General features: G+C 40.8%; 4 protein-coding genes, 1 non-coding gene and 3 pseudogenes across 8 annotated transcripts; 2 read left to right on the top strand and 6 right to left on the bottom strand.

Moving 5' to 3' along the window:
- Window positions 1-32,818: 32,818 nt before the first annotated feature.
- LOC118979260 (protein N-terminal glutamine amidohydrolase-like) lies at window positions 32,819-33,413 on the bottom strand (annotated as a pseudogene).
- A 50,315-nt stretch (window positions 33,414-83,728) lies between these two features.
- Window positions 83,729-102,751, top strand: IVNS1ABP (influenza virus NS1A binding protein). 2 transcript variants are annotated; one of them, XM_037034922.1, is made up of 15 exons: window positions 83,729-84,054; window positions 89,768-89,992; window positions 90,758-90,886; window positions 91,070-91,239; window positions 91,366-91,441; window positions 92,614-92,787; window positions 93,100-93,225; window positions 94,586-94,693; window positions 98,582-98,711; window positions 98,943-99,167; window positions 99,556-99,677; window positions 99,774-99,900; window positions 99,987-100,118; window positions 100,256-100,429; window positions 101,824-102,751. In XM_037034922.1, exons 3-15 carry the CDS (start codon window positions 90,776-90,778, stop codon window positions 102,075-102,077), a joined length of 1,929 nt encoding a protein of 642 aa, XP_036890817.1. In that variant the 5' UTR covers window positions 83,729-84,054; window positions 89,768-89,992; window positions 90,758-90,775; the 3' UTR covers window positions 102,078-102,751. The 2 variants fall into 2 exon arrangements, with proteins under 2 accessions (XP_036890817.1, XP_036890818.1); XM_037034923.1 differs by lacking the exon at window positions 83,729-84,054 and adding an exon at window positions 84,799-84,877.
- A 4,300-nt stretch (window positions 102,752-107,051) lies between these two features.
- On the bottom strand, window positions 107,052-186,358 carry SWT1 (SWT1 RNA endoribonuclease homolog). The gene is made up of 19 exons (XM_037034918.1): window positions 186,195-186,358; window positions 182,942-183,031; window positions 180,430-180,513; window positions 178,678-178,736; window positions 175,320-176,061; window positions 169,112-169,171; window positions 167,811-167,940; window positions 166,765-166,866; window positions 166,303-166,491; window positions 160,179-160,272; window positions 153,015-153,160; window positions 151,383-151,546; window positions 149,712-149,850; window positions 146,271-146,419; window positions 141,537-141,724; window positions 137,594-137,725; window positions 121,903-121,969; window positions 118,013-118,077; window positions 107,052-108,654 (listed from the first exon to the last, which is right to left on the bottom strand). Exons 2-19 carry the CDS (start codon window positions 183,020-183,022, stop codon window positions 108,519-108,521), a joined length of 2,727 nt encoding a protein of 908 aa, XP_036890813.1. The 5' UTR covers window positions 183,023-183,031; window positions 186,195-186,358; the 3' UTR covers window positions 107,052-108,518.
- On the bottom strand, window positions 139,750-140,712 carry LOC118979047 (60S ribosomal protein L5-like; annotated as a pseudogene).
- Window positions 186,359-186,543: 185 nt separating the features above from the next.
- Window positions 186,544-214,635, top strand: TRMT1L (tRNA methyltransferase 1L). Of its 2 annotated transcripts, XM_037034920.1 has the most exons (15): window positions 186,544-186,982; window positions 190,937-191,044; window positions 192,609-192,722; window positions 193,310-193,374; window positions 194,965-195,094; window positions 196,487-196,610; window positions 197,423-197,502; window positions 200,826-201,075; window positions 201,399-201,611; window positions 202,928-203,118; window positions 209,218-209,296; window positions 211,844-212,010; window positions 212,647-212,709; window positions 214,027-214,153; window positions 214,253-214,635. In XM_037034920.1, exons 1-15 carry the CDS (start codon window positions 186,751-186,753, stop codon window positions 214,503-214,505), a joined length of 2,196 nt encoding a protein of 731 aa, XP_036890815.1. In that variant the 5' UTR covers window positions 186,544-186,750; the 3' UTR covers window positions 214,506-214,635. The 2 variants fall into 2 exon arrangements, with proteins under 2 accessions (XP_036890815.1, XP_036890816.1); XM_037034921.1 differs by lacking the exon at window positions 212,647-212,709 and having other exon boundaries at window positions 186,546-186,982.
- A 10,396-nt stretch (window positions 214,636-225,031) lies between these two features.
- RNF2 (ring finger protein 2) lies at window positions 225,032-258,389 on the bottom strand. Of its 2 annotated transcripts, none has more exons than XM_037035055.1 (7): window positions 258,311-258,389; window positions 237,042-237,130; window positions 233,299-233,459; window positions 232,235-232,450; window positions 228,164-228,436; window positions 227,199-227,370; window positions 225,032-226,923 (listed from the first exon to the last, which is right to left on the bottom strand). In XM_037035055.1, exons 2-7 carry the CDS (start codon window positions 237,126-237,128, stop codon window positions 226,822-226,824), a joined length of 1,011 nt encoding a protein of 336 aa, XP_036890950.1. In that variant the 5' UTR covers window positions 237,129-237,130; window positions 258,311-258,389; the 3' UTR covers window positions 225,032-226,821. The 2 variants fall into 2 exon arrangements, with proteins under 2 accessions (XP_036890950.1, XP_036890949.1); XM_037035054.1 differs by lacking the exon at window positions 258,311-258,389 and adding an exon at window positions 257,480-257,556.
- Window positions 252,237-252,828, bottom strand: LOC118979259 (annexin A1-like; annotated as a pseudogene).
- Window positions 258,390-274,953: 16,564 nt separating the features above from the next.
- On the bottom strand, window positions 274,954-275,056 carry LOC118979288 (U6 spliceosomal RNA). The gene has a single exon (XR_005064878.1). It is a non-coding gene; the product is annotated as a U6 spliceosomal RNA (small nuclear RNA).
- Window positions 275,057-288,358: the final 13,302 nt, after the last annotated feature.

The raw sequence follows: 288,358 nt of genomic DNA, 5'->3' as shown, positions 1-288,358 counted from the left end.
TGAGAATGCTGGACAGCTATTGCAATTAAGAGCAATGTCTCAGCAAATCAAAGGACAGGGTATCGTCACATATCAGAGGCTAGAGCTTTCTGAATGTTACATCAGCTAATCACAATTAATAAATAATCTGCAGGTTTTGGTAGGTTTGTAACAGGGAATATTCTACTATCCATATTCTGGCTTTGGCTATATATTCCTCTGTAACTAAAGGTACTATTTGATTAAGTCATATTTTAAAAGCTTAACAATAGTTCTTCTCACCTGAAACAGCAATAGTAACGTCAATTCATAAAAACTTCCTCCTCCTCATGTAGCCAAAAATTGTGTGTACTGTACGTGAAATAAAAAAATCAAGATACGTAAACTTCCAGAGAAAGTTAAGCTGAAAATCATGCGCTCATTCACTAACTAATAATTATAAAGTAAATGAGTTGTGGAAGGATGTTTTATATTATTGTTCTTTCAGTATCTCACTTTTGTACAACTATGGGTCTTCTACAAGGGGAATTTTCTTAAATGTCTTATTTTATTGTTGAAATGGTGTTTCAAGTATGTACACATAACCCATAGGCTTAAATTCAGTGATTCATGATTATTATATATTCACTTGAGAAGGCTTCTTGTGTCACATTACAAGAACTGAATATTTTATTCTTCTGTACAAAATAAGAGCTACTTATTTAGCTACTTATCAATACTATCATTTCTTTGTTTGAATAGTATTTGGAGAAGAAAACCTCAAAAAACAAATGGGTGGAAACACATGTACTCCTGCTTTTTAAAAAATTGCTTCAAACACATATACTCTCTCTTCTGAACAGACATAATCTCTATTACTAGTACAGAGGCCTCATCGTTAATGTTTTACGTTTGTTCTGTTAAACATACATTCTCTCTAGGACTGCCTTGAAGTCTCTTCAAATATCAAGGAAGCTTTAAATTAAGAAGAATTTACTATGAGATTGATACCCTCATGTTTTTGTCATTATTCATTCAGGTGAGTCCATTGCTTCTGGAAGGAATCAGAAAGGAATGGGCCTGGGATTTTCAGGGACCAAGTTAGGAAACGTCAACAGTTAGACTCACAGAGGGGGTCCAACCCTTTGGCGTCTCTGGGTTGCACTGGAAGAAGAAGCGCTGTCTTGGGTCACACGTTAAATACACAAACACGAATGAAAACTGATGAGCAAAAAAGAGGCTTTAAGTAAATTTATGATTTTGTTTGGGGCCGCATGGAGCCCACAGGCCATGGGTTGGACAGCCCTGGCAGAGATGCGCGGGGTCGGGGCCTCCCCATCTTTCCCCAGTGGAGCATTTTCACCTGGGGCTCAAATGTCAGGTGCCATCCCTCCTCCAGCTCACAAATTTTGCCCTAAATTATTTAGGGATGAGAAGTCCCAATGGTGTAAAAAGTCCAGGACCCAGATTCCATCCACTGTGAGTCACAGAGTTTACCCCCAAGTCACACAAGGACATCAAAGTGAAGACAGGGCAACAGACATTCCAAGTGCAAGTTCTCCATGCACTCGAGGGTTCCACAGTCAGGCCCCCACTGGCATGTGCACCGTGTGCAGTGAATGCCAGAACTTGTCACAAGTCCCCTGTATGTGAGTGTATAAACTGATAGAGCTGTTCCATCCAAGTGTCCGTTTGGGGCCCCAGTGCCATCGTTTGGGGATGCTTATGACTGAGCGTAACACTGAGAGGGAATGTGACTTTTTTCTTAGCACAGACACAGGGTCAGAGGGAACCTGGAAGCAGATGAGATCTCAAGACCTGGGCCAGTGCACTAGGAAACATTCACTAACTTCCTGCCCCACCCCCACCAGCAAGAGGGTAGCAAAGAAGCATTAAAAAGCATGAATGCATGGCCGCAGTGTGCAACAAAGGGAACCTGAGGAATACTTAGCACAGGTAAGCTCCGAAAAAGATGATCCACTTGAATAAAGTCGATTGGAGCCATCGTAATTTGTACCATGAACAACAGCTAAAAGTTATTGAGCCCTTCTCAAAAAGCAAGCGTTATGTTGTTCATGTATCATTTAATCCTCAAACCAGGCCTATGAAGTAGGTACTTAATTATCTCCATCCTACAGATGAGGACAATTAGGTTTAGGGTCATTAAGGGACCTACCCAAGATTGCCCAGCTGGCAAGAATCAGCAGCCCTGCTCTCAACAAGCGCCGTCTAACACGGTAACAACTGGCCGCATGTGACCATTCACATTTGAATTAAAATTCAATGAAGTTAAAATGCAGTTTCTCAGTTGCATTGGCTGCATTTCAAGTATTCCTATGGCGACTGACTACGGCATCAGACAGGGCCGAATACAGCACACTTCTGTCACTGCAGAAAGTCCCAGCTGGCTATTTTAACCACTGCACGGGGCTCAGGGAGGTTAAAAAACAGGCTAGTGTAAACACACGCACAACACCCACACGCCCCTCACTGTCTCTGCAGTGGTCCTAGTGCGGGGAGCGCCACCTGCATCACCTGACCCATGTGTGACAGAGGGGAACAGGACAAGGGCCAACAGTGCCTCTGCTGGGACAGGGGAGGGGGCAGTCGTGGAAGAGCTGGGAGCAATGGAAAGCCCTGAAGAGAATGCTGCATGGACAACTCAAGAGATCTACAAGACCAAGCTTGCTCCTTACACAAACATGTTAAAGGAGGGACCCTCTGGCAAAGAGAGGGATAGGCATCCACGTCGCAAACGTCAGTATGGTCCATTGTGCTCACAATCTGGGAAGGCTGGCACCCCATCAGATGTGTAAATAGCGCAGACACATCATATTCGACAAGCGGAGCTCAAAAAGAGTCAGTGCTTCCAGAACATTCTGGACGGTTCCAGAACTGCTCCTAGAACGATGTTTGTGGTAAGAAGTCATAATTATGTATGATTGGAATTTTTAAAGAAGATATTTTTTTCTTAGTTGTGAAAAGACATGTAATCTTTCTAATAGAATTCTGCTATTTTCCATCTAACATAACAAGATTCCTCAATCTCCATATAGTTATTTGCTCAAAGCCATCAAGCCTCTAATAGCTCCATTATGTCTGCAACTGCTCTATATTTTTAGCACAGGTCATCCGAACAACTCTTGAAATCACACTTTCCACTGACCTAAACGTCCCATGCAAACCTGAAGTACCATACAAGGTATTTTCCTTTTTTTGTCATAGTCTCTATTCATTACTTCGTCTTCTAGAAGTATGCTTTCCTGGTTCATTCAAAAGCCCCTTGCTGAGCACCAAGTTGAACAAAAGGAATGTATCACATTTCTTATTCTCACGGAATTTTTGACAAGGATGGGTGATGAAGACAAATAACTGTTTCTTGGAAGATTGATAACCACCACCAGGGTAGTTCAGACAAAGTGTTAACTGTGATTCTGACAAAACAGCGGTCACAGCTGGTACGGTTGGGCGATGGGACCAAGGACAGCCTGTGGGTGGAGGTGGCTTCTGAGAAGATTCTTCAGGGTGGGAGGACAGCGCTCCTCCAGGAGGAGCTTCCCTAACCCCCACAAGGCGGTCCCTCTCGCTGACTGGATTGGTCCTCTTCCTTCTGCCCTTTTGCAAAGGTGGCCACTTTGTTCTTGAGCAGACACAGGGATGCTGGGATGCCCTGTAAGCACCTGCAGTCCGCTGGGGGTGGGGGAGGGGCCTGCATACGGGTACCCATCCACTGCTCATGCATACACGCCATCCACAGAGATGGAATCCTTGACACCCATCCCTGAACTCTTCTGGGCAGGAAAAAACTGAGCCCTACCTGGCAGTTGTCAGCACCCTCCCCAAAGAAAAGTGATCAACAATCACACAAATATTGTTCCATAAAATACTAGCAGTCAATGCACTGTGGCACAGAGAAGTTTATTTTTTTCCGAACAAGTGAAACAAAAATCTTGGCTTGAAAATAACGAAGTCATGTATATAAACAATACCTCCCCTCCCGCAAATTCTTTTCCCTCCTTTCCCTTTGCAATAATTTATTGCTATGTCAGATTTCAAAACAAAAGCTGATTTCCATAGGAAGAGAAAACAGATTAAGTCAAACAGTGAAGAAAGAAGTCATGTTTGCAAGAGTTAGATTTGAAATCTTACGTAGCTTTCCCAAAGACACTGATGTTTGCTGGCACTTTACTATCTTAATCCTCAGCATGAAATTCAAATTTCTCTTCGACAACTAAACTATATACCTACAAACAAAACAAGCATCCCATAGGTCTCTTCCTGGGGTGAGCTTCGGACAATTTTCCTTTGCAGTTCTTGCCAGTTGTGAGTCACGTCGCTCTTTCTCCAGCTATTTTTAAAAAGGGTTTTCCAGTGTCAACTAAACTAAAGCTATGTCATGTTTCTGAAGGCATGTTCCTGTGACAATGCATCGGGTAGGAATGATGTTTATGACAGAGTATAGATTTTGTTTGGGTTATGAACCATTTATGTATGACATTTAATAAGAACCAGACATTGCCTCATTACTGTTTCATCCGAGAAGTATGGCTTGCTGTGAATTCTGAGGTCTATTTTTTTTCCCTGTAGGGTAGTAAGTGTGTTTCAAATGAAAAGTGAGAGCATTTGATGATTTGTTCAGGTCAGAGGTTCTAGGACTATAAATCTGTGGCTAGTACATATTAATTCATTTTTATCAGAAACTCTGAAACTCCATAAAAAGGAAGTCATGGAACAGAATCCTGAGTCTCAACCAACTATCATTAGAGGGACGGCAAAACAACTGTGTTCCAATTCCGGGAACGCTAGGAGCACTGGGTGCAGATGTAGATATTCCAATACCACATTCTTTTGCTGCTTGATCTTGGTATTTAAGGTATTTGTTTGAGGCAAGAGTTCAACTGATTAGAGAACTATTCTAAGGGCAGGAATGACCTTGAGTGGCCTAAATGTTTTTCAACTGGGCAGACCTATATGACCTATATTTCAGTCTCACCCCTACTTTGTACCAGCTTTGTGATTTTAGGCAAAATTAATTAGTCCCTTAGCTTCAATTTCTTCTTCTGAAAATCAGCCTGCTAATATGTCCTTGGCGAAACTAATGTGAATTTAATGACATGAAAGTATGTACTGTACCTGGTTCCTAATAAATGTTAGTTCCTTTGCCTTGAATAATTTTACATCAGAAATGAGTGGAAGAGTTCATCACAGTGTGCTGATTCACTTAGGTATTCACGGGACTGTTAGCCTGTATGTTGCCTTTTTAGAGACAAAAGGTTTTCTAGGGCTTTTGAGCTCACTGATGAAGTTATCTCCATTTGGTGACCCATTGCACGATTAGAACTCACAGTTTACAAATAATGTTGAGTGAAAATAATAAAAAATGAAAGCCATTATTTTAGAAAAGTGTAATGTCTTAAGAACAGGGATGTAGATCAATGAAACAGAGAGCCCAGAAATAAACCCAGTCTTTTATGATCAATTAATATTTGGCAAAGGAGGCAAGAACCTACAATGGAGTAAAGCCAGTCTTTTCAATAAACGATGTTGGGAAAATTGGACAGGTAAATGCAAAAAGAAGAAAAAACTAGATCATCAACTTACACCATACACAAGAATGAACTCAAAATGGATAAAAGAGTTAAATGTAAACTGCAAAACCATAAAAACTGTACAGGAAAACATAGGCAGTAAAATTTCAGACATCTTGCGAAGCAACATTTTTGCTGATATATCTCCTAGGGCACTGGAAACAAAGGAGAAAATTAACAAACGGGAGTACATCAAATTAAAGGCATCTGCATGAGAAAAGAAACCATCAACAAAATGCAAAGGGAACCCACTGAGTGGGAGAACATATTTGTCAATGATACATCTGATAAGGAGGTTAATGTCCAAGAATTAATATAAGGTTAATAAGGTTATTAATATAAGGTTCCGAGGTTAATATAAAGAACTTACACAACTCAACACCAAAAAACCAAACAACCCAATTTTTTAAAATGGGCAAAGTTTGACTGGTATGGCTCAGTGGATTGAGCACAGGCCTGCAAACCAAAAACTTGCTGGTTCAATTCCCAGTCAGGGCACAAGTCTGGATTGCAAGCCAGGCCCCAGCAGCAGGTGCTGAGGGGCAACCACACACTGATGTTTCTCTCCCTCTCATACTCCCTCCTTTCCTCTCTCTCTAAAAATAAATAAATAAAATCTTAAAAAAAAGAAATTTATAAAAAAATTAAAAGTGGTCAAAGGACCTAAATAGTCATACCTCCAAAGAGAATATACAAATGGCCAATAGACATACAAAAAGATGCTCAACATCACTAATCAGAGAAATGCAAATTAAAACCACAATGACATATCCCCCTACACATGTCAGAATGGATATCATCAATAAATCAACAAACAACAAGTGCTGGTGAGGACATGGAGAAAAGAGAACCCCAGTGCACTGATGGTGAGAATACAGACTGATGCAGTTGCTGTAGAAAATAATATGAAGTTTCCTAAAATAAATAAATAAATATGGAACTGCCTTTTGACCCAGTGATCCCACTTCTGGGAATATATTCTAAGAATCCAGAAACACCAACTCACAGCAGCGCTATTTACAATAGCCAAGATCTGGAAATAGCCCAAGGAACCAACAGTAGACGAGTGTATAAAAAACCTGTGGTACATTTACCTAATTGAGTACTACATGGCATTAAAAAAAAAAAAAAAAGGAACTCTTACCCTTTGTGACAACATGGATGGAACCAGAGACTATTATGCTAAGTGAAATAAGCCACTCAGAGAAAGACAAATACCATATGATCTCACTTCTACATGGAATTTACTGAATTCCATGAATTTACTGAATTTGACGAACAAAATAGAAACAGGGGCATGAACACATGGAATAGACTGACAGCTGGCAGTGGGGAGGATAGAGAAGGGGGACTGGATGAAAGAAGATGAAGGGATTGGCAAAAAAACATGTATATATAACCCATGGACGTGGACAACAGTGTGGTGATGGCCAGAGGGAAGGCAGAGTGGGAGGTGAACAGAGGTGGGGGAAGGTGGAAGGGTGGATAGGGACATTTGTACTAATGTCAACAATAATTATAAAGTAATACCTGTGTTCTTGGCTATATTTTCTTAAACTAAATTTAGTCTGTGATACCCCCTGAGCTCGCTAGAGCAAAGGGAAGGAACTGGTTATCTCAACTGGAAAAAAAGACACATCTATGAGAAAGGTGAAGAAAATAAGGCAACATCAGAGCAAACACAAATTCTATGAAAATGTTCCCCCTGGCTTTACTGATAAGCACCTGGTAAATGCCACGCTGGTCGAAACAATGCCATTTCCAGCCTGACTCTGAGCACAACTACTCTCACGGGCAGGAACGAGAAAGGATGGGGAGAGACACCGGTCAGGGGAGGTCCTGGCTTGATCAGCACACAGATCAATTCTAGGAAGTTTCCCGTTCGATTACAATCATGAGAAGGTAAATGCCAAAGACAAGTGTGTAGCTAGATTTGGCTACACACAATTTTAAACTGTATGTATACCAACAAAATCAAAATTAAAGACAAATGATAATTAAAAAAACATTTTCATAGTCTTTACTTATTACAATGTATGTAGTTCACTACAATACTTTTGAAGCTATTTTTAATAGGAAAATATATTGCCAAAAAATTCCAATCGGTTAAAAAATCATGGAGAAGAAGAGTAATTGGAGAGAAAGGCAAGAGCCTATAAAACAGAACATTTCAGAACAAACGTCTAGAGAAAAATCTTAAACATGTTTTGTAGGATAATTGGACTGTAACATAGTAATAATTAAGAGCAAGTATTTTGCTGTGAATAAAGGGATTTCAAACTAACTTTACTGTATTTATTGATAGAACTAAGGTAATGGTTTAAAAATGCTGTAGAGACTGTGCAAATAGATTTCCTCAAAGCATTCGGAGCATCTCATAGCCTCCTCATGGATGAGAAGGTTGTAGTCAACCCGAGCAGATTCTGAACGTGCTGAACAACCCAGACACCCCAGGCAGTTAAGACACAGTGGAGGAGGTTTTTCCCGGAGGCCAACAGAGTACTTAGTGGTCCATCTGTAAATATTGCCCCCAAATGAGATGGTAACACAATTTTCGAGGGTGTGACTGAATCTAGCTGGGAGGTAATAGGAAAAACAAAAGAATCAAGACTCAAAAGTATCTTGGCAAGGTCAGAACCAACCGGAAGACTGCATAGGAAAAAGGGTTTGTTTCCTGGATGGGTAGACTGCTTAGAGTAATTTGCAATAACTGTTGGAACACAGGTTGAGAGGAATCCTAAAGGCACGTCGGGCTCGGGGAGAAGAGGAGTGAAACCCATCACCACTATCTGGTCATGACGTCCATACAACACAGTGTAGTGCTGTGATATCTTCAAGTTAGGGATTCATTCATTCATTCATTCATTCAGTAGGTGTTTATACACATTTCCTATGTGCTCAGGGAGAAAGGGTACTGAAATCATTCAACGATGTCTGGAGTTGTGGAGTTGTGATCACAACGGAGATATCCTGAGGGTAAAGAAGGAGTTTATTCCCTCTTTAATGTAACAGCTGCTCATAGTTTTCTACATGTCAAGCACTGTTATAAGGGTTTTAAAGTCTTAACTTACTTGATTCTCTTAGCAGTCACATGATATGAGATGCTACGATTGCTCTCTCTACAAAGAACAGGTTTGGTCATTTGTCTGAGGTCAGGAAGCCACTGAGTGGCGCAGCTGGGATTCAAGGCCGGGTGGTATGTTTCCAGAATGGGAGCAGCCCCTCACGACCTCTCCGTGACCCACAGCATCTTCCAATATGTGGGCCATTAGTATACACATAATCCACTTTAATTTATTTAAAGATAAGTTTTAAGTCCTAAATTTAGGACCAGAAAATACGGCACCTTCTATAAATGTAGAATGGGAGAGACAGATTCATACAAAAAAGAAAGTTAGTTTGGGGTATATTTCAAGTCCAAGAATAACAATGCTGCTGTTAAGAAAATGAATAAACTTCCAGCCTTGATTCATAGAAAAGAAGTAATGGAAGGGAAAAGAATTGGTTTATTGATTCTACCGGGTGCTAGGCACTTTATATATGATATCGTACTTACCCTTGATTAAATCTCTTAGAGGTAGTTATTTGTGGTAGATTGGTTGCATTTTTCAGATGTTATAAGAGGAGATGGCAGAAAATCTGACATCAACCAAATGTCTATGGGGTCTCTGACGCTTCACACGCTTTGCTCATCAAAACCTTACATCAGCTGAGTGAGAACTAAGCCTTAGTATCACCCTTTAGACATGAGCAATCTAAGGCGTAGAACGCATAAAACATTGTAAGAGCCAAGATTCAAGTTCAGATGCATCTCACTCTGTGGTAAGCTGAATAACGACCCCCCCTCCACCATGTTGTTCATATTCTATTCCCCAAGAACCTGTGAATATCATTCCTTCGTGTAGCAAAATAACTTTTCAGATGTGTCTATGGATCTTGAAGTGGGAAGTTATCCTGGATTGTCTTGGTGGACACTAAATGGAATGATGGAGTCCTTGTGGAAGGAGAGTACAGAGAATGTGACTACAGCAGAGGAGAAGGCCAGTGTGACCACGAATGCGAGGACTGCCAGGGTCCTCTAGACGTAGAAGGAGGTAAAGAACAGATTCTGCCTTGTAGCCTCCAGAAAGAACCAGTCCCTCCGATATCTAGATTTTTGTTTCTTAAGACATCTTTTGGACTTCCGACCTTCAGAATGCAAAAAATATATATGTATATAACTCTGTGCTGTTTTGTGTTTATGGAATTTGTTGCAGTGGCCACCGGAAATTAGTGCAGGCTCCCAGCTTAGAGGACACTAACATAAATCAGTTCTAGGCAACTAACACTCAGTGCATTCTTTAGATGGAGCACTTAAACACATCCGAATCAGGAAAAGTCAACGACTGGAGCCACGTCAGACCAGATAGGGAAGTTCCAAACATGTACACCTTCCAAGGACACTTTAGCCATCATCACAACTATTCCAAAGCAAAATCTGGGAATCCGGCACCAAGTACTGTAGAAGCTCTTCCCAGTGGGGAGGAAGGAATAGTGTGAGGGCCAGTCCTTCAGGTAGCCAAGCCATAAAACCTTGTAGAACTAAGTCAGAACCTCAAGCTGAAACCCACAAGACCGGGTATGGCCAATGCAAACCTCAGTAGAACTGGTTGTACTTCCAGTAGCAAAACACTTCTAAACAAGGGCAGTATTACATTTCCAACTCTCAGGGCAAAGCCTGGCATGTGTCCGACAGTAGCCCCAGACTGGAACTCACCGGAGAATGAGTAACTCCGAGCAAAAATACTTGCAAAACAAACTCTGTGCCTAGCCCAGATGGAAAAACAAGCTACTGGCTCTGATTGCAGTACACACTCCAGACCTCAGGCCAGCAACGGCCTCCTCCAGGATTACATTTGGCATAGGACAGGAATTATAGTAGTTTGAATTACACACACTTTCCAAGGCAAAATAAGTACTACTGTGCCCTGAAAGGAAGTCTGTTTATATCTTCCTCTGTTCATTGAGACAATACTCACTGGCTCCCAAAGCTGCTGTCCAGTGTTACCCTCTCAGGGGAAGTGACTCAGGCAGGAAACAACCGCCAAAACCAAGAAAAAAAAATACAACCTTCCGCATGAAATTAGCCTTTGTTTTCCTGCCCCCTTTTGATCTTGATGGATGTTTCTTTGTGGCAAAATTTTCACTGCTAGTCTTCCGAAATATTCCAAAAGGGAAGGCTCAGGGGTATAACCAATAAGGGGGTCTGGTGTAGGTGGGCCGTAATGGGAGGACAAATCACAAACCTAATGACAATGTTGATGGGAATCTAAAGGGCTGCAAGCACTAAAGGCTTGAAGCCCTGAAAATATTTTTTAGACATCCTTAATGAAAGAGCTATCCTCTACTTTTGAAATTCCACTTGTTTCCTCATCCGTCTCCCTGCATCTCTGACATTGTGGGTGTCAGCATTGTTGGAAAGTCCCACGAGCCATAGTTAATGCCTTAAAGTGATCTTGACTATGACTTTCATTTCAGATCAACTACACCCATCGCTTATTAAAATCAAATCAATGGGTAGTAACTGAGCATCGCTGATTCACAAAACGCCGTGGAGGATACCATCGCCAAAGACAGTGCCCTCTCAGGGCTTGTAGTCTACTAAGGAGAAAGGACATAGATACATAAACTATCAAATAACAAAGTTTTAAAGATGGGTGACAAAATAGAAACCCATCACGAAGTAGGACATGATAAGCCGACAAACAATTGCATAGGCAATGGCCACTGTGGGGTTTAAGGGAGAAGCAGGTCATGAGGAAGCTACAAGGCTACAAGGAGACTCAGGAACCCAGTAGTTTCTACCATGTTGTGCTGTGGGTAACACATAGCCCGTGTGATGGCGAGAGATGCAGGCACTGGAGCCACGCAGACCAGGAGTCAAACCCCATCTCTGCTACTTGCCGGTCGTCAGATCTTGGCAGTAACTTACAGACTCCAAGCCCGCGTCTCTTCCTCTGTGAAATGTGGTTCGTACCTGCCTCCCAAGATTGCACCATCAAAGTGAGATGTGTGTCAATTTCTTGGCAGATAGTAGATGCTCAATAAATGTCAAAAACCTTTTCTCTGGCAGTGGTGATTTAGTCCTCAATACAATTTTTTCCTGAGATTGTCATGACACCTTATTATTACCCACAAACCTAAACACGCATTTATAAAAACGTCAGAGGTCTCCTGCACAGGCAGTGTCATGGTGCCCCCATGACTGCCCAGGGAGGTCTGGGGCTCCAGCTTCGTCAGCAGGGACACCCCGCAGAAAGTGGCTCTCCCCTCAGAAACTCTTATTCAGTGTCTGCAATTGCCACAGGACACAGGGAAGCTCCATATTCCCTCAATTTTATTATGCATATCTTCTATACATTAACATTTCTGAGACAGGCATGTGGCTTACAATTTGTCAGGAATATCCCTTTGAACAAAATTGACAAAACAATTGAAAAGAGTATTGTTTTACAATTCATGGCATTTTGGAGAGAAGGGAGCTTCCAAGGAAACAGAGGTGGGCTCAAGTTTAAGGGCAAAAAGCCACAGACCTAATGCCACAGAGCGGCACACTTAAAATTGTTCAAATAGTAGATTTTATGTGATATGCACTTTACTACAATAGAAAAAGCTCAGCCACAGGATAGGCAACCATCCCCTGGATTAACAAGTCAGCTCTGGGCAAGGCAGCCGGCAATGCACAGGGTGTATTAAAGCAAAGCCTTCCAGGGAAACCAACAGATTTTCCTCCCTCCAAGCCTGTCTTTGAGGAAGAGCAGACAATTAGTCACTCACCACAGTAAATCCTATTTCTTGAAAACTGCTAACATCTTCAGGGCGTGGGTACAATGGTTGGGGGAAGGATTTTAGGGAAGGGGAAACAGGAGAGTGGGCAGGAGCAGAAATCTTATCGGAGGACAAATAAAATCTGACCTCAATTACAAAAGCTTTCCTACAAGCTATTCAGTTCACTCTACTGCTGTTGGAGTTTTCTGTGTGTTCATGTTTAAGGGGAAATGATAATACATAAGAAATATGCAAGTTATAAACTGGACCCTAGGTGAGTCAGAAGAAAAAAAAAGAGAGAAATATTGACCACTTTGGTGGCAGAGGACCGGGGGTGGGCAGGAATGTGTTCTTTCACTCAACTGCAGCCAGGATGTTTTGCTCTGACGGTCCTCCACACTTCCTTCCCCAATTGTACGACATCCCTGAAAGCAGCCACTTCTCATCAAAATGTTGTAGCACCTAAAAGGTCCAAAGAAGAGTCTCCACCCATGGAGCAGTCACCACCACGGCCCTGGCCCCCCTTGCGCCCCCTCTGCCCCCCTCCCCACCCCGCGCTGCTCCAGGAAAAAGCACAGCTTGCACCCTTCTTCCAATCAGCGGGGTCAGAGGCTCTTCCAGGGAGAGCCAGGAGGGAAATTGCCCCGGATTGGTGCCTCCCCCCGCCCCTTACTGCCCTTTTCCTAGAATCCTGCATAATCCATACCCCATATTCAGAGTCTGTCAACGGCTCACCAGGGATCTAATACATTCTTACATTATCAGGAGACTGTCGAACAGGGAAAAAAGGTTCCAGACTTCCACAGGAATTGCTAACGATATAATTTCAGACCTGTGTGGAGATACATTAAGTCTATATATTAAATCAGAAGACCCTGTTGAGAGGGTGCCTTCAAAGTTCCCAGTGCTCTTGCCAGTCCCTCCACTGACCCTAGGTGACCCGGTAGTGAAAGCTCTCCTCTGACTCAGGCTTCCCCAGATAGCAACCTCAGTGCAACATCTTCTGCCTCAAGACTGCAGTATGGAATTTCCTCAAAAACAGTAAAAATAGCACTGACTTTTGATCCAGTGATTTCAGTGCTGGGAATATATCTGAAAGATCCTGAAACACCAATTCAAAAGAACCTATGCACCTCCACGTTCATAGCAGTGCTATATACAATAGCCCAGTGCCGGAAATAGCCTAAGGGCCCATCAGTAGATGAGTGGATTAGAAACTGTGGTACATTTGCACAATGAAATACTATACAGCAGAAAGAAAGAAGAAGGAACTCCTAACATTTGCAACAGCATGGATGGAACTGGAGAGCATTATGCTAAGTAAAATAAGCCAGGCGGTGGAAGACAACTACCATATGATCTCACTTTTAAGAGGAATCTAATGAACAAAATAAACTAATAAGCAAACAAAACCAGAGACATGGAAACATGGAAGAGATTGACAGCTGCCGGAGGAAAAGTGGGGGCAGGAGTGGTGGGAAGAATGGGAATAAATTAGTCAAAGAACATGTATGAAGGACCTACAGACATGGACAATGGTGTGGGGATTGAGTGTGGGAGGGGTGGGTGGGCTGGGTGGAGGAGGGCAAAAGGTTTGGAAAAATTGGGACAACTGTAATAGAATAAGCAAGAATAAAAAAAACTGCCCAAGAACCATTCCACCCACGTTAGTCTCTGCTCAGGCTGCCATTACAAAACACTACACACCGGGCGGCTTAAACGACAGGAATTAATGTTCCCTCAGTCCTGGAGGCGTCCTGGAGGCTGAAAGTCCAAGATCAAGGTGTTGGCAGGTTTGCTTCCTCTGAGGCCTCTCTCCTTGGCTTACAGATGGCTGCCTTCTTGCTGCATCCTCACACTGTGGTCCCTCTGTCCTGACCTCCTCTTCTTCTAAGGACACAAGTCGTAGTACATTAGGGCTCCTTCACGTGACCCCATTTTGCCCTAACCACCTCTTTAAATGTCCTGTCTTCAAATCCGGCCACATCCTGAGTTCCTAGGGGTCAGGACGTCAACATACGAATTTTAGAAGTGTGCAATCCAGCCCATCACACTTTCTCCCATCTTCAAAAGTCACAAAAGGGGGGCTCTTGTTCTTTGGTTGTAGCCAGGAACATTACATCAGGCTTTCTTTGAAGAGAAAAGGTCTAAAGGTCCTACTGTCTAAAGTGTGGAAGAGGCATTTCAAAGAGGAGAAAGCAGGGGGAGACGTCTCTGCTGGAGTTAGCTCTAGGAGGAAGACATGAATAAAGAAAAGAAACCATCTTGAGCAGGAACCTGCTCTGAGACTACCCAAAGGAAGTCACCAAAGGCAGCTGCAGAATGGGAGGCACCACTCAGTAGGATGCATTCAGGACTTTGGACAGCAGGTCATGAGTGACATGAGAAGCCTGGCATGACCCAGGCTTGCCGACTCAAACAATGAGTGATCTGCAATTCTCCGAGACCTAGGAAGAACATATGGCACCACTTCCTTGTGTCATCTAAGGCAGCTACACTGTTCTGTTTCCTTTTATTTACCTTCAGTAACAATAATGAGAACAGCAATAACTATACCACATACTGAGCTCTCGCTGAATAGCAGGCATTGGGTTCATTGCTTTGTAGACATTTTCTCACTGAACCCTCACATTATCATCTCTCTTTTGTATAGGAAGGAACTATCAAAGGTCACACAGGTCGTTGGAGGAAGAGCTGGGATTTAAACCAAGCACTCTGACTCCGGAGCCCTTAGCTACTTTCCTTCATCACTCCACCTTTGGGAGTCAATATAATCGGGCGAGAACAGCACAGTGGAGAAACATGAGTTTTATCTTCACAATAGGCAAGGGTTCAAATCCCAGCTCAATGACCATGAATAAGTGACTTAATCTCTATATTCAGTTGCCTTCTATACAGCTGGGGATAATTTATGAAAAAAATCTAATCAAAGTCACTCATAAATAGCATCGATCATTTTTATTATTACCATTATTTTCTTCCCAGTGCTCTTCTATGATTACACACGTAATATAAACCAACAAAATGCCATTAACCCATAATATCTTGCATTGCACCTTCACACTAATTAGTACTACTTATTTGAAGTTATCCTTCTAGCTCTTCAGCAAAGGCAAAATTTAGACGAACTCTTATTTTTCACCTACTTTCAAAGATCGCTACCGATTGCTTCTTAGGATTGCATTTTCCTTACCCCTTCAACATTTCAATCCTTAGGAGGACTCAATGAATAATTTAAATTTCGTGTTTAATGTATTATACATGCTTCTAGCAACTATTTTTATGGACCGATCCCTGTTAAAAGTCCTCAAGTCCTCGTGGCACAGGTGGCCCCATTAAAAATGTATTTCTCAGCATCCTTGAGGGATTTCTTTTAGGCGCTGCACTGGGCACGTTCACAGATGATTGACAGCAAACTGCATACTCCTCTATTCACCACATTTGAAGAAACACTGTGGAGTTTTTTGGTCTGATAGTTGTGTGCCAATATTTTCCATTTTCTACACTGAACTATAATTAAAGCACATGACATACAACAAGGTGACTGGTTCAACTTTTCCCCAGAAAAGGGTTAAAAGGAGATTTACAGGGATGAATAGAAGTGGGAAAAAGAAACAAAGAATAGGAAATGTGTGCGTCCAAGTAGGGTGTTAGAAAGTCAGTCAATAGTGGGATACAGTAGGGAGGCCAGAATCACACTCCCACCTTCTCCAGATGCTGGGAATGGAATGGTCAGGAAGAGGAGGGGTGCTTTTCGCTGGTTGTGCCTCCAGCGGGGGTCAAGGTGCATCCTCAATTAGTCATCACCCACTTTCCTGGAGAAGAAATGAACTCAGAACATGGCATATTTTTCTGGTGAACCAGTTCCATAATCTACTGACTGGTTTAGGTTTCATTTATACTTGTCCTGAGTTTGAAGCCTCCTAAGGCCTAAATTGGGCACCGTCATATGTGACTATGATGCTTTCTGTTTATGGAGTCAACAGGGTTATTCCTTTGTAGAGATGTAAAAAACATGCATATAAGACAAGGATTAGTCAGTTCCAGATAACACGATCTGGGAGGCATTCATTCTCCTTGGATTAGTACAGATGAATATATTTCTAGAAGGTACCTGTGGATAAAGGACTTCTCTACCTGATGTCAGATGTCACCAAAATTATGAAGGCCCCACCCAGCCTTAGAAAAGCCTGTGTTCCCCTGGCTGAGGGACCCAGGAAAGCCACACACCATCAGCAACGTGGTCTCCACTCTGCCTGCCAGACAGACGGACTATCTGACTAGGGTTGGCTCTAGAGTTTTCTATCAAAATAATTGTTTTTTTCAAAACATATTGGCTTCTTTTAAGTTAATATGAACAATATCCCTGGATTGAGGACAAAAAAAATAAGGCATCTACTTGTCAATGCTCCCTGGAGGGAAAAATTATATATAAGTATACTTTTTCATTTAGGCTTTATTTAATGCAGAAGATAGCAAGCAGCTGTTGTTTTCATTCATCAGCACGTCTCCAATATCCAGCATAGGGTGTATAACCCAGAAGGAGGTTTCAGATATTTGTTAAATAGAGAAAAGCTTTGTGGTTAAAAGCGAGCAGCCTCCGGCATCCTGCTGCATCTCACATGATACATTCACATAGAGAGTAAAGGCATTTATACTCCACAAAGCATCAACTCCGTGCAAGACACGCCTGCACGGGGGTCAGTTTTCTCCCAGGGAAGGGCATTGCCTTTGAATTACCTATGGAACAGGCCTTTTCTGGACACAGATCACAAGAAGGAGTGCTATTTTGGGGAAGGGCCATAGCCCTTTACATTTGCAAATCTCTTGATGCTCAATTTTATTAGCTATTTTAAGAATAAGACCCTGGGATGTCGGCAGTAATACCTCATTTGATGGACGAACAGTGAAAATCCAAAGGCATTAATTGAGGACTTACATATTTAGTGCTTAAGACCCTAAGGTAAATCCGTAAGTGTACTATCAAATCCTCGCCCTGTGAGGCAAGTTCTATTTTAGCCCCATGTGCTACTGAAGTTCAAAATGGTCTAAGTGACTAATCAAATGTCACATGGCATCTAAGTGGTGAAGACAAGATTTGAACCAACGTCTGTGTGGCTCCAGAAGTCAGGTGCCTGACCACTGTCTGTTACTGTTGCCGTGTCCCCTTGTCTTCTTGAAGTCCGTGAAGGCTTTGATAAAGTCCATTCCTGGACATGACAGTTTAATGACAGAGGGTCTTCCAGGGTCTCAAAGCAAAAAAGTCCTTCAAAAGTGGAAACAGTAATGAAGATGAATTAAAAGGAATGCTTCGAGGCCGTAGATGAGGCACCTGCACTGAGGTTTGCTGACCCCCACATCAAAGTCCTATTGCTAAGCTTACACTCTTCGGGCCTCTTGGGCTGCCTAAATGGTGTCATTTCAAAGAGCTCACCAGCAGGCCTCCTCTGCTTCAATCAAGCTGAACTCCTCACAAATCCCACCGCACAGTTTACATATTCTTGCTGCTATCCCTTCCAGAAGTGGTTGTCCCTCTCTGAAATGCCCTATGGTAAGTGAAATGTAGCCACAACTTTGTTGCAACGACTCTCATTAAAAGGAGGAAACTACTTCTCCGCTGCCTTGAATCTGGGCTGACTTGGTGACTTGCTTTGACCAACAGAGTGTAGCAGAAATGACATCTAGTGACTTCCAAGCCTTGGCCTCCAGAAGCCCTAAAGCTTCCATCCTCACCCTGTTTGAACGCTGCTGTCGTATGAACAAACCCATCTGGGAGGATGAGGGAGACCACGCAGAGGAAGTGGCCCAGCAGGCCAGCCCTGACCGAGGCCCAGGCTGAGAGCTGTAAGTAAGGCCGTCCATGACCCGCTGACCCATAACAACTGCGAACAGATACAGAGTTGAGACGAGCCGTCTGCCCAGACTGCCAAGCCAAAGAAAAGTGACAAATCAATAGTGTCGTTTCATGCCCTTTGGTTTGGGGGTGGTTTGTAATGCAGTGGCAGAACATTGACACATACCCTTTTGTGCCCTTTTCCTAATAAGTCCGGTGCCTACTCATTGACCCAGCTCCTATATCGCTCCTCCAAGAAGTTGTCCCTGATGGAAAGTTTCCTCAAAAAGCCAGTCTTGGGTTTAAGTGGATGCCCCACTGTGGTTCTGAGGTCACAGAAACCCCATTGCCTCCCTGGGTACCTTCCACCTTCTGTACTCACCGCCTGATGCCTGGGGTTTCACCATTCACATGTCATTACTTACTTAAAAGAGTAAATGCCAATTATGTTTTAAGAGTCCCTGGAAGGGATAACAAGTTTGTGCATTTGATTTTGCTCTAATTAGAAAAATATACAGGAATGGAAAGTGACCCTAACATAAAATCACTTTCTAAACGAGAAAAAAATTGTAATGGTTTTGAACAACCTAAATACAAGCCTTTAGGAATATAGATGACATAGTTATGTAATCGAATTTCAATGTTTAATTTATTAAGTTCCTTAAGCATACTATGTATTTAAAATCACGTTATATAAAATATTGAATTTAGAAATATTTCTTTCTTCTATTCCATGAAGGTACTTGATTCAAAGTAGCCGTATGTGTCTTTAGTGACAAAGGTCCTCTGTAACACTAGGGACACTTTTGAGCCATCTGACAGTTTTCGAGACGTATCTTATCCCCCACTGAATCTGCTGCTGCTGTTGTTTTCACTATGGTGCTGCGGCGTGAACTTTTGTCCTGAGCTCCAAGAACCCACTCACAAACCACAAAGACAACTGTTTATTCCCTGGTCCTACTGGTGTGTATTCGTGATTTTCACAGGGCAGCCACTTAGAGCAACGCTTTGTAATGAGACCTTCAGAAAGCTGTCGTACAATGACATGGAATGCTTACAATTTCGAGATCTTATCCCCCAAGAAAGAATTTGTTACATTTATGTTGAATTGCTTGGCTCCTTTTTTTTTAAATTAGAAGATCACCATAATCATTACAAACATAATCAAAGGTTTATCATTTCCTGAGATCATTTCAAGCTAGTACATCTTCCCCAAATAGTACTTTGTAGTTCAAAATGAGTCAGAATAAGAACATCTCATCACACAAAGGACTCTGGAAGGACAAGAATGCAAGGTGCATTCGTTTTTGGGAAGGAACCCAAATTTCAGAGAGATATTTTTTGGGGAAAATGAATTTCTTATGTGACATATATTAATACATACTTACTCTAGAAACTTTGGACAACACAGGAAATTACAGAGGCAACAACGAAAATGATCGATAATGCTACCAAATAGAGAAGACAGCCCTGGCTGGTGTGGCTCAGTGGGCTGAGTGCCAGTCTGCGAACCAAAGGATCGCCAGTTCAATCCCCAGTCAGGGCACATGCCTGGGTTGCAAACCAGGTCCCCAGTAGGGGGTGCACAAGAGGCAAGCACACATTGATGTCTCTCTCCCTCTCTTTCTCCCTCCCTTTCTTTCTCTTAAAATAAATAAACAAAATCTTGTTTAAAAGTGAAGGTTATAATTTCACCATTTTGATTCATTTTCTTCTAGATCTTCTTCCTGTGCATTATTATACATATATCAGAGTAGATAACATCAGCTCTATCATGACAAAATTATAACAGACGCATTTCCCTTGTGTGAATTATTTGTATGAAGATGCACCGTACTTCTCTCACTGCTGTACATTGGCATTGCCGGGGGAGGACCGGTGTCTCAGGCAGACACTCATCCCTTGCACCTTAGCATGAGGGTGCTTCTATTTCTTTTTCCTTCATTCAACACCTAGCCAAGTAAAAAATATCAAAAGTGAATAAAGGGCAGCCCCTGCCCTCAAAGTACCTAGAGACCTACAAGCAATGAAGTGCATAGAACATGGTAAGGGCTTGAACACTGCAAGATACAGAACACTACAGCAACACAAGGTGGGGAGGTGGACCCCTCAGGGCAGGAGGGTTCACAAAGGAGGCAACACAGGAGGCCTGGGGGTGTCTTTGTTTGTTTGCTTGCTTGTTAATTGCTTTAAAAAAAAAAGACTATTAAGACCGTTTGGAGAAGGGAGAAGTCTTCAGGAATCTTTCCCCAGCAAGATGCTCGGGACAGAGCACCTCTGCTGTGTGGACTGCAGCAGGACCACGCCTTAGGACGTACAAGTTAGAGGTTACCTGGAGACCGGGGAATCTTCCCTGAGCGCAGCCTTGAACTGCAGGGAATCAGCCTGAGAGCACCGGGCCTGAAGAGATGGAACGAGTGAGAGAGGCCGAGGCAAGTGCCAGCATGCGAGGCCAGAGCAAGCTCCGCCACTCCCACACTCTTCCACACCTTGCTCAGCGTTTCCACATCCTGGCATCCGCTGCCTGTGCTCTCTGGCTCTTCACACAGGCATGTCTCATCTCCCTCCAGAAAGTTCCTGGAGTTTAGTGCAGACAGCAACTATGGAGTTGCATGGAGTCCAGGGCCTGGGCCTGAGGCCCAGTTGCCAGCCTCCTCTGGGCCCCCCGTCCTGCCCAGTGTGACTAACTCTCCCTCAGTCTGTAGACAGGGCCACAGGCGAGTGGCAGACGTGCCTCTCCTGGCCACACTGACCCTACAGATTCGTCACCTCAGATTTATTTCTTGCTTTTTTAAAAAAACTTTTTCAAATTGAGATATCACCACTTGATAACATTATACGAACTTCGGTTTCCAGACAGCAGGCTAGACAAGCTATAGCCAGACCGCCTGTGTTTATTCCGTCTGTGTTTATTTTCTTCAGAGCATGAACCGCTTTCTGCAATGAACTTCTTTGTTTACTTGTTCACTGTCTGTCTTCCTACTAAAATTATACCACTAGAGCAGGAATCTTGTCCCAAAGCCTAATACAGTGTCTGAGGCTACAGATGGAACAGTGTGAAAGAAGAAATGAATGAACATGGAGTAAATGTGACCCCAAAATATGAATTACCACGACCCAGCTCTGAGCACTAAAGAAAGGATTAAGGTAACACTCCAAAGCTCACAGTCTAATAAGGAGAGAGAATAAGAAAAAAAATTGCAATACAGTGTAAAAAGCATAATCTCAGAGGTAGAAATAGGTACAGAGGTTGGATAAAGGAAGGCACCTGCCTATTTTTCTGAAAGAAGTAATTTCCGAACTTGGTTTTAGAGAATGAATGGAAATTTGCCAGGTAGGTAATGAGGGGAATACTTTCAACGAGGCCCCTTGGATCTTTACTATGACCTTCACCTTCACCTTCACCTCATTTCCCTTCCCCATGGAAATTCAGGGTAAAAATACCCTTTAAGATCATCCAGTCCAGCAGTTCTTAAAGAAGACTGTTGTTTTAAAATATGTCCACAAATTCTCTGATACTCGTTCCTTCTGAGGAGGCCAGTTCTCCTTCCCTTGAGCATGGACTGTACTTAGTGACTCACTTCTAATACATGGAATGTGGCAAAATGACAAAGTGTGACTTCTGAGGCTAGGTCATAAAAGACAAGCAGCTTCCACTTTATTCTCTCTCTCTCTCTCTCTCTTTGTCTGCCTGTCTCTCTCATCATTCATTCTGGAGGCAGCCAGCTGCCATGTGGTGAGGACACACCGGGCAAGACGTGGAGGCCCCGTGCCCACAGCCAGCGAGACCCAGAGTCTCCAGCCCCATAGAAGCTGTCAGGGGACAGCAGCTGCGGTCAAAGGTCTTGACTGCAATCTCATGACCTCCAGAATCCACAGCTTAGCTGCTCCTGAATTCCAGACTAACAGAAACTATGAGATAATGACTACTGGGCTGGCCAAAAAGTTCATTTGGCTTTAGTAGCGCTTCCTGGTCTTTAACTTCATTTGAAACAATTTTGTTCCATCATATTGTGACAGCTGTCATATCAGTATGCATTAAAAAAACCTATCAAAAGGGGTGGATTTTTGTGCAGCCGTTTAAATATTGAAGAGGGAAGAAAACAAGCAACTTTTTTTGGCATATTTTGCTTTATTATTTCAAGAAAGGTAAAAATGCCACTGAAATGCAATAAAAGATTTGTGCAGTGTATGGAGAAGGGGCTGTGACTGATCAAATGTGTAAAAAGTGGTTTGTGAAGTGTCAGGCTGGAGATTTCTCACTGGACAATGCTCCATGGTTGAGTAGACCAGTTGACATTGATAGCAATCATATTAAGACATTAATTGAGAACTATCAACATTATATACCATGCAGGAGATAGCTGGCATACTCAAAATATCCAAATCAATAAAGTTGCTTGGGAAAATGAAAAAAGTGTCTTTTATTTTACAGAAAGAACTCAACAGGCTTTTTGGCCAACCCAATATTCCTAGTTTTTGTTTTTTTAATTAATTTGTTTATTTTTAGAGAGAAAAGAAGGGAAGGAGAGGGAGAGAAACATTGATGTGTGGTGGCCCCTTGTGCACCCCACACCAGGGACCTGGCCTGCAACCCAGGCATGTGCCCTGAATCAAACCAGGGACACTTGAGTTCGCAGGCCCACACTCAGTCCAGTGAACCCCACCAGCCAGGGCCTCCAATATTCTTATTTTAAGCCACAAAGTTTGGCGGGTAATTTGTTACACAGCAAAAGATAACAAATACGAGGACCTCAAATAGCTTGTGTTTATGTGAATGATGACTGTTTATATTTACCCTATTAGAAATCAAAACTGAAAAGTATTGAAAATATTTATGTATTAATTCATTAAAAATAATGTAATAAATATAGTGCATGTTAACATAGGTGACATTTTTATGAAAAAATAATAATTTTCCGAAACAAAAGTGAGAAGACTGGCATCATTTTCATTTTTATAAATCTTTTCATTGTCCCATTTCATAGAAGATAACTGGATTCTTGTATTTACTTCAGCATTTAATCAGGTGTAAAGTCACAGATTACGTAGCTCTGAAAAACTCCACAAAACATTAGGAGTGAAAAATATCATGGATCTTATCGGGGTTCTTTTTAACACCCGTGACAAGTAGACACAGCTCACGCCAGAACATGCCCAGTGACTGGAAACTCAGAGCTCCCATGAAAGCCCACTGCTCCCCCCAAACATCTCTGGTGATGAGAAAGGCCCCCCTCTGCCAAGCTACCTTTGCTCTCCCATCGGTTTATGCAGTTTCCTTCAGAGTGCATTCAGACTAAGTCTCACTGTTCCTTTAAGACTGAGACCCTTGGGTAGGTCATCTAAGGGTTAGTTAGAACTTTCCAGTTTATGGAGCACCTTTGCCCATGTTCCCTTAAAAAATCTGCAAGATAATTCAATTCTAAACGAACGTCTCAAAAGAATGTATCATGGGTTGTACCCTCCTGCCAATTAGTTTCAAGCAAGTCAGGGCCTTTTGCCAGATACGGCTATCCCCATAGGAGCTGTTTTCAAGTATCAGACTCGCAGAACACATAGGTTGGATGTGTCTGGGATGGCAAAATTAAAAGGACACCGAAAACAATCAATGCAACTTAGAACAGAGATTTCTCTTTTCTGCCTAAGGCACAGCCTTCTGATTGCATTAGCCGCCCCAGCCCTATGTTTGGAGTCCTTCCTACAGCAGCCCGAGAGCTCTGTGCATGTTTCCACATGCTTCTCGTAAAGCCCTGAGCTCAGCTGTTCATCAGAGCTGTCCACCAGGTCTTTGTCTGAAGGTGCCTGGGACAGGACGTCTGCTGGTTTGTGAGGGTAGCAAAGACGTTTGTGGTTGGTTCTGCCGCACAGAAACGGGTCCAGGAAACACTTCCCAAAAGCTGTTCAGAGAACAGAGGAAGGCATTTCTCATGATGTAAACCATACTCTCTGGGGAGAAGGAGCCATGCTCAGCCAGACTTAAAAAACTGAGTTTGAAATCCTCTTATATCCACATCAAAACACTTGGCCCACCGACGAGAAAGTACACTATTGGTGGGGATTATAAACTGGTAAAACCACTACGGACAAGACAATGGAGGGTCCTCAAAAAATTAAAAGTAAAACTTCCATGTTATCCAGCCATCCCCCCTCTGGGCATTTATCCAGAGGAAATCAAATCACTATCTCAAAGAGATGTCTGTACCCTCGTGTTTCACCACAGCATCCGTCACAATAGCCAAGGTATGGAAACCATCTACACGTCCACTTGTAGGTGAATGGCTACGGGACACGTTATACACACACACACACACACACACACAGGGATGTTATGTGTCCGTAAGGAGGAAATCCTGGTGCTTATGACAACATGAGTGAACCTGAAGAACACGCTCTACAATTTACTAGCTGTGTGGCATGATGCTCCGTGAAATAAGCTAGACAGAGAAAGACAGACACTGTACGGTCTCATCTATACGTGGAATCTAAAAAATAATAATAAAAGTTTTAAAAAATTTAACGTTGACCTCACAGACACAGAGAATAGAATGGTGGCTAGGGGGGCAGCGGGTGAGGAAATGGGAAGATGTTAGTCAAAGGGTAAGGCCTTCAGTAATAAAATAAGTTCTGGGGATCTGGCGTGCCGTATGGTGGCTATAGTTAACAATAATATATTGTATACTTGCCATTTACTAAGAGACTAGATTTTAAGTAAGTATTATTGCCACAAAAAAAAAGTATCTCCAAGGCGAAAGAAGTGTTCATTAACTTTATTGTAGTAATCATTTCACAGTATATATGTATATCAAGTCATTATGATGTGCACTGTAAATATAATTGTCAATCATACCTCAATAAAGCTGAAAATCACATTGAAAAGTGAACTTAGAGATGTAAAAATCATCACACTTCAAGTATGTACAATTTTATTTGCCAATTACATGTCACTAAAACTTGGAAAGACAAATAAATAATATAANGATTTTAAGTAAGTATTATTGCCACACAAAAAAAGTATCTCCAAGGTGAAAGAAGTGTTCATTAACTTTATTGTACTAATCATTTCACAGTATACATGTATATCAAGTCATTATGATGTGCACTGTAAATATAATTGTCAATCATACCTCAATAAAGCTGAAAATCACATTGAAAAGTGAACTTAGAGATGTAAAAATCATCACACTTTAAGTATGTACAATTTTATTTGCCAATTACATGTCACTAAAACTTGGAAAGACAGATAAATAATATAATTTAAAAAAATAAGAGGGAAAGACAAAATGAACTAAATGTACCTGAAAGCCACTTGCTGGTATTTTCAGTCAGATTCCGAAGGATCTATTCAGAACAGGCACCTCATCTGACATTACAGGGTTTGCTAGAACATAGTGTTACCCCTGAAAAAAGCTTCAACTAATCTCACACAACTTAGAGAATTCATTCAGCCATTTCTTGCCTTCCTCACTGTAGAACAGAGGATGACACAAAATTAGTGTTTTACTCTTAATTGTAATAGCTAACATTTATTGAGAACTTCCTATATCAAGGACTGTACTAAGAGCTCTTCAGATGGAGTTCACTTCACCCACGTAGGTGTGCTAAGTTCTGTGGCTATACCCATTTTATAGATGGGAATACTGAAGTTCAGAAAACATAGAGCCAAGGTCATAGCCAAGGTCACAGAACTAGAGAATAGCAGAGAGGAAACTGTGGGAGACAAGAAATGACCTTTGGGGCATGTGTGGAAAGTACTCACTTTAACAGCGATCGGAGATCATTGAAAACTTACAAAAGAGGGGAAAGTCCTGAACTGCATAGGACTGACGTGAATCAGAATAATTTGTGTGTGCTTCCATTCACATTTACCAGGCAACACAATAGCCAACCACACACATCTTGTATGTGTATAGTAGCTTTTATTTTATGGCAACAAGCACTTCCCACCAGACCTCTCAGACCACATGTGAGTGTGGAGAAGCAGCAGACTTTGGCCTTGGGCGTTGCCCTGGCTTGCATTTGAAACATGCTCTACAATTTACTAGCTGTGTGGCCCTGGGCAAGCTGTATAAACTCTCTAACCTCAGTTTTCTCACCTCCCTCCCCATAGGGACAGGGTTGGGCCGGCACTCACTCCTCCCATCCCTGCATCAGCTCCTCCTCAGCTCGCCCAGGGCAGCTCTCACTCTCAGACCAGCCCTGCCTCTTGCTCCATCAGGGTCAGGGCCGGGCTCAAACCTCCTGGAAAACTGGGCAATGCCACTGTATCTGCAGGGCCACAAGGCTGCACGGCTGTTCCCGTTCTCTTCCCTCTTACGCTCATGACTATTCGCTAGGCTCCTGCCCCTCCACTATTCATACTTCTGTGCCTTCCTTGTAAAGCACAGAACGTTCTAATTACACATCAGTTTGTTAAATTAATGGAGGCAAGATCCATGTCTACTTGGTTCACTCTTGCATTTTAGCAACTACCATCATCCTTGGCACATAGATGACGCTCAACAATGCACTTTAAATGGATGGATGAGCAAATTGCTCCCCTGCTCACCAGGCCACTCCCTGCTGTCTGACCCTACTGTGTGTCTCAGGCCACCTACTGTGGTCAGGTACAGCCTGCACAGCAGGAGGATTTATTTATTGTCCCTATGGCAGACATAGAGGAAAACTTCACCTGTGCGTCCAGTACCACTAGAAGGGCTATTCCCCCAGGAGACAGAGCAGCCCATCTCTGGGCTGGTCCCTGAGATGCCACTCTGCCACTGTCCCTCCCACGGATACAAGGACAGGAGCAAAGTCCCTGCCCTTCAAAAGGAACCGGCTCTCTTCAACTGCCACTGTCTCTCAGAGACACCACCAGCATTTTAAAACCTCTTACTCCTTCCTGCCACCCCAACCAGACAGACCCTCCCTCTGAGGCCAGCAGACTGGCCACCTCCCCTACTCCTCCCGATGGTAGGTCCTCTCCACTGACAATCCATGCAAATTAGCTACCTCTGATAGATTACTGTTTATCAGAAAACACAAGGAATTTGTTTTTCTAACCAAAATAATCCTCATATCCCAGTGTTAGGTTTGAGCTTCCTGGATGAGGCGTCCTGAAACAAATCTTACTTTCACGGGAATGCAGTAGTGAAAGGGAAACGCTTCAAACTCTAACCCATAAACATGTAGGCATTTTATTTTATTCAGTTCCTGCTCTGAATCTTTAGCTCACTTATTTTCATCCCCAAGAAACTGACCGACTCATAACACCTAGTAAGAGATAGAGGTTAGCGTAAGTTTGTTCTGACCGACTTGCCACCCTGGATATACTGCTTCCTCACCTGTTAAATTTGGTTTCAATATGCTGAGTTCAACTCTGAGTTTCCTTATTCAGGCCTCCAGTTTTTACATAATTTCTTGGCATGGAGAAAAAAGACCAATTAAAATATGTGCTTGCACACAAGTCATTCTTCTGATCCTGGGAACCGTATTTGCTTCTCTTTAATCTTCCCTTCTTAAGTATACCTCGAAGAAGTGACTTCATGCATCTTGCGACACATCACGCCCTTTACAGTGAAGGCTTCCCTCGGGTCATGACCAAACCCTGTCCTGCTTTGCACGATGCTCCCAGAGCACTTACATTAGAGGTTAGGCACCGGCCACTGCCTCTCACTCTATCCGTGGCTAATGTCACAAAGCAGGACCTATACGTCGTGGGCTCTATATAAAAGCAGGAAGAGCCTTTACCACGAGATTTTCTCCATTTGATTAATATCATTTTAAACTATTGTAAATGGCGTTTCTCCACTTAAAGAGATACCCACCACCACAGAGGGTGCCCCTGTGCTCTGGGACTGGCCCGAGGACTGCATCCCCTTCTGACGCTCTGTGCCCACAGCGGTTCCCCTCGGCACAGACCCTTCCGTGCGAAGTCACCTTTTCCCTTTCACTGCCCTTCTTCCACGGTAGGAACCGGGCTTTTCAGTCTGAGAGAATTTTGTTAGCAACACCTCAAAGTTCTTTACCCATTTCAAAAAAAAAGCTGGCAAAACAAGGTGGTTAACCCGAAGAAAGAATAAACTGAAGCCAATGCAAATAACATAATTTTAATTTTTTAATCCAGTTTCTTAGCTATGGAAAGTGTAGCAGATAAAGGACACAAAGAAGAACAAACAAAAAGAATGAAAATGACACCGAATAGTCAGTTTTTGCCAGTACCCCGCGATTTCTTGTTTTTTCCCCTAACACCATCCACTTTCCCTCAAATATCCTTTACTTAGTTCTTCCTCATCTCTTGGAGTCCTTTTCCTTTTTATGTATTTTTTAACAGCTAAGGGTGCTAATTTCAGGTACAATCTACAAACCATCGACGTCATGTTTTAAGTGTATAATTGATTCTTAGTAAATTTCCAGAGTCATACAACCACACTAGAATTTTATTTTATGATGTTTCCATCACCCCCAAAAGGTCCCTCGTGTATATTTCTTTGACTTCTTAGCAAGGAGCTTAGTCTTTGGACCACTTCTCTATATTCACCTGTGATGATCTCATCTGGCTGCCACACTTAAGGACCAGGTATAACCTGGTATCTCTCAAATCTGTATCTCTACCCTGAACCTCTCCTCTAACCCTCAGACTCATCTCCTCTTAGATGTCGAATAGGCATCTCAAATGCATGCCCCAAACCGAGTTTTGATCTTCTCTAAAACTGCTCCTCCCACGGTCTTTCCTAACCAGTTAATAGCAGTTCTTTATTTCCATTGCTCCTGCCAAAACCCCTGGAGTCATCCTTGAGTCTTCTCTTTCTTCTCATCCACCATTCATTGAGAAATTTTGTGACTCTACCGTAAAACAGATCCAGAATCCAGCTACTTCTCCTACTGACATGGCTCCCACCTGGGTCCAAGCCATCACATCCCTCAGCTGGATTATTGCAATAGCCCCATTACTGCTCTCCCGCTCCTATACTTACTCTCTGCCTCCTGTTCTCAACATAGGTACAGCCAGAGTGGTTCTTTTAAAGCTTTTCGGACCATGTGACAACTCACATCCAGCGATGACTTCCCATCTCACACAGAGCGCAAGCCAGGGCTTGTCCGACCTCCTCTGCCTGCCTCGTACACTCCGCTTCTGCCTCACTGGACCACCTTCCCCTTCCCCAAGCACATCCAGCTCAGGACCTTTCTTTTGCACTGCCTGTTCCTTCTGCCTACAAGATTCTTCCAGGAAAATGGGCTAATTTCTTCACCTCGGATAAGTCTTCCCTCAGTCTTAGTTCTCAATGATGTCTACCTTCGTCCCCTTGTTTAACTCCATAAATTTGCCCCTGCACTCTCAATCCCCCATACCTTGGTCTACTTTTTCTTGTTGCATGAAATTTCCCCCTGGCCACTTTACTTACCAAAGCTGCTCCTAAGATTAATAAGAAGAAGCAAGAAGAAGGATAAAACCCCTAACGGATATGAAACCTATTGTAAAGCTGCAGTCATTAAAAGGGTATAACAATGGTAAAGACGCCCTGGCTGGTGTAGCTCAGTGGATTGAGTGCGGGCCTACGAACCACACGATCGAGGTTCGATTCCCAGTCAGGGCACACGCCTGGGTTGCAAACCGGTTCCTTGCAGGCTAACTCCCAGCAGGGGATGCACAAAAGGCAACCATACACTGATGTTTCTCTCCCTCTCTCCTTCCCCTCTAAAAGATAAATAAATAAATAAATAAAAACAATGGTAAAGACATGGCAAAATGGGGTCAATCAAAGAGCACAATGGGCCCAGAAATAAATGCATGTTCTACATAGGAATTTATCTTACCACTGAGAAACAAGATGATTTAAAACAGGACAATTGAATTTCTATTTGGAAAAAGATAAAATGACTGTAGAACACTATTTTACATCATATGCAAAGTAGATTCCATAGTGACTAAGGGACTAAATAGAAAAAAAGAAAAACTTTCAAACCTTTCAAGAAAATATATGTATAACATCTTGGTAGAAAAAAGTTTTCATAAACAAGATGAAAAATGTTCAACACTAAAGGAAAATGCTGACCTAATTGACTACATTAATATTAAAAGGGACCCATTTAACAGGAGACACAATAAACCACGTTAAGAGATATGTCACCATCTAAATGATGATCCACATGGTTGAAAAAAGGATGGGTTTGTAGTATTTGCATTTAGTTTTAACTGCCGCTAATTTTGAAAAGACCAATAACTCAATGGAAATACTTTCAATGTTTAAAATAAAATTTAAATTTTGAAATAGATGAATAGTCAGTTAATTGACAAAAGAGGAAATTTATCTGGCTCTTTATACATATGAAATATGTTCAACCTTACTAAATGAATATGCAATTAAAATGATGATACTCTCCAATGGGCTCCACAGAAGTAAAAATAACTCTGATAATAGAAAGCGTAATTCATAAGAATGTAGTGGAATGAAGCTGTGATATACCCTGATTGGGTGTGTGCCCTGGTCCTGACTACTTTGGAGAACAACGTGGTGAAATTCAATAGAGCTGAGAATGCATGTGTGGTACAACCTAGTAGGTCCATTTTTAGAGATGGGTCTAGAGAAACTCTGATGTATGCACACGAAGCCATGCACAAGCGTGTTCACTGCAGCTCTGCTTCTGATTGGAAAAATAATGAGAAATAATGTAAGTGTCCATCAATGATAGAATGCATAGTAAGCTGTGATATTTTATGTATTATATAGCATCATTAAATTCGTCGTAACAGCAAATTTTAAAAACATACTTATGAGTTTTTTAAGAAACAATGTAAAAAGCCACATATTGAATAGGATATAAACTAGGCTCATTATTATAATACAAGATTTTGCCTCTAAGTACAAGCACATCTACTAAAAATGTAAGACACGTACATGAAAAAAATGCGTATGCTTTGCAGTAGATGACAGAAACAACCACAAGTTTCCTCCTCTCTTAGAAATCCACTCCCTTGCAATATGGCTTCCCCATTCCTTCTACCAAGAAGCGGAGTCTATTTTCCCATCCCTGAATCTGGTGTCTGTGACACTCCTTCTCACCAACACAATGCCATGGAAGCAACGTGTTGCCGGAGGTCCTATGCACTGCCATTCTGCTCTCCCTCCAGAACCTTGCTGCTATTTTGAGAATAAGCCTGGGCTAGCCTGCTGAGTGATAAACACCCATGGCCCACGGAACCCCACTGGCCCAGCCTACAAGCAGCTAGCCACCAGACACATGATTCAGCCCATATGAACCCAAGCCAGCACCAAGGTGACCTGCAAATTGACCAGACATGTGGACACACCCAGCTAAGATCAGCCCAGCCCACCTCCTATCAGCAGAACCACCCAGTGTACCTGTACACTCAGGAGCAATAATGCTCAGTTGCTATTTTAAGTCCCTGTCCATTTGGGCTGATTTTTTTTTTTTTAATCTAGAAATAGATAGGTGATGCATGCACCATCTTCAGAACAGTGCTCATTTAAGAAGAGAGGGAAGGGACGAATATCAAGGGAAGGGAGGCACCTTCGCGTTTTACATTCATTTCGTAAAGCTTTTCAAGTCCTTGAATCCTGCGTTAAACCTGGAGCATAGTAACCTGAGAAAGTCCATTCTGTTATTTTCAGAATTGTGCTGAACACTTGAAATGGTGCCTAATTTGTTTATAGAAGCACACCACCAGTCTTTCCATGCTTGTCATGTTCACACCAATATGGCAGAAGTAGACATAACTAAATGGCTTCCTTCACCATTTGGTTCTTATGCAGACTCGCTGCCCAGAGACTTGGAAATATTAGGCCTGGCCTTATGTAACCGAACTCATGAGCCGCAGTGACTCCGAGTGAATAAACATTACGGTCACACCTCATTCTGTGGCAGCACATCAACAAGAGCAGGAGACAAATATCAAACCCCCAATTAATCAAAACTCAAGACACAAATTTTCTTCCATTAAAAAGTCTGTTTTTAGGAGCAAATAAAAACAAACTGCAATTCTCTGACTTACAGGTTAAGTCCAAGGGTCAGACTGAGTAAAGCTAATCTGTTCGTGTTCAATATTCAGGTAGGGGAGTAGATACACTCATGGGAAATATTTTATTTTATTTTTTATTTTTCATTAATTTTTTAAAAGCAGATACCAACAGGCCAAATAAGACTGAAGCCTGAGAGGGCTACAATCTTTCTAAAGAACGTAATAGTCCAAAAAGACTGATACTTATCACTGATTCAGCTCACAAGATCCACACTCACCAGCAAACATCTTACAAGCACCTTTTATGGGTATAAGAGATTCACTGAGTGACGACTCACAGCCTTGACCTCCAGGAGCTTACAAAGTAGCTGGAGAAACAAGAAACATGCTGTACAAACACCAAGACCACACACATCTATCACAACAAAAGCACCTACCGGCAGAAGTCAGCACACATTCTAACCAATGAGCCCTAGGAATATCTGGGCCAATATACACTACATCAAGTTCCAACCTGACACAGCAAAACAAAAAAGTTTGTATTTACTTGCTATTCACTCATGTTTCGACTGCATTGAACTGAAAGAGGAAAACATAATTCTAAACCAAGTGTACCATTAAATTTAGTGTCCGTGTCCTAGAATTTCTCCATGGTTCTACATCCAGATGTCAACTTCAGTCGTTCTGACTGCCAACATGATGTACAAATTCATGGAGTGAGTACACCGCTCCCCACCCTACCGCAGGATCCGTACTGATAAAATCACACAAGTTCATTTGGGAATCTTCAGGTTCAATGCAGGGAGATGATGGAGGAGGCTCTCTCCAGTTGCCACTGGAATCTTTTATGTGAGGTCCGCCAGAAGCAAAGTTCTTCAAATAAGAATCTGGGCTGATAACTCTAAATTTTCTTCTAAACAGCAGACAGACGTCCTTGTCACACTTAAAAGCATCTTCCACACCAGCAGCAAGGGCCAGGAAAATGGCGGGACAGGGTTGAGATCGCAGTGAAGCTCTGTCCTCTGCTAGATACATGAAACGGGATGACATGGCAGTCCCAGACCACAGGTCCTTCCCCAGGTCCGGCTGCTGTTTCCAGACAGGTACCATCTTCCTCTTGGCAGACGTGGAGACAGACATGACATTCTTCTAAAGGGTACTGGTCACGGTTTTCAATGTATTCACAGAGCATCCAAGTGTCTTCTTTACCCCAGCAGCCATTGTAGACACGGGCATGGAGGGAAGGCCAGCTGGTAGGGGGTGGGGACATCCCCCTCCATGCTGGCTTGGACCAGGGCACAGGCCTGAGGCGGAGGGAGGGACCAGCCCTGCCAGTGAGCTTTGAGGATGGAGGTGGAGTACAGCAATCTGCTCGGGTTCTCCGGGGCAGAGTCGAGAAATATTTTTGTCAGAGACAGATAAAATGGATTTCTACTTGATCTTCATTTGACAAAGAAATGAACATTTTACTGTACACCTCATCCAGCAATGCTGCTTTTAGTGAAACAGAATTGCTTGTCTCAGTTTTTCTGTAATTTTATTTCAAGATTTAAAAAACTCATACTGTAAGCGACTGTGGGGGGTAGAATTTTACAGATTAATAGCAAAATCAGACTTATCCAAAAATTCCAAGTTTCTACTGCAACTGAATGAAAAAGACCCATTAATTTTTATGTCAAGAAATGTCTGAGCTAAAGTCCCTGACTTTGATAGCATCTTCTCACACTGAACTCCACAATGAAATTAATGAAGGACCAAGTCTGCATCTAAACTTTGGAGAAAACATATGCAGAGCAATAACCAATTCTCTGCCATGTGGAGCCAGGAATACAAAGGCTTCCTTTACATGAAAAACAACCGAAAGAGTACAGATGACCTCTTTCCAGGTGGCAACAGGTGAAAAAGGCATTTGTGGCCAAAAGACAAGGCCAGGAGAGAGAATTTTAAGAGCCTAACGTGAGATCAACAGACACATTGAAGCAGAAAGTATGTACTCTGAAGTAAGTCACAGTATGTGCCAGGTCAGAAGAACACATCAAGCCAACGTGTGACTGAAAATGAATCAGTTTCACCTGGTTGATGTAGCTCAGTGGATTGAGTGTGGGCCTGTGAACCAAAGGATCATGGTTCGATTCCCAGTCAGGGCACATGCCTGGGTTGTGGGCCAGGTCCCAGCAGGGGATGCATGAGAGGCAACCATGCATCGACATTTCTCTCCTTCTTTCCTTCCCTTCCCCTCTAAAGATACATAAGTAAAATCTTTTTTAAAAAGGAAATGAATCCATTTTATTTATAAACAGACCAGTAAGGCTAACTCTTTACATTTACTTCTCTCTTAAATATATTATATGCCCTTTTTTCTTTCTGCTTCTTCTAACTGTCCGTAAGTGATTGTGATGCAATGTGTTAGCAGCTTTTTAGGTTTAATGCCTAACGTCTGTCCCAGCGAGGGTCAAAACGGCGGAGTGAGCCCAATAACATAATCACCTATTTCAGTATTTGAGAAAACAAACATAAAAAAAAGCATGTAACAATATTGAAAATGTAAATAGTGTGTAATATGTTCCCAGCATTATTTTAAGATCTTTGCACACATTAACTCATTTAGTAATATACCTTTATGAAAAATAATACACTTACGATCCCCATTTTACAGGTGCCAAAGCTGAAGTACAGATCACAGCTGGTAACTGGTAGACCTGAGGTATGATCCTATGTAGCCTAAAGCCAGAGCTTGAGTCTCTCTTTTTTTAAAATTACAGTTGACATTCAATATCATATTAGTTTCCGGTGTACAGCATAGTAAACATTTATATAACTTACAAAGTGAGGCCCCCAATGTGTCTTGTATGCACCTATACGTAACCACACATAGCTATTACAATATTATTGACTGTATTTCCTATGCTGTACTTTGTATCCCCATGCCTATTTTGTAACTGCCAGTTAGTACTTCTTAATCTCTTTTCCTTTTTCACCCAGCCGCCAACCCCCTCCCACCTGGCAATCAACAGTTTGTTCTTTGTACCTACCTGTTTGTTTCTGTTTTGCCAATTTTTTTTTGATTCCACATATAGGAGATCATATGATATTTGTCTTTCTCTGATTTATTTCACTTCGTGCAATACCCTCTAGGTCCATCATTTCTTGTAATTTCATTACAAGTTTGGTAGTAGTTACTGGTAAGTCAAGTACTACCATTACTGGCTTGGTAGTAATGAACTCTTTCTGCTTTTTCTTGTCTGGGAAGCTCTTTATCGGTCCTTCCATTCTACATGATAGTCTTGCTGGGTAGTCTCAGTTATAGGTCAATGCTTTCCATCACGTGGACTACTCCACGCCAGTCCCTTCTGACCTGAAATATTTCTGTTGAGAGATCAGCTGACAGTCTTCTGGGAGCTCCCTGGCACAAAACAAACTGCTTATTTCTTGCTAATTTGAAGATCACCTTTTTGTATTTAATCTTTGCCATTTTAATTATGATGTGACTTGGTGTGGGCCTCTTTGGGTTCATCTTGTTTAGGACTCTGCACTTCCTGGATTTGTATGTCTATTTCCTTTGCAAGGATGACAAAGTTTTCAGTCATTTTTTTTCCCTCAAATAGGTTTTCAACCCCTTGTTCCCTCTCTTCTCCTTCTGGAACTCCTGTGATGTGAATATTGTTATGTTTGATGTTGTCCTAGGTGCCCCTTACACCATCCTCATTTTGGGGGGATTCTTTTTGTTGTTGTTGTTGTTGTTGTTCTGATCGTGAGTTTTCTGACACCTTGTCCTCCAAATTGCTGGCTCAATCTTTTACTCCATTCATCTGATATTGATTCTATCTAATATTTTCTTTATTTCAGTTACTCTATTCTTCATTATTGACGGGTTCTTTTTTAAGGGTTCTGTGTCCTTTTTTTAATGTTTACTATCTCTTTGTTGAAGTTTTCACTGGGTTCACCTATTCTTCCCCGAAGTTCATTGAGCGTCCTTATAACCAGGGTTTGAACTGCATGTCTGGTGGATTGCTCGCCTCCATTTTGTTTAGTTCTTTTTCTGTTCTTTTATCTTGTTCTTTCATTTGGGACATGCTTCTTCGTTTCCTCATTTGGGCAGCCTCCCTGTGTTTGTTTCTATGAATAGATAGAGCTGCTAGATCTCCCGGTCTTGGCAGTGTGGCCTCCTGTGGTAGGTGTCATATGCACAGAGGCCCAGTCTCCCTGGTCACATGAGCTGGGTACCCTCAGTGTGTCTCTTGTATGGACAGTATGTGCCATTCAATTGGAGTCAAGCCCTGATTGCTGTTGGCACATCAAGGGGCAGAACTGCCCCTTAGTCTGACTGGTTGTGAGGACTGGCCCTGACTACAGCAGATGAGCTGCTGTGTGGGGGGCTGACCCCACAGAGTGGGGTTCACTGCCTGGGGGTTCTGGTGCCTGCTGAGTCCACACCTTGTGGGTGTGTTGTTTGCGGAGCTAATTGGGAGGGACTCTAGTGCAGGTCCATTTTAACCACTGCTTATACCTGTCCCAGGGCCACTTGATAGGAGCTACCAAGTGATCTGTGGTCGGTAGTTGCCTGGGCTGGGCTGGGAGGCACGCGGAAGAGGCTGTGCTGTGAACCGAGGCTGGCTGCCACTGGTGCTGGGCTGGGCTGCTCAGTAAGAGGTACAGGTCGTGCCAAGGCCAGGGCTTCTTGTCTGGGGTTTGTGGTCCTTTCAGTCATCTTAGGGAAGTCCCTAGCATGGGCCAAGGCTGGTCGCTTGTGAGTAACAGCCTCTGAAAGAGGCTTTGGCCTATGCACACGTTGGGTGGAGTGAGTTCTTAAGGAATCACCTATCTGTTTGCTCTGTGTGGGGAGAGCTTAATAAAGAAACAAAACAGCAGAGACAACAGCCCCTCCACCCTTGCCCTGAAGCCAGACAGTTCAATTCTCTCCCCTATGTCCCTGCCAGTTTTTGAGCTGCTACCAGCACTTGCTCAGAGCAAGTGAGTCCATCAGCAAGTAAATTCATGTGTAGGCCCTTTAAGAGGAATGTATGGGACTCCACCAACCCTCTGACTCACTCAACAAAATCCCCGCTGATTTTCACAGACAGATATTGTGAGGACTCTTTTTCCTGGCACTGGTAGTCTGGGCAGAGGAGCCTGGTATGGGACTGGGACCCCTTGCTCCTTGAGGAGCACCTCCACAGCTGAGATGTCCCTCCCGATTCTCAACTGCCACGTGTGGGTGTGGGACCAGCCCATTTCATGTCTCTGCCCCCCACAGCAGTCTCTATGTGTTTTCTCCTTTATACCCTTAGTTATGAAAGTTCTGCTCAGCTAATCTTCAGGTGGTTCTCTAATTCAGTCGCAATTTTGATGTGATTGTGGGGAGAGGTGAGCACAGCCTTCACCAACCCTGCTGTCTTGGAGGGGAGCTCCAGATCTTGAGTCTTATCCACCTGTTACGCCTCTCTCAAACTGACAAAACAGGCAAATATGCAATGTGAAAAGCAAGAAGAAAAAAGCTCTCAGTCACCAGACAAGGAAACAGCCCAATCCTATGCCATAAACTTTAGCAAGAGGCATTTAAAGGGTGGGGTGGGGGTTGAGAGTGTCTACTAATCCTATTCCCACTTATCAGGAATCAACATCAAATTAATATTCTGAGTCAACCAAATGCAGAAGGTCCTTGCTAACAACCCCCTCTCCCAAATTGGGCAAGAAGTGGAACCATGGAGTGCCCCAGGCAGTTTCAGGAGGAGAAAATATCTGGAAAGAGTGTACCTACATCAGAACAAACTACAGTTCTCTACAAATGAAAAGTGAGCAAAACAAAAATCAATGACATAACAATGGCAAGCATATACGTACAGGATAAAACAACAAAATGAAAAAAGAATTGGTAAAGTTAAGAAAACCGAGCACCAAAACCACACCACTGGAGTAGGGAGGTCAAAAAACTATGACCCATGGACAAATCCAGGACACCACCCATTTTTATACAACTCTGTTGGAACACGGTCACTTCTGTTCGTTTACGTATGTGTGTGGTGGCTTCTGCACTGTGATGGCAGTGTTGGGTAGTTGCAACAGAACCCAAATGACCCACAAAGTTCCAAATATTTACCAAGGAGTCCTTTACAGAAAGAGTTTGCCAACACCTGCCCAAGAGAATGAATGCCATGTAAACAAGCTGGCCTTCCGGTCCTGGGCAACTCTATTCCACCTTTGTGCTGCTGTTTTCTGGTTACACCGTGAAATTAAATGTGCGTGAGTGCAATGCACTGTGAGTTGGTGGGTCACACTTCGGCCTTCCAGCCAGGGTCCTGACAACTTGGAAAATGTATCTTTTCACCCTCAGCTTCAGCCAAGCATCTCTGATAACCCGTAAGAATGGCTAACATGTGCCCAGCACTGTAGGGTAGGGACCACTGTGCTTCTGTAAGAAAGCAGTCATGTCGCTTTCTCATGTTGCCGCACAATGTCGCTTGGGTCAACAGCAAACAGCAAACAGGGCAGTAGTCCCATGAGAATGCAATGGAGCTAAAAATTTCCTATTGCCTAGCGATGTCACGGTATACTACTACTCTATTTTTAAAATAAATTTAGTGTAGCCTCAATGAGCAGAATTGATAAAGTCTCCAGTAGTGGACAGTAATGTCCTAGGCCTTTACATTAATTCACACTCACACTCACTATCTCACTCACTCAGAGCAACCGCCAGCTTTGGAAGCTCCATTCCTGTAAGTGCCCTGAAGGTACTACAGGTATAATTTTGTACCTTTCCTTCCATATTTTACTGTATTTTTTCTATGATCAGACATGTTTAGATGCAGAAATACGTACCACTGTGTTACAATTGCCTGCAATATTCAGCACAGTAACATGCCGTACAGGTATGTAGTCAAGCAACAGGCTGTACTGTACAGCCTGGGTGTGTGGTAGGCTCTACCGTCTAGGTCTGGGCAAGTTCACTGTGATGTTTACACAGGGACACGATCGCCTATACAGAAACAAGGGGGAGGTAGCATACAAATAANAGCTTTGGAAGCTCCATTCCTGTAAGTGCCCTGAAGGTACTACAGGTATAATTTTGTACCTTTCCTTCCATATTTTACTGTATTTTTTCTATGATCAGACATGTTTAGATGCAGAAATACGTACCACTGTGTTACAATTGCCTGCAATATTCAGCACAGTAACATGCCGTACAGGTATGTAGTCAAGCAACAGGCTATACCGTACAGCCTGGGTGTGTGGTAGGCTCTACCGTCTAGGTCTGGGCAAATTCACTGTGATGTTTACACAGGGACAGGATCGCCTAATAACGCATCTCTCAAAATATATCTCTGTCACTAAGTGACGCCTGACTGTACAGAAACAAGGCGAAGGTAGCATACAAATAAAGTTCAGGCAATATTACCTCACTGGACAATACTTCCCCAGGATATAATAATCCTCCTTTATTGAGCAGTCTAAAAATAAGACAACGAGGAAGGAGAAAAAGCGGTCTCAAAGTTTATAACGCTGTGTTCTACTTGTAGAAACATGTGTTTACTGGAAGTATCTTTGCTGAAACATTTCAGAGATTTATTTACTATGTTAATTTTATGAAAAAAATTATCGGGCTATAACCCTGATTATTGAAGATTTCTAATTCTTTCAAAAGGTTACAAAATGTAGTGCAAAATTACATGTTACTGATTTACGCTTAGCTAGGATTAAACGGAGAGCACATTTTTATCTCACTGGCCATTGGATCAGAATTTACAACTTGGAGGAAAACGCCCCATAGGATGAGCCTGTGAGCACCTCCTCTTTGCTGGCTTCCACACGCCTCTGGGAGTTTTCTTTCTTAATTGTCAAACAGATATTAAGTTACTCATTTGAAAATGGTTATACAATCTTGTATAGAAAGCATTTTTGTTCAGGAATCAAATTACTTAAAATGTACCTACCTCACTATAAATGGTCACTGTTTTGAATATCTTCTGTGATCACTACATTTCCATTTTAAGTGCATCTAAGCATCCGAGACATGTCAGAACATGCATAGACACTGTAGGCAAATTGAATATCTTAGCATTTATTCTTCAGATAGTTATTCAACCCAAACCATGTTCTCCAGGCACTGTGTGAGGTACTGGAGATTGATACATAAGGCCCAGGATTTGGGGAATTTAAAGTTATGATACAGGTGAGCCCTTCCAAGATGGATATGCAAAACAGCATTGGATAAAAGTGTCTTCTCACGCGCAAACTCTGATCACTTGGTGACTGAAGCATATCTGAGAATTCTAGGATAGCCTCGAGGAAAGAGAAAAATGGCCCAAATCAATTAGCAATGGCTGCTGTGGGCATGTGTGACTTGGTTCATGTTGTATGTTCACAATTCCTCATAGCGTTAAAAGAAGAGACGACCAAGTGTGAGATATTGGATGTCAATATTTAACATTCAGGTGAAGGACAGGGGAGAGCAGCAGAAAATTATGCAATGGCAACATCAGGAAGCTAGAAAGAAGAGTTTCCAGGAGGAAGTAGAAAAGAATGTCAAATGTCATATTCCTGGAAAGAGGAAGCTTGGCAAATTGTCATTCATGGGTGACTTTCTTGAGAGCAGAGTCAGGGGAGTGGTGGAGTGGAAACTTAAGTACAGAGACTAAGGAAATAAGGAACCAATGCAATCCACATCTCTAGAAATCAAAGATTCTTCACACTTCCCACTGTTCCTTAATATATAATATGCATATTTGGTTTGGGGTTATTTCTTTGTTCACAATTACCTACCCTGAAATTGCAAATTCTGGGCAGCGTTCTTCTGGTATATCCAAACCTCTATTATACTACTTTTCTCTATAAACACATATGACTTTAGGAGTCTGTCTTATTATTCCGATACCATATTCATACACCTAATACTTGTCTTTTTTGCTATTTTTTTTACTTTTATTTTTGTTAGATAGCACTGTTGGTTTCAATAACATAAACTATACTATTACTATCCAATGTCTACAGTTCCCAGGATACCAGATTAGCATTCAGAATGGCTCTCTGCAACCAAAGATCAATAATGAGCTTTGGGTCTTTAGCATCTAAATCATGAATCAATATTTTAGGTTTCTAAAAATCCACTTAGAATAAATAAAATCCTGAATTTGGTTCCAGAATGTCTGTTTAATTACTTCACTAAGAAATACTTCCTCTACGTCCCATTGCAGTGAAAAAGGAGAAATCAACATAATCTCTCGGTGTAACTATCTACTAAAACTGGAGATACTTTTATACACAACTTCCAAGAGTCATAATAGTAAACTGGAGATACTTTTATACACAACTTCCAAGAGTCATAATAGTCATATACACAACTTCCAGTCATAACTGGAGTAAGTACAGCCAGTTCCAACGGCACACCCACAGCCACTTTGGCACACCTCACTGGGCAGAACCTGGACATACCAGTTTCCTCCCACATCGAGGCTTGTTCCAGGGAAAGGACTGAACACAGTGTTTCAGGTTAATCTGAGTTTACCACACTTTTATGCATCCAAACAAAAACATTTAATCTAACGTCAGTGAAACAGAAAGCAGCTGAGCTGGGGAGAAAGAGCCCAGCAAGGCTAAGCCTTGTGGCCTTGAATCTACAGTCTACTCGAAAACTCAGGAAGATGACTGACTTGCCTAGGCCACCGTGTCCGCATCTAAAAACCAAAGGAGCAGCGTTGGAAGGTCTTTCAGGTTCTTTCCTGCTCTAACGTCCATGCCACTGTGAGTCCACAATGATAGGAAATCGGAAGAAATTCTGAGAAAAACTTAAACACAGACAATCTGCTTCAAACTCAGGCAACAGGCGAGGAGGCCCTGTTTTTAAGATTAGATTTGTGCTTAGGGCATCAGAGGGAAATGAGCATGTAAATTCACTCGGAAACAAAACTGGTCAGTCCTCTGGGCGTTGTTTCAGCTGCAGGCCTATGATGAAGGTAAATTACGACCAGCTAAAATGTGTCTACATAATCAAATCACCCACATGTAAATGAGGAACAAGGAAATGCCCATCATGAGTCACCAAGGGATCTAGCTGTGTTAATAGTTTGTGTAATAAGAAAATAATCTATTGTTATTAAATATTAGGACACGATTTGTGTCGCATAATGTAAAAGGCGAGATCAAAGCTTTGTTGTGGAAGGTGCAGATTATCCACTCATTACTTCGTGATTGTATCTCAGAACATTAGCAACAGTTTTTCCTTTTATTTTTATGTCTAGTAAATATTAAGTCTTCATTTGGGGGGGCAGTTCTTCAATTGAGACCAGTCTAAACTAGCAAAATATTCCATTGGTCAAGCTAGTTATTCTTCATTCTCTCCTATCTTTTTATTGCATTCTCAATAGCTGGTATAGGATTAATCAAATAAAAGATGGAAGTTTAAATCACTTGTGTTTTGGGTTTGGGGGCGTGTTTTTGGAATCACTAAGTGAAGTCCAATTCTGAACAGATGTATCAGTTTCAGTTTGCATTTCCCAAAATGTTGAAAGCATACCCCCACCACATTTACCATTGAAGTGATAAACATTTATTTGATTTTTACCTTGTTCCAATTGTACCACGCATTTTCCATAAATCATCTCCTTTATCCTCATAATAATTTAGAGGGTGAATATCATTATCCTCACTTTGCAGACAAGGGGACCAAGGTTTAAGAAAATGAGATGTCAAAGTGGCAACAACAGGCTTTAAATCACTTCTTGTGATCCCAGGGGGAGTGACAATGTGACAGAGGAAAGCTGAGCAGTTGTTGAATTTAGGAGAACAAACACTCGCTTGTTCTGGTGAAACCAGGAAGAGTAAAATTCTACTTAGCTGGTGATGCTTTGGAATACCCGTCAGGCCCTCGATAACGATTCGCAGCTGATGTCTCAAGCCCGGAATTCAACAGGGTAATTGATGAGAAGAGTTTGGTTGTGATAGCAGGTGTGTTAGGTAGGCTTAAATGTGTTATTACCCTTGTTTTACAAAGAAGCAAGCAGAAGCTCAACAAGAAATACCTGGCTGTTAGTCACACGGCCGGAAGGGAGAGAGAGGCACGCACACACAGGCAGGTTTTCCAACACCAAGTCCATGTTCTTTCCGCAGGGCCAGACAACCTTCCCAAAGATGCCGCTCTGGGCCATTTCCCTGTTTTACTTCATTATTTAGATTCTTACTAACTTACCAAGGCTATCTTGGACTTTCCTCCAATCTTAAATGCTCTATTTCTCATACATATTCCATATATTAGTATTTGTGACCTTGAAGAGAGCCTTGAACTAGATGTAGCACGGCTCTGTGCCTGGAGATGAACTGAACCCTCCTACCCACAGAACCTGGAAGTAACAAAGTGTTTACACACGATGAGGTAGTGATGTTATTGGTGCTTCAATACAACAGAAGGAGGCGATCACTCAGAGTGGGCACTCAGAGCCTAGAACAGGCCCGACACTTGGACGGAACTCTCTAAATATTTGCTTACTAAGTGATTTCACAATCACAAACACAGTGATGACTTTCGGTTTAGCCAGCAGACTCTACGTTACATAAGGAGTATAAATCCCAAGGATATAGCATATGACCCACTGGGCAATGGGAAGAAAGTATTAAAATGTTTACATAAAATGTTTATCTCTTTTTAAATTGTCTACTTGTTTTAGAATGTCTATGATATATTAGACCAGTGGTACCTACAAATAATTTATGAATAAATATAAAAATATAAATAGACGCACATTAATATTACATTCACAAAAGGCTTTATTGATGGTGATGCACACTAAAATTTGTTTTGAAAACCCTGGTTAAGATCAATTTAGCTGCCTTGCCCTCAGTGAGCAGCCCCATAAGGGCTCCGAAACACCTGCGCGGTGATTCTCAAACTTTAGTGGGCACGAGACTTACTTGGGTGGCTCATTAAAAATGCAGATTACAGGTTCCATCCCCAAATATACTGACTTAGTAGGCCTGTGGCAGGATCCAAGAATCAGTTTTTGAACAACCAAGTGATTCTGCTGCAAGTGATCTCAGGAGAAATACAACTTCACGAGGCTGCACTGGGCTGAAGAATCTCCCCCTCCCCCACTGTTGCCTTTTAAATCTCTCAGTGTAGTTTCGAGAACCAACGGGGCAAGGGTTCTCTTAGGTTCTCTTACGCACCAATAAGTGCGTATTGGTTAGGCGATTAATGCCTTAAAAATATAATGATAGCAATGATAAAATCGGCTACCACTTATCAAGCACACACTCAGTATACATTATTTCTCATCATCTCGAGAATCCTATAAGGTTACTACCATCAGCCTCGTTTGGTAGAGGAGGAAATGGGTCTCAGCACAGCAAATGAACAAGTTGCCCAAGACTTTCTATTATACTTTTTCTAAAAGCTTTGAAGCCGCGAAGAAGGAGCATTCTTTACAATTCTCTGACAACCCACTACCCCAATATGTGGAAGAATCAAGTTCATGATCCTGATCCTATTTCTGCATTCAGACTCACATGACTCAGAGGTGGCTGAGATTCAAGTTTCTGGGTTTTTCCGTGCCAGCCACTATCGTGTCTTTGTTTATGAGGAGCTTGGATGAGCCCAGAGATGGCTTATCTATACTCTCCGGTAATAACCTCCCCACAACAAAAGGTGAATCAGAGATGAGGACTCTTTTAAATAAAAACACAGAAACATTCACGTAGAATTTCACTTCTCACGCCCTTGAGTGCCATCTTTAAATGGGAAGGTTTGAGCTAAACGCTTGCTCAAATCCTTCCACCCCAAACGGTAAAGAGGATGGCGGACCACTACTCTCAGCAATGTTCAACAGTTGTTTATTTAAAAGGCATCTCCTGACTTCAGCTCCCACCTCCCACATCTTCCAAGGAGGGCTCATTGGCTTCCCACATTAAAGCAAGTGAGTCACCTGTAGAACGCCCACACCATCCCCAACTGTAGTGGCCAATAGGGGCATGAGGAAAGGCAGCGATTTAGTGGTACTCGACTCTGGAAATCTCAAAAATCCAATTCTGAATGCCACATTAGTTACAATTATACCTCCTCCCTTGGATCGTTCGCTTTGAAGGAAACCAGGTGACTTGTGCAGACACTCAAGCAGGCCCACAGACAGGTCGAAGGCAAAATGGAAGGAACTGAGGCCTCCAGCCAACAGCCGTGTGACTGAGCCATTCAAGTCGATGATCTTGGAGGTGGACCTTCGAGCCCCAGGGGACCTGACGGCCACCCTGAATGACACTTGGACTGCAACTTTCAGGGAGACCCTAGGCCAGAACCAGCCCGTCAAGCCACTTCCAGATACCCGAACCTCAGAAATTGTGTGAGATAATACATAATGGGTACTTGAAGCTTGAACACACACACACATACAATGGTAGTGTAACTCCTAGTATACACTCTATTTTGCCTCTGAAATAGAGGGCCCAAACTACCCCCTCCGAGACTTGTCCTGGAGGGGAATCTGGCCTGAAAACAACAACAACAAAATGTTTTATACTGTGTATTCTCATCTCCTGCTCCTATATCACGGACCACCAAATGGTAATCAAGAATTAACACAACTCTCCCTCCTCACTGGCAAGTGCTGAAGCCGCTGTGTGTCTGGTCGTTAATCATAAACTCTGTTAAGTGCTAGCCTCTCCTGTCAGATCATTCTGACCCCAGACTGTTTTTCCAGGGTTATGTGTAAGTGGCCTACAGCTACACGCAACCCACCCATAGTGAAGTCCATGCGAACACAGGTCCCCAGCCTCTAGGAGCTTCTTAGAGTCTTGCAAGAGTCTTACAATTAAGAGTCTTACAACTGGGCTAGTCTGTGGATGTGACAAGCATGCTATTGGGCCATGGCTTCTATCCTGTTCTGTTAAGGTTCCTAGGAATTCACACAAACAGGTGAGGAGATGAACCATGTATGTCATTTGGGCTCAAAAGGAAGCAGAGAGGACTCTAATTGTTCAAACAAGGAATTTGTGAGGCTTTGGACCTTAATGAAACCTCTGTGTGAGTGTGAATATGACCAGTGAGTTCTTTGGCTGGCACAGAATGCAGATGTAATACGGTATAAATCAGCTTTGTGTTTAGTTGCTCCCTATGTACCTGGTAGCACGGCCTCATCGCAAAGTTCCCAAGAGAATTCTGCCGTGAAGAAATGATGCATTAAAAAAAAATGAAGCCACGTATATGCCATGTATAAGGATGGCTGAAAAGACTCTTTTTAGACTTCCTTGTCTCTGTTTTTCAAATCATATTTAGTCTGAAACGTCTTCTGCCCACACGAAACAGCCCAGATACAACCTAGGAGCCTGTTTGGTAGAGGACGCTCTTGCTGAGTTTCTCTGTCCTTCTTTTTTTTTTTTTTTGATTTAATTCTTGTTCAAGTACAGTTTTCTGTCTTATATTCCCAGCCCTGCCCCCCAGTGCTCCCCACTTCCCTCCCATTTCTGTCCCCCACCTTAGTTATCGCCCATGTGCCCTTTATACTTGTTCATGCCTGTCCTTCATTTTATGCATTGGCACTGAGTTTCAACAATATGAGCATTCAGTGATTCATCATCATTGAACTTCATACGCAAAAGGCAGAGCATGCAAAAACTTCTGGTTTTAGATTTTAATGGTCATTTTCCTGTGTGCCATAAAACTTTAACTGCTGGAAATATGTCTTAGAGGAGCTGAGTTGCCTTCCCTCATCACACTGTTGACCACCCACCCCATTCCAAAGAGGTCCAAGGTAAACCCTCCTGCCATGACATAGCTCTGGGACAGTAGGCATTAATTTGACCAACGTCATATTGAAAGATTTGGACTCCATGGTGTTTAAGCTCTCTTCTCCTGGTAATATTCTATGAACACAAATCCTTTTTTTAAGAAAACTTTTGTGAAATATTAATCCTTATAGTTATAGTTACAAAATTTAAGTAGGCCCTGGCTCGGTTAAAGCATTGTCCCAATACATAAAGGTTGTGGGTTCGATCCCTGGTCAGGGGAAATACAAGAATCAACCAATGAATGCATAAGTAAGCAGAACAACCAATCTCTCTCTTTATCTCTCTCATCAATAAATAAAAAAGTAAAAAGTAAAACTTAAGTAGAATAAAAGTAGTCTGGTCCAAGATACTTCCAGATAACCTTCCAACATTTCTTTCAATTGTTTGCATCGTCTCAGAGAACTCAGCCTCTTTCTTTCGCCCTCTGGATCTCCCACTGTCCAAGGTCAGGCTCTCCCTCCAGTGTGTTCCCCGGATGAACACAGTTCAGGGTGGGCAGCTGGCAAAGAGACCCCTCTAGCACTGCAACCAGTCAGTGACAGTAGTTTCTGACCCAGCTGCAGCCATCAGCTATGGGCTGTGGGGTGAGCAGAAGGGAACAACTGAACACGCCCTGGTCCATGCAACTACACGTCCTCTATAGTCAAGTATCTTCCCCCCTCTGAGAAGGTGACTGTGTGAGCCCTATTCTAGTCTGCTGTCCTGTTCATCAGACGAAGGCGAACACTGACCAACTATAGACTCTCTTCAGCCTATAGAGCCGTTTTCTTTATCTTCCACATTCTAGAAAGACCCACTATGCCAGTTTGCCTGGGACTCTCCCTGTTTTAACATCCAAAGACCGATGTCCAAGGAACCCTCCAGTCCCAGACAAACTAGATGAGTGGTCATACTATTCAAAGTGTCAGCCCAAGAGTTTGTTTCACTGTGTTTTGAATTTTGAATCAGTTGCTAGATTTAAATGTCCAGCGATTCACAGAAGAGTCCAGATTTCTGGCTTCTCTTTAAAAAAAAAAACACCCAGCACCACTGGGCCTTCTTTCATGGCAGCCACCATCAGGAACTCAGTGTCCGCTACCCCATCAGGTAAGTCACGTTATTTCCAGGGACCCGCAGGCTTCGCCACTCCAAGCTGCTTCCCCAGAGTGAGGCTAAACACCAGCCACTCATTACTGCCCTGGAGCCGTTGTTGTCTACGGTGAAATGGAAAGTGAAATGTTCCTTATATCTATGTCTCTATTAGGAGAGACAAAGTGAAAGATCTACCAATAGGAGCAAACATATTTCAGTGTATTTAAGTGAAGATATCCCTGCCTGCTAACTGACCTGGCTGTGCACAGCCCACTGGTGCGTCAGCACTGAAGTCCTGACACACACGATAGATTCTGCCATTTGTGATTGGCTGGTGCATGTTGGGAACTGCTCTGCCTGGTTTCAGGAGTTGTAACCGCCCCCCGTGGATAAGGCCGAGTGAGCGACCTCCGGAATGCGAGCCACTAAGGAGACAAAGCTTGTCTCTGGTAGCAACGCTGCTTCTGCTTCATCCTCTGCCCCCAACACTTGGTCGGTTAGTCAGTGACAGGTAAGACCCCTCAGAGAAGGGGAAACCTAAGCCAGACACGATCACTTGGGAGGCCATCATGGAAGGACTCGGGGTGGGGGGCGGTGCAACAAAGAGGTAGTGGTGGACCCTCGCCCCCAGCTATTCTAACATAGCCTGAGTCTCCATTTCCATCTGGGAGAAGCGCTTCCTGGCTCTAATCCACTTAAGCCTAAAAACCTATGATGGGGAAGGTGGTACAGCCCCTTGCCAGCTAGAGCAGGATCCAGAGTGATCAGGCATAAGAAAGAGTTCACAAAGTCCTGTGAAGCCTGCTTTGCTAAGAGCGCTTTCATTTATATGATAAGGATCTGAGCAGGAAATGAGTATGTCTCCCAAAGTTTCTGCAACCCCCTTTTCTGACAGACACTGACTCAGACTAAGCCCTCAGATTTCTTTGAAATGTTATCTACTGTTCGATCCTTGCCGCCTGACATTGATTGATGAGCTTTACCTGTATTCACGCGTATTACAACCCAACAAAAGCCATTGAAGAAGAGGCTCTTGGTTGTTCTCCTCTGAGAGATTGACCACCTCTCCTCCCCAAGCAGATCATGTCTTGGTAATCTCACTTTCATCCGTGGCAGACGGGGGGACTTTTCAGGCACAGTTGCTCCCACAGGTGTGGACAGCACCTTTGCTCAAGAACTGACAGTGTTGGCCAGTGTACTCAGGGTGCCAGCACCCGGGGACGATACTAAACTATGCCTTAAATATTATTGGGTTGGCCTTAAAGTTCGTTTGTTTTTTTTTCCATAAGATGGTTCCGGTAGCACTTAGTTGTCTTTAACTTCATTTGACATAATTTTGTTACAGTGTATTGTGACAGCTGTTATATCAGCATGCATTTAAAAAAAACTTATCAAAGTTGGTGACTTTTTATGCAGCCATTTTAATATTGACTATGGAAGAAAATACACAACATTTTGAGCATTCTTATTTCAAGAAAGGTAAAAGCTTTTACCATTTGCAACTGAAATGCAAAAAAAATATTTGTACAGTGTATGGAGAAGGTGCTGTCACCAATTGAACACGTCCAAAGTGGCTTGCGAAGTTTTGTGCTGGGGATTTCTCACTGGACGATGCTCCACAACCGGGTGGACCAGCTGAAGTTGACAGCGATCAAATTGAGACATTAATTGAGAACAATCTATGTTTAGGCCATGCGGGAGATAGCCGGCATACTCCAAATAGCCAAATCAGTTATTGCTGAAAATGAAAAATGTATCCTTTATCTTACCAAAAAACCCCATATGGATATTTTGACCAGCCCAATAGATCCTTCCCGACAGGAACTCAACTTATACCATTGCTTCTGCTTCATATGAAAACCTGATAAGCCTTATTTTTCTCAGTAGGGATATCTTGGGTTTCAGCCTCTCTAATTAACTTCTGTGCTTCATTAATCTTCAAGTCATCCAGGACTCCAAGCAAACATGCATGACCTAGGGCTGGTAATTGATTTTAATATTCTTTCACATGGGAATATTTATAAAAGGGTCATTTCCTACATAAAAAAGGTGGGGGGGAAGGTCTTTCCATTCTTGTCTGTGTTTGCAAGAAGTTAATCCTCATCTCTAAACCCTGAGTAAGCGAGTAACCTGGAGGGAGTTAGAGGTTCTCAGCTTCATACAGGCGTAAATGATGCCCTTATTTTTGCTCCTCATTTTAATCCCAGCAAACAGCCCGTGCCCGGCCCATAGGAAACACTTGAGAGCATTAACTGAATGAATGAACAAATGCATGAGTGAATAAATAAATACTGCAGAAGAAGTAAGCTTTGGAGCTGACCGGATAAGAGGTCAAACCCTAACGTCTAAGCCTATCTCTGCCTCTTCCTGGCCAAGTATTTTTGAACAAGCAATTTCTCTGAGCCTTAGTATTCCTATTGCCATGAAAGAAATAACATCCATGCCTCACATGGAAGCTATGAGGATGAAACGAGAGTGTGTTCAAGGCCTAGCACACAGAAACTACTCGGGAAAAAGTAACTCTTTAGCCCTGAGCCGTGTTGGCTCAGTTGGCTGGGTGTCTTCCAACGAAGTGAAAGGTTGCCGGTTAAATTCCTGGCAGGGAACATGCCTGTTCTAAGTTTGGTGACTGACCAAGGTTGCTCTCACATCCGTGCTTCTGTCCCTCGCATTCTCTCTCCCTCCCCCTTTCTCTAAAAATAAGTCAAATCTTTACATTCTTTAAAGTAGCTATCTAAAAACTCCTTCACAAGGGAAGCTGAGGAGAAGGAATGGAAGAAATCCTTAAGCAATTTTTGGGTATAGACTACTTAAAAGGTAGAATGGAACCATGGCAGAGAGTTTAAAGTCTCCTAAATTTGATAAAAACCACATTCTTAAAAGCAAATTCTAAACTGTGTTCAGTTTTTTATATCTCTATACTCTCAGGTGAGCAGGGGATCCCCAACTATCATTTCACATTGATTTTATTTAAAGTTAGATTTTAAAGTGTGTAAAACAGATAGACCAACATCTTGAATTGCAATAAGACTCTTAAATATTAAAAATGCATGCATATGTAAAGTTAATAAAAAAGAATTTGTGAATTTTATCCTCTAGGAAAATGTATTAAGAAAATATTTATGTGTATACATATACATATACACACACACTGCATTATGTGATCTGATTAATGTATACAGTATATTTTATGAAAATAGATTCAGTCAAATAAATAAGCCCTTATGGATTTCAAATAATGAAAATGAAATCAAGTCATGGATTCTTTCTTAGGCAATACAGAAATTTCAGTGTGTGATCCTGTCCAATGTAAGCATTTCCCAAAGACTTGAATTTAATCATCGTTCCCCTGACTTGGACGTAAATGCACAAGGCCAGCTATGAAAAACAGTGCCCAGGTGGACCGGTCTCACCTTCTGGCAGGACTGTGAGTTAGAAACAGTCCCACTCTCCAGAAGACCTCTGACCCGGGCTTATTGAGCTTGGTTGGTCTGTGAGTGATGCTCTAGGAATGGTGATGCTATTCAGTCACAGACTATTGCATCTTTAGGGAAAAGCAATTATCCTGAAACTGTAGGAATGCTACCCATCAGGACTATGTATAAGGGACTCTTGACTATTTGACTTGAGTTGTTGGTTGTTGTCGTTGTCACGGTTTTTAGAGAGAAAAGAAGGGAGGGAGAAAGAGAGGGAGAGAAACACCAATGTTTCTCTGAGGACCTGGCCCGCAATCCAGGCATGTGCCCTGACTGGAAACTGAACCGGCGACCCTTTGGTTCACAGCCTGCACTCCGTCCACGGAGCTACACCAACCAGGGCCTGACTTGGTTTTAATACGACCTCGTTACCTGGCAGATATGAACTTGAAGATACATTTACCTTTTTTTAAAAAAAATCACTGTCTCTACATCTTATCTTCCCACACACCGGTGTGTGGTGGAGCCTCCCTCCACATTCATTCTAAGCTCCTTCCACGGTGCCCTCCTTCTAGCAGAGAGCTAGAAGCCACATCTTCCAGGCCTGCTGGCGGCAGGGTTTTAGTTTTAGTTTCTTCCATTCATCAGAAGCCCTGGCACGATGGCTGCAAGATCAAGTAAGCTGGAGGACACGCTTCGCCATTTGGCTCTTTCTGCTGGCTGAGAGTGGGGCGGCAGCGTCTGGCTTTTCTGGGGCACTATCTTGATCTGGATGGTGCCTGAGAGTGCTGACCTCCTTCTCACGCTAGCTTTCCGATCCTGGCAGAGGTGGTTTGGTCTCAGAGCCAGCAGCTGGCACCTTGGCTTCCCAAATCAGGTAAAGGTCTCCTGGTCCAAGAGCAGTATCTCCCTGGGTGGTCCAGCCAGAGTGTCCCTTTCAAGATTGTTCTTGAAAGCTCAACCTTGTCAACAAATTGTGCTGCCACCGGTCTAGAGCCAACAGGATTCCCCAGTCTGAGGTGTGATAAAAGGGGAAACTTTATTTGGGTGAACTGCGTGCAAACAAACAAAAAAAAAAATCGCTCCTCTGAGACAAAGGGGAAGCTGCCTTTTATAAAGAAAGTTCCTGCCCTGGTTCCCAACTGATGGGTTTTTATGAAAGTGAGGTTTCCAGATGTGCGCAGTCGGACAGATCGAAATAGCACATTTTTGCTGACTTCACACATTCCGATGGGTTGTTGTGTAGCCACTCTGATTGATCATTATAGATGCACATAGGGATATAGCTGCACAGGTGCGACTGGCCAGGCAGGTCCCAGCCCACTGGTCAAAAGATAATACTAGGAACTTCATTATAAGGGTTGATTCAGACCACAGGAACATTGCTCAGGAGGCTGAGGGTTCAGTCTGTAGTTTTTGCCTGAAAGGCAGCACGCGTGAGGCCTCTGCCAACAATGTCTGCTAGACTGATGATAAATCTGGGCCCAGTTAACCACAAGGAGTCCTTGGTGGCTATATTCTTTCTCAAGGTCCACAACCTGGAGGACCTTGAGAAAGGACCTCCTCAAAGGTTCTATGATCCACGCACTGTAATAGGTCCCTCTCCATTTAAACTAGCTAACGGGGATTCTGTTCTTTGCAGCTGAACCCTGACAGACATAACCCTTCCTTCCTATCTACTAAGAATCTCTTTCAGGCTGAAACACGAGGAGGTAGGTTTATTCATTCAATCAGTACCCAGACAATGGGTCTGGAATCATTTTAGACACTGGAGATGCGGTGATAAACAAAGCAGATAAAGTCAAGTGCTCAGAGAACACTCATTTAGGAGGGAAAAACAGAAATTCCCCATGTAAGTGAACAAGTTAATTTCAGAGATGAATGTAATAAAAGAGCTGAATCAGAGCAACATGATAGAGAGGAACTCTGGCAGACAGAGAGGGTCATGTTGGGGAAGGTGATCGGGGAAAGGCGCTCTGGGCCTTGACATTTTTGAGTAGCGACCTGGGGAACAAGCTCAGATCCACCACGTGATAACGTGTGGATAGAGCTTTTCAGGAGCAGGAACTAAGAAAAAAAGGTGGGAAGGTGAGAAGGAACTCAGGCTGTACAAGAGGCAGAAAAAGGCCCGGGGGGTGAGAGCTACGTGAGCACAGACGGACAACGTAGGACGCATTCACTCAATATTTGTTGAGCCTCCACTATGCACTGAGCTGTAGTCTGGGTGCTTGCCTTACAGCAGTGAAAAATAGAGACAAAAATTTCTTTTCTCACGGAGCTCATATTCTAGTGGTAGAGAAAGAAGGAACAATAAACACATAGGTAAGATGCCTATTGTATTAGATCAGTGGCTCTCAACAGGTGAGGAGTTTTCCTCCCATGAGACATTTGGCAATGGTTGGAGACATTTTCAGTGGTCACAACTGGGGAAGAGAGAGGGCAGTGGCTAGTATTTAGTGGGGGAAGCTAGGGATGCTGCTAAATATCCTACAGTGCACAGGGTGATTCCCCCAAACAAAGAATTATCCTCAAATGTCCATCGTGCCAAGGTCAAGAAACCCTGTATTTGGTGGTAATGAGAGTTATGGAGAAAAACGCAGAGAAAGGTGATAGGGAATGCCAGGGACAGGGCAGAGGAGAGCAGGGTGGGGCAGTCCAGGGAAGAACACAGTAGAAATATACCATTTGATGACCTGGCTGGGTAGCTCATTTGACTAGCATGTCACCCAGAGAGGCTAAGGTTGCAGGATCAATCCCTGGTCAGGGCACATCCAAGAATCTGGCAACCGACCCTGTTGCTCTAGCAGCTAGATGGAAGGTAAGGAAGTGAGTCAGCCTGGAGATGTGACTCGCTTAGCCCAAGACTTGGTTCTTACTCTGCAACAAAAAAGCCAGCATTGAGGGAGCTGCTATTTAATATCTTCCATTGCAGCTGGTACCGCTGCAATGGAAGGAAAAGTGACTCTGAGCTTTGCCTGGAGAGGACAAGAACTGGCCTCCTTCTCAGCCTTGTCACAGAGCACACTCACAAACACACACATTTGTTTCTGTGGAACGAAGAAAGGTGGCGAGGATGGCTAGGGCCCCCCTATGCACATGGGAACAGAAACGTCAGAAAGGGAAGTGAGCAGGCCCAGTTGTCTTGTGAGTCAGTGGAGGAAGAGGCAGCATCCTGCCCTGTGGCTTAGCCACTGACCGTATCCCTCCTCTGCCCGGTAAGCAAATGCAGGGAAACAGAGCAGGTGCCAGTGTGGACCAGCCCGGGACTGGGGCGGTGAACCAGACAGCTTATATAACCCAGATGGTAGATTCAGAGAAAGCAAGTCAGACAACCTCAGACTTCAGGCCTCTGCTGCTCAAGCATGCCTGCGTCCTCCCTCTTAGGTGGTGTTTGAACACCACAGGGCAACATCTGGGTAGCTTGCCTTTGGTTCATTCTGTTTTTAAAGATGTCTGAATAAAAGGAGCTTTAAAAAGATCTCCCTTGGATTTTTTTTTTCAAGAAGAGTATGATTCGAGGTTGCTTTCGAGAACTCCATTTCCTTCCTTTCCTCTATTGAGTTTAAAATGACACTGAGAACAGGAAGTACGATTTAGTAGGAAACTTCTGTTAAAAAGAGAACTACTAATGTCATCTTCGGAAAAAAAAATCAAAGGGTGTGAGAATCTCCATTCCCAAAGACGGTCCTTTCATGGGAAGCTCCTCACAGTTGCCTTCTGGGAAATGAGGTCCTTCAGCGAGTAACACAAACCCTATGGGGTTATTTTCCCTTTATCAAAGGTGATAGCACTTTGCTCATTTTCTAGGCCATTCTTGAGAAAACCTTTCCAAATTTCAACTCACATTTTAAGGCAAAGTTCACAAAACATCTCTTTCCTGAGAAATCCATGATTATTCCTCCCAGGAAGTATGTGTGTGTGTGTGTGTGTTGTCTAAATTTTTTCACTGGAGGGAAATGTCCTTAAAGCCAGAAGTCTATTCTAACATTGCACTTTTGTATTCAAATAGAGAAATTTCATGGAATAATAGCAAGAAAGAAAAGGTTACTTGGCTGCCGCACTGAAGGGGATGTTCCTGGAAGACATGTGTGGGCATATGCAAATATGCCTGAAAGGGCTCGTACCAAAATGAGATTTCAGTGCGTTCCATGTCATGAAGGTTTTCAAGAAGTCAGTGAATCATAGCTCTTCAGAGATGCTGCAGAGTTTGTACGGCAGCTGGGGAGGTAGATCCAGTGACTTCTAAAGCTCTTTCCAACTCTATTTCATATACATGATTCTTAGAGAGTTTTTCCCTAGCGGAATAATCTCATCTAACTGCTGCCCCCAGAGACACTGGACTCCCCTGCATTGGGCAGTCCCAGAAGCTTCTCCGGACAGCCTAATGAAAAGGCACTGGCTCCCAGCTTCTAAGGAATGCATCAGAGGACTTCTGACCTTGAGGTAACCCCACCCTCACTTTACTTGGTTGTCACAGAGGCCCATGGTTCGGGAATTATGCAAAGTGGTGGGGACCTGGACTCCAGCTCTCAACCCCAGACAGAAATTCAAGTGTATGAGCCAGTTTCGTATTCACACATTCTGTGTCCCTGACCTCGCCAAGCATAAGCCAGATAATATATTTGCAATATGTTATAATATGGTAAATGGTTTCTTTATTCTAACTGTTCTACCATTTTGAAAGAAAGACCGATAAGGCAAAAAACACCGTGGCAGACTGGACACATTTCTTCTCACCAATCTACTTCACCATGTGTCTTTTTGTGAGACTAATACAATTTCCCCAGCTAGAAATTCCTCTTAACAACGTAAGAATGAATGCCTACATAGTACAGTCTAAAGTATAAAAGTTACTTAAAGTGCCCTGGCTGGTGTAGCTCAGTGGATTGAGAGTGGGCCTGCGAACCACACGATCGCAGTTCGATTCCCAGTCAGGGCACATGCCTGGGTTGCAGGCCAGTTCCTGGCAGGGGACACACCAGAGGCAACCATACATTGTTATTTCTCTCCCTCTCTCCTTCCCTTCCCCTCTAAAGATAAATAAAATCTTTAAAAAAAAAGTTACTTAAGGTAATCCCAGCCAACTGAAAAACAAGTTCTCCATTTAAAAGTATTCTGTGGTGTTTGCAAGAGCTCCTTGGCCATCACTGGGAAAATGGGGCATTATGTCAGGGGAAGTACCCACGAGGTGAGACAATCAAATGACCGTCTATGGTAAACAGCCCAATGAACTTGAGCAAAACCATCACTGCTCTAGCTTCTAAGAAGCCTTCTCCCGTGTATCACTGTCAGGTGCAAGAGGACACTGTGTGGATTCACTGCCTGTGTATGAATGCACTGGAAAAGCCGATCCTAATAGGGTTGTAATGATTCCAGTAAAGGACAGGCCCAGACCCTTGTCAAAAAGAGGAAAGATTGTCTGTCTATCTAATCTAATCTATTTATCTATCTATCTATTGATAAACAGGGTGGGGCCAAGTGGGTTTACTGTTGTGAGTATGCAAAACACACATTTTATTCCTGTGTTACTTATTAATTTTTGTATTGTTTTCCATATGAATAACTGTAAAGCTACTTTTGCTCTACCATATACATATATGTGTGTGTGTGTATGTATATGTGTGTATGTGAGATATATATATATATATATATATATATATATAATTTCCAAGCCCTTCCTGATTTCCATGGAAATATCAAATTTAGGCTCCTGCAGTACTCCAGCATGCGCTCTTTATTAAATAGTTGTTATGTTGAATTAAATCAAATGTCCTTAACTCTGGTTAATCAAACACCACGGCCTTGGCCAGATGGCTTAGTTGGTGGAGCATCATGCCGTACACTAAAAAGGTCAGGGATCTGGCCCCTGGTCAGGATACATGCGGTGTCCACTTTGCAGGTTCGACCCCTGTGAACACATTCAATCAGAGGCAATTAACGGGAGGCAACCAATCGATGTTTCTCTTTTACACTGCTATTTCTCTCTCTGTTTCTCCCTTCCTCTCTATAATCAGTAAACATATCCTGGGCTAAGGACAAAAAATAATGCGCTATGACTTGAGACATCTCACCTCAATTGCTATAAATCTTGTGTATTTAAACTGGGACACAACCCAGTGACATTTAGGACCCTCGATAATGTGTTACAAGGCAATAAAGGAGGAATCATATCCCTTTATTTTCCTGCTGAAAATCCACCAGGGCATGGAAAAACCCCACACTCAGCCCCTCGGTGCTCTTTAACCGGTCCTGCTGGTGTCCTGGCAGACCGATTTGGAAACTGTGATTAATCCCCCGGTAAACAGAAAATCTTCTCTGCAGGCAGCCGCAGCCAAACCTGAGTCACTCTCCGAGGCTCAACCTGTGGCCAGCCGAGCTCCAACCCCTCCTCCAGGAGCTGGCGCGCTTGCCTGGTGGTTTTCAGCTACCGGACAGGCCTTTCCATGGTGACAGAGGAGCCCAATGAAGCAGAGACAGAAATGTCACTTGAAGGGGCTGACCACGAGCTGATGTAACCCAGATACATGCAGGGGTCACCGTGTCCTATATGGATCAACTGGAACTGGCTGGAACCCTAACCACCTGCAATGAAAACTCGATATCCACGCCCCCCCATCCCCCCAAACACCATTTCCGCAGGGACGGGGGGGAAGTAGGACAACATACCTAGATTTATTTTTGCTGCCAACAGCGCCACTTGATTTGGAGTGTGATCATCTTTTCATTGTGTGAGATGAGGTTGCCCCGTGACAGGCATGGCCCTGCTTCCTCCACGCACACACCTCCCCTTCTGTGCTCCCCTAAACACCTCTGGCTCAAGGCTCTGGGTGTAACTCAGGCAAGGGAGGGGATTGACATGAGAACACCAAAAACAATTTAAAAGTAAAAATTAAACATCCCTTTTCTTAAAAGTTCTTCAACTACCCTGACTCCAGAACTTTCTCACCAGCTGTCCTTTCTCCTCAGGCTCTGGCTTCCTTCTCTACATCCCCCCCCCTTTTTTTTTTTCAGTGAACCTCCTCTCCCAAATTCTTACGCATCATTATATAAATTTTACTTTGATTTCCCCGTCTGGTTGTAAACTATGCCCTCACCTTGTACTCTTAAAACATTTTCCTAAACAAAGATGCCTCTTTTTCTAAGAGGAACTTTATGGCCAATTGTTCGAATACACTTACACACACCTGAACATGGGTGAGCACACATGTACACACACAGACCTGCGGAAGACTCAGGAGCAGAGATGTAAGTTTCCAGGAAACTTACAGGGCTGAGACCACAGGGTTGGAATAAGACAACTGGGCACAAGAAGAGGACTGTAAACATTGTGTGTTAATTGTTACACGTTAGTACTGCTCTTCCCTTACTTTTCTCGGGTGATGTGTGCACTGGAAATACTAAAGATTCTCAGCTACTGCGTAGCTCTGAGGCTAACTGGGCACCAAGAAGCCTAGTTCCTAGTACTCACCACGTATGACGCGGCTTCTGGCAGCTCAGGTCATCTTTCTCCTGGTGTCACTTTCTTGGGGTCTCATATGTCGTTCCAGCCACTACACTTTTGCTCGTTCTCTCTCACCCCAACACACACACACACACACACACACACGCACACCCCTGTTGCCTCCTAGAATGCTTTTCCCATCTCCCCTCCCTGGATCAGACTGTAGCATTTGATTTCATTCTTCCTCCCACGCAGTCATCTCCTTTATGTTGCCATTTCCTCCCTAAGAGGGACATCCTTTCTCTGAAGGCAGGGGCTGTGTCCAGCCCTTTCTGTGTGTTCCCCACACTCCCTAGCAGAGGTCTTTACGTGTCACAGGTACTCGGCAAATGCCCGATGGAATGACTTAAACAAATGGCAGGACCCCAGAACCAGAGCGTAATTAATCACAAACAGGAGAACACCTCATTGAGGGCAGCTAAGGAGACGTGGGGCCCTGGAAACTACCTAACTCTGCTGTCTAGACTTTGGTGGTTTCTAATCTCAAGTCCAATTCTCTGCCTTTTTTTGTGACCTTAGGCCAGAGCACCATATTTTTAAATCTATGAAATAAGAAAGGTAAAAGCGCCTGTCCTGCTTGGCTCACATAGTAGTTGTAAAAATTAAATGGGGATATACATATATGTGTGTGTATATACACACACATATGTGTATATATGTACATATATTAAATACATATATAAAATCTGAGAAGTCATGTGTACAAGACAGATAAATTATTATAGGTATTATAATGTCCAGAAATCTTAAAAAGATCTTGAGTATTTTATCAAGGAGCATAGACCACAGAAAGTCTTTTCATATGTATTACAAAGTCTTTTCCCTTAAATAAATGACACTACCATTTTCCAAGGACATTTACTTAGCCATATAGGAAGACTTATTATAGTTCTTTTATTTATAAACAAAATTCCGCCTGTTTTTTCTCTTCTACCAACAGAATTTACTTCATTCCCTGCACGATTTGCTACCAGAGGAAAATCAAGGTATGTAAAGACCATGTTTAATGCTAACTTATGAATAAAAACCACAGCTATGGTAGAGGAACAGTGTGGCTTACTGCTTTTTTTGGCTTGCTTCTACATTGTAGTATACAACGTTAGACTCAACGACCTTGGTTAATTTACTCTTGATTAAAGTAAACATTTGATTTAATTTTTGTAATCCTATAGATTTCTTCAGTGTCTTTGATATCCAGGGGTATCATAAAAGTAAAGCTTCAAAGCATAAAAATGAGCTCAACTTAAATTGCGTATGAAAATAGGCATACACCACTGCTTTATACGTTTTCTGCACTTAAGTATTACCTCTCTCAAATGACCGAGATAACACCCACTAAACAATAATTTTTATAGTGCCTAGTAAATGCACAGAGTTGATGATTTTAAATCCACTTCAGAGGTAGGGAATATGAGGAGAAAGGAGCAATTACATTACAGACAAATTAGTGTAGGCTACAAGTCTTGCACCATATATATATATGTATATATGTATATTTATGTATACATACATACACACACATATACACACCTATGCATATATATACACACACACAGTATATAATTATATTTATATCTCCATGTGTACATCTCCACCATCCATTTCTTTCCTAACAGCATCCAGATTATCTTTTAAGGAAAAGAAATGTCCTGAGAAATGTTCAGTCCTCTAAATCCAGGTTCATGCCCCGACGAAGTTGAAAAGATTGGATCCTTCCTGGACCTAAAACCACCCCAGCCAAGGGGTATGAGGGATATGCCTTTTCCTCAGGCATATGAGGAAAAGCAGACAGCCAATGTCTGGCCACAGGGAGTTTTCTGGAGCACCCCGTGTCCCAGCCCATTTCCAAGGCTTGTTCTCCCATATCCTATGAATTCTGAGCACACTATTAGCACCCCCAAATCCTTTGCTCCAATAGATATTCTTGAGCTTCAGTTGGTCCGAGTTTCTGTTAACAGCAGCTGAGGGGGTCTCACCACCTATGACCTAACCTTTCTTTTCTTAGCCAATAATCTGTGTTACAATTCTAAATGAGTGAAGAAAATGCATATAAAATCTATAGGGTGTGAACTTTTTTGTTGTTGGCGAGAACTTAAGCATTCAGTATACGTATTTTAGGTTCCTCCCTTTTTGTTTGAAGGTGTAAATATTTGTCATCTGAAACTTCAAACATATACTTCAAAATTTAGGGAATTTGTATATTTCTGAGTTATTCCTTTTTATATACTAATTTCCATGTTATGAATCCATCTGCATTCTTCGAAAATTAGTAAATATCACGGTACAGAATCTGCCTCACATTTTGTCTTTTCCACACAAGGAACCACAAACTAAGTTGCCAGCTTAGTTGTTAAAACCAGCAACTCGGCTCGGCTAGTGGACAGAATTATTTGCCTCTGATTTACAAAGCTTACCCTTTTACAAATTAGCCAAGCAGCAACCACTGGTTGCTAAGCAACAGCTTGCCTCTCAAGGACCAGAAATAGAATATATAGAAGGCCAATTTTAAAAACATAATATACATGTATATAAGTTAGAGAAAGACCCAGCCCCATAGTCTGGCTGTTCACCCAGAATGCTTGTCATGAATATCGAATTCATAACGACAGTATGTGAATTCCAAATACATTTGATCCACGACTATTTCCCCTTGTAATTTCATCCGGTATTTTCCTTGCTACTGAAAAATTATGAAGAAACAGAGAAACCAGGCTTTTGAGGCAACTTTCCTTGGAAAAGTATACTCAGAAACTGGACATTTGGGTCTTGTTGAACCAAGTCATTGCTACATTAACATTCCTGTAGCAATACTGCTCTCTTGGTTAAAATTAAATACCCTAGGAGGATATATTCCAAGAGGTTACTAACGACTACCAGAGGGGAATAACCATTTGCTTTTTTCCCTCTACTTATTCCTTATAACAAAAGTAATTGCTGCTAATCGTTGCTGGGTGTTTGTGAAACGCCGAGCACGGTTCTAAGCTCATTAAATGCATTAATTCATATTAAAATTCTCCATTTGGCAGATGAAGAAAGAAGCTTAGAAAAGTTATGTAACTCGCGCAAGGTCATGCATATAAAGCAACGGAGAGTCGGGATTCGAACGCGGGCAGTGAGCCTCCTGGTCTCCACCGTTTCACTACTCCTTTTTTTTTTTTTTTTAAATAAGGTGGTTCATGCATTCCCTGAATACCTTTTTCTAAGTTGTTCTGTCTCAGGGCACACAGACTTACAATTCCATCTGGCTGTTCGGTTCATTGGCAGCTTTTCACCATTGGCTTCAATCAGTCTTACAGCAGTAGGAGGTAAGGGCATAGGAGAACGCTAACAAGTGCATGAGGTTCAACACGTGAGCTGATTTCAGTCAACAAGGAACTGACATTGTGCCAATTCAAATGAACCCGTGGCCACGGGCTGGGCTTGTTTGAAATAGATTGCGCAGTTACAGAAGTTTCTAAGGAATGGCTTTAAATAATTACCGCTTCTGGGAATTGATTTCCTTCTCAAAGGTATATTTAGTAATTTTTTTGAAAGATTGGCTTAGTGTCCCCCCCCCCAAAAGAGGTAAGAATCTCTTTTCCCTCACTTTTGAGCTCAGTGTAGAAAAGGTGAGCATTCCCCAAGAGGCAGAATTTTTTTCCCCTCAATTATTCTTATCCCGAGGGGGTAGATCAAGTCCTCAATGTAAAGAAAAACAGAAACCAGACCAGGAAAGCAGCATTGAAAACTGCTGAATAAAACCAGCTTAGGAAAGAAAGAACACCCCAAATGCACGGGTTGATCTCTTTGTTGAAACTTGTCCTTATGCATTTGTTTACGCATTCATTCTGTGTGAGGAAACTACACTGGATGTTGGAGACACAGGAATGAAATGCACATACCTAAAGTTTACGTTCAAGGAGAGGAAGCAGTTGCATAAACCTGACATTGCAGTTTAACGTGGAAGTGCTGTGATGGAGGGGGGAAGGGAGCCATGGGGACCTCAACCTTCGAGGCAGGAGGCTTCTATTAAAGGGTGCACAGAGCTGGGTCTTGGAGCATGAGTAGGAACTTGCCATATGAGAGAAAAGAAGTTGGAGTTCTAGTTAAGAGTTCACAAAATGTCAAAGTCCCAGGGACACAAAAGACCATGGAACACGGGAGGGTGGAGAGAGCCCTTAGCCAGGTGGATGTTAATACTCTAACTAGGGAGCTTGGGCTTTATCCCACGGCAACCAGCAGCTGACAGACAATGAAGCATATTGTAAATGTGGATTTATAAACCATAGCAATACAAAAATAAAAACATAACTATGGAAAATTGGGTGGAAAACAGTGGAACAGTGAGTAGCTGTGCTAATTTTCCCAACTTTCAAAGCAAAAGAGTCAACAGGAACATCTAAAAATCAGTCAGAAAATAGAGACCCCCTGTACTACCCAGGCATTAAAGGTGACTAGAACTGAAGGTAATACGAGAGCTAAGGAAGTAAAAGTATCAGGAAGTAGAAGACAGCAATTTAGGTAGAAATTTCCATGCGGATTCTTCCCACCCTTTATAGCAAGGAGTCAGCGATATATTGCCCAGAATTGATAAATCAAGAATTAGAAATGAGCAGCAGAACTTAAAATAGTTGCCTCTGCAAGAGGAGGCGTGGTGAGCCAATACTTTCTGTTGGTTTTAACACATGCAATTTCCTGTCTTTGGCGCAAAAGGAGCACCAATGGGCTTCCTTTCTCTTTCACAACTTCCTCCGACTTGTTACTGCACTACCTTGGTGAGGCAGCCCCTCACCTCCTCCCATAGGAGGACGGCTGTTCGTTGCTCTTCCAGGTTCAGTCAGGCTCTGCTTACGTAATGAGAAAAGCAGTCTTTAGCCCAGGTGCTGATAACAAAATAGAAATTACTAAAGGCTTCAGTGAGCTTAAAATAATTATTTCTAGCGATGCTTCTCTACTTTAGACACAGAAAACCCAAGGTCTTCGAACCTTGTATTGAAGGTTTGAAGCTATAAACATAACTTAATTAAGAAAAGACTGTTAGTCATACTGTAGGTGCTAAATTAGCGACTTGATTGTTTTCTATTTCTTCAGTGTTTTTCATGCATGTTAGGGGAAGTTCAAGCCTTATGAAAACTGTCCTAATGACTGAGAATGGAAAATTGTCACAGGGGCTATAACTTTCCCTTGGAAATAACATTTTTGTGACAAAATTCAAATTATGTAATTTTTGTAAAACCACATCTGAAAAAAATCAAACCTGCTAAACAGTTTGCCAAAAAGAAAAAAAGCCAGTCTCCATTTTAAAAAAAAAAAGCCCTGGCTGGTGTAGCTCAGTGGATTGAGCGCGGGCTTGCGAACCATACGATCGCGGTTCAATTCCCAGTCAGGGCACATGCCTGGGTTGCAGGCCAGTTCCCAGCGGAGGCCATTTCCCAGCAGGGGATGCAGGAGAAGCAACCATACATTGATGTTTCTCTTCCTCTACTTCCCTTCCCCTCTAAAAATAAATAAATATATTTTTAAAAAAGAGTACGAAATCCAAATACCAACAGGGTTTACCTTGGATGGCTTTATGCTACCATGGTGACAATGGCTGGACCAGGCAGTCTTCTCCGGGCAGGGACTGGAAGTAGTGGTGCAAAGGAGGTATCGGAAATATGGACGTGCAGAGGAGATACGTGACCCGCAACACCTGAAAATATTTACTATCTGGCCCTGTGCAGAAAAAGTTTGCCGAGTCCTGCTGTAGAGACCAAATGCTGAACTTTGAGAACCTCCGCCTCACGGATTTCAATCTCTATAAGCAATAAGTCAAAACACTGGTTTCTGCATAACTGATGGTGTGTTCTTGCTTTTCTAGCCATGGTTCTGGGTACTGAATAGCAAAGGGCATTTTCCTTCCTGCAGCTATTGGCTTCAATTATTATTATAGATGAGGTCATTCAAAGTTAAGCAAAGTCGAGCAGAGGAAACCGAGTTGTTGCTCAATTCAATCAGAACGATGTATCGTTTGCTCTGTCACTGGGATGGAACTGAGAGCAGGGACATGAACTTGCCTGGAACCAACAGACCTCTGGCTCATGCAACACCAACAGCAAGCCCAGCAACGGCAAATGACCCCAGGCAAGGAAAACTACTCACATTTTTCCAATCCTAAAAGCCAAAATTTTCCATGCTTTTGACATCAGAACACATTTTTGTGGAAAAACCTAAACAAAACGGAGGTGAGCTATTATCTGTATTCCACCCAGTGTGACTATGGATACTTTACTCGGTGTAAGTGGCAGGGTGGCTGATTGTGGGACAGTGCCCCACGCTCTGTGAGTGTGTAGCAAATGACGGAGTGCATTGTCCTTTCTGAAACCCCAGGCAGCGGGGTGAGGGGAGATCTGAATCCTGAGTTCAGCGGGTCCTAGAGGTTCTCAATGAGGAACTGCGGGCCTACGTTCCACTTGATTATGGTGACAGCCAAAGGGGATTGTGGTTACAGCCAACTCTGAGTCCAGCAGAACTCTTTCCCACAATGCTCCTGAAACTGCAAGAATCTGAGTTGGTGGTGCTTGTCGCTGCCAGAACAATAAGTAGAGGTAAGGACTGAGTCTTTATGGGCACTTTATTCCAATGCCAGGGATCTGAGAAGACGATGGGTTATGTCCCCTCAAAAACCGTCTGAACGTCTCATCTCAAGCCGATCTACTTATAAGGGGAAGAGAGGGTAGGTAAGGGGTTTGGAAAAAAAGAATGATTGGATAACAGTCACGGATTTTCCTAGTACTTCATTAGTTGATCAACAGTTGCTCATCTGTGTCACAAATATTCCCTCCCTGCATGCGTCAGGTACCAGCTCCATCACCTGCAGACCCCCGGGCCACAAAGGAGACGGAATTGTTTGTCAGTCTCCCAGGGTCCTGTGGACATGCATTCCTGGAACAAGAGCTTTCCACAGGCATTAATCACTTAAGCCTATCAACTATTACTAAAGCTAAAATCTTTGCCTCTTGCCTTCCCCTATCACTTCCACATAATACAGCCCTCCAATTTTTTAGTATTTGCAAATACTATAAGCCTAACATTCGTTCCAGCACACAAGTGAACACATTGTACCAGTAGGTTTCTGTTCAGGATCCTGTACAAAATAGGAACAACCCTCCCCACCTTCCAGACACTCTAAATACAAACATAAGTATTCTTAAAGTGATACACACTATTCTCATGGTTACCACTCCCAATTTAAATGAATTTAATGGGAAAAATCATTTTTGAGACTCTACTATGTGCCAGGCACTAAGGTGTATGCAGTGGTAAACAGAACTAGCATCTCCTCCTGTAAGAAAACTATGGTTTGGCCCTGGCTGGTGTAGCTCAGTGGATTGAGCGCAGGCCTGCGAACCAGAGTATCAAGGTTCGATTCCCAGTCAGGGCACATGACTGGGTTGCAGGCCAGTTCCTGTTTCCCTGCAGGGGATGCATGAGAGGCAACCATACATTGATATTTCTCTTCCTCTCTCCTTCCCTTCCTCTCTAAAGATAAATAAATAAAATCTTTAAAAAAAGAAAACTATGCTTTGGCCCTGGCCAGGTAGCACAGTGGGTTAGAGAATCGTCCCAATAGGCCAAGGCTGCAGGATTCAATCCCCAGTCAGGGCATATGTAAGAATCAACTGATGAATGCATAAATAAGAGGAAAAACAAACTGATTTTTTTCTCTCTCTCCCTTCTCCTCCCTCTCTGTCTCCAATCAATAAATTTTAAAAAACCCTATGATTTAAAAGTGCAAATACAAGATTTATCTACTGGCTCATTCATTTAATCAACTAAATTTATTGAGCATGTATGACAAACAAAGCACCTTTCTAGGTGCTGGGAATTTAGCAGTTAAGAAAAAACTAACAATTCTATCATCATAAAGCTCACTTACTAGCAGAAATAGGTAATAAGCAAAATAAATCACTAAAATATATTAATAGAAAGCAGAGAAGAAATAAGAAGTGCAGAAGTGATGAGAGGGGATGACCAGGTAGGACCTCACTGAGAAAGCTGGTGGGAATGAGAAGGGTAGGTGTCCCAGGTAGAGGGAATAGCAGGTGCAAAGGCCCGGAGGGTACCTGGCTAACCTGGATGAATAACAAGGAGGCCAGAGTGGGTGGCTGGAGCATGTGAAATAAGGAGAAAGGGTCACAGGAGACGAGGCCAGAGAGGTGGGAAGGGAGATCGAGTAGGATGACATAGGCCACTGTCAGGACCTTGGATTTTACTCTGCGTGGAGGGGAGAACCTCTAAGGCCTTGGAGCAACTGGGGGCTGACACATATCGTGAAAGCTTCTTTCAGAGGTAAAACAATTAAGCATGGACGACTATCCAGTAAAGGGATGCACCTAGGCTACGAGGTCAGTGAACACATCACTGCAGAAGTGACATTCGGGCCTCGAGAACTGGTTTGCAGTGGGCAGTGTGCTCGTGGGGAAGGGAGGTGCCCTCCGCAGACCAGAGGACTTGCTGGCAGAAGGGACAGCACAGCGAGCTGGGGGCTTGTGATGCTACAACCAGCATCCTGTCCTTTATCTGAAGGCCAATGAGTGGCAAATTGACAGGTTTTAAGGGAATAACACGACCTGCTCAAGGCTTTATAAAGACTGCCTGACTGGTTTTTTTTTAAAACAAAATAGGCAGTATTTTTTTAAAACACAGGTTATCACTCATAAGTGCATGCAGTCTCCAAACACCTTTTTTAAAAAAGAAAACAAAATATCAGTATGCCTGTGGGTTGTAAGTGTAGTGGTGGGAAACTTCTCTATACACATACACTCATGCACCTGTGTGTCATTATGCAAAGTTTCAAAGTCACTTGATTAGAAGGAAGGACATGTCAAATGGGAATGCACTGTCATCTTCTTAAAGGTATCGCTGGTTGCTGAGATGAGAAGAGGGAGAGAAACAAGGCAAAATATACTAAAAATTGGGGAGGCGACCTTATACTAAAAAGCCAGGCGGTGAAAGACAAATACCATAGGATCTCACCTTTAACAGGGATCTAGTCAACAAAACAAGAGAATATAACGAAAGAGAATCTAAACAAACAAGCAAAATATAACGACAGACACTGAAATGGAGAATGGGCTGGCAGTGACCAGAGGGGAGAGGGGAGGGGATTTCAGGGGAAAGCGGGAAACATTTGCAGGGTCAAGTATGAAGGACACATGGACAAATAACAAGGGGGTGGGGCTGGGCGTGGAGATGCAAGGGAGGTGGGGAGGGCTGGAGGATTGGGCTAGGGTCAGGGGAAAAGGCAGAAAACTGTGCTTAAACAACCATTAAAATTAAAAAATAAAAATAAAAATGTCCTTTGTTCATCTGGAATTCACACTTCCCATGTCACTCTGCACTGTATCCGGCAGCTCTAATCAGCATTCTAATCTGCCCCCTGAGAACGGAGGCAGATACCCCAGTTAGGACACAATGACCACAATCCAGGCAAGTGGTAGGAAGCCCTAAAACTAGTGTTTCACAAGGGCTTCTTGGCTGGAGTAGTAGAAATGCAAAAGTTAGAATGTAAAATTGAATTGCTAACCTTTGAATTCATTATAAGCAGAACAATGTGCTATGTAAGCACATCTCCCCCAAGGTCACGATATGAACCCGTGTGGCTCAGATTCATTATGGGCCCCTCTGTCTGCTGCGGCTTGAGAAGGGGCTATGTATCTCACAAGACACATACCACTAGAGAGAAAGGTACGAGCTGACACCCAGTTGGGTCATCCTAAATGGGCTTATCTTTGGGAGGAAAGTTCACTTTGCATTTTTACTTCACTAGAACTTGTTTAGAAGGCTGAACTCGACGAGAAAACAAAAACCAAAAAGGCTATGTTGATATAAGTGTCCTTCTGGTAGCATTTTTAAAAACACACACATTTTCAATGTAGACCCATGATTTGAGTAGCTTAGCTTGAAAAAGAAGCCGATAAAAATGGAATAAAAATAAATCCAATGTATGGTTTTTTTTTCTCTCGGAGAAGCTCTGCTCCTAGGGCCCTGGAGTCTGTGAATGCGTGTGTGCAAATAATCTGTGGGGTGACCTCAGAAAGTATTGCGAGGGAGAGCCTTGAAGTTTCTTCCACAGTAGACTATGAACTGAGTTCCTTGGCCCTGATCTAGCTGCAAACTCTGAAGACAATCTGTTGTCCTTGGGCTGCGACTCCATCAGGCTCCTGGGAAGGGAAGGAACAGGCAGTTGTAGGCACACATGCAGATTCTCAATGTGGACCGGCAGAGCCCGTCCGCTGCACAGACTGCTGCTTGGTTGCTTGCAGGCCCAAGTTCCGCGAGCAGATACATCTGCAATGGCAAAGGGATTCTTAACAACCCGTAAGGAGATGTGTAATAGGATATAATGAACAGAAACATCACTGACAGCTGCCAGTCAACTGCATGGCGTGTTCGGCACCCAGATTCGAATGTGATTTGCAAAAAGGGGGAAAGTGAAGTCCGTGCCCGTCAATCACTATGTGCAAGGGAGTGCGGAACTCCGCAAAGCTTTTCACTGTAAGCTTGTCAAGAGCAACTCAGTATCCCAAGGCAGACACACTCAGTCGGGAAATGGCAACTGAGAACCACTACATTGCCCATTAATGGCCGGGCTCCTTCGCCAAGAACAGAAAAGGGTCATTCACACATAAACTGGAAGAAATGTATACCCTGCAGAAGTCTGCCCTTTAAGAAGTTGACTCCGGATGCACGGAATTGTACATTTGAAAAGGGTTAATTAAGCCCTTTTTGACAAGTGGAAAAATATAAATGGTTAAAAGTAAAAAAAAAAAAAGTGGAAAGTTTGAATGTAATTAGATACTATGTTTATCCAAGTGGAGAGAGGCAGTAAAACTAGTAATTTTTCATTGATAAAAATTAGAAATTATGAGCCCAAGACAATTCCAAAAAACAGAATACACATTTAAAAATTGAAAGACAAAAATCTAAGTGTCTTTAACTTCAAAGTAAAAACTGATTTATGAGTGTCCAGGATAAACAAATAGAATGACTGACATAAGAGGGAGGAAAAGCAAAAGATACGTCTCTGAAAAAGAGAGTCTCTAAAAGAAGGGGGGCGTTTTAGATTTTTTTTTATTGTCATTGATTTTAGAAAGAGAGGAAGGGAGAGAGTGAGAAGCATCCATTTGTGGTTCCACTTATTTTATGCTTCCACTGGTTGATTCTTGTAGGTGCCCTGACTAGGGATCGAATCTACCGTATGGGTGTTTTGGAACAATACTCTAGCTGAGCTACCAGCTCATTTTAAAAGAAAACAATGTTCAAAATATTAGTAGTAATTTGGAGACAATGTATCTTTTTTTCAATAAAGGCTATTAAAGAGCTGTTGAATCATTTATTCCACTACTTCATAATCTCAAAAAGACTCTAGAAACTTGTCCTATGAATTAATGGCTCATTGTTTTATGAACTACCATACTAATTAATATTATGGTATGCAGATCTGTCTATTTAAACCAAAGTACTTCACAAGGTTATCTAAAGCCCTACGGGGTACTAAAGAATAGTCAGGGGGTACTGCAATCGGGTTTTGGAGTAGAGGAAAGAGACGGGGCTCCAAACCGAAGAAAAAGTGAGAATGTATAGCAAGGAACACAGGATGGGAGGGGGTCAATAGTTGAAAAAGTACTGAGAGGCAGCATGAAGACTAAGGAGGAATTCTGGCTAAACTGATCTATTAGGATTCTTGCTGAGGGCGGGTCAGAAAGATCAGGTATCACCTGGGGCTGGCAGAGGCTGAGGCTTTGAACAGAAATGGTCTACAGAGGCTGAGATTTCTTTTTAAACCCTTCCCTAATTCACATGCTTAGCAGACCATATCTGGGACAGCTAATACCCTTGTGGTAGGAAAAAAAGCTGATTTAGGCACCTCAGTCTGGTTCCTGAGCCCTATGCTACTGACTGTGAAGGACACACTTAATTAGCAGTAATAAGATCTTCAGGAAGATGAACTTGCAAAGCTAAGTTGCCAATATGTTGTAAATGTTCAGCAAACTTGTAGGCCCAAGTTAAGAAGACCCACCAGGTCCTATCTCAGACGTGGGTGAATAAGGGGGTGTAAGGCAGTGGTCTTCAAACCAGGGTGCCAGTAAAGCTGGGTATAAATCGGAAGGATTGCCAGGTGTTCATTCACAGGCATGGATAACAAAATCAACACTCAGATCTTCAGTTCTCACAAGTTCTCTCCAAACACTGCCTCACTGAAGAGAGCACTGCAGGGGCCTGAGGGTCCCTTTCCCACATCCCCTTTCCCAGCCAAAGGCTGGGCAACCACTTTAAGGAAGTGAACGCAAGGTCTCACTCGGTCCTAACTCTTGTGAGCTAGTTCCAGGGGCCAACCTCCAGGCCACCAAACAGATGGACCAGGTAGATTTCCCGAGGATCTCAGATTTCTAGAGAGGCGAGCAAAGCTCACAAAGACACCATGTCCTCTCTCCATCTCAAGTCACGCTCATTCTCGCTTTCAAATTCCAAAGTGAGGTTGCACAGATGTACACTAGCCATGTTTATTTGCAATTTAAAAAAAATGAAGTCAGCCTGCTCCCAATAGAAAAATCTAACATTTGCCCAGATGTTCTGCTCTCTTACTTCAGGGACGAATGTTGACCTGAACGAGACAAACCTACAAGTCTAAGATATAACAGTCTCTGCACAAAGTATTCAGATGTTGACGTGAGAATGTGCAGAGATCCGGGATTTACCAAAGTCTTTTAAAGCTTTTGAAAGCGAAACGTTTGAAGACCACTGGTTGGTCTAAGACACAACTCCAGGAAAGAAGGTTTTGCTGGCTTATACAGTCAATTTAACAACAAGCACAGGCCTCCTGGAGGAAAAGGTGGCTGTTGAATACAGTGGGATTGCTTCCACTCTGATCCTCAGGAACTTTTGTCCATTCCCAGGGAAAGAGACCTAAAATAGTGCCAGTAAATAACACGGAACTTTGTCACCCAGACAGCTCGACACAACAGTTTTAAGGAGCGGACAATGCCACGAGTGAGGCATGAGGTGCTGCTTCATGGGGCTGCCCATCTGAGACCACGAGGTTGCCAGAGAGACCGCAGAAATTCCAAATCACAGTGTGACCTAAGTTGGAGACTCCTGGGAGGCTAACCCTGGGAGGCCCGGGGCGGTGGGGCGGGGGCTCCCTCTATTTCGTCCTGTCTGTGGGATCGGGGTCTCACTGCTGTTCTGGGGAGTCCAATGGGCGTGGCCTGGGGAAATCCAGAAACTCTTTGGATACAACATTTAGAACTCACTAAATATGCAATGGCTTCCTTCACTGTGTCCACCTCCAACTTCCTTCTCTTCCCAATTGAAAATACGGGGGAACTGAGGCCCAGAGCAGCTGAATTGAGAGAGGTCCTGAAGTGCTGCCTGTTCAGGGTGGGACAGGCAGGATCTGGTCAGCCCTCAGATCTAACTTCAAGCCCAGAATCTGAGCCACAGACCAGACACTTCTGGAAACAGACCATCTCAGAGGGGCATAACTTTCTTATATTTTCCTCATGTGGTTTTCAGTGTCACTTGGCTAAGACCCAGAGTTGGCCTGGATCTGGGCAGGAAGCTGGTGTGTAACTGTCCCTGCCTCACCGGTGTCTCACCCACTTGGGAGGCAGTGGATCTGCTGGTGGGGCCAGCCCGCTGGGACTCGGGCTGGGATCTGTCTGGATACCACGTGGTCAACGAGGACAGGACGTCACTCTCTTCCTGTCTCATTCCCAGGGAAGGGATCCTGCCTCTGGCGATATCACCGGTGGCACAGCCGTTGGGATCTCTGCAGGGAGCAGGGGCCCCAAGTGCTACAGGAAAGAGACTTCAAAAGACTCTTTATATCAATTATTTCATTACGCATGTACAGCCCCCCTCAGCAAAGCACGGGTGATATGAACATTACCACAGGAAAGATCAACTATATCACCTCCAGCAGAAATTCTCATGTACACACTACGGGTTTTAGTATCTCCGCAGGCTACCATATTACAGTGCTTCATGTAATAACAGAGCTTTGCAGGCTTTGTCAGAAACCCCTTTCTGTCGGGTCCAGTGTCGTACCACGTTTCTGCCAAGTTCGCATGTCGAGTAACTCAATGCAAGATGTTTCCTTTGTACACCAGCTTCTTCCAGACCTGTGGGATTGTTTACCCTCCGGGTGACCGGACAAGATCTGAAACATTTTTGCAATAACCTACATTTTTCAAATAGTTGTTTCTGATCCAGGCCATTCTGATCCAGTAGTTGTTTCTTTTCACACGGCACATTTATGACCTAACATACCTCCAAGTACAGCCTAAAAGTGGGGGTGGCAGCTGTAAAGATGGGGAGCCCCAGTCTCCCTTCCACAATGTAAGGCAGATACTGCTCGCTAGTAACCACGCTTGTTCCACGTGTTGAGAGTCGGTCTAACTCTTGAAAACCAAATGCTCCACGCGACACTGTCAACTAAGTGGCATCTAGGTTAGAATCTATTTGCAAGGCCAGGATTGGATTAAACCACTAGAAAATCTAACTATCCTTGAGAAGTTTCTTTTAACATTCCAAATCTTATGCCAGGCAACCTCATGTCATGTTCCCAATGGTAACATTCTCTGGATGATTCCAAACTTCCATGTCACTTTGTTTGAATGACACCTGAGAATTCTAACTCCCATTATGAGTTTTGACTTGTACCAGGACATATCTCCAGGTGGGAAAACAGAAACAGCTAATCTATTCTCTATTTCCTCTTAATTTTTTTGACAGGAGTAGACCCATGGTTCCCAAATTATCTAAGTTGGCCCTTGGGTTGTCAGTTTAAATTTAAGTTCATACGTTACCTGATTATCCTTAAATAAAGGACTTTGAGAAGCCATCATTGCTTTTCATTAAATATTGGCAGACTTGCCTGAGAGCTGTAAGACCGCTCACCTGGAATGGATAATAAATATTATGAAAAAGTAACTCCAAAATTTAAATCTTTTTTAGGATTTCAGAACCTATGGGAAATTCCTAATTCAAAATCTCCCTTGGTCTCCCCTGCTCCCCAGCCCAGGCCTGATCCAACACTCAGGCAGCCCCAGCAGGCAGGGAGCGGGTGTGATCTCTCTTTCTCACGTTCTTTACGTTCTACCTACCACGGTAAATGCAATTCCATTGTAATCTCTTTTATCCCTGCCATGTTCCCCCTTGCTTACTCTCTCCAGTCCCATTGGCCTCCTTTCCATCCCAAGCACCAAAGGCCTTTGGGTTTCCTGTTCTTTCTNTCTTTTTAGAGGGGAAGGGAAGGAGAGAGGAAAGAAACATCAATGTATGGTTGCTTCTTGTGCATCCCCTGCAGGGAACTGGCCCCTGCTGGAAACTGGCCTGCAACCCAGGCATGTGCCCTGACTGGGAATCGAACCACGATCGTCTGGTTCGCAGGCCCGCGTTCAATCTACTGAACTACACCAGCCAGGGCTTTCTCACGTTCTTTACGTTCTACCTACGACGGTAAACGCAACTCCATTGTAATCTCTTATCCCTGCCATGTTCCCCCTTGCTTACTCTCTCCAGTCCCATTTGCCTCCTTTCCATCCCAAGCACCAAAGGCCTTTGGGTTTCCTGTTCTTTCTGCTTAAAACACTCCTAGCTGCATGGTTTGCTCCCCTCTCGAGTGTGGCAGGCAGAGGGGGTACAGCCAAGCGATACTTCCAAAATACTGTGGGACTGATGTTTTAGCAAGGGGAGAGGTCCCAAGGAGCTGCGTGAGTTCATAGGAGGGACCCAGCCTGCCCAGTCTTGGCTGGTCAGGGAAGGCTACCTGGAGGAAGTGAGCTCTACGCTGAGGCCTGGAGAAGGAGCAGAAATGAATGAGGCGAAGGGTGCTCCAGTCAGTGTTAAACAGCACGTCCAAAGGGCAGGTGTGCCTGAAGAGGAACACGAGGGGTGAGATTGTGGCTAGGGCCCAACAGACATACACAGGAAAGAACCTTGATCCCCGCGGTGATTCAGGTAAAAGGCTGACCGCCATTCAGGGTTGTCTAACACTAACTCAGCTACCCCACGGCGAGCCGTGGCCTTTATCCTCACAGAACTAAACACGGAGCAAAAGAGTTTACCCTCCCGCTCTCTGTCCCACCGCAGGCTTCCCGCCTCTCCTCAGTAGTGGGATAGAACATTCCTTGAACCCGAATCCCGAGGAACCTAAGTGAAGAGAGGGCGGCGTTGAGAAGCCTGCATCCCCTTCCACGTATGTGAGACCACTGCAAGCAAGAGAAAGGGAATTTGCAAGGAAAGCCAAGTGCTGCTTTTTAGTTATCTGAGGAGTCTTTACTTCCCCTGCATGAGACGTGACTCGCTGACAACAACTTCCTTCCTCATTTCCCAGGCCCCCTAACACTCAGCTTCCCCCACCACTTAGCTTCACTGTTTGGAAATGCCGGTTTGATGGAAAGAGCCATGAGAGGCACAAGTGACTCTGACCTTCATTCACCCAACACTTGTAGATGTCCGAGCGCAGGGACCACCCACTTCAGCGCCTGGGTTGCTGCCGTACTCAAGGATTCAAATCACTCATCTCTCAAGTCTGCAAGTATAAAAGTACCTTGTGGTGGATTAAGTAATACACAAGTGTTATAAAGATGGTCCAGGGTTCAGGGTCCAAGTGTTATAAAAATGGTCCAGGGAGATGGGAGAGAAGTTATGTACACTGGAGAAACTGGGGGAGGCCTCAGAATAACTCAACATTTACTCACCAGATGACCCACCAGATGCCATATATACTATAATTCTATGGGACAAGTATTATTGTTTCCATTTTGAAGATTAGAAAACAGAGACATCAAGAAGACAAGAAGCCTTCCTTGAATAGTTTGGTAACCAAGCCTAGATGCAAATCTAGGCCATCAATTCTAGGGCTCATTCCATTATATTCTAGTCTATCACTCAGTGGTGGCAAAGTGCTAATTGGGTCTTGAAGGATAAGTGAGGGGAAGATATTGGAGAGAGAAGCACTGAGGAGGGAGAAGGGTGTCTCAGGCCTGCTGTTTGAGCCATAGGGGCATTGGTAGGACGCAGCGTAACCGTTTTTCTTTCACATTTTTCTCACTAGTAAGACACCAGAGTTGAAAAAAAATGCTCCACTTGGTAACTCTTTTCTGAAAGGTACCAATCTTGCGAGAAGCGTGGCTGGGAGGGCTTCTTCTCGGGGAAGAAGAAGGGAATGCTTTGATAACAGCTTTATAATTTTGTATATTGAGGCCTTGGGAAAACCTAGTTCACCAGAACCTTGTAAAATTTCATCGTGTTCTTGTCATACTTCACTCCGGTCTCCTCCAGACAGTAGGTAACATTAAGAAGATGGCAGAACTGATGAAACAACCCCAGTGGTTTTTGCTGGTTTTTTTGCAAAAAAAAAAAAAAAAACCCCTCTGCCCTTTCTGGTTTTTGCTTGAAGGAGTCTCTGGACTTCACAGGGTAAGGGATTGGTTTTCATGAATGACAGTTGGCTGGCTAGTCCGAAGCAACTGCATCGTGTGACTTTCACCCATCCAGGTATCAAGTTTTGGATATCACACACAACAAAAGTTCTCTTTCCGGAATAAACCGTATACGTTGTGCTATATGTTACCACACATTTGTTTACACATTTGCTTTCAACTTTTCACAGAAAACAGCTTACTACCAAGTCTGCTTATTCCGTGCCTTGTTACTCTCACCAATCAACTTGTTATTTTTAGGATCATTTTTAAAAATATATTTTATGGCCCTGGCTGGTGTAGCTCAGTGGATTGAGCACAGGCCTGCGAACCAGAGGATCGCGGTTCGATTCCCAGCCAGGGCACATGCCTGGGTTGCAGGCTGGTTCCCTGCAGGCCAACTCCCAGCAGGGGACACATGAAAGGCAACCATACATTGATATTTCTCTCCCTCTCTGAAGATAAATAAATAAAATCTTTAAAAAAAATGAAATCTAAAATATATATATATATATTTTATGGATTATGATATTACAGTTGTTCCATTTTCCCCCTTTATTTCCCTCCTCCTTGCACCCACTCTCCCATCATTCCCCCACCTTAGTTCATGTCTATGGGTCATACATTTGGCTTCTCCATTCCCCAGACTATTCTTAACCTCCCCCTGCCTATTTGGTACCTACCAATTATGCTTCTTATTCCCTGCCTTTTCCCTCGTTCTCCTTCCTCCTCCTCCCCACTGATTACCCTCTGAGTGATCTCTATTTCTGTGAATCTGTTCCTGTTCTAGTTGTTTGCTTGTTTTTGTTTTTATTTTTTTAGATTCAGTTGTTGGTAGTTGTGAGTTTGTTGTCATTTTACTGTTCATATTTTTGAGCTTCTTTTTCTTAGATAAGTCCCTTTAACATTTCCTATAACAAGGGCTTGGTGGTTATGAACTCCTTTAACTTGATCCTATCTGCAAAGCGCTTCATCTGCCCTTCCATTCTGAATGATAGCTTTGCTGGATAGAGCAATCTTTGATGTATGTCCTTGCCTTTCATGACTGTGAATATTTCTTTCCAGATACTTCTTCAAAAATAATTCTTCAGGGTTTCTTCTGAGAAATCAGCTGATAGTCTTATGGGAACTCCTTTGTAGGTAACTGTCTCCTTTTCCTTGCTGTTTTTAACATTCTCTCCCTATCTTTAACCTTGGGTACTGTAATTATGATGTGCCTTGGTATGTGCCTCCTCGTGTAAAACTTCTTTGAGACTCTCTGAGCTTCCTGGACTTCCTGAAAGTCTATTTCCTTTGCCAGATTGAGAAAGTTCTCCTTCATTATTTGTTTAAAAAAAGTTTTTCACTTGTTGCTGTTCCTCTTCTCCTTCTGGCACCCCTTTGATTCAGATGTTGGAACATTTAAAGTTGTCCCAGAGGTTCCTAATCCTCTCCTCATTTTTTTGAATTCTTGTTTCTTCATTCTGTTCTGATCGAATGTTTCTTTCTTCCTTCTGGTGCAAACTGTTGATCTGAGTCCCAGTTTCCTTCTCATCACTGTTGGTTCCCTATATATTTTTCTTTATTTCACTTTGTACAACCTTTACTTTTTCCTCTATTTTGTGACCATACTCAACCAATTCTCTGAGCATCCTGATTACCAGTGTTTTGAAATGTGCATCTGATAGGTTGGCTATCTCTTCATTGCTTAGTTGTATTTTTTCTGGAGCATTTGGGATCTGTTCTTTCATTCAGGCCATATTTTTTTGTCTTGGCACACCCATTACATGATGAGGGGCAGAGCCTTAGGTATTTGCCAGGGCAGGGCAACCCACATGGCTGCCTAGTGGCACTGTCTGTGGGGGAAGGATCTGAGAGAGGGAAAAAATGCCACTTGCTCAGCTCTCAGTTGACTTTCAGTCACTTCCTACACTACCCACAAGCAAACTGGGCCCTTCAGGTGCTGATTCCCATGTGGGTGGGTTTGTGTACATTCTAGGACCCTGTGGGTCTCTCCAATGAACTCTCCTGTGAGGCTGGGAGTTTCTCCTGCAACCCACAGGTTTTTTCAATCAGAGGTTTTGAGGCTTTATTTGAGGCTGGAGCCCTGGGTTGTGATTTGTCTCGCTCCCCAGTTGTTCCTCCCACTTTATTCACACGCAATGTGGGACTGCCTGGTCTGCCAGCTGCTGCCTCGCCCACCCTGGCCCTCCAGCCCCCTCCTTGCTGTGAGTCCTCTCCCCCCAGTTGCCTGTCTCTGGCCCTCCTTCTGGTCTGGGTGAATGTTTCTTCAACTCATTGGTTGTCGGACTTCCATACAGTTCAATTTTCTACAGTTCTGGTTACTTTTGTTTTTAAATTTGTTGTCCTTCTTTTGGTTGTGCGAGAAGGCAAAGTGTATCTATCTATGCCTCCATCTTGGCCAGAAGTTCTGAAGTTGTTTTTTTTTTGTTTTTAGGGGGTTTTTTTGGATGAAGTCTTTTGGAAAGCTTAGGTTGCTCATTAGAATTCAAGAGCTGACTATACAGTGAGCTGTTGGCCATGCAGTCCAAAGAAGTAGCAAGCTTGAAGGTCATAAAATGTCACAGGAAGAATGTTTGAATGACATGAGAAGTTTTAATCCTAAGAAATTTTTGAAAGAGAAAGAAACTATTAAGAGATTTTTGGTTGCTGAAAGAGAGTTGTTCTCAAAAATTTTAGCAGGGATGACTAGAAAATGAGCAAAAGGTCATTAGTAAACTAGTCAGCTTGGCTAATGTAGGAGCCAGTGAGAATAATGCAAGGGGAAAAAAGTATTCTGATTTTATAATCTCTGGATTAAAAACAGTAGTATCTGAACAGTTTTCCCATTCTGGTACAAGGTCTATATTGAAGTCTTACCAGGAAAATGGAAGGTTCTCTCTAAAAGGGAAACAGTTGTTTAGAGAGGCAATCAAGTGATGCCTCGCAATACCTAACAATTTCCAATGAGCTCTTTTAATGAAGTTCTGAGATTTCCCCCAGGCTCTTGTGCTTTTTCTGATGCTACCATTTTCTTGTTTCTGCTCTTAAGGTAACGCTAATGTAGCCTAAACATATTTTCAAATGCCAAAAAAAAAAAAAAGAGGAGGAAGAGATTGAGAGAACAGTAGCATTGGCTGCAAGGATGAGAGCAATATATGAAATAGACAAGCCAGTCACTCAGAAGACAAGAGGGACCCGTGGACTACAGGAGGCAAAGCATTGCTTTGCCAAGCCGCAGGAAGGCTCAGCATTCATTAGGCAAACGACATCCAGAAAATGCAGGCACCTGATCAAAAATAATGTCACGTGGCAAAAAAGTTTTACAACGTAAACAAGCTTCCAACTTAATATTAATGTCAGAGTAAGGTCTGTAATAGAGTAAGACTTGTAAATTGGGTAAATTGCTAACCAGCAATATTTATTTCGGTTAACTCATCCTAATTAGAATGATTAATAAATAAGAGAGGGGACTAAAATGGAGAATGAAATGGAGTATGTTCCTATGCTTAGAAAAGGCTTTTAAAATAAAAAAATTCAATTACAGTTTGCATTCAATATTATATTAGTTTCAGGTGTACGACATACTGGTTAGACATTTACAGAATTTACAGAGTAATCCCCCTAATAAGTCTAGTACCCACCTGGTGCCATATACACCCCCGCAACTATTTTGTAACTACTACTTTGTATTTATTCGTCCATTCCTATTTTTCACCTCCCCTCCTCCTCAACAATCCGGCAACCATTAGTTTGTTCTCCGTGAGCCTATTTCTGTTTTGATTGTTCTTTTTTTTTTTTTTGCTTGTTTTAAAAATTCTACATGCAAGCGAAATGATATGGTATTTGTCTTTCAATGTCTGTCTTAACTTCACTCAGCATAATACCCTCTAGGTCATTAAGATTTCATTCTTTATGGCAAGTAATACTCATATATACCGTATCTTCTTTACCTAAGCATTTGTTGATGGACACTTAAGTTGCTTCCATATCTTGGCTGTTGTATTTGAAATGTCCTTCTTTGCCTCTTGTCCTTTGCTTTAAGTCTATTTTGTCTGATATAATTATTGCTACCTCTGCTTTTTTTTTCACTTCCATTTGCAGGATATACCTTTTTCTAGCCCTTCTCTTTCAATCTGTGTAGGTCCTCCCATCTGAATTGAGCCTCTGCTAGATGGCATGTGTGTAAGTCTCATTTTATTCCCCATTCAGCCACCCCCCCACCTCCATTTTTTATTGGAACATTTAATGCAGTCACATCTAAAGTAATTCTTAATAGGTATGTAGTTATTGCCATTTTATTATTCATATTTTTCATTTTCTTTTCTTTTCTTTCTCAAAGAAGTCCCTTTAACATTTGGTGGTAATGAATTTCTTTAGCTTTTTCTTGTCTGGGAATTCAGTACTTTTCAAACTTTAGTGTGGGTACAAGATATTGGGGTGCTTGGCAACATGTAGATTCTAGGATTCTTTTTTAGAGATTCTGACTTAGCAGTTTTAGGGGAGGGTCTATCAGTCTTGACATTACTGCCACTTTAGGTGGAATCACTTTGTGTCCAGGCAGACAGTCCTGTGCATTGTAGGATGTTTAGCAGCGTCACACGGCTACTAGACACCAGTACCACCTTGGCCCTGAAGACTGCTTCCTAAGATTGTGAAATGTCCCCCAGGGGCAAAAAGCACTCCCCTCCTTTGAAAATCACTTGTCTGGGGTGAAGCCTAGGAACCTTCATTCCTAAAAAGAACATTGGGGTGATTTTGATAGATGTGGTCAGTGGTCCAACTCGAGAAAAACTGAACTAACGTGTGACGAGTTGAATGTCCCCTCCAAAATTGTCCCCATATGAAGTCCTGACCCCTAATACCTCAAAACGTGACCCTGTTTGGAAATTTAGAAGATGAGGTCATACTGGGTTAAAATGGGCCACTAATCAATTGTGATGGATTGGTGTCCTTATAAAAAGGGAAAATTTGGATAAAGGCACACAGGAAAAATCCATGCAAGTTTTGGGGCTAAGCAAAAAACTATCAGAAGCAAGAAGAAAGGTCTGGAGTAGAACTTTCTTGGGTGTCTACAGGGGCAGCACAGCCTTGCAGGCACCTTGACCTCATACTTCTAGCCTCCAGAACGGTGAGACAATAGATTTCTATTGTTTAAACCACCCAGTTTTGGGTACTTTGTTACAATAGCCCTAGCAAATTAACACATAAAGAATAAAATACAAGTCAGAGTTTAAGACTGGGACAACACTGGAAACAGTATCAGAGGTGAAAATGGAAAGATTGCAAAAAATTTAAAAATTGGCACCAGTTCTTTATCTTTCTTAGTGCCTGATATAAAATAATGGATAGTTTTTATTTTATTAAGCATTCTCCAAATGTACTTTGTCTAATTTAAATATTAAGAGCAAAATATCTTAAAATGTTAGTTTATAAGGTTGAAATTACCTACCATATTCCATTTTCAAGTTTGCATTTTGATTATATAGTCATTAGATAGATAGCTTTAACTATCTGCAAGTTGCCTGGAAGACAAATGGAATGCACACATTAGGTTAATGTTCATAGAGAATGCAGTATGTGACATCCCGTACTAGGTAAAGATGCATTCACTGACCACACTGTAGCTTTAAGAAAAGTGCTGGCTGCTTCAGGTCAGAAAGGCACTAGTTAGAGTACAGCAAATGGGACCCTCTGAGCAGCAGGCCACACAGTCACACGCTTACCCAAAGTGGGCAATTCATACTCTCACCAGAAGTACAAATCTCATGGTACTAAAAGAACCTAAAAGGTATGTTTGTAGTCTAGCAGTTTCATTTTCGATGCAAGATTACTAAAAAAAACAAAAGTCCCCTGGCAAATGTCAGTCTTTTCTCCTTAAGAAAGAATAAGAATCAAAGACTGAAACTGAGAACAGGCTGACAGTGACCAGAGGGGAGAGGGATGGGAATTTCAGGGGAATTCCCTTTCCGGGTAAAGGCTTTGCAGGAACAATTACAAAGGACACAGGGACAATAAGGGGGGGCAGGGCTGGAAATGGGAGGGCTGGGGGATTGGGCTGGGGTGAAGGGGAAAAGGCAAAACACCTGAACATCAGAAATATATATTCATTGAAAAAAGAAAATAAGAATCATTCTAATACACATCTTAGTTCCCGTTTCCTCCCTAAATTGAATTGGAAAAAAAAAGGGGGGGGGGGACGGAAACAATTCTTCTTGCCTCAAGATTTTTAGAATAAAACATTGTAAAACGTCTATTACAGATGAAGGGCCCCAACATGTGTTTGCCCTGCTCCTGTGGGCATGAACTGAAAAGTTAATGGTAGGATCAAGAATGGTAGGAAGCATTGATGAAGTGTTCCTAGAAACGTCTAAAATGAAGGTGCGTAATCAAATACAAACAAAGGTAGGCCTGGCCCCCTTACGTGCTCTCTCGGGGAACCTCGATAAGCTAAACAAAACATTAACCTGGAGGCCTTCGCCAAACTCTAAACAAGTTTAACTCACTAAATCTCCTCACTTTGAAGCCAGGAAAACTCTCCAGCTTGCCCTTCAGAGCCATTACATCACGCTTCACCGAACAGGTTCACCTCCAGGGTCAAGGTGGTGGCGTGGACTATGTCAGTTCGGCACCTGGTCTAGAAGGCCCTAGAAGGTTCAGATAGGGACTACCAATTCTCAAGAGTATTTTCTGTCTCCCAAAGAGGGCAAGACCAGTAAAGAACTGACTCAGTGTCTCCCAGAGGAGAGCTGAACTCAGACAAAACAGAAACCCCCGGGGACGAAAGGTAGAAGTAAACAGGTTCTTACAGCAACACATACATTGACTCTGCCTTCTCAGACATTTCTAATAGTTTTTCCTCCAATTTACTGGATTTTCGCACCCGCTTCTCTCCTTCCTCACAGTCTCCACCCTCCTGCCAGCACACCACCACCCACCAGCAAAGGTAGGGGCCAAGGGCAACTACACTGAGACTAGTGCGCTCCGCGGCCAGCTCCAGTCAAGGGCAGTTGTCTAGATGTAAAGTTGACGTGGAGAAACCTAATCTCCCCCATGAGATGCCCCTGGCTGCTGTGCCTCTCAGAGGAGGCAGAACAGGTGAGGGCGGCTGGCGGGAACTAGTTCCCGGATGGTCTGAAAGCTGTGACGAGAGGGTACGGGAAGTAAAAGGAGGCGCACCCTGAGCACAACGTTTCTCCCAGGGATCACCTTGCGTTGACCTACTTGAGCGGTGCTGGAAGGAACCGGAGAGAACGAGGGAGAAAGGGGGGGCGGGGCAGGGCGGGGCAGGGCAGGGGGTGGGCGGGGCCTCTGCCTGCATCCTTCCCGGTGCTCGCCTGTGATTCGCGGACACACTGGGGCCGGAAGCGCCCGCGAGGCGTTGGCGCGCACGTGGTGACGTGCGAGGGGGTAAGGCGCGGGCTGGCTGCGGTTGCGGCAGTGTCTCTGGGGCGCGCGTGGAGGTCGGTTGCTGGGGACTGCTGGGTACAGTTTCTCCGCCTGCTGCTTCGGCGCGGTTGTGCCGGCGAGCGAGTCCCCGCGAACACTCGGTGGCGCTCCCCTCTCCTCGCAGCCTCCGTGGACCGACCGAGTGTCCTCCCGCTCGATCGCTTCCCCCCTCCGCGGACTCGAGACGCGCTTTCCGTTGGGCCTGGTCCCGCCCGCTTCCTGCTGCTCCCCTTCGAAGCTCCAGAGATGAGTTTTTCCATCTCTTCAGAGATGAACCAGGTAATAATTCCTGTTCCCATCAACGGGGAGGAGAAAGAGGGAGCGGTTGGAATCTGAGCTGAGTGATTGGAATCCGAGCTGAGTCCCGAGCCTGGGGGGAGAAACCCTTGAGCCTCCGCCACACTCTGTGGGCGAGAGGCCGGCGCCTTGAGAGCCTTTTGCCTCGGGCGCTGCCATGGTTGCTGGGTCGTGGCGGCCTCAGGCGGATGCGGGCAGCCTCGGAGAAAGCCGGAGCAGAGGGAGCAGGCGCCTGTGTTAGGGGGCCGAGGGGCAGGGAGGACCTGCCGGAAGGAGGATGCGGGAATCTCCATTCCCGCTGTCAGATCCGATGCCTAGTGTGTGGGTTTGCCCAGGTCTGGACTCTCCAACCTGAGACCTCACAGGACTAGCGTGTGGGTGGAGAGCTGACCCCGGGCTGCATTGGTGTCCCCGGCCTGGAGTGAGGTGGCACCCCCGTGGGCCGCGGGGTCCTTTGTTCCCGCTCCACGTTGCCCGCTTTTCTTGCCAAGCGCGGGGAGAGGAGGGCGGGAGGAGGGAGGGAGCAGCCGCCCTGACGTGTGGGCGTTGAATGACTGCAGGGCCGGCCAATCCCGGGCGGGGGTGTGCAGGCGCTGGGCTTTGCCTCTCAGCCCGCAGAGTGGGCGCCGGCCCTGCTGCGCGCGCGGAGGAAGGCCTGGGGCTACGGGCTTACTAGTCACTCCGGGGCGCTCGCCATTGTCTCTCTCTCTCTCTCTTTTTTTTTTTTGCAAAAGAATTCGGCGGAGAGGTGTGGTCTTTTGCTATCTTCACCTCTTGCAAAGGGTCTCTGGTTATAAGCTCTTAGGTAGGTATCAGGCAGTATCAAATTGAGAGTTGAACGTAGGGAAACTTGAACCACAAACACTTTAGAAATAGGTTTACTTTTTCTAAGTACGTCGTTTATTGATCTTTGTGTGAGACAGCAGATTTTGAAAACTATAGCAAGTAGAAATCGGGTGCCCGAAGGGTGCGTTTTCATTTCCTAATGTCAGTGATGGAGTAATTAGAACATCCTGGCCTCACTTGTATGTGGATCTTCTGTCTAGTAATAGAGAAAAACTTTGGAAGCGTAGTCTACTCATAACAATTGAACATGTCCAGTATGAACCAGACTGGATTTTCTCTTAATAATTCTAGCTCTGGCGGTTGATTTAAAGATAACAATACTAACGAATAGCTTGTAGGCATAATACTGCTGCTGAAGCTTCTGACTTAAAGATGCTAAGGCATTGTATTTGCCTCTAAATAGTCAGAGACACTATAGTCAGAGTCACTGACTATTTAGAATGAGATTGAGACGAGTATCATTTAATGTCGGCTGGCAGGCTCCTTATCAAATGTCTATAATTTGGTAGCTGGAGTTTGTAAAACAGACTAGAGTCACTGACCAAAAAGAGATCCGGAATGGTTTTCCTCTGTATTTTCATATTAGAGGACATCTCTGATTAATAGACATAAGTTTCTTAATTTATTTTAATTTGTAGTTCTATTTTTCTAACTTTCCCCTTAAAGCAAAGCGTTCCAGGTTTTGACTTAGCTTTAAATGAGTGGGGTTTGGGCCCCTTACTTTAGGGTGGGGTTTTGTTTTCTTTGCTTTAAAGATATTTTAGGTGGCAGTTGAATGTGGTTTTGCAAATAAGGGCTTTTCAATGTAAAAGTTTTCTTGTTAAGCAAATGTCTTAATCATTGTTACTAAGATCAGTTACTCCTAAAAATAATTTCATTGACCTTTCAACAGTATGATTGGATAATCACATCTACAGGAAGGAATTCTTGGAGGTTGGGGATCCTTCCAGCGTTTTGTGCTAAAATGTAAATGGAGGAATTATGAATAAGGGACTGATTTCTGGGTCTTTGTTTTTTGTGTATGTTAGGACCACAGCAAATACATGTTTATCTATAGTTACCAACTTCAGTTACCGTCTTAGAGATCATTTCTGAACCTATACCTAGATCAGTATTCTGACTCTTGTGGTATCAGCCTGAACGCCCAACAGGTACCTCAGCACTGTACTGTCCCAAAGCAAATTCCTCAGATTCCTCTCTTCATTCCTAAGTTTGCGCATGGAGCAAACTAAAATGACTGTTAGGCTTTTTGTGACTCTAATTCGGCAGTTGGGTTTGATCCTGATGTCTCCTATCTGCGGAATGCCCCTACTGCCTGAGAAAAAGCCTGGGTGTATACTATCTGTACTTTCCTGCTTCCATGTTTTAGCCATTCCCGCAGGCCATCTGCACATTTCTGCTGGTATCCTGTGCTTTGTGCTAAATCCTTTTCAGCTCTCCAGCATTGTGTAAACCTAGCGTCTATCGCTATTACTTCCTCTCCCACTATTCTCCGAATGCATCCTGCAAACTGCAATCCTTTGAGATAGAAATAGCTGCAGTTTCTGGAATACGTGTGCTGCCATACTTTTTTTCCTTTTTTGTTTGACCTGTCTTCACTGCTTGGTTTATCTCTCGGTCTGGTTGGTCTGCAGTGTTCAACGCTGGGGAAGGGAGTTAATTCCACTGTTTCATGAGCATCCCATTCCAGATTGTGCTTGCCATATGTTTGGGGCTATAAATGTTTGTGGGATAAAACAATTACAGAACAATGAGGTTAAAAAGCGTGGGACCGAATAAGTGTGACTGGTGACTTGATATAAACGGCTGGTGATTGTAGTTTCCGAGGTGACATTGGGAATCTGTTAACTTCTGTTTTTAAAAAGATTCATTGGTTTACTTTGTATAATTATAAAATCCTTTAACAGATGGAATTGATTGCTATTTTGTGTGAGTTGGGACGCCCTCAAAAGACTGCCTTGAAGCATATAATGTTTGTAATTTGCCTTGAAGTTTTAAGGATCCTCTGAAGGTTTGATAAGGTTTTATCTCACTCTTTCTTGCTGAAGGCCCAAGAAAAATTTGGAGGGAGATAATACTGTGCCCACCTTTTTTAACTCTTTAAAAAGGAAACTTGTTGAATACTATTTCAGTTAAGCCAATCTTTGGGGGGTCTGTGGTAACACGCGAACTTCTGGATGTTACTAAAGAAGTTTAATTACTCATTTATGAGTCTTCTGTCTTCCTTTCTTGCACTGAGTGTATTAAGGAACTGGAGAGTATTTACCAGAATATATTGCATCTGACCTCAGCTTTCATTTTAAAAGTGGGTTACTCAAATATGTATTTTAAATATCCACTTTTGGTTTGGCTTTTCAAAGGAGAAAAGCCCTCTCTCTACTTTTTGATTTCTCTAATTATTGAGTTTCATGATTTTCTGTGAATTTTCGGAACAGTTTAAAACTCTCAGTTTGCCCAGTCTTAACCTTAGTGGAAGTGCATGTGAATTGTCAGACATGTTTCTGTGGGCAGGAGTTGCTGTGACCCCCTAACTTGGGGCTGGGTGAGAGAAGGGACGACATATAGAAGGACAGTGATTGAATAAAGTAAGATTGCTGCATTGACTCCAATATCCATTGGCCTTGCATTAGCTTTTAAAATCGAGTTAGGGTTGCACTGATGAGTAGACGTTAAAGTGGTAAGATCCATATTGAGATCTTGATGTACTAGAGAACCATCAAGTACTAGGTGTATAGTAGGACTCACTTTATTTGCAAAACTAGTAACACTGTACAGATTTATATGCCAAGATTTGCTACAAAAATTTTCCGCATTCTCCCAAAGGACCGAAGTGATTTCAACCATCTGTTTTTGTTTTCAAAAATAAACTTAAGGTAGAACTTCCAATTTATCAAATGCAAATAGATGCTGTTTTTATTTTTAGGTCAAGACTAATTTACAAATAGACACCAAACAAAACTGGTCAAAGTTTAAAATGTTTATAAATCTCCATATCATACTGGTTTGGGTTTTTCGAAGGGTACATTTTAATCATATCAACAGAACTTGCATGGAGAGTCTCCTTCCACCCTTTTTTTAAGAGCAGCTTGTGCAATGAAGTGAGGGTTTAACCGCCATGTGCGTGAATGGACTGCCCCTGTGTAACCACATGTACAAAGATTTTCCTAACTTGCACTGGGTCTTGGCTAAGAACGTTTGAAAGTTTCTTTAGGAGATAGTGTGTTCTCTACAGAGAAGTGTGTGTTACTTGGAAAACATCTACTTTGTTAGACCTGGTTCCTTAAGAGAAGCTGAGTTAACTAATCTAGAGAAAAGTATAGAGCAGCGGAAATCAGTGTTACATAAAGGTATGCTATGGTTTCTTTGTGGGGGTACACATTGACAACAGTCCCAGCTGAGGCAGAAGAATTCTCAGGCACAGTGGGGGCCAATGCGATCCCACTCTTGGGATCCCACGTACAGACTGTGTGTGTGTTGAATTTAACACAGGAGGTTTGTTGAATTAGAACTGGATCGGACCTTAGTGGTTATTTATCTTAACAAAATTGCTAGGTTTAGAATTGTGGGTTTGATTGATGTATAAAGAAAGTCTGGATAATTTTAAGATGTTCATTTAAAAATATGCATATTTTTCAAATAATTTCGTTGTTCTGGTTTCCTGGAGTCGTGGTGTAATCACAGTTTAGGTGAATCTTATTATTCAAGTTTTTGCTTAAGTTGCTTTGGTAGGGGTTAGATGGGATAGATACAAGGTTGAACAAGATGGAGGCTCTGCCTTCAAGGGACCTTGAATGAAGGAAGATACAGAAACACAACCCAGAAGAGGCCAGCCGGAAAGTCTCACATATTGTTCAGAGAGGGGTCACTTTGTGGAGAAGCTAGTTCTTACGGGGTGGGGGGAAGGATTTGGCAGGAGCTCTGTAGAGGTAAGATTTCATCTGGCAGAGGTTGGACTAAGGCACAGTGGCAAACACAAGGCCCATGGGCCACACTCGGCCTTCCACCTTGTTTTATCAGGCCTGGCAGTGCTGAACTCCCGCTTCACTGTTAAGGAGTAGTTACATTTGTACAGTCCTAAAATTACATTTGGCCCTTTGAAGGCAACCACGAGGCTGATGTGGCCCCCAGTGAAAATGAATTTGGCACCCCCGGGCTAGAGGGTATTTATAAGAAGGTACAGAGGTGGGGAAGTGCAGAGCACATTTTGGAGAACAGTGTATCCGGTTTGTCTATAACACTGTGTACATGTCTGGGAATGATGCCCAAGTTGCTTGCTGGCTGGTGAAAACAGAAGGATCACATGTTTCCATATTCATCTGACTCCAATAGTAGAGAATAGAATTAACCAGGATTTATACAGGGTCTGGCACAAATAATGCCCCTTTTTTATTATAAAATCTCTTACTACAAAATCAGAAGTGTGTAATTCTGTGACATAACAATAGTAAATTCAAGCACACCATATGACAATTTAGATGAAGTGTTTAAATTAAAACTGTAAATTATCACATCCACATTATTATCCCACAAACCATAGTCAGAGCAGGCTTCACTTCTGCCGGACACTGTGTTTGTTTTCTGACCTTGGGCCTGTGTATCTCACTTTAATGATCAATATTATCAGCTCCTCCTGCCTTTGGGGAAGGTTTGTTTGTTTTTGATGACCTCAGTAATGGCAGGTTAAATAAAAAAGTATTTATATGCTATGTAATCATATTCGTTAGTTCTTTTCTCTCTTCGTGCCATTTACGTCAAAATCTCTTCAAGATCAAGACTTACGTAATGTGATCTGCCCAGATCAGTGGAGTCTTTGATCCTTATGAATATCTAAAATATTTCATTTTTACAGATTATGATGCATGATTATCACAGAAGAAACTCATGTCTATAGCTTTTAAGGACTTGATTACATCATTTTCAAGCCTGATAGTTTTGGAATCACCATTGGAGCTTAAGACACCTCTGCCTTCACTTCAACCAACTGTCTTCATACCTCAATGAAGTGCTGAGATTTAACACTCCTTTGTCTTGGATTATTTAAGCCCCAGAGGTACATTTCTCACCAGGATAGCAGGTGAGTGAATATTCATTGCCCAGTGCACCTTTAAGATACCTTGTTTTTCTGAAGACGGTACCACCTACATTAATACCCTTCCATAGTTTTTTAAAATGTGAAGTCAGTAATCATTTGTAGTAAAAAAAAATTCCTATTTTCCCCCTTTATATTTTGGATTTGGATAAATCAGTCACTTCAAACTGATTCTCCTATTATCTGCTTTACAATGGTGCATGTCGTGTCGCCCGGTAGTCACCTGTTCACGAGAAAAGGTGAAATGGAAACTTGAACAGAACATAAGTCTCTGTCATGTACTTTTCCAAGTGATTTAGAATATATGGAACTTGCAAAGGGACCAGAATTTAAGTTCATCTTCCGTATCAGTGTGTATCATTGCGGGTAAAGGAATGACAGCAGCTGAAAGGAACCCTGCACTGGAGGACCAGGTCGCCGCCGTCCGGGCTTTGAGCTGGTTCCCAGAGCGGGTGTGGGCAGGGCTGGGCTTCCGGTCCTCTCCCTTCGCAATGAATGTTGATAGACATGGAAACGGCCCAGATCGCACATACCCACCGAGATGCTCTCTGAATCCTTGGAAAGGCCACCAGGGCACAGGGTACAAGGACTGGGACGTTCAGCGCCAGTGCTGGTTCACCCACGTTTTTGTAAGATCAATTTGTTGTTGTCGACAGGATGGAATTTGAAATGTAAGATACTGTATTGCTTTTTAAAATATGGAAATCCCGACTCACAAGTAAAATAACTCGGCTTTTTTTTGCTCTTCAGCCAAATTTATAAGGAAAAATGATTCCCAATGGATATTTAATGTTTGAAGATGAAAATTTCATTGAGTCCTCCGTTGCCAAATTAAACGCCCTGAGGAAAAGTGGCCAGTTCTGTGATGTTCGACTTCAGGTATTTAAAACTTAGTCGGAAACTTACGGGAGTGGTCTTTTATTATTAAAAGCCATGGGATCTCGGATTTGCTTATTTTCTGTTCATAGGAGGCATTTAATGACATAACTTTTAAAAGAAAACGATGAGCTAGAGAAATACAGAGTCCGTAACGTCCCTCATCTGAACCCCGTGTGCTTGCAGGTGTGCGGCCACGAGATGCTGGCGCACAGAGCGGTCCTGGCGTGCTGCAGCCCCTACTTGTTTGAAATCTTCAACAGCGATAGTGATCCTCACCGAGTTTCTCACGTTAAATTCGACGATCTCAACCCGGAAGCTGTGGAAGTCTTGTTGAATTATGCCTACACTGCACAGTGAGTTCTGTGAAGTAATTTATAGAATCAGGGAGTCTCATCAGGAAATTCCAAGTTTCTCTATATTAAGAACCCGTTTTAAGGCCTTGGTACGTGAAATGATCAAGAACTTTTATTTTTTAATAGGTTGAAAGCTGATAAGGAATTAGTAAAAGATGTTTATTCTGCAGCCAAAAAGCTGAAGATGGACCGAGTAAAGCAGGTAGAGTACCAGAAGTAACACACACAAGGACTGCTGTTGTCAAGGAGTCTACTTTATGATTAAAAGGCGCAACTTGTCATCTGTTAGTCTTAAGAACTTGAAAGACTTTTTTGCCCCCTAGAGAACTGAATATGCTATTTTAACTAGCATATGGTAATCTAGCAGGGTCACACCTCCTCTCAGATAATAGGGGCTGGAGTCATCCTCTTCCGTCAGTCTTCTCCGGAAGGGCATCAGCGTCAGCGCTTGGTAGCATGAATTTAAATGCCAGCGGGCCGGTGCAGGGAGAGCAACAGAAAATGGGGACAACTGTCATAGAACAGTCATTTAAAAAACAACAAAGAATCTGTGTGCAGGAGAGAGGACAGTGCTCAGGTGAGCTTTGGGTGGAAAAAAACCACGTGGCTGTCTGCTTCTGCCATCTGGAGGGACTCAGACTTTTCTAGTACTATGCTAGTCTAAGGTTCCGTTTTGGGCACTCTTAATTTAAAGGAAACTTCAACTGGATTGTTAAAACCAGGGATCAGTGCAAAAAAAAATGTATTTTCTTTTTCTCCATCACATAACCTCAATTCTTTGTTCTTTTGCTTTTTTAAAAAAAGTTTATTTATTGATTTGAAAGAGAGAGAAACACCAGTTTGTTGTTGCACTTACTTATGCATTCGTTGGTTGATTCTTGTGTGTGCCCTGACCAGGGATTGAACCCACAACCTTGGTGTATCAGGACAGTGCTCTAACCAGCTGAGCTATCTAGCCAGGGCAGTTCTTTGTTTTCTTACTCTTCCAGGTTCTTTAAAAGTATTCCTTCTAGAATTTAACACCATTGAGAAGTGCTTAATAATTCATAGGAAGAAAAGCATTTGATCTTCTAATGTGTGGGGGTCAGTAAACTACAGCCCTCCTGCCATGATGATTCTAGTTGAAAGTTGTACATTTCATGTGCATTATCATAGCATTTCAGTTTATTGTTTTCTTAAATGAGTTACACATTTGTGTGCCATTCTTTGATGTTTATCATTCGCATGTGTTGTTTCTTCCAACTGTTAAACTTGTTTTCTCATGGCCACGAGCTTTTACTCATCTTTGTCTTCACAGAATGCATACACATTGAGTACTAAATGTTTGTCAAATAAAATTGATGTAAATGTTGGCACTCTTAATTGTTTTCCAAGGTTTGTGGCGATTATTTACTGTCCAGAATGGATGTTACCAGCTGCATCTCTTACCGAAACTTTGCAAGTTGTATGGGAGACTCGCGTTTGTTGAATAAGGTCGATGCTTATATTCAGGAGCATTTGTTACAAATTTCAGAAGAGGAAGAGTTTCTCAAACTTCCCCGGCTAAAGGTAAGAGTAAAATCCACAGATGCTTATTTCCAGGCACAGAATCTTTGTCTGTGTTGTGAAAAAGACAGTACGGTTGTGAAAAAGACAGTACGTTGAAATGATAGTTATTTTTAGCAGTGTCACGGTTTTCTGCCAACCAGTGTGTTTACTTTCTTTGTTTTTTTGGGCCACTGGTTCTTAATTCTAGTTCACAAGTTAGAGTAAGTGCAAGTGGGGCATCTTTATTCACAGCTTGATTAGGAATTTGAGAACTAAGCTGAAAATTGGAGGGTCGACACTGATCCACATGTTACTGCTGTCGTCCGACTCTAGTTGGAGGTGATGCTGGAAGACAACGTCTGCTTGCCCAGCAACGGCAAACTGTACACAAAGGTAATCAACTGGGTGCAGCGCAGCATCTGGGAGAACGGAGACACCCTGGAAGAGCTGATGGAAGAGGTTGGTTTTAGAGTAAATGGGATTCAGCAGTTCTTAAGGATTATTTTGCTATGACGTGAAGGATTCCCTTTCACCTTTATTTTATAACCATGACCCTAAAGAATTTAAATTTTGCTATAGGTACCCCTAAGCTGAGAAACAGGGGGGGTGTCCAGGTGAGCTGAATGAACTGTTCAGTTTGGTCTTCTGCTTTCCTTTTTAAATTTCTTTGCTTATTATGTGCTATTAACTTTCTTTAAAGTAGCATGTAATTTGCTTTAGAAGTGGGAGGTGGTACACTGAAATTTTCTGTAGATTCTTAATTTTTCTTCACAGGTTTTTGCTTTAAAGTTGACAAGTAGGTAAAAGCTTCTAATGGTTGTTCCTCCCCATTGATTTATCTCCCCATAGGTTTATTAACAAAACTAGGATACCCAAGACTGAAGAAACAAGAAGAAACCTCAAGTGTATTGACACGTAAAGAAGCAGCAGTCCTGCCCCAGTTCTCCTAAGAAAAATCTGCTGTGGGCAGAGAACGATGATGATTTAATGGTGTTTACTCCTTTACAGGATTCCTATCTTTAAAAGCTTTGTGTTTTTCAATGATACTGTTCATACATATAGTCAGCGCAACTTGGGCTTTTCAAAAACACACAAGAAAAAAATTAATGGAGAAATAGTGGGAATTAAATATAGGCAGTGGAGCAGTGGAGTTTACTCAAGGTAAACCTTGAGTTTACCCCTGCACTTAAGCCTTTCAGGTCCGCTAATGGCTTACCATGCCTCTTAGGCCTTTAGAAATTCTATTATCATTATGTTCTGGAAAGGATAACAGGTGATCTTCAAGTCCTGTATAGTTTTCCACTTGAAAACCAGATGCATTTGCCTTGTATTTGCATCTGTTGAGGGAAGTGTCTCTACAGCTTGTTTGAATTTTTGAATTTATTTTTCATCTGCTTTTCTTGACATTGCCTACAGGACAGAAATACATTTATGCAAGTTAGACCACTTATCCTTAGAGGTGTAAACTATATTCAGTATTTTATTGTAAATACATGTATTTTGAAGACTATATACTGTACTGGTGCCTTTTTTCTTAATGCTATATAATGGAAGCTATGAAAAAAAGGAAGATTTCTTTCATGCCAATCAAGCCAAAGACTCTGCAGCCGGGCCTAGAAGATTCTGTCTTTTATTTTTGTTTTTTCAATTTTTACAACCATGACATGTATTTTCTTTACTCCGGGATCCCGCCAGAGTGAGATGTCAAGAAGCTCAAGCAGCACCCTGGAGATTTCCTCGAGGCGGTTGTGTGATCTGCGGCCCAGTGGTGGAGCCATGGAGACGGTAGCCACATGGGTGTTCTGTTGCTGTTTTGCAGGTTCAAACCTTGTACTACTCAGCTGATCACAAGCTGCTTGATGGGAACCTTCTAGATGGACAGGCTGAGGTGTTTGGCAGTGAGGATGACCACATTCAGTTTGTGCAGGTACACTTTGCACATCTGAGGTAACCTCAGGTTGGAATTTGAGTAGAGCATCGTGCAGTGGACTGAGATTTTCCTTTAATAAAGGAAAGTGGAAGAGCTTCCTTGGTATGACATTTGCACAGACACATTTTTGGGAGAAAACAAGCATACCTTAGAGCTAACTACCGCTTTTTTGCCGCATGAAAAGAAGTTAACAAATTGGGAAACCCCAATTTAGATTTTTTTCTTGATAACATTTACAAATAGAAAGATTTCAAGTAAGATGAAGCAATGTAGAAATAAATGTGTTATTTGGTTTAAAAAATAGTTGGCAACAGCAATGACTTATTAAGTAGATGCAGTTTTTTTAAAGTGTCACACTTTGTTACTTTGTGAACAAATAACAGAAAAAATTATACAAATTGTGTCACATAGTGAACTCACTAGTTTAAATACTACGCGGGTCAGAAGCTCTGAGAGGCTTCCTCTTGCCCCTCCCCAGTCACTGCCCCACTCCATCCCCAAACGGGGTGCCATTATCCTAACTTCTGAAACAACAGGTTGGTTTTCCTGTGTTTAAAGTTTATATGTTATACAGTAGACGTTTGGGGCGGCGGGGGGCTTTAACTCAACATTATCCCTACTTATTAGTGATAAAATACAACGTAGGTGCTGACCCAGCTTAAGGGGTGTTTTCCTTGAATAACTAGAAGACAGCTGATAGGCTACATGTAACCTGTATGTGACATTCTTAGGTGTTCTGTTTTAATAGTGACTGACCATCTTCATTCTCAGAAAAAGGCTTTGAGTCTGAAGATACCATTTTTCAAAAGCACTGTTTCAGCAAGCAAAGACTGAATCCCTGAGCAGTGGCAGGCAGTGTGTTAGACACGGGGACACAAAAATGTCTTTGACAGACAGTTCGTGCTTGTAGGACCTCATAGGAGCTGTAAACCGGTACAGGCATAAGAGGGGCCTACCGAAGGCATAAAGGGGAGGGCACAGTGGGGGCGAGGGGCGAGAGACCGGGGCAGGTGCACAAAAGAGGCGGCAGGTGAGCAGTCTCGGGGTCAGAAGAGTTTGCACGGCAGACGGCAGAGGAAGTCTGTGCAAGGACGACACTCTTGGAGTCGCAGGTCACATGACTGGGAAAGTAGGCCAATGCCACCCGACTAGGGCTTGTACTTAAACTTTCAGAGGATTTTAGAAAAGGGAGCAGAGCGATAGGAACAGGTATATTTCACAGTAGAGAAGTGGGTTAAGTTACGGTACTTTTCTGTAGAGCAAGCATCTATGTATTAATCGTATTTTAGACAAATGGTTAACCATCAGGTGGCGGCCTCTGGTTGGTGGCATTCCAGCTGATTTGGGCGGGGTTTTTGTTTTTTCTTTACCAGATGATTGCATTAAACCCTTCTATTTTTATCATCAGTTTCGGAAAGTAGATTAGAGCTCCTGGGACCAATCTGTAGGACGTTACGAGCAGCAGTTCAGGTGGAAGAAGAAAAGGGCTGAATGTGAGGGCATTAAGGACAAGGGTGGACTCCAGATAGTCAGTTACAAGGACCGAGTCAGTAGTTTGTTTGGTTTTTTAGTGTGTTTGTTTACTTGTAGAGAGAAGGGAAGGTAGTGAGAAAGAGAAACATCAGTGGGTTGCCTCTGGCAGGCCCCCAGGCAGGGACCTGGCCCACGACCCAGGCACGTGCCCTGACTAGAAACTGAACTGGTGACCGTTTGGTTCTCAGGCCGTCACTCAGTCCACTGAGCCGCACCAGCCAGCCCTGAGTCAGTAGTTCTTCGTGATTGTTTAGACTGGGAAAAGGAAGAATCTGAGAGTGAGCCGGGTTCTGAGGTGTGACTCCTTAGGAGGAGGTCGTGCCATGAACAGAGATCATAATGGGAAAAGGATGAGAGGACACACGAAGCCTTGGGAACAGGTTGAGAAGAAGCCATTAGAACTCTAGGAGGACAATGAGAAACATTGTTCTGTAAAAGCTAGTTAACGCAGGAGGGGAAGTGGGAAGGAGGACTCAATTGTCAGCCATGTCATGGCCTTCTCTAGGAAGTCGTGTAAAGGGTTAGGGACATGACTCCTGCACTGGTTCCAGGAAACTGCTTAGTAGTAACCTTGAGTGGATATAGTTTCCTTGAGTATTAAGGTCGAGAAACCCTTAGCTTGCCAAGCTGAAAAAGAAACAGCCACTAGAGACTACCTCCTGGGGAGGCACGGGCCATGATGAGAGGGCTGGGTGGTGCGGTTCGGTGTGGGCACGTTTGAAGGGAAGGCGGAGTGAAGGATCATGTTTGAGAATGTTCAGAAGGAATATGAAAGAGTTCACCAGCATTTCTGTACCAGGCTTGTTGGTTGTGTAACACTGGCGGTGTTCGTTGTCAGTGTGCTTTTCCCTTTCACGTTAGACCAGTTCTCTTACTGTGCTAAAAACTCTTAATGTAAGCATTGTCAGTTTGTGATGCCCTGGATCCCTCTTCCCACAGATTGGGGGAGGGTTCTGTGTTCCTTGTAACTCTGGTAGCAGAGGACAGTCTGTCGTATCTAAAGAGTGGTTTTATATACAGAATGCCTAGTCTTTTACTTTAGTTGTTATTGCCTTGGGCAGTATGTATGTTCTCTGAGCTTCTGTATTTTGATCTATGACATGTGTGGGTAGCATTGCCTTCATTGGATTAAAAGAGGAAGTGAAAAAGTGTCTGATGATGTCTAGGCACATAATAAATGTGTCAATGGAATGGAATAACCATTAACATGGTGCATTTTCTGCCTTTTCTCAAAATAGCCTCCATGTGCTATAACCACACTTGCTGAATGGCCAAGATCAAACTTGGCCGTAAATAGTTTTTTCAGAGCTTCAAGTAGCTACCCAAATCTTTTTCTCTGCGGTTACGTGGATTTTTGCTTCTATCAGAAGTACAGATTTCCATTACAAGTTTTACCTGCCCACGTGGCTCTGGCCCTGGGGACCAGAGTAAGTGGATAGGCAGACTTGGCCAGGGACTGGGGGGTCGGGGGGTGCTGGCTCTTCCCCTTCCCTGGGATCACATCTTTTTTACAAATGGCCTGGGCTAAAGTCCTTGAAAGAAAACCATCAAAGGGAACTCAAGCATGAGAACGCATTGTAAGTCTCTGAAAGTCATTTAAACTTTGCAGCTTTGTCCTGTTCCCCCTCTTTTAGTGTTCCTAGGTGTTCTACTTTGTGAATGTTGGCTCTTTTAGCATTATTGTTTCTAATTACTGTTTTTTATTTCTGTGATTTAATATAGTTTTGTTTGTTTGGAAAACCACTCTATAATACCTATAAGGTAGTCCTAAAGAAACAGACTGTAAAAGGTGTTTTGTATTTACACCTTTTTCCTGTAAAGAACTTTCAGAGGGACTGGCTGCATGTTGTCACGTCCACTCACTTTGTGCTGGCATTGTGTGAAGGGCTCTGGTACACAGTGACCTTCGACTTCTCTAGGTTGGAGTGTCATGGAGACAGTGGGTTAAATGCAGTCTCCGTTAATTCATGTCATTTAAAATGTATAATATCTTTTAAACTGTTCTGTACTTACTATAAATGTGAGCATATGTGGATTATGGAGCGGAGGATTTCCTTTCTTCCCTCCATTAAAGAATTGACACTCGGCCTGCAATATATAGTTTTAGTTGTTTAAATTGAGCTTGTCCTGGCCAGGCAAGTTTTGTGAGCACAGTTGTTACGAAGTGCAGACGGAAGTAGCCTGTGTCCGTTGGAAGTGTTGGTTGTGTTCAGTTTGGGCGTGCTGTGTGACGGTGATGCGCAGATGCAGGGTACCAAGTGTCTTTCTCAGTGTTGTGGAGTAGCTCGGGAACAAAGGTACACCTGCTGTGGTCTTTGGCTAGGTGTCTGTAGCTGCCTTTTGATCTTGCAGAAAAAGCCACCACGTGAGAATGGCCATAAGCCGATAAGTAGCAGTTCCACTGGATGTGTCTCTTCTCCAAGTGCCACGGTACAAAGCCCTAAGCATGAGTGGAAAATCATTGCTTCAGAAAAGACTTCAAGTAAGTGTATTTCCCTTGTCAGACTGTCTACAATTTATTTATTTTCTAAGGAGTGTTAGTGGAGCTATTTTTTTATACTTGCGAAGTGACTACTTGAAGAAACATCTCTAGACGCAGCTAAGTTTGGAGTAGCAGACCGGTCCTGTCTGGAATCGGGAGTTCAGTTCAGAACTGCATAGCAACCACAAGGAATTAGTGATTGCATCTTACAGCACTTCTGTGCTTTCACAGATAACACCTACTTGTGCCTGGCTGTGCTGGATGGTACATTGTGTGTCATCTTCCTTCACGGGCGAAACAGCCCCCAGAGCTCACCAACAAGTACTCCAAAACTAACGAAAAGCTTAAGCTTTGAGATGCAGGCAGATGAGCCGGTGGAAAAGCCCATGTCACCCATGCACTACGCACGGTCTGGTCTGGGGACGGCAGAGCTGAACGGCAAGCTCATAGCTGCAGGTAAGAACAAGGGAGAGCGGTTTCCGACTGGGAACCTTCTAGCAGCCAAGCCTGCGAGTGGACGTGTCGCACTTGCCCGTGACAGGCAAACTCCGGAGAGAGAAGGGTTTGATACACCTTCTTTCTTGGCGTTTCAGTGTACCGCACTGTAAGACAACAGGGAAATAACAGCTAAATTCCGTTGCCTAACCTTTGATGCAGTGTGTTTCTAATTCTTAAACTAATTTAGTCATACTGAAAACGTTACTATTCAGCTATTTGTAAGCTCTTAATTAAGAGATGTGAACTACTGGGGCCTTATAAGTTTGTGGCTACTTCAGCCATTCTGGACCAGAAACCCTTGTCCAGTTTAATGTTTTAAGCATAAGTCTTTGTGGTTCTTCACCAGGTGGCTATAACAGAGAGGAATGCCTTCGAACAGTTGAATGCTACGACCCCCGTACAGATCACTGGTCCTTCCTCGCCCCCATGCGAACACCGAGAGCCCGATTTCAGATGGCTGTGCTGATGGTGAGCGCGCTCGGTTTCAGGAAGACGCAGCCCGCACTTGGCTTTTTCTAATAACTGGAGGACGGCAGGAATGCTCACCTCTTCCTTCTCGTACAGGGCCAACTCTACGTGGTTGGTGGGTCGAATGGCCACTCGGATGACCTGAGCTGTGGAGAGATGTACGATCCATACGTAGACGACTGGATTCCTGTTCCAGAGTTGAGAACCAACCGTTGTAATGCCGGTAATGCTGCTCTCCTCCAGAGGTAACGGGCATTTACACAGGGTGCTTCCGTTCTCCGTGCGTGACCTTGTTTTCCACTCACACAGGGGTGTGCGCCCTGAATGGGAAATTATACATCCTTGGTGGCTCTGATCCGTATGGTCAGAAAGGACTGAAAAACTGTGATGTTTTTGATCCTGTAACAAAGTCATGGACAAGCTGCGCTCCTCTGAACATTCGTGAGTTGATTTTTTTTCCTTTAAAAAAGTTTTTTTCCCCTTCTTCTCCCCCAAAAGACCTCCAGATTAATAGTATGTTTAGTACACACTAGTTTTTGGAGATAGAGTGATACTTTTGGTTTGACTTGGTTTCCTAGGTAGACACCAGTCTGCAGTCTGTGAGCTCGGTGGTTACCTGTACATAATCGGAGGTGCGGAGTCCTGGAATTGCCTGAGTGCCGTAGAGCGTTACTGTCCCATAAACAACACCTGGACTTTAATTGCTCCCATGAATGTGGCTAGGAGAGGAGCCGGGGTGGCTGTGCTGGACGGTGAGTACTAGGATTCGGAGGGGCGAGGAGACGGTGGAGGGGTTTGTTCTAGGATCCCCAGAGAATGTCAGGGACAACTAAAAGCTAACTTACACAATTCAGAATTTGGAAGCAGCCATCTTTTGTGTTGCAGTGGAGTGTGGTGGTATATCCTTTGGTGGTTTTCCTTAATCAGAAACTTAGTACTTAATATAAATATATTCATTAATCTTTTGATGAGTTCACTGAATTAAGTTCTAAGTCATTTTCTTCCACAAATCATGCTCTTAATGCATCATTTTGGAGCTTGAATTTATTTCCTTAGAGCAGGAATTTTAAATGATTTGATTTGTCAAACAAAATAAGTGCAAATCATCTAGATCTGGGCATTATTCTAATTGTCTGCTCTCTACCCGATTAGAGGTAAAACTTTCTAGACTACTTTCCAAGGCATTAAACTTAGTTTTATAGACACACACCTTTCTTTTCACATTCAGTTTACTGGTTTATGTACAATTGCTATAGTGAATTTAGCTAATATTGTTTTTGGAACAAAAGCTGAGTCTTAGTAAGCTTGTGGCTCAGCTGGGGAAAGCACGGGGGTGTGCACACACCAGCAAGCAGCCTGCTGGCCTGCGGCCTCCAGCCCCCTGCGAGCCGGGCAGTTCTTGTCCTGGAGTGACATTTCTTCATAACGTTGATGAGATGCCCTCAGAAGTCAACTCTTGTTCTCGTCCATTAGCCTACGAGAAAACTGGTTTTGGCATATGTTGTTTCACTGAAAGTCATAGAACCTATCAACAACATTTAAGTGAGGACTTAATAAGTAACAGTATTTAATGTTAAAATTTTATGTTTGAAAATAATTTAGGCTATTCTGCATGTATATTTAAAAATAGTTACAATGTTCAACTTTGTTCCCAAGAAGAAATTTCTTTACCAAAATCATTTTATGTGGTTGGAAAACTCCCCAAAACATTCAGTTATCGGAAATCTTTTGCATCTTAGCTGTTACATACTAGACTAATACAAACCCTCCAGTGCACAAAACTGTGGTGGTCGCTATTTACTGTGTCTTTGGCAAGTTGTTTAAAATCTTTGTGCCTTGTTTCAGCTGTGAAATGGCAGTAATGGCAACCACCACACGGAACTGTTGCAAGAACTGCACTTTGGCTAGGTGGTGCCACCCCCCACTCCCAGTTGCCCTGAGTTCCGTGTGCGAGTGGGTTTTTACTGGTTTTATTCCACATATATCCCCAGCCTCTAGGGTGTGCTTGCCACACTAGTAGGCATTTCATAAATCCTTCTGACAGAATGAAGAGGCATTTCTAAGAACCACCGATTTTAGCAAAAGACAGGTTTAGGGGTTTGTTTTTTTCCTTTACCTAGATTTATTTGTCTCATTTCTCTTTTAGGAAAACTGTTCGTGGGTGGCGGCTTTGATGGTTCACACGCCATCAGCTGTGTGGAGATGTACGATCCAACTAGGAACGAGTGGAAGATAATGGGGAACATGACTTCACCGCGGAGCAACGCTGGGGTTGCAGCTGCAGGGAACACCATTTACGCGGTGGGGGGGTTTGACGGCAATGAGTTTCTGAATACCGTAGAAGTCTATAACCCTGAGTCAAATGAGTGGAGCCCCTACACAAAGATCTTCCAGTTTTAACAGATTTAAGATTTTTTCAAACTAACAGGCTTAGTGATGTAATTGTGTGTAGTAGAGGTACATTTGTGAATAAGGAGGGCGGGAGGGTGTAGAGGTTGCTGACAGCAACACAAAGCTTTGCATATTGCAGACTATTAAACATGCTGTACATACTTTGTGTTATTGGGGAAGGAATGCAAAGATGAAGATCTGTTGTTGTGTATTTTTAGGGCCACTTTGGTTATTTTACTTTTGGGGAGTTGGTGTTGTAAAAAAATAAACCGAGAATTGATTGGGCATACCATTTCAAGAAGTCCCCTCTCCTCCACCTTTCTTTTGGCAATTTGCACTTAGATGACTCTTTTCTCAAATGTGTACTAGGTGAGGGGGAAGGGTATTGAGATACAGGTGGTGGGTTTTTTAAGAACCCTTTTCAATAACTGGAAACCCTCTATAACAAAAGACTTATTTAACTAGATGGCAATGACTATTTTTGTTTTTATTAAAAGAAAGCTGACATGCCTGCCAAGATTTAATCTTTTATGATTGCCTTTTATAACTTTTTATATCCTTAGCAGAATGTTTTACCTGTTGAAGATGTGGATTCATATTATGGAGGCAGAGGGGCAATCTTAATGGATGCAGAGTGAAGTGTTCCTTTTACACAACCTAAAATACAAGTGTCTAAGCATTTGCCTCAGCTGCATTTTTTTTCTTTCTGAGAATGAAGTACCAATGTTTATTTGAATAGAACTGCTGAACAATAACATAGCTTCGATTTTTATTTGCAACACCAATTTTAAATATGATGTTTTGAGGGTATAGAAGATACTTAATATTCAACGGTAAAGAACAGTGAAGTATTTTCTCTTCTAAACAATTCCTGTTTTTAATCATTAGCAAAACAATCCCAAATGGCAGCTGTCAGTTGCGAAGACAGTTGAACTGTATTGGATATATGAGTGCAGCCATTACCAGACTATGTTTCTGTTCAGAGGTTCTATTCATATGCATAAACACTGCTTGGTGACTTGGTATCAGATGTGCAATGCTGTACAGAAAACTGTCAGGGCCAGAGTTAGCACGTCCTAATACCTGCTGCCGAGGCAAACGTATTCAAGGTACTTTGCAGGAAATCTGCACCGTGGGGCTAATATCCCTGAGTTTTTTGTGTGCCCATTCATTGTTGAATGTTTTGGGGAAACATTTTTTCCAGTGTTGAAGAGTGGGGGAAAAATACTCACCTGGCATCTTACATCAAAAAGAAAGACTGATTCAAGGTTAACAGTTTTTTCCTTCAGAAGAAGAAAAAGCAGCACGCGAGAATCTATTGAGCTAGCTGAGACGAGACGACTAGTCGGTGGCTAACTAACTTGGTTAAGAAGAAAATGAGGTACTTTCTCCAAATGTTTCTCTGATACTTTCACCCTTTCTTTGTATCATCCATTCCACAAACACCACCAAGAAAGGAAACCCGTTCACCTAGTTAGCGGCTAGTCCCTGACTGTATCTGTTGTGGTGGTTCTGGCCCAGAATTAGGTTGGCAGTTTGAGCCTAACATGATCACGTTTTTAAATGGCTCTTTTTGTGTTCTATTTAGCACAGGAAATTACCTTTTACTTGGAATTCAGCAGTAAAATCCTTGAAATTACTTCTCAGTTCCTAAGTAACACTTAAATGCAAATATGTGAGATTACTTTGGCTCAGAGTTTTCCTGTGTTACCACGGATGCCAAACGGGTATTTCGGTGGCCAAGACATTTTTAAAGCATGTTTTGAGTACAAGCAGCTTCCGTACTGGGGAAAAAACAGTCCTCAGTGATAAACTGTTACTGTTTATCCACATCTAAAAGGTACATTTTTTCTGGAGGTAAGGAAACAATGTGGCATAGCCTCAGCATAATTTTTTTTTTTTTTTTACCAGTGTGGGTTTTGGAGTAATTCAGAAATAATATTGATAATAACCACACTTGAGGTTAGTTGTCATAATACATAAAACATACTAGATCCCTAAAACAGTAGCAAAACTATGAAATACCTGGTAGAATTAACAAAACAATTGATTATGCCTGAGGCATGACTTTTTTAACTTTTATTTATTTCTTTACTTTCAAGACAGGACTTTGATTTTTGGCTTGTAGTATGTCAGGCATGCTGTGCCGTTACTGGGCGCGTTTTATCATTTCTTACGTTGTCACATTTTGGCAGGAAACCTCCTGGGTTTAGGAATGTTTAGGAATGTGAGGTAGGGCCAGCAACCTTGCTGGTACTTGTAATCTCTCTGGACCACAGGATTCTTAACTTAAAATTCAAGTAGGAAAAGGAGAAAGAGTTGTATTACAGTATTTTTGCAACTCCAGAGTTGCCTTTAGGAAAGTCACAGAAAACTCAGTCTCTATAGTCTTAGGCATTTATTTGTATTCTAATTGGTTCAAAAAAAAAAAAGGATTTGAAGTCTTTCACTGACTGAGACAATGTAAATCACCTGACTGAGACAACATAAATTAACGAGGTAAAAGACAAAAGCAAGGAAATGCCAATATGTGACTCTTAAATGATAAAGCCAAACCACAAATTTTGTTCTGTAAAGTAAGTTAAATCATCCATTAGGAAGGATGACCTTCCATTTGTTACAACATGGATGGGCCTTGAGCATACTGTTAAGCAAGGTAAGTCAGAGAAAGACAAGCATGTGTAATAGCATTTACATGTGAAATCTAAAGTTAAACCTGTAAAAACAAGGAACATGGTGGTAGTCAGGGGTTGGGATTGGGGAGGGGCGGGGTGAGAGTGCTGTGTAAGCATACAAACTTAGCAAGTAGTAAATAAGCCATAAAAATCTAAGGCACAGTAAAATGAATCAGACAATATTGTATTATAATCATATAATACGATAAACATCACCACACAGCAGTCATTACGACATATAAATGTATCAAAGTAACATGTTGTACCTTAAACTTATACAGTGTTTCATGTCAAATTTACTCAGTTTTTAAAAATCAAGGAAAAAAACATTGAATCAACAGTAGGTTAAAAGATTACCATGAGGCACCAATTTCCTTCATAATAAAAACAAGTTTATCAAGAGACTTAAAATGATTTACTGAGCAACAAGTAGAATTTATAAAGAGGGGCATAACTCATGTGCATGCCACGATTCTTCAAACTAGCACATTGGCCAGCAAAGTGTTTATGCTTCACTATTAGCTTCATCACTTACTGGAGGTTGACTAAGCAGAAGCTCAGTTACCAAAGATAACTCATGGAAATAGAAGCAGCTAAAAAGGGCATAGGTTTGAATAGGTGCAAAGGGAGTAATACAGTTTTAGCCAGGAAAAAAGCACACAGCGTACCAAACGAATGAAAGAATGAAACAGGAGAGGAAGTGAAGCCTGCTGCAGTTTCAGAAGAGTCGCATTAAAAACTGGAAGGCAGCTACCAAACAGGACCAGCTGTCCACTAAGGCTACTTGCAAGTCATGGTAAGGCCAGCCTTCTACATTAAACGAGTGTTACCTACACCAAAACTATTTAAAGGTACAGACTTAAAAGAAAACATTTGATAAAGTATTTGAATTCAAAACTCAATAAAAGAATCAAGTTTTTAAATGGGCAAAAGATCTGAATTGACACTTAACCAAAGAAGGTAAATGGGTTCCAAGATAGTGGCTCATAAATTGTTAGAAAATGTAAGAAAATTCAGATTTAATGCCTATTAAATCTGAATAATATACCAAATTCTGGTTAGAATGCACAGTAACTGGCACTCTAAAATTGTAGGAAATTAAAAAAAAAAAACAGTAAGGTCACTTTGGAAAACAGTTTGGCCGTTTCTTAGAAAAATACCCTATGACCCAATCCCATTCCTAGGTGTTTTATCAAAGTGCAATAAACATGTTGATGCAGAAACCTGTATGTGAATGTACCAGCTTTATAACTGCCAAAAGCAAACAGCCTTTCAACTAGTGAATGAATAAATTCCATCCATAGAATGCTCGAGAATAAAAAACTGAAATACTGATAACATCATGGATGGATCTCAGAAGCATGCTAACTGAAAAGACAGCCTCAAAAGGCTCCATTTATATAGCATCACAGGAAGTTAAGTTGGAAGGGGCTAGTGTAAAATGATGCTAGGGACTTGGATGGAATAATCCTCGTGGTGACCTCTTGCGAAACCACCAGCTCCTCACTAGGGCAAAGGCAAGGACATCGTGTAGACAGACAGCCCTTCCCCAGGTGACTCCCCCTGTCCATTCTGGTGGTTCATGACATGCTTATGGTGGCTTCTATGCAAAATATAATAGCCATACCTGTTGAAGAATGGTGATTTTAAAATTTGAAGCTGCTCTTAAGGATCTGATCATTCTTGCATCAAAATAAATGTATGAAAGTAATCAAATTCAATGCAATACCTATCAAAATACCAGTGGCATTCTTAGTACTAAAACAAATAATCCTGAAATTTCTATGGAATCTCAAAAGACCACGAATAGCTAAAACAATCTTGAGAAAGAGTAAAGCTGGATGTACCATACTCCCTGATTTCAGGCTATACTACAAAGCCACAGTAATCAAAGCAGAATGGTACTGGGACAGAACAGATCCTGGGGAAAAAAAAACGTTGCTTATATGGCCCATCTATGACAAAGCAGGAATTTACAGCGAGGCAATGACACCCTCTTCAAAAAGTTGCTGGGGAAAACTGGACCACTTTCTTCACACCCATATACAAAAATGAATTAAAACAGGACCTGAAATTGTAAAGCTAGAAGACAACACAGGTAGCCAGCTGACATCAGCCTCAGTAATATCGTTATGGAGAAGTTCTCTCAAGCAAGGGAAACAAGAGCAAAAACAAGCAAATGGAATATTACTCAGAAATAAAAAAGAATGAAATCTTGTCATTTGCAACAACATGGATGGACCTAGAGGTATTGCCAAGTAAAATAACTTAAGAGAAAAATACTAAGGTTTCACTTGTATGTGGAATCTAAATAAAACAAAAAAACAGACTCATGGAAACATACTGATGGTTGCGGGGGTGGGGGTGGAGATGGTGACTGGAAAATGTGAAGGAATACAGTCAATCTTATAAGTGCATGGTGACATGATTGCTAGACTTAGTGTAATAAAAATTAAACTTTAAGATTAGAAAAGAAGGCAACAAGAAAGGGAGAGAAAAAATAAAGACTCAAGTTAGAAGAAAACACTTTCACATATCCATAAAATTTCAGAGATGTTGACATAATTGACAAATTAATGCACAACATAAAAGAATTAAAATCCACATAAACGTGGGTGAAATACAAAGAATCAAGCAGCTAACAGTAGTGAAAAGTAATGTTCTGAATGCATAACCCATATTAAAAAGATAGGAAGGAAAAGCAGAGCCCAAACCCAACAGTAGTAACCAGAAGCAGTTCGGGCATAAAGACCTGAGTAAAGTTCTTTTGGTCGGAAAGGGATGTTTTGGCTCCTCAGAAGAAAAGGAACAAGGCAGAGAGGAGAGGCTTCCCCCTGCTTCCAAGAACAGCACTGAGCCCACAGCCCGGGCGGGGCGGGGGCCCTGCTTGTGAGCATCCTGAGTAGGTTCTGTTACTGGCAAGGCTCCCTCATAATCATGCTTTGTACAGCCCAGAAATACCATTTGGAAGTAAGAAGTCATAATCTTACTAAACAATGTATTGCTTTTTTAAAAAATAAGTTAACACCAAATTAGATTTAGCCTAATGTATTAACAAAACCATAATATACTCTAAATAAACAAGGACTTCCAACTTGCTCTATACCTATATAAGAAATAAGTCAGACACTTGGTTTAGTTCGGAGCAAACATCGGTCAGGGCCACCTAATCCCTAAGTCTCGGTTTGATACATAAGGGGAAACTCGGCACAGGGGTCCCTCCCTGAGACACGCACGGAAAAGTGCCAACCTTAGGGAAGAAGAGGGACTGTTAGTGCAAGTTGGGGCTGAAGTAAAAATTCTATTTCCAGTACCTTGGGAATGGAAATGGAAGGGATGTGTACTATATTCGCCAGGTCTACATGGATGACACTTGGATCGTACAAGAGCCCAGGGTAAGACTGCGTGTGGAATGGTCATGTCCTAATTGTTCCTTGGAGTTTGGGAGTACCGCTGGTCACACGGGCATATTCAGGGTTGAAAGATGCTGCCACTGTGACTTCCTCAGACGCCACAGTGACCCCTGCCCCCGGACTAACAAGGTGGCTCTCCTTCCTTAAAAACACAGGCTCAGCATCAGGAGTAGAGGTAGGGAGGTACTGTCAGCTTCAGAAGAGCTGACTACGGTTCATCCTGCAATGGATGCATTAGGCGTTTCAGAGAACCTCAGTGAGACTCAGTAATGAGCAATCACCCTTTTATACAAATGAGACATTTCTTACAAGTCCCTTGGGTTTGGCGTCAAAGGTGGAAAGCTACTCTGTTGTTGAGGCAGTCAGACTCCGGTCCTGTCGCTGAGCAAATCTTCACACCACCCCCGGTTTCTGGCCTCGGGGTACACAGAGGCATGGCACTGCTGCATGGCACGCTCCATCTCCTCCAGCTGGCGGCACCCGATGGTTAACCTTTCCCTAGGGAAGAAACGTCCGTCACTGCGAGTGCCGGCCAGGTAAGTGAAAGCATCTTAACCCAACAGGATGGCGCTGGGGTTTGAAACACATTCTTTGATATCAGAGAAAGATACCAAGAGTTACGGTTTCTTAGCACAGACAGAACACAAGAGGATAACAGGTGCTTAGACTAGTTCTCAGTCAACACGAAGATCTTGATGCAATTCCTTGAATTCAGGAATAAGGGTTCTCATGGCAGACCCGCTGCCAACAAGCAAAGCTGGAGGCTTAAAAATAGTCCTCTAAAGGACCTCCTCCAGGAGGTGGGCTGGTGTGGACATGTTTTGATCCAAGGGATAAGCAAGGCCTGGGGAGGGGGTGTAAATCAAGTTTTTGGTCTTACTTAGCTTGGGAGTTAAAGAACAGGTGGACTGGAGGATATGAGAGAATGCGCCTCCTGCCCACAGCAGACACTAGGGAGGGGATAGGACTTTGACAGCATCAACTATTAACATGAATTGCTGAAATACATTATCTAACAGTTAAAAAATGAATATTAGTTACTCTAACCAGAGGTGGAAGCAGAGTTATGGCCAACATATGCCATGCCTATGCATAATTTTACCTGAAATGAAGTCTACCTGGGCTCTCAGGTGTCTAGAGTCCAGATCCCATTGGAAGCTATTTAAATTTACTAGGAAGTCATCTATGCAAGTTCTTGAGGAATACTCAGCAACTAGTACAGGGTCTGGCACATTAGGTGTTCAAGAAATGACAGTTACTTTCATTACATAAATGAGTTACTACTACTTTGGCTTGTAAGGTCACTCCAAGCCATCTCCATGGTGTTGGGGAAGATCACTAGCTACCTCTCCCTGCTGCCCCCACGGATGCCTCCACGTGGGGCAGGAAGGAAAGGGAAGGCAATCAGTACTCGGGGAATGAACAGGCTGGGAAGCAGTGGCAGGAGAAGTAAATACACCATATTTTGAGTGGCCTCAAGTCCTGACGATATGTGGTGTCTGTGAAGCCGATTAAAACCTGACTTTTGGCTTTGTGTTACTCTAGTCCTACTTTCTATACTTGGATTGCTTAGAATTTCGTGTTATGTTGCTGCCAATTCTTCACAACTACTCAGAAAATGATTTCCGGGGGACCCCCAGAGATCCAAAATGAGAGCGGTGTTCCCTTCAAACGTAAAATGCAGCACACCCCTGTTGCTGTTCATGGTTATCCCACACATGAAAACCATTCCACTGGCCACTAGACTTTGAACTGATTTGGGTCTTTTCTTTTTCTTCCTGCTCTCTCTTCTCACAGCTATAAGGTGAGTTCCTCTCCTCTTCCCATCCCAGTGGCATCTGGTCTCTTTATTTGTATGTAAGTCGCCTATAGATTCTGTTTCCTGCAGCAAGCTGTCATTGCTGACGGAGGAAAGTATCAGGTGTTTCTCATCTTGTATATTTGGTCTCTCCTGCATCACAATGGCAGGAATTCCTGAGTTCCTTTTGCCTATGGCTTATGTGTACAAAGACAGAACAGTAAACATGAGGTCACCTAAGCACCTTTTCTGCAGTGAGTCATCTCACCAGGTGTGGCTATGAGAGGCAGCCCACTCATTACATGTTTTGATGTCTCTTAATTGCTCAAAAGTTCCTCCTTCATGTTGTGCCTAAAAACCCCAGTGACCTGACCCGAACCTTAAAACAAAGTCATTATCCCTTTTTCCTCCAACAGAACACATATTTTCTCTCTTACAGTGATCCTATTTATTTTTTCCAAACTAAACAATCCCAACTACGAACCTTTCTGGAGCAGAGGTTGAGACTGGAGGTGGCTCCAGTCCTGTGATTCTATGTCCTGCATGAGCGCCCTACCAAACTGCCCATTTCTCCAGTCGTCCTAATACGGGCCTTGGACTGGCCTGACCAAATTGCAAACAGGTCAAAATAAGTGGAAAAAAAATTTAAATCAATGAAAAAACTCCATCATTTGATTAATTTCCATGACTAATTTTATCCAAATGGAATGGTGGTCATGAATTTAAGTGACCCAATTCTCATTTCTGATGCAATTTTTTAGACACAACGAGGAAAGTCTAAAATGGGCATCTGTTTTACAACTCTGCACTTTGGCATACATTTGAAATGTGTACCTCAAACCATCAAATGAAAGTTGAATGCAATGTAATCCTAATATAAAACCAGGATGTAATTGCTGTCATCATACTCAATGCTGAAAGACTGAACACTTTCCCCCTAAAATCAGGAACCAGACAAGGAGGCCCATGTTTACTGTTTCTACCAACATAGCACTGGAAGTTCGATACAGAACAATTAAACACCCCCCCACAAAAATAACAGGCATACAGACTGTAAACAAAGAAGTAAGATTTAGACCTCAAAGAATCCACAAAACAACTGTTAGAGCTAATAAACCATTTCTGCCACACTGCAAAATAAAAGCTCAACACAAAAAATCAGCTGCATTTCTATACACTAGCAATTCACGGTTTGAAAAGGAAGTAACAATGGCAGGCAACATTCCATTTCCAATAACATGAAAAAGATAAAACTACCGAGGAATAAATTTAAGCGAAGAGGCCCGGACCTGTACACTAAAAACTTGAGTACATCGCCAAAAGCAACCCAAACCTTCAACTAATGGCCATGTTCCTACACTGGAAAACTTAATGCACTGGTGACAGACCCTGGGGCGATGGACATAACACAATCCCTGTCAGAACCCCAACAGTCTTTTTGCAGGAATGGAAAGGCTGATACTAAAATTTACATACAATTTAAAAGACACCCCCCCCAAAAAAAAGCCAAATGTTGGAAAAGAGAAATAATGTGAGGGGACTCACACTTCCCAATTTTGAAAACTTAGCCTAAACAGCTTTAACCAAAAAACAGCTTTTTTTTGGTACTGGCATAAAGACAGACGCACAGACCAGTGGAACTGAACTGAAAGTCCAGAAATAAAACCTCACACACGGCCAACTGGCTTCCAACAAGGGTGTCAAGACCACACAACGTGGAAAGAGTGGTTCCTTCAACAAACAGTGCTGGGGTACCTCGACATCTACAAGCAAATGAATGAAATTCGATTCATACCTCACACCATACACAAAAATTAACTCAAAATGAATCAATGACCTGTTACAGCTAAAACTATAAAACTCCTAGGAAAACATTTGGGGTAAATATCCATGACGTCAGCTTCAGCAATGGATTCTTAGATATGACACCAAAAGCCCAAGTGACAGGAGAAAAAACTGCACAAATTCAACGTTACCAAAATTGCAAACTTTTCAACTGTAACAGAAAAATAAAAAATTTTAGGTAAAAATAAAAATTCAAGAACTTGTGTAGCTTACCCAGCAAAAATTCTGTCCCTTTGGGACAATATAAACAATCCACATTTTAAAGCAAATATGCAAATAACCCAGCAGTACTTTTGATACAACTCGGTCCTGGTGCGGCGACTGCTGCTTGCTTCCCCTCTACCTCCCTGGTGCTGCGATCCAAGCACCTGCTCAGATTGACATTGAACAACTTTGCAGGATTTAGTTCCAAGATTCTTCTCTTTGTGTCTTTGATATTTTGTCTGGTTTCTAATCTGGCAATGTTATTTTGGGGTAAAACATACATAAAATGTGATTAAACAAATCTCTTAAAAATCATTAAAATCTTTGTACATCAAAGCATACTATCAAGAAAGTAAAAACGCAATTTATGGAATGAAAGTCAGGGGGAGAAAAACACTTCAGGCTAGGCCTCCGGAAAGGTCTCTGCAGAGGTGCTTCAGGCCACGCCCCCAAAGGAAGCCGCCTGCATTCGGCAAGTAGGCACAGGTGTGGGTGTGGTTGCCCAGCCTGCACCCTGCCCCGAACCCTGCCAAGGCTGCAGCCCACGGGCTGCGCACCAAATCTGGTGTGGGGAAGGCAGTGCTCCCCAACGGAGGCTGCCAGGTAAAGCCACGTAACTGCCAATGGTCAGGTCAAAGACCACACACAGGATTCCAGTCTGGAGCTGGACTCCTCATCGAGAGTTCTTTACAACTCGACAACAACCCACCTAACACTGGCCAGCAAGCACACTAAAAGATGTTCTCAACGTCATTAGTAAGGAAAATACAAATCAAAATCACAGTGAGGTAAAACTGCACACCCATTAGGATAGCTACAATCACAAAATGGAAAATAAATGTTGCTGAGGATGTGGAGAAACGAGAACCCTTGCATATCGCGGGCGGGAAGGTAAAATAGTGCAGCAGCTGTGGAAAACTGTTCCTCAAAGACAAGCGCAGAGTTACCATCTGACCCAGGGGTTCTTCTCTTAGGACACATCCCCCCCCAACTGTAAAGAATGAAGGAATTCAAACAAATACATGTCCACCAACATTAGCCCCAAACGGGAAACAGAGTGTCCAAGAGCAGATGGATGAACAATACGTGATATATACTGATACATACAATGGAACACTCTTCAACCCCAAAAAGGAATCAACAGCTGATTTATGTAAAAGTGAGATGAACCTCAAAAACATCATGCTAAGTGAACAAAGCCTGTATTGCACAAACAAAAGGTCCTGTGTTGTATGATGCAACTTACAAGAAAAACCCAGAATGAGTAAATCCACGGAGACAGAAGGCAGGATAGTGGTTGCCAGGTCCGGGCCAGGAGGGGAGAACAGAGAACCACCGCTTCATGGGCAAGGGGGTTCCTACCAAGGCAGGTGATGGAAGTGTCCTGGAGTGAAAGCAAGGGGTGTCCAACCCACGGCCCATGGGCCGCATGTGGCCCGGGATGCCTATGAACGCGGCCCAACACAACATTGTAAACTGTGCATGGACCTTTTTCTTTGCTCATCAGTTTTCATTAGTGTTTGTTCATTTAATGTGTGGTCCAAGACAACTCTTCTTCCAGTGTGACCCACAGACGCCAAAAGGTTGGACACCTGCTGCACAACACCGTGAATACTCATGATGCCATTGGTCCAAGACAACTCTTCTTCCAGTGTGACCCACAGACGCCAAAAGGTTGGACACCTGCTGCACAACACCATGAATACTCATGATGCCATTGAATTGTACAGTTTAAAGTTGTTAGTTTTGTTATGGAAACTGTACCTCAATTAAGAAAAGTACATACTTTTATTTTGTATTATCTTCTATCACAAATAAGTCAAATTTACTGCAACCTATTATTGCATCTAGAGACAAAAATAATGTAATTCTATTCTACTTAAAGCAGAAACATCAAAGGTCTAAATCTGAGTCCTAGATTCTTCTCTAAGGCTTTTTTTCTGTCGAAGATCCTTGGACACGGGTTCTCAAACTTCACCGTGGCCTAGGGGGGGCCTGGAAAACATTGCTGGGCTCCACCTCCAAACTTGCCAATTCAGGAGGTCTGGGGCAGAGCCCTAGGGTTTGCATTTCTTCCAAGTTCCCAGGTGACGTTGACCCTGGGGTCCAGGAACCACAGCTCAAAGGCAACCTTAAAGCCATTACCAGGGAGCTGGTTCCGGGGGTCAGAAAGCACTCACTCCCAAAAGCACCTGCCACAGGGAACGAAAGCTTCTGATACACATGCCTTCTTAGGCAGCATATTAGCTGGATGTGCCGGGTACCTTTATGAGGCTGATGTTCCAACTAGTTTGCATTTCAAGTTGAAGAAATGACCTTAGCGACTCGCCTCGCCAACACGCCAGAACACTCTGTTAAGAACTTACAGGGCAAAGTGAATTAAACACTTCTGGCTTGTTTCTCATACACATAAAAGATATCTCACAAGGTATGTGTGTCTGGTATCTGTCTGATAATTAATTTACCACCTGGGTTTTCTGAGCCAATCTCTCCTCTGCTCAGGGCGCACAATGCAGACAGACCCCAGCAGCAAGAGAAAACGCCATGTCAGAGAGTCTACAAACTATGGAAGGCAGGACACTAAACCAGTTTACAGTGTGAAGACCAAGGTTCCCCAGTGCCACAGAATTCAACTTTCGATCAAAGCCACTTTCAATGTGAAACCTTCATTTTTTGCTTTATCAGAACCTATAAAGTAGTTTTATGTTCTTCAGCTACTTAATTACATCCCTACTGCAATAAATACAGTGTCAGGCACATGAACCGTGTTCTTCCTCACAACTAACACTGCGTAACATAAACCAAGGAACAGGAAATTCAGACACTTTAAGTAATTGCTTTTCTTAACATTCCCAAACACGGCCAACTGTGTGCAAGTTAAACCACTCCTCTGTCTGCACCTCCAGACACAGGAGAACGTCAACACCCTCTATGCACTGCGTTTAACCCTGCGACCAACATGAACCCCTGGCACCAAAAGAAGGTCTCGTCTGGCAGCTGATCTGGAAACTGCGAGCTGGGCACGACGCGGGAGGCTGATACGGGAGACACCGTTCACCGTGAGTGGGGCAAACAATTCCAAAACGGACAGCAGGATAACAAATCTAAAAGCTGGAATCAAAAGCCTGCTTAACAGCAATTGCCATTTTTCAACTCATTCAAGATATTATATATTTGATTTCAAAATCACCCTTCTGGGAAAAAGAGTGAGCTTGTTAATACCCTAGTTCAAACTCCTAAGACTGTAGATGGAAAGAAAACAAAGGACAGGAAAACAAGTACAACTGCTTCAACTTTGAAAATTCACCTTTGACCCCATCCCCTCTCCACCACCCACACCACCCCTCCAAAAAAACCCTCCTAATTACTGCCACAGTAAGGTGAACTTGAAATAACCTTGAACATCTGAACCATCCTGCAAGGGACTTGGGCCCTCCAGGTTATCTAGAGCAGGTTTTCCACCCTTGCGACGCTGTGCTTTTTACACAAATCTCATGCACGCAACCTTCAAGTATAAACTCTCTATAAAGATCTATAAATAAGAGTATAGCTGGTTAATTGATAGTCTGCAGATTACAGTAAAAAATCATTCTCATCACCAGAAACAACATTATGCATGTCCTGGCCTCAGGTTTTCTTGGAAAATTTATTCAATTCTAATGAGTGCACTTTCACAGCTATACTGCTTAGTAACATTTGTGTGTGGTTGTCAATCCTAGTGTCTTGATCATCAAATAAATTCATCAATTGAGAGTTTTAACAGAAGCACTTGGATTGTTAACTGTCCCTGAGCCTGCACACAGAATTTCGTAGTCACAAAGGTTTATCTGTGCATTATTAACAGCAAATGAACAGTGATTTAGTGACATAGCGGCATATTACCTAGTAGTGAAAAAACAGTTCTGCTACAGTGCTTGTTCCAAACACACAGATTTATTCCAACCCCACTGATACATTAAACAACAATTTGAGCACATAACACAAGTTTCACATTTTTTCACATGTAATTTCAGCAGTGAGAGATGCTAGGTGAATAGAGAAAACTACCCAGCTGAGCCAGCTGCTTGGGAACACACACAACACACTCATGCACACACCTCAAAAATGTCCCAGCTCCCTCAGCTTTCTGTGTGTCATGGGACACATCCACTCACATCTGGTGCTGCAACTTTACATCCAATTTCAGACGACCCCCCCGCACATCACATGAACCGACCAGCTGCAGCTCTTACAATGACCAAATCCACAAGCAATCTCAGCTCTTTTTCAAGGTCAAGTGTCAATTTTATTATAGCATTTATGTATGTCATAACTATTGAACATGTGTAAATCTGTGATGTCATTTTGATTTTTTAATGCACTCCTGATTAGGTTTCTGAGTGACATGCCCCAGCCCATTTGTTCTCGTGAGCCCTGTGATCTTCACTGCGTGATTTTTGAACAGTGCAGGGGTGACAACAGGAACACACATGTCATGTGATGACAGGACTGTGAACCACCCCCTGCTCCACGTCCCCACAAGGTGAATCTCACTGCTGACTTACAAGAGAGCATGGGGTGGAGGGGCAGAGGGTGTGAGACTGGAGGGTGACACTGAACTGGTTGGTTACTTGGGCTTTTCGCTCCTCAGGAATTCGTCTGGGCCCAGGGTTAGGCCTATACCCTCTCTCTGCCTACAGAAATCAGATATATACTACTTTTTTGTTACATATGAATGCTATGAACCAAATTATTTGTTTAAAGAATATATACAGTGTGATTCCACGAAGTTAAAAAACAGGTAAAATTAATCCACATTATTATTATTTAATCCACAATTAAATAATAACTGCAACAAAACCATAAAGATAAGGTTGAGAATTATAAACACAAAATCACTAGAGAGGATGGAAGAGAGAACACAAATAGAAATGGGTGAAGGTCTCTTTTGTCAACTGAAAGGGAGCATATGAGTGTTCTGCACACCAGTTGCTCTTCAAAACATGGTCCGAGGAAGGTAAGCCTCTTTCAAAGGGTCTGTGAGGTCAAAGGGTCTGTGAGGTCAAAGAGATCAAAGCTGTTTTTTTAAAAAAATATTTTATTTATTTATTTTTAGAGCGAGGGGACAGGAAGGAGAAAGAGTGGGAGAGAAACATCAATGTGTGGTTGCCTCTCATGGGTCCCCCACTGGGAACCTGGCCTGCAACCCAGGCATGTGCCCTGACTGGGAATCGAACCTTTGCTTCACAGGCCCGAACACAGTAAATGCAGCAGCTGTGAGAACCCAGCTTGCTCCTATTAAGCCAGACACTAAGAGATCTGTAAACACACACAATGCTACTCTTGTCAGTAATATTTTTTGTTTGGGAAAAAGTCTCTTCATAATTCTATGTTACTTAACATGTACTTAATGGACTACTGTTACTTTCGAATAAATACTTTAAATTTATCAATTCTAATTTCTAATACAGTAAATATTGATGGATATGACCCATATAAACAAAAGCTCTTTGAGAGTCTTCAATAGCTTTTTATTTTTATTTTATTTTATTTTTTAATACATTTTTTCAGTTTTCTTTTCCAGATTTTACTTATTTATCTTTAGAGGGGAAGGGAAGGAGAGAGGGAGAGAAGTATCAGTGTATGGTTGCTTCTCGTGAGTCCCCTGCTGGGAACTGGCCTGCAACCCTGGCATGTGCCCGTCTTCACTGGGAATCAAACCTGATCGTGTGGTTAGCAGGCCCGCGCTCAATCCAATGAGCTATTCAATAGCTTTTTAAAATAGAAAGGAGTCTTGAGGCCAAAAATTTTGAGGACCACTTTAAACCTTGTACCTGCTACACAAACAAACACAAACACACACACACACACACACACACACACACACACCTGGCCCTTTTGTATGTAGGGAACATGAAATATTTTCTACTATTAAAGGTAAAAAATCATAGTGTAGTGGAGACATGAAAAAACCCTTCACCACCAGCAGAAGCTTAGTCAATGGCTTATCTGCACACAGATCAGACTTACCGATACTCAGTCTGCGAAACGCAATCATAAAGCTCCCGGGCAGTAAATCTGACGCTTTCATTTACCTGAAAAGAACCGAGATACAGGATTAAAAATGTATATTAAATCACACAAGTAGTAAGAGCACAATTAGAGCGGCCCATGTTCTGAGGGAGCAGAAAGTCAAGTTTCTACTTTTGCATAAAAGGGACAGAACAGTAAGAATCAGAAGTTCAGTGACCATAATGCTAACACTGAACGACGTGTGAAAATATTACACCTGTTGTTAAAGCCCAATCTGTTCACAGAACCAGAGGTGAGAGGGGCCTGGGGTTAATGAAAATCTCAATAAAGCAGATGATTGCTTTGTAGATCAAATGGACAAAAACCAAAAAACAAAAAACAAACACCTACCCCATGCAACTGATTTATGCTTCAGTTACCTAGCCTCTTAAATTATTCCTAATTTTAAATATTTATTTTCTAGACAAAGTAAATAAAATATAAAAAAGTAAAATTCAAAATAAAAACTTAAAGGGCTGGAGTGCACTTAGGGTCACGTGGGTAGGCAACTGCAAGCAGAAGCAGCCACATCTTGTTATATCCCGAACATTAGAGAAAATTCAAGCTGAAAGAAAAAGTTAAGACTTCAACTCTAATAGCACTTGAATACTGCGGCTGACCTTTCCAAAGTTATTACTGAGTAAACTTTCACTTTCATTTAAACACAAAGGTTGTAAACTATGTGGAAACATCTATCTGTTTAGAAAAAAAGTGTGATTTGTAGACATTTTCTAAAGAAATGTATTTTTCAGACTGCTGAGGTCTAAAATCTTTAACATGTTTACACCCACAAATGTGTAATGAACTTAGGTAATATGAACAGTCCTTCATCAGACACAAAGTAGGTGTGGCGCACAGGCAGGGGACGTGGTGAAGGGATTCCCTATTCCCTGTAAGCTGGGGATTTAGCTTACAGCTTACTTCTGTGTAGGGAAGACTCCAGAATTGTAGAGGGAAATTCTTTTTATCAGATAGATAACTTAAGAGCACAGTGCCTGAAGTTTCAGAAATTCTGAGTTAGTAAAAGGGAAATGAAATGAGACCATCTTCTATATGGTTTATCTAAAGTATTGTTAGTTGGTATGCATGTTTTTTTGTGGAGAAAAAATGTCCCCATCTTGATTTAATTAATACTACTTTGAATATTCGTATTATGAAAAGTCTCTTAAGTTAAGGGTATTATTTGCAAAAATTCCATGAGCTTCATCAGTATTTTCATAAGAAATTCACCATATTTGTGTAGAAAATGTTTCATTCACTGAAAGTTAAAACTATAGAGTTTTAAAATACAACATTTGAAATGCATATAATCCAAATTTTTGTTTAATATTTGTTAATTATATATAATAATACATTTAATGAATGTATTAACTTGGTATATAATTTATCACAGTTAACTTTTTAGGTACTTTATAATTTCTACTAAAAGTGTCTTCCAAAAATGTCCTAAAATATGTATTTAAACTATCAACCAGTCCAATTCCTACTTCTTTTTAAAAAAGATTTATTTATTTATTTTTAGAGAGACGGGAAGGGAGGGAGAAAGAGAGGGATAGAAACATCAGTGTGTGGCTGCCTCTCTCACTCACCCCCACACTGGGGACCTGAGCTGCAACCTAGGCATGTGCCCTGACTGGGAATCGAACCAGTGACTCTTTGTTTCAGAGGCTGGTGCTCAATCCACTGAGCCACATCAGCCAGGGCCAATTCCTACTCCTTTACATGTTCTGCTCTGGTCTCAGGGCCTTCGATATTTTCATGATTGCCCCAGCATACCAGAACCTATAACATGTCAAACGTAGGCAAGCGAATGCCAACAACGCTGCAGATGCCTGATCAGAGGATGAAGGGCATCGCCTGTTCTCCATCAACTGTTGAGAAAAGTCAGCTGGAGACTGGTTTTGAACGTGATACAATATGAACACAAAATAATTCCTTAGGCCTTTAGTAGATTTTTAGAAAAATGAGTATCTAAGCGACTCTTTAGTTTTAAAAGTGATCATCCAGTTACATTTGGACACTTACCCCAGAACACAGCCTGAGTACAAGGGTGATGTGGGTCCAAGTCATAGGTGACTTACAAAAAAAGGCCGTTAATTTGCTAAGAAAAAACTAAAACCAAATTAATGACCTCTATCGCAGATTCTAGCCTGAAATATCTTGTTTCATCATATTCATTAATTTTGACTCAAAACATTTTTAATCACATTGGGACATTTTAAATTATACTGTTAAATATCATTTCTATGCTCAAGTGTACAATTTTAATTTTCAGGGAGCAAATAGTTAAAAGACGCCTTTGTCAGTAAACATTATTAGAATTATGACTATAATATGGATTGTGGAATTGCAGTCATTAATTCATTTACTATTACAAAGAATGCCAAATATTAGAAAGTAGTTATATTATTTTTAATTTTTAAAACTTCAAGAACAAAAGGTAAAGATTAATATAAAAATAGCCAAACATCTTAAATACTTCAGATGGTTCATTCACTGTTTATGATAAAATGAGACAAATATCTCCAATGTAGTAATTGGTATAGAAAAGAAAGTTCTGTTAAGAGAAATGACTTTAAAAATCTGGAAATCAATTCCACATATTCTTATAACTAATGTTAGCTATTTTCTCCCAACACTTTAAGCAACAGGAAGCCCTAAAAAGACCTACATCCCAGATTTTTCCAGGATAAGTGATTTTAAAATTATGTTATTTCCACAAATATATTTTTGTTAGAATGACTCAATTTGAAATTCAGAAAGTATGATGAAGTAATTAAATACATATGAGTCATCTCAAATGCGGAAATCATTCTGATCACATAATGCGGTCATACAGTATTAAGGCTGATTTTTTAAAAAAGCACATATAAACACTATTAACGCTGAACATTTATTTCCTCTGTGCCTGCTACTGTACGGAGCACTTTCTACAGGGATATAGTTACTTAGTTTTAAGGAACACTGTAACTTGTATATACTGACATTATACTCACTTTACAAGTGAAGAAACTGAGACAAAGAGAATTGAACAGAACGACACTGCACACTCAGTCATGGTTTCTTACTGTCAGGTGTCGCATACTAAGCAGGAATAAAAGTGAAGAAACCCATTTAAAGGAGTCTGACTCCATAAGAAATGTGCGATGTGAATATGTATCATATTCCTTCAGGTAGAGCATTTTAAAAATTACACACAGACACCTGAAGAGAAAGAATACACGGAAACACAGACAGGCAAAGAGCTCTAGGCAAACAGGAACCAAGGAGCAGCAGGATACTTTCCTTGGATGGGCAAGGCAAGGACGAGGAAAGCCTGCAGGCTCCTTTACCACACACCCTGGAGCCCCATCTCAGCTGCCTCCCGGGGCTGTGCTGCCGGGGGCCGGGAAGGAAACTAAATCACAGCCTCCCCTTTCAGTGACGGGTGCTTCCCAGGGGCCAGCTGGGGCGCCGAGCTGGGGTGGGGGGGGTGTCTCTGGCTGTCATATGACCAGGGAAGCTACTGACAGGTAGCATCTGAGGAGCAGGAACGTTAAACGACAAGCCACGTTCCACACAAGAAGTAATATAACCTGTCCAAATTGCCAACAGCTCCTGATGACGACGAACAACTCTGCCTTGTAGGAAGTGTATTAGGAAGTATATAGGATTCTACTCTACGTTTGTACTTAGAGAACCAAAAACAAACTCATCATGTCGCTGGGAAACTTCGGTGGCACTCAAGAATTTATAGCAAGTGTCAATGAAATAACATTCCATTACATTCTAGAACTCTACCACGTGAATTTATATTAAAATTTCTATATTGTGGAAATACGTTAAACATTTAAGAATATTTCTCATACCTCATACTTGATTAAGACATTATAGAGGGTCTCAACATCTTGATAACTACTGTTGGGGACCAAAATCCTAGAAAATAAAATATAATAAAAGAATGAATGGTTAAAAAAATAGCTGAACTTTTTTCAAAAAACATTCATATTGTGAGAGATAACTTGTATAATAATCTTAGAATGTTTACAAACTGTTTTGGTTGTAATCAATAAAAAAATTATAAAACATGAGCTTAATGAAACAGCAATTCATTAAAGTGTTAAATTTACATTTACAATAAATCTGCTTATTTACATTGATACTTACATCATCAATTCATCAAGAACCATAATAATTCTGTGAAATTATAGTTCACATTTTGAGTTATGATATTGATTTCTCGAAAAGTACATAGGAGTATGAAGTTCGTTTACATTCCATATCTCTTAAGCTGCAAATAAAGCTTCAAGACGTCCCCTGGAAGTGTGCAACCAACGGTCCAGACAACTGATTAAACTATCAGACACACATTCTAATAAAAGCCTTTGTGACTGAATTCAAATAACACTGTCTGAACTATCAGCCTAGCATTGTATGAAAAAGCATTACTAGTCAGGCTGTTACTAACACCGACTCATAAAAATAACATAAAACATAAACATATAACTAAATAAAAACACAAAATAAAAAGGAAAAAATAAAAATAATAACGATGATGGAAGGACATCTTTCTCCTTCTAGCAGTAATGGAATAATTCTCATTTTCTTATACTAAGTATTTTTTAATTCTTTCAAGATGAAGATTTTTTTTATTTTGAAAAAAGAAAAGGAAAGAATCCTTTCGATATGGTACAGTGGTTATTAGCAGTGTCTGACTGGGTTTGTTGAGCTGTGTGACCTTGTTCTGTGTGACATATTTTCATTATCTGTTAAATGAGGATGGTTTCACAGGGTTATTGTGAGAATTAAAAACACTGGGAATCAAAGTGTTACAATATGATACACTACTATATAAGCTACTATATGAAAAGTCTTTATACTAGTGTCCGGTATTCAGTAAGCATTATGTATCAACTGTAACAGTAATAACTATTAGCATCACCTAATAGTTTCAAGCCACAAAGTAAGTGCATAAAGAGAAATCAAACTACCCCCAATTAATTCTTAACTTCCAAGAGCTTTTTAATTATAACAATGTCCCTAGGAGCATTTGAGATCTGGCTCCCAGCATATGTTGTTGGTTTGGCTTAAATAAACTCTAATAAAAATTTTAAAAAACCGCAAACAAACAAAGTCCCTAGGTGCTCTCATCCTTGCCAATGCTCGGTATCGGCAGGGTTGTCGTTATTGTTAGAGTTCAATGACCTCAAAATAATCTTGTTAGATCTTTAATCTATCTGGCCTTTATTCCACTGCAGGAGACCTTTTATAAATAATGTTTCAGGACACAGTCACAGTTTCAAAGGGGCTGTCCTCCCTCAGAGGAGACACACAAGAGTATCTTTAAGAATACACAGAAATCTAAGTAAGAACACTGCTTCGTGGAAAAAGATTTTCTCCGCAATCTTAAAATACGTCTCCTAACCCTCCCCCCTCCAAAAATAAAAGTAAAAAGACAGAGGATAATAGGATAATATAGGGAGGAAGGGTCCATAAATAATTTCCTTACAACGGTGAGAACAGAGCTATCTAGGTAAGTTAAACCAATCTTTCGGTAAGATGAAGGGGAAAATAGGGTTTTCTTAAAGTGGACCCACTGACACCTATTCATTTTTGTAGCTTTGGGAATATCCAAAAAGAGGGTAAAAAAATTAGATGAAACAAGATGGTTTATATTAAGAGCCTTATAAATTCCAAGCTGATTAGCGCAAAAGAAAGTACTTTACTAACCAATAAAATTAACGTTTCTTTGTCCGGAAATGCTTTACAGAAAAACTGGTTTTAGAAAAATCAGTCATTTATCTATAGCAACAAGTCACGAGCAAAGAAAGAAACAAAAGAATCGCATCATCCTAAAATGTTAAACTCCCAGCCTGGCTTTATTTTCCAGTTTTCCCGAGGTGCAGCTTCCATACCACAAAATCCACTCTAAACTGCGCTGCACAGCAATCCCACGATCCAATTTTAGACCGTTCCCTTCACCCACAGGCAGGTCCCTCCACTCGTTTGCAGTCATTCTCTGTTCTCACGTCCAACCCCAGCCCCAGGCATTCACTGATCTACTTGCTGTTTTCTCAGTCTTTAAGATCTTTCGTTCTTACTCTCACCAAAGCATAGTTGTAACTGTAAGGAAGAGAGCATACTAAATACAGAGTCTACTAGATGAGGCTACTTCTCACAGTGTCTGTTTTAGGTAAAAATGCAAGATACACGCTGAAAATGCCCAGATCAGAGCAAGACCCCCAATATTCTCTCACTCAGCAACTATTTGAGGCCTACTGTGAGCCAGGCACTGTTCCAGGACCTTAGAAACAACAGTGAGCAAAAAGGCAAAGATTCAGAGTAGACCAAAGCATCATAGTTCTAAAAAGCCTAGAAAGAAAAAAAATCCTGACCCAGCAAGGAAGATAATGAAGAAAATTATCTTGTTTTCATCCATTTAACTTTCTTCTTTGCACTTTTTTAATTGCCACTTTGAAACAAACTAGTTTGCAAGTTATTTCTCCAAACGTAAACACTTGAGTAGTTGATAAAATAGCACAGAATTATCTTCTAATGAAGAAAAGTCTGTTGGTATGTCAGATATATTACTGTTATAATCTGAATAAAACTATATGTTACTTCTTAGAACTAGAATATACATCATAAATTTGGTTACAAAATTTATCCTTAAAGAATGTTTTTAGGTAAACTGAGCCACAAAGAGACTACACAACCTTTATTAAAATGCATTCAACTTAAGGTTGAATTTAGACTTCAGTACATCCTATGAATGCAGAGTTTATGAGAATGGAATTCAGCCTGTATAAAAAAAGTTGCCAACTTTTACTAACTAAAAGTACAGCTTGTTGGACATACACAGAAAAAATAAAATGGAGAGAAACGACTTATGAACTTTCGTGCCTGAGTAATTCCCCACACAGAAATTCTTGAGAGGTCAGCCTTCTCTATAGCTTTCTCATGGATTCTTCTTACAGCGGTATGAAAACAAAAGTCTCTCTGAATGAAAGTCCTAAAACCACCCTTTGATGGAAACTTTTAAAACGAGCAACAATGAAAGACTTGACGTTTTAGAGGAAATGAAATACTTTACAGTAAATGGTATTTTTATTTACAAATATATCCACATTTGTTCTTTCAAGAAAATTTCCTAACAATAAATATTTATCAAATGCATACTATTTTTTCAAATGTACAATATTATTCTAAGAGCTATAGAATATAAAAGAAAATTATAACACATGGTTGCCTATCTTCAATTTTTTATATATTTTTTAAAAGATTTTATTTAGTTATTTATTTTTAGATAATTAAAAATTATCTAAATGTGCCCCCTACTGGGGACCTGGCCTGCAACCCAAGCATATGCCCTAACTGGGAATCGAACCAGTGACACTTTGGTTCTCATGCCAGCACTCACTCCACTGAGTCACACGAGCCAGGCCTTTGAAATTCTTTGAAATTTCACTTTAGAATTTTGGAATCACAAAAGGGAAATAGCTATCTGAAGCAGGATTTAATCTGAAGCTCACAGACGATTTAGAAACCAAGTGTGATCTGAATGTACTCTGGTTTGTTTTACAACAGCATCAGCAAGAAAACACAATGTCTTACTGAACACTTACTGAAGTCTGACACTCCTTTGAACACCCCGATTTTAGTTACGCAAACTTGATGGCGTTACCTACTTTCCTGCACCACAGCTCACCTGCGGAGTGAGAAAGTAATGCTTCCTATGTTAAGTTTTATATATGAACTAAATAAATTAAAGTATCTAAAGTGTTTGGCACACTTGTCAATAAACACTGGCTGCGATGAAAAGCCATTTTCAGACATTGAAACAAAAGGTCAGAGCTGTTAAAACTTTGCCCAAGATTACCACCGCCATCTTCCTGCTTCTAAATGATTTCATGAGATCAAATAAAATAAAGTCCTTTTACAATAAAAAGAATTTTACGTGTAAGCAAAATCTGGCAAACTACTTTGTGCATGTTTGAACACTAAATCTTTGTAGTTATTTCATCTTTCTCAAAGGCACAAAGCAGGGCAGCAGAACCAACACCCAACTACAAATTCTGATTCTTCACCACAAAGCACTCTGAGTTTTCTATTTGTGTGTGAGCCATTAGCATTAAGTAAGCAACATGTTAAACTGAATTAAACAAATTTTATCCCCACTCATCTAATACTAGGTAGATATCAATGTATCTCTTTAAGAAAAAAGTTATGCTACTCCAACATTAAAAAAGAGACAAATAGGCACTTGCTGCTAAGATGGAGGCGTAGGTAGACACACTGTGCATCCTCGCACAACCAAAATAAAGACAGTAACAATTTAGAAACAAAAACAACCAGCACTGACAGAAAATTGAACTCTATGGAAGTCCGACAACCAAGGAGTTAAAGTAGACACATGGAACCAGACTGGTAGGAGGGGCGGAGTCAGGCTGCCAGGCAGAAAGGGGTCAGGGCAAAGTGGTGGCTGGCAGATCTGGGTATGCTGAGCAACAGCGGGCAGACCCAGCGAGGAGGCAGGTCATGGAGGGGCATGGCACACAAGGTGGCTGGCAGACTGGGTGGTCCCATACTCACACACGGATAAACCAGGCAAAACTGGGGAGCGAAACAGATCGCACAACTCAGGGTCCCAGTGTGGAGAAATAAAGCCTCAAAACACCTATTGAAAACACCTGTGGGGGTTGAGGCGCAGGGAGAGACTCCCAGCCTCACAGGAGAGTTTGTTGGAGAGACCCATGGGGTCCTAGAACATGCGTAAGCCCACCCACCTGGGAACCAGCGCCAGAAGGGCCCAGGTTTGCTTGGGGGGAAGTGGCAGAAGTGACGGAAACCTGGCAGAGAGCGAGCAAGTGCCATTGTTCCCTCTCTGACCCCCCCACCCCCAGGGACTGGGTTACAGCCCAGAGATGTGGGTTGCCCCACCTGGGTGAATACCTAAGGCTCCGCCTCTCACTATGTAAGAGGCAAGTCAAGACAAAAAAAAAAATGGCCCAAACAAAAGAAGAGATCAAAGCTCCAGAAAAATTACAACTGAGTGTTGTCAGTGGATTGAGCGCGGGCCTGCGAACCACACGATCGCGGTTCGATTCCCAGTCAGGGCACATGCCTGGGTTGCAGGCCAGTTCCCAGCAGGGGACTCACGAGAGGCAACCATACATTGATATTTCTCTCCTTCTCTCCTTCCCTTCCCCTCTAAAAATAAATAAATACAATATTTAAAAAAATACAACTGAGTGTTGTGTATCTGAGCCACGTGCTCTAGGGAGGGACACACTGACACAGACGAAGAATGCAGGTAAAGAAGTGCTAGGAAAACCACCACAAGCTACGACTCTTACCCAATGAACTTTTTTTCTAAACCTCTTACCTACCCTTTCTTCTCCTTATAAAAAGTCCAGCTTGAGATGAGATTTTTAAGACGTTTTGAATAAAGTGCCCCTAAAGACTCAGTCCTTGTCTCTGCCTACTGGTTCTGGTAGTGACAAGCAGTACAACTGCCGACTTTTCAGTTTCCATTCTAGTCTCAGTTCTATGTTCATGTGACTTTGAGTTAATCTATGGGAACTGAGGTTAATGCAACAATTTATTCCCAGGAAAGTCATGGGAAGAGAACTTGAAATATTTGAGATCTGATGAAAAAGCAGATTGTATTGGTACCAAAAATCCAACTCTCTAATTATGTTTAGTGTTCATGTAAAAACAATCTTCAGAAAATCTTAACAATGTCCACAAAGCAGCATATTCTTATCTTAGCTAACAAGTCTCTGAAGACAAAGTGTTTTTGCTTTGTTTTGTTTATGGCATAAAAACTTTTATATTTTATTTAAATATATATTTTAAGATAAGGTGTTTTCTAACTGCCAATTCGAGCCCCTGTCGCATCTTCTGTGATACACTAGTTGAGTACTATATGGGCAGATCTTCATTCATAATGAAAAAGACATTTTTGGCAAGAGGTCTGGAGTGGGCTGGCACAGCAGGGTCAGAAAACCTTGGGATCGAATACCATTACTCAGAAGTTCGGAAAAATGCCAGCCATAACTGTCCCAAGAGTTCTATCACAACACTCTCGAATTTCCTCAAATCTACCACTTAGCTTTGTTATTGGGCCTTGGCTGTTGTTACTGGCTGAACCGTGTTCCTCTAAAATTCATTATGTCAAAGCCCTAACCCAAGAGCCTGAGAATGTGACTGTATTTGGAGATGTCTATAAAGACGTGATTGAGTTAAATGAGGCCATTTGGGTGATCCCCAAATCATTAAGAGGAGAACTGTGGACACACAGAGACACCGGGGATGCACACAAACACCACGTGAAGAGGCAGCAAGAGGGCCGCCATCGCCAGCCAGAGGAGACCCAGCCAGCACACCACGATCTTGGACATCAGTCCCCAAGATGTAAGAAAATACATTTTCTGTTGTTTAAGCAACCCATCCTATGGTATTTCATTATAGCAGTCCAAGCAAACTAATCCAGTTGCCGTCCTGAAATACTGATGGCCCAACTTTTAGGAAGCCATGGGCCTCATGGTCAGAAGACAAAACATTTCTCAGAATATGAGACTGATGTGCAATTCATTGAATTGTTAAGTTGCTAAATAACTGCATTATTTGCTTTGCTTTGTAGCATTACAATTCCTACTGAATGATAACCTTTCACCCTGAGATGGTGCTGCTGGAGACCAGGTCCATGCTGAGCACTGACAACGTGCTGAGGGGCCGGAAGGAGCACGGCAAACAGGCCCTTCTGTCGCCAACTTAGTGTGGAGGCCCCTGTGGGGATCGGTCAGGTCTCGATGAGTCCCATATTCAGGCTGGAAGACCAGACCCTGCCAGCTAAATCTGCACCCCTGTCACAGATTCACCTAACACTTCATGCTATTCCCTGATTAATCCTGCCCACTACGGGGAACCTACTATCTTGCCTTGTAAGATGGCAAACGGGATCACAAGGAAGAAGCCCAGCAGAAAAAGGAGCTCAGGGTAAAAGAAACAAAAATTGAATTACCTGGTGTTCCTACCATTTACTGCTGTAAGACCTCAATACTGTACATCTGGTCAGGGCTGGGACACAATTCTGTTACTGCCTCACTACAAGCATACCTCACTAGATACAGAAATTGTTGATCTTCTGTCAAAAACATTAAAGAAGTGTTCTATTTAGAAGAACCCAGGGGGAAAACAACTGAAGAGTAAAAAACCCTTATATTTGCCTGTATTTGATCAACAACAAAAGTACACCTTTTAAAATATATTAGACTTTAAAAAATAAATAAAATACATTAGACTTATTATAAAGAGAGAGCAAACCAAATCATGAGATACTACTTCACACCCATTAGGATGGCTCCTGTCTGGGCACACACCCAGAAGCTGAAAGTGGGGATTCAGAGAGATATTTGCACACCCGTGTTCACAGCAGCGTTACTCACAATGGCCAAAGGGGAATTAGCCTAAGTGTCCACCACAGAATAATGAACAAAATGTGACATGTACATAAAACAAAAGATTACTATACGGCTTTAAAGGAAGGATTCCAACACGCGCCATAACATGGATGAACCTTGAAAACAGTATAGTAAGTAAAATAAGCCTGATACAAAGGAAAAACGTTATACCATCTCACTTATGAGAGGACAAGCCTCGATCGGCATAAAGGCCACTCTGAGGAACCAGAAGACGTTTTAGAATCACTACGGCGAAAGAGTCAAGAATAACTTCATGTGCTGCTATCAGAGTCACTTTTTTGGTAACTCTGATGTTTACTTATAATGAATAGTTTTGTCCTTTCATATATTATCTAAAACACAGTTATAGTGATTTGACCCTTGGTTTCCTCATCTGAAATAACCTCTTCCCTAGCCTTGTGTTTAGGGTAGCCTACATGTCCTTAGGCTATTTCCAGTCCTTAGCTCCAAGTCCCACCCGAGCCTCCTGATGCCTGACATCCGCCCCAACACTCTCGTGAAACATTTATTGTCAGAAAGTTTAGTGTATTAAAAACCGAGTTCTCTAGAATCAGACCAGTTTCAATAAGTCACTCTGCAAAGTACAAAGTGCATGACCTTGGGCACATTCTCCATCATTATCTCAATTATAGATTTTACTTATTATCAATCAAAAACCAAATCCAGTTTTATGTCATGTGAAGAGACAAATAATGACCCATAAAGGTGGAGGATAAAGAAAAAACACTAACAAAAAAGGCCAAAAGAAGAGCTCATCTAGTAGTTTATTAAACTTATTTATTAACAAAATAAACTTGAAGGCAAAAAGCACTGTAGGCAGTAGAGAGGACCCATTCAGCAGGAAGATATACCATAACCTCAGAATACACAGGGGTAAGCCTGCTTGAGTGTGGTTGGTGGGGCAATGATATGGATGTAATAATTTATCGTTTTCATTTGAACCCCTCACCTAAAATATCATATGGTATGCCTGAGTGTGATACTATTATCTCACAGAATAACGTGCTTATGATTTTATAATAAAAGATTTTGTAATAAAAAGAGGGACAGTATTTGTGCCACACCCTGTGTAAAGCAAATGTTGAATGTTTTACAAAGAAATTGAAAAATTCATAATTACAGTTGGAAATTTTCATATCAATCATAGAACTGGTCAGACAAAAATTAATAAGCATTTAATCTAACGGACACAGAGAATCCTGTGCCTTAAAAAATAGAAGAAAACATAAAGGAATCAGGTGATACCAGTTTAAATGATGAGTTTAGTGTGAGAAAGTAGGAGCTGAACCAAGAAGAGAGGTGAGACTGAAAGTAAAGTTCACTAGAGTTTAAAGTAGAGGAGATCGCAGGAGGCGAGCACACAGGGAGATGGTATACACCTAGTGGTATGTCTAGAAACCTTGTTGCAGAAGCATTAAGTACACCCACAGTCTCTGAAGTAACACTTCATTTACCTTAGGTCAGAAGTCTAAGTACTATTCAGTATCTGCCTTTAACAGGTGAGGCAAGAAAACGTGGTTTAAACGTGGTTTAAAGGTAAGGACAACAACAGCATTACTGTAAAGCCTTTTGCTGGGAGCTCAGAAAATTCTAAGAGGTGCCTTGGAGACTTTTCCAGAAACTCAAAAGACCCTTTAAGGGGCTTAAGAGCATGCCTCACAAATCTATCAGACTTGCAAAAATGGTAAGGGCACTGCCCACAGCAGCCCCACAGGGAGCCCGTGGTAGAGAGGGCTTATTTCAGAGTTTTGTCATTGTGACTTTTGTCTAGTGGGTGAACCCAATAAAATTCATAGAAGACATTTGTTTAGAGGAATGTTCTGATAAAAGTACCACCACCTGAACTGATGAACAGGAGAAAGGTACTCTACAATGGAAACAGGTCTTTGGACTCCCTACCTTTTATGCGTAGGAACAGGTCGAGGAAGCTCCCTGGATGCAGCTTACTTTTTGTAAAAGTTCGGAAGCCAAAATTAAGAACCCAGAGAGCACAGTCCAGAGCAGCTGTAGGTAATCCCCAGGCAGCAGGACTGAGCCCTGCTCAGGGCTCTAGGAAGTGGCAACACGTGTACGGCCGGATCTTAGCTTGGCTAGAGCTCCCCTGTGCTCATTTCCCCCATTCTGACTGTGAAGGTGCAGAGGAGCTATCTTACGCCTGTCTGGACATTATATGCTGGGAGGTGGGGCAGGGGACTAATTCGCCTCTAGTTCACAGGAGTTAAGACAGAGGATTGGTGCTCAAGGAGCTCTGCCTCACCCACACCCGGATCTGATTTAAATGATGAGCTCCTAGACTTTAAGCTGATGTCATAATGGATAAGACTGAGAGTCCTGGGAAGAGGGTATGAGTATGTTCTGTTAGCAGAAGAAGTGTAAACCGTTGTGGCCACAGGGTAACTATGTCAGATGGTATCTTCCAAGATGGCTACACAACAAGATCCTGCATCTCACATGATCTTTTTAGAACGTAACAGAGACATTCCTCCTCCTGTCAACAGTAGGTTCTGTGTCCCCTCCCCCCGAATCTACTGAGTCGTACATTCATTGGCTTTTCTGTGAAGGCTCCTTCTATAAAGTCCTACGACATCTTAGCTGAACTAAGAGGGAACGTTTTCCACATCTCAGCACGTAGAGTGAAGACAGATCAACACTTCTGTGGGCGGCAGCAGGAACCAATCACCCCAGAGCCCAGGTAAGACACAAACTGGAGGTGGAGAGTAGGAATCCATAGGAAAAGGTGTAGGGACAGCAGACCCTTCCCACGTGGGCCACTCCGTCACAGAAATACCTAAGTTAAGGAATTACCTGCCCTGACTGATGTGACTCAGTGGATTGGGCACCGTCCTGCAAACCTAAAGGTCACTAGTTGGATTCCCAGTCAGGGCACACGCGTGGGTTGCAGTCCAGGTCCCCAGTTGGGGGTGTGCAAGAGGCAACAGATTGTGTCTCACCCCCCTCTTTTTCTCCACTCTTCCCCTCTCTCTAAAAATAAATAAATAAAATCTTTTAAAACAATCTTTAAAAAAAATTTTTTAAAGATTTTATTTATTTTAGAGGGGAAGGGAAGGAGAGGAGGAGAGAAATATCAATGTATGGTCGCCTCTCGTGAGTCCCCTGCTGGGAACTGGCCTGCAACCCAGGCATGTGCCCTGACTGGGAATCGAACTGCGGTTGTTTGGTTCGCAGGCCCGCGCCCAATCCACTGAGCTACACCGGCCAGGGCTAAAAAAAAAATCTTTAAAAAAGAATGATCAATTAAATTTCTGAACATGAAATTAATTCTATTTTAAATTATTGTCAATAAAATGTTGAAAATGCATGGGTATGAAAAATATGTTGGTCCAGGTTATAACTTACACATCTGCAACTTTTATGAAAATTTATACATTTAGGGAAAATATGAATTCCTAATTAATGGTATTGAAAATAGGCTGGATTTTCTATGTTTTGTTTTGCTTGAGGACAGATGGATCCTTGTATGTTGGGACCTAAGCTTAACTATAGCATGTAAGAGAAAAATAACAATTACAGCTTAATTGAATGAAACACAAAAAAAATGCTTCTATTCCCACACATGAAAAATTTCATAAGATCACATCCATTTCTCTTCATTGTTTACAACTATTTCCAAGCAATCTGGAAAATGTAGTGCTTAGTGGTTTTAGCATTTGTTAACATAAGACATAATAGCAGGGAATTGGCAGAATTAAGTTAATAAAATACTCTCCCCCATGCAAACATCACACTCTACGAAGCAGCTAAATCATTAGTGGGTCTGCAAAGCTGCTGCGATTGCAGGGTTCCTCTCACCGGAAGTCATGTGTGGTTATGCCAACTTGTGTTTTGTTCTTGCGTTAAGACAGTAAGAGAGTAGCAGGAAAATTCAGTTTTTAGAGGCTTAATAAGCAAAATGTATGTAAATAACAAACACATAAAATTCCAAACTTCGTGCACTATAATTGTGTTCAGAAAAACAGTTCCATAAAGTATTTCAAACCGAAGCCACAGCATTAGGGGAGTTTACTGTAGTTTGGAAGATAATGAAAGCCTTTGAAGAGGATAAAAACTAATCACCTTTCTTTCCTAACTACAAGCAGAAGTCTCATTTTCCAAAACCACATTCTACGGTCGGGCACCAAGGCCCATGCACAATGCAATCATACCCAACCTACGCCTCCTCTTCTACACCAGGCAGCTCACCATCTACTTCACTGACACGAAAACATACGTAAAACACTCTCATTGTTGGTTTGAAGACAAGCTTTCACGGTAAAGCCGCATACATTCATAGTGCGCCTCATAGTTGGATCACATAGTTAACCTGTTCAGTTAACTCTGTGGGGAGGCCCATTCAAGCACAAAGCATCCAGACATTTAACAATGTTTTCTGATATGTGTACATGTATCAGAAATGCTATGCTCACTTTTAGAATTTGCCATATGACCCTTCATTTAAAACTTCATAATCTCTGGCTGCTCTGCCTGTGAAGTCGCCTGCTCCGTCTCATTGCTTCACTAATAGACTCACTTTCGTGTTAAAGAAAGAACTCTGTAATCTTTATACATTAAGAGAAAGGCTTCTGTGATACTGGGGGTAACCAGATCTAGACCAAAGTTCACTAAAGCGCAAAATGAGTCTAGGTAATACGGACCTAAAAAAAAACCTTAACACACTTTTGTCTACGTGCAAAGAATATTAACCCTGGTTCTACAGTGTTTATATAAAGAAATCACTGACAAAAGTGCACAAATTATACCTGTAAATGGAAAGATGAGAAAGAGAGAAGCAACTGCTAAACAATAGCAAGGAAGTTAATTCCCTCTCCCAGCCAAGATGAAAGTGTGCAGAAAGTGTGGCAATCAGCAATATCCCTACCCCCTATAACTTTTGCACAACTAGGTATTCTGCTCACAAATGTGTAACTGTAAGGGCAAGTGCAATCCTAATTTAGCACAATCATGCTTAGAAACTCACTAAAGCTGAAATACATATTTCAGCTGAAATACAAGTTTAACATGCCAGCATTAAGGAGAAAACGAAGACTAACACGTGTAGAGCTGTTACGGTTTAAAAATGCACCGTCTCCTTTACTCCTCAGAAGAAGGCTTGCGGATTCACATTTAATAAGGGAAGAAACTGTGGCTTTGAGAGGGCAGATGACATGCCCAAGTGAAAGTGTGTCTGTTTAACAGACACACTTTCACTCACTCCTTTAACTGAAGGACCTGGTTAACAGGTCACCTTATTATTGATTAACAATGCAACACCATACATGACTTGCTTTGATAAAAACTGGACTTGACATTTATTTGCTAAGCATGTACCTCCAAAAAACAAACAAAGCTATTCCATTTTAACAAGCATCAAAAATGCTAATGAATTTTAATGCACTACAAACTTGAGTGCATTTTTCAATGTTTAAAAACTTAAAATTCCACCTATAGTTAGCCAAAAATAAATTTCAAAGGAACTCATTTTGATTTAACACGACTCTTTAAAAACTTAAGACCACATATACACCTAACAAAATAATTATTCACCTCTATTAATTTTGACTTAAATGCCTATTGTCTAAAAAGGGTGGGGAACTGCAATTTTGGTTTCCCACTGATCAGTGAATGCTGAAATGAGACAACTTTTTATTAATAATGCCCTCTACTGGTAGTAGTTCAAGGGGTGCTAATATACTGACTGTAAGAGACTGGATTCTTTTCTCGAAGCGTGGTTCCCTGCCACCTGCACACAAGTCCCTATAAAGCTCTAGAAAATACAACTTCCCCCTTTTACAAAATATCTACAAATAACTGTGATTTCAATAAATCTGGGGTAAGATCTAGAATTCTGCATTTTTAACAAGCTCCCCAACACTTATGTGGAGAATCAATGGTTTGATTATACCCACACCTGGCTTTTGAAGGACAGTAACTTCCTGAAAAGCTCTGGAAAGGCATTGTTATATCTTTTATAGATAAACACTGGGCTCAAGACAGTCTACCCCAGGTCACACGCTAAAAATCAGCAGAGCCACTAATATTTTCTTATTCCTGGAGGTATGTTCCTTAAAGGAGAGAAAAAGAAAATTGCATCAGCCTTAAAATCCAAGTACTAATTTCTTCAGATGCAGCCACGGAGGCCATACATGCATCTGTGTAACCCTTCTCCGCCCTGGCTCCACCTGAGAATCACCCCGGGAACTGGTAACAGTGCTCATGCTCAGGTCTCCCCCCGAGGGAGTCAAGTTTAATAGGCTTGGGGTAGGGCCCTGACTTTGTTATTTTTTCAAAGCTCCCGGGTGATTATGATCGGCCGCCTGGGCTGAGCACCGCTTAGGCCAGTGGAGCTGGGTCTCTGACTGCACAGAACTACCCGGAGGACACCGACTGTTGGTTAGGCCAGTGGAGCTGGGTCTCTGACTGCACAGAACTACCCGGAGGACACCGACTGTTGGGGCCCAGCCCCAGAGTTTCTGATGAGTAGATATTTTTAACAAGTTCCAGGTGGTGATAATGGTGCTGGTTCTGTGGTTAAGCATATTGGTTAGTGGTTCTCAACCTGGCCTACACATCAGAATTGCCTGGAGAATCTTTTAAAATTGATAATTAGGCACACCCTCGGACTGATTGTATCAGAATCTCTGGGGTAGGGGACACAGGCATCAATATGTTTAAAGCTCCTCAAATCGAAAAGGTTTGTAGAGCAAAGGTTTATAAAACCCACTACTATGTTAACAGACATCTAGTGATTCTCTAAGACGGTAGTGTAGTATTCGGTATTTCCAAAGCTTTTTGGACCACTTCTGTCAAGGGATATAATTAATGGCCATGAATGCATGAAATCCCAGCTTATAGGGCAAAGTGGAAACCTCTTTGAGTCACCTACAATACAGTCCCCTCCAACCTTGATCCAGCCTCATCTTTAGCCAAACCCCTCCTTCCTTCCTCCACTGGAGAGGTCCCTTTTAAAATATTAATGACTCTATTGCAATGATCTGTTTTCACACGACTGTTTGTACTATTTCTACAAGCTCGTAGGAGTCAGAGGTTGCATTTTATTTATCTTTTGTTTCCCCAGAGCCTGCTATGATGCCAAGTGTAGCTGGTGCTCAAAAATCTGTTGAGTGACTGAATACAGTTGATACCCCTACTATCTACAGAAAAGGTAGTATTAAGCATAGCTTTCCTGCGACCTAAAAAGTGCAACACTTTTTACACAACTGAAGTCAGAATTGAATACTTCTCCCTCATAGAGCTACTCTTATTTAATATTGCTTTAAATTTTTAAAAAGGGACTTTGCACTTAGAGATGATATTTAACTTGCCCTGGGATTTGTCACATAGTCAATTCGTTAGTAATTTAAGGGTGCATAAATCTTAGGTAATTTTTTATTGTACGCATCAGTCAGCTGTGATCTAAAAGGAGGTACAAACGCTTTGCACACTAAGAATGAGACAGACATTCCAAAAACCCTTAAAGAGGGAAAAAAAACCCAAAACTACTGTTGTTTTGAAAATCTAAGTGCTTCAAACTTGGACGTATCTAAATCAGTTTTTTTAAAAAATAAAGAATGATATCCTGTCAGCAAGCTAATTCAGGTCAAGCAATTTTGGTATATCCAAAAAAATTGCAAGATTAAGTTTAGTATTTTCCTTCACTGCTACAAGAGAAAACACGTGACTTCATGCACCAACAGTGCTTGGTCCACGCTATAGCTTTCTGGCACTATGTTTTCTTTATGCTTCATAAATATTTAAATAATCACATGTGCACATGTCTCAACACATTGTAAGATGATGCTGTTTTATATATTATATGTATGTTGTTACACATACAGGGTAGGGCACGTGCAGGTTTACAGTTGTTCATATGGGGAAGTAATAAAATAATAAATAATAATAGGACAGTAAATTCTGTGTTTTGTGTCCTCACAACTGCAAACGTACTTTTGCCCACCTGTATACAATACTACATTGGTGCATAAAACTTGCTGGAAGATGCCCAGCAACTTTGAAAAGGCTGATATAAGCCTACAAGAAAGAGAAAATAAATAAAACTCTAAAATTAATTCATATTTACCTCTGAATTCCTTCAAGAATATTCTTCACAGCTGCCATTAACTTTTGAAGGTAGATAAACGCTTCTTCAAATGATGCTATTTTTGAGGAGGTCTGAGCTGAATTTGGGCCCAACCTCTGAAACACATCTGTGCTGAAATAGAGAAAAAGAAGACACTCTTCGGTACACATGCATACTTACCATAATACAACTGTTTCCAGTTCCAATGTATGAAGTTGTAACATTTATAACTGGTCTCTTATAACACTGATCTAGTTATTGCTTCCTTCTAAGAGTTTTATAGTTTTAGCTCTTACACTTAGGTCATCTATCCATTCTGAGTTGATTTCTGTGGGTAGCATAAGGTCAGGGCCAACTTCACTCTTTTGCATGTGATCGTTGAGTTGTCCCAGCACTATCTGTTGAAGATGCCATTCTCTTCCTAGTGAATGTTTCTGGTATCCTTGTCAAAACCAACAGACCGCAGTGCATTCTTCTGCACTTACAATTCCATTCCACTGATTTATTTTCCTAGATTTATGCCAGCAGCACACTGTTTTGAATACTGTAGCTTTGTAGGAAGTTTTGAAATCGGGAAATGTAAGTCCTCCAACTTTCTTATTAAGTCTTCCAATTCATGAACACTAGACTCTTCCCATTTATTTAGACCTTCTTAAATTTCTTTCAGAAATGTTTTATAGTTTTCAGACTAAATATCTTGTACCTTCTTGGTTAAATTTATTCCTAAGTATTTTATTCTTATCATCGATGACAATGTAGGTAGAATTATTTTCTTTATTTCCTTTTTGGATTGTTCATTGCTGCTGCATAGAAATACAACTGGTTTTGTACATTTATTATTTTAAATACAAAAATCATACACTTATTACTTAAAATGCATTTTTTGTAAAATGTTATACATTTAAAAGCCTAGTAATTATACAAAATATGAAAAATTCAGGAATGTACAAAGAAGGAAATATGTAATGCCCATACTCCAGCAACTACAGATAAGCATTACTGATACCCATGAGGTATTAATCATTAACAGTACCTGACACTTACCTAAACTCTCATAAATAGGAAAGACACAGAACCTCAGCTGGTGTGCTGTAAGCCCACAACTGATCACTGAGTCACAAGAACACAGGGCAAGGAGCCTGCACTACCCGCTGGGCGCCAGTGCTCTCGTGGGTTCGGGCAAGCAACGGTGCACATGACCTAACAGAACCTCAGACGAGCTTCTCCACGTGGCAGGGTTGGGCACAAACAGCTGGGAAGTTCTGCGGAGACTCAGGAACGGAATGAGAGACACGGGAGGCGGCTCTAATAGCTTTCCACTGACAAAGCATTATCAGCCTTTTTCACTTACTGAAATACCACTGTGATGTAAAGTCTGTTATCCAGAAATTACCCAGAACTCTACAACACCCAACACTGATGTATGCATAAGTCAGCTCCAAGGCACAGAAAGCACTCAAATGTTCTCTAAAAGAAGGAAGATTAAAACATCTTAGAGATGGTTTCAATCTGTTTTGTAAAAAGTGGTAACATCTGCCTGGTATACGTGGTTTCCAGATATATATGGTAACTCTCTGCTACCCACAATATGTGATTAGCCAAAATGTTAAACATCCATTAAGACGGGACAAAACCAACAAACCAAACCTTTCCTTTAGGTGAAAATACAAATTTTGAAATATTATTTTCTTTAGCTCACATGTCCGGTATAGATATTTCTTTACCATGACAAATTATAAATTTTTTTGAAAAAAATCTTTAGTTATAGTTAAGGACTAAAATTGGCTGCAAATCTAGCATTCTATTAGACGGCTGATTGAGAACAGAGGTTTAACCGGACTGCTAAGGTTACTTTGCTGCTCTCTAGCAAGCATCTAAAGCATCTCTCTTTGATGCTTTAGCAAGCATCTAGAACAGAGATCATCTTAATCCAAAATAACAGTCATATTGGTCCCTTTAACCAAAATCATACTACAAAGTGTAGAGTATGACTGGCAAATCAATTATGTAAGGATTACGGGCCTTTGGAAAAGTATGGGAGGGAGTGTTGGCCTAGTTTAAAATCAGTGGCTTTCAATTATTATTACGTTTTGCTTGTTCAATAAGTTTATTATCTTTATCTGAAGAATCTTCATAGACAGTTGTGGTTAGGTTTGTTAGCTCTTAGCAGCCCGTTCCTGAACTCTGAAGAGGAAGCCTGCTTTCTTCTGAGCTCCCCAATCTTTCTTCTGGGTAAGAGACATTTTGGGATGATTCCACCTCTTGTTAACTTCTTTCTTAGGCTTCATCTCACAGGCTGGATTCTCTGGTATAGCAGCATGAGCCTTCTTATACATTTCCTCCATCATGTCCGGAGTTACATTGTTCTTATGTATTGAGAGAACTGTTTCTTATAAGCATCTTCATTTTCTCCCATTAGGCAGCCCACACAATCTGCCACATGCTTACCCATGATGTGCTTCCGAAGTACTTCTGCACTGAATTCCCTGCTTTCTGAATCCTAACCAGGGAACTGTTTGGTCCTGTGAGGAACAGGCAAGTGTCCACCCACAGCTCCCTTCAGGGCCCCAAACACTTTATTTCCAGTAGTGGTTCTGGCAAGCCCTGCATCCAAATAGCAAGCGAAGGCACCAGGTTGATCATCAGTGCTTTCCATATTGTATTCACCTCCAGTCACCTCCACTGGACCTTCATACATCTTGCCCATGCCAACCCTGCTGAGAAGCTGTGGGCCAGCAGCAGGCCAGTACGAGATGCTGCAGCATAATCTGTCGGCCGCCCTTCACACCGTACTTCGGGAGTTCACGGGCAAAAGCTGCAGGAACTATCGCATCTCCTTCTACACAGGCATAAGCAATCTGACAAATGACATCTCTGTTGGCTACACAAACTATCATCCTGTACTTGAGTGTGTTCTTATTTCTATCCCGAATCACCAAGCGTTTCCGGGCATAGTAATCAGTTTTACCCTCTCGTCGACTTCTAAATTTCCCTTGGTATCTCTTGAAGTAGGCCTTATTTTTGACAACTTTTACAAACCCCACCCTGCAGACGAAAGACCCACACCTGCAGCTGGCCACAGACCTACAGGCCCAGCAGAGCTCCACTGGCAGGGGAAAAGGCTCAGTTTGTTTTAAGTGACCCCAGCAGCAGCCTATTAAAACAACTACTCTCAAGTGGTTTCTCCCTTTTCATTTTACCAAGACTACAGTATTTTATGTGTATGAAAGTAATAAAAGCGTCCCTTCCATTTAAGTAAAGTGTCTCCCTTTTAAAAAATCTTACATGAATTTTCCCTAACTAAGACTGACCTCTCTATATACTATTTTAAGTGTTATTAATGCCCGGGGTCCTGCTAATTTGTCCAGCCACCCAAGGTGACTGTCTTTGGTTCCACATATGTAGGCAATGCTTCTCATCAAGGTTTCACAGCTGAATCACCTGGAGAGAGATTTTCATTGTACTTTTATGCACTATCTCAGCCATACCTCAGCCCTACTAAGTGAGAATTTCTACAGATACAGCCCAGGCATATATATTTTTAAAACTCTCCAGGTAATTCAGATGTACTCCCCTATTTAAGCATCACTGCTTCTAAGGTACTGATCTGACAAAAGACCCTCGAAAAAGATAATCCTGTACATTAAACTCACAGCCCAAACATACTGTTCAGTGAATAACAGTAATGATGAAAAACTCGAAAATTCAGCCCTGGCTGGTGTAGCTCAGTGGATTGAGCGCGGGCCTGTGAAGCAAAGGATCACAGTTTGATTCGCAATCAGGGCACATGCCTGGGTCGCAGGCCAGTTCCCAGTGGGGGACACATGAGAGGCAACCACACATTGATATTTCTCTCCTTCCCTTCCCCTCTTTCTGAAAATAAATAAACAAAATACTTTAAAAAAAAACCTCTAAAATTCAAAAATTCTCAGAAATTTAGTACCTGTTCTCGTATATTGTGATCCAAACGCTCTCTAAGACAGACCAGATTTCTTGATGCTTGTTGGGTTGGGATGGATAAGAACCTGAGAAAACGGTGACTTCTTGGTTGGTAGACTTTGCTGGAGAATTAGCTTCTTGCTTTTTACCCGCTGTCTTTGCTGAAGCATTTTGATTAAGTTTTGTCTTGGCCTGGGGAAATAAGTACTGTATTAGATAAAACACAGCTGGTCCTTCACCACAGTAAGTGAGAGACAAAGAATGCCAATTGTGCTTTCAAATGTTCTAGCTTCCTGGGAAGAGCTGACTATTCTGTCCTTGATTACATACAGAATGTTCCCAGGAAAGTATCAGAGCTAAAAAAATAATTTTCCTTTCCCATTTATATCAAACATATTTCCAACCTATTTTATTACAATGACCTTTCTTAGCTGATATGCTAATATCAGTTTAAGAATACTGTTTGAACTCTTCCACACAGATGGTATTGACCTAGAGGAAGGACATTTAGGGTACAGTGAAGGTTTCTCAAGAAATGATATACTCAGCACTGCACTCGAAGACAAGCTGGAACAGAAGCAAGTGGAGGGAAGAAACTGTTCTGACGGGTACTGAAATAATCCAGGAGAGAGGGCCTGAGTACATGAAGTAGGCAGGAAAACGTAGTAGAATAAAAAGAGAAAAAAGTATGCAAGCAGTATTTTTAAAGACCTGGCCAAAGACTAAATTTAAGGACCCTACAAATTTTTAACCTAGATTCCTTGAAAAATAATAACACGAATAAGAGAAATTTAGGTTGTCTATAAAGTCTAGCAATGTGTTTTAAAAAGATCGAACCTCTTTGATTACTTCTCCAAAGAAATGTAATGACAGCTTTATTCAGTAAAAGTGAACACAAATGTTCCCAAGCAACACATCTCGGAAACGTGTGCAGGCACGGCTGGGAACGATCATGGAATGTGCCACACTCGCTGCAGTTTTCAATGGCGCATTCATTACACTACACAATGCTGACGAGGGACAACACACGGAACATACCGTGTGTTACACTTTAACAGGAGTAAACCATTTACTGTATGTTTATCTACGTTTCTGGGTTTTATGACCACCGTTAGGAAAGCAAGAAACAAGGGCTGGCTGTAGAGAAGGGGAAAGGAGACAAGCATTACGAGTAGATGAGATCGTTAGGAGAGAATAGAGCAGAAAAGTTAAAAAACAAACTGAAGAATGAAAGGTGAAAACCAGCAAAAAGTAAAAGAGAGACCAACAAGGGAAGGGAAGAATCAGGAGTATTCAGTAGCGACAAAAGTCAACAGAAGTTCCAGGAAAGAAAGGGTGGAGACTATCAAGTGCTCAAGGAAGGCTGAGCAAGAAAGAGAAAAGGGCAGATTTGATCATTTGATCAGAAAGCAAGTAATAACCTAATTCTTCGAACAGAGTGGAGGCAAAATTCTACTTGTAAAGGGTTAGGGAGTGAGGGGAAAAATGGTAACAATGGTAATAGACTGCTCTTTTAAGAGTTTGGTAGTTGATGGAAGGAGATAGTATAGTGCCATAGAAGTATTTAAGAATAGATCTGAACACACCTTAAAGCAGAGTAAAAGATTGAAGTGATTTTTGTAAAAAGATTACCTAAGGGGAAAGTATCAGCTAAGGTAAAAAATAAATCTGAAAGAATAGAAAACAAATTTTAACTGTGAATTTAAAAATTTGGGTTTTGGTCTTGGCTGTACTGTAATTTCTTTGTGAACTTATATAAAATCACTCGCTTTCTAGCCCTGGCTGGGAGGCTCATTTGGTTGGAGCATCATCCTGTACACCAAAAGGTTGCAGGTTCAATCCCAGGTCAGAGCACATACCAGGTTGCAGGTTTGATTCTGGGTCAGGGTGCATATAGGAGGCAACCAATAGATATTTCTCACATCAACATTTCTCTCTTTCTTTCTCTCACTCCCTTCCTCCTTCTCTAAAATCAGTGAACATATCCTTGGGTGAGGATTGAAAAAAAATCACTCTCTTTCTCTAGATTTCCACGTTGACAAAAGTATAATTTCCAACATTAGTTTCATGCCGTAAAACTGAAAAGAAAACATCAATACTATTAGTAATAACAGTTCATATTTATTGAGCATTGAGTATGCATTACAACTTTCCAAGAACTTTTATCTACTAGTTCACTTCCTCTTCACAACTACCTTCTGAAACAGATACCACAATCGCCCACATTCCCTAACAGAGGCATTTTCTGGGTACCTCATGCAAGGTCACACAGAAGAGCAGAGGCATTAAAAGAATCTGACCTTCAGTAATCTATGAATGGGGTTATGATCTCTCTCCAACTGTCATGATTACCTTTTCTATCATTTGAAGAAGGAAGAAAAAACTATTCTTCCTGTTTTTGTCCACTTACATTAATTATGAACTTAATAAATATACTTGAAAAGAAGGGCATATTTGCTCTAAGATAAAAATTTTTAATCAGCCCTGGCTGGTGTGGCTCAGTGGATTGAGCGCAGGCCTGTGAACCACACGATCGCGGTTCAATTCCCAGTCAGGGCACATGCCTGGGTTGCAGGCCAGTTCCCGGCAGGGGACTCACGAGAGGCAACCATACATTGATATTTCTCTCCTTCTCTCCTTCCCTTCATCTCTAAAGATAAATAAATAAAATCTTAAAAAAAATTTTTTTAAATCAGCACATAATAACACTTAAAAAAAACTGTTTATCCTATTACAGTTGTTCCCATTTTTCTCCCTTTCCTCATCTGTGCTCACCCTCTCCCCTCCCTCAGTCAAGCCCCATATCGTTGGCCATGTCCATGGGTCATGCGCAAATGTTCTTTAATTAACCCCGCCACCGTCTTTCTTTTCTTTTTAAGTTACGGAATTTCTTTTTTATTGTACATTTTTCCATTACCATTGAGCCCCGTTATGGCCCCTCCCCCTGCTCCGCCATCTCTCATCCAGCCCCGTCGGTCTGGTCTGGTCACGTACCCACGCTTCTGCTCCCACTGTGTTCTCCGGTCTCCTGAGTTGTTACGCACAGCAGATTTCGTCCTCGGCTCTCAAACAGCAGTGTTACGACTACTCAAGTGGATTTCTTTATCACACAAATTTCGCTTATGTGCTAGGCACTAAGTACTTTACAAACGTTTATTTACTACTTCTCATGTCAGTTCTGAGGCAGAGATTTTTATTATGCTCTCTTTACAAAAGAAAGAATTAAGGCTCCCAGAGGTTAGAGGTTAAAACACAGCTCGTCAGGATGGGAATCCCGAGGCACATAAGCCTGAAGTTCAACAACAGGACTGATTTTTGTTATCCTATCATCCTGGTAGAGCAAGTCTTTTTACTATTATTTTTTGGTGGTTGGAAAGCTTATAAAAGATAAATGTACATATTCTTTTCCTGGTCTCACCCTGCTTATATAAAAATGTGAAAATTGACTATGTTAGTTAACTTTCCATTTTGGTTTCTCAGAGACTTTTTCAAAAGCAAATAATAAATATTCCTCTTTTCCTAATTTTCTACACTTAGTAAATTAAGATTAGGGAGACCTTTTTTACACTTACTACATTTAGATACTGTATCCCAGAGGGTAACCAATTTCTTGTTGTTGCTCAAGTTACTGAGACATGACTGAGTATTCAGGTCATACATCAAATTTGATGCATTTAACAAAACAACTCCTACTAAAAGTATGTTTTAAAAGCGCAAGCTAAATCACAATTCCTGGCTGACTTAGACAATGAACTTGCCATCACACTAACACCAAGTGCTGAGGGAAAAGCACACTGAGGATGCCGCATTCTTCACCATTCACCTTCATGAGTCTTTTGCTAATGTAGCGACAGGAAAATCAGGACTCAGGAATGAATAACTTACTAAACAACAATTCAATATCTTTAAACACTCAGTGGGCAATATACGGTGTACACATGGTAAATACATATACACATAATGGTATGCCCATTATCTGATAAATGACACTAAGCTTTAACATCACATTTTCATAGTACTTCCCATCTCTACATTTCCAATTGATGAAAGGATCTAAGAACTTCACCTTCATTATTAGTATTTGGGGGTAAGGGGAGATCACATCTGCAACGTACTCTCGAAGTCTTCAGGAAGAAAAACATGGAAGTTAAGTAAACAAAAATGTAGGCAAGAACACAGGGAAAACAAAGCAAATGACAAAATTTGCTTTACCCAGATCCCCCAGGTTAACACTGGGGGATCTGGGTAAAGGATATATATGGGAGTTCTGTCTTACTCTTACGGTGTTTTTAAAGTTTGAAATTATTTCAAAATAAAAAGTAAAAGAGGAACAACATTTCTGAACACCATTCCCAGAAATCCGATTCAGTAAGGTCTGGGGGGGACTGGGCACCTGCATGTTAAAAAAAATTCCGAAGAATTCCAATGCATGTTGTGGTCCATTGGTCTACAGCCCTGGAAAATGAGTATTCAAACAACAGTGCGTAGCTGTCTACTATATAATAAATAAAATAATTAAATTCCCAACAACTGCTGTGACACCACTTCCATAAGAGAATGTGTTTTATAACTTGTAGTAAGAACCGTTACTCAATATTCAATTCACTTAATAGTTTACTTAATGCCTTTCGTATGTTTGAATGAGTTTACCTACTATCCTTTACCTATATGTTGTCTGCTAACTCCATTCAGAATGCACGTGACGACCTATCTAAACGGCATCCCAAAGATGTCTTACCTCTGCAAGCGTCTGAAGTAGAGTGTTTACTTGAGCAAAGGCCTGCGGAAGAACACCGTCATAATTTGACCTTGTACTGAAGGCATGTAGCAGGCTTTGGGAATCCTGGAGCAGGGATTTCACCGTTGCATAATCTACCTCATTGTTGGCTGGTAACGGAAAATTAAGAAGAAAAAAATTACCTAAGAATGAGTATACAACTTGAAAATATCTTTGGAAAACCAATCTAATATTAATTATGAGCTTTAAGAAGAGCACACATTTACACCGACGAGCCACTCCTGATTTATCTCTCTGGTGTAAAAAGCAACAATTAAACTGACTCGGCTACAGACACAGCTATTGGAGTTGATTCTGGTATTCTTGTGGTATTCAGATTCCAGGAGTTTCCTCAACATGGTCAGTTCAAAGACATACTCTTCAGAAAAGACAGACAAGCACCAAACAAACGAGTTAACTAAAGCACAGATTGTCCAAACTGAGGCCATCTCACCACAGATTACTATGGCGGCATCGGAAGAGTCACATTTTGGCGGTAAGCACCTGAGTAACACGTGGTACCTCTCATAATCAACTCAGTCACAATGCACGGATTCAGATTTACCTTCAAATGTAGAGTAATGAAATGAAACATAACACTACATTTATTGAAAATATAACCTGTTTGCTCTGTGTCTAACACAGTTAGCTAAAAATAAAGAATTTAGGTAACAGTAAGCTGGGGCAAGAGAAGCTAGCAGAATTTTTTCCCCTGCACATTAACAAAGTGAGTTCATCTACAAGTAATAATTCAAAGGTGTACTTTTCTCTTAAGGAACTAGAATTACATTAAAGATTGGTTCTCAAACCAATTAGGAGATGTGACAAGATAATTTCAAAGATTCTAAAAGTTATGAACAATTAAATTAAATAACTTTCTAATGAAAGTTTGATGACATTTTCCTAATGTCATCAAAACTCAAAGTAAAAAATTGTTTTCCCATTATTAGAATAAAATGCTACTAACAATTTTCAAAGGCCTACGAAATAAACCATACTACAGTATGTTTTATTTTCATGTTTACCAGTTTTAGGGGCTGGTAAATTCCAAAACAGCGGCATGGCTTTTCCCCAGTACTATGGGTTAAAACAAATAAAGAAGTCCCCTGTATCACTTATACAGCAAGTATTTGCTTATGAAATACGAAAAGGTCAAATGAAAATTAAAGAAAAAATTTAATGATTAATTATGCAATATTAGGAAATTCTAATCTAATGTGATTTGATGGTTATAGATAAGCTTCTAGCTTTACATTTACCAAACAAATAGTATACTTCCTTACAAAATGCTTTTAGTTACTTTTGAAGTCAATGCCTAGTTTAAATTAGATGAAAGAGATGCTACGCATGAGACAGAGTGGAAATTCGATGAATTCAGTAAATATCTCGAGGAGGAGAAATGGGGTACAGCTTTTTTTGAAGGTGCTTCTCCACTGTAGTCTATGTTCATTAGGGTTTATAGCTTTGAAATAATCACTTTATTTTGTCTTGCAAAAATTATTTATGAAGATTATGAGCAAAAAACAAATAACAGTGATAAATTCAGAACCTAGACACAACATAAAAAGAAAGCTATGTGACTGAAATAACTTAATGTTAACATAAGAACAATAATTATATAAGCTAAAGTTAATATGAAAAACAAAGTCAGAAAAGGCTGCTAGTCATTTTCACCACAATCTTCTATGAAATGATATAAGGGTTCCTGTTTATACTAAAGTTACACATACATGTATAATTCAATAGCAAGAAACTATTAAAGAGACTAAACAAAACCATAATTTATTATTCTTCTAATTCAAATTATCTTAGAGCAGAAGGCACTTTTGCAATTCTATTTACTTTTCTTCACAAGTCAGGAATACTAGGCATCAGATTCTTCTACACCAAGAATCAATAAATAACACACATAATGACTCCAAAAACAATTTTTTAGCGGAAGAAACAGTCACCATCTCTGTACTTCTCCCTACTGCCAGTCAGAGCTGCAGCCTACTACCTCTAAGCTGCACGTAAGAGCAAAACGCTGCCCACCCCTGGAAAAAACACACAAATGGAGGATGGTGGGTAACTCAATACCCCTTTTTTGAAACTCAATCTTGCTCCACATCATTCATAGTTTATGGACCTTCTCTTCTGATAGAACCAAGTAAATTACACCCTTAGTAAAATTTATGCAAAAGTGTTTCTATATATCTTGTAAAACTGCTTTGAAGACGTGTCCAATATGTTGTTCTATGTCTCATATAATAATACCCCTAATAAATAATGTTTATAGTTAAATACAATGCCTGGGAAGTGTCTTTCTTTTAACAATGGAAGCTGAAAAACAGATATTCATCCAACATCTACCTTGTGTAAGTCATAAGGCACTGAGTAGGCATTTTAAATCCTCTGGGTTTTTACTTTGCTTTTTAGAGGCCCAGGAAGACAAAGCCAGCTGCTTGACTTTGGACAAATTGCTTACCCTCAGAGGGCTAGGGTCCTTGACCACAAAACATGGATTTCAATAACATGAGATCAGTGTTTTTCACATGTGCATCTTCTTATCAGAGGAACATTTTTTCCAAATCTTACATGGAATCTCCATATACAACAGGGGAAAGAAAGCTGCCTGGCTAAAGCTGGGGTGGAAGGCCCAGGGCCCAGCACCCGCCAGGCCCCCAGCGACCTTTGCCCTCCAGCTGGTGGCAGCTCCCGAGGTACTTGAAAAACCCCGAGGCTCTGTACAACATGGTTCCAAAACCACCCACTGGGTGGCTGACCACAGGCTCTTCTGGTTCCAAAATTCACTGCACCAAAGCCAAGGATTTCCTATTCCTTGTTCATATTTTAGATAGAAACTCTGATACATTATTTTTAAATCTAAATAATTCTATTTGTGCACTGGAATAAACTACAAAATGTGGTTTAAAATGTTTCCAAACATTATTAGAATTACATATTCACAATATGAAGGAACATCAACAATGACATTAGTAACGGTCACAAACTCCGTGAGCTGCATCCATTCATCTACCTGCCACAAATTCCCTTTGGAAGTGAGAAGTACAAATGATGAAGAACCAACTGAAAACATTTTTATTAATTTATCTTCATATTCCATGGACTACATTTACTAATCTCACTTATTTTTTTATTTTTTTAAGATTTTATTTATTTATTTCTCTTTAGAGGGGAAGGGAAGGAGAGAGGGAGAGAAATATCAATGTATGGTTGCCTCTCGTGAGTCCCCTGCTGGGAACTGGCCTGCAACCCAGGCATGTGCCCTGACTGGGGATTGAACCGCGATCGTGTGGTTCACAGGCCCATGCTCAATCCACTGAGCTATACCAGCCAGGGCTATATTTACTAGTCTCACTTTAATAAAACACAGTTAAAAACAAAATGAAAGATTCATACCTTTACAGAGATTTTCATGTAAGCTCTCAACAGTTAAAAGCAAGTTCTTTTCCATAATTAATCCAAATACAGCCAACCAATGTTTTTTAAAGCACTGTATTAAATGCATTAGTGTCCATGGTGGTTTCAAGTATAGCATCTAAAAAGTATTTAGAAAAAATTAGTATCTCCTGATTTATTTATTATCCCTATTTTTTTTAAAGTATAGTTTTCCTCTGAACAACATGGGTTAGAACTATGCAGGTCAGTTAATTGTGGAGTTTTTCAAAAAATACATATGGTTCTGTAAATGTATTTTCTTTTCCTTATGATTTTCTTAATAACGTTTTCTTTTTTCTAACTTACTCTATTGTAAGAACACAGTATACAATACACATAACATACAAATTACATGTTAACGGATGTTTATTTGTCAGTAAGGCTTCTGATCAACAGCAGGCTATTAATAGTGAAGTTTTCAGGGAAGTTATATGTGGATTTTCAGCTGCATGGGTAGTCAGAAACCCAAACCCCCAAGTTGTTCAAGGGTCAACTGTACCTATTTAGGAATGCCTACATATATTTCTGAGAAAAATATAGTTATTTGAATTCACTTTATTAAAAGTCAGTCATAATCTTAAAATACTTCCATTGCAAATTCCTTTGTAAAACTGACATTAGTATTAATCCTTATATAGTTTCAGAAACTACAAGTACAGAAAGAATACATAGTTCTAATCAGAAGAAGCACATTTTAATTAGAAAATATCGTTAGTCTACTTTTTGACATGGTCACTTCTACAAGAAAAATCAGTCTAATTAATTTCTTATAACTGGTGAAAAATAGACACAGAAAAGTTGTCAATTATAACTGACACCTGCTATACTCTGGATTACAAAGACATGTGTATAAAGAAGGTCGATCATTTAGTGCCACAAAATGTCAGCACGTCCTTTTTTGAACATCACATAAAATTACTGTCTTAGACTCATGAAATACCAATTTACATCAACTGCCCCCTGCAGAAACTTCTGATCATTCTTCCTCTTCCTGATAAATGCAATCAAGAGCAAACACACCCTAGGCAAATATTAGTATCGCATTGAGTGTCTGGAATAGATACAATCTACAATTAATGGGCATTAATGTTGCTCCTAGCTGTAAGTGTGAAGAGCAAACAAACAGTAAACTGAAAAGGCCACCACTGACAAATGTGGTGTTTAACTATTGTAGGAAAGATATGAATCTAAAGAAAATTCAAAATATCTTGCTAGTATGATCAAACTTACACTGTGATTCTCATATTTATATGACATAAGCTAAAATATACCCTTCTTTTTCTGAACACAGCTTCTCAGGGGAATGACCTGTACTAGACATTTGGACCCCAACTAAGTATGAGAGTTTTCCTGAACTCAACTTAAGCTTCATGAGGGCAAACTGTGTGATACACAGAAGATGCACAATAAACATCTGCTCACTGTGAAAAAATGACTAGTAAAACCTAGTCCTCATCTTTTGGAAATGTCCATCATTTAGTTTTCAAAATATTACTTCAGAAACTACAAGACACAAATATAACGTGATATATATTACTATAATAGAGCTTACACGTAATATTTCTTAAAATAGGGTAACCAATCTTTAGCAATAAAAAATAACTTTTCAACTAGTACAATTGAAATTCTCACCTCCATCCAGAGGTTTCCAAAAGCAATTTTCATTTCTGTTTCTAATATTGAAGATAAAGCTGTTCCAAGAGATTTTTCAAGATCAGACACTATGCCTTCAAGTAGAATAAGCAGTCCAGAATTTGTAGATTTTTCCTCATTACTCTCTCCCAAAGATATTGCTTCTTTAAAACAATTAAAAGCTTTATTTAGGACAGCAGTAGTAAATATTTTACATAGGTAATTAGTATCTGGCTATAAATAATAAACATTTTATGTTTATAATTGGTATTTTAATTACATAGAAAACAAACCAATACTTTATTTTAAAAAACAGTATTTAGAAACATGTATCTCTAGTATAGTTTGTTTTAGATGCAACATGAACATATTACACTAACAAATGCTTTATGTTTCTGATAAAGGCAACTAAATAGCTTCACTGGAATAAAAATATAAGAAATGTGCGTGATATCTTAACTACAATTTTAATTTTATTATTTTCAAAAAGAAGAAAAATCATGAGAATGCTTCAATCTATATGAAATATAAAATTAAGAACTATGGGTCAAAATGTGTATTCTGCCAAAAAGTATTAACAGTATATTATTCCAATTGAAGCTCACATCAATAAATTGTTTTGAAAGGTCCAAATCTATGACTTAACTACCTTTATGCCCAACCCTTTAATAAGTTATTATTTTAACTGACATCATTTCATTAACATTACTATTTTGATAACTAAAAACAATTACAATTTCTTTATGGTATTAATTCAAAGTTTCACCATAGAGATAACTAGTTTATCTCTAGTAACGACTTAAAATGACAGTAAAATAATGAGCAAACTAAAACCATGTTACCCCTGAAAAACTATAAATTAGAATATCCTGCTGCTCCTTCTAAATGCCCCTTTGAATATTAGAACTAAAGGAATTTATCACTTTAAAGATCAAATAAGTAGCAAGTGTATACATGAATTTTTATACAATTATACATAAAAGCACATACAATATTAGAGACTTTAATAATTATTTTCTCTACAAAGGGAAAAGGTGGAATGAGTTCTTTAAATTATGTCAGACTTAATATAACACTCCATCAAAGATCAAGCTCTATTATAGAACAGATTATTCTGGGGGAAAAAAGGATTATTCTACTGGGGAAAAAAAAGCCTTTCACTTTTTTAACTATTAATTTAAGATTTAAAAAGAACTACTACTAGAGTCTCTCAAGTTTTTCTATTGAGTTTTTATAGTATTGATAGAAGGTTATAAATACGAAGATAATTTAAAAAAGAAACTAAAAATGTCTCTCTACTTCAAATGAATACGTTCAACAGCCACCATTCATTTAAAAGGATACTTTGTGAGGTACAAAATAGCATGCACACAATGATTATAAATATGTAAAACTGTATGTGAGTAAACAACAAAAATTCAAATTAGTTTGTAAAAGTATATGTAGAAGGCAATGCTTTCCTTTGTATTACCATGATAATTTTCATTTATTTTTACAATTTATGTGTGAGCAAATATTCCAATGTTACTTTAAATGTACATGATAAGAATTTCCTGTTAATTACAATTACTATCGATAATCTTAGTGTATAAAATCTGACACATTTCTAATTATTCATAATAAAAATACTACCTGCTTTCAACTGTTGCTCAGGTGCACAAGGCTGATGACACACAGCTATGCACGAGGACAAGCTTAAGAACTCTGCACTCAATTCTTCTTTACTGAGTGACTTCACACCACTTATTAGGCCTTTGTTTCTTAAATTTCTATCATCCCTAAGGTTGGTTTAGGAGGAAAAAAAACCCCTTTTTTTATAATATAAATCACATGGCAACGCAAAATACATAGGATCTAATCAATAAAAAAAGGATCTAATCAGAGGTTTGTAATTCTCAGCATATATATTAACAAAATTGGACAACTGTTTTAAATAAAGACAAAAGCATTAACACACAATAGAGCCACATGAAATGAGCTGCAGAGAATACTCTTAATTATTACCTATTGTGTGTTTCCCTGGTACCAGGCACTGTTTTAAGCACTTTATGTATATATCATTCCACTTAATTTTCACAACAAACCTCTTAGGTGGAAATGGAACTAATGTTATCCATTATTTCACAGATGAGAAACAGAGGTGTGTAAAGGAGATAAGTAACTTGTACAGAGTTACACCTGTTAAGTAGGAGATGAATTTGAACTCAGGAATATGATCCTCCAAAGAGAAATAAACAGAGAGAGCCACAGTCAGAGAAATAGTTTACACAGGGCAGGCAATTACAATTGTCTCAAAGTGAGCATAGGACAAATGGTATGAATTTGCTATCTGCTGAAAGAAGTCAGTATAATTAGATCATAGTGCAGGGTCTGGCTGAAGTAACGCTGGCTTGAGTGTGGTTGGTGGGGTAACAATATGGGTGTAATAAATGTATAGTTTTAATTTGAACATTTCGCAAAAAATGTCACATGGTACGCTTGAGTGTGATATTGTTGTTACAGAATTACACACTTATGATTTTGTAGTAAGACTGTCTAATGAAAAGCGTTATTTGTGTCAGACCCGGTACATGAGGCTGGTTAATGTGCGTGCAGAGAAAGGCAAGGGCATCAATAAATGGAAAGAGTTTTAAGGGCTTCAATGGGGAAGTGGCATGATCAGATCTGTTTATTACATCATTCTGGACTTCAGCAGGTTTCTAGCTTTTGTTAACAGCCCAGTAGTTTGGCCAGACTAACACTCCATAGGATGAGAGTTAAAAAGATCTGACCCCGTCCCCCACCAAAAAAGCAAAACATTCAAAGGCACTGGAGAGACAAAAAACTGCACTGGTAAAAGATGCAAGTTTGTATCTTTTTGCCTGAGGGTATTCCTCAGTTCATCAATGTCTTACTACAGAAAGCACAGGCTCAATAGCTTGAACTCTCAGAAGCCAATGTTCAGGACTGGCCCGAGCAGACAGAGAAAGTTAAAGGGAAAATGGAGAAAGGAGAAAACCACTGAGCAGGGGAGCCATGAAATCTGCACATAAATTCTGCTGGAAAAAAACAATAAGCTGGCAAGAGACAAAGTAATCAACAGAACCAGACTGAGCTCTGACACAGAGGTTGAAGCTATCTGAGAGAGAATTAAATTTTGATTAGTAGGTTAAAGGTGCTCATGGAAAAGGTAAATAGTATGCAAAATCTGGGCAGTTTCAGCACAGATGAAAATCTTAAGAATCAGATGGAAGTGCTGCAAATAAAAACACACAAAAACAGAGATGGAGAATGCCTCCAACAGGCTCCTTGGTAGACTAGATATACCTGAGGAAAGAAATTTAAAAAACCCTTGAAGACAGGTCAAAAGAAACTAATTAAATTGAAACAAAAAGAGAATAAAAGGTTAAAAAATACCCAAGGAACTATGGGGCAACAGCAAACAGTCTAACATACACACATGAATTAGTCATCTACTGCTATGTAATAAATTATCCCAAAATTTAGCATCTTAAAATAAACAAACATTTATTATCTTACACCATTCCTGAATCTGGGAGCAGCTGGACTGGATGGTCTGGCTCAGGGTCTCTTACCAGGCTGGAGCACGCAGCCACTCAGTTTAACTGGCACTCATGTATGTGGTTGTTGGAGCACCCCCTGCTGGTTCTTGGCCGGAGGCTTTATTTTCTCACCGTGCGGGCCTCTCCCTTGGGCTACTCAGAACATGGCAGTTTGCTTCCCCACAGCGAATGATCCAAGAGACAAGAGGAAGCAAGAGAGTGTCCAAGAAGTTCCTGCTATCATAACCTACTCTCAGAAATGACATACTGTACCGTAACTTCTGATGAATGCTATTCGTCACACAGACAGCCAATTCTGGTACAGAACAGGAGGGGACTACACAAGTGCATTACTATTGGAAAGGCATGAATCACTGTGGTCACAGAGGACACTGGCTACTACAACGTAATTCTGTAATACCAGAAGGAAAAAAGAGGGAACAGAAGAAATAATGACAGAGAATTTTCCAAAACCAAAGACAGACACCAAACCATGTATCTAGCGAGCTCAGAGAACACCAAGCGATGTATTTGCTCTCCCCTAATCACCTCCAACACCCCCCAACACCCAAACATCTGGGCATGTCTGCAAAAACCTGCTAAAACAAACTGCTAAAAAAGCAAAAGACAAATCTTGAAAGCAATGACAGGAAAAAAGACACATTCCACACAGAGGAACAAAGACAACATTTGTAACAAACTGCTCATCGGAAACCATATAAGCTAGAAAAAATGGAGCAACATCTTTAAAACACCAGGAAAAGGTCAGCCCAGATATCATTCAAAAATGATTAAGAAATAAAAACACTGTAAGACAAAACTCAAAATCTCATTGTCAAGAGACTTACACATGCCTAAGAAAGTTGTTTAGGCAGGAGGACTATGACATCAAACAGAAACTTGAATCTATTAAAGGAAATGAAGAATGCTCAAAATGGAATGCAAGATTAAAATATTCTTTTTTCTCATTTTAATTGCTCTAAACAGTAAATGAGTAAAGCAAAAAAACATGCAAATTTATCATTTATAAAAAGGTAAAATCTATGACAAGAGCACAAAAATAGGAGGAAGAAACTGAGAATATTGTCAGATACTTATACTACATGTAAATAAATGTAATATTACTTGAAGGTAGACTTTAATCAAGTAAAAATACATATTATAAACACTAGGGTAACAATTTAAAAAGCATTTTTCAAGAAGATATAAATAAGGCAATAATGGAGATAGAATGGTACCTGAAAAAGTTTACAATTAACCAAGGAAAAGGTAGAAAAACAGATGAAACAAATAGAAAATAATTAGCAAAACTATAGATTCTAATCCAACCAATTATTTATACCAATATGAATGGTATAAATTCATTAAGACAGAAATTGTCAGAATGGACAAAAAAGAAAATACCAAATATATGTTGTCCACAAAATACTTTAATATGAAGACACAGGTTGGTTATAAATAAACGAATGGAAAAAGATACACCATATAAATACTGCCCAAAACAAAACTGGAGAAATAGTATTAATGCTTAACAAAGGAGGCTTCGGAACCAGAAATATTATTAAGGAAAAAGAGATACATTATTCGATTTTCCAATAAGGCAATTCTAAACGATCCTAAATGTGTATGCATCACGTCATAGAGCTTCCTAATACACAAAGGGAAAGGGAACTGAAGGAAACGGACAAACCCGCAGTCATGGCTGGACATCTCAATACTCCTCTCCCAGCTATCACAGGATAAGCAGACAGGTGATCAGCACGGTTTTACAGAAGACTGGCACGACACTACCAGCCAACTTGACCTAACTGAAATTCATAGAATACTACACTCACAAGAACAGAATAAACATTTTTTTAAGATTTTATTTATTTAATTTTAGACAGAGGAAAAGGGAAGGTTAAAAGAGAGGGAGAGAATGTGCAAGAAAAACCTTGATTGGTTGCGTCTCACATGCCCCCAACCAGGGACCTGGTCTGAAACCCAGGCATGTGCCCTGACTAGGAATCGAACTGGTGACCTTTCAGCTCACAGTCTGGCACCCAATCCACTGAGCCACAGCAGCAGGCAGAATATACATTTTTTAAGTGCACATAAATTCACCAAGGTAGACTATAAAACAAACTTAAACAAATGTAAAGGAATAGAAATAATATAAAGTATGTTCTCAAGTCATAAAAGAGTTAAACTTTACAAATCAATAACAAGAAGAAAACTGGAAAATGTGTAAATATTTAGAATTAAGAAATAAGAGTCTACGTACGGATCAAAGAGGAGGTCATAAGGAAGATGATAAAGAACATTTAACCAAATAAATGAAAATAAAAATACAATATATCAAAATGTGTGGGATGCAATTAAAACTGTTTAAAGGAAAATGTGCAGCAGACTCAAATAAATGATCTAAGCTTCCACCTTAAGAAACTAAAAAAAAAAGCAAAAATGCTCTCTTTTGGAAGATTAACAGAACAGAAGGTGTTCTTGATGTAGAGAGTGATGTGTGCTACACTAGTGCATCCGGTGTCAGAGTTAAAATATGTGCATTTCATGTGTGCGTTTCATGTATGTACATTCTCCCTCAAATTACAAAGAACTATATAAAATAATCATACAGGAGGGCAGAGAAGGGATGGAGGTATAGACAGATAACACTAATTTTGATAATTGCTATAGCTGGGTACTTAGGAGTTTTTACTAACTCTTCTTCACTTTGAATATTGTTGGAATTCTCAATAATGAAATGTTTTAAAAATAAAAAATAAAAAAAGACATTGTAACTTTTTGAAGAATTGAATGAAGAACAAGTGTGGAAGCAGAGCAAGTACTCTTAGAAAAGGAAGAAAAGAGAAAAAAAACATGGCTTCACATGGAATTGTGGCAAGAATGATAAAGAAAAGAAGCCCATCCAGGACCCACTGACTAACTAGACATAGATTATGAGGAAAATGAAAGGCAAGTACCAAAATGATCCCTAGGTATCTGGCTTTCAAAGCAAATTAATAGAAGGTAGGGCCTTTTGACCAGAAGGAGAACAGTTTAGAAGGAAAGATCAAGACTTTGCTTTTGGAAATGGTACTTTTCAGGTGTCTTTGAGACAACCAAGTAGAGATATCAAATAAATAGTTGAGCATACTAGTCTAGAACTCAGAAGAGAGATATGGACTAGACACCAACTGTGGGTTGCTGGCCCATACTTGGAATTGTTAATGTAAGCAAAGCATTTAAAATGGTGTATAGTATAGAGTGTTATAGAAGGTTCTCCTATTACTACCATTGCAAATTAATATTTTAATCATCATTCATTTAGGTAACATCAATGTTATCATTACAATAAATAAGTGACTCACACAGCAAGCAGGCTTACCACCTTTTATTAGGGAAAAAATAAAAATTAAAAAACAGGCTCATCTAGAAAAATATTGTGAGAAAAATAAGCTCTGACTAGAAACTTTAGTTTTACCAAAAATGTCACATCTATTAATCACAACAGAATGATGGCAGAAATAATAAAGAACTGATTAAGTCTGGCCAGTATAAGTTTCATTCAAAGTTGAACTAAAAAACAACAATTACACAAGAATTATGCCTCATTTTTAGCTGATCTAAAATTCAAAATGATTAGTGTATTACTAATTCTATTTCAGCCTTGAACAATCTCTGAGATGATATGTTCTAGATTTTTAAAAAGAAATTTAAACCTAGAGATAGAAATCTCCAATATTTCCTTTAACGCCAAAAAGAGTAACATTATCTTTGAAGATAGCTGAAATGATAATTGACCAAGCCCCCTTAATAAGAAAACTCTTAGGGCCACTAAGATTCTTAGAGGCCTAAAAATGCTACTTTTAGGGTCATTTCCACAGTAGCTCCATTTCACAGAGAATTTAGGCATGATCATAACACTGTGAAAACTCCATTTTGCAGTGATTAAAATTCACACTAAAAGTGCTCTTCTTGATTCCTTTAGAGCCTTTTTTGTCTCTTTAAAATTGTTATGAAAGTTTATTTGAGCCAAACAGAGGATCGCCTGGAAACAGAATCTAACAGATGGAGAGAAACTCTTCCCAGAGCCCCTTCTCATACACACTGAATGCAGTCTTGGGCAGCACGATGGCAGTTTCACCTTCGAACTGAGCTATGAAAATGTTAGTTAGAAATGGAGGAAAAGAAGGAAGAGGAAGGGAGGGGAAAACACTCTGAGATCGCACCGTGTACAAGGCACCAATTCCTTCACACACAGTACCTGATTACACACAATAACCTAATGAGACAGGTGTTATTATTCTCTATTGAACACGTGAGCAGACTCAGTTAAGCAACTTTCCAAATCGCAAAGCTGGTAAGTGGTAGACACAGGACTCCAATCCAACTCCAAGGACACAACTGCAGCATAAATGGCCCCTTGCCCAGACACTAATTAATTAACCTTCTTGCCTCATAATCAGAAATGTCAGATTTTTATTTCTCAACTATGTCATTGGGATAGTAAACTTACATTTCTCTGGTTTTCAAAAGTTTTTGGAATATTACATAAATGAAATTGAAAGGAAGCTTATCTACTTGAGATTCAAATCTTGTTCTTCCACGCCTTACACTTAAGAAGGTGAGTCAGTGCAGCGCAGTGAATGCAGTCAATAGTACTCTATTGCACATTAGAAAATTGTGAAGAGACTAGGTCTTAAAAGTCCTCACCATAAGAAAAAAAATTTTTGGTAACTATGTATGGTGATGTTAACTATACTTAATTGAGTAATCATCTAATAATACAAAAAAATCAGATCATTATGCTGTACACCAGAAACTAATATGCTCCGTCAACAAGACCTCATAAAGAAAAAAAAGTAGGAGAGCATTTCAGATCTTGGTCCCTTGCATATGTCATCAGTTTGGCTCAAATAAACTCATTAACATTTAAGAAAAGAAAGGAAAAGAAAATATAGGAGATATAGCTGAACATGTTCACTGGCAGATTTATAAAGTTCTGTGTACATGTTTTTGACTCTTGGTATGGTACATAAAGTATAATTTTTGAAAATTCTTTGGTGTCTTGATCAAGTGGCTCAGTTAGTGTTTATCATCCCACAGACGTCGATGTCTCAATGTCTCAATATCTTGATGTCTCTCTCTCTCTCTCTCTCTACACCCCTCCTTCTTCTCTAACATGAATAAACATTCTCAGGTGAAGATTAAAAAAAATTCCTTGGTATAATTTTCCATTTTAAAGATAAATAAATAAAATGACCACGAAACTCACGTGCACAGAATAACAAGAGAACTAGGGAATAATTCCTGGTACTGAAGACAGCATTTTAATACTCGATCATCATTGTTCTCATCACTCAATCCATCTGCAAATTCAGCAAAAGCAATTATCAGTAAGTGCACTAGAAACTGGAGTGCCATATGAATAGTCTAGGCTGTACTTACATACAAAAAAAATCTAAAACAAACAAACAAAAACCTATTAAATAAAAAGAGGAACATAAGACACAGTAAAACAACACCCTGAAAATTTCGGAATAGAACTCAGGTAGCACATAGATGTGAGGTTGAAAAACTGGTTAGTTTTCTACTAACATGGAATAAGTTATGTCCATCAATAAACTCAAAAAATGTGATCAGTAGGTCAAATGCCAGAGTAGAAACCAAAAGCTATGAATTCCAATCTCAATTCAGTCACTTAGAGATTATTAGTAAATTATGATTACTACATGCTTCAAATGATCTCAACTTAAAGGAGATCTGTAGAGACCACGAGCAACTTGTCCAAAAGCAAGATATCCACTCTCAAGTGTCTGCTTTTCCTTACTCTCTAAGGCTGTAGTACAGGAAAAGGCATTATGGGCCCTAGGCAGAGAACACAAAAAATAACCCCTAACAAATGTTAATCAGTGGCTGACAGGTTGTCCTCCAGCATTCTCCAAGTTTTTTTTTTTTCTTGCTCCTCCCTTTATTTTTTAAAAATAATTTATTCCTTTTTAAAAATATTTTTATTGATTATACTATTACAGTTGTTCTATTCCCCTCCTTCATTCCCCTCCCTCATTCCCCTCCACCCGCAAACTCCCTCCCCCACCATTCTCCCCCCTAGTTTATAACCACGTGTCTCAAGTTCTTTAGATTCTATATTTCCCCTACTATTCTTGCCCTCCCCCTATCTGTTTTCTACCTACCATCTATGCTATTTTCTGTGCCTTCTCCCTTCTTCTCCTCCTCCCACCCCCCTGTTGCTAACCCTCCATGTGTTCTTCATTTCTATGGTTCCACTCCTGATCTAGCTGTCCTCTTGGTTTGCTTTTGTTTTAGGTGTGGTTGTTAATAACTGTGAGTTTGCTGTCCTTTCACTGTTCATATTTTTCATCTGCTTTTTCTTAGATAAGTCCCTTTAGCATTTCATATAATAAGGGCTTGGTGATCATGAACTCCTTGAATTTGATGTTCTCTGAGAAGCACTTTATCTGTCCTTCCATTCTAAATGAAAGTTTTGCTGGATAAAGCAATCTTGGCTGTAGGTCTTTGGATTTCATGACTTGGAATACTTCTTTCCAGCCCCTTCTTGCCTGGAAGGTCTCTTTTGAGAAATCCGCTGACATTCTGATGGGCGCTCCTTTGTAGGTGACTGTCCCCTTATCCCTTGCTGCTTCTAGGATTCTCTCCTTCCTTTTAATCTTGGCTAATGTAATGATGATGTGCCTTGATGTGTTCCTTCTTGGATCCAACTTCTTTGGGACTCTCTGAGCTTCCTGGATTTCCTGGAAGTCTATTTCCTTTGCCAGACTGGGGAAGTTCTCCTTTATTATTTGTTCAAATACGTTTTCCACTCATGGCTGTTTCTTTCCCCCTTCTGATACCCCTATAATCCGGATGTTGGAACGTTTAAAGATATCCTGGAGGTTCCTAAGCCTCTCCTCATTTTTTTGAATTTTCATTTCTTCATTCTTTTCTGGTTGGATGTTTCGTTCTTCCTTCTGGTCCATTCCATTGATTTGAGTCCAAGTTTCCTTTCCATCACTATTGGTTTCCTGTGCATCTCCCTTCATTTCAATTAGTTTAGCCTTCATATGTTCCTCTAATTTGTGACTATAATCAACCAGTTCTGTGAGCATCCTGATAAACAGTGTCTTGAACTTTGCATCTGAGAGGCTGGCAATCTGTTGGTCGCTTAGAGTTATTGGCTCTGGGACTTTGAGTTCTTCTTGTGCCATCTTTTGGGCTGTTCGTGCCTGTTACGTAGCAGGATCGGAGCCCTAGGTGTTCGCCAGAGCAGGGCAACTCAGTCGCTGGGTTGTGACGCTGAATGTGGGGGCGGGGTCAAAGAGGAACTATGGCGTCCTGTCTACCGCCTCCTGCCGAGGCCCCCACAGCTGGCCGGTGCCGCAGCTGCCACCATCACTGAGGCCTGCGCATTTCGTCCCACTGCACGCGAGTGTGCCACTGCTGTCTGCCCTCCACCACTGGGTTCGCCCTCTGGGGCCTGCGTGGTCCATCTCACTGTGCACGAATGTGCGACCGCGGTCAGTCTGCCCCGCACCCTGACTGGGTCTGGTCTACCAAGATCAGGGGATCTGTCCTGCCCGACCCTGCTCTGCTGCTGGCTCCGCCCCTCTTACCATCCTGGTTGAATGGTTCGTTGTTGTGGGACTTCCGTATAATTCAATTTTCTGTTCTTTGGCTGTGTCTTTGTTCTCCAAACCTTTGTTGTATTCAAAGTTGGTTGTGGGAGAAGGCACAGTGCTTCTACCTATGCCTCCATCTTGGCGGAAGTCTGCATTTTCCAAGCTTTAAAGCAGCTGGTGAAAGTTTGGTTTTTGTGCAAATAATGCAATGTGCAGAAATAGGACCAAAGCCAGTATTTCTCTAGGACCTTGCACTACCTTCCTCAGAACTCCCAGGGTGCTTGCTAATAATATAGATTGCTGGGCCACAGTCCAAGACCCACTGGTGGATAACAATCTTTGGACCCTGGACCCAAAGACTGACTTCAGCCCTTGGGGAATCCCTTACACACTACCATTCAAAACATAATGGCCAATGAGCAGTGTTCCTAGATTATAATGTCTTTTTTTTCCTTCAAATTTTAGCCTATATTACTTAATCCTCTAAACATTCAAATTAAAAAACTCATTCATTCCTGCAGTGAATACTTGTACAGGACTGAATCTGTGCCAGGTCACTGCGCTCCGTAACTGGAGATGTAAAAACAAACTTTTTAGGAGCTCACAATGTCATCGTGAAGTCTAGACAGACGCAGCTGAGCTCAGAACATGAGCCTGGAAGGTATTTAATTCAATTCTTCAATCAGACAACCAGTGAGCCAACCAGACAGACATATATTACAACAGACAATTTTCCGTATTTTAGCTCACAGAGTAAATACCACAATAATGCAAAGTAGAAAGCTCAAAATTAACTCAAAATCATGAGTTAACTTTAAACAACAACTCAGCAGACAAGAGGAGCCTTAAAAGTTATAGTGCACTGCTCTAAAGGTATCAGAGCTCAAAAATATTTGTTCGATCACTTTTTCTAAGATACACAGGACTAAAAAACACACTTAAAATTACAAGAATATTCATGAAATATTTCTTTAATAAATTTTGTTTAACATTACACGTCATTAACATTTTTCAAAATGTTAGCTCTCAAGATATAATAAGCTCAAAATATAGCTTTCCAAATACAGTAAGTTCTCATATGCCTATAGAATTGTATGTAACCTCTCTGTTAGTGAAGTTTCAAATTTTTTGCTTTATAAATGATGCTGTGACAAACATTCTTAAATAAACCACTGTAAGCATCTATTATTATCTTTTTGGATTTATTCCTAGAAATAGAATTATATCTTTAGGTTTCTTGATACATACTGATAAACTGCTTTCCTGAAAAGTTACGAACTTATATTCTCAAAGCACTAGAGCACTGTAAGTGTTCCCCCCAGATGTTGAGAAAAAGTAACTTCTCAATTTAGAAGCAATAAAAAGAAATAAAAAAGTGAAAGATAAATCTAATAAGTTTTATATATAAGAAATTAACAACATTAAAATTGGCCATCAGACAGGAAACTATATGCAGTGACCAAGGGACTGACAAGCTATATTTCTTCCTTTTGTGAATTTCCTATTAGTAATCTTCATCCACTTAGGGGAAAGGGATATTTAGTTTTTCTAATTAACATGTATAAGCTTTTCACATAACAAAGATAGAATTATAACCTATTTCAAGTCATAAACTACTAAGCACTTTATATATTACCTGACATAGAGAATTACACAGATAACCTATTATTCTATCTACAACCTTATAACTAAAAGCAATTTCAGTGATTTAACAAAAATAAGATTAAATAATAAGGTTTAACATTAAAGTGAAACATAGATTTCCAGGAAAACAGAGAAACTGACACAATACGGAAGTCTGATACTACTACTGTGATTTGTCCTCCTTAATCATCAAAAAACATAGACTGAAGAAGTCAAAGCAGCAAAAAAGCATATGAAAAGAGAAAAATCAAAGGAACATAAAAAGCATCTAAAAATAATAAATGTGCCCTGGCCAGGTAGCTCAGCTGATTGGAGCGTCCTCCCAATGTGCCAAGGTTGCAGGTTCAATTCCCGGTCAGGGCACATACAAGATTCGACCAATGAATGCATAAAGAAGTGGAACAACAAATCAATGTTTCTCTCTCTCTCATATCAACTTTAAAAAGTAAAATAAATAAAAAAAATGCGGCCAAAATAACTATTCTAAAGTAAACACTTCAATGCAATTTTCAGAGCTAATCTACTGAAGGAACGTCTACCTAGGACAAGTGCTTCATCTCTCTGTGTCTCCATTTTCTCGCCAGTAAGATGAGGCTGATAAGAGTGTCTTCTACAGGACTATAGGTTTGAATGAGGTATCAGCTGTAAAGCATTTGGAAAAGGGTCTGGAGAATAATGGCCATAAAAATGTGCATATTACTATCATAGTTGTCTATATTATTATATAATAAAATATAATTTGTATCAAGAAACTAAAAAAAATTAAAAATAAGCAAAATTTCTACCTCTTTTTAAGGACTAGGGCTCTACTGAAATAATGGCTTGGATCAGAGGTTAATTTTGTTAATTATGTAGGTGTTTAAAAAAAATCTTTTCTGTTAGCAGCACATACTGAAGTATATATAGGTAAAAATGATATGATGTGATCTTTGGGATTTACTTCAAACTATTGCAGAAGTTCCAGGAGTTGAGGGAGAATAAAAAAAGGAGATGAGAATAAACAAGAATGGCAAATGTTAATAATTACTGAAAATGAGTGATAAATACAAAGGGATTCATTATATTATTCTCTCTCTGCCCGCATTGGGTATTTTACATAACAAAAAGGACCATCTAAGGTATTCAATTTAATATGTTTTCAAATATTTTAGCATTTTTAACTCTAATAAGTGATATTTGTGGTGTTCCTTTAAAAGCTCTACAAAATACATGAAGCTCCTACTTAGAAGACGTAACTATTGTAGCTAGAGTACACTAAGAGCTACTACATATTTAGAAACAGAAGGAATGAACGAATAGTGGAGACTCATTTTCTTCAAACACATAAGAGTAAGCGGCTGTGCCAAAGCCCCTCGGCACCAGCACCATAGTGATATTCATCGTAGGCTGAATTCTTTCATATTTTATGGTGAATACGGGCACTGTAGGTGAAATAAATTCATGGCATTTAAAACAGCACAAATCTACATATATAAGTAATTCTGAATTGGGAGAAACAATGCTTTAAAGAATTAAATAAATCCTCTAAATAGATGTATAAACTCTGCAGAGGCAACAGTGTGGCTTGACACACAGATTTTTTTTTCATTAAAGTTATATAAAACATAAAGAGCATACTTAGGTTCTCAGACCAGAGTGATTTAAAAAATGAATTAAACTTATAGGGAAAAAAATGAAACCAGGAGAAAATCTATAGATCTTTATTATAATAACACCTCCTTGTCACAGAATTTGACAAACTAGAGGAGAATAATGCCTGCCTCTGCATTATACTAACAACACGTAGCGATGGGTTAGAAACTCAGATCATTTATGGGTCTCGTCACTCAACAGTGGTATTTTAAAAAAGAATCCAAGTAGTGTTATCATACACAGCTACACACACAGAACTATAAACTGTATCTGTGAAATACAGACATGAAGTCTACGAGAAACATAAAAATAAAAACCAAAGACCCCCAAACCAAGCCTAACAGAATACCACAACCCATCACTATGACCTGCCATTTTACATTTCAATGGTCATAAATTTTTCCTAAGTTTTTCCTAATTTCCCTCCAATGAGTCATTACCCAAACAAATCTTAACCAGGAAGCACAGCAAGAGAACAATACTTACAAAGTTTCTGAGATGCAAGTTGTATGGATTGACCCCATAGTTTTCTGTCTTGATCTCTGAGACTGTCATTGATAAAACGGACTGCAGGTATGGCTTTGTGCTGGGCATATTTCAGTAGTTTTCCTGCCTTCATACGATCCAGTTCTTGCACCACAACCCAAGGAATGATTAACACAAGCCTGTCAAAGCCTAAAAGATAAAAAAGATGTCTCAGAAGTCAACAAATCTACAGCTACTAAATGTAACTGCTGTTGGAAAACTGAGTTATAAAGTAAGGAATTTACAATCTAAACAAAGATGTAATACATAAAAATGAAAATTAAAACCAGATATGTCACAAGAATGTCACAATACATACTACCAGAGATCAAAGAAGAGTCAGTTTAGATAGCTAGGTTAACCTGTGAAGGCTGTTTTATTTTCTTAACGTAAGCCGATTATGCAAATATGTTTTATAAATACCTGGGATTTCTGTTGTCTTCAAAATTTTAACAAATTTGAGATGATTCATCAGAATATTTGTATCAATAACAATTAGAAGTTGTTTGTCTGAAGCTGTATTTGCTAAAGAAAAAGAGCAAAGTTGAGATTTCATGACACTTGAAAATAGACTTCTTTAATAACTAAATTTTGATATCATACAACTTTGACGGCATTCTTAAGAGAGGGCAGTACTTCAGACAGCAAAAGCAAAAATGCATTTACTCCAGTTCTTAAGAGAAAGAACAGTAATAATTAATTGTCCACCAGCAGAATATTATGAATTGCTCACCAATGGATTTAAATCATAAACTGACTTTTCCCAGTAGTAAACTATGTTGCCAAACTGTCTTGCCTCACTGGTAGTTGTGCACTTAGGAATTATAAGGTAATTTTAATATACTGAGTGAAATATGATTGAAAAGAAAAATATATGTCAAAGAAAGAAAACAGATAACACTAGCATCATTATTTTACGGTGCCATTGTGAGGATCAGGTTAATGCACATGAAAACAGTAAATTGAAAAATTCAGTGTGAATATAATGCAGTATTACTATTTTTATAAATACAATTCAAAATAGTATGCTAACCAATTTTGGATAATATCTATCAATATCTTCTCCTACTAGTAAGAATGATCAAAATTTTTCTATATAAATAAGAAATCTAGACATATAATACCTTTCAGCAATTTGCATTATTTCTGATCAGTGGTTTAGTTAGTTGAAATTGTTAAAAGTGATGATTGAAAGCAGGAACAAAAGACAACTCATAACTCTGATTACTGCCCCTTGGCAAAAAGAAAAACAGAAAATATGTCTGCCCAATAATGTGATATATAAAAACAAATGATGATAAAACAAATACATAGCTACTCCTAAAGCTAAAATATACAAACTTTATTATTTCAAACTAGCACATTTTAACACCCTTCATCTAAATATTATAAAAACTGCATGTTGGCACATTCACTCTGAAGAAAGCACAGACACCGCGGACATCGTCAGGTGCGAACAGGGGTAATACCAGCAGAGGAATGCACATCGTCTTCCACCAGGTCAATCTCCATACTGGACAGCTCTCCAGGAGGGGGGACCACAGGCAAGTCCACACTCTTCCCCACACGTGCAGCGTGAAGCTCTTCCACTATTTGCATCTAGATTGGAACAGACCCTCAGTAAAATACTTTTGAAGTCTTTAGTCTGAAGATTAGTAAGAAGAAAGCCATTAAATGAGTTTGTGGAAAGAAAAATATTTACAAAAATATTTTGGCAGCATGGTAAAAGAATACAGACTTATAAACATACGCGGTGTTTTTAAATGGCTCTTCTCTTACTACTTTAGTAACGTTAGCCAAGCAGGGTTAACTGCCTTGGGTCTCAGTTTGTCCATCTACAAAATAGGAACGGCAGATATGCTTTTCTTTTCAGTATTTTGCGAGGATTAAATGAAATTATGAAATACTGTGAAGCTCCTCGCACAGAGCCTAGTATGCAGTAACAGACCTTCAAATTAAGTTAATCCTCATCCCCACTTTCACTTCATAGTACTTTAGGAGCCAAATATATTTTTATCTGGTTGATAAGCGCTCTTATTGAGATTTCTAAGGCTGTTTATGAACCATCAAAAACTCAAATCTAAATCTAGCTTTAAAGCAGAGGTGAGAAATCCTTCTTCTATCAAGGGCACATACCCACAAAACAGAAAAATACAACTGACTGTCACAAATAAAAACCTGTCATAATCAATATGGTTTTAAAGTCTTCTTAAAAACAGAAAAATAAAGAGTATTCTGTAAATCTAATTTTAATTCAGGACCAGTGAGCATAAAATTCTATGCCATAATTCTATGAGGATCAACCAGGAGATTCTAGCTGGGAAATTAATGATGTAGCAGGTAAAAAAAATATGTATCATATATGTATACACACACACATACTCTCGTCTTCATTGAATAATATTTTCATCTTATTGCTGATTAGAAAAAATGGGCAAAAAACATATTAGTATAAAATTGCATTTTGGCAAGTCCAGGCTATAAGCCTGCAAATGCCTCATAACATTAAATCAAAATTTATGTAACTTTGGGCCATGTGCTCCATGCTCATCAAACATATAAGAAACAGGCAGAAAGGTGATCAAGTAAATATAAATACTTTTCCAAATACTTTTTTGTGACCTAATAAAACTTAAATATTGATTTAAGTACAGATATCAGTGTTATTTTCATATTACCAAGGTTTTTAAAGTCATTATTTTTATTGAAATAGGAACTGTTTGACTTAATTTCATTAACAATATTCAACATAAAAAAGTAGAGCATTAACCTCTTCATCTGTATCTTGAATAATTTCATATGACACTGAAGAACACCGTGCTTCAAAAATCTGAAAAGAAAAGTGATTATTAGTTTAGAATGAAACATACAGCTACTGCGAGGTTGTTCAACCTTGGCAGTATGGACACTGGGGTCGGATAATTCTTTGTGCTGTGGCTGTTCTGTGCATTGTAGGACGTTCAGCAGTATCTCCGGCTTCAATCTACTAGAAACCAGTAGCATAGCCCCTTCCAATCTTCAAAATCAAAAATGCCTCTATCAAATCTATGCCAAATGCCCTTGAAAAGGGTGAAATTGCCCCCAGGTGAGAAACTGCCCCTTCACTAGAAAAGCCTCATTCTTTTAAGTCATGAAACACAGTAGAAAGTCTTTAGGGTTTACTCATTCATCTATTACTAAAAATACTCATATTCTAAGAACGAAACTATTGCACATACCCCCCTAAGAAACAGAACCATGCAAAGGCCAACGAGCTGGTCTTTGGTGCTAGGAAATTCGCCTCCAGGAGTAACTGAGCCATTTCTAACAGTGAAATGACAGGACAACAAAGGGGCCTTGAAGATTATAATATAGCTGAGGGGGAAAGGCTGAAAAATGCATAGTTACACTGTCTTCTGGCAGAGGTTGAAAATCTCTCTACTAAGGCCAATTTTTCACTGGCACTTTTGCTGAGTGGCTGAGATCTACCTGACCTTCTGCTGTACAGGTAACAGGAACTCAGCAAAAGCCACCACTAAACCAAATCAGCTTCCGAGCAACCTCCAAGTTAACACCAAGCTCACATGCACATTCCAGGAAGCTATATAGGGTATACATTACATCGCTCTATTGGGAATTCAGTTTCCACCCTAACTTCCTAACGCCAATCTTCACACGATATAAAACTATACACAACTCACATGCAGGCCCATTATGGCTTTACCATTCCAGGGTTCGAGATTTTACCTTCCCTTCTCCACCTGACGTTAAATCTCACTAGATCTTTAAGGTTCTCTTCAACTAAGAAATGCCTAGAGAGCTACAGATTATTATCAGAACTTCCTACAACTCTTGACATTCAAAGTCTTCTTATTCTTTTTGCTTAGGTCAGTACAACCCTTCACTCTCTTGCACCACAGGCCACTTCCAATGACTTCAATAAATTTTATATCACCCCCAAATCCATAAAAGTTCATGTCAGTTGTCCCTGAAAACTTCCTCCCTATTAAAAAAAGCCTTAATGGGCATTTAATTGCCTTTCCCTACCACGATCCATTAAATACCTGGATTGGGATAAAGGCTGAGGATGACAAAAGGGAGTATCAGTAACAACGGTAACAATGGTTTTATCCATTACAGTGATTCAAAACTGGGAACCTGATTATGCCACCTCCTTCATTACATTTCCGTGGCTCTGCACCACTCACAGAATACAAGATAAAATTTTTCTCATGGAATACAAAATAATCCCTCGTCCAGACCCTGGCTTCTTCTCCTACTTCCTCTCCAACAGACTCTCTACACATCCCAACTGGAGTGCCCACCTCCGCCTGTGCCGTGAAACTTTATAGCTCTGTGCCACTGCACACACCAGGCCTCCACCCTGGCAAATCGGCACTTCCGGCCCTGGCTCCCCACACCCTTGAATGCCAAGCCAAAGAATCTCCACCTTCGAGCCCTTCCTCAAGTTACCCCCAAATTTATCCTGACACCAGCCCAACTCTTAGCTCTGATATTTACTTCACTGCACTGCAACTGTTATTTGCTTACTAATCTGCCTCCCCGTGAACTTCTTGAGGGTAAAGATCATTTTATTCACCTAGAAACGTACCTGATATACGACAGGTACTTTTAATTAACATTTGATAAACCAATGAACTCCTACCTCCCAGACTTGCAAGTACTGAATGTGAAGAAGTGGCACGAAAGCCATGGTTTCTAGAACCCTAACTTGCAATACTGGGAGGGGGTGCAGTCTGAAAGGGTCTGTATCACAGGGCTAGAAGGCCTGGGCAACATAGAGTTATCTTCACTTAGGAAAGCACAACAGGACTATTAAATCCAGAAAACACAGTTATTTCCTTATAAAATACAATCATTCTTTTAGGGAAATAGTCATCTATTGAAAGATTTGTGAGGAAAAAAGAACATCTAACATAATACTAAGATGATTCTCTCCCATCTACCACGTGCTGAAGACCACATATCCAAGATAAGAACAATATTCAGTGGCTGCTCCGGAATCTAAATGACTTGGTCAGATAAGGCTTCTACTTTAACTCCAGTAACCAGCAAGTAATCATGCAAAAACTTCTTCCCCTACAACTTAATAGTCATGCTCTGTACTTCTATAGGTTTGCGCAGTAATTCTGTAGAGACCAAAAGTAACTATAAGAAGCTCGCAAGCTTTTTCATACTGTTCCTTAGATGTGCAGCCCAAGGGACCACAAAGCAGTGACACGAAGACGCTGGCTGAACACACTGGCAAGCTCAACTTCCTTTCTTTTACTTTATTCTAGGGAACTAGTTATAACGTAAGAAATCGGGAGGTTTTTCCTCTAAGAAAGCAATAAAGACTTCTGATCATGAAGTGAGTATAGGTGAACATGGTACTTGCTTCCTCCCACAACCAAAATTACAACTAAATAACAGAAGAGCAATCATTCAGAACCACCTGAAATCTGGCTGAATAAAGTACTACAACTAGGGAATTAAAGAAGAAGCCACACAGAGACTAGTAAAAAGGCGGAGATGGGCTGGTCCCACATCTAAGAGTGTCGGGGAAAGACTGGGAGGGATATCACAGCTGCGAAGGTTCCCTCTGAAGAGTAAGGGGTCTCAGTCCCATATCAGGAGCCCCAGCCCTGGGTTCCAGCACCAGAAGGAAAAGCCCCCTCACTGTAAAAACAAGCTGGGATTGAGGCTGAGGGAGAGGAAAGCTTCCGGAGTCCCAGGCAGTTCTTTCTAAAGGGCCCATGCATGGACTTACTCAGATTCACTCCCTCAGAACTCCAGTGCAGAGGCAGCAGCTTCAAAGGCACCAGAGACATATGAGAAAGAAGTGAACCGTCCAGCGCCAGGGGAGAACTGGGAGGCAGCTTTCTCCCAGGCAGAAGCACTGGTGGAGGCTACTGTTCCTTTGATGAGCCCTCACTCCAAACAGCCTGCAGGCAGATACCGTATCTGAGACTCCATCAACTTGGCTGCACTGTTTGCCCCACTCTGGAGAGTCCTTGAAGCCCTGCTCCACCTACTTTCGGCGCCAACAAGCTATTTCCAGTGAATTCTCCATAAAAATGGCCTGTCTCAGCTCATGCTTCAGGTTTTCCTAAAATTTCTTAAACAAGCAGCATCTAACCTCAGTGAGTCCTGTACATTCAAGCCAGTGCACCCAGTGGACAGCTTCAGACCACACTGAAGCACAAACACCACATAAGTGACACACTCAAGGGGCAAATTCAGCAGGCACCAGAGTCCTATTGAAGTAAGTCCTGCTTTGTGGGGTGGGACCCAGCATGACTTATCCTCCACGGCAGTCAGTGGTCACAGCCAGTCCTTGCAGCTGACCGGCCTGCAGCTAAATTCCTCTCACTAACATGCCAACAGCAGTCAAGGCTCAGCTACAAGAGGAGGTGTACACAGCCCATATGGGGGAGCACAACTCAAGTGCCCAGCTCAGGTGGACAGGGAGGCTGTGCCACCAGACCCTACAGGACACCTACTATATTAGGACACCCTAGCAAGCCTGAGAGATATAGCAGCTCTACCTACTATATAGAAACAAACACAGGGAGGCTGCCAAAATGAGGAGACAAGGAAACATGGCCCAAATGAAAGAAAAGAACAGATCACCAGAAAAAGAACTAAACAAAATGGAGACAAGCAATCCACCTGATACAGAGTTCAAAATACTGGTTATAAGAATTCTTAATGAGCTTAGTGAGAACCTCAAAAGCTTAAAATAGATCCACTGAGAAACAAAGGATACACTAATTAAAATAAAGAACAATTTACAGGAAATTGACAGTAGAGTGGATGAAGCTGAGAATCAAATCAGCAATTTGGAATATAAGGAAGCAAAAAACAAACAATCATAACAGCAAGAACAAAAAAAGAATCCAAAAAAATGAGGACAGTGGAAAATGCCTCTAGGACAACTTCAGGCATACCAACACTCACATCATAGGGGTGCCAGAAGAAGAGAAAGAGCCAGAAACTGGAAACGCATTTGAAAAAATAATGACAGAAAACTTCACTAACTTGGTGAAGGAATGCACATACAAGTCCAGGAAGTGCAGAGTCCTAAACAAGATGAACCCAAAGAGGCCACCCCAAGATGCATCATAATTAAAATTGGAAAAGTTAAAAGAGAAAGTTCTAAAAGGAGCAAAAGAAAAAAATTTACTTACCTACAAGGAAGCTTTCATAAGACTGTCAGCTGATTTCTCATCAGAAACTTTGCAGGCTAGAGTGGACTGGCAAGAAATATTCAAAGTGATATGAAGCAGGGACCTACAACCAAGATTGCCCTACCCAGCAAAGCTATTATTTGGAATAAAGGGACAGGTACGAGCTTCCCAGAGAAGAAAAAGCTAAAGGAGTTCATCACCACCAAACCAGTATTACATGAAATGTTAAAGAGTTTTCTTTAGAAAGAAGAAAAAAAGAAAAACATGAACAATAAAATGGCAATACATACATATCTATCAAAAACTGAATCTAAAAAAACAAAACAGGCAGAACAGAAGCAGGGTCATAGATACAGAACACAGTTAGATGGCTGCCAGATGGGAGGGGAGTTGGGGGAGGTGGTGAAAATGATGAAGGGCTTGAGAAGCACAAAGTGGCTGTTACAGAACAATCATGAGGATTGAAGTACAGCAGAAGAAATACAGTCAATAACATTCTAACAACTATGCATGGAGTTGGGGTCATCACTTACTGGGGTGTACACCTGAAACTAATATGATAATCCATGTCAACTGTAATTGAAAATAACAATGATATATAAAAATAAATAAAAAGGAAAGCAGTAACAACAACAAACTCAATTCTTGTCCTCTTTGGAACCCTTCAAGTACAATGAATGAAGAGTTCCCTCTCCCACACTCTTCTGGCCTCCCTATTTATTTATCTTTAGAAGGGAAGGGAAGGAGAGGAGGAGAGAAATATCAATGTATGGTTGCTTTCGGTGCATCCCCTGCTGGGAACTGGCCTGCAACCCAGGCATGTGCCCTGACGGGGAATCGAACCGCGATCTTCTGGTTCACAGGCCTGTGCTCAATCCACTGAGCTACACCAGCCAGGGCTGCATTTTTCATTAACAAGTACCTGACCACTGCCATCTACAGTCCCAACAGCTAAAAGCAAGTAAATTCAACCATTCCTGTTTACAAGCAGTCTCTAAATTTCAGAATTCTGAAGTTCTAAAATTCTGGAAGTTTTCTTAAAGGTAAATAATTTTGCTACAGAGAACAGGTTCTCAAACTAGTTCACAAATGCCAACTTATTCTAATTATTTAAAAGGAAAACAGCTGTGCCGTGCTCTCTAGCCTGCGTCTCTGCACGCACAGTTCCCTCTGCCTGGAACATCCCTCCCTCTCCCATCCCACCTCACTTCACTTCACCTTCCCCCAAGTAGTTCCTATTCATTCCTTAGTTCTATTTAAATGTAACCCCTCTTTGGCAAACTGTTACTAATCCCCCACAGTGTACCAAGGCTACACTCATTGCCTGCTGTGAATTCCCATACTGAGTGCTAAGTACTGATCAGACTTGATGATTGTTGTGCATCTTCTCACATGTAGAAGCCTCTGAATGCAGAGAAGGTGCGTCCCTCCTAGTTTATCGAAATGCCTGGCATACAGTGGCCCTTAAAAAAATAATTCACTGAAGTAATAAGCTATTCAGAAGACTAAAACCTGGGTGTTCCACAGTACCCGGGGTCAAAGAAGAGCCTAAGACACTGCCACAGTGCTTTTTGTAAAGGACCACCTGTAACTGTGTCTTTCTACATTTTTACGCAGTCTCTTCTTTTATAGATCCTTGATTAGTGCCAGGATACCTCCCTAAGGAAGTTGGGATTGAGGGGGTAAAACAAAGAAACCAGTACATATCTTCCTGACTAAATTTAAACCAGCCCTCTGTGATGATCATCAGTAATGGGAACTATATCACTCTCTGCTAAAACCTACAGTCTCTATTTTACAATACCTTACCTGGCTTAGGTTTTCACTTGAACTTGGATCATTGTTTTCTTGATGCTCGTGATGAGATTTTCCTTTCCACTCATGAACCGTCTGCTTGTAAGTGGAATCTGAAAATAAATGTTTACTTCTGTGCCTCATCAGATTTGATGGACCCTGAAAGCTTTCCAGGCGTCCTTTTTTCTTCTGCTTAGTCCTTGACTTGCTGGAATCTAAAAGGAAAACATTTTCTTCTACAAGTTTTGGATGGGTATCATGAGATTTTACTGGAATTCTGAAACTAACTTTCCTTCTTCTGGATTCACAGGGTTCTTTCATTATCTTGTTGGAATTATAATCCTGAGAAAACTGAATTCTCTTGCCTTTTTCCATAACACGTTTTTCAGAACTGTCTCTATATTTATTGTGCCTTTCTTTCTTGGGCTCCTTCATCTTCTCCCTCTGAGCAAGTACACGAGGCCATGCTCTGTCACTGGCCTGGCCTTCAGCTTCGGGTTTCACATCTTTGGCAATTTTAGGACTGCTATGGTTTTTAATTCCATGGTCAAGGTTGCTCCTAACATTTGTCAGTTTAATATCTTCCACTTTCAAATCTACACATTTACTCTTATGTTTTTTAGTTCCATCTGAAGAAGGACTTTGCGAAATAATTTGATTATCATTAGAATATGATGTTTCTTGGAGTGTAACAGGTCCTTGGGATGACGAAGTAAGTTTTGGTCTCTTTCTTTGAATGTCAGGGTCTACATTCGGTCTGTAAAGCGACACAGAAAACCAGGCTACATTACAATTTGCACTGTACCATTTTAGTTAGGAAAGGATAGAACTAGCCTGATGCAAACTTCCTAAAAAGTGGAAACGACTACATTAAGAATGAAATGAAAAGGATTATTCCACAAATGGTGTTGGAATAATTGGTTTGCTATTTGGGGGAAACAAAAACAAATTTATAGCTTTGTAAAATACCAGACACTTAAACACTTAAGTGAAAAATAATTATTATTATAATAATTGCTATATTTCATATCAAACCCTTAAAAACCCTTTTCTTTCTTTCACAGAAGAAAAAAGAATATTTATTTGATTTCTTAATAGAGAGCTTGCTAAATTTAAAAGCTGTGGGAAAAATCACAAGAGAAAATAAAATGTAAATGACTATTTACTTCCAAACTTTAGCATATTAACCCTTTGCATAGCATAAACAAAATTCAAAGAACTGGGAAATGGCATTTTATATATATGTGTGTATTTTTATATATACATATATATATGAGATAGCTTATTAGCTTTATTAGATAAAAAGCACATCAAAAAGTCCTAAGACTCTAGACTATCCCATAAACAGAAAATTAATAAAAGAGAAAAAGGGAAAGGCTATTTATTTATTCTGAGAAATAAATCTCACTTCCCTAGTAATCATAAAATGCTAATTACAACAACATACCATTTACTTCCATCAAATTAGCAAAGAGTTTAAAATAACATTATATATCGGCAAGGAGTTGGAAAATGGATCCTCTCTTATTTGTTGCTAATGGAAATGTAAATGATTACAGTTCCACAAAGGAATCTGAAATTATAATTAAGAATTCTAAAAAGTTCATATTCTTTGACTTCTCAGTAATTCCCATTTTAGAATATCAAGGGGAAAAAAAAGATATTCAATTCAGGATTATTTATAACAGCAAAAAGCCAAGCACAAAGTAAATGTAAAAATGTTTGAAATGACTAAGAACCATTCTAACAATTAAGAGAAAATATGAGTCATTTTAAATGATCTTTTGAGAAGTTTTCAATGATATAAAATATACTGACAAAATATTAAGCAAAAAACAAGCAGGGCACAAATCTGTATACATAATGTGGTCTCAACAATTTAAATAAACATAGTAAAAAGGTCAGAAACACATTTGCTAAAAATGTTAGAAGCTGTAATAGCTACAGGTGATAGTAATATTCTCCTGCTTAATAAGCATAGATACTGGTTTGTAGTCAGAAAGAAAGGGTAAAGAACTTCAACATAACGCAACCCATTAATTTATACTAACAAATCCTACAGCGCTCTCTCAGTGCCTGTCACACTACCAGGCCCTGGAGCGGCAGTGGAAGACACACCAGGTGGAGTCCTTGCCCCTATCAGACTGCAGTCCAGCTTAACCAAGAGATGGTAATTGAGTGACTTCTCAAATAGCTATGGAAGAATCAATTACAAACATCTCAGTGTTTTTACAGGAGTTAAACCTGACTCTTCATCTGGTTTTATTTTCTTTGCTATCTATTCCTACAAAAAGACTGCCTATCATTATTTATCTGTTAATAAGTAACAATAAAAGAAAACTAAATTGTTTTTATTACTCTTTTAAAAAATATTCTTGATTTTTCAATTTCAGTTAACACAATATTTTATTAGTTTCAGATTTACAACATATGATTACATACTTATGTAACTTATAAAGTGGTCATTTTAATACAAAATTTTAAATTTTATTGGACCTTGACTAGCACTTAATGGTATATCATGTAAAATGTCAACCATATTAAGGAAAAATCAGGAAAACAACATGCAAAACAAATAAAAATTTTAATAGGAACTTGTAGTTATCTGAGCATTTCCATATTCCTATTTTATTTGTTCTTCACAACCGCCCTGTGCTGCAAATTTCATGGAAATCCATGCACCATGTTTTATATGGTTGTAATTAAATAAAAACTCAACATTATCATACCTTTTAAAACACCAACAAAATTAAACTTTAAAATCGCCTCTTATCAACTAGGTTTGTGAAAGGCTATAATGCAATAATTCAGTTTTATATTTGCAACCCAAAATACTAAAGTTCCAAGATCTTTTTAGATAAATTAGACATACAACAAATATGCATTTTTTTACAAATGAGTGTAAAATCAATATTCACCTAAAGCTGAATATCAACATCCTGGATTGAACTCTTGCAATAAAGAATGTAAAATTTTGTGAAAAAATTAATTATTATAATCAGATTATTTAAAAATTTAGCAACCAACGTTTAAAATATGACACAGTGCAAGAACAACAATTTCTCAACATTATTAGCTGCAAGGTTGCTCTGTTGTGTCCAAATCAAATCACTTGAGATAAAAATCTACATTTTATTTGATAGTATCTTTTATGTATACAGAACTCTGAAATATGTTTTATTTTACTCAACTTTTCCTCAAATTTATATTAAGACAATTCAAAAGTCATAAAATGTGATTTGCCGTAGCTAGAAATATTTGCATTCAAAACAGTACTAATCACAGTAAGCAAATGACTTAGCAAGTCTGATTATTTAGATTCTCAATTCTAGGCCAAAAACGTAAAAAGGTACCAAAAAAGGGGGGAATTTACCTTTTCAGATCTTGTCTTCTTTGTATATTACAGTTCAGAATGTCTATATGATCTGATTTCTGAAAGAAAAAAATATACCATTTAAGAAATGTAAGTTGTGCAGTGGCACTGTAGTCACAGGGAAGGAGATGGGAGACGATTTGTTTGAAAAAAACAAAAATCCCCATACTTCCGTTCAGGTGAATAGGTTCACACAATAATTAAATCAGTCCTTCCAATAATCTTTTGAGACAGATATTATTATCTTCCCCATGCTACAGATGAAGGACCCAAGGCTCAAACAGAGCAAATTATCTTCCTCAATGTCACAGAGTAGGGCAGCAGCAGATCTGTCTACTCTACTCCACCACCCCGTCTCTCTGTGTATCCTGGAGACAGGCCAGGCACAAGAAAAATAAGAGAGGAACAGGATATAGCTCCTCTCCTAAAGAGCTTAAAGTAAAAAATAAAGAGAAGAAAAGGATGTACAAATAACCTAATGTAAGGACACAACTAAGCACCGAAGCAGAAGAGTAGACAATAAGTTGTAAGACTATTTAAAACATCAACTGCCAAAAGTGAGACCATGCCTAGGAAGAAAAGTGGACCAAATATATGCTAAAGGTTGACTATAGATTGAATAAAGATTAATGGGTAAAAGAAAAAAGGCATTCTCAGCTAAGAGTGCTTAGGCATTCTAAGAAGCTAAAGATGCCTGGAGCCAATTCAGCAGAGAGAAAAAAAAACCAGCCTAGCAAGAAACAGAAGTTTTGAGGAAGAAGAAAAAAGAAAGCTAGAGAGTTAGAATGTGACCAAATTTAAGAGTGACCTGAATGACAAACTGAAAAGGGAGTGAAGGTTTTTTAACAGAGAGGAAATATGATGACATCAGTGTTGGAAGGTTAATATAGCAACAGTAAGTTGAAATAGCAGTTTCATTATATGAAAACAAACGAGTTCTTAAAACCAATTCTGCATTTAGGGAACTCTCACTACTTTTTCTTATTACCCACAACTCTGTGGCCAGCCTGACATAAACCTAATTTCAACTTGAAGGTGGTAAGTGCTTTACCACCCAGTCACCCGGGCACTAGCTTCATGTGTTTAGTTTGCTGTCACTGCTTCTAATCATCTGTGTGAGAGTGCAAAGAACTCTGGACTTGGCTTTATTGCTGGACGCAGCAGGGCCTTGAATAACACTATTTCCTTTATCATTTCGTTATAACATTGATGAGATGCTATAGGAGCTTAACCCTTGTTCCTAGCAATTAGCCTACAGTAAAACCAGTTTCATTAGAGATCATTTTGCTTACAGGTTGTAGAACCTATCTATGACATGAAGTGAACATGTGCTGTATGATTTTGTGTCCTTGGACAAGTCACTCAACCTTCTGGATCTTGATTTCTGAATCTGAAAATGCAAACACTGTATTCACCTTGGCTACCTCAAAAAATTGTAAAGACAAACATAACAATACATAGGAAAAGACCTGAAAATGTCTAAATTTAAATCCATGTTCTTTAATCCCAAATGATGGGGTCTATCAGCACAAATAAATAAGGAACTTGACAAATGGTTTCTGGTGAATGAAAGGAAGAAAAAAAAAACCCAACCCTGCTGCCTTTCCATTGGCTATCAAAAAGCAAGTAAAATACAAAGAAAAAAACGAATGAAAAAGTAGTGGAGAAATTTATACCATAAACTTTCTAACTGTACATGGAAACTCTGATAGAAATAACTTTCAGAGTTAGTTATAGGATCTCAACACTTACCAGTTTTCTCTTCTCTGATGAAATATATCTTCTAGAGCAAGATGAACTCACAGAACTTGCTGAGGTTCTTTTATCTTTCTTATCCTAAGAATGCCATTTGGAAAAAAGGGAAAGAAACGCACAAAATAAAACACAGTATAAGACAGCATTATTTCATCACTGTTATAATTCAACATTCCTTCTACATTAATAATAAATTTCAGCAGGGAACGATGTTCAAAGGCACACAAACTGGTAAGAGGAAGAGAAGCCCAACTAGAAGGTAGATTCAACTAGAAATTAGAAAATCAAGGTTCTCTTAAATTAGGGACGAGAAGGGATATAGGTGTCACAAAAGGCCAGCTGACAGCTTGGGTAAGGGCCCTGGGAGGTGGCACGGCATGGGGGAATTAGGTCTTCTACAAAGCAAATCCATATACCCAGTTATTTTTCAGTGGGTCCTGAATTCAAAAGACCCAGGACAAATATATTTTCAGTACCTACCATGTACCAATGATATTCTAGACAGTGGGGACAGATCAATGAAAAAAACGATCAAACTCCCTACCCTCGAGGAAGTGAAAATCTAGTATAGGACTTTACACATAAATAATATATTTGGTGTGTCACACCATGCTATGGAAAAAAAATAAAGCACAGAAAAGAATCAGGAAATGCTGGCAGGTGGGGGTTGAGGCAGTTGCAATTTTAAAAAGACCTAGAGAAGGGATGGAACAAACCACGAAAGTAGGAAAGTATCTTCAGTTCAAAGGAAAGAGCAGCAAGGGCAAAGCCCCTGCAGCAGGAATATGCCTGGCTTGTTGGAACAAAGCAAGGAAGCCATGGAGTGGAGAAAGCAGAGGGGGAATGAGAGGGAGAAGAGATGTGGAGAGTGGGTCACTGTGTCCGCCCCAGCAAGGACCTTAGCTTTGACTCTGGATGAAGGGGAAAACCACTAGAAAGTACTGAGTAAAGGGGTGGTGTGATCTGCCTTACCTTTAAATAGGACCACTCTGGCTGTTGTGTTGAGAACACAAGGAGGCAAAGGCTGAAGCAAGGAGATCAATTTAGAAGCTATTGCAATCATCTAGAAAAGCAAGTCCCCCGCCTTGATCAGAGTGATAGCAGTAGGGGAGGGAGTCAGACTCTGAATGCATTACTGGGAGAAAGAAAGCTGATGGAATTTGCTGACAGACTGGATGCAGGTAGAGGATGATGGCCAGGGATTGGGATCAAGCAACTGAAAGAATGCAACTGCGATTGGCCAAACTGGGAAAACTGGGGCTCGGCACTTGAAAGGCTATCCTTTAAGAAGATGACACAGTGAGGAAGTCACCAGTGAGGAAAGAAAATCAAATCTGAAATCAGAGGAATCTGATTTTCTTTCCCCATTTAGTCTCAAAAGCTAAGTGAGGAAACTGTTTCAAATAGAAGGTGAAATGAGTTTGTCAAATATTGCTGATTGGTCAAGTCAGATGAAGTCTTAAAACAGAAGAATGGATCTAGCTAGCAACATGGAAACCTTTGCTGGCCTTAACGACAGCATATCTGGAGGAGTGATGGCAAGAAAAGACTAGTTCAAGTAGGTAAAGAATGAGAATTGCACACAGCATGTCAATTCCTAGTGTCAAATAAGGGTGCATAGATCAAGGCCATATTCCAGGTTCCTCTTTCTAATTACTAGTATACCTGGGAGGCCAAATTAGTAATTAGGAAGTTAGTAAGCAAAAAACAAACACCAAAAAGTGTAATGATCTCAAAAATACTTCATTCAATTATAAAAAAAAAAGCTTTATGAATTAACCTGCTACCTACCACAGAAGTCACCTCTTTAGTGAATACTTACCTTTGCCAGACTGTCGTCTCTCATCTTGGATGACAATACAGCATAAACACTATCTAACTCTGACGATGCGCTATACAGAGTACTCAGTCTATAATGCAACTGAATGCAGGGGATTTTGCTTGTTTTGGTTAAATCAATCACGTGGCAGCCTTGCTTCCTGGAGACAACACCCAGCTCAATTATTTAGCTATCCTATATGTCACCCACCAAAAACACTGCTTAGAGTACTGTGCTGACAGTATCAGAAAAAGGAACAGGGTTAGCAAGCATTCCCTGCACTCAGCCTCCCCTGCTCCCCACCCCCCATTTTGACTGGTGAGCACATGATCAATGCAGAGTAAAGGCAGAAGGGAGAAGAGGTGGGAAAAGGTCTAACGGTGAATTATTTCTACGAAAAGGAGGATTAGAATTGAAGTCAGAAATGCCTAAGCAAATTACTTACCTCTCTAAGCTTCAGTTTCTCCATTTGTATAATTAGGACAATAACATTACCTACCTGGTAGAGTTGTGAGGAATAAATAAAATAATGCAAGCAGAGAACAGGAAAAACAAATGACTTCCCATGGGCCAAAAGGGCAGAAGAATATGCTTACATATGTCATTTGAAAACAGAGAAGCATTTTTTACATTACACAAAAATAAACTGTAAAAAACGGTGTCTTTGGGTTAGTAAATCAAAATTCTTACTTCTTCATCAAAGCTGGACAATGAGGTGATGTCTTTTCTCTGAGATGTCTCTGTTTTTCCACAAAATTCTTTGTTGGACATTTTGAAAAGCTAAAATAAACATTAGAAACACATTATGTGTTTTTCATCACCATGACAACCCAAAATAACCTGAGAAATTATTCTTTCAGTTTTTCAAAGACTGGAGTTTTACAAACCAATTCCCACTTCCTAACCATCCCTAAGATGATGGGATTCTCTCACTGTTTCATTTTATTTCAGTTATATCCTCTCTCAGAATTGTCTGTTCCTCTCCTCTGGCTTCATCTATCACCTCTTCAGGAATGACTCTCAAACCTGTGCCTTGAGCTCTGACTTCTTTCTCAAGCATCACATCACTGTTCTCAGCTGCCTGCAAGACCACTACATTTTGTCCCACCCATACATACCTCAAAACCAATCAGTCTTAATGCTTTCCCACACACCCTCTGTCACTTATGGAGGGAGTCCTTGGGCAAGTCACACACATTCACACGGAGTTTGAATGTAATGTCTCAGTTTTACACACATTTCTACACGGAGTCCTGTGGAGAAAAAGGAACGGCACAGACACTCTCTGTGAGAGAGTGTCCTGACCCTTGCCTGGACTGGCTTTTATTGCTTTCTGGGAGCATTACATCAAGGAAGGTCCTCATTCATTATGCTTGGGTTTGCTTTAAATGATTACTTCTTACAGATAACAAAGAAAAGAATGTTGCAAAAGCAAGGGAATGATAAAAGTGATTGATCTGATGACATTCCATCCTTGGAATGTTTAGCACAGACTTTAAGGAGTCACTTCAAAGATATACACTAAACATCTGCTGTCTTTACTCAGAGGGAGGAAGTCTTAGCCAAGGCAAGCCTCCAAGCAGCCTACATATAAAGCAGGCCCGGTCCCCCATGGGAAAGCTGATCTGCAGGCCTGGCTCCTCTGTGCCCACTGGCACCTGTCAGTTTTCCAAACCAGAGCTAAGCTACATTCCCCATTGCCACGGGGACCCGTTCCCTATAGATAGCTAGCAAAAAATATAATCATAAATATTAATAGAGAATAGTCAACATGGACTTCTAAGAGCAGATTCCAAATTACCCATAAATTTTGCTTTGCAAGATAACTTATGGCAATATTTGAATTCACAGTTGAGTTTCCAGATTAATCACCTTTTTGCTGTAAGGATTCCCATTCCACTTGGGGCAGGGAGCGGGGTGCACAGCGCAAACAATGCAATAAAAATACATTCCATAGAGTGAATTGCTTGGAGGCGATGGACTCTATAATGGTTGTATAATTCTTTTTATAATTTAAACTCAATTCATCTTGGTCTGATGTTGCTTCAAATGCAAAATAATGCTAATTTAAAACTCTTATCTGGAAAAAATAAAATTTTTAAAAAATAAACCTCTTACCCACAAAACAAATTGAAAAAAAAAAAACACTGCAGAGAGTGGTCTACTGAAGGAAAAACACATCTATGTTTACCATGGCAAGTGTGAAATTCATATAGATTTTATGAAAATCGAAATATACACTAAATGAGAGGAGACCTCCTGTGCTGGCCAGTCACCAAAACGGTTCCTGATGATCTCTGCTGCCTGGTAATTACAATCTGATGTGGTCGCTCCCTCTCACAATAAACAGCGCTGCCCTGTGCTTCCAATGAAACATTGCTAAATGGCGTATGTGGCTAGATAGTATAAGACATTGTGGCTCTGCGCTTCTCTGTCCTGAACTGTTCATTCTAGAGAAAGCCAGTCACAACGTCGTGAAGACATTCAAGTAGCCCACAGAGATACCTACCAGCAAGGAACTTGGGCCTCTTGCCAAAAAACCACCAAGTGCCAAGAATGTGAGTGAGCCACCTTTGAGGCTGATCCTGAAGCCCTAATCAAGCCTTCACATTGGCAGCACCCTTGCCAGGTATTTTCACAAGCCCATGAGACACCCTGAGCTAGATACATCCAAAAAGCCACTTCTGAATTCCTGACCTATTGAAACCGTGAAAGAATAAATGTTTATCGTTTTAAGCCACTAAGCTTTAGTATAATTTAGGCAGCAATAGGTTAGTAATACTCATTCGCCGTGTCTTCGTATGCATTATAGAAGTATTAAACCCACAGTACGAAACCATTATACCCATGTGTAACGCGCATCCTTATTTTTCCCCTCAAAAATTTGGGCAAAACCATGCATTATATACAGCAAAATACGGTAATTCTTCAAACTAGGAAGATTCCTTCTTTAGGATGTCTCAAGAGCAAGACAGTGCCTGGAAATTCTTGCTAAAATTCCCATAGAATGCACATGCTAAAATCTAACCCTTCTCATCTCTAACCCTTCTCAGTTTTCCAGCTGGTACTAAATGATGAGATCGATACGCTGAATCAAGCTTTCATTAACCATACAGTTTTCAGAAGTAAAAAATGAATGATTCTTGGACGATGGACAAATAGCTAGCCACTACTCATTTCTGAAAGTGTTATGTATTATTATCCAATTTTTAACTGTCCTCTTCTCTCTCCTGTTGCCAATAACGTTCGGATCCGTCCCAGTCAGAAGAGCGAAAAACTTTTTCCCCCGTGCCCGTCCCCGTGGGCTTGCAGGAGTAGGACTTCAACTCCTGAAGGCCTAGAGTAAAGGTAAAAGAAGTACTACGGGGGGTGGGGGGCGGGGGTCTCAAAGCCACATGCCTTAGGAAATCAGAATTGCACAATCAAATGCCCAAAGCTCCCCACACTCCGAGTTCTGGTATTAGAAGCCCAGACTCGAGCAGGGACCGGAGGGAAGGGGGCGGGGACCGGGCACTTATCCACTGGACGCTACATCCACCAAGCAGCGGTGAAGAAACTGGGAATACGTAGATTAACGCAAAAGTAAAATACGAGTGTTCGGGGCACAGTGTGGGTAAGGGTGCGAAACGAAGAGCAGACCCCAAGTCTAATTAGCAGCACTAACAGGCAAGCTCGTCAGTGGCTCCTAAGTCGCGGGGACCCACGGACTCCGCGGGAAGTGACCGGCCTCTGCGCCGAGAGACAGCCCCCAGAGGCAGGGCCGGGCCAGAACCACACCCTTCACGGAGAGGACTCGACTCCGGGCCCGCCCACAGAGTCGCCTGCCGTAAGCTCCGGTGGCCCTGGAATCCGCAGTACAGCGAGCAGCCGTCAAGGTCCCGGAGTAAGCGGACGAAGCTACCCAGAAAAACGTCAATGAACCTCCCCAGTTCCCCAACCTTACCACCGCCGGGGGCAGGGGCGACTCTGGAGTCCCGGCCGAGAGAAAGAGACCCCTGAGCCCGAGGCCCGCTGGGAAATGTAGTTCTGCACTCGCACCCCGTTACTACTCGAAGGCTCCAGAGCGTCCGTTTGGCTTTGCATTGAGTCCTAGACTTCAGAACTCCAGCTCCGCCCCTATCGGCGCGGTGCACCCCGGGTATTGTAGTCTTGGCTTGGTTCGGTGGTAGACGGCTGGAACGGAGACGCACTGTGGAAACAAAACTCTCTTACCTCATTGGTCGCCGTCGTAGTTCGCTTCTGCGCAGTGTGTGGTGGTGTCGTAACGCCTCAGGGAAAGGGAAGCGGTTAGGACCGCAAATCGCTGCCTCTGGCTTCTAATTTTTCTGTTAACAGACTTTGGTCACTGATTCTTCATCTTTTGTTTATTGCACTCATCCCGCCCTTCCCACTTGCTTTCTCACTCCTTGGATCCAGCCCTCTGGGCATTCACGCCAGTTCTCGACCCCGCCGTAAGCCCCTCCTGGTACCCGGGCGGGTCTGGCACGGAGGCGGTAACTATGGAGAATATGGCGGAGGAGGAGCTGCTTCCCCTGGAGAAGGAGGAGGAGGTGGCCCAGGTCCTGATCTCGGCCCCGGACTCGGCTCGGGTCCCAGCTCCGGCCCCGGACTCGGCTCCGACTCCGGATTCGGCTCCGACTCCGGCCTCGGCTCCAGCCCCAGCCCCTGCCCTGGCTCAGGCTCCGGCCCTGTCCCCGTCCCTTGCCTCTGCCCCAGACGAGGCTGAAAGCAGTAAGTGCAGGAGGCCCAGATCTTTCTGCTGCAGGAAAAGCGAGAAAGTGCGTCTTCTTGGGGAGGCCCTTCTTCAGTGGGATGGTTTTTATGGGGAAAGGCAGGTTTAGGGGAAGGAGGGAGGCTGGAGGGACCCGTGTAGCTGTGCGCTCGGCCACAGAATGGGGAAAGTCATGTCCATAGACCTCGCGGACGCCGCGATGAAGGATATGGCGAGGCCAGGGGTGCTGCAAAATCAGTTTGAGGGCTTCTTCGTCGGAAGGTTTCTTTTTTTATTCTTTTTCCCTGGTACACAGATAGGAAGTTATCCCTAATCTGGCAGCTTCCCTCGGCTTCGTCACCAAGTCCTTTAAAAATGTGACAGTAACCGAGGCAACCCGTGTTTACCGTAGTAGATCCTCGCTGCCAAGATTTAGAAATCATTGCTTTCAGCTAGCTTTTATGCCTCGACATACACAAGAAGATGGGTTTTTCTCATTTCATTTTCTGTAAAAGCTTGCTAACAAAAAGAATTTGAGGATGATGAGTAGTTTAATAGTCGACCAAATTATGGATATCTTCCCTCAGACAAATACCAATTGAGTTTTGTACTTCATTCCATCAGAAGTCAGTTGTTGAAAATTTATAGCTTATATTATTGTCTGTGCTGAATATGCTTGCGTATTTTCTAAGTGGTGAATTATTGGACCATGAAGGACTTTAAAAGATTAATGAGTAGCATTTTCTTAAGAATCTTCTGAACATTTTTTAAACGTAAGGTCTGAGAAAGTTTAAAAAAACACTTTATGATCCATAAATTGACCCTTATGCTTTTTCTGTAGCAAAACATCTGAAATTCATTAGCTTTCCTACTTCTAGGCTAGTCGTGAGTTTAATGTCATAAAACACTTGGATGGTAACAGTCTCATAGAATTATTTTGCAGTTTTACAAGCTGTTACAGTAGATTTCAGAGCAGGGATGATCATGGAAAAGACAAGTCAGGTAGGCCTTCCTCCTGTAAGTCAGAGCTAGTAGGTGCAAATACGGCCAGTTGTCTCTCTACCCACAACTGCTTTGGGGGTGGAAAGGGTCCACTCTCCTAAGTTAGTTATTCTCCCATCCTCACTTCTGTTTATATTAATCAGACGTGGTTTAGCAGCTTTAGGGAATGCATGCTTTCTCTACCTCCTCACCATCAAGCATATATTAAACAGTTTAAGGAGATTTATTCATGTTTTCTACGATTTTGAAGTATGTAATTTGAAGACTGCAGTGTTTGAGTAACCTGGAAATGCATTACTGGGACAAATATGTGACAATCGAGAAATCTGAAATGCATTAGAAATACATATTTATTACATTTTAAGAATTATTTGTAGATGGTCTAATTAATCCTTTGAAGTCAGCCATAAGTAGGCAAGATGAAGATGGCATATCTGAAATAGAATTGAAAATAGAGGAAAAAATGACAAAAGTTGTTAACCTCCCAGCATTCTGGACTCATCTGATTTAATGTGATTTGTCTCTTCTGGATTATTACTCTGTTGCAAAATTGTTGAGTAGATTCAAGTACAGATTGTCTGATATGTACTATCTTGAACCAGAAAGTGATTTCAGAAATACACATAAGCATATCATGAATCTTTAGGCAGCTCTTTGTAAGTGTTCTTCAGTAGTGGACCCCAGGATTTTCCATTTTCTCTTCTAATTTACCAGGCCCCTTTCTCTTATTTTGTATCACTTAGTAGTTAGAATGATTTCAAAAAGCACATCTTTATAACTGTATATCTTGTTTTATATACAGATCTTTGAACCATGGAAGCCAAAAGCCTTTATGAGTACAAACTAAATAGTTCAGTTTATATATATGGATTCGTTACCTGAATTATCTGACCTGGCAATTAAAATGGGAAAAAATTTTGCCTATGTATAGGAATTATATCATAATTCCTTTGAACAAAACCCAAGTTAATTAATAACATGTTGTTCTGATTTTCTCATTTAAAAATAAGGGAAAAATTGTACTTTAATAAATTTGAGAATGGCTGATAGCGCTGAATTGAATTCCAAAATTACAGACACATTGTACTGCTGCATCCAAAAAGATGAATGATTTTTAAAAATTTAACAAACTTTAGTGCCTGCTGTTTGCAAGTTATTGCATAGCTATTGCAAAGATAAATAAGACCTAGCCCCTATCTTTTTACTACTTACTGATGGGGAAGACAGACAAAGACACAAATTATACAGAAGGGTAAACAAAGAAACTGGGAATAAAGCTCAAAATGAAATTAGGCAGGACAGTAACAGTGTCAGGAGTAAAATCTAAAAGGCTGAAGGCTCTCAATTGTATATATAACCTAATCATATAGTGAATATTAGAGAGCCTTATGGTTTATCCCATCATCTCCTGTCCCATTGAGGATCTTAACAGTTATCTCCTAGTCTTATGTATTTAGTCTCCACTTAGTAAATATTCTTTTCCAAAATTTAGAGGTATGTCATTTGACGTTTATGAAATATTTGAGAAACCTGAAAATGAATTACTGAGACTCATTTATATCTAGTCTGAATCCAGCCTGAGCTCCAAATACAATTCAGCTGCCTGCTGGACTTTACTACACAAATACCAGTAGTATGTCAAACCCATTATGTCAAGAACTAAATCCCCCTTTTTCTCTTCCTTCTTTCTGCCAGAAGTGTTTTCTTCCTTTGTTGGTTAATGGCACCATTGCTCTCAATGATACAAACCCAAAATCTTAGACTCACTCATGATGAATTTATTCCTCACCCTTACTTTACGTCCACGTTCCAAGTTCTTTGCTGCTTTACTTTTTTTCAACCTCTGTTCTGCACTTTTCCATTTCTCACCTCAGTTATTGATTCTTGGAATGACACCCAGAGATACTCTTCTGAAACACATTCCCATCATATCCTTCACTTCCTCAAAAACCCAGAAAGATTTAACATTGCCCAAAGAATAAGGGCCAAACTCACTTGCATAAATTGTACGCCTTTTTTGATCTCTTCTACATTTTGGCTGCATATTTTTTCTACCAGCTCCATTCAGCCAGGGGTGGGATGGAAATGTCTATTTTTTTTTAGTACCCCATGCCTTCATTTATGAAGTTACTTAGGTTTATAGGGCCCACCACCGATTCTCAATTAAGTTCTATTCATTCCTAAAGTCTTCAGTCAAATGCCTCTTCTTCAGTGAAGACATTCTCAAAAGGCATTTGTTGGAATTAATTACCCTTTGCTCTGTATACTTACATTATATTCACCCCAAGTATTCATTTCATTCTGCCTTGTGTTATAGTTAGTAGTTAAATCTTTTCTACGTGATTGAAAGTTCTCTGAAAATAGGAACATGGCTTATGTTTCTTCAGTGTTTTGTACAGAATAGAAGCACTTTTTTGTGGAATTATATTGAATAATTAGATAAATTTTAAAGCTGTGAGGTTACACAAATGTTTCTTCCCCTAACTTTTTGCATCCTAAGACACACTTGTCATCTTATAAACTGAGTCTTAGCAGTATTTCCCATCTGGATATCAGGGCATTGGGCCATAGGAAATAAAACAAAAACTGTAAAGTGATAAAAAGGGAACTAGAATATAGATTTTTCTTTATTTATTTTTTAATATTTTATTTGTTTATTTTTAGAGAGAGGGAAGGGAAGGAGAAAGAGAGGGAGAGAAACATCAGTGTGTGGTTGCCTCTCATGTGTCCCCCCACCAGGGACCTTGCCTGCAACCCAGGCATGTGCCCTGATTGGGAATCGAACTAGCAGCCCTTTGCTTCACAGGCCCGTGCTCAATCCACTGAGCTACACCAGCCAGGGCAGGTTTTTTTTTCTTTTTTTAAAAAATTTTAAACATGTTCATGCACTGTATATCTTGTTAGATTTTTGGAGGGGGCCGGAATATAGATTGTTAAAGCGTAATTTTCTAATTCTTAAATTTTCCTTTCAGAGAGACACATCTCAATTCAAAGGCAGCTTGCTGACCTCGAGAAGTTAGCTTTTGAAACAGAAGATTTTGACTCTTCTAGTTCATTGAACTTGGATAATCTTGATGCAGGTATTTCTATGCTGGTGGGGTTTTTCCCCTTAATTTCTAATGGTTTGTCATCTTTCAACTCATGAAAAGTCTAGGATTAGTCTTGTATATTCTATGAAACTAAAGCAGGAGTACTGGTAAATAACTTTTATTCAGGAAACTGATAGTCATCTATGTGCAAAGGTGATGTGGCAATTAGTTACTTCACAGCTGCTGAAGGAAATTGCTCTCATAGATAGATAAGAGTATACGCATTCTGAGTTAAAAATTGCGTTTGGCTATGAATAACAAAAATCCCTGAAAAACATTGCCTTAAATGATATGGAGGCTTGTATTCTCACATGTAAAATAAGTACCAAGGTGGGCCATTCAGGGCTGGGACAAGAGCTCTACAATTCTGTCAACGCCCCAAGCTCCTCTCTTTCTGATTTGCCATCCTTTGTGCTTGGATTCCATCCGTAAGATTACCTCATGGTTTTCTGAAATACAGTGACTTTTCTTTAATCCTCACTCGAGGACATGTTTATAGATTTTAGTGAGAGAGAAAGGGAGTGAGAGAAACACTGATGTGAGAGGGAGCCATTGATGGGTTGTCTCCCGTATACGCCCCAACCTGGGATCGAACCCGCAACCTTGGTATGTGCCCCAACCCAGGGATGGAACCTGCAGTTTTTTGGTGCATGGGATGATTCTCCAACCAACCAACCTAGCCACCCAGCCAAGGCAAAGTAGGCTGAATATTAATATTAATATTAAAGTAAATTGCATCAGGTAGTGGGGGGGAAATGGACACAACTGTACTTGAACAAGAATAAAAAAAGAAAAAGAAATTGTGTCTATACTTGCAGTGTGCTATATATGAAAGGTATTTATTGGATTAAACTTTATTAAGTGGGCTCTTGATTACTTCTGTATATATTTATTGTTTTAAATCTGAATTTAAAGTTTTAATTCTTCTGTACACTATCAAAGTTTTTATTTGAGGTACATTGCTAATTAAATAAGTTTTCTATTTTGATGATCCAGAGTCTTTTCAAGAATATGCTAATAAAGAAGGAAGACTTTACAAATTCAGTGATAGGACACAGTATTTCTAGTCATGCCTCCAGTCTCAGAATAGCAATTATATGCAATTCCTTCTACTGCTTTGAGTTCCTTCTTCCAGTTTTCTGACTCCGCATATTTACTGCCAGAGTGCTTATGCTCTCTTCCCAGCTCCTGTCCCTCTGAGAGGGTGACAACTATACCTTTTCCCCTGTCCAAAGGACAGAGTGACTCTACCAGGCATTCTGGCTGGAGGGATATATTAGATTATCACTTGCTCATCCTTTTTGTTGCCAGTGTCAACAAAGATAGCAGCTAGCCTCAGAGAGGGTAGTTTTAGGGTAAAAATCACTGACCCTGAGCTAAAACAATTGCTTTTAATCACCTTCTGAGATAGGGTGTGACTTCTCCCTGAAGTTAGGAGAGATGTCTAAGAAGGTGGGGTGGGGCTGGGGAATCTCTTGTTACTTTTTTTGGAGCTGAATCTAAGCACTTACAGCTAGTGTAGTCTGTGCTTCATTGATTCTTTTTTCTTTATCAGGAAACAAGCAGGCTTGTCCATTGTGCCCTAAGGAAAAATTCAGAGCTTGTAACAGCCATAAGCTTCGGAGGCACCTTCAAAATTTACACTGGAAGGTCTCAGTTGAATTTGAAGGTTAGTATTTTTATGCTTGTTGAAAGTGCTATAAATGAAATTCAAGATTTGGTACAAGTTTTCGCATTTAGTTGTGAATTTAATGAAATAGTTTAAGTTTAAAATTATGAGAGATTCATACCTCTCTTTTAATGTGTTGATTGATATTACTCTCTAGGCAATAGCAGTTTAAAGCACAAATAGTTTAGTTTGTCAAATATTTATTAAACCTCTGTTCTCTACTGAGTACTCTGCTTGGCCCTGGAGGTCTACATTTTGAACAATGTTGTCCAAGGAAACATTGAATTTATTCCTCACCCTTTTATTCCTCAGGTTGGCAGTGAATAGATGATAAAATTGAGTTCTAAAGAAGCTCAGTGGCTAATCCAAGATAGTTTTGGCAAAACCAGTATTCAAACTTGGATCTCCTGTTTGTTTTTATACTATACCATATATAACAAGTAAATTAAGGCAATCTCATTAAAATAAATTATGGTATTACAAATAAAGAATAATCCCAGTTATTCTTATAAAATTTACTAACAATTTTGGTGCAAATTGAATGTCTAGTAAACTGCAATATGACAAACAGCCGTTCCTCATTCTAGGTTACACAATGTGCATTTGTCACTTACCCTGCCGACCCGTGAAACCGAGTATTATCGGAGAACAGGTAATCAGACGTGAGGTTTATTTTTAAATTCAGCCCTCTTTAAAGAAGATGTACTTTTTACTTACTGTAAAACTAGAGTGTTCATATTCAGCAGCGAGGTTCACTTTAAGACTTTGTGTGAGTGCTTTCAGACTATCATATGAGGAAAAATGTGAAATGCATGGAAAAAGGAGCTGCTGTATTGAATTGTTTTTATAGTTCCAATTTAAGTCAGACAAATTGTGTTCAAAAGTAAAATTCACGTACTAATTTTAGAATGGAGAATTTAAATAGAAAGTAGTTTTTCTTTTAAAATCAATTTTGACCGTGGAATGAGAGCCTTCAATTTCTGTGATTTAGTAAATATCTTAGTATGTGTTGATTCATTCTCATCATCTTCCCTATGCTCTTCCTTTTAGTTTGTCAAAGGACAGAGTAAGAAATTTTCTGAAATCTTTTATATCTTTTTTTATAAGTACATATGTCTATTTTAGAATACAATTTGACCTTTGGGGAATAAAAATTATGAAATATTTTTAGTGATATTCTCCTGAATACATGTTAGTTTAATGAGTCTTTATTATTAATTTTTCATTGGGATCACTAAAAAGAGTAAAGAGCTGATACCAAAAAAAAAAAGTGAAGTGCTGGGCCAAGGAGGGGAACATTTCTTCCCCCGTAGTAGGACAGTTCTTGGTCCACGCACCTTATGCAACATATTCTGAATATGAAACCCACAGTACCAAAAGGAATTCTGTGCAGTGTCCTGAATATTCTCTGCTTGCCGTCTGATACCAAGTAAATAGCAAGCATCAAGAGTAGGAAAGAGCCCCTGGAGTAGTCTTTTGGTTCCCAGCTATGTGAGAAATTATAAAGTGAGAATTTTTTACTTGGAAAAATAGACATTTCATTATGTGTCTAAAATTGGGTTTGCTGGAGCTAGCTGAAATTTCTAGAAATTTTGAAAGCTGGTTATTAAATGTAGTCATCATTAAAAATTAAGTTATATAAACTTAAAAGTGAATAAGGTATATTAAAACCAAAGGTAATGAATACTCAAAGCTCACTATTTCCTAATTATTTTACTACGTTTTTCTATTATCTGTGCTCTTAAAGGTATTTATGTAATACCTACACGGTAGTAATGCTGTCTTTTCCCAAATACACACTCAGTGATGTCGCACTGGTAGCTTGCAATCTGTGACAGTTGTAGCTTGAAATTATAGAGTATTTCTTCTTGAAATTGTAGGATGGTTATACGATACAAAGTCGCAAACACAAAATCAGGACTTTATTTCCCTGGAGAGCCAGTGAAACATCTACTACTGTGCCATTTATAAGTGCTGCTTACAGAAATGAGGATACAGTTATTTGCTGTTAGAATGAATGGGAAAAATCTTAGAAAATTAAGTTGCAGCCTATTGTAAAGTAAAATTTAAAAGCATGTGTAAGTATAAGTAAGGAAGTAAAGATCCCTTCAGTCACAAGGCAAAATTAATACTATCTTCTATACTGTTAAACCCAAGACATACTAACATATGTAAATTTGCAACCTTAAACAAACTTCTACTTCATTGTCTTAGTAACGTATTTAAATACTCTGTTTGATAGATATCCAGTAAAATGGGCGCCCATTATCATTGTATCATTTGTTCAGCAACAATCACCAGAAGGACTGATATGTTGGGACACGTGAGGCGCCACGTGAATAAAGGAGAGACTAAATCCAGGTATATTGCTGGTAAGTGGAGCAGTCTCATTCACATGTTAATAAGTAAATCCTTAAACAATGGTCCAGTTATTCTTTCTAGACGTCAGGGAGATAAAGAGTTACCCTAATCACTTAGTTAATTACTACTTCATTACTTCAGGTTTTCTTTTCTTTCTGTGAAGCTCCCACCAACGTTTATCTATCCTCAATTAACAGATACATTTAACCCGGGTAGAAAAAAAGCAACTGATGTTCAAGTAAATGTAGGTATCTTAATGAAAGAATGTAGGGTTGTATTACTCACCATGGCTCCTGCACAAATAGTTGTTGTACTTATTGTTGGAACACACTGGAAAGAAGAGGGAAAATGACATAAAGACCATTGATTATCCTGAGTGGTATCAAGTTATTGGTGGTTATCACTGAGGGAGCCCTTCTCAAGAATTAAGCATTAAGCCCCTCACACCCTAAGGCATCTACTGTATACAATGAGTGAATTTCTGTCCGTCTAGAATGGTGTTATATACCTTTCTTTTAAGCGTTGAAAAAAAGGCACTGAAATAATTTTCTATAGAGATTAATTTCCTCACAGAATCTGGTTTGAGAAAGGCTGATCTTGTGAGGCTTGTGCTGCCACTTTGGCAGCTACAGAAGAATGTAGAACACAGCGCCAGGAAAGGTTACTATTTTTGGCATTGTAAGAAGAGAAACAGGGTTGCCATTTACTTAACATTCTGATAGAATCTCATATATTCGTTCCCACACATATTACGTACGTCCCATTTCTTAAATATGTAAAACATATGTACATAGATACATCAGTATTTCATTTGAGTTTGGAACTAAATGATTCTAATGTTTATTAAATATAGAATCTCTTTCTCCTTCATATATGTTTGAATGTAATATGTGATTTAAGTCATCATTATGAGAAAGTGTTCTGAAATCTAGCAAGTTCGGGAAATAAGGTGACTTCGTCATCCATGCTGGCTGATGAAGTGTAATCATACAGAGGGTGCTTTTCTGATCATTACCCCACAATAGCATTTGGCAGCCTGTGTAAACGGGACAGAGTGTTCGATGAGTAATGAAGGTGTTTCGGGATTCTTCATATCTTAGGTTCATTGTTCTTTTTCTGATTTTTTTGTTTGTTTTTAGGTTGATTGTTCTTAACGAGGTATCAAATATTGATGTAGTGATCTGCTAGGCAGTTCAGATTTTACATTGACAAACTTTAATTCACTAAATACTTAACTGAGTACTACTATTTTCCAGAGACAGTGCCGAATAGATCAGTTTTTAACACCTACACAACTAATTACATTAACAGATGATTATAAAGGAAAGTTATTTTCTAGATGTGTATTGTTTTAGATATTTAAGATTATCTTGTATTTAACTAGAAATCTTTTTTCATCTTAGCTTCTGCTGCTAAACCACCTAATGAAATTTTGAAAGAGGCAGACACAGATGTGCAAGTTGGTCCTAACTATTCCATACCTCAGAAAACAGATTCCTATTTTAATCCCAAAATGAAACTAAATCGGTAAGCTAAATTAGGAAAAGTGTCATGTGATATTGTAAATCATTCCGAATGTACCCTCTCTTAATTCTTATGTTCTAATGTAGCAAATTTCCACCTGTGTGCACACTGGTATGCCACAATAATTTTTAAAACCTACAATACCTACCTAGTTAGTTGGGGTATTGATCTCTTTTCCCTTAGATTGTCAAATAAAAAATGACAGTAGCCTGTACAACAATAGCCATCTGGTGCGAATAAATCAAAATCATACCTATGTTTTGTCAGATTGGCAACAATATTTTTTTGATGTGCCACAGAATTTTAGTAATTAGGTTATGTGTACCTAATTACTAAAGGTTGAGAGATGAAAAGGGTGAAAAAGGTTGAAAAAGGTGAAAAGGTTGAGATGAGACGAAAAAGGTTGAAAATCTCTGTTCTCATGTATTGAAATTTAAAACTAGGTACAGAATGAAAATCATCTATTTTAGTGTTTTCTCAGACCAATTTCTTCCTCAGAAAGTAAAGTAAACCTAACTTTATATAATTAATGAGCAGTACTTTTATGGGCAGGTTTTATTTATAAAATTTGTTTCAAAATCATTATTCACAGTGAATGCTTGTCAATGGGACACAATTAGCTTCATAGTTTAATTTCACAAATTTCTACTTCTCATGTTATTAAATACTAATATGTTGTTAGGCCTGTTTTCAAATAGGAACACCAGTTCTCACTGTCCTTTTCTTTTTCCTCATATTCTTAAATAAAATAAAATCTATAATGACAAAGCCATGGTAGAGAACAATTATTTCAGATTATTATTTTTTTCTTCTAGGCAACTGATATTCTGCACTTTGGCTGCTCTGGCTGAGGAACGAAAACCTTTGGAATGTCTAGATGCCTTTGGAGCCACTGGTAAGTAATGAAGCTTTTTTGGAACCCAGCTTTATCAGATTTGTACTGTATTTTAACTTAGAAAATGTATGTAGCCCTGGCTGGTGTAGCTCAGTGGATTGAGCATGGGCCTGCAAACCACACGATCGCAGTTCGATTCCCAGTCAGGACACATACCTGGGTTGCAGGCCAGTTCCCAGCAGGGGACACACCAGAAGCAACCATACATTGATATTTCTCTCCTTCTCTCCTTCCCTTCCTCTCTAAAGAAAAAAAGAAAGAAAGAAAATATATGTGCATATCATATAATATTTTAATGTAAGATTTTATTTTAATATAAAAATTGAAGATCCCAGGTAAAATTTTTTTTTACTGTGTAAACATTTCTAATATAAAAAAAGTGGACAGTATTAATAAATGAATCCCTTGGTATCCTCACTCCACAAATTACCAACTCATGCTCAGTCTTGTAACTATCCCATGTACTTATCTCAGACCTCATACCCCATCCTTTCAGCCATTATGTTGAAACATATCACAGATGTCATTTCATCTCTAAACATTTTAGTTAGGTCTCTAAAGGATAAGAACTTTGATATCAATACTGTACCTTAAAAAATTAAGAATAATTCTATAATATCCTTAAATGTTTCATGTGCCCAGCTATCTCAGTTTCTTATTATCAAATCAGAATCCAGACAAACACTATTTCAGTTGTCACGTCTGCTGAGTCTCTTTTCCATCTACGTTACTGTCGTGTGTGTGTTTGTGTGTGTGTGTGAGATAATTATTTGAATGGCAATCCCTGTCTTGTTCCTGATCTCAGAGGAAAAGCTTTCAACTTTTCACCATTAAGTATGATATTACCTATGGCCTTTATTTTGTTGAAGTACATTCCTTCTATACTTGCTTTATTAGTTTGATCATAAATGGATGTTGAATTTTGCGAAATGCTTTTTCTGCATCTGTTGATATGATCATATGATATTTATCCTTTATTTGTTAACCAATTGTCCTTTATTTGTTGACTGATCTTTGGATGTTGAACTACTCTTGCATCCTTGGAATAGATCCCACTTGATCATGGTGTGTGATCCTTTAACATATTGTTAAATTCAATTGGCTAATATTTTGTTGAGAATTTTTGCTTCTATGTTGTTCAGGAATATTGGCCTGTAATTTTCTTTTCTTGTGGTGTCTGTGTCTGATTTTGCTATCAGGGTAATTTCTCCTGAAAAAATGAATTTGGAATGGTTCTTTCTTCTTCTATTTTTTGGAAAAGTTTAAGGATTGGTATTAATTTTTATTGGAATGTTTGGTTGAATTCACCAATAAAGCTGTCCGGTTCTGGACTTTTATTGGGAAATTTTTGGTTACTGATTGAATTCCTTACTTGTAACTGGTCTGTTCAGATTTCTGTTTCATTCTGATTTAGTCTCAGTAGTTAGTGTGTTTCTAGAAATTTATCCATTTTTTCCTGGTTGTCCAATTCGTTGACATGTAATTATTTATACTAGTCCCTTATGAGCCTTTGTATTTCTTTGGTGTCAGTTATAACTTACTCTCTCATTTCTGATTTTGTGTCCTTTTTTAAAAAAATTTTTTTTAGTCTTTGTTTCATTTAGTTTTGCTGTACTTTTTTGTTATTTCTCTTTCTTTATTAACTTTGGATTTTATTTTTTCCTTTCCTAGTTACTTAAAATGTAGAGGAAGGTCGAGACCTTTTTTTTGTTTCTTGAGACAGGCATTTATGACTTATAGCCATTTTTGTTGCATCCTATAAATTTTGATATGTGACATTTTCATTTGTCATGGGTAGTTTCATTTCAAGGTAGTTTTCAATTTCTCTTTTGATTTTTCTTTGACTCACTGGTTTCCAGTAGCATGTTGTTTAATCTACACATACTGGTGAATTTTCCACTTTCCTTCATGTAATTTTCTGACCACTGTGGTCAGAAAAGTTGCTTGATATGATTTCAGTCCCCGTAAATTTATTAAGATTCATTTCGTGCCCTAAACTGTGATCGCTGTTGGAAAATGTTCTGTATGCACTTGAGAAGAATGTGTGTTCTGTTGCTTTTGGATAGATGTCCTATAACTGTCTGCTAAGTCCACCTGCTCTATTGTGTCATTTAAGACTCATGTTTTCCTACTGATGCTGTGTTTGGATGACCTATCCGTTGATGTATTGAATAGTGGAGCATTGTAGTTTCCTATTATTGCATTGCTGTTTCTCCCTTCAGATCTGTTAATATTTGCTCTCTATATATTTCGGTGCTCATCTACTGTGTGCATGAATATTTACAAATGTTCTGTTTGTTGGATTGAGCGCTTTATGATTATGTAGTGGCCTTCTTTGTCTCTTATTACAGTCTTTGTTTTAAAGTCTGATTTGTCTGATACAAGAACAGCCACTCCCATCTTTCTTTTGGTTTCCATTTGCATGGACTATCTTTTCATCCCTTCACTTTCAGTCTGTGTCTGTCCTTGCATCTAAAGTTATTCCCTAGGACACAGCATCTAGATGGATTTTGCTTGCTTTTTTTATTCATTCAGCCACTCTGTGTCTTTTGATTGGAGGATTTAGTCCATTTACATTTAAATGTAAATGTAAATACCCATTGATACACATGTACTTATCACCATTTTAAATTGTTTTCTAGTTTTCATAGTTCCTCATTGTTACTTTCATCATCTCTTGCTCTTTTCCTGTGTGGGTTGATGACTTTCACTAGTGGCATGCTTATATTCTTTTTTTTTTAATCTTTTGTGTATTTACTCTAGGTTTTTGCTTTGTGGTTACCATTGAAGCTTTTTCTGTAACAATCTATTTTAAGTTGAATAGCAAGTTAAGTTCAATCCCATTATAAAGCTCAACATTATTACTATCGTCCAACCCATTTTTTGTTTTTAATGTCACATTTTACATCTTTTTATCTTGTATAACCCTTAATTAATTATTATAATTGTAGTTATTTTTACTACTTTTGTCTTTTAACCTAGTTTTACATGTGATTAATCTACTATCTTTACTGTATAATTACCTTTCCAGTGAGATTTAATCTTTCTTGTGTGTTCTTGTTACTAGAGATTTTATTTGAACAGGGATCATAGAAAAGTTTTGTAAGAAATAGCAATGAAATTGCATAAGACATTTTTTGTGATAACTTTTCTTCAGAGGCTTTGTAGTGAGAAATTAGTGAGAAAAGAATTACTTATGAAATACTAAAATATTAAAATAATTTCTTTGTTATTTATGGAATCATATTCTATATTATTATACTACTTTTATTTTTTTAATTATTACAATTTAGAAACTTATTTTCTTTCCCATTTCTTCTAAGGGATAATGGGATTACAATGGGCAAAACATCTTGGAAATGCAGTCAAGGTCACAATTAATGACTTGAATGAAAACTCTGTGACGTTGATTCAGGAAAACTGCCATTTAAACAAATTAAAAGTGGTGGTGGACAGTAAGGAGAAAGAAGAGACTGATGAAGTTCTTGAAGAAGGAGAGGAAAAACTTGGTAATATTCAGGTGACCAAAATGGATGCCAATGTATTGATGCATTTGAGATCTTTCGATTTCATGTAAGTGGAAAAAAGTTGCTTTTTATTTATTTCAGTTAATACAGCTTTTTGTTTTTAGCATTGGCCTAAGGAACGCAATAAGAACATTTTCCAGCATTTGAAATGAAGTGCCTGGGTCTGACAATTTTCCTCTAAGTCTGATATATTTTTGCATATCTAACACATCACATGATCATTTTATTAGTTTTAAAACAATTATCTATTTCAAACAGATTTATAAAGTACTTTTGAACTAATGGAATTTTGTCACTAGAAATAATGACAGTTGTCTAATTTTGGTTACAAGTATGATTTTACACATGTCGTGTTCTTTCTGATTTTAGACACCTAGACCCTTTTGGAACGTCAGTGAACTATCTTGATTCTGCGTTCAGAAACGTAAGAAACCTCGGCATAGTGTCAGTGACTTCTACAGACATCAGTTCTTTGTACGCCAAGGCACAGCACGTGGCCCGGCGCCACTACGGCTGTAACATCGTCCGGACCGAGTATTACAAGGAGCTAGCAGCCCGAATTGTTGTGGCGGCACTGGCAAGGTACCGAGTTGCCAACAGTGTCCCCACTGTGTTTGGATGCACGATAAAAACAGATCCAAGAAGCACTTGTTTTATTTTTAACATATGTACAAAATGGAAATTCTGTATTCCATATCTATAATCTTGATTTGCTTGGTAATCTTATACTATATTTTTTAGAATTTGATTTGACAGCTTGTGCCTAAAATATTTACTCTTCAATTAAAAATGTTATTAAAACAATGAAGTATTAAAAAGATAAAAATGGAAAGTTAATTTTAAGTCAGTTATTTCAACAATGTAGGGTAGATGAGAGGATAGCATAATGAAAAGGAAAGGCAAAGATTATCTTTAAATGGTTAGAAATAGTCATTGTTTTCTGTTTGTTTCATCTAATCTTTAGTGTACAAATAATTTACAAAATGATGGCTGGGTAACTCAGTTGGTTAAAGCATCATCCAGATATACCAAGGTTGCAGGTTCAAAGCCCAGTCAGGGCACATACAAGAAAACAACCAATGAATGCATAAATAAGTGGAACAACAAATCGATGTTTCTGTCTCCCTCTCCCTCACTTTCTCTGTCTTTTGAATTAATAAGTGAAAATACATATATGTATAAAATAAGATACAGTGATGGCTTATTAACTTGATTCTGCAAAATGATCTTACCTATAAAGTTCTTTTATGAGGATGTCTAAACAATTGAGGAAAGGAAGTTTTTTTGAGCCCCTTTTATTCAGAGAATTATGCTAGAAGAATAATACAATAATGTAAATGGACATGAAAAGTAATGGATGATGAGCCAGCTCACGTAACACTCGTCTCACGGCATTTAGGTTGGATTTCCTACCTCAGCATAAATAGATTATTAGACTCCATAGACCTTAAGGGTTATTCCTAAGTAATTGAAAACTCTGATGTACAGGCTATACATGCCTACTTAAAAATGCTTATAACCTAACAAATTCAAGTTAATACATGTGAGCTAAGTTTAGTGTGTAACACTCAGTAAACATGGCTTAGAAGAAGGTTTTATAGAAAATACAGATGAAAAGGAAGAAAGGGGGTGGTGAGGACAAGGAGACGTTGGAAACCAGGGACTAGAGCCCGATTGAGAGAATGCCCTAAGAGAAAATGTCTAGGCTAGCATCGTATGTCCTATGTTTCGATTTGTGCAAAAGTTACAGTAAGGATCTTTTAAAAGCACTGCTACTGAGAACTGAATTTGCCTTCTTTTTCCCATTACCCACCCATCGTTTAATATTCAGGTTAGTATTTGTCAATATAACCTCAAACAAAAAAATGGTAAGCGCACAAAATAAAATTTCTTTGCAGAGCTGCAGCTCGATGTAACAAAGGCGTAGAAGTGCTGTTTGCGGTGGCCCTGGAGCATTTCGTCTTGGTGGTTGTGAGGGTTCTGAGGGGGCCTACTTCTGCAGATGAAACAGCCAAGAAGATTCAGTACCTTATCCATTGTCAGTGGTGTGAAGAGAGGATTTTTCAGAAGGATGGTAATATGGTAGAAGGTAAGTCAAGTTTCTTTTGACTGTATGTTGTGTTTAATTTATGTATGGTCCTCCAATACATAAGCCTCTATCACATCCCTAATTATACATATCGTCCTTTGATTTTAAAGATGACAGTGCTAACTTTATTTCCTTTACTGGATTGCCTTTCATCAACAGACAAGACATTCGTGTGAGTTTATTAGAGTTATTTACTCATGCTGTACAACTTATACTCGCTAGTCCTGCCCTCCTTATTGAAACATCTAGGAATAACTTAGTTTCACTGTGACTAATTTTAGGAACATAAGTCAGATTACCTCTTTGTCTAGACTCTTTCAGATCATTAATTTTATAAAAATAACTTTGATGTTTCTGGCTGAATATAAATCTATCAGTTATAAAATTCATTCAGTAAACATTTACTGAGCTTCTGCTATATGCCAGGCCTGGGAACCAAGGAAAATTTTTGTGGCTTATGCCTTGATAAAGCTGTTTTTAGTTTTGCTTTCCTAGGATATAGAAACAGTTGCCCATTGTTTTCTTAGGTTCTTGGCCTTTTTTAGTATGGATTTTTAAGAACTCATATAAAAAGTTCTTTATATATTAGACTTAAACCCTTGTGATATGAGATGCAGATGGTCTCATTTTGTCACTTGGGTTTGCAAATCCATTTCTTTAATCTTTGATAGTTTTTCTTTGTTGCCGTTTGAAGTTAAGAGAACTTGTATGTATTCTGGATTTTGTCTATAGTTAGAGTAAGGTTTCTGTTCAAGGTAGGTTACATTGTATTGAATGGTCTGCCTTTTTACCAGTGATGTGAGAATACCATCTCTCTCTTATACTAAAGTCTCACATGTATTTGAGTTTGTTTCTGGATTTCCTATTCTGTTCCAGTGGTTGGATGAATATTTGCACATCTCTACTACACTCTTTTACATTCAGATTTTTAGTGTTAATATCTGTCAGTGCAATCCCTTCTCAAAGCTCTACTTTCAGGCCCTGGCCGGGCAGCTCAGTTAGTTAGAGTATCATCCTGATACAGGGCACATACAGGAATCAATCAATGTCCCTGGTTGGTGTGACAAGGTGTATTGAGCACCGAGAAGTCACCAGTTCAGTTCCCAGTCAGGGTACATGGCTGGGTTGGGAGCCAGGTTCCAGTTGGAGGTGCGCTAGAGGCAGCGGATCGCACGTCCATGATGTGTCTCTCCCTCTCTCCTTCCTTCCCCTCTCTCTAAAAGTAAGTAAATAAAATCTTTTAAAAAAGGAAAAGAACCAATGAATGCATAAATAAGTGGAACAACAAATTAATGGTTCTCCCCCTTCCTCTCTAAAATCAATCAATAAATTTTTTAAGTCTATTTTCAAAGTGTTCCTGGGCCTCCCAGACTGGTACTGCGCATATATATATATCACACAAAAATGAATAGACCATAGTAAATAAAGGGTACTGTTGTGGTGTTGGAGCCTGCTAAGAACCTAATGCGCTTTCCATTGGCACCTCTGCTGCGGTGTTACCTGGTAAAGGGGCGGAGGGCACTGTGCCAGGCTCCTTCTCTAGTTCCTTTGGTGCTCTCCAGTTCCAGCCAGAGTCCGAGATGCAGATCGCTTACCGTGGTGGCCTTCGTTTCCTACTTCACTGCGTTTTATTAGATGTTGAATTTTGTCATGTTTTTCAGCATTTGTGGAGATTATATGGTATTTCTCCTTAGAGCTATGAATTTGATTAACTATAATAAGATTTCCCAGTATCGAACTCTGGTGACTTTCTAGAATAAAGTGTTTAGTTAGGAAGTGTTCTCAATATAGATTCTGTTTGCTAAGGTTTTTAAGGATTTTTCTTTCAATATTTGTATAGTTTTCCTGTTTTAGGTTGGGTTTTAGAGTCAGTTTAAACTCCCTTCAGAAAGAATTGAAGGAACTTCCCCTCCTTTTTTTCAGGGCTCGGCGACTGTTTAACGAGCATCCTGTTCTTTAAGGTTTGGCCCTGTTCACCTGGCTCTTCTCCTTGACTCCCATGGAGTTGAGCCAGGCAGTGTCTAATGTTCCCTTTTAATTCCCTTGGTTTCTGTGGTTATCGTCTCATTTTTTAAATTTTTAATATTTGTCCTTTCTGCTTTTTTTCCTTGACTCCATTAGATACTGGTTTATCTATTCTATCATTGTTTATTTGTTACTTTTCTTAGTGTTTACTTTTTAGTAGTAATATGTATATTTTGGTAATTTGGATTTATTGGTTAAACAGTATACTTTGGCTTCTTGCTATCATAAATGAGGTCATTGGCTTTCCATGTTTATTTCCTAATCTTTGTTCATTATATCATTTGTGTTATTAGAATGTGTAGCATTTATATTGTTTTGCCAATATAATCTGTATATTAAATATATTCAGACTCATCATCAGCCTTTTTGCCATAATCTCTCTACTCATCTCTTAGTTGGTTAAATGTACTTTTAGCCAGAGGGTTCGTGGGGAAAATGCTCCTTGCTCATGCGTGTTCGGAGCTCACCGTTTATGGCCTTTGTACCGAAAGGCTTTACAGAGCTTCTTTGAGTGCCTTGTGAAAGTTCTTCTAGTCTTGTATCACTGAACATTAATGTAATCTTCTTTCTTCCATGTGACATGATCGTGTTGTCTGGCTGCCCAAAGGAGGGTCTATTTTTGAAATCCAGTACCTTTACTCCGTGCCTGTCCTTTTAGGATCAGTGTTTCTGGGTCACCGGGTTCCCTTTCATCGTGTAGTTTCAAATCCTTTATTTCAAGAAAGGGCTCTTAAATATGTGCTTCACTCTGAGACTTGTCTTACCTTTGTACTGTTATGCCTGTGCTAGGTCTCCTTGGCCTATCTTCTTTTAACTTCATTTTATCTCTAAAAATGCTCAGAGAGATTTCTGTTGTTTTGTTGTTGTTGTTGTTCGTGTATTGGTCCTTTTAAAAAAATTATTTATTTTTTTAGAAGGGGGAAGGGAGAGACACATCAGTGTGTGGTTGCCTCTCGCATGCCTGCTACTGGGAACCTGGCCTGCAACCCAGGCATGTGCCCTAGACTGGGAATCGAACTGGTGACCTTTTGATTTGCAGGCTGGCGCTCAACCACTGAGCCACACCAGCCAGGGCCATGTATTGGTCCTTTTATCATTATGAAATGTCCATCTTTATTTGTCGCATTTCTTATCTAAAAGCCTCTATTATCTAGTATTAATATAAATACCACTCTTGTAGTTACGATTTACATAATATATTTTTCTCATCTTTTTACTTTCAATATGAGTGTCTTATTGGAACCTACCTTTTTATTGAATATTTAGTCTAATCATTTTTTTCTGCCTTTTAATGAGGTTTTAGACCATCATATTTAATGTAATTATTAAAATAGTTGGCTCTTTTATAGTTTGTTTCATGTCTTTTTCTGTTCCTCTTTTGTTGCATTCTTTAGTATTGAACAGATATTTTTAGTGCTATTTTCTGTGTTGTTTTTATTTTTTTAAGATTTTATTTATTTATTTTTACAGAAAGGTGAAGGAAGGGAGAAAGATAGGGAGAGGAACATCAGTGTGTGTTTGACTCTCACACAGCCCCCACTGGGGACCTGGCCCGCAACCCAGGCTTGTGCCCTGACCAGGAATTGAACTGGTGACCCTGTGGTTCTCAGGCCAGCACTCAATCCACCAAACCACACCACACCAACCAGGACCTGTGTTTATTTTTTAGCTGTGTGTTTTTCCGTTACATTTTTTTCTTAATGATTTCTCCAGGGATTACAATATATGCCTTTAACTTTCTTTGATCTCAGGTTAATAATGAGGTAAGACTGGCAAAATTTAGCAACTTTGCTCAAATAAAATTCTCTCCTTCCCTCCTATGCTAATTTTGTCTTAAATTAATTACATTTATATACACCTTATCCAACAATACAGTATTATTTTTAAGTACACAATCTTACGAATTCTCAAGTAAATTAAGAAAAACATACACGTCTTTCATAGTTACCCATACAATTACCTTTCATTATATTTTCTTCTCTCTCTGTCAGGGTACATCTCAAATGTCTTTGGTTGTCCCCACAGAAAGTTATTTGGAAACACTTGGGACAGGGAGGGATTTTACTGTAATGAGAAGGCTCCAGTCTGCCTTTTCATTAGAGGTACCCCTTCCCCCCTTGCCAATAAATATATATAGGTCTTTTCTGTTGGATTGCTAAGTTGTTCTAGAGAAGAATCTTCCGGTCTCCTCTCAGCCTTCAGGAACCAGTGTGGTGAAGGAGACTGGAAGGTCTGACCATTAGCCACTCCTTTACTTAATCCTCTCTTTGGTATCCGTGACTAATGCCCCTGATTTTACGTCTTCAGTGGTTCAGCTCCACCCAAAACTGACTTAACTCTTGGGATGGGGAAGACACAGAAGCCTGCCTCTGGGTTTTAGAGAGAAACTCCTTATAATTTTTACCCAGGCCTCCTTTTCGCAGGCCCTGCCTCTCACCCCCTCCGAGACAGTCAGCGTCTTCCGCGCACAGTCTTCCCAGGGCCCACGATGCCAGGTCGCTTGCTTTTCTGTTGGCAGCCTGTCTGCCCGCTCCAGGCTCAGGCTTCAGCCCTCTCTGGCCTGAAAAACCAGCTACCCCTTGTGTACCTGAATCCCATTTGTAGAATTTTATTGGCATTTCTCATTTTTTTACCTCTTCATTTTATTTATCACCGGAGTTTGAATTGTATTCCATTGCTCTCATGTGAATCATGCTTTAAAAAGTGGCAGGGATAGAGTGTGTTCAAGTCACTGCATTTAAATAGAAGTCTTAAAATAGTTTTGGATTCCTCATCTGAAATTGCCTTTATAGTCTATAGTGACACGGAAACACTAGTTTTCTTTCTTTATCCTTTAATTTTTGCTGTTCACTTGAGAGGGAATTTGCTGATGCTGACCCAGCACCGAGAAACTCTGGGCAAGGTGCTTGAGGAAAGACGGGTTAGGAGGGTGGGAGCATTTTGCAAAGTGGGTCACAAAACAACCTAACACAAATTCATGTGTGTGCTGTCTGCCTGTGGTAAGTGGGTGTAACTGACTGACTGGCGATGTGAATCGCCCTCATTTGGGTAATTCTGCCTGTAATATTTGTAACTTACTTATTTAATGGTTCCAGGGACGTCTTCTTGAATATATTCATAAAATGTTTGAGGACATAGTTCTCAACAAAGCTAATCAATGATAACCCTTAAGGCTTACAGTTAAATAATACTGAAAAGTAGACCTAGAAAAACAGTGCCAGAGACCTTTTAAGTAAATCTAAAATAAGATCTCACACTGTGTATTATGCCATTTAATTGTATTGAATAATGCTGATGGATAGCAAGCAGCTGTGGACCTATGTCCTTACCACCACAGCCTTGAATATACCTGGGACTGACTGCCCAGATCTGGCCCTTCTGAGAGTACCATATTTTGCTGCATATAATGTGCATCTATGTTTTTGTGCACATTGTCCATGGGATTATGATACTCATAGTAATTACTCATAGTAATTATTATACCCATGTGTAATGCACATCCTTAGTCCTCCCTCATAAATTTGGCCAAAAAAGTGCACTTTATACACTGCACAATATGGGGTAACTGATCCACCGAGAAATAGCCTGGGAAAAATTAATTGGAGACTGAGTCTGATTTAAAATGGCCATCCTGGTTAAGTGAACTGAAAAAGTTCACACTAAAATATTGCCCCATTTTGGAAACCAAATATGTCCCCAATTGCCTTATAATTCTGTCAGGCCTCATCTTATCCTATGTAAGTCATCTTATTATAAGATGTACGTATACATCTTACTGTATGTAAATCAGTAAAATACAGATATGTGTGGGCTTTATAAGACTTTCTCTTAAATAATTTTGTGTAGTAACTAAGTATTAGTAAACAGCCTCTAATAAGCTGTTTGACATGGATTTCTATAATTTCTCTTCTGCTTTAATCCTCTGATCTGTATAATTGAGGTTTTTGCAAAAATACTTAGCATAATCCCTGGCACATAGTAGATTCTCAATATACAGCAGCTGCAAATTATTATTAAGATAACAGTCACTACTGAGAACACTGCCATGTCTGCTTTGGGTTTCTCTCTCCACAGAACACCCGTACAGACAGCTACCCTGTAACTGTCATGGAAGCATGCCGGGGAAGACAGCCATAGAGCTTGGACCTCTGTGGTATGTGTGCCGAAGCGTAACAGCACATTCAAAATTGATTCACATATTGGTGTGGTTGCCGACTTTTGATGATGTATGGTCAGAGACAAGGCCCTGGCCAGATGATGGCTCGGTTGGTTAGAGTGTCAGTGTCTTCCCGATAGGCCAGTGTTGCCGTGTGATCCCAGGTCAGGGCACATGTGAGAGGCAATCAATGAAGCCATAAATAATGGAACAACAAACCTATCGCTCTCTTTCCCTTTCCCCTCATCTCCCTTCCTCCCCCCCCATCCCTCCTTCCTTCCCTCCATCCCTCTCTCTAAAAAATAAAAAAATAAAAATAATTAAGACAAGCACATTTTGATTGAACTTTTTTTAAGTCAAGGCAAATGATCAGCTCTTCTCCCTCTATGAACCCTAGGAGTTCTCCCTTTTCAGATTTTTCTTCACTACTATTCCCCCATTTGCGGGCGGCGCTGAGAGACGGTGGAATTAGAGAAGCCCGAGGGATCTGCTGACTTGCCAATTCATTTCCGAGTATGAACAAAGAGCCTTTTTAGTTGATAATTGTAGACTTCTAGGGTGTTTATAAAGTGTCACAGTAACTTTGTAGAAGAGTCAACTAATATGAAAGGACTTCAAGGAATTCATTTTAAGAAAGGCATACGATAGAGTCTTTTGTTTTAGGGAAAAGTTGTTTACTTGGGCCTCGACTGAAAATTTTTAATGTGCATGTGCTTTGCATCATTAATAACTAGAGGTTCATGACAACATTATTGTGACAAGAATCATTGCAGATTTCTACCTCATTAATTTACAAGATCAAAGCGTAGCCATCTACTAAACCTAAAAACTAACCACAATGGTAAAACTGCTGGTGCTCATTTTATTTTCTTTATCCCGTGGTTTTATTCTAGTTAATTTTATTTATTTTTTATTTTAATTGAATTTATTGGAGTGACATTGGTGAATACAATTACATAGGTTTTAGGCATACATTTCTATAATAGATCATCCGTATATTACATTGTGTTCACCACCCCATCTTTATCCTATGTTAATACCCTTAGATTGAGAGCGATCTAGCCAGCCTTGTCTTCTGCTGATACTGCTTCTCTTACCTGTATCATCTGCTGCATGTTAGTCCTACTCACTGACCTCAGAAGTAGGGAAATGAGCCCTGGCCAGGTAGTTCAGTTGGTTGGAGCATCGTCCCAGTGTGCCAAGGTTGCACGTTCCATCCCCAGTCAGGGCACGTACAGGATGAACCCATGAATGTATAAATAAGGGGAACAACAAATCAGTGTTTCTGTCTCTCTCTCTCCCCCCCACCCCCGCTGCCCTTTACTCTCTCTCTCTCTAAAACCAATTAAATATTAAAAAATTAAACAAAAAGAACGGGAGAAATGAGTTATTCTTAACAGACTGCTGAATCCAGAAGGAAGATCTTCTAGCTCAACCCCCTCATTTTACCAATGAGAAAATTAGGACACAGCATTATTAATTATTAAGTGCTGGCTAAAACTGACCTCCAAACCTTAGCAGCTCAGGCAGGGCCAGAACTCAGGCTTTCTCACTCCCAGGACCGAGTTCTGAGTCCTGGGAGTCGGGCCTTAGGATTTCCTCACTCAAAGCCATGGTCATCTCTCTGCTCGCACCCAGATTCTCTTCCCCTTTCGCGACCTCCAGTTCAAAGTCTGCATCCTCATAGAAGCTTCTCCCTAGTGCTTTGGCCCAAATTCTTTCTAAAGTCCCTTTTAGTGTTACGGTGATCATTCACTTGACACTTGAAGTCATCTACCTTTCCACATGCATTTGCTAACCCTGATAATAATTGCTACCATCCTTAAGGATATTCTTTGTTGTGGAGATTTTATGCCTGCCCTCTCATTGAATTCCTACAAGTTTGTGAGAGGTTTTATTTTCCATTTTATGATAAAGGAGATGAGACTCAAAGGCAGTAATTATTCAAGATTACCCAGCTGGTTAGTGGTGGAAGCCAGGATGGGAATCCAGGTTTATCGGACCTGGAATTTCATATTCTGTACATCACAACTGTGATTCTCAAATTAAATGGGAGGCGTGCCAGTAACCCTGGGCCATTCTCCTCCATTTTACCATAAACACATGGAATTGATCGGATTTACTCTCACTGACAGGAACACGCACTGTGAAAACCCACACACCATGTCCCTGTCTGCATTTCCAGGCTTTTACAGGGTGACCATTGTATTTTACACCTGGGCGTGTCGTCCGCACCTCTGGGCTGGAGGGTATGCAACCAGGGCTCTGTATCTGATGAAGGTTCAGTGAGCTCTTGTTGATTTAACTGTGAACAGAATTTCCTTGACTAATCTCACTAGTTGGGAGAACTCACAGGGTAAAAAGGAATGGGGAAATAGTAAACAGTTTTTCATTAAATCATAATTTTTAAAATTTCTGTATAATTAACTATGTATCTTAATTGTGGTTAAATTATGGGAACTTACTTTTACGACAATGAACATGTCTCTCAAACCCAATTCTCTATATTTTCTTGGTTTTTTTTCATCTTGTTTTATTTTTTAGGTCAAGTTCCCTCTTCAATACTGGATTTCTAAAAAGAATGCTAGTGGAGTCTCTTCACCACGGTTTAGACGACATTCAGCCCCTCGTAAAGACGTTAATCTTTGAGTCGGAGTGCAACCCTCAAAGTCAGTTTTCTGTTCATTCACCTGCAAACCCCAACAAGCAAGGTAACTAATTTGAAAATCAGTTCACCAGCGTACGCATGGGTTACCAAAATGCTGTACCTCACTGCTGCTTTAATCAAAGGCAGTATGAGTCTTGTGCTTTAAGTCCCCTCTAATGAGTCTGATCATAATTTGGTTGTTAAATTTGATTTTGAATTGCCTAATTTTCTTCAGGTTTATATTCAGGGCCTCAAATAATGATTTTATTAAGATAATGTATATATTTTTTAATTTAAGTAGATTAAAAGTACTAAAAGTTAGTTGTGGTTTTATTACCCTGTATCTGCTTTCTTGAAAGAGAAATCTTGGGGAATTCTGAGTGGCCAAAACTTTTGATAATATCCATTGAGACACAGAAACTAGGATTTACACTTAACACTCATTAAAACTAAGGGTTTTTTATCGTTTTCTCTGTTATAGTTTTTTTCTGGCCATTGACCTAAGGGTGAGCCTACCAGACATCCTAGCATTTCTCCTGTCATTAGAAGCAGCAGCCGTTGTAGAGTTAAAATGCAGTTCTTGCCATTTTGCCACAGAATCTATCATATATTCATGAAAGCTGTATGGATGTAATTTAGTAAGCTTTTATGTAAATTTTGAATTACTAGCTTTCTATAAAATATTTTGTTTTTATTTTAGAAGAATGTGGTGTATTTATTAAAACTACAGATGACACCACAACAGATAATTACATTGCACAAGGTATGTATGGCTATGTGTGTGCATGTGTACATATGCATGTATCGGGGCAGAAAGGCAGACAGCAAGACAGAAGAGATTTCCTTGGTAGCCCACTTATTGACATGTACTCTGTTCACATTTCTGCTACACGAAAATCCCTTTGAAACAACTGTAAGATCAAATTCTGTTTGAGTTAAAATTCAATTTTATTCTTATTCTTTTAAACTTTCTCATCAACATATAATACATAGAAATTCTATTTATAGTACATAGCAATTCTATTGATTAACCAGAACACCTATTCTCTAGCCATAAGAATTTATTATATGGCCTTTCTTGCAGTTTGGGATGTGTGCATACTTTAAAATGTGGTTGTATTTAGGCATTGCAAAGTCATATTAAAAGGCTGTTAAGATTTATAATGCCAGTGCCTTAATATCTGTGGTTTTGTTTTGCTTTTTAAAAGACAACTTTAGATTCTAATATGTGTCAAATACGGGTAAAACGAAAAAAATAGTGTTAAGGTTGGAAGTGCAGAGGATTATAATTACCAGCTGTAATCTTGTATTCGTTGGTCAACATTTTAAGGTTGCTCTTCAAAGACAAGAAAACTTCAACTCCTGTTAACAGCATGTGGTTTAATGGCTGCTGTTTGCTCTTTCTAATAATGGTCATGTTCATTTGGCACCTTCAGCTAATGTAATGTGCTAACATTCCAATCACTGTAGAACCATTTATCCCACTCCTCCGTCAGAAGAAAGAAAACAGCAGTAGGGCAGACCGTAATGCGCATCAGACTTCACAGTAATTTTCTTCTGTGTGTTCTTGGGGAACCTTGGCCAGGTTTTGTGACCACTGAAGACCTATTTATCAAACATTGGCATTCATAGGAGGACAGCTACACAAGCGGAAGGGCATTATCCCAGGAATTTATACAACCTGGGGAGAAGAGATTTACACGCAGGAAAGGCCTGCGTACACCCCACAGTAAAAGTGGCAGCACTCAGTCGAACGGAGCAGCACAAAGCATCCACGGCAGTGACGCCGGTGAGGCGACCGGCCCCGAGTTCACAGCTTTCTACCGGAAACTAGAGTTGAGACTTGAGACTGAAGAAGGTGGAAAGTTCGATTCTGACTCGGCAAACAGTTATATGCTAAAGTTACATCATTAAGGGATAGTGGAAATGAGAGTATCTTATTCTTATGAGTTCTCTAGGAATTAAGATTGGATAGGGTGAAATGGTGTTTCAGAGAATTTAGACTTGAGATGACATGTAGTTATAAAAGTACTTGGTTTGTAATTTTTAAGAAGATGCTAACTGTGTGCGTGTGTTTCAGGAAAAAGAAAAGGTAGTGAAACAGTCACCAGTTTAGCCAAGAAGCAGAAGACTGACGTCAGTACTGAGCATCCTCCCTTCTATTACAACATCCACAGACACAGCATTAAAGGGATGAACATGCCCAAGTAAGCCAGCCAGTGAAGGGCAACCTGTGAGTTTTATATTTGAATGATTGTGACTTAAATAAAAACACCACCTCATTCTTTTTTCTTCCCTTGCTGCAGGTTAAAAAAGTTTCTCTGCTATCTTTCTCAAGCAGGCTTTCGAGTAAGCCGAACTCATTTTGACCCCATGGGTGTTCGCACAGACGCACCTCTGATGCAGTTTAAGTCCATTCTTTTAAAGCACAGCACCCCCACCAACACTGGAGGACAGCCGGAGGGCCCTGTCCCGCCAGCACCGGAAGACACGGTAGCTGACAGGGTGGAGGCGGCAGTGACTGACAGAGCAGAAGCGAGCAGCTGTAGAAGACTGTGAACGCAGAGAGGCTTCATTCCCAGGTGTCTGTATAGCTGGCCTGAGTTCTCTATACCACCTGTAGTTCTTTTTTTATTCTTCCAAGTCAGTGGTGTAAAAATAAAATAAAAACGTGTTTTCATTCAGAAAATGAGCAGTTTCTACTTAACTGGTTTGGGAGCTGTGCTTTCCAACTTTTTTTTTTTTAATCTTTTTTTTTTTAAAGATTTTATTTATTTATTTATCTTTGGAGGGGAGGAGAGAGGGAGAGAAACATCAATGTATGGTTGCATTTCATGAGTCCCCTGCTGGGAGTTGGCCTGCAGGGAACTGGCCTGGAACCCAGGCATGTGCCCTGACTGGGAATCGAACCGCGATCCTCTGGTTCGCAGGCTTGTGCTCAATCTACTGAGCTATGCCAGCCAGGGCTCCAACTTTTTCTTATTTTAGAGAAAACTTAACATCATAATGAAAACATTTCCTATGAAGCCAAGGTTTTNTGGAGGACAGCCGGAGGGCCCTGTCCCGCCAGCACCGGAAGACACGGTAGCTGACAGGGTGGAGGCGGCAGTGACTGACAGAGCAGAAGCGAGCAGCTGTAGAAGACTGTGAACGCAGAGAGGCTTCATTCCCAGGTGTCTGTATAGCTGGCCTGAGTTCTCTATACCACCTGTAGTTCTTTTTTTATTCTTCCAAGTCAGTGGTGTAAAAATAAAATAAAAACGTGTTTTCATTCAGAAAATGAGTAGTTTCTACTTAACTGGTTTGGGAGCTGTGCTTTCCAACTTTTTCTTATTTTAGAGAAAACTTAACATCATAATGAAAACATTTTCTATGAAGCCAAGGTTTTGACTGAGATCACCCTGTTGAACTACTAAGAAAGTTTTCACATGCAACGTGTTTGGAATTTTACGTATGTTATGGGAACCATTCGGAATGTCACCTTGGCTTATATCGACGCTGAACAGGAAGAACAGTGTCCTCTCGGGTCACTAATATATTTCACACTCACCAAGTTAAAATACATTCCTGATTTTAAGAAACCATACTTCTCCCCACACTGACCTTTTAATTTCTAACTTTTCAGAAATTTAATACTTGCCCGAGATAGACATTTTTCTAATGTTTAAGGTCTGTGTGACTGACCTTCAGAGTAAGATTCTGTCAAAGTAAATTGACACCATGTTTGTAATTAGAATAATTGTGCATAAGCACTGAACTTCTCAAGGAGAGAGGTTTTAATGTATTGAACAAGTCGGGGGCCCTCAGGCCTCAGCTAACGCACATACAACATTCACCCGCTCCATTGTGCTACCTCAGATGTAAAAGTTGCCACCTTATAAACTTAGAAAAATTTTTTTGTTTTGGGGTGGTTTTTATTTTAGTGAGGGGTTCTTTGGGGGGGGGGGCGGTGTATGTGTTAATTTTTTGTATAAGTAGCCCAGGCTAACATAGCTGAAAATTAGTTGAAACAAAAATCGTGTTTTCATCAATAAATACAGTTCTTGCTTCACCTGAGTATGTTTGAATGAAAGGATTCAGCATAAAGCTTAGATTTCTGTCTCAAGGATTTTATCTATATTTCCCCTTAAGTATTTGTTAGAGGAAGTATCTTCAGAAGAACTAAGCTTGGGGGCCGAAGGGGGGTCATAATGAAGGTTTTGCATACATTACCTATGAAAAAAGCACCCAGGGGCACACACACAAGTCCAGGGAGGGTCACTGCCATCACATAGATTATTTAGAAGAAATTAAAAAATCTCTTTGTGTCATTATAATACAGTCCCAGGAGGAATTTTCACTCAGTGGAATCCTTCACTTAAAAAGAGTACGTGAAGTGTAAAGTTCATTTCTATCATGACCATAATAAACTATAGGTCTTGCCAATTTAAACTCACAAGTTAGCACAAAAGCAAGTTAGTTACTTTTTCTATTTGTGTAGTTAAAATTACTATAAATCTAAAGGCAAATCAGTACCTGGACCATCTGACTTAATATATGTTTAATCAGTCTCAAAGTTTGCTAATGTTTATTGGCATGACGTATCTTGATCAATGATGTTTAGTTTTATGCCAGGAACCTAATTTGACATAAAAACATGTAAATTACTTAAAATATGTTTATCTGAACTAACTTCATATGTACAGGAGGATTTTCTGAATAAAGTTTGGNATGTGTTAATTTTTTGTATAAGTAGCCCAGGCTAACATAGCTGAAAATTAGTTGAAACAAAAATCGTGTTTTCATCAATAAGTACAGTTCTTGCTTCATCTGAGTATGTTTGAATGAAAGGATTCAGCATAAAGCTTAGATTTCTGTCTCAAGGATTTTATCTATATTTCCCCTTAAGTATTTGTTAGAGGAAGTATCTTCAGAAGAACTAAGCTTGGGGGCCGAAGGGGGGTCATAATGAAGGTTTTGCATACATTACCTATGAAAAAAGCACCCAGGGGCACACACACAAGTCCAGGGAGGGTCACTGCCATCACATAGATTATTTAGAAGAAATTAAAAAATCTCTTTGTGTCATTATAATACAGTCCCAGGAGGAATTTTCACTTAGTGGAATCCTTCACTTAAAAAGAGTATGTGAAGTGTAAAGTTCATTTCTATCATGACCATAATAAACTATAGGTCTTGCCAATTTAAATTAAACTCACAAGTTAGCACAAAAGCAAGTTAGTTACTTTTTCTATTTGTGTAGTTCAAATTACTATAAATCCAAAGGCAAATCAGTACCTGGACCATCTGACTTAATATATGTTTAATCAGTCTCAAAGTTTGCTGATGTTTATTGGCATGACGTATCTTGATCAATGATGTTTAGTTTTATGCCAGGAACCTAATTTGACATAAAACATGTAAATTACTTAAAATATGTTTATCTGAACTAACTTCATATGTACAGGAGGATTTTCTGAATAAAGTTTGGTAGGAAGTAGTTTGGAACTATTAAAGTACTGTATAAAACTAATGAGGAAATACTTTAAAAATTCCACCTAATTCGCCATCACTGGTATGCTGGTCTGCAAGTGAAAAGGTGGAGAAGGTCGCTAGTTCGATCCCCAGTCAGGGCACATGCCTGGGTTGTGGGCCGGGTCCCCAGCAGCGGGCGTGTGAAGGCAACGGTCATATTTCTCTCATATATTATTTCTTCCTACCTCCTTTCCCCTCTCTAAAAATGAGTGAAATCTCTTAATAAAATTCCATCTAATTCTACATTGCACCTTGTTTGCATAACAACCGTGATTTGCAACATGAAAACAGTCATGTCCCTCCGCTAAAATTCGGGAAGCACAAGAACCCGGTTCTCACTACAGTCAGGAAGCAGTGTGTTGACCACACTAGTTGCTCGTGCTCACACTCCAACCACACTCAGGAATGTGAGGTGTAACTGTGGAGGGTTTGGGGGCCATTGAGGTGGACCAGAGTTAAACCTCCCTTTATCACCTGCCGTCCCGGTCTGCAGAAATCAGACACCACCAGTTCAGTGATTCCCAAGTCGAGGAATTCCTCTTCTCGGTGGGAAATAGCTGCTCAGGTGAACAGCCCAGGTTACCCTGCAGAGGGCCAAGAAGGGCACGGAGAACACAGACGTGTGGGGCGGGGGCCGCTGTTAAAGCGCTCCGGGACATGAACGGAATCAGGCCTGGAGGTGGACAAAAGATTGTGACCCTTTGGAACCAGTGGCTCTAGATAGTCCCCTACCTGCCAGTTACATAGATCAGACAGGCCCGCCTTGATCCCAGGACGGTCACGTGATGAGTCAGCCAGGGCCCCAAGGTGCCCCCAGACGCCAGCACAAAGCCTTCCTACCTCTGTGCTTCCCAATGACTCGGTGACCACGGTCCATCAGGCTCTTCCGAGGGGTGGGTGCGCAGACCACACATAATGAGTCCTCCCTCTCCAACACCCCCTCCCGAGTCTTTGATTTCTTCTTCACGTGTTTTCAAGGCATTTTTAGCGAGTCATCTCCAAGCTTGAGGAGGCACTGCTGAGTCAAACTTCAGCCAGGTGACCAGCAGCAGGCCCAGCTGTTCCAGCTCACAGGTCCAATTCGAGACCCTCTCTCTGGTACGAGGCCACCCACATCGACAATCGGACCCAATTTAAAATCCCGGTCCTTCAAGGTCTAATCCACAGATCATACGGGGTCAAAAACTGCATTCTCTCAGGAGGCACTTGGTCCCCAGAACATGCTGCAATCTGACTTATGTCCCGAAGACAAGGAAGGATGGTAGGGATAAAGCACGTGGGCTGCTTTTTGCAAAGTAACTAGCTCCCTGAAGGGGTCCTGCACCAAGGCAGTGACCACCTAAGGAGTTTCCTCCATTGTGAGTGAGGCTGGGCGAGTGGGGGGGGGGGAGGGGGGGGGTGTTTAGGATGCTGACCGATCCAGATCTCCCCAACTCTTACAAATGCCACGCTCCTGAGCAGCATGTAAGAAACCCAGAAAGATGGCAAACTCAGCCAATTTACAGGATCACACTTTCCCCCACAGCTACCCCAACCTTAAAGCTATATATAGGGAGGCTGGCCAAGTGAACATCTCACAGGGTTTAGTCTCCATAAGGTGAGTGGTAACTCTCTCTCATTAGGGAAGGGAATTCACAAAGACCAGGAAGAGGTTACAAAGGCTAAGCATCCAAAAAAAAGAAAGCCAACGTCTACATTTGTCTACAATGTCTTACCACCCGCGGCCATCTGCCACCCTTTCCCCACTCTGCAAGGACCAATGCCACCCCTAGCCCAAGAATCCTTCCACAGTTGGGGGTGGGGGGGGCAGAGCATGGAGGTGATAAGACTACTAACTTTAAAATGTGAGTAAATTGTGAACATTATTCCCCAACTGCAAACTACTTCCACCTAGTTCCCGCAGTTGAAGTGGACTGCAGAGAATTTGAGATCACATAGACCAGAGAATAAAACTTGCCAAGCAGAAACATTTCCTAGAAAGTGAAGAGCTTATACTTACAAGATTTAGCTCTACAGTGTTATCTTTACATAGCTTATATTGTATAATCTAATCTATAGCAAAGCTAAATGAGATTAACTAATGTATCCAATGCTGTTCTAAAACGGCAAGTGGAAGAGACAGGATCCAATCCCAGGCAGACTCTGGTGCTCGCAGACACACACAAACATCGAATTATAAACGGGCCACAGGCAGTGCCACGGCAACTTCTGCAACAAGTATTATGAAAATATAGCTAATCCCTGGCCTGCTGTCCATTTTCCGTAACTGGGCCTCTTAACCAGTATACTTGGTACTCAATGACCTACACATATGCAGAAGGTACTAACTTTTCCAGCTTCATTCCCATGGCCAAGATTTTCCCAGAATTTGGTTTCAGTTTTTAATCCACAGCAAAATCATTGCAAGCTACAACCCTCTGAATAGATGAAAACCTATTGATGATTACTAGATCAATAGGTTAGTAGATCATCAACCTAATAGATGATTACTAGATCTCTCAGTAATCAGTTACAACTTGAAAATATCAATGCACTTGGTAAGAATCTACTAAGTGTACCTGCTCCTATAAAGCTGAAGTATTCGTGTGTTAGAGATAGAAGACTATAGACATCAACCCCTCCACCTTAGAAAACAAGGGTGCTAACATAGTTAAGAAACTAAGACACTTGCCCCAGGTTACACCATCTTCAGGTACAGTGTTTGTGTAGTATCATTGTGGTTCTCACTTGCTTATTGTTCGTACTTTTTCCCCATCCACTTAGTCTGTTTCTTTGAAACTAAAGTAGGTTTCTTATGAACAATATACAGCTGCACCATTCTGCCAATATCTGCCTTTTATCTGAGTGTTTAATATATTAGCATCTCATGTAATTAATGGTAACTGGATTTGTATCTGCAGGTTTACTGTTTTCTCCTATGCCTTCTCTACTCCATTATACCTCTCCTTTGCATTAAATGTTATTTTTTCATATACCATTTTAATTTCCTTGTTTCTTTAAGTGTTTTTTTGCAGTTACACGTTTAGTGGTTGTGCTAAGGGGTGACAATTAATTTACAATAATTTATATCTGATTACTCCCAACCGAATTTGGAGACTGCAGAATGCTTGCTCCAATGAGTTCCTTGCCCCCCTTTTATGCCATTGCCATGCAAGTTGTATCTTTATATACAAGCCACTCAACAGTTTTATTATTACTTCGTGCAGTTTCCTTTTAAATTAGAAGACTTACAAACAAAAGTACTACCATGGAGTGAATGCTCATATCTCTGGAAAATCCAGTACATTGGAGTCTTGACCCCTAATGTGATGGTATTTGAAGGCTGAACTTACGGGGACAGTTTGAAATGTGGTTGTGAGGATGGGGCCCCACATCGGTATCTATCCTTGCCAGACCTTTCTTCCTCGCTGCCAGGAGAGAGCCCTCACCAGGAACCAAATGTGCTCCAACTTTGCCCTTGAACTTCCCACCTCCAGAACTATAAAAAGTGTCTGTTGTTCAAGCCACCTCACCAAGCGAATACCAAGAGTTACACAATTTTTTATACCTGTTGACTAGTGCTACTTATTTCTTCGTATCCATTTGGTTTACTATCTAAGGTCCTTTCATTTCTGCCTAAAGGACTCCCTCTACCATTTCTTGTAGGTCAAGTATGCTAGTGGCGAATTCATTGCTTTTAAGTAGAAACCCCAGTGTCTTCCATTTTTGAGAAATAATTTGCTTCACACAGAATTTCCGGTTCACCGACTTTTCCTTTCAGCACGTCCTTCACCGCCTCCTGGCCTCCGTGGCTTCTCATGAAGTCAGTTGTTCATCTTATCAAAGATCCTTGTATTCATTCCATGAGTTCCTTTCTTTTGCTCTTTCCAAGAGTCTCTGTTATTTTGCCTTGGTTGAGCTTCTTGGGTGTAGATTGCTTTTCACCAAATTCTGGAATTTGGGGCAATTACTTCAAGTAGACTTTGTGCCCCTTTGCCCCCTCCCCTTCAGGAATTCCTATTCTGCATGTTAATACACTTGATGGTGTCCCACGGGTCTCTGCAGGGTTTTTCCCTGCATTCCTATTTTTCTGGTAGGATACTTTCAACTGGCCTAGTAATTTAAAATAATAAATTATTTTTACTGTGTTCAAGCTTGTTAAATACTTCTACCAGTTCAAATCTGCTATTTGTCCCTCTACTGGATTTTATTCATTGTACTTTTCTGAACCTGTATTTCTATTTATTTTATTGTAACTTCTATCCTTTGTTATTTTCTATTTGGTGATTGTTCTCAAATTAGTTTTTTAAATCATGATTGTAGTTCTTTGAAGGTGTTTTTAAAAGCTGATTTAAAGTTTTTACTTAATTAAGTAAACATCTAGGCTTCCTCACACTTTCCTGTTTCTTTGCATGTTGGTCAATTTTTGTTGAAAACTAAACACTTAACATAACGTGGCAACTCAGGATAAGAGTCCCTTCACATCCTTGGGATTTGTCATTTGCTCTTTGTTTAGTGACCTTCTGTGAAGGTCTTACCAAATTAGTAAAACAGTAGTCCTATAAAGTCTTACTAATTTCCTGGCTGTGAACAGCCACTTAATCCTATTTTCTTAGCTTAAGGGCCAGGTGATGGTTGGACAGAAAATTCCCTAAGTGCCTGAAACAACTCTCCAGCCGTTAACACTCTGGCATCTGCCTTGACACTCCAACAGGAAGTCTACGACTCCGCCTTCACATCCCCTTCCTGCTGGCAGAGCCTCAAGTTCTGCCACAGCTTAGCTGCGGGTGCCCTTGTGCCTATCTCGGGCACGCACACGGCCTTGCACATGCCCGTGGCCTCCTATTTATCGCTGGATCCCCAGGAACATCTTGGAGCTTCTCCAGACCCTCTGACAGAGGTGTCATTCCCTCGGCCTTCCCGTCTGTGGTTCGGTCGGCCTCGCTTTAGCCCAAGTGGCATCTCTACTTAAAGCAGCTGCTGTGTTGAACGACTGCAGCTGTTCCTGACAAGCAGGCTGAACTGAAGGTGGGGCTGTCTGCAGACAGTGAGGGATGTCAGGTCACGTAAGGACGGGCTCTGAGAACGTAACTGTTCCTCGAAGCACCGAACAGGTCAAACCCTGACAACGCCCTGGGGGAGGGCTTTTGGGGGAGCTTGAAGCCCCTTCCCAGGTTACTAAAAAGCTGCCTTCCACAGCTGGCATCGTTACAAGGCTATTCATTTTCAGGTCTACCCTAGAACTGGGAAATTTAAAATGCTGCAAAACTTGTTTTTACTGAATAAATGCCTTCTAAATTGTTAGAGGCTTTGCGTTAATTTTTAGAGTTCTTCAAAAGTTTATTTTGACAACTTTAACAACAGTTCTCATTGTTTTTATGGGAGAGCAGGCTGCCATAGTTAATTTCCTTAATCACATGAACATTTCAAGGAAGCCATTTTTACAGTTACAATAATTGCATACTAAATACCTTTTTCCTGTGTTTTTAAGATTTAAAAAAGCAAATACTTCTAAGTAGAAATGTCATGAGGATTTAAAAAAAACTCCTTTTCTCATCTGGCATTTCAATTATTTTGTATTTAGTTATCCAAGGCAGAATCCTGAGCCTCGGTCTCCTCAAATGTACAAGGGAAATAAATACTGTCTTCCGCACAGGGTTCAAAGGATTTAAAATACACAAAACTATTGCAAAGCTACAGAAATAAAAACAGTATGGTGCTGGCAAAAGGAGAGCCACATAGACCAATGGAATCCAGAGCCCAGAAATAAACCCTTCCATATATAGTCAATTAACTTTTCAATAAGGCTGCCAAGACAACTAAATGAAGGGCAGTTTTCTTGGCAGTTTTTCCAACAAATTTTGCTGAGAAAACTGGATACCCAAATGCAAACAAAGTTGAATCCTTACCTTTCGCCATATACAAAACTCAAAACGGACCAAAAACCTAAGTCTAAGAGCTAAAACTATAAAATTCTTAGAAAACCTTCATGACATGCAATTTGGCAATGCCTTCTCGGATATGGCCCCAAAAGCATAGGCAACAACAAAAACAGACAAACGGGACTTTGAGAATTTAAAAAAAAATTCTTCAAAAATTTAAGATTTTTGTCCACCAAAGGACACTATCAAGAGAAAGGACACAAAAAAGAGAAACTATCTGCAAATCATGTATCTGATAATGTATTGCTATTCAAAATATAAAAAGAACTCCTATGACGATGACAACAAAAATAAAACAACTAAAAAATAGGCAGAAGACTTGAAGAGGTATTTCTCCCCAGAAGATACACAAATGGCCAATAAACACATGAAAAGAGACTGAGATCACAAGCCACTAGGGAAAGTCGAACCCACCCAATAACGTAACACTTCACACCTAAGCAGGACAGTTTTCAAAAACAAAAACAAAAGTGTGGGTGAGGATGTAGAGAAACTGGAATCCTTGTACTTTGCTGGCAGACATGTAAAATGGCCTGGCCGCTCTGGAAAACAGTTTGGGGTTAAATTAAATACAGAAGCACGCAATCCAGCAACTACACTCCTAGGTGTATACCCAAAAGGATTTAAAGCAGAGACTCAGACAGACACATACACAGAACGTTCACCACGGCATTATTCACAGTAATAAAAGAGGCCACCAACCTAAGCGTCCATCAACAGACGAACAAAATGTGCATATACATATAATGGGATATTATTCAGCCATAAAAAGGAATGAAATTCTGATACATGTTACAACGTGAATGACACCTGAAAATATATGAAGACAGACACGAAGAACAAATACTGTATGATTCCCCTTACATAAGGTGACTAAAATAGTCAAATTCAAAGAGAGAAAGTAGAACAAAGATTACCAGGGGCTGGAGCTGGGGGAGGAAACGGGGAGTTAACGAGTACAGGGTTTGTCTGGGATGACAAAAAAGTTCAAAAAATGGCGATGGTCACACAATACCGTGAATGTACTTAATGCCTCTGAACACTTACAAATGATTACAATGGTACATTTGGTTATATAGATTTTACTCTTGTAAATTTTTAAATGGCCCTAACCACATTTGGTGAACTTTTTGCTCCTCAGCTGAAATGGCAGTTACAGAATGTGTGTAGGTAATAACACTCTATAAAAGTCTTGGTTAGGAGTGATGATAAGCAGTGCCCACCCCAAAAAGACACACATATGAGTACACACACACACACACACACACACACACAAAACACTGCACTCAATGCACTACCAAATATCTATATCTATCAAGTGCCTACCGCTACNAATGGCCCTAACCACATTTGGTGAACTTTTTGCTCCTCAGCTGAAATGGCAGTTACAGAATGTGTGTAGGTAATAACACTCTATAAAAGTCTTGGTTAGGAGTGATGATAAGCAGTGCCCACCCCAAAAAGACACACATATGAGTACACACACACACACACACACACACACACAGAACACTGCACTCAATGCGCTACCAAATATCTATATCTATCAAGTGCCTACCGCTACATTCTGCCAAGGACCACGCATCCAATGAATTCACAGTGACACGGAGTTCACAGCCTCCCATCACGACAGATTAGACACACACAGTCTCAAAGCACAGAGCTTATATTCACAAGTAACTTTCTGCTTAAAGACAAAATTTCACTTAATAATCACAATGAGAATTCAGTTATTTAATGCAACAACTAATCTAATGTCACCAATAAAATCTAAATAGTTATATCGCAAAACCAGTTATATTGAGTGGACATGCAGTAATAGTCTATACAAGTAACATTACACCAGAAAAAAGGAATTGAATACAAAATCCCATTGTTTTTTGGTGGTTTTCAAATTTCATGGCACAGATTACCAAAAACAACTTTAAAAACAGATAAGTTATTTTCAATAAAACAGTAAAAACCGAATTGAATGAGCCTTTGAAGTTTTCACATCGGGCCGAAGATGGAGAACAGCAAGGTGGCCCGATCTGTCAAACATGACAGACAGCTCCGACTGGACAGGCTTTTGTTTCAGCCCTTCTGGAGGGCTGGTCCCCCTGGCACAACCCCGTGGGGTTAATTTTTCAATTTGAACATGTCTTTGTAAGTACTGTGACACTATAAACTTGCAAACACACCTGAAATTAGAACAGAGATGAAAAATAACACACAAGTCCATCTTGTTTCTCACCTACCAGCACAAAGCCTTCTGGGTCCCAACGCTGAACACCCAGCTGTCCCTCAACATAAAACTAAATGAACAAGAACAAAATAACTTTTACCCTACTGGCTGACATTCTTCTACAGAATTATCTCCTACTACGTATCAAGGTAGGTTTCAAGCTCCATTAACTTGCTTCTCTAGAGTGTAATTAGCAGAGCACCAAATATATAAACGGATATATGGCAACCCAAAATACAAAACACTTTTCAAACAGAAGCAAATACCCCCCCCATGTTAGCTCCACGTGCCATGCTCTCTTTAACTCGCACAGCCACCGACATAAAGGAACTGTGGAAGCTCTGAACATATCTTGTACTTTTCATCAAAGCTAAAGTGCAAAATATCTCCATATCTCTGGTATTTTAATAGAAAAAATCATCGAACATACATAATACAGGAACTGAAGTGACAGGAGAGCTTATACAAAGAAAGGATTTTTTAAATATATACTTGAAGACTACATAAGACCAATATAATATTTCTTCAGTAAAATCTGTTAATGTACCAAGTCCTTACTGAACTTGAGATTTTGTTTGATTCTCTTTCCCAGGATCAGAAATTCCAAAATTAGAGGGGGGAGGAAATGGGGGAAAAAAACACTGCATGACATTGGTCACTACCTTCATAAAGAACCTTTTTTTTTTTAAAAGAATGCGATATTATGGAAAGAAAATACCATGAAAACAATAATCCTATGAGAATGGACTTTTAAGCAGAGTAAATTTGAGTCTTGGTCTTCAAGAAGATACTAAAGCTTATATAGAAAACTATAAATATACAAGACTCCAGGAAAAAAAAGTCAAAATACAGTTTCACATTCTGTAAGGCCTAAACTTTGAGGGAGGGGAAAAGGTGGTCAACTAAATCTTAAGAATACAGACTTCCAAAAAATTCCTGGGTCAAACGGTGCTCCAAATGGAACCACACTTTGTGAAGACAAGAAACTTAGATATATTTTTTTTTAAAAAGAAAAAGTTCTGAATAACTGCAGTCCCTTCCAAAAAGGAAATCTTAAATTAAGGGAGAAAGATTCTAATAGTGTAAACGAGTCTGGCTCAGGAAGAAAACTGAACATATCCAAGATTCTGTCCATAAAAGTAATGATGATACATCTTTAATAATAAAGAAATAGGCTATAAAAAAGTTCATTCTCCAAATGGGTTCTAGTAAAAGCTCATTTGTGCTCCTTTGTGGGTGCGTAATAAAGTTCCATGGGTTTGTTCACTTTCCAGTACTTCTCACTGACCAATTCCAAAGAAAAAGAGCCATTTAATACCTAAAAGAAAAAAAGAAAGAATGGATCATGAAAGCTGCTCAAAGCACAGTAACAGTGAGATGGAGAAAACATAAAATTCCACTTAAAAAAACAACATAGGATTAACTACTTGCCATTTATACCTCTCATAAAAGATACCTGAAAGTTAACTACCATGTTCTCTCTCAGGGTAGCAGGGTCCCCCACTGCACCATTTTAAGAGCCCAACCCCACCACCTGCCACTCCCAGGTGGTCTATGTGCCCAGTTTCCAGGCCTGTTACTTTAAATACTCACAGTGAACTGCCCACTGGCAGTTGCTATGTAGATGGTGTACTGCTTCTCACTGGCTGTATCGAGGTTCATCTGGTTGGACTCTCCTTTGCTCCGAAGTTCTTCTAAAGCTAATCTCACAGCCAGATATTTGGACAAGTGGTCAACAGTGGCATTACCAGAAGTCTTTATGTATCTGGATAAATACACAATTAGAAATTGAACTGCTAGATTAATGATGAAAATGTACTTAAGTTATAGAACTAATACATTTCTATAAAATGTAAATGTCTCACTTATCAACAAAATAATATCAGAGATTTATTCGTCTATTATCTAAAAATTTATTATTGAAAGCAGACTAGCTGTCTACCCAGGCCACAAAAGCATCCATATAATATAAAATGACAAAAACTGAACGCAAACATACACAGTACTGAGCAAAAAGGACATACCCCTCAACCCCAGTGATCAAAGGTCTGCTGCCACAGCAGGAAGAAAATGACCAATTTCTTACTAAGAATTCATTGATTTTCTGGTGTTTAAGACTAAGCATGAAAACGCTAATCTTGGGATATTTTTAAAAACGCATGGTCTACTCATCAACGGTATCACTCACCGAACTCACAGGCATCAGCACCTGACGCCTGTCCGCACTCGGTGGCAGGGAATGTGACGGGACCCAGCAGTAAGGCAGCCGCCTTCAGCAGCGTGAGCCCGGGAGCCCACTGGCAGCCCAGCATTACTGTTAAGAGATTACACCACCCTTCTCCCCCTCTACAGAGGAGGGCGCTTCTTTTCAGATGTGCGCGCGTGGGTGGGGAGCACGAGAGGAAGAAATCAACAACCTAGGCAGCAAGAATACCTACACAAAGCCTGGTCATCAGTGGGGTGACAAATATTGCCCCTTTTCCTCACGCAAAACTGCCTTTTAACTCCCAACTAAGTTTTCTGAACTCAGCTGGTCCAGGACCAACCCGCACGCTGACCTCGTCTGCGCACTGTCATCCTTCTCCATGAGGGTGGGGTGGGGCCTGAACACCAGCTCGATCTCACTGGCCCCGTCCATCACCGGGTCGATGGCCACCGCCGCGCTGCTGTTGTCCAGCTCCAGCCCCGAGTCGTCGGACGTCTTGGTCCGCTTGTTGCTGGGCCCCGCCTCCTGGTTGCTGTGGGTGGACGCGTTGCTGCAGTGCGAGCTGTCCCCGTTGTCCTCGGCCCCACTGCCGTTTTCGATCTGCTGTTTCTTGCCACGCTGCAGTCTGGTTAAGGAAACAACACAGGGTGCAGAACGCTGAAGTCCAGGTATTTTGAATGAGTCAGTTTTGAAGCACGTTTTACTGAATTTCAGAATCCTAAAACATCCTGATAACTAAATGTGCTTCAAGTAGGATAATGGCATTCATTCCTCACATGTCCCTGAAAGCCATGATTCAGACATAAAAATTATAAAGTTCTGAGGGAAAACAGTCCCTTGTTAATTAGAAATTCTTACAGAAACCAAATCCAAGAGGAATGACACGGAAATCCCCCCTGCTGATCCCACCCAAAGTCTGCTGGTGTGATGCGCAATTTCTCTAATGAGGACAATGAGATGGTGTCTAAATACAGAAGCAGCTCTCTAACAATCTCAAAAGATAAAAACCCACAACTGGGCAAGGCATTCTGCACAGACGTCTTACGCATCAAAACCGCCATCAAGGCATAATCATCTCTTATAGTTGAGAAAATGAGACTGAGATTTCAAGCCCACAGCTACTAAGCTAGGAAGCACCATGACTAGAGCCAGGTGAGACACATTCTCTGTACCACATCGCCCCTTTCTCTCCCTGCGTACACAAGAAAAAAGGAGGGATACGTGACGAAAAAGGAATACAAAACAATGACATGCACTTCTGAAAACAGTGCCGCTACCAAATGTTTATGGCCAGAACACAGAAATAAGAGCCCACCGCTTAGGAAAGATGCTCGAGAAATCTTCTGCTTCCCCTTGCCAAAAATAATATATTGCTTATGAAATCTATGGATAATTTTCAAAAACTAACAGGGGACAACTAATATGTTAAGCAATAAAACTATATAATTCAAAGAGATATGAACACATACAATGGAATATTATTCAGTCTTAAAACAACACAGTACAACATAGATGAACTTCAAAAACCTGATGCTATGTGGAATAAGCCAATCACAAAAGGACTATGTTTCTGCCTACACAAGGCATATAAAGCAGTCAAATTCATGGAGACAGGAAACAGAAGGATGGCTGCCCGGATGGAATGCAAAACTGTGCTTTATTGGCTGCAGAGCTTCGGTTCTGTAAGGTGAAGAGCTCTAGACACTGGCTGCACGACACACATGCACCTCTGCGACTGAACTGTGTATTAAAAGCTGTCAAGATGGTTAACTGTTTAGGCAGATAAACAGGAAAAAACTGTAGTTAACTTTATGGTAAGGGTTGTTCATCGCAATTTACAAAAACACAAACAGGCCAAAACAATAAAACAAAAACTCAACAGTGAAAATGTAAAGGCTATATTTAAATATGCCCTAAAATTTACAACTAAAGCAAAAGCTTTTTTCAGTTCACTCTAATTTCACAGGGTTACTTGTCCTGATGTAGTCCACACCTCTTTCTATTTGAAGTGACAAGAGCTAGATTAATTTATTTCAGGAAGCTTTCACAAAATGTTTGGAAATGAAGATCAATAGCCTATTATATCCTGCATTTATTAAACCATAGCTATAATGCCACATACTGTTCTACAGGTAGCAGTTCAAGAATTGTGCCAAAAGACTCAAATGTCACATGTGGAACAACTGATCACAAATATATTTAGCTTTAGAGAAGCATAAAAATGTATGTCTGTATGAAATTGTTTGAAGCACTTGTAGATAAAAGCAGGACCTGCAATAAACATAGAATTCAAGTGAAGTATTTTGACAAAGATAGACCAAGACTGCTGCACGTAAGAAACTCATTTTATTTCAATATAAAAAAATTTTTTTTTAAATTCATTCATTCAAAATATTCACTGAGCAGCTACTCCAGCCAAGCATGGTTCCATGCCTTGGTGTTGTAAGACTCAATCACACTGCCACAGTCTCAACCATCTTAGGGCTTACAGTGTTCCAGTGCAGCCAGTAACAGATACATGTCAGAGAGTGAAGTGCTGTAGAGAAAAACAAGGCACGGAGGGTAAGAAAGTGTGGAGTCCTGAAGAGGAAGATGGGAACTCAGCAGACACCTGAAGAAAGTGAGTGAGCGCGCCAGATGGATTGCGCTAAGAATAGGGTTCCTGAAAGACAGTGTAAGTGCCAAGGCCCGAGGCAGAAGGGTGCTGGGTGAGTGTGAAGACCAGTAAGGAAGTTGTAATACGTTGTCAACGAATGAAAGGTGCTCCTCCCTCTTACCCCCACCACTAGAAATGTCCAAGCAAAACCGAAGGACTACCTGTAAAGGATTTTGCAAAGAGGATTCTTTCTCCTGGTAAAAGACTAAGTTAAACAACTATTAACGTCTCTCCAATTCTTAGGATTGTGTAACTGTTTTAAAATAAATACACTCAAAACTCATAATACCTTGTAAGTATGTATGATGCAAGGTAGGTTCTAGAAATATGTGGGGGGGACCACTTTGTAAAGTATACAATTATCTAACCTCTATGCACTATACACCTGAAACTAAAACAAACTGTACTTGAAAAAAGTTTTTGAAAAAAATTTAACACTTTATTACTTTATTTTACTTTGCTAAGTACAACTGCAGGTCCGTTTAGTATATTAGAATGGAGCCCATCTTTCCGCCTCCACACCAGGGGTCGAAGGCTGCACTTCGAAACCTCTTCTGGAGCCTCGGAGAACGATGTCTGGACCCAGTCAAAGACTCTGACTCACCACACCTGGTCTGAGGTGTTTCTGGAGCCCTGGGACAGAAAGCTTTCCAGTGACTCTGATGTTCAGCCAAGGTGAGAACCACTAGATATGGATGGGACTCCATCCAGTGGCATCTCCTACTTTGGAGAATGATGGGGCCTGAATTCTTTAGATGTCAGAAAGGGAAATAGAATGGGGGTAAGAAGGTACCCCCATTATATAGGGTCTTAGAAGTCATCATTAAGGTCTTTTATCCCAAATGTTAATAGAAGCTATTAGAGACTTCGAAGCAAAGGAGAACCACAACTGACTTTCAATTTCACGCTCTCAGGCTGCTATGCAGAGAAAACACTACGTGGGTAAGTGTGCAAAGTACAAATACCAATCATGAGGCTTTTTCAGTACTTCCAATGAAAGACAGTGGTGGCCTAGACCAATCTAGATACATTATAGAGAAAAGTAAAAATGTATTTATTGACAGACTGGAACACAGAATGTGAGGAAAAGGAGAGCTGTTAAGGTGCCTCCAAAGTCTTTGGCTAAAGCAAGCAGAATGATGGACTGCCATCTACTGAAATGAGCAAGAATAAAAAACAATAGGGGGTGAAAACAAAAAGTTCCGTAGGAGACATAGTTAAGTTTGAGGTAAGAAACAGCTAGTAACATACAAAGGGAAGCAGGAAAATATGGTCTCCGGAAAGCTGGGTGAAGGAAATTATTCAAAGAAAAATTAATTTGTCAAATTCTGCAAGTAAGATGGGGTCTGAGAAGCAGCGGTTAGATTTCACCCCGTGGATACCACAGGTAACTTTCGACAGGGCGACGTGAGGGATGAACCCTAACTGCAGAGGTGCAGGGGGGATGGGCGGGAGAAGCAGACAGTGGGCACAGTCGACTCTCCCAAGAAGCTTTGCTACAAAGTCAAGAGGAGAAACAGAGCTGTGGGTAAGAGGGGGGAGAAGTGGGTATAAAAGTGGGCTTCCAAAAGTTCTAGGACAGTATTTCAAATGGAAACCCAGGCATGCATGACACCTGGAGACATGTAACACACGTGAATGAGAAAGTGACCACTCAGAACGACTGCCTGTTACTGCATTTTGCCTTTCTCACAGTGGAGGCTGCTAAGCAGAAATCCACTACTTAACGAAGTACCCAGAAAAGCGGCCCCCCGCCCCGCCCGTTACCTGTTCAGGGCCTGGATCTTCAGCCCCTCCTCAATGCTGTGACTGAGCGCCTGCTGGTTGTTGTGCTTGTTGATCCGGGCCAACACTCGCTCCTGATGGGCTTCATACTCATCGCGACTCGGATAGATTTTGCTGATGAGCGCATCGAAGTTTGGGTCTGGCCTTAGCGATCTTTTGGAAACTAGCTTTTTCCGACATGTAGGACATTCTTTATTGCTAAATAAAAAAAAAAGGAAAAATATGAACAATACCAGTATCTTTAGGCTACAGACAAAAATACCTAGCTTCGGGAATAGTTATTATCTTTACTCTAATACCTTTACTAAGTCACAGAAATTTAAACTTTCTTTAAAATATGACTAGTGGGTAAGCAAGAATCTGGAAACCTCAGATACTCTATACTACTTGCCTATAGAGAAAAATCTGAATATTCCCAATAACTTACATATAACCATTTTTGAAATAGCAACCAATCCTTTCTTAATATAAATTTTCTCTTTCTAATATCCATGACACGCAAAGAAAAACTAACCACCTCTACATTAATTTACATTGTCAATTCTTTTATTAACACAACATTGAGCCCTGGCTGGTGTGGCTTAGTGGATTGAGTGTGGGCCTGCAAACCACAAGGTTACAGTTCAGTCACCAGTAAGGACACGTGCCTGCCTTGCAGGACAGGTCCCCACCTCAGGATGTGGAAGAGGCAACCAATCACTGTTTCTCTCACACATCGATGTTTCTCTCCCTCTCTTTCTCCTCTTTCTAAAAATAAATAAAATTTAAAAATAAAAACAGCATTCCTAAGGATATTATTTTGTGTACTTAAGAAGTAGAAAAACCATGGCTTCATGAAGCTTTGTCATTTCCCCAAAACAAATACTCATCCTTCTAAAGTTTCTAAAATTGTACGAAATCAAAACAAAGATTCTCCAATAATGAAAATGCAGACTTCAGAAAAATTCGAATTCTCAGATGAATACTTCTAGAGAATGCGTTTCTCAAAGCCCACGGAGCACTGTCCCGGAGTAACTGAGGCACTCGGTGTGACTCACGCCACATACCCACTTCGGAGGGCCGTGATGATGCAGTCCGCACAAAACCGGTGCAGACACTCCTTTGTGGTCATGGTGTTCTTCAACATATCCAAACAAATCGGGCACATTAATTCACTGTGGAGACTTCGAGGTGAAACCACAATTTCCAAGCCATCTGTTATTGCCTCCTGTAAAAGAGGCAATTTAAAATTTAAATACTAAACACTACATTTTTACTATGGATAAGTTCAATTACACAAAAGTATTGAAAATGACCAAAATGAAGACCTACGTACCAGGCACCCCGCCACTACCACTGTAAACTCACAGCCAATCTCGTTTCGGCTATAATTTCCCCCAATACCCCCCACTTTCCCCACCACTGCATTACATAGTTGCTCCTAATTTAATGCTAAAGATAATACAGTAACGTGTTAAATTAATAGTAAATTAGCCTGATATCATTTTGAAAAGCATTAAATTTGGAATCAGATGCCTTAGGTTCTATTTCCAATCATATTATCTAGTTGTGTGGCTCTACTCTAAATAACTATTTAACATTGTTCCTTACCCTGCAAAATGAGGAAGTTAGGGCTCAATAATGCCTAAAAATCCTTTCATCTTAAAAAAAAAAAAAAACCATCATTTTGCTAATACAGTAGTTCCCCCTCATCTGAGATTTCACTCTCTGAGCTTTCGGTGACCTTCACTCAACCACAGTCAACCACAGTCTGAAAATTTAAGTGGAAAATTCCAAAAACTAACAATTCAGAAGTTTTTAATTGTGCGCCGTTCTCAGTAACGTGATGAAACCTCGTGCCGCCCCGCTCCAACCACTTGGGACGTGAATCATCCCCTTGTCCAGAGCATCCACGTTGTACACGCTACCCACACCTCGGTGGCTCAGGAGTCTTCGCAGTTATCAGATCAACTGCCTCAGTGTCATGGTGCTTGTGCTCAGGTAACCCTTACCTTACTTCCCAATGGCCCCAGAGCCCAAGAGTAGTAATGCTGGCAATTCAGAAAAGACAGAGGAGCCGTACAGTGCTTTATTTATTAAGTAAAAAAAAGGTCAAAGTTCTCTAAGGACAGAAAATATCATATGCTGAGGTTACTAAGATCTACGGTAGGAAGGAATCCTAACTATGCACGTACACGAAAAAACAGTATACATACGGCTCAGTACTATCTGTGGTTTCACGCATCCAGTAGGTAGGTGTCTGGAAAGGTAACCCCGTGGATAAGAAGGGATTACTGTAATTTACATATTTCATGCCATCCAGTAAAAAGATCCCAAGTATTCTCTAATTTATAAACGGTTCAACCGTATTTCATGTTAAAATCACTTTTTGAACTCTGAAGTGTCTTGCTCCACAGAAGCAATTCTACACAAAGTGGTCAGTTCCCCGGGCTAACCTACAAACTGACTTAAACTATAGTTCGTCTCAAGTATAAAAAGTATTAGTATTTCTACTCATCATGTCTAGAAAATGGCACAGTGAGACAATGCATTTGGAGCCCCAATGTACACGTCTCCCAGCTACAGGGAGATCAGAGACTCCCACTGCATCCCCACCACTATCCATCCACTCATTCTCCCCACAAGGGGCATTCGAAACAGACTAGCTAGCTCTAAAGCCACCTATGCTGTCTCCTACAGATCAAGAAAAGAGGCCCAATAAGTGACAACTGAAAAGAAAGATGCAAGAAGAAATAAGGCTTCCCATACGTTAATGACACTTCCTGTTTCCACTGCCTCTCCATCCCACTTGGTGTCTCCACAGGGTCAAAGATGGATGACCCCACAAGGAAAGACACAGAAACCATAGATACTGTCCATAAAGAACTCGAGTGAAATATATTTTACATTAACAGTATCTATCACTATTATCAAGTTTCTGTTGTATTTCAACCTCTCTATATAAAGCACTTTCTATATTTTATTTTGCTTAGTTTAATATGAACAAAAAGTTTTGATTTAGGAATTACAACCTTGGATTAGGAAATAATCGGAGAGAGTGACCGTGAATCAGCCAGTCCTCCTCTTCCTTCTTAGAAAGAACCTGCCCAGCAAAATCCCAACCCTGGACACACTCGACCGACCACGTCCTCCATGCCTATACCTGTGCAGGTGCGTAGCAATGTGGAGGGATCTCACAACCAGACCAAGATCACTAAAAACTCCACCAGCTCCGAATGGGCATTCAACCCTGCTCTGCAACCAGTTTCTCTAACAAACTCATTTTCTTCCACTCTACTATTGTTCATCTTTTCTTCTGTCTGCACACCTTCTCTGCCTGAACATTCAATAAATAACCTTACCTCAAATTTCATTTAAAAAGAGCGCTCTCACAGTTTCTACTAAATCTTTACAAATCATCTTCTTTCGTGCCAAGAGTCTGCCTCTTCCTGTCAAAAGTACATTCCCTTCCACCTTCTCGAGTGTGTCCCTTTTTACTGTGCTACGTGCTCACACTCCAGTCACCTCTCTTCCGCTCCGTCAGCCTAGTGCAGTGTCTCCGGAGAGCTGTTGCAGAGAGAGGTGAATAATGTGCCTTGGAGCTGGTTGAGGGGGCAGGGGGACGAGGGGTAGAGGTCCACAGGGCTCTCCGTCCCGCCATATAAACACAACAGAACTCAAAACCTCCCAACTCCAGGTTCCCCTCCAGCTCGCACTCCGTTCCTCTGCTCCGCTGCAGAGCCAAACTTCTCTGAAGAGCTGACTGTGCACCTCGCCTTCCCCTCCTTCAACGGAGCAGCACCATCTACCCAAGAGAACCCCTTGCCAAAGCCACCAATGATTTAACTGCTAAATCCAACACGCACTTGCGTAATCCTCATCTCAGTCACCTTCTGAGTAGTGCTGAACACAGTGACCGCATCCTCCTCCATGAAGCACTTCCTTAGATTTTGTCCCCCTCCCACTTTCCGTACCTTTGTCTGGCTCTCCCTTCTCTGTCTCCTTTGCTGGACCCTTGCCCATTACCTGATTTCTGATTGTCGAAAATCTCTGCCTCGAGTCTGGGCCCTGTGCTCATCTTTCTCTAGGTGACCTTATCCAGTCACACTGTTTTATTGTAAATGTACTGACAATCTCTAAAATTTTATATTTAGTCCAGACCCCTAGTTGGCATCTCTGCCTATCTTCTAGGCATCTCAAACTTAAGTTCCGTTTTAAGGACGCTTACCTCCTTCAAGCTCGCTTCCTTCACCAGTCTTTCCCATCTTTACCTTCTCAAAATAGTCCCTCCTAGTTCCCCAGGTATTTATTACAGCAGTGAGGACATTTCCTTTACCCAATCTCTCAGATGTTTAATTCTATGGATATTTACCTCTTTAATGTCTATAAACTCTAAGGCAGAGGGGTATCCAACCTGTGGCCCACAGGTCACATGAAGCCCAGGATGGCTATGAATGTGGCCCAACACAAAATCATAAACTTACTGAAAACATTTTGAGATTTTTTTGTGATTACATGTCACAATATATTCAATGCATGGCCCAGAGACACCAAAAGGGTGGACACCGCAGCTAAGGGCTGTTGCTACAAGTCTTACTCGCAGCTCCCCCTAGTGTGCGGCTTCAGCGCTGGCAGAGTACGCACTCCAGTCATTTGTTGAATGAACGAATGAAGTGTCAACCAAACGTACGTAAGTCAGGACTATTTGTAATAAATTTATTATTACTATCATGTTCTTTCCAGTTTCCTAAAAATGTATGCCAGTTTACACAGGTCTCATGTTTCCCCTAAGTCATCTTAGTTATATTACCTGAGGTGTTCGTTGTAATTCATATAAACTGAGCTCCCATGTCTTGCTTAAGGGTTGAGTTCCATTCGTCTGCACAGCCTGAGACATTGCTAGGAATAAAAAGAAAAATAATTTTAGTATCTGAAGGAGAAGTACGCCTAAAAAATGATGTTTAGGAATTACAAATCCTGAGAATAATATAGTAAGAAATTATACACTGGCTCCTTAAAAACTGAAAGTTCAAGAATCTCTCCGTTTATAAATATGAGATACTCAAGAGCAAAAGAGACTGTCATTGGTCCCTGAATGCCCAAAAGCTGGCAGCCAGGAAGTACTTAATTATTACTGAACACATAGAAAACTGTCTTCACCCAAACAATACTCCTTTTTTTAAAATTCATGGTCATCAAACTTAGAACTCAATCAGGAAAATTTCAGGCTCTACATCATGGCCATGTAGTCCAACTTCTTCCAAAAATACAAAATCTGCTTTCTAGCACTTTCAGCCACTGGTCACGCTGTTCTTCTTAATTAGCCCCACCCTCAGGAAAAACTGGTAACTAGAACCTAAGTTGCTGGGTATTATCTAGGACCTAGCTCACCGGGGGAAGGGAAATATCCGCCTCCTGTCCATCTAGCCATCCTGTCACTACCTATGGGGGGGGGGGGAGTCTTAAGGACCACTTGTGAAGTGCCCACAGTCCAGAGACACAGGCTCACTGTGAGACTGAGACCTAACTACAGGACCATGGAGCCCCTCCCTCCCCTACACCTCACCACGTCACCAAAGGCCTGTGTATAGCAGCTCCTTTCGCATGGGACATCATGTCCTGCTATGTAGAAAAAATCACAAGGCATATGAAAAGGTAAAAAACAAGATGTGCAGGGACAAAGCAAGTATCAGAACCAGACATGGCAGGGATGCTGGAATTGTCAGACCAGGAATTTAGGACAACAATGATTAATATGCTAAGGGCTCTAATGAATACAGGAAACAGCACACAAGAATACATGAACGATGCAAGTTAAAAGATGGAAATCCTAAAAAGAACCAACAAGAAATGCTAGAGATAAAAACCACTGTACCACACATGAAAAATGCCCTTGATGGGCCTGTCCTCTGAGCTAGAGGACACACCAATAGGTCCCTCAAACACTAAAAAGCAAAAGAACAAAGACTGGGAAAAAAAGAACAGAATATCCAAGGACTAATAACTACAAAACATACAACTTATGTATAATGAGAATATTAAGAGGAGCAGAGAGAGGGCACAGAGTATTTTTCTGAAACCACAATGAATGAGAATGTCCCCAATGAATGTCAGATACCAAACCCCACATCCAGGAAGCTCAGAAATCACCAAACAGAATAAATGCCCCAAAACCAATACCATGATATATCATTTTCAAATTATAGAAATTTAAGATTAAAAAGAAATCCTGAAAAAGAAGCCAGAGGAAAAAGGTTATACTTGCTTAAGTACAAAAAAGTGGATGCAAAGTACAACGTATTTTCGGACTTCCTTGTTTTAGCAATTACAATAGAAATCCAAACACCTATATGTTTGTGATTTTGAGTTCTGTTCACCATGTCTTTGTCACATGTCATCCTCTTTATCAACCCTGCTCATTCTCATTGTAGAATTTTCACTACCATCCTTCTACCTGGAAAAGGCTTTCTTCCCCAAAGATTTTCCCACAGCTAGCTCCTCCATGCAGTCTACCAAAATTCTAACTTTGTCGCTCTTCCCACCTCCCCCCACCCCCATCACCACATAGCCCCCGAGCGATCTTATTCTCCACAACATCCTCGTTACCCTGCACTGTGCCTGGCACATAGTAGCTATTCAATAAATATTTGCTGAGTAATTAAACAATGGTGGTGACTAAAGAAAGGAGCTCAACTTAGGTAATCTTAACATTTCATATGGTCATGACCGGAAAAAAAGGAAATCACTTCTAATTAACAAGGGTAAGGGAAGACAAAAGGAAGGTTTATCACCTGGGTCTATTTTTTTTTAGATTTTATTTATTTATTTTTAAAGGGGGGAAGGGAGGGAGGGAGGGAGGGAGGGGAGGGAGAGAAACATCAGTGTGTGGCTGCCTCTCACTCAGCCCCCACCACTGAGGAACTGGCACAACCCACTCATGTGCAGTAACTGGGAATCAAACCTGCGATCCTTTGGTTCACACCCTGCGCTCAATCCACTGAACTACACTGGCCAGGGCTATTTTCTATGCATAGAGAAATTTTTTTAATATTTTGGCATGGTTAGGGCTCTGAGCAAAAAAACACAAAATCTGTCTTTCAAAACCTTAAGAACATAAAGATAACTGAATAGACAAGAAATTTCTCTCCCTAGAAGTATGTGTTTATGTACTGGGAGGGATGAGACTATGAGACTAGAGACATTCCACAGTCTTAGGTTTAGAGATCTGTCTGATCTTCCACCCGAAAAGAACAATTCATTTACATTCCAGAGATTAAGAACCCAGGACCCTCCCCTTACGAACCACGGAGAATCTGTTTGGAGCTGAGGAACAAGCGCACAAGACCAGCCACGTGCTTTCTGGTTCTCAGTCTACCACATGGACATCTGGCTCTCACTGCCCTGCCCTGGGGGGTGGACTCGGGCAGAAGGAAAGTGGTGCAGATATTGCTCTAATAACTAGTCATCCTTGTCCCAGAAATCGTATGTCTACTTTCAGGATAATATGAATAAATATAACTATTAAATATGTATCATTCTAATATACAGAATTTGGTTCCTAGAACTACCCTATACTTCAGACTTTAAGGCGGCAAACAAATGTTTGTCTGACAAATACAAAAGCTGCCTCGAGCGCCATTTCTACCCCACCCTTAATCTACAACCCTGAAACGTTTTGAGTGGAATATCAAAATATCAAGGTCAAGTCTACAGAGGTCAGATGTAGCAAAGAACAAGTTTCATGTGAAAACAAAAGAAGAAAATACTAATTAAGGCTTCCCATCAACTCTTTGAGACCCTGAGGACCCTCAGATCCCCTAACTGGGCCATGCCTTTGCTCCCAAGACCATTCTCTAGCTCCGACAGAAGGAAAAATAGATCCATTAAACGATAAACTCCTCAAGTGTAAGGGCAGAGAACTTCCCGTTTCAGCAATGTCCTATATTACGGTTCACAAATGACACAACTACAAAGCACAGTTAAATGATTTTAGGGACTGGATCAGCTTGAGTTTTGCTGGCCGTTACTGAATGAACCCACAAGCAAACTTCTCAGTTTCTCAAGGGTTTGTTTTGTTTTAATCTGGAAAGTGACAAATATTTTCAGGGTCCTTGGTAAAGTAAATGAGATGTTCATGTAAAACCTCTGCCATAATGACAGCCACAAAACTGAGAAGACATAATTTCCTTATTTCAATAAATATTCTTATTTCTCAGTACCCCCTCATATGTAAAAACAAAAAACTAAAAAAAAAAAAAGGAGTTATTTAGCCGCTCCCTAACTTACTAAACATTCTACACCAATCCCCTTCAAAAGAACACATCGCTGTAGAAAGGTACATAAGAATATTCGGCTAATGTGCCTCATACGTAAAAAAGAGCAACTGGCAGGCTAATCCAAGGCTACTCGTCTAAGGCTTCCTCCACAGCACACGAAAGGGACCAGAAAAGACAGATTGTCCGTTGTCAGTAGTAACCTGTGTGTGGCTGAAGGCTAAGTGTAGTTCCGAGAATCTTAAAGGGGAAAAAAAGAAACACTGGAAGGAGACGTTTCCGGCTCAAATTCCACCAGAAGCTGCGTCAGAGGGCAACAGACGGCACAAAGAAGGGCGTCTTCAAGGGCAGCTTTGCAGGACACTCAGAAACCTTCCAGGATGACCCCTGGACCATCCCTCCACGCGCCATCTTTGAGGGGATTAGGGTAGTAAGAGCCAGGGCACACTGTTCTCCAATCATTAAAAATACAAAGGTCAAGTGTAGAGAAGCTAGGTGGCCTTTATTCTCTGGGGAGATTCACAACAGACCAAACTCCCCAGTGAGACCCTGGGCGTGCTGGGGCGCAGCGGCCTGGTAACTCGGTTCCCAGTAAGAAGTCTGAATTGTGCTCTCACCGGAGCGGAGCTACGAAAAAGCAACCAAGACGGAGCTTCGGACTGCATAAAACATTTCCCCCTCCTCCAAAAAAAAAGCTTTAAATATAACTTATTTTGAGCTAAATCCTCAGAGTTCTATGCCTGAAAATGTTGACCAGTTGCTTTCATCATAAACACCGCCTGATCCATTCAGAAAATTTGAAATACAACTACAATCCAATATGAATGACCTACAAATTACATCCCCTCCCAAAGGAGAATTTAGGTAAATGGGGTTATGTGGAAATGTCCATTTACACTTTGAAAAACGACTGCTGTAACAAATCACCACAAGTTTGGTGATTTAAAACAGATGTTTATCTGTCAGCTCTGGGCCCAGAAGTTCTAAGTCGGTGCTCCAGGGCCAAAACCCAGGCATGGGCAGGGCGGCACTTGCTCTGGGGGTTTGAAGGGAGGCTCTTCTCCTCCAACTTGGGCCGGCTGCTGGCCTTCCTGAGCGGTGGGCCGAACCACTCCAATCTCTGCCCGTGGCCGTGTGGCCGCCTCCCCTTCTGTGGGAATCATCTCCCTCTGCCCCTCTCCCGTAAGGACACATGCGATGAAACGTAGAGCCCACCCAGGCAATCCAGAGTAATCATCTATCCGAAAGACACCCCCCCAATAAAGTAACACTACAGATTCCAGGGATGAGAATGTGGGTGTTTTCTGAGGGCCCATTTTCGCCCTACCACACTTGCCAAAGGTAAGGGTAACAGGGCCAACTCTTCACAGCCAACACTTTGTGTCTCTATCCTGTATATTCTTTGTCCTATATATGATCTGTGCCCCTAATTTGTTTTTCAAACTGTGAAATATAGATCATATATCAGCAATATAATCACTTTTTAATTATTTAGATTATCCCCTTTCCTACAAAGCACTTTTTTCTTTCATTTGAGATTGCTCAAACGAAGCACTATGAAACAAAACCAAGAGATATCCTCCTTCCCGCCCCTCCCCCTCTCTTTTGTAATAAGAAATGTATCTTTTTCTTCCATGGTTATTGTCCCCTGTGAACATAAATTAAATAAAGGTCACATCAAATTAACTCCTCCAAACCTAGCATCTTTCTTTTCTTCCTGCATTATATTATACAATACACAAATGATCAAATCATTTGTTCCTTAATTAAAACACTGCCTGCTTACAGGACATAGGTGTTATTGTTTAGCAGTTTACTCAAGACCAGGCAAACCCGGGAGCAGCATCGAGTTCTGAGCAAGCAATCCCACCGCCGCCTGGACCCTGCCTGCGGTGTCGCCTCACGGAACCGCCTGCAGCCGTCTAATAATCTACAGCTGTAAGACAGGCACTAAACTCTGTACTCGTCTAAGACACAAGAAGGTGTTTTTACTGAAAAAGTTGTCACTGCACTAAACATCTGGAATACTCATCAAAATTACTTTGCTAATCTAATAGCTTCTTTATTTAAAAAGATAATGTGATCAACTCCTAACTGGATTACATTTTTTTTCCACATTGTGGAACACAGAGCAGAAACCCTTCAAAGGTGAATTACCAGATCTTCATTACCCAGTCTTAATTAAGTTTTTGCGTACTCGTAACAGACTTAATGTTTTCTAGTCTCTACATAATTAAGTTCCTGTTACAGAAAAATGTCCTGAGATTTTCTAAAGCGTCATTAAAATGCAGACCTGGGTAACCTGGGCCATGTGCCCTGTTACAGGGCTCCCACCACTCACCACTGCTTCATCCCCTCCAACACCACTCCACCCCGCCTGCCCAATTCATACTTTCTTAACGGTCCCACTCAGTCTTTCCCCAAAGCTTCGGATATGCCTATCAAGGTCTAATATCAATCAATACCAGTTTATCAGCAACCGCTCTGTGTACCTTCTGTCCTTTGTTCACCAATATTAGAAACTAACAGACCCATAACGAAAACCAGTTGAGTATACCAGTTTACGAAACATTTACTGAGAGCTACTACTATGTGACAGGAAATGAGACCCTCCAAGGTATTTTTGGTTAGTGGGCCCTGAACATGTTTTTCAACAATTTGATAAATTCTACAAAAGCACAAAGAAGTAGTCAAAGGGAAGAAAAGAAATCAGAAAAGGTTTGAAACTCCTCCTCGGAAAGAAAAGCAGTCCCAAAAGGCAAACACAATATGCAAAGGCGCTCCCCATGGGGTTTTTGTGAAACTACAAGTCACTCAGCATTAAATGAGTGAAAAGTGAAAAGCTGACGTAAGTGAAGTCATTTAAAAATGGAGCCCACGCAGCCATTCCAGAGGCAGTGCTTTGCATGTCTTGGTCCCTGAACCTTAGGAACACTGGAACTGGGCAAAACAAGCTTTGGACTGGGCAAAACCGACACTGTCTTACAAACAACCCTTTGCAAAGCCAAAAGAAAAGCAGACAGACATCCTGAACAACAACAACAAAACCCTGATGACTACGGACTCTCTGAAGACAGAATCAATTACCAGTCACATATAGCTAAAAAGTAACTCAGCTTGTTGGCACCAAGAAAAATGTCTTTCTTCTACTCATGTAGCTATTCCCTTCCTCTTCTCATAAAAACCCCTTGCCCTCACCCTGTAATTAGGACATTAGTTAGGTCTCTACCTGAATCTCTGCTGCAGTTCTTTTGATCCCAAATAAATGCTTTTTGCCTCTCCTTTAGTTTGGGAGGAGGATAGAGGCTAAAGAATTAACTTGTGGACTAGATCATGGAGACCTCCTTTGCTATGCAAAGGTGTTGGGAAAAATACACAGTGGAATGAGAAAATCTGATCTGCGTTTGAGATACACAGATCAGCTGTAGCAACAGTGGAAGATGGACTTAGGGAAGATAAAATACCAAGGACCTGTACGATAATCCAAATTAAACAATATCTACAATGGGACAGCTAGAAATTTTTGTGTGTATCTACTATGTGTGTTAGTAAGTATGAATTAGGAGAGGCAGAGCTGAAAAATACTTAGGAGGTAAAATACATGGGATACAATAAATGAGAAAAAATAAATAAAAGCGTAAAGCTACAAGCTCCCAAGCTTGCTGCTGTCTAGTGGTCGATGCTTTAAAAAAAAAAAAATAGGGAACGGCATTTTTACCACTTCTGTTCAACATATTCACGCTACAAGTTCTAGCCTGATTAGGCAAGAAAAAGAAATGAAAGGCATCCACATTGGAAAGGAAAAGTTTCTGTTCACAAATGACAACCTTATATGTAGAAAACCCTAAAGACTGCACAAAAAAATGTTAGATACCGAACTAATAAATCAAACCAGCAGCTGTGCAGTCAGAGCTGGGGGCAGGGGGGCCAGGAGGGACGGATTGGGCTCACACAGTCAGTTGCGTTTCAATACACTGACAACGAAGTTTGAAATGGACTTTAAGAAAACAATTTCATTTATAGAACCCTCAAAAAGAATAATACTTAGGAATAAATTAAACCAGAGGCAAAAGACCTGTACACTGAAAATTACAAAACACTGCTGAAAGAAATGAAGACAGTACGAAGATATCGCAGCCTTTGTTCGCGATCGGAAGACAGTATTAAGATGGCAATACTACCCAAAGCAATCCACCCACTTAAAACTACAAAACTCTTTAAGGCAAGAGAAAAAACTGAAAAACTGGACTTTTATTTAAAAAAGAAAACTTTTGTACCTTGCAGAACTAGCAAGACTGAAAAGGTGACTCGCAGAATGGGAGCAAATATTTGCAAGAAATATATGTGATAAAGGAGTAATATCCAGAATATATAAAGAACTACAACAACAAAATCAAACAACTCAATTCAAAATGAGCAAAGGACTTAAACAGATATTTCTCCTAAGACACAGAGATGGCCAATGAGCACATGAAAAAAAATGCCCAACTAATTATTAGATACAAATCAAAACCAGAATGAGATACCACTCCATGAGGATGGCTATATGGCTGTTATCAAAAGCAGAAAAATAAAGTGTTGGCAAAGATGTGGCAAAATCAGAACCTCTGTAGACTGAAAGATAAACCGGAAATGATATACAATGGTATAGCCATTTTTGAATGAAGTATGGTAGGCCCCTCAAAAAACTAAACATAGAATTACCACATGACCTGGCAACTCCAATTCTAGACATATACCCAAACAAACATATCTCAAGCATATCAGTTTTGAGTTGCAGGGAACTCAGACAGACATTTGTATACCTATGTTCGTAACATTTTTTTGACGCCTGCTACACATGATGAACCTTTAAAACACTCCACAGCTCAGGCTGGTGTGGCTCAGTGGACTGAGAGCTAGCCTGCGAACCAAAGGGTCGCTGGTTTGATTCCCAGTCAGGGCACATGCCTGGGTTGTGAGCCAGGTCCCCAGTTGGGGGCACTTGAGGGGCAACCACACACTGATGTTTCTCCCCTCTCTTTCTCCCTCCCTATTTATTCCCTCTAAAAATGTATACATAAAATCGTTAAAAAAATAAGAATGTTATCCAACACTAAGTAAAATGAGCGAAATACAAAGGGACACTAATGCATGATCCCACTTACACAAAGCACCAACACGAGTCAAATTCACAGAATGAATCATGGTTACAAGGGGCTGGAGGGAGTGGGCAGCAACGAGAAGTCAGTGTTACTGATGCAGAGTTTCAGTTTGAGACGGTAACATTCTAGAGATGGGCACTGGTGATGGTTACAAAGCAGCCTGACTTAAGAGAGAAGGGGCGTGATAAAAGGACAGGGTGGTTGTCAGAGAAACCTGAAGATGCCGAGCTGCTGCCATGAGGACGGAGAAAGGGGCCGCGAGGGTGACGGCAGGCTCTGGCAGCTGGAATGTGAAAGGAGTGAACCCCCCCACAGCCTCCAGAGGGAACACAGGTGCCAACGCCTGGATTCTGATCCCCAGAGCATGTACTGGTTAGCTCACCTCCTCTCCACTAATGAAAGCACCACGTTATCTTTGAACTCATAAGAGAAAAAAATTACACATGTGAATATACAAATGTTAATATATCTGCTTATGTGCATATATGAAAACTAACATATAAGCTTAACACACCAACTTCTCACACTGTCAATCAATGTGCTGCTCACTCAGCTCTAACTGTAGAGCTTACACATCCCTTAATAAGGTTATGAAGTATGACTTCCGTCAAGATGGAGGCAAAGGTGGAAACACTGTGCCTTCTCCCACAACCAAGTTTGAATACAACAAAGGTTTGGAGAACAAGGACACACCCAAAGACCAGAAAACTGAATTATACGGAAGTCCCACAACTACAAACCGTCCAACGGGGACGGTAAGAGAGGTGGAGCCAGCAGCAGAGCTGGGTCGGGCAGGACAGATCCCCAGACCTAGGCGCGCAAGTGGCCCGGAACCAGTCGGCGTGCGGGGCAGACTGACCGCGGTCGCACATTCGCGCACAGAGACGGACCACACAGGCCCCAGGGGGCGAACCCAGTGGTGGAGGGCTGACGGCCGTGGCACACTCGCGTGCAGTGGGACGAAGCGCGTGGGCCTGGTGACGGTGGTGGCTGCGGTGCCGGTGGGGGCCTTGGCGGCAGACGGCAGATGGGAAGCCATTGTCCCTCTTTGACCCCACCCCCACATACAACGTCACAACCCAGTGACTGAGTTGCCCTGCTCTAGTGAACACTTTAGGGCTCCGATCCTGCTACGTAACAGGCACGAACAGCCCAAAAGATGGCACAAGAAGAACTCAAAGTCCCAGAGCCGATAACGCTAAGCAACCGAGAAATTGCCAGCCTCTCAGAAGCACAATTCAAGACACTATTTATCAGGATGCTCACAGAACTGGTTGATTATAGTCACAAATTAGAGGAACATATGATGGCTAAACTAATTGAAATGAAGGGAGATGTCCAGGAAACCAATAGAGATGGAAAGGAAACTGGGACTCAAATCAAGGGAGTGGACCAGAAGGAAGAATGAAACATCCAACCAGAAAGGCATGAAGAAATGAGAATTCAAAAAAATGAGGAGAGGCTTAGGAACATCCAGGACATCTTTAAACGTTCCAACATCCGGATTATAGGGGTACCAGAAGGGGGAAAGAAACAGCCACGAGTGGAAAACTTATTTGAACAAATAATAAAGGAGAACTTCCCCAGTCTGGCAAAGGAAATAGACTTCCAGGAAATCCAGGAAGCTCAGAGAGTCCCAAAGAAGTTGGACCCAAGAAGGAACACACCAAGGCACATCATAATTACATTAGCCAAGACTAAAATGAAGGAGAGAATCCTAGAAGCAGCAAGGGATAAGGGGACAGTCACCTACAAAGGAGTACCCATCAGACTGTCAGCGGATTTCTCAAAAGAGACCTTACAGGCAAGAAGGGGCTGGAAAGAAGTATTCCAAGTCATGAAATCCAAAGACCTACAGCCAAGATTGCTTTATCCAGCAAAACTTTCATTTAGAATGGAAGGACAGATAAAGTGCTTCTCAGATAAGGTCAAGTTCAAGGAGTTCATCATCACCAAGCCCTTATTATATGAAATGCTAAAGGGACTTATATAAGAAAAAGAAGATGAAAAATATGAACAGTGAAAGGACAGCAAACTCACAGTTATTAACAACCACACCTAAAACAAAAACAAACCAAGAGGACAGCTAGATCAGGAGTGGAACCATAGAAATGAAGAACACATGGAGGGTTAGCAACAGGGGGGTGGGAGGAGGAGAAGGGGGGGAGAAGGCACAGAAAATAGCATAGATGGTAGGTAGAAAATAGATAGGGGGAGGGCAAGAATAGTGGGGGAAATATAGAATCTAAAGAACTTGAGACACGTGGTTATAAACTAAGGGGGGGAGAACGGTGGGGGAGGGAGTGTGCGGGTGGAGGGGAATGAAGGGGGGAATGAAGGAGGGGAATAGAACAACTGTAATGGTATAATCAATAAAATATATTAAAAAATAAGGTTATGAAGTATGAAAATAAGCATTAGGCACACTGTCCCCTTTTCCCTTTGCCAAAGCAACACAACTGGTCACCAAGCTGATAGACTCTTCCTCAAAAAGAATGATCAATAAAGTTCCCCCTAACCAAATTATTCCCCATGTTTGTACTCAGCCTTGCAAAATACGTGTTGCCACTAGGTGGCAACAATTTGACAACAGGAATGTCCATAACTCGAATAGTAGCCACAAATTTTCTACAAATATATGCACATGGTAAAAAGAGGGAGGAAAGCTCTGCTTCTAAATTCGTGGGTGAACTAGGGCTAATCACTTTATCAGAGGATCCGCTTTCCTTATTTGTAAATACAAATTTATATTAAGTAGCATCAAGAGCCTTCTTAGCTCTAACATTTTGTTTTGTGGATCAAAAGCTTGCTTAAAGATCCTCACCACTACAATGTCTAAAGAAAGTATTCTTTAGCTAAGACAGTATTCTACCTTCGGCAATTTCTTCCAATTTAATCATTCAACCAAACGCAACCAGTCATTTCCTCCCATCTTTTCTTTTCAAATCAGGTCAAAAGAAGCATATTTTGTGTTGTATTTCATATAGCTATCATTCAAAACTAAGGCTTTCTGCACTTTTTTGTCCTAAAGAAAACTGTTGACACCACACTTCTCCATGACCATCTGGCCTGTCTGCATATATATATAAGCTAGCTACGGATTTTCCTCCGAACTGGTATACCTGGTGCTACAGGGTGCACCCCTGGGAGGGTGAGGGTTTTATCTGCTGTGGACTCTGCCACAGCACACACGGCTGGCCGCCAATAAACACCTGCAGGCCTAACGGCACAGACGGATCGGTATCTCTGCCGTAGGGAGATTTAAAACACAACTACGACATAAAGCAAAGCTTAACAATTTACATAAGCACATTATTAACGACAAAGCTAAAAAGAGAAAGCTAGTAAGTACCCACTTGGAGTCCCATATGCCAAAACAGATGTTAGTCTGAAAAGCGGTACATACACTGCGGCTGTCATCCTTTCCTGGGAAGAGAAACGCCCATCAAGGGTAGATTTCTGCCGGAAGCAGCAGAGGTGCTGATGAACACACATTAGCTTCAGCAAGTAACAACGTAGGAAGTCACAGCAACATTCCCGTATGCCACCAAAAATACAAATACCATTTCTGGCAAAGGCATACTCCACTGAAAAGTCTGTGGCAAGGCAGTTCATACAAAAAGAAAATAGATTAAGAAAAGAAAGCTGAAAGCTGATGCCTCCACATTCTGACAGCAACTGGAATAACCCTTTCAAAAAGCAGCCACACAACTGATTCCCAGGGACACAAAAAAATTCATATTCCTGCCCCCAGTTATCCCAGTCCTAGGAAATAATGCTGTTAATAATAATTAACATTTACAGAGTGTCTACTACTTTACACGAAATCTTCCTTAATCTTAATACCCCTATAAAGTAGATACTATAATTGCTCTCATTTAATAAATAAGGAAATCAAGACAAAGTAAGTATACAACCAAGCAACTTCTTCAAGGTTTCTAAGGGTCAAAGGCAAAACTCAAATCCATATCCATTTCATTAAGGCCCCTAACCACTCACCACCTACCACACTGTTATTATTGCTAATACAGTAATAATGCCACCAGTATGGAGACATGTGCTGCTGCATCGACAGGAAATTTCTTCCATCATTAAAAGTAACACATTAAAAGTATATATTAATATCACAGGCAATGCCTTGGAAGGTAAAGTGATGAGAGAAGCCACTAATCTGCATCTACATTACAATTACGGCTATGTCAAGTTATGTTTTAGAAGTTAACTATTTGGAGTTTCTGGGGAGGCAAGGTTCCCTCCATTTTTCGATTTCTATGACAATAAATACAGATTTTACCAAGCAGTTTTAAGACAATAGGTAAGAACATAGGAGGGAAGAATGTGTTTTTACTGTCCCTCTACCACAGGGGACAGACTTTCTCCTGCAAAAAAAAAAAAAAAAGAAAAACAACTACTACATGGGATAGCAGCAGTCAGACTGGGGTTCCAGAGACCTCACTCTCATTTTGGGTTCTTGAAACATTCCAAAAGGTAAATTGCTCTAATCTTTTTTTCTCCTGAGGACTTCCTTGCCTCCTGGTTTGTGCAACACAGATCAACAAGGTTTAAAACTAGAAAAGCAGCTCCTCCTGTACTTTTAAATGCCAGAGTTTTAGAGTCGTGAAAAAGAAACCAAAAACTTTAAGGACAGAAAAAAGTCTTATAGCTCTGGTAAATCTAAAGATAAGCATAAAGTTTAGGTTCATGAAAGCAGCAAAAATTTGGCCTAGCTCCTATATATTGGAAATCAATATGACTTGGAGAGTCAATACATCTAAACATCTTTATCTATAAAATGAGCATGCTTTAGCCCTGGCTGGCGTAGCTCAGTGGATTGAACACGGGCCTGCAAACTAGAGGATTGCGGTTCGATTCCCAGTCAGGGCACATGCCTGGGTTGCAGGCCTGTTCCCGGCAGGGGACACACCAGAGGCAACCATACACTGATATTTCTCTCCCTTTCTCCTTCCCTTCCCCTCTAAAGATAAATAAATAAAATCTTAAAAAAAAATCCAGTTCTTGTAAGCACTTGCCTTTAAATTTTTTTTAAAAAAATGAGCATGCTTTAGTATATTTAAATATGTATATTAACTGCTAATAAGATCTGTGCTAATGGACATCCAGATCTTATTAGCAATTAATATACATATTTAAATGTATATATAGCAAAAGCGACAAAAATAAAACAAGTGGAATTACATCAAACTAAAAAGCTTCTGCGCAGCAAAAGGAAACCACCAACAAAATGAAAAAACCTACTGAATGGAGAAGATAACTGCAATTCATAAATGTGATAAGGGACTAATACCCAAAATAAATAAAGAACTTCTACAATTCAGTAACAAACAAACAAACAATCTGATTTAAAAACACACTGATCTGAAGAGACACTTTCCAAAGAAAACATGCAGATGGCCAACAGGTGACCAGATGATCAAACCACCATGGAAATGCAATCAAGACACCAGGAGAGGTCACCTCCCCCGGGGCAGGGGGGGAATCTACAGCGTCAGCCGACTTAGGAAAAGGAGAATTACAGAACATCCACAACCACGACTTCTCCCAGACACCATTTTCACCCTAACAACTTTCTTTTAAAGAGGAAAACTCAAACACTTAAAAGCAGACACATAACTACCCCGAGGACCACACCATAAATCAATCGGTCTCTTTCTTTACATATACCCCTTAAATCATAATGTGCTTTGCTATTTACAAACCCCTTTTACCTCTTATGTCTTTACAAATAACCTGCAAGGTCAGCAAGGGTGGTTTTTTTTCCTCTGTAAAATCACTTTATTTTCCAATACACAAACATCTTTCTCAGGTAACATTACTAGAACCACGTTTATGGGGTTTTATAGCTGGAGATTAACACATTTTTTAAAAGAAAACTTATCTCTGTTGTACAGAGTTGTGATATAAAAATTATTTATAGGCTACAGTTTTCAGAATGCAGTTAGACTAACCCTGCTTTAGAAACTTTTCTACTTAAGTCTATAATAGGGAATGAAAAGTGTGATTTAAAAAATCTTTTGCTCAAAAAGCTCGAGATCACCCAGGGACTGTTTACCGTCCTCAGCAAGGAGCCACTGGGTATTTCCACACTCTCCTCAGGCTTCTTCCACGGTGGCCTGGCAGAGAGAGAGACCAGAAACTTCCGATAGTGTGCTTTGGTACCATTCACGTCAACTTCAGAATGGGAGACCATACCCCTGATCAATGTCTTATGATGTGTTCCAACGCCCTCATGACCTGATGAAGCTTCTCGGCAAAGAACGCTTCACAATAGTTGTAAAGCAACTCTCCCTACCACCTTACACCTCCAGTTCCAGAACTTTGTTCCCGTCATGCTGACAGTACTTCGTGTACTTCTGAAACTCTCTGTGAAGACGGGGACAGTTTCTGGTGGCAAGAGTGGCATTAAATAGCTCTGGCAGGGTGGGTCAGCTGGTTGGAGCGTCATCCCGTGGACCAAAAGGCTGCACATTGCATTCCTGGTCAGGGCACACGCCTGACTTGTGGGTTCAAGTCGGGTCACGGTGCCCACGGGAGGCAGCTGATGCTTCTCTCTCACATCCTTGTCTCTCTCTCTTCCCCCCAACTCCTCCCCCTCTAAAAACCAGTAAAACATATCCTCCTTGGGGGAATATATTTTTTAAATATTAAAGACATTCACATCAGTCCCTTTTCTCCTTGCTCTTGCTTCATGCAAAGGCCTGGCATCTGAATCTGCCACGTCCTCATTTATGCCAAGATCCTCAGTTCTGCCACCCTTAACAAATAGAAAGCAAAGTCTTTTGATAATTAATCTCCAGATGTGTCTGAGCTGCTTGCTGTCTTTAGCCAGCAGCTAAATTAGATCTCTCTCTAATTCTTCACTATAAACTGTTCATTTCCGTTAGTTCCTTATGCCTGAATTTCATTCAGAATATCTTCATTAGCTCCAGGACCACTTATGGCAGCATGGAGTTCAACGGCATCCAACTGGGCTGAACATTGTTAAAGCCAAAGCAACTTCCTTAAGGCAACCTGTAAGGGCTTTCTTGAGAGATTCATCTGGGGGATTTTCTTTTTCCTGGAGATACGCAGCTTTGATCTCTGGACACTGTGCTGTGCGTTGTTTCTTAGTTAGCATGTCAATGATGATAACTTCATCCACTGTGTGTCTGCTTGTGTTTTTTTACAACAGAAAAGTCAACATTCTTGCTAGTGATAGAACCAGACCTAAAACCAAGTCTCCTGCCTTCCACCAGAGTCAATACTACCCCTTCTGTAATCATACAGTAAAGGCTTCTATAAAATGTTCGGCTCAATTCCAAGACAGCCATCCCAAACTGAATTAGACTCTGTAGTAAATAGTATAATAATGAAGGTTTAATGCAATTACTGGCATGGAAGCATCCATCTTTTTAAAAGTGAAAAATCAGTTGATTTTAAGTTAAATCAGCAGAGTGTAAGGTGGGGAAACAGCAGAACACTTCTAAAAAGTCAAAATGAAATACTGCAGTTTGAGCATTTTACAATAGCTACTAGAAGTAGTGGTAATCAATGGGGGGGGGATAAAGAGTGGACAACTAAAAAGAACAATGTAAAAAGAAGGGGCATGATGGTTATAATTTTAGGAAATAAAATGAGGGACTTCTGTCTTTTCTCTCCCTGTAGGAGTAACTGAGCTATTGGAACATTAGGCTACAATAACGAAGGCAGAGGAGGACTTCAGTTGGCCATCAAACTGAGTACCTGCCGCAATGGCTGGCTCTAGAATACAGCACACCGGAAACCCAAAGTCCTGTTTCTAGATCAGCTATTGAATTTAATTGGTACTCATTCTTTGAGTATCATATCCAATTTAAGTTAACCAATTATTTTACTCTTTAAGTTCTCACATCTGTAAATCAAACGTCTGTAAATCAAAGAACATTTTACCCAAACTATCTTTTATGACCTTGGAATGAGCAGACGACATCTACAAAAGTAATGATCAATGGTTTAATCCTCATTATCCAATACAAAAATACATGTTTCAATACGCCCTCTATGTGCACAGGCTAGGCTGAAAGTGACGATCTTCCTAATCCAGATGAATACAGCACCGACAAATGCTTAATAATGATTATGATTACATGAAAAAATGGAAGCACCTTGGAAACAATTTCACGGGTACTGGGCTGAACACAGGAGTCAGAGAGAATGAGGGTGGATTTGATCAAGAGACTGAATAAAAAGAGCAGGCATTAAGCTGAGCTAAGCAGAGCAGAGGCATGTAGGCTGCTACGCCCTTTGGCTTCCCCAAGCACATCATTCATCTGTTACTGCATTTAATACACTGTACAGCACATAGTTTACTTGTCATCCCCACTCAGAATGTAAATTCCTCAAGGACAGCAACCTTGTTCAATTCATTTTTCTATGCCAAATCCTTAGCATAAGGTCTGGCACAAAGAAGATAATCAATAAATGTTTTTTGAACAGGCAAGGTAAGGGCAGGATTTCCTATTTAAATTATTGTATTTAAAACCTAGGTTATTTGTGCAAGTCATTTACTCAATGATTCTCATCTTTCTAAACTTCCATTCTAGTCTCTGCTCTCTGGGGTTGTAGCTGAGACTGTATAGCTATATTTAACTACTCTTCTGCCAGAGGGCTCCTTGTTAGGCTTTGCCAATGGAGGTAGTAAATGAAGACTGGAAAGGAGGAAGGGGGCGAAGGGACTTCATCCCAATTGCTGGCATCAGCAACTGGTTCCAGCCTCCAGTTTCTTTCTGTACTCCCAGAACTAGCTGTATGGGCAGCTAAACACTGACCTCCTCAGAAGTTCAGAACCAGGCCCATGGAACCTCTTCTCTGAGCTCTCAGGTTGACTGGTGAATTGTTCCCTTTTTGTTCTTACGTCCACCTAACCAACTCCCTTTACTAAATACCCACTGTTGAAATTCCTACTGACATCTCTGTTTCCTTTACGGACACCAACACATTATTAAACAGTGATTTTAACTGCTCTCCTCCGCGACATCCTCTTGCTACTTCATTGAAGGGTAAAGAAAGTTTGGAGTCATTCCTATAGATAAAATCTATTTTCCAAAGGATAACTCAAAACCTGTTACATTTGTGCCTGTTAAGTTGCAGTACAAAAATCATTTAACTCTTATGATGTAAACTAGCCAACTTGAAAAGATAAAATAGAGAGGACAGGAGAACTGTTCCAGCAGCGCAGGCTGTTCCGAACTGGTGCACGCCCCCTCCTTCTACTACAGCACACCTCTGAGAGAAAACGTGAGAAAACGTGAGACGGCAGGGCTGCTCTGCTGTTCCTCGGTGGTCTCAGCTCCCAGGAGCCGCTCCCAGGGTGGGCATTACGCCATCCTGAATGTGATTCTTATATTTAAAGAGTTTTTTTTTTGTTTTTGCCGTTCAACATGGCTCCTAAAAGCAAGCTAACTACTTCATCTAGTGTTCAACACAGAAACAGCAACCTGTTCCAACACTAAAGCTGAGCTGAACTTACTGGCATGTTGTTCTCCCTTTTTAAGGGATTTTCGAGTATAATTTTTTACTACATGTGATTTTCATTTTACATATTGACTTTAGAATTTAACTTCTTCATAATATTCAACACCACTGTACAGCAGAAACAAAAAGAAATCCCTCCCGCAGGACAGCCCACAATCAACACATCTTTTGAAAACAAATGACCAAAACACTTTGAAATTTTTCACACGGTCTATTATGTCACGTAACAAGATGACTTCATTAGACAATTTATTCTGAGATTAACTTCGAGAATAACTTTTCATCATCGTACTTAATAAATTGACTCGCTACGCAGAAGCAGCAAAAGCGTTGTCAACCCTTTCCCTAAAAGACATGGCAGAAGGTAAATTCAGGCAACAGGGCTCCTTCTAAGAATTTTCAGTAATGTATGTAGATGCTAAGTATCCAACGAGAGCTGTCACTAGGCCTAGCCTAGTCCACTTCAGCTGCCCAGCATCTATACGACAAAGATGTAAAAAGAATCTCAAACTTGAAAGTCTACGGCCAGTCCCATGGGCGTTCCTCCACAAAGCATAAAACCAGGGAACAGCCCACCCACTCCCTGCCAAGGGACACACCAACACCAGCTTCTGCTTCAGTGCCAAGCGTTGCACGGCCACAGTCAGCACATCCATGCAAAATCAAGCAAGCTGTACTCTTACAACGAGAGACACCAGAGGATCCATTTGACATATTAGGTAGAAAAGATTAGGGGTGGTGAATAGACAAGATATATGGACCTTCAGGGAATGGACAGGGTAAATGTTACTGTACCTTTATACCCCAAATTACATCGGGATCCAAATTCAGTAAGTTAGTATAACACAGACTTTGGAGAAATGGAAAAAAAATCAGGAAATTAATTAACTGGTTTCTGATCACAATGTTGTAACAAACAATACTAAAAATCAAGCACAAATCTGTATCTAATAATAATCTAATTTCACAGTATTTTTCCTTTTCTAAAAACTGCAAACTGTGATGCACTGTTTAGTTTCTCCAGATTTAATAAATGAGCCACTACCAAATTATGAGGTGCTTTAAGTCATACTTGGAATGCTATTATAATTTTAACAAAGTGCTTCTTAATATTAACTCACTTCTCTTGGCTGGAAGGAATTACACTTTTTTGCTGGTGTGTAGAAATGAAACTGTCACTGAAACATCTGGTTATATATTATTCATTAGACATCTATCACCTTTTACTCCAACGACTGCATAATATAAGCATAAACTATGAATAAATCAGATTAAAGAGACAGACCTGACACCCAAAGATGTCTGCTGACCTGCTCTACATTTCTGTCCATACAAACCTGGGAGCTAGCTGCCTGAGTGCTCCTCACAGGCAGAGGAAAATTCAAAATTCTCAAAGTCAGCATTATGTTAGTGGTTCTCATTTGAAAAATTTCCATGCACCACACCTAAGAATCATTAGCTTATTTTTCAGATACCTGAAAGGACTAGCCTACTGAGGCAGTTTTCCTTCATAAATTCTCCAATTCACTCCCTCACCTATTAAAATTAACCTCAAATGTGGACTCCACAAGGGTACCTGAAGGAAGGAACTCGAATCCCTGGAAGAAGTGAGAGGCCATATTTGCTGTGCTTTTCTTGGAAAATGGAGTCTTATATAACTACCCATTATTTTACTAAAAAGTATGTTCAATGTACCATAAGATTTTTAAAAATACCTGTTGATTGTGACAAGCAGAAATTTTGCGGGTGGGGAGGAATAACCAAGAATCACGCTGCTGTCATTTAAATTTTTTATAAAACAAAGCATCAAATATTCATTTTAAGAACCACACTCTAATACCAATGTAAGTTATTAAATATTCAACAACTATACCGTAAGGCAAGTGGGGAAAGAAGATTAACTACCAATTACACTATTTCAGCTCATCATCTTGAAACTACCAAAAGTAGATTTATGTAATGCCAATCACTCATACATTAGTTTTCAGCACGATTCTCTGTCTAAAACACTGAGACCATGTCCCAATTTTAATTTTTAAAAGCAATAAAGCATATTACTAAAATAACTGAATGCAAACCTATCCTTTTCATAGCAAATCTCTTTACACACCTCAAGGCAGCTTGACATCTTCAAACCAGTTTCCCAAGAAAAGGCACACACATTATCGAAAACTTCTGACAGCCATGCAGGCAAGACCCAAAAAGAGTTCAAGAAGACAAGCCATTATGATTATGGCCACAGCAGGCAAATAATGGGAATAAACCTCAAAGTGGAAGACCAATTTTTTACTAACAGCACCTCCTACTCCCTACTCCCCTACCTCCGGGAGTAGGGAGGTGACTTCTGCAAGAAGGAAACGATCCTGGGGAGCAGATCGAGGGCTCCCCGGCGACACCGGGTACCGAAGATCTCCGGAAGATCTCCGAGTAAACCACAGGATTCAAAGCGAGAAGCTTCCAGCAGAAACAAACCCAGACACCCCCTCCCCCCAGGACTCCTCCAGGGCAACCTCGCGGTTTAGAAAGCAACAGATCCTCCCGAGCTGGCGGGCACGGCAGTCCAGGAACGTTTTTACCGAGAGGGGTCTCCCCGCAGCCTGCAGGGAACCCCCGACGCCAAGGAGCGCCCTCGCTCGAGCCCCGATTCCGACATCCCGGGTGGAAGGGGCTCTTTGCACAAAGCGCCCCCGCCCCACCCCCACAGCTTAGACACGCTACGGGCTGAGAGGGGGAAGCCCAGAGGGAAAAAACCCGTATTCCACGCCTTCCGCCTCCGGAAAGGGGCCTCGGAGGGGCTGGGGCCCCGGCGCGGAGGAGGGGGCCCGCACGGCAGCCAGCCCCGGCCTTAGCGCCGTACAGCTGGCAGCGAGGGCTTCGCGTCGGAGGCAGGGATCCTTGAGCTTCGCCCACCGCTCGTGGGTCCTCCACGAGCCGGACGCACTATCCCCTCCAAGGCCCTCGAAGAGACGGGAACAATGAGAAGCCGCCCTCCCCACGCCGAGAGCAGCTGGGGGCGGCGACGCCATGTCCCTTCACACCCCCACGGACACACACCCCCGGGCCGCCGTCCGCCGCCCGGTCAGGCTGCGGTCCTGCTGTCGCAAGGCCCGGCCGAGGCTCCCTCGCCCTTCGCTCCCTCCCCTCCGACTCACCGGCTCCTGCCCCAGCCCGGGACTTCGATGACCGAGGCCAGAGTGAGACTCGAGTCCAAGCCTCCGCGGCCGCTGGCGCCGCCGCACAATATGGCGAGCCTCGGCTTCCGCAATGGAGCTCGGGAAATACAACAGGGGCCGCTCAATATTCATGAGACCGAGGGGAAGCCGGCTTGGCCAATGCTGCGGGGAGGGCGGGAAGGAGCGAGCAGGCGGGCGCGGAGGCGGAGGAGCTGGACGGGGACCGAGACGAGGACGGGTACGTGCTTGGCGCTGGAGCGCCGCCGCGTGCTGGCCTGGAGGCCCGTGCCACCGCCCCTCCCCGGCCGCCGACCCCGCCCCCTGCGCCCTCCGGGAGGCTCACGTAGCCCCCGGCAACGCCCGGCGACGGCGGCGCCTCCTCGGCTTGGCCCCCCTGCCTCCCGGAGCTCTGTGCCCGGGCCTGGGCCCACACGGGGCCTGTGCTTCCCCTGCCCGCTGCGGGGGTTTGCGCTGGGTGCTCAGCTCCCCGTCACTGCCCCCCAGCTCTTACACCGGTCCCGCCCGGTAGAAATCCTCCCTGGGTATGCACCTCCAGAACTTCACCTGAACTTCAGAACCCAGCCACCCCTTTCAACACTCACTTTCCACCCCGCACACTGAACCTACAAGGTCCAATTATTCCAGGGAAAATGGCCTTCGATGCTCGATGCTCGAATTATATTGTTGGACGTCTGTATGCGTTCTACTTGCTCTCATCAGCTCTCACTATTCACCTGGCTAATCTTCTGCTTCTATCTGGTCCCTCCCAGTATTAACCTTCTGAATTTGAGAATATAAGCATAGATTAGATACGTGAAATCATTATCTAAAGCATAACCAATTCGTTTACCAAAGATTATATGCATGCATAAAAATTAAGCTCTAAACTGAAAAAAGCACCAAAGAACTGAAAGAGTTCCCTCACCTCAAGAGATACTATTGATGAGGTGTCAACTTTTTTTGAAAAAATAATGGTAACAGGCTGGGATTCTCCTGGCGTAAAGTGATGGACTGCACTGGGAATTCTTGGGCAAGCTAGGTTCAGAGCCTCCAGTGTGTCTCTAACTATGTGACTTACATAAATTAGTACATAACTCCTCTGGATTTATTTTTCTTATTTGCAAAATGAGAGGATTGTGTTGGATGATTCTTAAGTCTTTTTCAGCTTTGGAACTCTCCAAAGCTCTCTACGAGCAATGCCAAAGAAGTGGTATGAATTTACTTAGGATTTTGGAAAAGCAAAGGATCAGTTCCAGCTGGTGTGTTCAGAGATGATTTCCCAAGGGGCTAGGATTTAATATTTAACATACCAGTGACGACGCATTAGGTCTCCTACCTATCAATCCATTAAAGTAAACAATAGCAAAGCATCATTATTTTTCAGTGACTTGGAAATTTTCATCTACTATCTATAACTTTGAGTTAGAAGCTATAATTCTCAGATTCTACAAGCCACTTCCACTTCTTCCAATGTGGAAAAATAAAATAAAAATAATCATTAATGCTTCTAAGTCTTCCTTCTAGTAAGGGTCTCCTTTCTGGAGACGGTGCAATTGCAGAAGCGTCTCCCATCTTCATTTGTGATGACTACATGCGTAGAGCAATGAAGGATATTCATAATTCAGAACCTTTTGCTCTGTTAAAATGCTTATGAAAATAATGTGTGTTTAGATTAAGAAATTCAACTGATGTTGAGAAAAGCGATTATTTGTCGAAAGCACAGTCTCTTTATTGATGGAACTTAAATATAGTCCTTGAAAATGTTCACAGGAGAATTAGTGGGAAAATGGAAAACTTAAGAGATATCTGGTTTAAATGTGATTAAAAAGTTAGACCTCAGGCTAGCATCCTTAATATGGAAGATACTACTGACAAATTAATGGAACCCATATAATCTGTTTTATCTCTTACTCAAAAGCTTGGCACTTTGAGAGTATTATGGGCCTTCCTGACTATATCAATTAGGAAAGGTTATGTCATGGTGTAGTAGTAAACACCTCCAGAACCTCCATGCCTTAACGGAAGTTTATTACTTGCTCCTACTTCATGTGGCTCAGACTCACTCTGGACTGACAGGCGATCCACCACCTTGAAACTGTATTACCCAGAACATGACGACTGAGTTTCCACGGCAGAAGAAGAAAGTGACTAAAGAATCCACACGCTCTTTTCACAACCTTAGACTGTAAATAAATCACTGTTCACATTTCATTGGCCAAAACTAGTTACACATAGCCTTCTGCAAGGGGACTGAGTCCTTGGACTTAATCCTTGAACCCAGTTTAGGAGAAGCGGGAATATGGCGAACAACACTCATGTCGACCACCCAGACCCCCTCATTTAGCTCCTAGGTAAAAAATTCCAAAGTGGCTTCCAGAGAGTTATGCTTTCAAAAATGAACCCTCTGTACTAGTTAAGAGTTGACTATTATGTAAATAGAACAGACTTTCCATTTTCTTCCCTTTTGTTTAATTGCATAGTAAATCAAAGTCTATCAGTAGTGCTTTGACATCTACAGCCTATTTTTTTTGGCTAACTTTTGGCTCGACATAAAAGATATCACCCTAAAAAACATTTTCTACCACTCTGCCCCCACCTCTTAAATATACTTATTAGAATGATGATCATATTTTAAGTAGGAATATAATACACTAACATTACATAATGTATCATATTATAGGTGGATGACTAGATGAACTCTGGTTAAAACGGCTATTTTTTCCTCCAAACTTCAGACGTAGTACCCTGTTAATCACACGGTGAATTAGGTAGGCATTTCTGATCACAAAAATCACCTCTTTACTGGCCGTCTGCTATGTGTAATGCTACAAAATTAGATTAGTTCAGCTCAATCAACTTTTATCCAGCACTTGGTATGTGCCTACACTCTACCGAGTGCTTGGAATAAAGATACTAGTGTAACTAATACCTTTAGTTACTAGTACTAGTAACTAAATTTACACTAGTACACTAGTGACTAGTTATACCAGTTATATTAGTGTAACTAGTGTGTAACTAGCGTAATTAGGACTTAAATTCTTTGAGAGCAGAAACCTTGTCCATCAGTGTATACCTAGAGATTATCATAATGTTTGGCAAGTAGAGCAGATGCTCAAGAAATATATACTAAAAGAATGAAAGACTGGGAATCTTTGACCCCATGTGACGCAGTGAGCTTGTTTGGACTCACCATTATCACTCAAGAGCAGAAATTTCTATCAAAATTGCCTTTAGTCCCTCCAGAGGCTTTCTGTATATGGGCAATGTGTCTTTGGAAATTCACAAATGGAAATTCACACCTGCCTATTGTATATCCACCACATGGATTTCTTTTCATTTGTGCTCCAAATATCTGTTATCTGCTCATCTGAGGTGAAGACTGCAAGCCACCAACACATAAGCTATGTATATATCTCAGTTTATAGAGCACTTTTATATCCATTATTTCACTGAATCTTCACAGCAACCCTCCAAGGTATTATTCCTACTTTATAGACAGGGGAAATGTGACTTCTGTCACATTGAGCTCAGCATGGCAGAGCTAAGGCTCAAACCTAGGTCATCTGATTCCAAGCCCCAAATACTTTCCATTAAGCCATCTGTGCCTTCTGGCTCAGTGCTGTACACACAATTCCAGCAATTTTTTTCTTTCTAACTGGTAAACAGTACGTGAGACAAACATCTCCGGAGCTTCCACTCAGCACTAGTCATTATTCCAATCCTCAGTGTGGTTTATTTTCCAGAAGCTGGAGATGATACTAAATATAACAGTATACAAACCTGATCCATTGACAGAAAACCAGCAGGTTTTGTTTTTGTTTTCTTACAAAACTTGCTTTAAGAAATCAAGGCAAAATAAAAACTGAAAGGTAGGTTGAAAAATTGGAATAGCTTGGGATGTAATCACTATATAGAAAATCTATATACAGCTCACACATATACACACATAATCACGTGTGCTCCTCTTAACTATCCAACCTAAAGGAACAAAAACATTAAATACAACGGGCCAGTTAGACTTTAGGGGAAAACTGAACAATATTACTATTTCCCTCCTAGGGGGACTTAGAATGGTATTTTTATATGTCCCAGATGTGACCACATTCTGCCTAACATCTGTTAGTACATTTTATTAAAATAATGAACTAGCATGTGTTTGAAAAGTCAAAAGAATGAATACAGCTTTTCATTCCGATGCAGCACCAACAGTCAACCATTTCTTTGCAGTTAATAACAGAGTACATCAATGGGAGAGATTACGGTGATATCGAATTTCAAACCTAAAATAAAGTATGATTCCATAATGAATGGCTTTAGTTTTCTAATACGAGGAAAGTTGATTCCATTCAAACACACTTTTGATGTATGCCTTGGTGCTGGTTGGGAGCATTGGGAATTATCCTGGCAACTGACAAGGGTTACAACATCCAGATGGAAATTCAGACCAGAACAGAAACTTCTCTGGGAGAGAAGGTTGGAAGATCCCAGAGGGGAAGGACAGATGGAGAACACGGAATACTGAAATCGAGTTACAGCTCGCTCAACTGCTTTTGTGGACATTTTCATGTTTCCTACTGAAAACCAACACGTGTGCTAGAATGGTTTTCGTGGGATGAGAGAGTGGAGGATAGAGGCGTCTCTTAACTAACACATTTCTTAGAAATGTTTTTTAGTAGAGAACTTAAGTGAACTGCCGAATCCCATCCGTACAAAGAAAGTTTTATTTTATTTTAGATGACCTCAAGAACAGAAAACCTCTGCAGTATCCATCCACTGAGTATTTTGGTAGCATCTACGTTAGCATTTTGTTCTCTACAAAAGCCAACCATTTGAGTATACGTTGAATAACACACTAAAGTAGTTTATAATTCAGGCTCAACATGCAATAACTGCCTAGTTGGGGGCACTGACCTCTTTTCCCTGAGATTGTCAAATAAAAAAAAATGATAACAGCCAACACAAAAAAACACTTCCTGGTATGAATGAATGAAAATTATAACTGCTAGGTTTTGTGGGGTGGGGTCAGGTCAGCAAAAAGTATTTTATTTTGGTGTGCTGCAGAGTTTTAGTATTTAGTTTGTGTGCCATGAGATGAAAAAAGTGGAAAATTACTAATTTAGGTAAATCTGAAAATCATTCTGGTCAACCTAGAAAATGGAGGTTTGGTTTGGTTTTGAAACATTTTTTTATTGTTGTTCAAATACAGTTTTCTGCTTTTCCCCCCCTCCCCCCTCCCCACCACCTGTTCCCACCTCTCTCCCCTGTTTCCGCCTCCCCTGGTTATTGTCCATGTGTCCTTTATAGTTGTTCCTGCAAACCCAGAAAACAGAGGTTTTACATGTTACATCTAGGAAGAGAGATTTTCTAAGGATTTGAGTCTGTCTATAGAAAACTTTTGTTTTATCATTTTAAAAATAAACACATTCCATAGATCATGCTTATAAGATCTGAATTGACTATGCTTTGTTAAGAATTCTAAAGTCTGCCACAAAGGAAAAAGACTGGATAAATGCAGCTGCAAATGAACTGTCCTACAATAGCTTGCTGTTGACAGTCGAATTTCAACTCCACCTCTTCACATTTCCACATCTTTAGCCTCTGGTCTTCACTCTTGGACTTCATCACATTAGCTGCTCTGGATCAACCCTTCCCGAAATTTCAAAGACTACCTGTGGATCTGACCTCAGCACCACTGTGTCGTCTTCCACGTGATCCAGTTCTTAGTTATTCACTGACCTATTTATTTCCAGACTTAGCTCTTTCATTAGGTTTGGCGATATTTTCACCCAGCCTGTAGCTTGGGCTTGACAAAACCAACTGCATTACAAGAAGATGTCTCAAACACAACTTGTGGACACCATGCCATTCATCTCTATGGACAAATGCAGGAGACACGGAGCACCCACGTGGAAAAGAACAGAGAAGCAATGAGATGTCTGTCTTTGCACACTCCAGGGGTGGTGTTGGGTCAGGAGAGCCCTCATGGTGGGACTGTCCTGTGGTATTGTCGTAGCTACCCAGTGTAAAATGAAGGCTGGCAGGCAAGTTCATCATTGATGTGCTTTCACAAAGAACAGTACTTGAATATTGATTTTACTAACTGTTGTCAAAACACACTAACATTTCATACCAAGAATGAAAGTTTAAATGCTGCACAGAAATCTTAATATTCCAACTGAAACTTGAAATTTGACTGGTTCTCAAACTATGTTTAGCATCTTTCTCTCCTATGTGTTTGCTTGTATTATCAGGGTGCACCCTGTCTTTACTCATCTTTCTTTCTTTTCAACATTTTTCATTGTTGTTCTAGTGCACTCTTCTGCCTTTTCCTCCCACTCCTACCCACCACCTCAGCCCTCCTCACCTCCCTCCCCTGTTTCCACACCTGCCCCATTGTTATTGTCCATGTGTCCTTTATAATTGTTCCTTCAAATCCTTCCCCTTTTCCCCTATAATCCCCTCCCCTCTCCCCTCTGGTCACTGTCAGCATGTTCTCAGTTTTGGTGTCTTTGGTTATATTTTGCTTGCTTGTTTGTTTTGTTGTTTAGCTTCCTGTTAAAGGTGAGATCATATGGTATTTGTCTTTCATCTCCTGGCTTATTTCACTTAGCATAATGCTCTCCAGTTTCATCCATGCTGTTGCAAAGGGTAGGGGCTCCTTCTGTTTTTCTGCTGCATGGAATTCCATTGTGTAAATATACCATAATTTTGGATCCAATCATTTACTGATGGGCACTTAGGCTGTCTCCAGTTCTTGGCTATTGTAAATAAGGCTGCTATGAACACTGGGGTGCATAGGTTCTTTTGGATCAGTGTTTCAGGGTTCTTAGGATATAATCCCAGCAGTGGAATTGCTGGGTCAAAAGGCAGTTCCATTTTTAGTTTTCTATACTATTTTCCATAGTGGTTGTACCAGTCTGCAACCCCACCAGCAGTGCACTAGGGTTCCCTTTTCTCCACAACCTCTCCAACATTTGTTGTCTGTATTTATCTTTCACCATGAGTCATTACCCTTCATGACATAGGCCCTAGCAATTGACACAGTATAATATATGTATGTATTAGATATATGTATATATACCCATTACTATTTGCCCTGCTCCTAAGATAGATTTGTTATGCCTTTAGTACCGATAATAATTGCAATTTTTAAAAAGAAGTCACTAAAAATATTTGCCTTATATTTTTTAAAAAATAGCATCTAGCCCTGGCTGGTATAGCTCAGTGGATTGAGCGCGGGCCTGTAAACCACACAATTGTGGTTCAATTCCCAGTAAGGGCACATGCCTGGGTTGCGGGCCAGTCCCCAGCAGGGGACTCACAAGAGGCAACCATACATTGATGTTTCTCTCCTTCTCTCCTTCCTTTCCTCTCTAAAAGATAAATAAATAAAATCTTTAAGAAAAAAAAATAAAAATAAAAAATAGCATCTAGTTTAATCATATAATATCATTTAGAAAATGCAAATGTGAGTAGATATAATTTCCTACCTAACGGTTCACACAATCAAAATACTTATTTTTAGTCAACAGTTACGAGCACAGATATACACACATTAATGATATGCAGGAAAAATGACACAGGCTCTTAGGAGGGCAATTTGGTAGATGTCTCTCAAATTTCTAAGAAATCCAATTTCAGGAATGTATCCCACAGAAGTACACAAGTGTGCAAAGAAATATATACATGGATGTTCATTTTTGCATTGCTCATGTTCATTAAAAGACTGTAAATAACCCACATTTTTGGCTAAAAAGATGTGGTATATTTATACATATAACTTAAAAATAATAAGAAATGCAAGTACTGATATAGAAAAATATCAAAGATATATTATTACGAAAAAAATCAAGTTTCTCAACAATATGTACCATATATTCCATTTTTATAATACAAAAATATTCAAAAGAATTTATACCAAACCATTAAGAAGAGCTGTATTGAAGGAAAGGAAAACTTGTGAGGACTTTGAATTTTAAATTATTTCTTAATTTCTGTATTGTTTGAACGTTGCACAATGAAGTGAAACATGATTATTATGAAAGCAGCAAAGACATAATTGCATGTAAAAGTTTAATAAAAATGAGTGAAATTTTCAGCAATGTCTACCTATTGTTAACTGAAGGACTGAGAAAAAAAGAACACAGGTGTTCCAGATCGAGCATCATTAGCCAAAACAGAACAACTAGAACTGGAGGATTTTTTACCTTGTTTCCAGAGATCTAGTTGTACCACGGCCTTGAAAAATCAGAAATTCAAATAGCTTATTACTAGACCTCAATTACCATTTCCACAAACATTCCTAACCCTGCTTAGTAAGAATTTCAGCTAAATAGGAACCAACCAATGATTATATAGCCCTCAAATAGCCATCCTTTAGAATAATTCTGGGACCTATATAATTATCTTGGGGCTCTGGTCTCCTAATTTATGTCCCACTAATTTATGTCCCATAGTCTCTAGGGGAAATCTCAGGTGGTATTGTCAATTAGACTCCCTGGTACGCCCTCAAGAAATTCCTACTGATTTAGCACAGGATTGCTGAAAGCAAGTACTGCTTGTAGGTTGAGTATAAAATTTTATCTTTGCCATCTAATATACCTCTATTCAGGGAATTTTTATTCTTCAGACTCTTTGACATTACCATTATGGTAAAAAAATGTGGGCAGTATATTTGGCTGGGTTTCAGAGAATTGACCTTCCTCGAAATATAGCTCGAATGTTTCAAGGGCTCACGGCAAGAGAACTAGACACTGAAGATGGAGGTGGCAGGGAGGGGCGCTGGAGTTGTACAGAGGTAAAGAGGACTCAAGAACTGGCTGAAAAGAACAGGCTATCAGTCCAAAGTGGCCAAATACCCAGAGCTGGAGCAAGAATACCATACAAGGACAAGGAAGAAGTCCAGAAAAACAGGATCCAGGATAAGTGAAAGGAAGGGCAAGGTTCTCACCTGAAAGCTGAACCAGGGTATCTGAAGCCAACTGAGGACATCGAGAGTAGCTCTCTCTCCTATATGACAAGTAAGAGGAGAAATAAGGGAGAGGCACAACATGTGAGCTGAGGCTGGCATGCGACTCCCCCGCCGTGACCCTAGATCCTAAAGTTTTAGGCGGGCCACATTTGAAGACACATGCAAAACAGAATAACAGAACGAGGGTCCCGAGAAGCACAGAGTCACATAGGAAAACTGGAGGCATAGATCCAAAGAGAGCACCAAAACCGGGAAAACGCCTGAGATAAGCGGCAGGAAGCAGGGAGTGGGATGAAGAGAGCCAGGGACAATGAGAGCTGAGCCTGTGACCACTGGCTCTTTCTCGGTTCCCTTCATTTCTCTGACCTTCTGACCCTATCTGGCTTAGTCTCTTTGTGGTTTCTCACCATCACCCAAAACTCTTAAGTTTCAGAATGTCCCAGGATTACTCTCAGAACCGTTTCTCTCTTCATTTATATCCTTTCCCTGGGTGATCCTTTTTTAGTCACGAAGCTCCAAGGGCAATGCTATCCATATGTTGACCACTCCTAATTTTCTCCAAACTTACGAACTTCTATAAGTTATCAGGAACTTCTATAAGTTATCAGAAACTTCAGGACCTCCCCAAACACATGTCCAACTCCTTAATCAGACCCTCCACTTGGGTATCTAATAGTTATCTCGGATATAACATCCCTAAACCAGACACCCTCTTCGAAAATAAATGAATATATAATTGTTAAATGTTATTTGTAACTGTAATATCTATATGGCTTTACGAGACCTGGGTACAAAAAAATTAATCTTTAGATAATTACTTAAAACCACATGAACAATGCAAATTTAAAACTAATGTTTCAAGTCTATGGGCATGCATATTGATTTATATATCACCTTAGCAAGAGTCTACAATTAACCAGACTAAGTAATTCAGAGGCCTAAGACGTAAAACTTCTCTTCCAAGAACCCAGCACCTAGGAGGGGAGTCAGACACATGCTGGATGGGATGAGGCAGATAAGGGAAAGGAAATGGGAAAAACTCTCCCTTGAGGCCCATTGTTAATTACACACCGCGGAACAGCATTTCTCATAGGACTCTAGCCTTGGCAACAGTAACTTTAATCCTGAAAATGAGAATTGTAGGTAAATTCACAACTGCGCTAATAGCCAACAACCTCACAAACTCTGTATGTGCTATTTTATAAGTGTCATATCACTGAATCTTCACAACAACCCGCGAAGAAGTTACCATAATTAATACCATTTTATTTGATTAGAAAATAGAAGGTTTAAAGCATTTCAATACTTGCATAAATCACCTCAAGTAATGGGGTGAGCAAATCCATATCCTTAACCATTATTCTAAATTGCCTTTCTACAATTGATACTTTAATAACAACGGTGCGAGGTTTTCTGACTACCTTACTAAAGTAAATAATAAATTGATGGATAATCCAAATAGTGAATATCCATTATACTACTAATAATCCCCAATTACTAACATAATTGGATAAAAGGGACTATAGCATAGGTAGCTGTGAAATGGTAGGTTCAGTTTTCAAAGCTCATAAAGACACAGCAGCACCAGGGATATTGTTTCAAGTTTCCTGCTGATCGCCCTTGGAGACAAGCCCTTCGTTCTAAAGTGCGTTCTGTGTTTGGGCCTTCTCTTATTACTCTAACATAGACAAGCTGGGATGGAAAAATCATCAAACTTGTAAAGGCTGAGAGAATGGAAGCCACAGCCTATAGGCATATAGTCTTTCAAATTTATTACCTGCCTTGCATTGATTTATCACATAGGGTGGGAATTTAAACCAGATGCATGCTTAATGGGGGAGACCATCCAATGACAGATCGGCAAGAGGCACCGAATGAAACCTCATCTTGACAGCAGAGAATGAGAATTTATAGGTGGTTCAGAGGCCTCCTTTTATGTTATTTATATAATAGCGTAAATGTTCTCCAATCATCCTTTCAAATTAACTAGGACTTCGTGTCTTAGTCCAGAAGTTGTTGAAATTTCTGCCTTCCGAAATGCAATTATTTTCACTTTGAGAAAGACCTAATATTTTCAGAGTAACTTTTACTGAACCTACAGCAAAGCATTCTTGGAAAATACAGCTCGGATATGTAAATATTAATATCCACACATTCCCATTTGTTTATTTTACCTGGAATCTAGACATCACATTTTAATAGTTAGACTTCAATAACACATCTTTGTCTGCCATCTGTTTTATTTTTTAACTTAAGCTTTAAAAACTCTATCTTTCAAGTCACATTTAAGTATTGAAAGCAATTTTATGTTAAGGATGAACACCTAAGAAAAAAATATTTTCGGACTTCCGCCAAGATGGAGGCGTAGGTGGAAACAATGTGCCTTCTCCCGCAACCAAGTTTGAATACAACAAAGGTTTAGTAAACAAAGACACAGCCAAAGAACAGAAAATTGAACTATACAGAAGTCTGACAACAACGAACCATTCAACCCAGACTGATAAAGCAGCAGAGGAGCGAGCAGTGAGACCGACCGCACGGCCCCGCGGCGGTGGGAGGCGGCAGAGGGGGCCCGCCATAGCTTTCCTTTGGCCCCGCCCCCACATACAGCGTCACAACCCAGCGACTGAGTTGCCCTGCTCTGGTGAACATTTTAGGGCTCCGATTCTGCTTTGTAACAGGCACGAACAGCCCAAAAGATGGTGTAAGAAGAACTCAAAGTCCCAGAGCCGATAACTGTAAGTGACCGAGAAATTGCCAGCCTCTCAGATGCAAAGTTCAAGACACTGTTTATCAGGATGCTCACAGAACTGGTTGATTATAGCCACAAATTAGAGGAACATATGAAGGCTAAACTAATTGAAATGAAGGGAGATGTCCAGGAAACCAATAGAGATGGAAAGGAAACTGGGACTCAAATCAAGGGAGTGGACCAGAAGGAAGAACAAAACACCCAACCAGAAAGGAATGAAGAAATGAGAATTCAAAAAAATGAGGAGAGGCTTAGGAACCTCCAGGACATCTTTAAACGTTGCAACATCCAGATTATAGGGGTACCAGAAGGGGAAAAGAAACAGCCAAGAGTGGAACACTTATTTGAACAAATAATAAAGGAGAACTTCCCCAGTCTGGCAAAGGAAATAGACTTCCAGGAAATCCAGAAAGCTCAGAGAGTCCCAAAGAAGTTGGACCCAAGAAGGAACACACCAAGGCACATCATAATTACATTAGCCAAGATTCAAATGAAGGAGAGAATCCTAGAAGCAGCAAGAGAAAAGGGGACAGTCACCTACAAAGGAGTTCCCATCAGACTGTCAGCAGATTTCTCAAAAGAGACCTTACAGGCAAGAAGGGGCTGGAAAGAAGTATTCCAAGTCATGAAATCCAAAGACCTACAGCCAAGATTGCTTTACCCAGCAAAGCTTTCATTTAGAATGGAAGGACAGATAAAGTGCTTCTCAGATAAGGTCAAATTCAAGGAGTTCATCATCACCAAGCCCTTATTATATGAAATGTTAAAGGGACTTATATAAGAAAAAGAAGATGAAAAATATTAACAGTGAAAGGACAGCAAACTCACAGTTATCAACAACAACACCTAAAACAAAAGCAAACCTAGAGGACAGCTAGATCAGGAGTGGAACCATAGAAATGTAGAACGCATGGAGGGTTAGCAACAGGGGAGTGGGAGGAGGAGAAGAGGGGAGAAGTTACAGAAAATAACATAGACAGTAGGTAGAAAATAGATAGAGGGAGGGCGAGAATAGTGGGGGAAATATAGAATCTAAACTTGAGACACGTGGTCATAAACTAAAGGGAGAAATGGTGGGGGAGGGGTGTACAGGGTGGAGGGGAATGAAGGAGGGGAATAGAACAACAACTGTAATGGTATAATCAATAAAATATATATTTTTAAAAATATATTTTTTCTACATTAGCCTAACATGAATTATCAATCTATAGTTACACATTTCTTTTCAAAACTTTAAAATTATTAGTGGAGAAAATATTTTTCATAATAAACACTATAGTTTTAAAACTGTCTTGAAACAAACAAAAATACACAATATGGAATAACTTTGCAGGCATTCCTCTGTTTTTGAGGGAAANATAAGTCCCTTTAGCATTTCATATAATAAGGGCTTGGTGATGATGAACTCCTTGAATTTGACCTTATCTGAGAAGCACTTTATCTGTCCTTCCATTCTAAATGAAAGTTTTGCTGGGTAAAGCAATCTTGGCTGTAGGTCTTTGGATTTCATGACTTGGAATACTTCTTTCCAGCCCCTTCTTGCCTGCAAGGTCTCTTTTGAGAAATCCGCTGACAGTCTGATGGGTACTCCTTTGTAGGTGACTGTCCCCTTATCTCTTGCTGCTTCTAGGATTCTCTCCTTCATTTGAATCTTGGCTAATGTAATTATGATGTGCCTTGGTGTGTTCCTTCTTGGGTCCAACTTCTTTGGGACTCTCTGAGCTTCCTGGATTTCCTGGAAGTCCATTTCCTTTGCCAGACTGGGGAAGTTCTCCTTTATTATTTGTTCAAATAAGTGTTCCACTCTTGGCTGTTTCTTTTCCCCTTCTGGTACCCCTATAATCTGGATGTTGCAACGTTTAAAGATGTCCTGGAGGTTCCTAAGCCTCTCCTCATTTTTTTGAATTCTCATTTCTTCATTCCTTTCTGGTTGGATGTTTTGTTCTTTCTTCTGGTCCACTCCCTTGATTTGAGTCCCAGTTTCCTTTCCATCTCTATTGGTTTCCTGGACATCTCCCTTCATTTCAATTAGTTTAGCCTTCATATGTTCCTCTAATTTGTGGCTATAATCAACCAGTTCTGTGAGCATCCTGATAAACAGTGTCTTGAACTTTGCATCTGAGAGGCTGGCAATCTGTTGGTCGCTGAGAGTTATTGGCTCTTGCACTTTGAGTTCTTCTTGTGCCATCTTTCGGGTTGTTCGTGCCTGTTCCATAGCAGGATCAGAGCCCTAAAATGTTCACTAGAACAGGGCAACTAAGTCGCTGGGTTGTGACGCTGTATGTGGGGGCGGGGTCAAAGAGGGACAATGGCTTCTCATCTGCCGCCTCCCGCCTCGGCCCTCACAGGTGTGGCAGCTGCCACTGTCACCGGGCCCACGTGTTTAGTCCCACTGCACGCGAGTGTGCCACCACCGTCAGCCCTCGCCCCCTGGGGCCTGCGTGGTTCATCTCACTGTGCGCGAATGTGCAACTGCGGTCAGTCTGCCCCACACCCTGACTGGGTCCAGGCTACTTGCTTGCCTAGGTCTGGGATCCTTCCTGCCCGACCCTGCTCCACTGCTGGCTCTGCCCCTCTTACCGTCCCGGTTGAACGGTTAGTTGTAGTCAGACTTCCGTATAATTCAATTTTCTGTTCTTTGGCTGTGTCTTTGTTCTCCAAACTTTTGTTGTATTCAAACTTGGTTGTGGGAGAAGGCACAGTGTTTCCACCTATGCCTCCATCTTGGCGGAAGTCTCCATTTTTTTTAAAATTTAGAATCTTGTTGGTGGACATTTGTATTTGTTTCCAGTTTTTGGTTGCTAGATATTAAGCTCCTATGAACATTGTTGGTTAAGTTTTTGTGAATGTATATTTTACTCTCTTGGATAAACAGCTAGGAATGAAATTGCTCAATCACCAGGTGGGTGTATAATTTGTAAGCTCCCACCAGCTATACAAAGAGGCTCTGTCATTTTATATGTCCCCAGCTGTGTATGACAGACCTGCTTGTACTACACACTCAGCACCAACTGGTGTTGTCAGTCTACTTACGTTTAGCCATTTTAGTGGGTGTGAAGCGGAATTTCAATGCGGTTTTCATTGATATTTCCCTGATGACTAATGATGTTGAGTATCTTCTCATGTATTTACTAGACGCTTCCATGTCTACTTTTGTGAAATGTCTGGCCAAGCCTTTTGCTTATTTTTAATTGTTTTTTATCCTTTTATTTTTGACTTGTAGGAGTCCTTTATACATTGTAAGTTCTTTATCAGATGTATGTATTAATATTTTCCTCTCAGTTTATGATTTGCATTCTTTTGTTGTGTTGATTGTTAAGGTAAGAGCCCCCTAATTTTTTAACTTCTCAATTAATTTTATTTTTCAATTACAGTTTAGATTATATTCTTCTGTGTTAGTTTCAGGTGCACAGAATAATGGTAAGACAATCACATACCTTAAAAAGAGTTCCCCCCAATATTTCCAGCTCTCTCCCGGCACCATATTGGTTTGCATTTTTAAACAGACTTTTTAAAAGCAGTTTTAGGTCAACAGAAAAATTGATCAGAAGGCATAGAGAATTCCTGTATCCCCCCTCCCACTACCTATACATAGCCTCCTCCACAATCAGCACCCTGCCCCGGTGTGGTGTATTTGCTATAATGAATGAACACATCATTATCTGCCAACATCTATGGTGTATTTACATCAGGGTTCTTTCTAGGTGTTGAACATTCCAGGGGCTTGAACAAATACATAATGACAGTTATCTACTATCACAGTGTCATATAGAGTAGTTTCAGTATCCTAAAATTCCTCTCTGCTCTTCCTGTTCATCCCTCCCTGGCCACAACCTCTGACTATCACTGTCTCTGTAGTTGTGTCTTTTCCAGAATGTCATAGAGTTGGAATCACAGAATACGTAGCCTTTTAAGATTGGCTCTTTCACTTAGTAATATGCACTTAAGGTTCTTCAGTGTCTTCTCAAGGCCTGGCAGTTCATCTCTTGCTGGCACTGNATACATAATGACAGTTATCTACTATCACAGTGTCATATAGAGTAGTTTCAGTATCCTAAAATTCCTCTCTGCTCTTCCTGTTCATCCCTCCCTGGCCACAACCTCTGACTATCACTGTCTCTGTAGTTGTGTCTTTTCCAGAATGTCATAGAGTTGGAATCACAGAATACGTAGCCTTTTAAGATTGGTAATACGTAGCCTAATAAGATTGGCATATTACTTTCACTTAGTAATATGCACTTAAGGTTCTTCAGTGTCTTCTCAAGGCTTGGCAGTTCATCTCTTGCTGGCACTGAGTCACAGTTCATTGTCTGGATGTACTGCAGCTCACTTATCCACTCACCTGTTGAAGGACATCTTGGTTGCTTCCACGTTTTTTGCAATCAGGAGATAAAGCTGCTATAACATCCATGTGCAGATTTTGTGTCAACATAGCTTTGCAGCTCATTTAGGCAAATACCAAGGAGTACCATTGCTGGATCACACGGTAGCACATGTCTAGTTTTAGGGGAAACTGTCAAACTGTCTTCTAACCTGACTGCACCCTCTTGCATGTTCCATCAGCAATGAATGAGAGTTCCCATTGCTTCACATCTTCACCAGTGTTTGGTGTTAGTGTGTTGGATTTTGGCCAGTCTGACAGGTGGTAGTGGTGTTTCATGTTTGTTTTAATTGGCGCTTGCTCAATGACCTATGACATTGACAATCTTTTCATAGGCTTTTTTTCTGCCAACTGTACATCTTCAGGGTTTTGCCTATTATTTAATTATATTTCTCTAATGAACAATTTCATTATTACCTTGTATACATATCAACACAATCCAGCTAAGTACCATACCCATCACTACACATAGTTATTCTTTTTTGTGGGGTAAAAAAAAAACTTAAGATAACTTTCTGAAAAATATGCACCACTTCACAAACCCGCACGTCGTCCTGGTACAAAGGCCATGCCATTCTTCTCTGTATCATTCCAGTTAGGACGTGTGTGCTGCCAAAGCAAATACTCAAAGTTTCATTTTGTTCCATGCATCTTCCAGTTGTTCCAACGCCATCTGTTTGAAAGACTTCTCTGTCCCATTGATTTGATTTGGTAAAATAATCCCATTGACTTGACTTGGTAAATAATCAATTGACTGTGCATGTTGGGTATATATATTTTTTATTTGATTATTCTGCTCTGTACATATACACATACTTTATTTTATGGCTGTGCTGTATAATCCAAGCTTGATCCATTATTATAATTTACATATACTATATGTATTATAATTATATCCATTTTTTAAAATTCCATTTAAAAATCAAAATTAAAACATCTTCACGGGTCCCTGAAAGTACTGTGGGCCTTAGGCACTGTGCCTAAGGACAATTGGCCCTCTTAGGGATAGAGCTAGCTTCTGCACACGTAGCCACGTCAGAAACGAGGCGAAGAGGCTTCTGAAGTGTTCTCTAAGAGCCGTAGCTGGGCTCGTAGGCCCTGAGAGCAGCAATTATCCAGTAGCCCGTGATTGCATAGTATTACGTTTTCACTGTATTACCTCTGATCCTTCAGTAAAATCTGGCTTGCTTTGCAATAACAGGAGGTGTCGTCTCTACATAGGACTATGCTGTCTGTGGTCGAAGGTACCCTGTTTTTCTGAGAAACTCTGCAATAGCTCTGGTTGTATGGCAGGGATGGCAAGGGGGAGGATGTGTTTCTTCCTTAGCTTATTATAATTAGAGATATTTGTATGGAAATAGAATCTCTGTCGCTTCAGGGATGCTCTGCTCCTGCCGATCAGTTCTCACTCCCAGGCGTGTCCTTTGTGCTACACTAACCGCTGTGGAGATGATTATCCTGTCGCGGAGAAAAGAGACTCATGAATTTACAAGAAGAATGAGCAGCAGGAGCAAAGGAACTATGCTGAAAGCCAAACATGCCGTCCCGTTTAATTTTCTCCTGCCTGTTAAATATATGTGACATCATAAAGCTGGGTGCATCAACTTCAAAAATACAGTTTCGGGGTCAATGATGAGTAATGACAAAAGGAAAAATGGAAAAGAAAAGGCATGAATATGAGGCTGACATTCCACACAGAAACGAGAATGTGTTCGAGCTAAGAACACTCGACAACAATAACCATACACTATGGGCCCTAGTACCATGGTTTAGATCCATAATTAAGCTATTTGGGTAGCGCCATTGCAGCCTAACTTTTGACGAGTTGTTGAGGGGACGCAGGAATCATTCAACAAAGTAGGAAGCAGAGTGGTGAGGCAGAAACAAAGTGGGCTTTGTATCAAACTGAGCTGGATTAAACGTCACTTATAGGTATTGATTTCAGACAGGCTACTCGTCCTTCTTTGCACTCCAATTTCATCAAGCACATAAATTTGGACACATTTGTAGGAATGTTTTCTAGGCTATTTCATTGGCATGGACTCGTATCAGTAATTTATGGCCAATGCCCATTCCCGTTGGTCATGGCACTCATTCTGATAGGTCAGTGCCCGTTCTGTACGAGTTATTAAATTTTCTGAATAGCATCTGTGCCCATCAGGACAGGATAGACTATGCTACAGTCGTGATTTCTGACATCGCAGTGGTTGAACACAGTGAAATTATATATTTTTGGCTTTCACAGAGTCCTGTGTGGATCTAGCAACTGTCCTGCCTCTCGTGACAAACAGTTTCCAATCCAAGGTGTTATGGCAGGAAAGAGATGAGGATGAGGAGGCATACCAGCTTTTTAAAATTTCCTTGATTGGAAGGAAACAACTGTGCTTTCTACTCAGCCCATTGGCCCCAACTAGCCACATGGCCCCAACATTTCTGCAAAGGAGCCTGGGAAAAGTAGAGGAGGTTATAGAGTCATTGCTGAGCACTATATACAGTGACTCTATAGAGAGAGTCTTTGCTCCACCACCCCTTGTTTTGGGAGGATGAGATGAAATGTATACAAAGGATTTACAATTGTCCCTGATGAACTAGGTCACACCGCAGCGGCCGAACCAGGTTGAAGTCTTGGTGTGGATGGCAAGTTGGTTGAGATTATTTTTCCTTTTTACCTGAAATCGGCAAAGAAAAGAAAGGATACACCTAGAATTAACTAAGATTACAGGGCAGTACACGTCGAAGGAGGCCCCCTAAGGCCCCCATCTGCCTTGCTCCTTAAAGAATCAAGTCTCAGGTTCAGCAGTCTGCAGTCAGAGTAGGACACTCAGGGGAGGAATTGGCCAGGTCAGAAGAGCCTAGGACAAATAATTGCCACTAGTTTAGGCTGAGCTGGATAGCGGCAGTGTAGGGAACGATGACAGGAAGTCCACACACAGGGCCCACCCTGTCAGGGTAGAAGAATTTCCTGCTGGAGTCATAGTCACCTATTCCATAGTTTGTCCCTTATGACATTGTTGAGGCTGCATTAATAATTTCCTGAGTTCATATTTTATGTGTATAGTAGAATTACGCCGGACACTGTAGGGGATGCTAAAGGAAATAAATACCTAGCTTCCTCTCTTATGGAATTTATAATCTAATTGAAGAGATGAAGTCACTCTCAGTAAATAAGTCCATTGAGAAATGACAAACCCTGGCTGGTGTAGCTCAGTGGATTGAGCAAGGGCCTGCGAACCAGAGGATCATGGTTCGATTCCCAGTCAGGGCACATGACTAGGTTGCAGGCTGGTTCCTTGCAGGCTAACTACCAGCAGGGGATGCACGAAAGGCAACCATACATTGATGTTTCTCTCCCTCTCTCCTTCCCCTCTAAATATAAATAAATAAATAAAATATTTAAAAAAAAAAGCCCTGGAGGAAGGGGCTCGGGGCCTTTAAAAAAAAAGAAAAAAGAAATGACAAAGAAATATACTTATATACTATACCTAACAAAGAAAATTAAAAAAATAGGGCAGTACAGAATATGTTCATTTTGAGGCAAAAATGGCAAAAAAGAAAAAAGAAAAATAATGAAAAGAGAGAGTAATTACTAGAAAATTTAGTGGAAGTCATGCAGCAATGATTCTCCAAGGACAGACAGTTAAGAAATATTTCAGTTGAAGTTCAAGTGCCAAAGCTAAGAAGTGCAGAGAAATTCAGATCACATTTAACACCAAGAATGATCTAAGAGGCTGAAAAAATTTCAACCCAGTTTCTCTGGACAAACTTGAATGCTGTGGGAATGGAATGCACGTGAGCTACCCCCCGGGGCTTCCCACAAATGCCTGGGGAACACTGGAAGACACCGCTGAGGTCTTGCAGTCCTCTTTAAGGACTAATGAGGAAGAATAGTTGGGCATGAATATATTCACACCCATAAGTTAGAGGACTTTCTGAGTTATGCTACAATTTCAATCACGATGAGTATGTAGCTTAAATCTCATTATATTGGAAGCATTTCCACATATTCTGAAACAATCCTTAAAATATAATTTGTAATGGAAGGGAAAGAATATTTCTCAAGTGTTAGGTAACATGGGCTTAGAAACATACATTCTTTCCTTTAATTTTTATAAGGTCGGCGTGAAGTAGGTGCTACCGTCACTCCTGTACAGGTGAAAACTCTGAGGCTAGGAGCTGTTAAAGTCACATAGCAAGTACCTACCTGATGGCATTGGGATGAAATCTCAGTTTGATTTGAAAGCCCAGCTTCTAACCGGCGTATTATACTACTTGCCGTTTGCTGTCATGTTGCTGTGCCACCATTAAACAGATCCCCTCTTGTTGAATATTCACGTGGTTTCAAGTTGTTTTAGTATCGGTAATCTATAGTAACCATTCTTGCACATGAATCTTGTGTGTACGAGCTTTCTGTGCTCCCTTACATGCAAATCGCTTTAACAACGCGCATTCTGGGGGAGGAACTCCTCACGGGAGAGATGCTGCTCCTCCGAGCTCAATCATTTTAATGTTTCTGATAACACTACCAAAATTTCCAACTGGAAAGTTTTATCAACTATAAGTTCATCTAAGGTGTATAAAAGTGACTTCCCCTATAACCTCCCCCCACCACAGTGGATACTAAAACTTTAAAACTTTTTGTCAATCTAACAGCAAAACATTCAAAGCTTAAGAGTCCCACCAGACTCTATCTGGATCTGTGGTGTGTCAGCAGCCCTTGGTGTCCCTCACGTGGTATTGGTCTTTGATACAATAACAGACGTTGCATTAATTGCAATTCATTGCATATGTAGCATAGCCCCTCTTGGACCACAATAAGAGATTTACATTAAAAATGTCATGTTAGCCCTGGCTGGTGTAGCTCAGTGGATTGAGTGGGGGCCTGCGCACCAGAGGATCACAGTTCGATTCCCAGTCAGGGCACATGCTTGGGTTGCAGGCCAGTTCCTGGCAGGGGACACACAATACATTGTGTGTCCCCAGCAGAGGCAACCATACATTGATCTTTCTCTCCCTCTCTCCTTCCCTTCCCCTCTGAAGATAAATAAATAAAATCTTTTTAAAAAATGTCATGTTAAGTCACGGAAATTTATTTCATTGAGGTCAGCAGCATTGGTCAACCAAAGACACTCACTCTGTGGGTCAGGAGACTTTGAACTGATCTGCACCTGAAATTCCTCCTATGAAGGACACACACAGGGAGAAAGGCTCTGTCCTTTGCCTGTAGACAGGGAGCTGACGGCGACCCTCGTACGTGCGGTCCTGGTCTGCGTGTACAGGTGGCCGGGCAGGAAAAAAAGGCAGGAACGCTACTCTGCGGTATGAATAGGATTAAGAACACGAGGGAGTGATGACGGAAACTCAAATTTTCCTTAATACTAACTGTTAAGAAAGGAGTTTTTTAAATGACTGTGCCTATCTCTTTGTTTCGGGGAAAAATGAAAACCGACCACCATCCGATAAATTGTGTCTGGCAAATTTGTATAGTTCGTCAACTAAAACATAAGTGAGGTTGTTCTTTGAAAAAGAATTTAAATGTTTCCTGCAAGTATTAAAACTACTTAAAACCAGTGGTCTGTTTTTTTGATTAAGCAGGCGAAAGCTACTTTAATTGTATCTGTTCAGCTCCCTGAGCCTCCGTATCAACAAGGAAGCTGGCTTAATTCCTAATTTCAGATAAAACACCCAGGGTGCCAATGGGTATGTTCAAGTGCAAAGCAGTGGTGCGTGACAAAATCTCAGTGTAGGAGGAACACAGGCTTTTGAGTCAGGAAAATTGAGCTTATGTGAAATTCTAGCTGTTTAATTTGGGGGGAGGGACCACAGCCCAATAGCCTAAACCAAGCGGGTCCAACCTTTTGGCGTCTCTGGGACACACTGGAAGAAGAAGGGTTGTCTTGGGCCACACATTGATGACACTGTGGCACATGATTGGGCCACCTTCACAGCCATCCTGGGCTGCGTGCAGCCCACGGGCCATAGTGGTGATGTATATATTCACCTGCAGTCAGGTTGTGAGGCTTAGATAACATGCATCTGAAATGACTAGACATGATACATGGCTAACAAGTGTTACTCACTTTATTATCCAGCATGTTCTTGGGAGACAGACCAGTGCCCTGATCTGTAATTGTCTCGCTATTCTGTACTCATCAGGATTTGACTTTAGAGTAATAGCATTTGCTTAGTTATATGTAACCACTTGTCATCCTCACTGAGAGTCCCGTTAGGTGGGAAGTAAATAATCTGTCGTCCGCTGTTTTCAGCAAGTAGTAATTCCAGCCAGGGTCCAGATGATGAAAAACAGAAAACGGAGATGCAAGGTCCGAGGGCAAGAGAATAAAAAATAACTCTTGGACAACTCTGAGGGAAATGGATCGTTTCAAGGCAGATAACCCATTTGAAAATAAGAAATAGTATTAGATCTGTGCAGTGGATTTTGTCTTTTGAGCTGACGTGGCTAGTGCTGAAGCCTTTCATATATTCAATAACCTTATAATCTGTTAAGTAGCCAAGTGATTTTATTTTTATATATTTTAGGCAGCAAAATAAATAGCTATTTAAGTGCTTTTGATGTGCGAAGCAATGTACTCGTTAATTGACACTCGTAAGTGTCCTTCATTTAGTGAAATCTCTCTCCTGCCTGTCGATGGTTTTGCTTCCCTGGGCTGCCAGCCAATGGTCGAAGGCAATTCTGTTTTTGAGGGCTCCCCAGACTAGCGAGTCGAAAGATCTTTGCCGGGCATTCTTGGCTCTAGTGGCTCAATGAGCCATTCGGTTAATGATTCTTATTAGATTTTACATCATTTTCTCTTTTCCATCACTGTCTCTATTTGAGCAGTGCCAAGGCCAAACTCGGAGCCTGTGATTCTAAGGGAACCTGTAGGTAAGTCATGTCCAACAGAAAAACCGCAGGAGTTATGTTCATATTCATCTGTTCTTGACAAGCCCTCTTTTTTCTCAGATGAGGGTTAGGAATGAAGACTGTAATCATTTTGGCCCTGGCTGGTGTGGCTCAGTGGATTGAGTGCCAGACTGCGAAGCAGAAGGTCACTGGTTCGATGCCCAGTCAAGGCACATGCCTGGGTTGCAGGCCAGGTCCCCAGTAGGGGGCGCGTGAAAGGCAACCACACATTGATATTTAAAAAAAAGACTATAATCATTTTGAGAATAGTAAGACATCTTTTTACAATAATGCAAAAAGAATAACCTTGTACAAAGGTCGTTTTACAAATGTACAAATAATTTTAGAGGATACATTGCAAAGTGGAATAGCTTTCTCTGGGAGGATGCAATTGTTAATGTTGATGAGTATGCAAATTACTATAATTTACACTCTGGCCAGCAATGTATGAGAGAGCCTGTTTTCCACACTTTCTCCTCAACAGGAGATGGCATCCGGGAAACAGTATCTCAGTATAGTTTCAATGTGAAGTTCTCTTTTTATGAAAATGAAACATCTTTCCTTATATTTAAGAGCCATTTGTTTGCCAACACATCCATTAATGTGCTTTATCATTTCCTATTTTGGTGGTGGTGTTTTTTTTCATAGACTTAAAGGAATCCTTTATGTATTAGGTTCATCTCTGGTTCAAATTGCAAATTTTTCCAACTTTCCGTTTGTCTTTTGACTTGTCATACTTTTAATGGAGACTTTTAAATATTTATATGGATAGATCAATTTTTCCTTAGGTGGCCTCCAAGGCTTTTTTATATTGCATTATATTGATAATGAAATTGATATCTTTAAAACAAATCAGATATCTAAGAAACTGTGTAGTAAAATAAAAAATAACCTAGTGGACATGGAGTTATATTCTTGTACAAGGTACCTTTAGTATGTACATCTTGGGTATCCTCTTTTTTTTGGCTCACATACACATTGCAACATGACTTAAAGTATCATGGTTTATTCAACAGTTATTCCATCCAGATGGGACCTCAAATCTTTTGTGTCGTACTGGGAAAGGCTTTCACTAATTCAAGATTACAGAAGAATTTTCTCAGAGTTTCGTGCAGCCCTTTTAAAATTATATTTTCATGTCTCAAGAACCCATTTTTATGTAAAATGTGAGGTTTTTTCCCCCAGGTGGCTACCAGTTGTTGCAATAAAATAGTATGCCAGTTAAAATATTGTTGGCTCTAAGTGACAGAAGCCAACAACAACAACAACAAAAACAGGTTAAAAATTAGGTACATTAACCGACTCACATTAACAAAAAAATCTGGGCTAGGGTCATCCAAGAGTTAACTCCGGGGTTCAGCAGTAACCCTGGTTCTTTCCACATTTTCAGTGTGTCGACCTTATTCCTTTACTCAGATTGAAAGGCTGTGTCTCTTTTACAGTGTACTCAAAACAAGCCTGGTGCTGTAAGATTTCATTTAATGAGATAATGAAATGTCTGTACCACTAAACTTACATGGCCGGGTTTGCAGAATCCTTCCACACTGTAAATCAATCAAATCACATCTCTCGAAAGTTTCAGGTATTACATCCAGTACAACAAATGCAGATTTATTATTCTAAGGGAGGCTATGTACTTACACTCCGGGAGCTGAATTTGGGAAAATTGGATTCAACTACCATGGCATCAGCCACGAACTACCTCAGCTTCCTACCAAATCCTGCAGCCCACCTGCAGGTGAACCCAGGACCCTGCCTTTCCCTAGAGTGATAGTAGAAGATGCATCTTTGCTCTGTCAAGGCCAAAGTCCATTCCTTCCACTTGGCTGGGTACTTCTTGACTCCCGTGCTCTCCTTTATCACCCAATCTTTTCCCTCTGCTGGCCGGTTTCCATTAGCAGTCTAACACCCCTCTCCGGGCCCTCCACTTCCCTCCAACCACCGCTCCATTTTTCTTCCTTCCCCAATGGAAACATTTCTGAAAGCTACCTTTTGTCCTCACCTCCCATTCTCACCTCCTCCAACTTCAGCCAGACTTTCATTTCCCCCCCTTCTCCTACCTCCAGGAGTTGGTAAGAAACAATTCTTATTAAGGTTGTCTGTGGAGACATCCAGGAAGTCAGGCCCTGATCTTCCTCTGACTTGCTGCCGGCTGGCTCTTACTCAGCCCTTTTCTGCACACTGCCCCCCCGCCCCCCCCCGCCCCGCCCCCAGCATACCCCTTGCAGCTCTCCAGCCTTCCAGTCTCAGTTCTCCCCTTAACTACCCACACTCTCCCCCAGCGCCATCGCCTTACATATCTTCGATTTACAGATCACTTCCGAATCCACACCCCCTCTCCTGTCCTGTAGCCTGAGGTCCATGCTTATTTATCCAACTGCCTTTAGGTACTTGTTCTTGAGTGTCAAACTTCACGCGCCCAAAGGAGAACCAATCATTTCTCCTATCCTCACAAGTCATTCTCCCCAGAGTCTCTCTCATGACTGTAAATGGCATCTTCACTTGGCCAAATGCTTGTGTGCGTTTACCGGAAAGTCCTACAGGTACTTACAGAATGTGTTTTGAGTCCAGTTACTGCTACCTCCTAGTTCACGGGAGCGCCTGGGCTACTAGGGCAGTCTCAACCAGCCTCATGGCCTCCTCTCTTCCTCACTCTAGTCTGTTCTCCGCGAAGCAGTCTGTGTGGCTTTTCTACAGTGAAAATTGGGTTCTGTTTCCCCCTCTTCTCAAAAGCGTGTCGATGGGGTCTCATCACCCTCTGTAACAAAACTCAGCTCCTTTTCCTGATGCGCAGGACCCTACACTGTGCGGTATCCCCTGCCTAACCTCATCTCTTCTATTTTCTCTCCTCCTCCTTCCAGGTGACGCATTTGAGTTGTTTTTCCCACGGAGCTTGTTGCCATCTCAGGACCTTGGTGCTTACACGGGGAATACTTTTCCTCCGTACGTTTGCGTGGATGCGTCCTCATTATCGGGGCTCTAAGCTCAGGTGGGAGTTCTCAGCGAGTCCTGTGCTTAGTAATCCACTAATTCAGTCGCGTCTCTCCCTACCCTCCATCTTTCTCCACCACAAAATTCTATGTCAGTATTTGCACAGCATCGCTGTACAGGGCCTGAAATGATCTTACTCATTTATTGACAGGGTAACCATCTCTCCCCACTGGAAGGTAAGCTCTTTTGCAGGCACAGACTGTGGCTGTCCTATGCTCTGCTGTACCCTGTTATCTGAGACACTGCCCAACGTGCATCCATTAGTGGGCATCTCGAACGTGTTTGTTAACTGGTTTACTCCCCCATCTCTGCTTTGTGGGGTCACCTTACCCCTTCTGATCTCATTTTATTCAATATGAAGATGAGGAAGCTTTAAAAAAGGGGGATACCTGAAATGCCTTCTGGCTCAGTCCACTTCAATGACTCTGTCCTGTAACCTATAGCAATTACAAGAAAAATCTTGTTTCGCCAAAGATTTGTGTCTATTGTAGAACTTTCATTCATTCAATATTAGGCTTTTCTGAGTGCTGACCATACTGGTACTGTTCTGGGTATTAGAGGCCAGCTCATAGACATCGGGATGATACTGCATGGGTCTTAGCAAACACGCAAATGGAAAACCCAGGAAACAGATGCAATTCTTGTTCTCCAGGTGGTTACTTACTGATACTGTGTTTTCAGGGCAGCTTTCTCAGTATTATCCACACTGAGCTCTCTCTAGGTTAGCTATAGCTCTTCCAGTAGTTAATTTCCAAGAATTCTAGGATCAAGTGATATAATTGATGTGGCTATAACTTCGATGAACCCATGTAAAACTTAGCCATTAAGGCTGCAAAATTTCTGCAAATCTGATTTAGTTCTAATCCAAACTCTGCCATGCTTCCTAATTTAATTTCAGCACGACTTGAAATAAAAAATTTGAGTTTTATGAATCTAATAGTTTCAAAAATGAATAAAATGAAAGTAACAAGGGACTCTATTTCTACACATTCAGGTCATGATGGGCAGAAGGACTGCTACTTCTCTTGTCAGAATTTGAGCCAATTTAAAATCTAAATTGGAATGAATGTGTAGGTAGAGACAATACTTAATCAAATGTCTGGGATGAAAATAAATCACTTTGAGAACTGACTATAGAGAATGAAAAATAGCTAAGAAAAGTGAATTGTAACATATTGTGCTCACCGCCAGTTGCTGGCATATGCTTCAAATCACTCACAGAAAGCAATGTGTTATTACATTTGCTTTCATCAATTATCTAAAAGGATACAGTATAGTTATAGAATGCTTTAATCTTGTCTATAAGCCCTCCATTTAAAGCCTTATATTGGTCAAAATGCTTTCGGTTCGGAAGGAAGACAGAAACCCAATACAAATTCATTTAATAAACAAAAAATAGGGAGCGTTTATATTTTTCATGTAACTGGGCAAGCCAATACACAACTAATGGGATATCATCAGTGAATTATTTCCTTCTAATCAGAGGGACTGTCCTTCTGGTGCACAAATAACCACTCAGCAGCTCAGCATGCATATCCTGTCAGTTTATCAAACCCAGAAAGTCTGCAGTAACTCCAATACAGAAATCCTAGGCGAGATCCCAACCGGCCTGTTAGGAAAGACTAACCAAATGTATTTAAAGGCACTTTCTTCTAGCTTTTGCTTGTCTCCTTTGAAACCGCTGTTCCTGCAGTGAGCTGACTTTTAGATAAATTTTCGCAGACTGTAATCTGGTTAAATGGATTCATCTGAAGATACTGACCGTGATAGCTTTATCATTTATAACTTGATGAGCTGAAAATTGGTACAACATCAAAATAAGAAAAGGAATTTAAGGTAGTATGGAGGAAGACGGTTGTAAGCAGGTGCAAGGAATCGAACCAATGTAGAAGAGGTTATATTCTCTCCATACACACGGCATGCAAATCTGGACATCTCTGCCCCACTACCCACAACATTGGTGAAGACAAGTATTTGGAGGTGTATTGGGGAATGCTGTGGAAGTGGTCCACCCTTGTTTCAGGCCATAAGGGGTACACTGTCTGTAGAGAACAGAAAAGCAATGGTAAAACTAAGTCAGCTTGCCTTATTTTCATCATCGTGCGCAGAAATTCTAAACAGTGTCAGTGATCCAATGTCCCTCCCCACCTGGATGGACCAGCCCCAGTGTTCCGGCATCCCCTTGGGGTTTCTTGCCGATACTTCCATGTCCCCATTCCAGCGTACCAGAATAGAAGTCAGAGCCCTGGCATACTATTTTCCACAACTATTGACACCCAACTAAGAGAACTAACTAATGTATTGGTGACTTGCACTACAAGGAAAAGAGTGAACTGTAATTCCAAGAAAATTAACCCAAAGACTGTGCCTCACAAAATGAATTATAATTACTGCCAAAGCATGTCATCAGCTGACCTGGCTGGTGCGACTCAGTGAATTGAGCACCAGTCTGAGAACCGAAGGGCCGCCAGTTCGATGCCCAGTCAGGGCATATGCCTGGGTTGCCGGACAGGTCCCCAGTAGGGGGCGCATGAGAGGCAACCATACATCTATGTTTCTCTCCCTCTCTTTCTCCATCCCTTCCCCTTTCTAAAAAAGAAATAAATAAAATCTTTTAAAAATGCGTTTTAAGCAGTAAATACAAGCTTGCATCATAAAATAATAGAATTAGACAACCATATTAATTGAGATGAGCAAAAGAAACTTGTGACAAATAGCCGAATAATGCTAAATAACTGTTAAACTCATCTGAGTGCAAGCATATGAATTTGATTTGGACTAGAGACTGCGCCATTTCCCTCATGACCTTGCCTGAGTCCTGCCCCTGCATGGAGTATCATTGCTAGTCCAGCAGGTGGCACTCTCCCCTTTGTGCACCGGTACTAAACGAACAACTTTCTGTGTACAAAGTAGTTTAGAATTTAGAGCCTTGCCTTCAGAAGAACCTGTGGAGCCTGTTTATCTATGGCAGTAATACGGTTACAACTTTTATAAGGGCAACTGTGCTCATCTGGTCTTTGTCAGGTTTGAAGATTGGTATCTATAAATCTCAATGCCCCTTTGGTTCTCGTGTTTGTCATTCTTAGTTCTAAGCCTTCACTGGTTTTTGTTAAACTACTTGGACTCGGTGTCTAGGGTCTTATGCAATGCTAGAGACCCACATACAATTGTGATAACTCATATTTGAAAAGTACGTTGAGCAAAAGCAACATGTCTCAATTTAAAAAAATCTATCTTTTCCTAACAAAAATTCCACATCCCCCTGGAGCTCCTGAAAACTTCCCCTGAAGAATCACTGGTGAGGCCCGGCCAGTGTGGCTCAGCTGGTTGAACCATCATCCAGTGGACCAATGGGATTCAATTCCGGGTCACGCAGGAGAAGGTCAAGTTTCTCTCTCTCTCCCTCCCTCCCTTCCTCTCTCTCTCTCTCTCTTCTTCAAAGGAATGAAAAAGTGTCCTCAGGTGAGATTTTTTAAAAAAGAATCATTGATGAACAGAATTTAGATTCCACCTCCTACTCATTCTCCCTAGAGACGATTTTGTCCAGCTTAGTTTTCTATGGTTTATATTATGGAAACAGCTCTTTATACCTTTCAGATCTACAATTTAAATATATGATGTACATGTTTTTTCTTTTCAAAATTGGCCCTAGTGTCTTGTCTCCTGTAAAGTGTGATTTGGTGGTCACAAAACAAAGGTACTATGATAAGCATAAAAATAAATAGAACAATTATTAACATATTAATAAAATAATTAAGGAACAGTTAAACATCTTTTTATGTATTCTTGTCATGCTAACTTCATTTAGAAATACTAAATATGTGCTAGACATAGTAATATACATATAATGAATTACATATATAATCTCATTTAATTTTCACAAATACCCATTTAAAAATGAGGAATATAAGTCTTAGAACATTTAACATTTAACATGCGGCAAGTTAATAGTAGAATGAGGGCTTGAGCTTCTAAAGAGTATTCCCCTGAGAAAGACAGAATGTATTAGATTGTTACAACAATCTTGCTAG

The sequence above is a fragment of the Sturnira hondurensis genome, unplaced genomic scaffold (genome assembly GCF_014824575.4).
Source record: "Sturnira hondurensis isolate 20B ecotype Veracruz unplaced genomic scaffold, ASM1482457v3 Scaffold0022215, whole genome shotgun sequence".
In the NCBI taxonomy this organism is placed as follows: Eukaryota; Metazoa; Chordata; class Mammalia; order Chiroptera; family Phyllostomidae; genus Sturnira; species Sturnira hondurensis.
This window is presented reverse-complemented; position numbering and strand designations above follow the sequence as displayed.

Coding starts and splice junctions, on each gene's coding strand:
- IVNS1ABP (XM_037034922.1), top strand. CDS start 90,776: ATGATTCCCAATGGATATTTAATGTTTGAAGATGAAAATTTCATTGAG. Junction 94,694..98,581: donor ACCACATTCAGTTTGTGCAG/GTACACTTTGCA, acceptor TTGATCTTGCAG/AAAAAGCCACCACGTGAGAA. Junction 99,678..99,773: donor TTCAGATGGCTGTGCTGATG/GTGAGCGCGCTC, acceptor CTTCTCGTACAG/GGCCAACTCTACGTGGTTGG.
- SWT1 (XM_037034918.1), bottom strand. CDS start 183,022: ATGTCCAACAAAGAATTTTGTGGAAAAACAGAGACATCTCAGAGAAAA. Junction 169,172..175,319: donor CAAGTGAAAACCTAAGCCAG/GTAAGGTATTGT, acceptor TTTTCTTTTCAG/ATTTTTGAAGCACGGTGTTC. Junction 160,273..166,302: donor ACTTGCATCTCAGAAACTTT/GTAAGTATTGTT, acceptor CTGAATTTGCAG/ATGGATTGAGTGATGAGAAC.
- TRMT1L (XM_037034920.1), top strand. CDS start 186,751: ATGGAGAATATGGCGGAGGAGGAGCTGCTTCCCCTGGAGAAGGAGGAG. Junction 186,983..190,936: donor CCCAGACGAGGCTGAAAGCA/GTAAGTGCAGGA, acceptor TTTTCCTTTCAG/AGAGACACATCTCAATTCAA. Junction 191,045..192,608: donor CTTGGATAATCTTGATGCAG/GTATTTCTATGC, acceptor TTTCTTTATCAG/GAAACAAGCAGGCTTGTCCA.
- RNF2 (XM_037035055.1), bottom strand. CDS start 237,128: ATGTCTCAGGCTGTGCAGACGAATGGAACTCAACCCTTAAGCAAGACA. Junction 232,451..233,298: donor ATCACGGCCCTCCGAAGTGG/GTATGTGGCGTG, acceptor TTTTTTATTTAG/CAATAAAGAATGTCCTACAT. Junction 228,437..232,234: donor AAGATCCAGGCCCTGAACAG/GTAACGGGCGGG, acceptor TTCCTTAACCAG/ACTGCAGCGTGGCAAGAAAC.